The sequence below is a fragment of the Neovison vison genome, chromosome 9, assembly GCF_020171115.1.
Source record: "Neovison vison isolate M4711 chromosome 9, ASM_NN_V1, whole genome shotgun sequence".
Classification (NCBI taxonomy): Eukaryota; Metazoa; Chordata; class Mammalia; order Carnivora; family Mustelidae; genus Neogale; species Neogale vison.
The window spans coordinates 25,196,683-25,485,040 of record NC_058099.1 but is presented as its reverse complement, the minus strand read 5'-3'; the positions used below and the strand labels follow the sequence as shown (position 1 = coordinate 25,485,040).

The 288,358-nt window shown below is 41.9% G+C and overlaps 1 protein-coding gene across 10 annotated transcripts; it reads left to right on the top strand.

Moving 5' to 3' along the window:
• The first annotated feature begins 143,839 nt into the window (after positions 1-143,839).
• Positions 143,840-283,227, top strand: ZNF462 (zinc finger protein 462). 10 transcript variants are annotated; one of them, XR_006386385.1, is made up of 14 exons: positions 146,760-147,031; positions 200,036-200,285; positions 200,832-206,446; positions 207,260-207,424; positions 209,048-209,334; positions 212,550-212,668; positions 216,413-216,604; positions 248,571-248,838; positions 250,706-250,842; positions 259,912-260,135; positions 274,720-274,852; positions 279,065-279,188; positions 280,410-281,435; positions 282,503-283,227. XR_006386385.1 is itself a non-coding variant. In XM_044265199.1 (13 exons), the coding sequence occupies exons 2-13, from the start codon at positions 200,066-200,068 to the stop codon at positions 280,615-280,617; spliced, it is 7,692 nt and encodes a 2,563-aa protein (XP_044121134.1). In that variant the 5' UTR covers positions 143,840-143,892; positions 200,036-200,065; the 3' UTR covers positions 280,618-283,227. The 10 variants fall into 10 exon arrangements, 8 of the variants coding, with proteins under 8 accessions (XP_044121134.1, XP_044121138.1, XP_044121137.1 ...); XR_006386386.1 differs by lacking the exon at positions 282,503-283,227 and adding an exon at positions 279,586-279,731 and having other exon boundaries at positions 280,410-280,487; XM_044265199.1 differs by lacking the exon at positions 146,760-147,031 and adding an exon at positions 143,840-143,892 and having other exon boundaries at positions 280,410-283,227.
• The last annotated feature ends 5,131 nt before the right edge of the window (positions 283,228-288,358 follow it).

Below are 288,358 nucleotides of genomic sequence, written 5' to 3'. Positions count from 1 at the left end.
TTTATCAACTAGAATGTCAGGGCAGGGAGCTAGACAAGGATTTAATCCAACAGGGGACTTTGGATAGATACAGCAAACTGGACTTAAATGGAAAACAGCTTCCCAAACCCTTTACTAGGCTGAAGGCTCCATAGGGACAAGGATGAGGGAAGCCGTACCCACCACTGTCCCCCTCCCACCAGTCCCTAAAAAGGTGCTGGCCCATGATAGATATCCACAAGTATTTGGGGAATGAACACATGAATGAACCAACTTAGCGTGATAAATAATATCACAACAGAAAATAATTGCCATAAAATAAAATAGCAGCTTAGATAACTTTTCCCAATGCTTTGTCAAACCTTTCAAAGCTCCCCTTAAGAGAAGACCGTGATTCTACATGGCTGCACTTGCCCACTGTGGCAAAGCCGAGGTCTGTGCCCAAGCAAGCCGATTGCTCCCTGATGCTGGAGAGGATCTCCAAACCCCTCAACTGTATCCATTCATGAATTAAAAGACTGGAGTAGAATTAAAACAGCACTTTCCGGAAGTCTGAGATCTTGGATTCTGATCCTGGCTTTTCCCCTAGATAACCATGTGGCTTTGAACAAATCCTCTACTTCTCATGACCTGAGTTTTCTCATCTGTAAACAAGAGGTTTAGATTTCTAAGGCTCCTTCCAGGCATAGGAATTTAGGAAGAAAGTGGAAAATTATGCACATGTGGGCATTTCTAAAGTAAAGCTTCACCATCCAAAATGCCTCTGTTACTTTATTAACTCCATTCCTGTTTTGAGCTTGGAAAATTGGCAAAGTGAGTGCAACTGTTTCAGAAGTTAATGTTGTATTAGATCAACATAGCAAATAGACACTTGCCTAGAGAGTAATACTTTTTGCCAGAAATGGGTTGGCTCTGAAAAACATTGCCCTGAAAAGCCCTATCCAGCTCTGTTTCCTCATACCTCTTCCTTCCCACAACTCAACCTTCCCCCAAAGACCAAGAGACAGGGATTAGAGGAACAAAGCAAGAGGAGTCTCTCATTATGGGACTCAACATTGAGTCACTTCTGCTAATAGTTCAACCATGACCTGGTATGTCAGTTTGGGTAATTAATCTTTAGCCTTGATCCTACCTCCTGAGTCTGGGAAAAATTGGAATGATTTATTCATGCATTCATTCCCAACTACTTATTGAGTCCCTAGGGAGTACCGTTCCCCTTCAACTCATTTTTGACTTGTGTAGTGGACCCCTCCCCCTCTCACCCCATGCCACCATGCTGTCCTCACTCACCCACCTACTGCTCAACTCACTTCCTTAAACGACACCCCTCTTGCTAGCTGTTTCTCAAGAGGAGACTCTGGCTGCTTGTAATTGACCTGGTCCAGAATGTCTAGAACCATCAAAATTTCCAAGACCTGGCTAATATAATTTCTTTGGAGCAGGTGAGTTAGGGCTGCCACCTGCAGGGAAAGGCAAGGGAGACTGATCAGAGCCCCAATAGGTATCTAGCCACAGACTAAGGATCATGATTGCATTTCTTCAGAGATTATAGACTGACTTCCAGCTCACCATGGCTAGGATTCATTACCTGGAATGTAACTATTATGATCCTGCGATAAAAAGATGAGCATGTTATGGTTTTCTAACTGGCATTACTATTATGAGCCTGTAGGATCCCTGGAGCCATTAGAACCTTGATCCTACTACAACCCTCACCATCACCACCATCAAGAATTAGAGCCCAAACCCTGACCTCTAGTCCAGTAACTGATACCCTACTCTCCATCCTTGCTCCCTAGCTCTGTGCTCATCCATCAGAAACCCTGTTACGATGTTCTTAGGTTCCTGGTTCTATTTGCTCCTGTTTCCTCTATTATCTGTTACTGTGTTCAGGGGCTGCCAGTGGAAGTTAAGCTAAAACTGGTGAGTGTCATACCCATGGTGATAGAGAGCTCACATGGATAGTGACCCGCCCTTGTTCAACCAAGGAGGTCAAGAAGCCATCTATCTGGGTGAAATGAAGTCTTATGGAAGGATGTTCAGCTGGGACTATAATGCCCATCATAAAGTCCAGAGGGCAAGGCAAGTGTAGAAACAGAATGAGCACTGAGGTTAGCAGCAGGCTGGCTCCAAAGCAAAAGAGGGCAAGCATCAGTAAACAATTCAGAGTTAGTGGCCGAGAACTAAAACTGTGGACTGGGTGAAAGATGTCCTCTTAAGGAACTATCAGGTACATAGGGTAAGCAGAGAAGCTTGCAGGAGGCCATGGGGGCTAGAGATGCATATGCTCTGGGCCTTACTATTATGCTGGACTGAACTTCTTGGTATCATCGGTGGATATGGCCCAGCCTCAGACAGGAACCCACCCAGGCTTCCCCATCCCACTGCAGTTTATGACCATGAGCCAGACTAAATCTTCCCTTATTTCATGTGGATAATGTGTTTGTTCCGAAATTGTTTCACTTTCTATGAAATGCAATTCAAAATAATGGTTAGAAACTTTAAGTTTGCTGAGACTCTGTGTATATAGATTGGTTTTGCAGGAAGGGGGGAAGTATTTTCAGCTAACAATGCACGTTAGAAAAACTGACTTAATTTCATAGGCTTGTTCTAAGTGAGCAATAGGGAACTCAAAGATCATTTGCCTCCTACCATCTACAAATGAGGGACCGGGGTGGGGGTGAAGGGGTGGCAAAAGAAAAAAAAAAAAAAAGCTTACACCTTGCCCCAGATCACACAGGTAGCAGGTGTTGGTGTTAAGAGTGTTTATTTCTAACAGCTCCATCATGGGCAGCAAATGGCCTGACCGTCTTGTTTCTCTGGTCTCCCTGGGCAAACTGGCCAGGGGTCTTTGTTTCCAGGGAAGTTTGTGCAAAAGGTGTATCCTCTAGGCCCAAACATAGTCTGACTCTGCAAGATCAAAGGGGGATGGGCCACACAGAAAACCACATCAGCCCAGAAGGTTGCACCTCCATAGAGATCCATCACAGCCCCAGGTGCCTCTTGGTCAACCAGAGTCCGTGAACCTCTGCCAAGAGGCCACACCCCAAAGAGACAGTGACCTCGCTACCCGCATACAGCCATGACATAAAGCGGGTGAAAAGATACAGCTTGGTTGACGGCTTTGCCAGTTTGTACCTTAACTTTCTCTAGGCTTTGGTTTCTTCTTCCAGCCCCTTAGCTGCATAGAACCATAATGCAATTTTGTAGAAACTAAGCAAAAAGGAATACATTAGTCTAGTTGCTTGGAACTGCCGCCAAAGGAACAGTATCTTCGACTGATTGCCAGCCAAGTCCCTTATGAGATTGTGTAGACTCTTACAGAATTGCTCAGGGAGCGAAACAAAGAGGAAGAGAAAAAGAAGGGTCGTGCTTATTATAATTTATAGTACGTGGTTATGGGAAGCGTCTTATGTTACCAGAAAGCTGGTGTCTGGGGTTTTCCTCTTCCCCAAAGGAGCTGAAAATGGGAAGGGAGGAGGGAGAGTTATCTTACCAACTTTTTGCAGCCAAAATCATGAGGGCCAAAATTCCTTCCTAGAAATGTCAGTGGCAAGATTCAGACAATGACCACCAGTTCAACAACTACCCACCCCCATCATTAAATCATCCCTGCCCTTTAACAGTAACGTCACTCCAGCCACCGCCACCACCCCACCCCCCCGAGGAGCAGAAAGTCTCAGAACCTCTTGCCTTGAGAGCCATTCTGACTGAGGAGGCATCGTGGAAAGAAACCCCTGTGTTAAATATTTGCCTAGAGGATTAGAGCACCTTGGCTGCTGGGTTTCTGACGAGTTTTATTCTCCTTGTTCTTCATCTTAGAGAGTGATGGGGTTTCAAGTGCTCCAGGTAAAACTACCTGCGGGGAAGGAAAACAAATGGGACGGTGTGTTAACCAGTCCTCTCCAAGAGTTATGACTTCTACTAACCTCCGTGGGTTGCAGTCTCTCATTAAATCAGTGTCTTAGCCAAACAGAAGGTAATGCCAGGAGTCGTGGTGTTCATCAATAATGGCTTCATTCCTGCTCTCCTCTCTCTATGGGTTCCATGACCCAGAAGCCTGAGGCAAGCTAATGGCTATTCCTGAAGAGATTGCCTTGACTGCAGGAAACCTCTCGAATTCATCTTTGACTCCCTGTTCCACCGCCTAGTTCATGGTACACAGTGCTGCATGAATGTCACTGTGAAACAGAAGGGAAAGGAAGGCTGACCACTTCTCTTTGCTGGTTAGCGCAACAACTCACAACCTAGAAAGTAACATGTTGTCTAACCCAGACCCTCAGCATACACGCATACAGGTTGTGTCTACCAGACTGATCGTAAGTAATGAGCGTTGTTATGTGACACGGTTGCTCTGGAGAAAGAAAATCAAGGGAAAAAAGATGCCGACTCTGTACAGGCAAATATCGTCACAAGGAAGATGTACCGATGAGTATCTTAATACTGAGCTATGGGCTTCCAGGTGGCCTGACTGACTCCCCTAATTGTCTACTCCCCAGTGATGACCTTGCTGCCAAACATCCATCGACAGGACCTTCACTGAGTCCAGTCCATGCCTCTCAGACATGGGGCCCTCATTACCTACATGAAGCACCTTCTAGAGCAAATACGAGATTATCCCAATTCCCTACCCCCTGGCTTTCACCCGAGAAAACAAAAGGTCAAAGATCGATATAATTATCTTATTTAAAGATACCTTTGAACCCATTCTTATGTTCGTTTATAGATTTCTAGATGTTAGCTTTTGTTAATAAATACTTGATGCCTGTCAACTCCTTTGACACACCTGTGGTGAGATGGTGTCTCAAGTACCCCATAAGTAAAAGTCTGCCCTTAACATTCTTCCCCCTTTCCATCTTCCTTCTACCCAGCTTGGGAGCCTTGGCTCTGCTTTCCAGTTCTGGCATGCTTCCTACCCCTTGGAATATTTGATAGATTATTGTCATTTCCCTAACTCCAATTTCAGCACTTCCTAAAAATTTTGGCTCAGACTCACTTTCCAATTCTTTTGCTCCTGTGGCTTTCGGTGTGACTCTTCTCTCCCCAGACCTGCCCCCCTTCCCCTCAACCTCTGCACACCCCTGAACCCATCCACACAGAACCTGAACCTAATCACCAGTGGGGGCAGGTACCCCGGGAGCCTCAGGTGACCTCAGTGCAGCAGAGTTTGGACACTGAAGATGCCACAGGACAACTGCTCTTTCCGATTCCGTATTCAAATCTCAGGAGTGAAGGGGACTTGAAAGCTCATCCATGCCTCCGCCTCTGATTACACCAAAATATTAGCCATTAAGGAAAGATTAGCATTCCATGGCGTCCTCGGGGATCTCTGAAGTGGATTCCTTCGCCTCTCTTAGTAATGCATTCCAGAGGCTCATCGCACTCAGAGAGATTTTCCTCATGCCGAACCTAAATCCTGCTGGAAGCAATTTAAACCAGTCCCCTTTGGCCCGTCTTTGTGTGGAAAAAGAGGAAAGCTCTTTGCCACTGCCCTTGCAGGTCCCTTCACGGATTCCTGGGCTCCCACAGGCGCTGCGTTTACTGATTGAAATGAGAGCAAAGCCGGGGCTGGGCAGCGGGAGAAGGAGAGAGAGGTCACCGCCAGACGCTGGCCTTCCGCTCTCTGGTCAAGCTCTCAGAAGAAGCACCGAGGGCTCGAGGCCCCGGGTTTAACCCAGCTCTGGCTTCTCATTTTCCTCGGTTAAGTCTCGGTCCCCTTTCACCGCCTCGTGACCTACTTTCATCTCCAGAGCTGTGCTCCCCTTGAAGCGTGTAGATACCGTGCAGCCCGGCGCAGGGTGAGGCCGCCCGGCCGCCCGACCGCTCTGACCTTTTCCTTCATCTCCTGAGTAACGTGAGGGACGGAATAAAGACGATCAGGTTTTCTGCTGGCCAAACCTGCTTTTCTTTCCTGGCAAAAGGACACTAGGAGACAAAGTATATTCTTCCACCCAAGACAGTAAATAAAAGAAAGAATGCTGTGGGTGTATAGGATGTTTGGAACATTTCATTTTTGTAATTGTGCATTCTGAGCTCAGAGCCACCACAAAAGACCAGTCTTCGGAAATGGAGGGGTTTTGTGGTTGTATCTTGGGGCTTGCTGGCCGGCCAGGATTCTGTTTCCATTTTTCCCATTAGTCCTCGAGTTCTAGCCGAGGCCCCCAAGATCCTGGGGCATCTGACCCGAGGCGCCTGCCAACATTTTCCCATGAGCACTGGAATGTGTCTTGGCTGGGCCCGTGTCTTTGCAAGGTGTTTATAAAGTTGCTTGATCCTTTTTTCCACCTGGTTTGCTTCCTGGACCCGAAGGTTTAGGGACGATGGTGTCCTGCTGGGGAACAAAGAAGGGAAACTAATTTGCACCCTACTTTCCTCCCTGAGCTTCTTCGGTAGAACTTTCGATTTTTAAAACTCTCTTGCTCTCTTCATCTTTGTTTCCTTTTTCTCTTTTTCTCCTCTTTGGTGTCTCTGTTTACACAGTGTAGAGATTGGGAAGATTGGGGTAGTTTTCCAGCTGCTTATGCACAAGCGTAATTGAGTCATTTATTTTTAGTGATGTCAAGACTTCGAGAACAGATATAAAAGGAACATTGCACACTGACTAACTGAAATGTAAGAGAGTCCTCATTTGGAGGATGAAGACACAGTGGATGTGATTATTTTCAAATTGGAGGCTCTTCACTCCTCATTTCAAAACCAGATTTGGAACACAATTTGTTTTATTTTCAGCTGGGAGGGTCTCCAGTCCCAAGCGAAATTCTAGGCCCTTGCAGGGTTGAGGGTTAGCTGGCAGCTCGCTTACGGAGGAGCCGCCCACCATGCCTGTCATCTCCTCCTCCTTTAAACAAGAGGGCCCTACCTGGATTATTTCCTGGATGGAAAAGATGAGGCTTAAACTAAGCACCTGTGAGACATCCTGAGATCCTCCTAGGGAAAGGTCACTGGAGTATCATCTGTCATTTAAAACAAAACAAACAAATAGACGCAACAGCTGTGTGTTTGATGACCAGCACGTTCCATGTATTTTGAGCTCTCTTTTCCTATGCACTTACATTTATTTTGGGTGTAAGTCAACCTTGGAACTGGAGAAGTATCACTTGTTCTTTGCATAGCTGTTACAAAGTACGAATGGTATTGACACAGACATTCTTTACTCTACCTTTATTCTCCTGTCCTCCTCCCACAACCTCTCCCTCTAAAAAGACGTAAGACAGCTCTTCATTCGGCACAATATAAAGCAGGATATTTGGAAATAAACATCTAATTCACGAAACTAGTTAATACTGAGGGCACATTATATTCTAGGCATTATTCCAAGTATCGTACGTATCAGAAAGATATGTATTACCCCGATTCATAGAAAAAGAAGGAGATGAACAAAGATGTTGAATAATCTCTGGGTTGTGCTATGAACCCAGAGAGCCCAGCTCCCGTGTCTCTTTGCTTGTATTCCCAGTTCTATATGCTTCTCACAGCCGTGGGCATGCAAATGAGAGAAACATATGCAAGATAGATGGCAAAGAGGTATTATTTTTATTATATAAAGAACTCTGGCCAAACAATAAGGAAAAAAGCCACATACTTCAGTAGAAAAATGGGCAAAGGACAACCAGGGACAACTCACACATATAAAAATCTCCACATGGCTGATACATTTTTAAAATATTAAATCATATTAAAATCAATGAAATATAAATTCGAAGAATAGTATATCCTTTTTTCCTATTAGAGAAATTAAGACTCTAAGGGAAAAGAAGACTACTCAGTGTTGACAATGGTGTGTCTGAACAGCCACCCTCAAACACAGCTGCTGTGGGGTGCAATTGTGGCAATACTTATGGAAAGCAAATTTTAAGCATTAATGAAAATCCTTGAAATAGGTTTAGTAATTCCACTCCTGGATATTTATTCTAAGTAAACAAAAAGGAACACAAGCCTTTATGTATAAAGATATCAATTTCAGCATAAAATAATAACACATCTTTATTAGAGAATACCAAACCATTATCAAAAATCATGCTCTTAAGGAAAAGTATAAAATCAAAAATCTCATACTATATTATTAATTAAAAAGGGAGTTTATATAACCAGCATGTACAACTGGTTGTAACATTATGAAAGTGTATCTATGCATAAAAGAAACACGGGAAGATCAGAAAGCTAAGTGTTGTGTCTAAGGATGAAACTACTCATATTCTTTCTTTTACATTCTTCATTAATGAAAATGCATTATTTTATCATCAAAAAAATTTATAAATTGTAGCATTGGAGTAAATATAGGAGAAAAGAGATGTGTACAAATATCTATAATGAATAACCTCTTGCAAATTATACTTGGGCATTGACTTTAGTTTTGAGAGTCCTGGCAGATAAAGCAAAAAGAGAAGTAACATAGGCAGTAATCTCTTCGATATCAGCCACAGCGACTTCTTTCAAGATATGTCTCCAAAGGCAAAGGAAACAAAAGCGAAAATAAACTTTTGGGACTTCATCAAAGTCAAAAGTTTCTGCACAGCAAAGGAAACAGTCAATAAAACAAAGAGGCAACCCACAGAATGGGAGAAGATATTTGCAAATGACAGCACAGACAAAAGGTTGATATCCAGGATCTATAATGAACTCCTCAAACTCAACACACACGAAACAGACAATCATATCAAAAAATGGGCAGAAGATATGAACAGACATTTCTCCAATCAAGACATACAAATGGCTATCAGACACATGAAAAAAAAAAATGTTCATCATCATTAGCCCTCAGGGAGATTCAAATTAAACCACATTGAGATATCACCTTACACCAGTTAGAAAGGCCAAAATTAACAAAACAGGAAACAACATGTGTTGGAGAGGATGTGGAGAAATGGGAACCCTCTTGCACTGTTGGTGGGAATGCAAGTTGGTGCAGCCTCTTTGGAGAACAGTGTGGAGATTCCTCAAGAAATTAAAAATAGAACTTCCCTATGACCCTGCAATTGCACTCCTGGGTATTTACCCCAAGGATACAGATGTCGTGAAAAGAAGGGCCATCTGTACCCCAATGTTTATAGCAGCAATGGCCACAGTCGCCAAACTGTGGAAAGAACCAAGATGCACTTCAACGGACGAATGGATAAGGAAGATGTGGTCCATATACACCATGGAGTATTATGCCTCCATCAGAAAGGATGAATACCCAACTTTTGTAGCAACATGGACGGGACTGGAAGAGATTATGCTGAGTGAAATAAGTCAAGCAGAGAGAGTCAATTATCATATGGTTTCACTTATTTGTGGAGCATAACAAATAGCATGGAGGACACGGGGTGTTAGAGAGGAGAAGGGAGTTGGGGTAAATTGGAAGGGGAGGTGAATCACGAGAGACTATGGACTCTGAAAAACAATCTGAAGTGGCGGGGGGGTGGGAGGTTGGGGTACCAGGTGGTGGGTATTATAGAGGGCACAGATTGCATGGAGCACTGGGTGTGGTGAAAAAATAATGAATACTGTTTTTCTGAAAATAAATAAATTGAAAAAATTTTTTAAAAAAGAGAATTAAAGCTCATATATTTTTTAATAGAAAGAATACAAATTCAGCTTTCAAAAACTTTTTTCCTGAATTTAAATGTGAAGAGGGTCTTATTGACTATTCGTAGTTTTTAGATTTTATTTATTTATTCATTGAGAGAGAGCACACATGCACATGAGTGGGGTGGGGAGCAGGGGGAGCTGGAGAGCAAGGATCTCCAGCAGACCCTGCGCTAAATGTGGAGCCAGTCTCTGGGCTCAATCCCACAACCCTGAGATCAAGAGTTGGATGCTTCACGGATTTAAAAAAGAGATATTGGGTATCATTGGGCAGTGCCTTCCCATTGCTTCTGTGAAAGACACAGAAACTGTGCAAATGAACAGCCGTGTAGTGGCCATCTAAAAAAAATAAATAAATAAACACTGAGGAAATAAGACTAACTCAGAGAAGAAATTATTTTAAGGACACAAAATGAAATGATGAACACATTTTTACCCTGGAATAGCTAAACTGTAAATACAAAGATAGATCTTTGGGAAGTCTGAGGAATGGTTGAGTTAAAGGAACAATGTTTTCTCTCCGAAGTTATTTAGAGTAGACAGTCTTAATAATGCAACAAACAACATTGTCGACCTATAAACAATGCCCACGTTTAGTGGAACAAAAATAATAGTAGTTTGGATCTCATAGAATTCTCTGGCCAAAAAAAAAAAAATCCTCCATAATATAGAATTAGCCTCAGATTCATGTGAAGAAGGTGTGATTTAAAGCGATTTGTGAAAATCCTTCTCCCTATAAAAATATTTACTCTTTAAGTCTTACTATAAAGATGGAACATTAAAGAATGATAAAATTTTCAAACATCAAAAAAGCCTTTAGAGTTTCTACCATCTAGGGGTGACTGACTTTGGGGAGGACATGACCTTCTTTGGAAATCTAATGAAAGTTATGAAGTTGGAGTCTCTTTCCAGCAATATACGCACAGGTACCATGGTTTGCATAAAACTGAAGAAGTTCAGGACCGCCCTCCCATTCACCCACAGCTCCCTTGGAGACGAGCACCTGAGCTAGTTCAACCTTGTTTTTCTGAGAAGACTTTAGAACAAGATGCTGCATTCTGCCAAGCGAATACTATTTCTTATTTTTGCTGAATTACTCCCTCCAAGTGAGTGAAGTAGCTTGCCCAAGATTGCAAGACAAACCCCCAGGAAAGCAGGTCTTCTTTTCCCCACCCCACTTAGATTTTAAAACCTCCTTCATTTCCCACAACCTGGTTAAAAAAGAAATGTCTGTCACACACATCCACTGAAACACACCACGCATCTACCGAAACCCTGTGGGAGATGGAGGTGTCACCTGAGAATACAACACTAAGAACACAGTTGGAGTCAAGTTATTCGGCTCACAGGGATATGCCAAGTCACCAACACCATGGTTTTTCAGTGGACCTGCGTTCATGAGAGCATCGTACCCATTTTCAATAGTTCTTATTTAGTAAATCCTGGACTATCTTCTGATTCTGGTCAAAAACATCTGAAAGTCAAACATCACGTCTTGCTATGGTTTTAGAGCAGCAGAAATCAAAGTTCTCCAGCAACCCTGGTAGTAAGAGTGACGATGTGCCTGAAAATAGAGGGGCAGGTCGTAAATGTCAGCTGCACCAAAGCCCTGCTATGTGTTTTCATGATAGTAAATAATCATTATTTTCTTTATTCCCCAGGAGGAGTCTGTGACTCATGAGCAAAGGCGAATTGTAGGATGCTTTGGTGTCTGAGAATACAGACAGGAAATTTGACCTCTCCTGTGACTGGAACCAAACAACTGAATAGAATATTCCTGTCGATCTACTTGCATGGTTAGGTCTGCACACTGGTTTTGGCCGGAAGGTCCCTCTTGAGTACTCTGTTGACTGGAGTGCTACCCACCCTCCTAGGTCCATTTCACATTTCACCCTATGCAGAGAGATCTTCCTGATTACCCCAGCCCACACTCATATTAGCCTTCTTAGCAGTCCTTCCAGCACTTTTATTAGGACATAATTCAACAATACTCGCTTCCATCCTGCTTCATAGATCTTACTAACTGCTTCATGAATCTTGTTTCCCTAACCCGATTATAAGTTATTCAAAGGCAAGAATCAGGTTTCCCCTGCTGGTTCCTATTGAGCACACTGCAGGTATTCAAAAATTGTTTGTTGATTGACCGATTAAAATGAGGAAACAGCCACCCTCCCCCCCTGAATCCAGTCCAGCGGCATTCTGCTCTGAACAGAGCAAGCGTTCCTGCCCGAGGAACCCCTGCCGATGCTTCCCAGTCCAGCTCCAAATGCCCACTCTCCTGTGGCAGCCCCCCTAACAGAAAAGTTCTGAAAACTCCTTGTCAAACCAGTTAGCCTGGGACCTCTGTAGAGATGAGCACTCCGCGGAGACCTGGAATGACAGTTCCCCCAACCCAGTAGGCGTGTACCTTTGTTTTAACACAAAGGTACATTAATGGTTCTCAGTATTATTCTACTACCCTCTTTCCTTGAAATCTAAGAAGGTCAGTGGAAATGCCGAGAGTAATGTGTGAAGAAGAACCTTACATGTCACTTGAGTCAAATTGTGGTCCCCCCTATTTGATAGAAGATCCTACGGCCGGTCAAAAGAATAAGATGCAAATATATGGATTCATATAGAATGATGACTAAAATATAACTTTACATGGGAAATGAAACAAGTTATACATAAACATTGATTTCATTTGTGTAAAAATGTATATATGCATGCACATATACATGCATACATATATGTTATATATGCATAGAAAATATGTGGAAATATTCATGGAAAAAAAGCTCCTGTCAATCATGATTCTCTCTGCAAGTAGGATTTGAACACTGGAAGTTGAGGGGGAAACTAGAATTTCACATTCTCCTTCAGGCAATTTCATAATTTTTTTTTAGATTTTGGAGTAAGCGTTCCTTTGTAGAGTCAGCATTTTTTAATTTTCCCTGAAGTCACCAGTTCAACAATGTGACCTCACCTGCCTCTTGCCTCCTCTTTATGCTCTGGGATCCCACCATCCGCCACCTCCAGCACCTCTATGCTCCTTCAGCTAGTGCTCTCTCCTCTCTCAGAAATGACCAGCCCTCTCTTATTTCTCTGCGGAACCCCCACGTGTCCTTCATGAGCCACCCAAAGTCTCACCCCCTCCCTCATGCTCCCAGGAGGAATTCAATGCTATTACTTCTGAGCCGTCACAGCACTTAACACACATCTCTGCTAGGACATGTACAAAACTGTATTTTTATAAATTACATTGGTCTCCCCAGCTACAGTGAGCTCTTTCAGACCAGGATCCTTCTGGATTTTCTATATTTTGGGGTCCATAGCACGTTGAGTAGTGCCTGGCACCCAATAAGTACTTAAAGAAGTGCTTAATGAATACAAAACCTGTGAATCTAAATTATGAATACACACCCAAGTATTCTAAATGTCTAAACAATTTTGGGTGACAATCCAGCTGCTGGTATTCTCAACATGACATCTTTGCCTTCTAAGCCAAAAGACAAAACCTACATTGGTATCCTGTATATTGCCTCCAGATAATGATTTGACGTCACAATCTACTATAGGTCAGCCCAAGACAACCCCTTTGATGGAATTAGAGAAATATAACAAAAATACGGTCTCTCTCACATGACACATCACACGGATGTTTCCAGGCAGACTTTCAGCAGAGGCTTCTTGGATCAGCGTAACATAAATTAGGGCATAGGTCCATGTTCAATGGCTGACCTGACTTGAATGCCCTCCTTGTTCTCAGTTGTATGTCACCTCTGAGAACTTCGTGACACCAACTTCCACTAGTGTTTACCACACAGAAAAACGGATTTCAGAAAATCTCCCCACCGCACCTGTAACACAACATAAAATAGTCTGAAATAAAAATAGAAACTCCAATACTCTATAGAAACTGTCCTACCATACCTTATATAAGTGATCTGGTTGGCAGTTAGGCTTCAGCTAACGTGTGTCCCGTGCTCTATAACATTCTATACGTAGTTCCAGAGTGCCACGGGGACTTTTGCTGTTGTCCTGAAGAATAAGCTAATGGTATTTTAATGAATAATTGAATTAAAACTTGTCACATCAAACAAGGAACAAAACAATGGCAACAACCAAATAACAGCTCCAAGAGGTGGGAATAATTAACCTTATCTTATTAAGGAGAACACTGACAACCAAACCAGTTAGAGAATTTGTCTGAAGTCCCACAGTTACTAAGTGGCAGAGCACAGATGAGCGCCAAATCGCGTGACTCCATCCCCTTGGCTTTCCCCATTAAGCCATATGGCTTCCTCCTGAAAGATATGTATACATCCAATACCAAACAGGAGAACTTTCATAGTCATTAAGACACCAAAAATGGGGGATTCATTTTTGTTATTGCTGCCATAGATTTTTCTCCTTTTTTTTTTGTTTTTGTCTGCAACTAATCCATATGTTTATCTATTCATTAAACCCTTAATGAGTACCTATAATTTACCCGACATTGCAGCAAACATTTGCAATGAACTCCAAAAGATAGATCTGTGTTTCTATGTCCCCAAAGTAAATTCGTTGATTATTTAGTGATTAGAACTCATCGGCAAGTATGGCCATATTTATCTCAAAAGAGCAATTTTTCTATAAAAAATAATTGCTATGGATATCTGCAGCCAACATTTTTTTGAGGACTTATTATTGTCTAGGCACTGTTCTGAGATGAACTCACTTAGTAACTCTGTAAGTTTGGTGACTTTTACCAATCCCATTTTGCAAATAAGGAAACTGAGGTTCAGATAAATTTGTTATCCAAATTCAGAGCACTAAGAAATGGCAAAGCCAAGATTAAAACCCAGACAATATGAATATAGAACTTAACCAATATTTTATACAGTCTTTCAATATAATATATCGAACACTTAACTCTTGGGTCACCAACCAAGATGATCAGTAACTTCTGCCCTCCAGGAATTAGTGAAAAAAGCAAACAAGGTGGGTAAGTACAATACAAAATTATGGGGAGTGATAAGACTGTGTGCATGGAGCTGTAGGAGCACGAGGAAGGGGGTCCTAATAGTATTTGCAATAGCTCATCAGCTGTCTTCAAATGGATATAGCCTAGAAATCTGCTAGGTGCTAGTCTTCGTTCAGTGCCCAGAGACCTGGATATTCCTGTCTCTCAGAAATGCACAAAAGCTTAGAAGACCAACATATAAATCTGGTCCTGATTGTTCCACTATTTTCCAGGGCAGAACAAGGAAAAGTTTCCTTTTCTTGGTACCCCTCAGGTACCCTGATCAGTGATCAGATGACAATTAGGGAACCTAGAAAAGAAAAAGGACAGGGTCCCATGACTCCAATAATGTGAGTGCACTCCGGTAAATCATCTGCCAGCCTTTTGTATTAAACATATGGGTTGTTTTTAGTCTTCTGCTATTATAAATAATGTTGGAATGAACATTTTTATAGTTGAATTTCTGTACACTTATGACTATTTCCTAGAAAAGTTCCCACAACAAAATTAGTCATTTAGAGTATATTCTCTTTTTGAACTCTTAAACAAAATGGCCAAAAAGTGGAGGGGGAGAACTTCCCAAAAAGTAGTAATGAATTACATCCCCCTGACAATATTTGCAAGTGCTTATTTGATCTCTCTTTCCTTAACATTATTATACCTTTTTAAACTTCATTATTTTATTAGAAAAAATGGAAGTTCTTATTTTAATTTGTGTTTTTAGAATCCTGTGAGGTTGATTATGTTTGATAAGTGTATTAATCATAAGTATTAACTGATATCATACATGGAAACTCAGTAGGTCCTCCATAAAGAGAGATTTTGTTGTTGTTATTAGTAATGAGTTTGGACAAAATTGGTTTCTGGCACTATATACTTTTAATTTTAAACTCACTTATTTTGTTCATTTCTCTATTGAAGATTCAGTGATTTCTTTTTAGTGAGTTGCATATTTTTATTAATTATTTTTGTTAACATATAATGTATAATTAGCCCCAGGGGTACAGGTCTGTGAATCATCAGGCTTACACATTTCACAGCACTCACCATATTACATACCCTCCCCAATGTTCATAACCAAACCACCCTCTCCATACCCCCTCTCCCCCCAGAAACCTTCAGTTTATTTTGTGAGATTAAGAGTCTGTTACGGGGGCAGCTGGGTGGCTCAGTGGGTTAAGCCTCTGCCTTCAGCTCAGGTCATGATCCCAGAGTCCTGGGATCAACCCCCACATCGGGCTCTCTGCTCAGCAGGGAGCCTGCTTCCTCCTCTCTCTGCCTGCCTCTCTGCCTGCTTATGATCTCTGTGTTCAAATAAATAAATAAAATCTTTAAAAAAAATTAAAAAAGAGTCTGTTATGGTTTGTCTTCCTCCCAATCCCAACTTGTTTCATTTTTTCCTTCCCTACCCCCCAAGCCCCCCTGCACTGCCTCTCAAATTCCTCATATCAGGGAGATCATATGATGATTGTCTTTCTCTGATCAACTTATTTCGCTAAGCATAATACCCTCTAGTTCCATCTATGTCGTTGCAAATGGCAAGATTTCGTTTCTTTTGATGGCTGCATACTATTCCTGTGTGTGTGTGTGTGTGTGTGTGTGTGTGTGTGTGTACACATATATATGTGTATATATATACCACTTCTTTATCCATTCATCTGTTGATGGACATCTAGGTTCTTTCCATAGTTTGGCTTTGTGGACATTGCTGCTATAAACATTCGGGTGCCCCTTCGGATCACTACATTTGTATCTTTAGGGTAAATACCCAGTAGTGCATTTGCTGGGTCATAGGATAGCTCAATTTTCAACTTTTTGAGGAACCTCCATGTTGTTTTCCAGATTGGCTGCACCAGCTTGGATTCCAACCAACACTGTAGGAGGGTTCCCTTTTCTCTGCATCCTCTCTAACATCTGTTCTTTCATGACTTGTTAATTTTAGCCATTCTGACTGGTGTGAGGTGGTATCTCACTGTGGTTTTGATTTGTATTTCCCTGATACTGGGTGATGTTGAGCACTTTTTCATGTGTCTCTTGGCCATCTGCATGTGTTTTTTGCAGAAATGTCTGTTCATGTCCTCTGCTCATTTCTTGATTGGATTATTTGTTCTTTGGGTGTTGAGTTTGATAAGTTCTTTATGGATTTTGGATACTAGGGTGCCTGGGTGGCTCAGTGGGTTAAGCCTCTGCCTTCAGCTCAGGTCATGACCTCAGGGTCCTGGGATTCAACCCCATATTGGGCTCTCTGCTAGCAGGGAGCCTGCTTCCCCCTCTCTCTCTGCCTGCCTCTCTGCCTACTTGTGATCTCTCTGTGTGTGTCAAATAAATAAAATCTTTAAAAACAATAGATTTTGGATACTAGCCCTTTATCTGATATGTCATTTGCAAATATTTTCTCCCATTCTGTCAGTTGTCTTTTGGTTTTGTTGACTATTTCCTTTGCTGTGCAAAAGCTTTTGATCTTGATAAGGTCCCAATAGTTCATTTTTTCCCTCGCTTCCCTTGCCTTTGGTGATGTTTCTAGGAAGAATTTGCTGCGGCTGAGGTCAAAGAGGTTGCTGCATGTGTTCTCCTCAAGGATTTTGATGGATTCTTGTCTCACATTGAGGTCTTTCATCCATTTTGAGTCTATTTTTGTGTGTGGTGTAAGGAAATGGTCCAGTTTCACCTTTCAGCATGTGGCTGTCCAATTTTCCCAACACCATTTGTTGAAGAGACTGTCTTTTTTCCATTGCACATTCTTTCCTGCTTTGTATAAGATTAATTGACCATAGAGGTGAGGGTCCATTTCTGGGCTCTCTATTCTGTTGCATTAATCTGTGTGTCTGTTTTTGTGCCAGTACCATACTGTCTTGATGATGACAGCTTTGTAATAGGGCTTGAAGCCTGGAATTGTGATGCCACCAACTTTGGCTTTCTTTCTTTTTTTTTTAATTTAATTTAATTTATTTATTTAACAGACAGATCACAAGTAGGCAGAGAGAGAAGAGGAAGCAGGCTCCCTGCTGAGCAGAGAGCCTGATGCGGGGCTCCATCCCAGGACCCTGGAATCATGATCTAAGCCGAAGGCAGAGGCGTTAACCCACTGAACCACCTAGGTGCCCCTGGCTTTCTTTTTCAACATGCCTCTGGCTATTCAGGGTCTTTTCTGGTTCCATATATATTTTAGCATTATTTGTTCCATTTCTTTGGGGAAAAAATGATGGTATTTTGATAGGGATTGCATTTAATGTGTAGATTGCTTTAGGTATCACAGACATTTTCACAATATTTGTTCTTTCAATCCATGAGCATGGAATGTTTTTTCCATTTCTTTGTGTCTTCCTCCATTTCTTTCGTGAGTATTTTATAGTTTTCTTAGTACAGGTTCTTTGCCTTTTTGGCTAGGTTTATTCCTAGGTATCTTATAGTTTTGGGTGCAATTGTAAGTGGGATCAACTCCTTAATATCTCTTTCTTCTGTCTTGCTGTTGGTGAATAGAAATGCAACTAATTTCTGTGTGTTTATTTTATATCCTGACACTTTACTGAATTCCTATATAAGTTCTAGCAGTTTTAGAGTGGAGTCTTTTGAGTTTTGTACATAAAGTATCATATCATCTGCAAAGAGTGATAGTTTGACTTCTTTTTTGCTGATTCAGATGCCTTTTATTTCTTTTTGCTGTCTGACTACAGAGGCTAGGACTTCTAGTACTATGTTGAATAGCACTGATGATAGCAGACATCACTGCCATGTTCCTGACCTTAGGGGAAAAGCTCTCAGTTTTTCTCCATTGAGAATGATATTCGTAGTGGGTTTTTCATAGGTGGCTTTGATAATATTCAGGTATGTACCCTCTATCACTACACTTTGGATAGTTTTGATCGATAAAGGATGCTGTACTTTGTCAAATGCTTTTTCAGCATCTGTTGAGAGTATCATGTGGTTCTTGTTCTTTCTTGTATTAATGTATTGTATCACACTGATTGATTTGCGATGTTGAACCAACCTTGCAGCCCGGGGAATAAACTCCATTTGGTCGTGGTGAATAATCTTTTTAAGATCCTACTGGATAGTATTTTGGTGACAATTTTCCCATCTGTGTTCATCAGGGATATTGGTCTGTAATTCTCCTTTTTGATGGGTCTTTGTCTGGTTTTGGGGTCAAGATAATGCTGGCCTCATAAAATGAGTCTGGATGTTTTCCTTCCATTTCTATATTTTGGGACAGTTTCAGGAGAATTGGTATTACTTCTTTAAATGTTTGATAGAATGTTTGATAGAATTCCCCTGGGGAGTTGTCTGGCCCTAGGCTCTTGTTTGTTGGGAGATTTTTGATGACTGCTTCAATGTCCTTACTGGTTATGGGTCTGTTCAGGTTTTCTATTTCTTCCTGGTTCAATTTTGGTAGTTTATACGCCTCTAGGAATGCATCCATTTTGTCCAGATTGTCAAATTTGCTGGCGTAATAGTTGCTCATAATATTTTTTTATAATTGTTTGTATTTCTTTGGTGTTGACTGTGATCTCTTCTCTTTCATTCATGATTTTATTTATTTGGGCCCTTTCTCTTTTCTTTTTGATAAATCTGGCCGGGGTTTATCAATCTTATTAATTCTTTCAAAGAACCAGCTTCTAGTTTTGTTTATGTGTTCTACTGTTATTTTGGTTTCTAGTTCATTGATATCTGCTCTGATCTTTATTATTTCTCTCTCCTGCTGGGTATAGGCTTTCTTTGCTGTTCTTTCTCCAGCTCCTTCAGTGTAAGGTTAGGTTGTGAACTTGAGAACTTTCTTGTTTCTTTCCTTTTTTTTTTTTTTTTAAGATTTTATTTATTTGACAGACAGAGATCACAAGTAGATAGAGAGGCAGGCAGAGAGAGGGCAACCAGGCTCCCTGCTGACCAGAGAGCCTGACATGGGGCTTGATTCTAGGACCCTGAGATCATGACCTGAGCCAAAGGCAGAGGACCAACCTGCTGAGCCACCCAGGCGCCCCCCTTTTTTGTTTCTTGAGAAAGGCTTGTATCACTATATACTTTCCTCTCAGGACTGCCTTTGCTGTGTCCCACAGATTTTGAACATTTGTGTTTTCATTTTCATTTGTTTCCATGAATTTTTTTCAATTCCTCTTTAATTTCCTGGTTGATTAATTCATTCTTCAGAAGGATGTTCTTTAGCCTCCATGTATTTGAGTTCTTTCCAAGTTTCCTCTTGTGATTAAGTTCTAGCTTCAGAGCATTGTGGTCTGAAAATATGCAGGGAATGATCCCAATCTCTTGGTACCAGTTGAGACCTGATTTGTGACCCAGGATGTGATCTATTCTGGAGAATGTTCCATGTGCACTAGAGAAGAAAGTGTATTCTGTTGTTTTGGGATGGAATGTTCTGAATATATCTGTGGTGTCCATCTGGTCCAGTGTGTCATTGAAAGCCTTTATTTCCTTGTTGATCTTTTGCTTGGATGATCTGTCCTTTCCAGTGAGGGGGTGTTAAAGTCCCCAACTGCTTTATTGTCAAAGTCTTTCTTTGATTTTGTTATTAATTGGTTTATATAGTTGGATGCTCCCATTTTAGGGGCATAGATACTTAAAATTGTTATATCTTCTTGTTGGACAGATCCTTTAAGTATGATATAGTGCCCTTCCTCATCTCTTATGATAGTCTTTGGCTTAAAATCTAGTTTATCTGATATAAGGATTGCCACCCCAGCTTTCTTTTGATGTCCATTAGCATGATAAATTATTTTCCACACCCTCACTTTAAATCTGGAGGTGTCTTTGGGTCTAAAATGAGTTTCTTGTAGAAAGCATATTGATGGGTCTTGGTTTTTTATCCATTCTGATACCCTGTGTCTTTCGATTGGGGCATTTAGCCCATTTACATTCAGGGTAACTACTGAAAGATATGAATTTAGTGCCATTGTATTGCCTGTAAGGTGACTCTTATTGTATATTGTCTCTGTTCCTTTCTGGTCTACTACTATTAGGCTCTCTCTTTGCTTAGAGTACCCCTTTCAGTATGTCCTATAGGGCTGGTTTGGTGTTTGCAAATTCTTTTAATTTTTGTTTGTCCTAGAAACTTTTTATCTCTCTTTCTATTTTCTTTTTTTTTTTTTTAGATTTTATTGATTTATTTATTTGACAGATAGAGATCACCAAGTAGGCAGAGAGGCAGGCAGAGAGAGAGGAGGAAGCAGGCTCCCTGCTGAGCAGAGAACCTGATGCAGGGCTTGATCCCAGGACCCTGGGAACACGACCTGAGCTGAAGGCAGAGGCTTTAACCTCTGTTAAAGGTTAACAGAGCCACCCAAGTGCTCCTCCTTCTATTTTCAGTGATAACCTAGCTGGATATAGTATTCTTGGCTCCATACTTTTCTCATTTAGTGCTCTGAATATATCATGCCAGTTCTTTCTGGCCTGCTGTTATCTGTGGAAAGGTCTGCTCCCAATCTAATATTTCTACCATTGTATGTTACAGACTTCTTGTCCTGAGCTTTCAAGATTTTCTCTTTGTCACTGAGACTTGTTTTACTATTAGATGACAGGGTGTGGACCTATTTTTATTGATTTCAAGGGGGGTTCTCTGTGCCTCCTGGATTTTGATGCTTGGTCTCTTTGCCATATTAAGGAAATTCTCTACTATAATTCACTCCAATACACTTCTGCCCCCTCTCTCTTTCTTTCTTCTGGAATCCCAATTATTCTCTTTCTTCTGGAATCCGAATTATTCTAATATTGTTTCATCTTAGGGTATCACTGATCTCTCAATTTCTCCCCTCGTGGTCCAGTAGTTGTCTGTCTCTCTTTTGCTCAGCTTCTTTATTCTCCATCATTTGTCCTTCTATATCATTAATTCTCTCTTCTGCTTCATTTATCCTAGCAGTAAGAACCTCCATTTTTTTAAATTTATTTTTTTAACTTCCTTCCAGTGTTCCAGAATTCATTGTTTATGCACCACACCCAGTGCTCCATGCAATACATGCCCTCCATAATACCCACCAGTGGGTCATCCAACCTCCCACCCCTCACCCCTCCTCAGATTGTTTTTCAGAGTCCACATTCTCCCATGCTTTGTCTCCCCCTCAAATTTCCCCCAACTCCCTTCTCCTCTCCATCTCCCCATGTGCTCCGTGTTATTCTTTATGCTCCACAAATCAATGAAACCATATGATAATTGACTCTCTCTGCTTGACTTATTCACTCAGCATAATCTCCTCCAGTCCCATCCATGTTGATACAAAAGTTGGGTATTCATCCTTTCTGATGGAGGCATACTACTCCTTAGTATATATGGACCACATCCATGGTTGTGGACCTTATCAATTCATTTGTTGAAGGGCATCTTGGTTCTTTCCACAGTTTGGTGACTGTGGCCATTGCTGCTATGAACAATGGGGCACGGGTGGCCTTCTTTTCACTACATCTGTATCATTTGGGTAAATACTCAGTAGTGCAATTGCAGGGTCATAGGAAAGCTCTATTTTTAATTTTTTGAGGAATCTCCACACTGTTTTCCAAACTGGCTACACCAACATGCATTTCCACCAACAGTGTAAGAGAGTACCCCTTTCTCCATATCCTCTCCAACACGTGTTGTTTACTGCATTGTTAATTTTGGCCATTCAACTGGTATAAGGTGATACCATAACGTGATTTTGATTTGAATCTCCCTGATGGCGAAGGATAATGAACATTTTTTCATGTGTCTGATAGCCATTTGTATGTCTTCATTGGAGAAGTGTCTGTTCATGTCTTCTGCCCATTTTTTGACATGATTATCTGTTTTGTGTGTGTTTAGTTTGAGGAGTTCTTTATAGATCTTGGATATCAGCCCTTTGTAATGTCATTTGCAAATATCTTCTCCCATTCCGTGGGTTGCCTCTTTGTTTTATTGACTGTTTCCTTTGCTGTGAAGAAGGTTTGATCTTGATGAAGTCCCAGAAGTTCGTTTTTGCTTTTGTTTCCTTTGCCTTTGGAGACATATCTTGAAAGAAGTTGCTGTGGTCGATATCAAAGAGGTTACTGCCTATGTTATCCTCTAGCATTTTGATAGATTCTTGCCTCATGTTGAGGTCTTTTATCCATTTTGAGTTTATCTTTGTGTATGGTGTAAGAGAATGGTCAAGTTTCATTCTTCTACACATAGCTGTCCAATTTTCCCAGCACGATTTATTGAAGAGACTGTCTTTTTTCCACTTTATATTTTTTCCTGCTTTTTTGAAGATTACTTGACCATAGAGTTGAGGGTCCATATCTGGGCTCTCTACTCTCTTCCACTGCTCTGTGTGTCTGTTTTTATGCCAGTACCATGCTATATTGGTGATCACAGCTTTGTAGTGAGTTTTTCTGCTTTGTCATTCTATCCAGTTAAGAGCATATGAATGAGAGAATAAAATACTAAAAGGGTGGCAAAGACCCCAGGAAAATGTACGCTAACCAAGTCAGAAGAGACCCAAAACTGGGGGGGAGAAGAAAGGGTGAAAAATAAATAAAAATTTAAAATTTAAAAATATATATATTATATATATACATATATATATGACTGGTGAATAGAACAGAGCTACCCACTTGATTTGGGGTATATTTTGGTCTCAGAATAAACTACCTCCCAAAATTTTAAAGAAAGAAAAACTTATGTATATCCAAAACTAAGGGTAAACACAATGAAGGGATGAAATATGACTATAAAGATGAAAATTTTTAAAAAATTCTAAAAAATGAATTGATAAGTTGGTTGGAAAGAGAAAAAAAAAAAGAGGAGAAAATGTGCTCAGGTCAGAGACTAGAACAAAGCCATGTGCTAGATTTAGGGTATATTTTGATGTATTAGAAGAAATTGTATCACAAAATTTTTAGGGGGAAAAAAACCTATATTATACAAAAAATAAGGTTAAATACAATGAAGGGATAAAATATGAATATAACAATGAATATTGAAAAAGGTTTTTTTAGGAAGGTATTTTTTGTTTTGTTTTCCAATTTATTTATTTTCAGAAAAACAGTATTCATTATTTTTTCACCACACCCAGTGCTCCATGCAAGCCGTGCCCTCTATAATACCCACCACCTGGTACCCCAACCTCCCACCCCCCCGCCACTTCAAACCCCTCAGACTGTTTTTCAGAGTCCATAGTCTCTCATGGTTCACCTCCCCTTCCAATTTACCCAAATTCCCTACTCCTCTCTAACGCCCTTTGTCCTCCATGCTATTTGTTATGACCCTGCAATTGCACTCCTGGGTATTTACCCCAAAGATACAGATGTCGTGAAAAGAAGGGCCATCTGTACCCCAATGTTTATAGCAGCAATGGCCACAGTCGCCAAACTATGGAAAGAACCAAGATGCCCTTCAACGGATGAATGGATAAGGAAGATGTGGTCCATATACACTATGGAGTATTATGCCTCCATCAGAAAGGATGAATACCCAACTTTTGTAGCAACATGGACGGGACTGGAAGAGATTATGCTGAGTGAAATAAGTCAAGCAGAGAGAGTCAATTATCATAGGAAGGTATTTTTAAGATAAACTAGTTAAAAAACATTAAAAGAGGAAAGAGGAAAAGTTTTTAAAAAATAGAATAAGAAAAAAATAAAATTAAAAAAAATTAACTTTGCAAGACTAAGGGATCATCAGGGGAAAGCCATGAATTCTATGTGCTGCTTTCCCCTAGCTCTGGAGTTCCACTGTTCTTGATGGGTGAGCTTGGTCTTGGCTGGATGTTCTTGCTGATCTTCTGGGGGAGGGTCCTGTTATAGTGATTCTCAAATGTCTTTGCCTGATGTGGAATTGCACCACACTTGCCAGGGGCCAGGCTAAGTAATCTGCTTGGGTTTGCTCTTGGGAGCTTTTGTTCACTGAACACTTTCCATAGAGCTCTGGATGACGAGAATGAAAATGGCAGCCTCCCAGTCTCTAGCCTGGAAGAGCTAAGTGCTGGGGAACCCACTCCTCAGTGCACCTTCAGAGAAAAGCAGTCAACCCCTCCTGTCTCCCTGGTTTCTGCCCATGCTCCATGCTCACCCGGCCTGTGACTGAGTGTTTTTGTCTCTAATGCACAGCCCAGTTTGGAGTCTCCAAACCCAGTAGATTCCTGCCTCCAGAGGAGGTGACTCTTCCTGTATCTGCCACTTGTCAGGTCCCTGCTCAAAGAGCCGTGGTCTGACTGTGCCTTGGATCACAGTTTAAGGTAACCCAGATCTGAAAGCTCACTCCTCAGCTCTGTCTCTGTAGTTGGCTTCCCTGCTCCAATACCTGGGAGCTCTGCCACACTCAGACACCCCCAATCTTTCTGTGACCTCACAAGACCTGAGACCACACTGTCCACACGAGGACTCAACCCCTGCTTAGCCTCTGGAGTGATGTCTCTCAATGAAGAAGGTTTCTAAAAGTTCGGATTTTGTGCTCCGTTTCTCTATTGCTTGCTGGGAGCCAGCACCTCCAGCTGCGGTCTATCTTCCCGTCACTTCGGATTCACTTCTCCATACATCCTACCTTTCAGAAAGTGGTCAATTTTCTCTTCCTAGAATTGCTGCTCTTCTTTTCTTCTATATCCTGTTGAGTTTGTAGGTGTTTGGAATGGTTTGATAACTATCTATTGAACTTCTGGGACCTTATGTCATTTCAGCCTGCTACTTCTCTTCCATCTTGCCCTACTCCCCTTATATATTAAGTATATCAAGACTTTGTTTTAAAGAAACATTTTTGCTTTAAAGGATTGTTGTAACTTATGAAGCAATGCTATATAAAGGTGTTGGCTTTACAAATATAACTCCATGTTTTAGTTTCACTGATGAGGAAATAGAAACTTAAAATTCAATATGTTCTTTTTCTTTTTTTTAGGTAAAATTTTATAGAGTAATGCACAAATCTTTACTGCATCATTTGATTATTTTACTTCTATTTTTTGAGACAGAGAGAGCAAGAGTTGGGAGGGGCAGAGGGAGAGAGAGAATCTCAAGCAGGCCCTATGCTCAGTGCAGGGACTGATGCAGGATTTGATCTTACAACCCCAACCCAGAGATCATGACCTGAGCAGAAATCAGGAGTTGGAGGCTTAACAGATTGAGCCACCAGGCAACCCTCATTTGATGAATTTTGGCTAATGCATGTATCTATGTAACATAAAGCATTATTAAGATATAAACTATTGTCATCACTCTAGAAAGTTCTCTTATGTCTTTTCCTAATAAATTCTGCCATTATCCCAATTTACCCTCCAAAGGAAACCTCCATTCTGTTTTTTTCTATCCTAGGTTAATTTTGTTGGTTGCAGAGCTTTATATAAATTGAATCATACAATATATGCTTTTTGAAAGTCTGGTTTCTTTCACTTAGTATAATGCTTTTGAGATTCACCCATGTTGTTACATGTATCAATAGTTTGTTCCTCTTCACCATATGGTGTTGGGAAAACTGGACAGATACATGAAAAAGAATGAAACTGAACCACTTTCTTATGCCATACACAAAAATATACTCAGAGTACATTAAGGACCTAAATGTGAGACCTGAAACCATAAAAATCCTAGGAGAGGGCTGAGGCAATAATTTTTTCTACATATGTCTCCTGAGGCAAGGGAAATAAAACCAAAAATAAACTATTGGGACCACATCAAAATAAAAATCTACTACATAGTGAGTGAAATACTCAACAAAACTAAAAGAAAACCTACTGAGTGTGAGAAAATATTTGCAAATGACATAGCTGATGAATGGCTAATATCTGAAATACATAAAGAACTTATACAACTCAATACCAAAAAAACTAATAATCCAATTAAAAATGGGCAAAAGACACAAAGAGATATTTCTTCAAAGAAGACATACAAATGGCCAACAAACACACGAAAATGTGCTCAGTATCACTCAGCATCAGGGAAATGCAAATCACAACCACAGTGAGATATCACCTCACATCTGTCAGAATAGCTAAAATCAAAACCACAAGAAACAAGTGTTGGTGAGGATGTGGAGAAAAAGGAACCCTTTGTTCATGGGAATACAAACTGGTACAGCCAATGTAGAAACAGTAATGGAGGTGCATCAAAGAATTAAAAATAGAATTACCAAATGATCCAGTAATTCTGCTACTGGTTATTTACCCAAAGAATATGAAGACACTAATTAAAAAAGATATATGCACCCTATGTTTATAGCAGGACTATTTACAATAGCCAAACTATCGCAGCAACCCATGTCCATTAATAAATAAATTAATATATATATTATATATATAAATTCATATTTATATGTGTGTGTTGGAGATTTTCATAGAATATTATATACCATGGAATATGAATGGCTAAAGATACAATATATACATATAGATATTATGGAATATTAGCCATTAAAAAATGAAATCTTGCCATTTGCAACAACATGAATGGATCTAGACTGTATTATGCTAAGTGAAATAAGTCAGTCAGAGAAAGACAAATATCATACGCTTTTACTCATATGTGGAATTTAAGAAACAAAACCAAGAAAAAAAAAAAAGAGACAAACCAAAAATCAGACTCTTAGCTATAGAGAACAAACTGATGGCTACCAGATGGGTGGATGGGTGGGTGGATGGGTGAAACAGATAAAGGGGACTCAGAGGACACTTATGATGAGCACTGTGTGATGTACCAGATTGTTGAATCACTATATTGAACACCTGAAACTAATAGAACACTGTTAATTATACTGAAATTAAAATTTTTTAAATTTAATTTAAAAAGTAGTTTGTTCCTTTTTATTGCTGACTAGTTTATCCATTCATCTGTTGATGGATATTTGAGCTGTTTCTGGTTTTTTAGTATTATGAATGAAGATGTGATGCATAGTCTTGTACCAGTAATTTTGTAAACAAATACTTTATTTACTTTCTCCTGGGTACCATACATAGGACTGAACTGCTGAGTCATAGATTTGGGTGTATATGTGTTTTAATAAGTAACTTCCAGATCTTCTTCCATAATGGGTATACCCACACTCCCTTTTTTAACAACACGAGAAAATGTTGGCAACATATGATATTATATAAAAATAGCAATATAACTCTGTCATCTATGACATATGTTTATGGGAAAAAAATGGAGATCAATTTTTCAAACGTTAATAGAGGTAGCATGTGCTTGATGGTTTGCAAGTGATTTTCACTTTTTTCTTCATATTTTTCTTTTTTCTAATTTGTGACATCATATATGTATTGCTTTAAGACAATATCACTGTGCTCGCTTCAGCAGCACATATAAGAAGACAATATCACTTCGCTTTAAAAAAAAAAAGGAAAAAGAAATATCCATAAACCATCTAATCAAAATACTCTCCTCTATTTATAAAGGTCAAGAGAGACAGAGAATTAATCATGAACCCAGTTGTCCAGAGGAGAAAATAATCTATTCGTGGCAGTCTGAAAAAGCAAGAAGTTATACAGTAAGGTCCACTCAAAACTCACAAAACAATTCACCTGTACAGGTCTTTTCTTGAATTCTTGAGTCTGTGGTTAGGGAGAAGGACTTCTCTTGTCCCGCCCTTATTTATTTTCCATGTTTGCAGAGCACCATGTCACATAACCTTGTTACATTGACATTGTGTTCCAGAGCTTTTTGCCTAGACCAGAAGCAGTAGGCACTGTGTCTTATTACTCTGAGGCAAGAATATAATAGGTGTTCAGTGTGTTTGTGGAAAGACCGGCACCACATGGAAAGTGCGCTTGACATGGTGGCCATGTCAATATGTTCTTTTTCTTTTTTTTAGGTAAAAAAGTTGTCATATTAATGACAACTGTGTCATTAATATCGAGAACGGGGAAATTTAAGTTACACAGGATGTTTTGCAAAGCGTGAAAAAAAAATCCCCCATTACACATTGCACTGGAACACCACTCCCACCAAAAGCACACAGGAGCTACTTAAACTTAAGCAACTGCTTAAAAGCCATTTTCAATGTGATTCTTATTTATCTCCCAACAGAAACTCAGATTACAAGGAGTAACTTTTCCCTCAACCAGCAGAATCAAAAAACTTAAAGTAGACTACATAACATCAATCAAATAAAAGAACTCCCACTTCTAGAATACTTGTTTTATGCGTTGTTTATGCATAACACCTCATTTATTCTTTTTCTTAATTCCCATATAGTTAACATGCAGTGTTGTACTAGTTTCTGGTATACAATACAGTGATTCAACAATTCTATACTGTATTCAGTGCTCAGTCATCCTGATAAGTGTATTCTTAATCCCCTTCACCTCATATCTCATTTATTCTTAACAAAAACTTTTCAGAGTAGAGGACGAAGACATCACACAGTATAGTCATTTGCCCAGTCCATAGACCCGGTAAGAGGCAGAGTTAGAATTGGAGTTCAGGTCAAATGGAGTCAAATGTTACAAGACACATGCAGCTAAGTTGAGCTCCAATCTGTGCAATATTAGAACTGAGCACCTAAAAAGCTTAGGTTGCAGACTGCAGAAGCGACATCCTTTGGAGATGATCTGGAATCAAACATCAACTGATTACGAGATCACAAAGACGTTCAACCAGCCAGTCTGTCTCAGTGGAAGTGTGAGCTGAGGGCTTCTTTGAGCAGGATGCATTCCTTTTCTGAGGTGCCCCTAGGGTGGAATGTTCATGCAGGGGTCCCAAGGTTTACTTCTACTTCTAAGTGGAATGCTGTAAAATTAGAAAGTTGTGTAGTAATAAGAATGCTGACTCTAGAGAAAATAAAAAAAGAAAAGAAAAGAATCTGACTCTGGAACCAGAATCCTAGCTTTGCTTCTTACTAACAACATGTCCCAGGACACGTTGTGTAACCTCCCTGGGGCTTAGTTCCATCGTTAATAAAAATGGGAATGATAATTGCAGCTACTTCATATAGTTGCCTGGTGAAGATTAGGGGAGTAAATCCATGTAAATGAGTGAATCCATGCTTAAAACCATGCCTAACACATAATAAGCACTGTCAACCAAGGTAATCTGCTGCTGTTGTTGTTATGGTGTTTTTGTAGTATGTGCCATTCACTTGTTCAGAACAGAGAGATTCATTCAGGATAATTAAGGAAAAATCTGCTTGAATTGGTGAAAATGTAGATCAAAAATACTTATAATAATCCTTTATGTTACTTTCAAAAAGATATAGGTATTTAAATTAAAGGAACAAAGGACAGCCAAAGAAACTAAACTGTATTAATGCAGAAAGATTCATAGGGACCTACTTCAAAAAATAGATAACAGTTTGCTTATACCTGTGTCCTTTGAAAAGTGTCTTCTATTAAATAGTATAAGTATTCCATTACATTACAGCATTTGCTTGGCTAACAATCACTTTCCCTATGAACAGCAATTTTATAACGTAAAAAAAACATCGGAAAGCATCTTTAAGGGAATTGACGCCACTCTTACTCTTACCAGGAAACTCAAAGCATCCAGCACTCATGTCGCCTGGATTCCATAAGAAAACTTACACTCTCGTTTCAGTCCAGTCCATCTTTGGAAAGTGCTTCCTTCTAGTGGGCTCAACTCTTTCTCCCTAGAATGTTCACTCTACGTCACTGCTCCTTGGAGTTACACTGAGCAAATATCATTCCTCTTCTTGCTGATAGCAGTTTGAGAATTGGAAGACAGCTGCTGTATCTTTCTCTGAAACCTTCACCCCGAAAGAATATCCTAAGTTCTTTGACAATTTTTCATTGACCCGACATTAGATGCATTTTATACCTTTATTGATTTCTTCCGGACTTCCTCTTGTTTGACCTTTTCCCTCCTTCACTGGGATTACCAGAACTGAGCCTGATACTCTAGGTATAATCTGGTCAGAGCAGAGTAATGAGTAAGATACTGCCTTGCTTGTTTTGGACCCAACATTAATCTTGATGTTTTTCTAGACACTGACTGTCTTGACTTATACCAAGGTTAGCATTTGCTCCCTCCTTTTGGAGGAGTGGGGGAGGTTGTTGGGGAGGGGACTGCATTAGTCAGAGTTCTCCAGGAGAATATATATATATGTATATATCTATATGAGAGGGAGGAAGAGAGAGAGAAAGAGAGAGAAGTTTGATTTATTATAAGGAATTAGCTCATGCTATTATAGAGGCTGACAAAATCAGATTCAAGGGAGCTAATGGTAAATTCCAGGGCAAGTCCAAAGGCCTAAGAACCAAGAGAGGCCTTGGTGTAAATTCCAGTCTGAGTCTGAAGTCCAAAGACTGATACCCCAGCTCAAAGATAATCAAGTGGAGAGAGAAAATTCTTTTTTACTCTGCTTTTATTCTCTTCAAACCTAGGCCCACCCACTTTGAGGCCCCAAACTGCTATCCCTATTATGATTCAAATGTTAATCCCAACCAGAAACAGCCTCACAGACGCACCTGGAAATGATGTTTAACCAAATATCGGACTGTCCAGTAGCCCAGTCAAATTGACACATGAAATTTGCCATCACAGAGTGCTAGGCGCTCTGTCAGCCATATCTTTCCCACCTTCTACCCTCAGTATTTTTCCCCACCACTTTACATGTATTTTTATCAGATTTCTTCCAATATTTTCCCCATAATTTCAGTTTTGGGGAACTCTCAGATACTGATTCCCTTGTCATTATATTGGATACCGCTTTCCAACTGCGATATAAAATATCACTCAGCAAGTCGTCTTTTAATATAAAATACCAAACTGGAAACTATCAAGAAGAGCATCATATGGAGTCCCAGGTTTCCACCCAACCAGTAATCACACTTCCTGAGTGTGCTCATTGATTAGTTACTCTCTACTTTAATTATAGTGTCTGTCCTCATCTTCATAAATTATGAAGTTGAAGATGAAATTACGCCTTTCCGTCCTTCTACCTGTAGGACTCTACAGTCTTCAGGGAAGTACAGACACCTCCCTTGTTAACCAGTTTGGGGGGAAAAAAAAAAGAAAAAGAAAAAGCCCAGCATGTCCAGGTCTCAGGGGACCCCTTCTGGGCCACAAGGTTCATAATCTATCTCTTTCGTGAACTTTATGAGACTTGTCCCTGGGGACAAACTTTTAAGACTATAATTAATAGCGTTTGCCCCCTTTTCCATAAATATTTACCCACTTCCTAATCAATTGTATGTGGATTAACTAATTCATTGTTTGTCCCCACCCCCCACCACCCGCAGCTAAATCATGCAGTATGGTAGAAAATTGATCACTGATCAAAGGATAACGCTGCTTCATGTCTTTATTTTTTTATTTTTTTGTTTCATGTCTTTAGACTCCTCCATCCACAATTTCAGACTTGAAATTCCCTGAGTACTGAATCAATCATCTAATATATTTGATATCACTACCAAATTGGGAAGAAAAAAAAAAAGGTGTGGGGAGGTAAAAATGTTTCACATGCCTGAAGGCAAAGACATTGATTAAATAAGCTTTATTTTTGTTGTGGACAAGGTCTGTAGTTCAGGAGGCTTCATCTAAGATGGAGTTCCAAACACTTGTCTGGTGGGGTTTTAAGGTAGTCCCTCCTGCTCTGTGATCCCATCATGATAGACCTGAGCCTCACCAATATTCCTATGTTTTATTCTGATTTTTCAAGATAGTAAAATTTGAAAGATATACTACATCAATAAATTAGGAAACCGAGTTTCACAAACACATAAAATTTCTTCCATCAGGAGGCTTCTGAAACTGTTACAAATAAAAAATGCAGAGCAAGAAGGAGCTCCGAAATATGGCTGTAACCACAGATTTATGCAAAGCAACTTGCCTTTTGGGACCCTCTGGCCAGCTCACTTGCCCGTAATTCTCTTCTTATTTTGGGACTGATCCCAAAACTCCCTAACTTTCCTGTATTTGCTTGGTTAAAGGTTCTTGGCACACTGGCATATTTCCTTCATTTCCTGGCCATTTGATTCTCAAGCCAATGACATATGCTTCCTCAAATTGACTTTTCTCATCCAATCTTTGGTAGCCATCTTCCACCTTGAGGGAAAGCGTTTTCACTCCTGGTTCAGAACTCTCAATAATGCTCCCTCCCAGCAAATGGATGTCAGCAATGACTGTCCTACTGCCCCCGGCTGATAGCTCCCACATGGATTCATCCATCCCACCTTTTAAGCTCTCATTCTAGAAACAAGTGGACAAAAGTCAAGTCAGTTTGAATAAAAATGAGAATTACAGTAAAACTCAGCCTCAGTCTGATCCCAGCCTATTGAATCTATCAGGATATGCTACAGCAGAACTGACTGGGTGATGATTTAGAATAACTATGTTGACTAAATGTCAGGACTCTGGAATGAATCCCAGTCCTGCTCTCCAAGTCCTTGGCAAGCCATTTCTCCTTTCCAAGCCTCAGTTTTATAATCTGTATAAAAAGATGGTTTGAGCAGAAGGTCCCCAAGGTCCTCTTTAGCTCTCAAGTTCTGTGGATCTATGGATCTATTGTAAAGTTGCCCATTATTAACTCATAACATTTGTGTGTCATAGCCTGACCCAGCTATTAGCAGTATAATCACAACTTTGGAGGCAATGAAAGAATGACATTCTTAAAGAAATCAAACCAACTCTCCTTTTTCCTTCTCTCTACTTTTCCTGTTTGTTATTCCAGTTTCCCAAATCTTTGTGTATTAGGTGAAGGAGGTGCTCCTTTCCAGACTGAATGGTAGTGAGGAGTACTGAAAATGTCATGACAATGCCTGTCCTCAATTGATCCAGCCCAAATTTGCAGATGCAAGAGCTTCAGATAGTCATCCCAACTTCTGGATGCTTGTCCAAACCAAACCTCTGAGCCTTGGACTCAAGCGCTTCTTTTAAGCAGGATTACATTGAGACTCACACTTTAATTCTGTCTCAAAAGATCTCTGAAACTTTTGGGGAAAGCTAACCCATAAATGCAAGTAGACATGCTTTCACACACCATACACATATGTACAGATGTCCATGTGTCCCAGGGACTATAGGTACTGCATCATGGGATCCTGCATTCCTCTAAAACATCAGAAGGAGGTCATTTTTCTAGAATATGAGACTGTCAATTTAAAAGCAGCAGAAAGAATGAGGTCTCCAGGAGGCTGCCATTTCCAGTGATGGCCGTGGCTAGAGGGACCCACTGCATGGTTTCACCCATGTTCTGATCACAGAGTCATCTTTATTTACATGCTGTGTCTGAATAGCAGAGACATTTGGTAGCGTTTTGGAGAAAGACTTTGATTGCCACATAGCTTTAAATATTAGCCGCTTTGAACCCTGTATATCATGCTATATTTATGAGACAATAAAGGACTAGGGGTCCAATGAAATAAAAATGAGAAGGATTAAACAAGAGAATAGTAGGTAGCTTTGGCCTTGATGAGACTAAAAATATTTCAAATCCTCAATTCTGTTGTGTTCTGAAATTACCAGTTCATTTTCCAATAGTTTCCAATTAGTATATTTCAGGATATGATGTCACCCAAAGTCTAAATAATATGTTGATTCTATCTCTATTTACACATTCATTCATTCAGTAAATATGCTTATTGACAGTGAATTCTGTATAAGGCATTGGATGAAAGCACTGTAGAAATGATGTAGGAAGCACAGCTCTGTCCTTTATGACCTAATTGTCTTATGAAGAGACAAAATGGATATGCATATGACTGTAATTTATCACTCTGCTTTGATTACTAAAGAATTAAAGAAGAAGTATTTAAAAGTATGCATTAGAATGTAAAAGAACAGAATCCCGGGAAGATAGAGCCATGTAAGCATAGACATGGAGGCAAAAAGTACAAAACTATTTTAGAGCATGACTGAGTCAGTGTGATTGGATGTTAGAGGAAGGCAGGGGGAGAGTCTTGGAAAGATATGAGTAGGCTGGGGCAGGTTATGAATGACTTTAAATGTCATACTGACAAGTCTGGCTTTCATTTACTTCAAATGGGAAGTCAGTGATGATTTGGAGCAGAGAATATGAGCAAAGTGATACTTTCAGAACTCTGTTCTCAAAGTTGGGTGCAGGACTAATTGGAGTCAAGAGAGCTTGGGCTATCATGCTCAGTTACAAGGCTTTTCCAGCCAACTCAGTGCAAGATAATAATGACCTCACCTAGGTAGGTAGAGATTTAGAAGACAAGAAAATTAATAACTATGAGAACAAATATGGAAGAATCAGAGTCCACATATATGGAATAAGAAAGGAGTTAGAGAAGACTCTGGAATTTTAAAATAGAATGACAATGGCTCCACTGAGAGATAACCAGCACATGAAGAGTGATGTCAACTCAATTTTAAACATTTAAAGACTAAGAAAACATTTCACACTCTGCCTATGAGAAATCTCCCTTTTCAAAGTTAGACTTGAACTGTGAAGTAGTAAAGTCTGGTGATATCTTCTCATTGTTCATAAAATTCATTTTAAATTCCAAACAAGAAGGAAAATAAGAGCACTTCATGTTTTCTTTGTCTAATCTCCAACAAAACTGATTATTCAACATCCATTTACTTTTGTTGCCTTATCCACATTGCCGGTAATCATTAAAACAGAGCCCAGAATAGGTCAATGAAGCATATTCCATCTTTACTTCCTCAAGACTGCAAGTAATAGCTCAAGAATAACCAACAATTGGAGAAAATGCATCCAGTCTGGATTGAGAAGTCATTAGCATCAAGCTCAGAAAAAAGGACTTTCTATTATCAATGATCATGGGAATGAATGACTCCCCAAGGAAACAGTATGTTTTCTTAATAGCTCACAAGTTATCTGGGTTGGCTTGATCAAGTAGAGCAGAGCTACAAATTATTGAGATGGTGGCAAAACAAAGCTTCTTGGGAAAAGAAAATTCAAGGAACAAAGGAGATTAAAGGTTAACTTTTGAAGCAGAAATACGGAGGGGGGCTTGCCTCTTGAGATATGTTTGCTTATGCTCTTATACCATTCCAATGTCCGATTTCCTAAAGATGAGACATGGATGAAGGAGGAGGGTAAAACCCTGTCTTCAATCTCTCCCCTTGCCCTGTGGTAATCTTCAGGGCAGAGTTCATGACCCAAATGTCTGCTGGGTTATGAGAGAGAGGTGTTAGAACAAACCCAGGGCAGATGAGAGCTCCTTTTCACTTTCTGACTACCCTTTGGCAGATAGGGTTCTGTTAGGATCAGAAGGGTCATTTCCTTTCCTCTTTGGAGCTAACTCTAGAAAAGAATCGTCACACTGGCAAACTGTGTTAGCCCTTACTTGGCTTCACTCAAGTCATTGTCCTACTTCCTCTGATCACAACACATTGCGGGGAAAACATAGCTCTTCACTCAAATGCTGTCAGCTAGGGATGATTCCAAAATCACCAGGAGGGACCAAGAGGACAAGTGGAACCCCCCACTCTTTTCATGGCTTTCTAACAGCGTTCATGGAGGTATTCTTGCAGCTTCAATGGGTGACACATCTGAGCAAAGACTTGAGCCACTTCAAGTGAATTGGTATTCATGATGATGATTATTGACATCATACTCAGAAACAGGCCACTCATTCCACTCATTCAGTGCTGACAAGAACCCTGGCAAGTAATTCTCTGAATCACAAGTCACACTTGCATTCCACTGGATGGTAGACAGTGCACTTCCCCAGGCATTGCCAGCATATACTCACCAGCCAAGGCCCAAGATCTCTGTTGATGCCATCTCCATCTACGGAGTAAGAAACTGAGGCTCAGAGAAGTTAAACGATTGGCTCAAGGTCTCAAAGCTCAGAAGGGGCAGAACTAGAACTTTAACCTGAATCTTCTGAGTCTGAATCCCTTGAATTTTTCTCACTGTCCCACACAGTAATTAGAGGTCATGTGCGTAAATTAGTACATGCACCCAATCTAAAATCCCACATAATCTCTAATCGTCCCAAATACGTACTCAGCACTGGGCCAGTTCCATTGGGGGAAAAAAAATCAGTGAGGCTTTTTTCTTTTTGGGGGGGCAGGATATAGTCAAAATGCCCACTTGACACACTAAGGTTTTCCATCTTGAGTGGATTCCTTGGCAGTCATTTATTTATTCATTCCATATAAAACCAATATTTACTGAGCATGTACTATGTTCTAGACATAATACTGAAACTTTCACATACTGTTTTCCTCTCTGTAACTTCAGGTAAATAATCCAAGTCATAGGTATTGTACACTTCTTTTTGGATTTATTTTCTACCATGCTGAATCCATTTTTGACTCATGAAACTCTCCTCATTTCCCCTCAGAAGGAAAAAATTGGCAACATATTTCTGTCTGAGCACCACCCCCCTCATTTTTCAGAAATGTTCATCTCCATGACCCATTTATTCAGATTCTCTGAGAAAAAAAAATAGAATTCACCCTCTGCAGATTGCCCTATTAATGAGTCTTATAAGGAGCTGATTTATAGGCGCAAAGCCCTTTGTTGGTGTTTAGGAATGGTGCTCCACAGTGGGCCATGGAAACAGACTGATCAATAACCATCCTGGGCCCCTGCTTTAAGGCTGCCCTCGAGGGTGGGCTATGGATTTCTTGAACACCTAATGAGCCGTGTTTCTGCCAGCATGGAGCCCTGTGGAAAGAGGAATAAATATTGTCTTTAGAACCAAAAGGACCAAAAGACCCTGCCACGAGATCAATAATAAGAAAGTACTGAGGACCGAGGTGGGACACAGGTGGGAATGTGGAACTTTCCCTGGACTCAGAGTCAGAAGATCTGGATTCCAGCCCTGGCTCTGTCCCTTACTGGTGAAGTAAATATGGATGAGTTACTTAACCTCTCTGAGCCTCAGTTTCCTCCTGTATAAAATGGGGATACTTGTAGAACCCATGTTAGGTAGAGATTACATGACAGAGTTAAAATTCGTTACATTCTGGGAAGAGCTAAGGAGAACGGTTTCAGACAGGCTGAAATCAGACCCTGGTTTTCACTCCCAGTCCCGCCCCCACCACCACCTTGCCTGTGGATTAGGAGTTGGGTTCGGTCAGGGCCATGTCATAGGTAATGCTTCCTCTATTGCACAGGACAGGGATTGGTACACTGCAGGTGTGGAGTGGGCTTCTACCCATCAACAATCCGTGTCTTCCCTTCTCTTTCTGCTACTTCCTTGCCACTTCACCTCCCCTTAATTATCCTCAGCTCTCACAGTCGCTCTATTAGGAAGCAGCAGGGAGGGCTGCTTAGGAAGGAATCTTTATTCTACCCCTTTCTCTACTTTGCGTTTTCTCTGGGCTGGCCAGAGTGCAATCTGGAGCTAGTTGGCTAAGACCACGGAGTGCTGAATGTTCACTACCAACCAGGCAGCTACATCTCAGTCTTTTGGCTTAATGGTGGCTAGTGTGATTCCTTAAATAAAATCCTGAAAAATCCTGACCAAAAGAGAGCAAAAACGTTTAGCCTGGCTGCATTTTGAGCCAACTGTAAGCTAGAAAAAGAAGGAACAAGAAGACTCACCACAAGACTATATCAATAGCCCCAGTGTGAGAAGGCTCACAGTGTCTGGCCTGAAGCTCAAGCTGCCACAGCCGTGAAACTGTTTCTAATTTTAGAAATATTAAATAACTGATAATGACACGACCTTGTTAAAGAACCATATTGGGGGGGAAAAAAGGGACACTGTTAAAAATAGCATGCAATCTCCCAGCTGAAGGTTCCAGGCAAAATATGGGTTCACGTCCATACTGTAGACTGCAAATGCCGAGCACCCCACGTTGCTGCCAAATGTGTCAAGTCCAAGGCTTCTGTGTGTTCTGGAAGACGTCCACTTTAAACACCCAGCAGGGCGCCTCTTAGCATCCTTAAGGTGTGAGAGAAGATATAAGCCCTGGGAAAACAGAGGGAAGGACAGAGTCCTTGTCCTTCAAGTCTAGGCATCAGCCTCGTGGCAACTCCAAAGCCTCCTAATTGTACTGCGTGAGGCTAGACCACAGCACACAAGACCCAGTCAGGGAAATGCAGTCCCGTGTATTGCCTGGGAATGTCTGCAGTGTTGCTGCTGGCATCGTATCAAACAACAATCTGAAATGCAAGACCTAAATAAAGCCAGCCAGCCCCACTCTGGAGGACAGGAGTGGAAGATGTGGTGGAGCTGGAAGGGTGACAGAGCCCCAGACAGTGTCCCCATCCTGCTCCACCCCGCAGATAGGCACCTCGAAGCCTTGGCTACCTCGAGGACCATTAAATGCTTTTAGCAAAGCTGTCTCCTAGGAGTAACCAGCTTCGAAAGCCAAATTGAAAAAGGTCCATCTGATCATGTAATTGGAGAGAAAGTAGGATCTGTGCCATGATAACACATTAGAGGCATTTGGAGATGAAAGAAAGTAAGAGGTGGTCTAATAATTAGCAGAGGCCTGAGAGCGGGGAGATGGTGTTCTGGAGGCAACGCCGGGATTCAGTTAACATCAGATGCCGCCGGTCCCTCCTGATGGGACTCTAAACACAGGGAGGACTTGCCGAGCATCGGCTAAATCTCTGACTTTCTTCTTATCTGCAACCCTTCCGTCCATACAATTTAGAAAAATGACTCTCAACAGGGGCCGTTTTGCCCTCCAGGGGACATCTGGCAATGTCTGGAGACATTTTTGATTGTCATAACGGAGGAGGGATTTTTCTCTGGCATCTAATGGGCAGAGGCCAGCAGTGCTGCGCAACATCCTCTAATGCAAGACACAAAGAAGATTTAGTCAGCCCGAGTGTCAGTGGTACTAAGAGTGAGCAACCCTGGTTTAGAATGACGGATGTTTTCTAACCTTTCATGCTTAGCGGGCTTATTTTATTTCATTTCATTTCATTTCATTTTTATTTTATTTTTTATATAAACCTTGAAAAGCAAAACCTGTCTGAAACAAAAAGAAATGGCTTACTTTATCATAATTACAGTAATGAAAAAATCCCAGCAGTTAAGGAGAGATTCCAAACATCCAAAGATGTTTATTCATTTCCATTAGGGAGTCATACAGAATAGAGAGCCTAAGGGGGAGGAAAGGATGTTACCACACTGTTAGAGTCAAACAGTTTGAGATTTTTATTTTGCTCCTGCAGTTGAGGCCACCAAAGAACTCCGCAGACCGCACAGCCTGAAACGATGTTTTCGGAAAGCCAGATGTGAGGATGCATGGCTTCCTATCTGACGGCAGTGGGCAGGACCACACCGCTGCCTGAAAAGACCTTCCTAAGGTCTGGATTATGCGATTGTCCTCTTGGCACTTTCAACGGTGCCTCATCGTACGCAGGACAAAATACTATGTGGTTCTCCACTATCTGGCTCCCGCCCACCTCTCCAACTATATCATCTCTTCGATCTGCCCAACTCATGTCTCTCATCCCAGTCCTATTGAATTTCTTGACTTTTCCAGGATGTAACAGTCCTATCCTGCTTCTTGTTTTTCCACGCGGGAGTTTTCTTCTGCAGACCAGACCCTTGACTCTGCGTCCTGGCATTCTCCGAGACTTATCTCAAACATCAGTCACTTAAAAACCATAGTCTCACCTGACACCTGCCCCAGCCCAGTACTCCAGCCTGAGTCTGATGCCCCTCCTGTGGACACCCAGAAGCACCTGTCCCTATGTCCGGTACAACACCCGTCATTCTGCATTTCAACAAACTGTGCATTGTCTCTGGGTGCTTTGAGCAGAGACAGTGTCCTGCTCATCTCTGTGTGTACGCCAACCACTCTGACGCCCCCCAGACCCCATGCAGGGCTTGGGTCCCCAGCAAGCTTGCCACAATTATTTGGGAAAGGAATAGAAGAAAACGAAAGCGATAGGAAGATGACAGAGAGAGAGAGAGAGGAGAAAAGAGAAGGCTGTAAGAAAGGCGACAGGGAAGGAAGGAAGTGGAACAGGGAGGGAAGGAAAAAAAGAGGCGGATGGAGGGATGGTGTCAGGGAGGGAGGGATGGGAGGAGGAAAAGAAAGAGAAGTATAGAAGGAAGAAAGCAGACCAAAGGAAGGGAAGGAAAAGAAGCAAGAAGGGAACGGGGGAGAGGACAGAGCAGAAGGAGGACAAGGGAAGTGGAAGGAATAGGAGAGAAGGAAGAGCTCTGGCCTTGTCCCTTGCTCAGGAATGACTTCTCTGATCTCTCAGATCTAAGCTAAATCCCTGCATGAACTCTTTCCAAGTGCTACGTCACTCCCTTTCAGAGTGCTTACCGCTTTGGTGATTTTAGATGTATTTGCATCATTATTTACTACTGTGTTGAAGGTTCCATGAAGTCAGCATCTGTGTTCTCGCATACGATTGTAGCGTCAGTACACAGTGTGTCTAGACAAATCATTTGCTAAACAAATGAAAAGGTGGGCAGGCAGGTGGAGCCTTGCTAGCAGCTAGTTTAATTAATTAGAAATCAGCCTCTCTGTTTTTTAGAAATAGGTCTGAGAATTTCCTTTTTTTTTTTCCTTTTTCCTCCATCTATACTAAAACAAACAAACAAACAAACAAACAAAAAGAAAAAAACTTCTTCTTCTTCTAGATGGAACTGTTCTAAAGCGTTCAAGACAGTGGCATATACATTCTCACTTTAAAAATCAATCCCAGGAGCAATTTATTACAGGGAAATTTCCTGGACTCCAAGAAGCACCTTGAAGTCAGGAGATGATTAATTTGATATAACTGAAGAGCTGCAAACATCTGCTCCCCGTTGACATCTGCCTCTCATTAAGTTACAGCCCTCCGTCTCCCTCTGCACTGGGGGGCAGGCTTGTGTGTTGATCTGGTAACTCTAATTATATGGTAAGCCTGGTGCTCAAGGCTCTTGTGCCAGCCACCTGGTGAGGGCTCAGTAAAAACTTGCTCTATTGCATTGCACTCTAGATCCACCCTGAGCACTTTGTAAGTCCTCTGTCACTCCTAAATAATAAAAATAAAAAATAGTAATGAGGTTAGCGAGCACATTTCCATCTTGTAGCCCTGGTTAAGGCTGCATCTAGATACACTGAAACCCTTGGTCGATTCAAATAAACTAATCCGTTCCATAACAAAAAATCTACCAAATCTATTATTTTGGCACCAGATTTGTGATAGGTCTTTAACTGATCATCTCTTCCTCCGCTTTCCTTTTTCCACTGATTCTACTATCAATGTAATTGTCCTCAATCAGGTACTGAGCCACTGGATTCTGGAGCCTTAGGAGCTCTGCCTTGCCCATGAGTACATACCACCTTCCTGACCTTGACTTCTGAGCCCTCCACCGCCTACAGCAGGCCAAACCTCTGTCCCGCCACTCTCCTCCAACAACCGCTCTCTCCTCAGCCCGTCTGACTTCTTGCTTTCCCAGTTCTTGTGTGCTTCCACCTTCACCCCTGTGCTTAGCTCACTCACGTGCCGTAAGACTGCCATCTTGAATACCAGCCCAGACCCAAAAATTAATGTAAAATTAATTAAGTCTTTGCCACAGTCTTTCATAAAAACACCAAAAGGGAGAACATATCGTAACACAGGAAAGTGCCCTAAAACCTATGTTTTCCCATTCCTTTCCCTCATTTTTCCCAAGTGTCAAGGCTCACCTGGAGTCTCTCTCCTCCCTGCTCTGAACTCCTACTCCAAAGTTTCCTTCATGCCCACATTCAGGTTCCTTTGTCCTCCTAGCTTAAGTTTCTCTATTTTAAGAGTTTATTTATTTATTTGACAGAAAGAGACAGCAAGAGAGGGAAACACAAGCAGCAGGAGTGGGAGCGTGAGAAGCAGGTTCTAGCTGAGCAGGGAGCCTGATATGGGGCTCCATCCTAGGACCCTGGGATCATGACCTGAGCCAAAGGCAGATGCTTAACAACTGAGCCACCCAGGCACTCTAAGTGTTTATTACATCTGTGTCATTTCAGCCTCCCAGGCTTCTCTGGATTTTCCTGTAAGAGCCCCCTGAGCTGACCTAACAAGCAAAAAGTTCTTCCTAGAAGACAAGGTAAGGGGGAAAAGACTGGGGTGGGAGGAGGTTTTTAGAATAGTTTGTCTTATTCTTATCATATCAGCAGTGTACACTCTGCACAGAGCGCCCTCTGCCTATTTCTATTTAATACCCTACTCAATTGCCAAAGCCCAGAACAAAAGGTCCTTCCTCCTTGAAGCATTCCATGATGCCCCCTTAGAGAACTTTGTGCATTTTATCTTCATCTTTGGCTTTTGGTGTAAACACATATGTCTGCTTTTGAAAATTGGAACCCCAGGATCATCTGGCATTTACCCTTTGATACTCTCCTAATGACCTTTGTCCTCACTTTCTGGGAAATGACCTTTGTCCTCACTTTCTGGGAAATGACCTTTGTCCTCACTTTCTTTTCCTTCTTGGTTTGGCCATCTCTTTGAGGCTGCAACAACCAGTATGAACTTGATATATCACAATGAAATTCAATGGGGGTCTGTGTCTGTTTGGGCTGCTATAACAAAAGACCATGAACTAGGCAGCTCAGAAACAACAGAATTGTTGTTTACTCTTCTGGAGGCTGGGAATTCCAAGGTCAAGATTCTGGCAGCTTCCATGTCTGATGGGAGCTCTCTTCCTCATTCATAGACAGCTGTCTGCTCCTTGTGCCTTCACATGGTGGCAGAAGGGGCAGGCAAACTCTCTTAGGGTCTCTCATAAGGGCACTAATTCCATTGGTGAAGGCTCCACCCTCATGACCTAATCACCCTGAAAGGCCCCACCTCCAAATAGCAGAACGATGGGGATTAGGTTGGAACATATGAATTTGCCAGGACACAGATATTCAGTGGATTCTTTTAATTATCTATTGCTGTCTGCTCGCACTCCAAACACATGCACATTGTGAAAACAAAGAAATCTATTATTTATCGTACATCTCCACACATACCCAAGTCCTTGACCAGACACGTGTTCTCAGAGAACTCCTGACCATGCAGTGACTTGTTTGCTACTTTGCACACTCCCCGCAGTACCCAGGGCTGTGCTTTACTCACCATAGGTGCTCAAGAAATATATTTGGAATTGAATTAAGTGTCTTTGAAATATTCACCTTGATTGGATTTCTTTTCTTTTCTTTTCTTTTTTTTTTTTTTGACATAACTTTGTCTGCATGGTGGTCCAAAAATGTTTTGAAAGTTAAAAAATGGTGGAGGAAAAACAAAGGATTAAACATAAACTGGTTCGACCAGTTTCTTTCCCTCTGGATACAAAGCCAGCTTGAAGCTTTGTCTGAGAAAATCACACTCTCAGGCAAAAGCTAATAGGCTGAGGGTTGGTCCTTCTTCCGCAACCTGCAAGGCTGCAAGACCTTTCATTTCTGTATTAGAATATTCTGTTATACTAGGCTCATGTGGCTCCTTTGGTTAATGGTGACAGAAAATGTGACTCTAGGGCCACATAACTGGGAGTACTACTGGCCTAGGGGCTGGAACAGATTGATACGATTGGCAAACCCCACCCAGGCTGCTCTTTGTAAGAGGGGGAGAAAATGCAGTGATTAAACTTAACCACTCTCGTGCATTATGCAATTAATCTCCAGCATCCCTGGACTGCTCTCCAGGCTCCATAACTTAGACCCAACCCACAGAGACGGGCCCATTGACTATGCTTTAATGTACGATAGAGTCTGCACACAAAAATTCATTCATTCTTTCAAAATTCAATCCCTCTCCTCCTGTGGAGTGGGGGCTTAGAGGAATGAGGTTGTATTTTCTTTGGCAAAGCTTTTGAGTCAGAAGTTCAAGGTAGAGGCAGCCTGGGGAAAGCAGATACTGTTGGTCGCCTATGCGTGCCCTTAACTCCAGCCCCAGGGATGGGTCATGAACCCATTCCCCCTGACAGTAATTGGTTTAGATGATGGCATGGATCTAATTCAAGCCAATGAGGTGTGAGAGAAAATCTGCGGGAGAATTTTAGGAAACTTTTTCTTTTAAAAAAGAAAAAAAAAGGCACAGAGGAAAAGCTGGTCTCTTTTTTTCCTCTGGCCATTGTCATGCCTAGTTGTGATAGCTACAAACACGGCAGCCATCTTGCAACCAAGAGAGAATTCAGCCTGAGGATGAGGACAAGTATGGCAGAGGTGAAAGATAAAAAGACCCTGAATTCTTGATACTGGCATTGTGCTTCTGGATAACCGATACTGGAACCCCCTTAGCTCCAGATTGCTTGTAATGTGAATACACTTCTTTATTGCACAAGCCACTTAAAATTCGTTTTCTTCTGTTACTTGAGGCCCAAAGAATCTTAATACATTTGCTTTATTGAGTTGGCTAAAACCTTTGAAGATTTTTTTTTTTTTTTTAAAGTATTGGTCTTGCACATGCTACATCACAGCAAAGTGAGACCTGATCCCTGTTTCTGGCCACTTCTCCCTCCTATTTCCAGTCTTATATCCCCACTGAGGACAGTGTCGCTGGCCTTCATCTTCGGCTGGGCAACCCATCGACTTAATGGGTTGGGTCTACAGTGAACTACTGACTCTATACAGGTTCTTAATTTCACACCCAAATCATAAACCACTTCTTCCTGCCTCCTTTAGGCTTGTACAGAACACCCACTTGCTAAGCCAGTCCCCGACATTGTTTTCAAGAAAGGGAATATAGACGATGTGCAGGCAGAGGCAAACAATCTTACCTTTTCCATGTCCATCTATTCCATTTATTAGGGTCTTAAACACAGCCAGCACTTGGTTAGGTTCTTCATGGGCTAAAGGGATAAGGTACTTACCTCCAAGTGACATCAAGCTCTGAAAGCCATCCTTCAAACAACTACCTAGGCCTTCCTGTAGACTGCATCAATTTATTTATTTATTTATTTATTTTCTCAGCATTTAGTGAGCAGTTAATCTATTCCATTCATTCTTTTTTTAAAGTTTATTTATTTCTTAAGGACTCTGTACATCCCATGTGGAGCTCAAATTCATGACCCCAAGAGAGTAACATGCTTGCCTGGACTAAGCCAGCCAGGAGCATCTCTGTTCCACTCATTCTGCTAAGCGTTGGGAACAGAAACACAAACGAGCCTTTTATTCATTCAACAAGCAAACTTAACATCTACTTTGTGCAGCCAAGCATTAGGGAAAAAATTATGATGGAAAAAGTCCTGAAGCTTGCCCACAAGGGCAGTCTATGGTAGAGAAAATCATTTATCATATATTCACACAAGCACTAGGTGAAGGGGAAGAATAGGGCAAGACAGAACATTCTAGACAAAGGGAACTGCAAATAAAAAGGCACTGGGGCTTCAGAGAAAGTGGTGGAATCCAGAAAATCAAAGACCAGTGTGACTGGAGCATAATGAGCAAGGAGAAACTGTTTTAAGAAGAGGCTGGTGGAGCCCCCCAGGTGGCTCAGTGGGTTAAGCCTCTGCCTTTGGCTTAGGTCATGATCTCGGGGTCCTGGGATCGAGCCCCACATCGGGCTCTCTGCTCAGTGGGGAACCTGCTTTCCCCCTCTCTCTCTGCCTGCCTCTCTGCCTACTTGTGATCTCTCTGTGTGTGTCAAATAAATAAATAAAAATCTAAAACAAACAAACAAAAAGACAAGGCTGGAGAGACAAGAGCCAAGGGCTGGGTCACCAAATGCCCTTTGTACCATATTAAAGAGTTTGGACCTTTTCGTAAGGGTCCTGATGTAACATTGGAAAATATTGAGAAGGATAGTAAACCAACCAGACTTTTGCTGGAGGAGCCAAGCTTGGAGTCAGAAAGATGAGTAAAAAAATAAACACAAGAATGGAGAGGAGAAGACGGATGACAGACGTCAAGCGGGCAGATCAGCAGAAGATAATGGCCAGCATGCTGTTAGATGAGGAACCGTGGAAGAAGGACCAGAAGGTAGAGATGATTTCCAGGCTTCAGGTGACATCACTTTACGTAGGAGCAGAATTAGACTGCATTTAGTTAGCAGGACCTAGCATGTCCAGGATGGAGTATCCAAATTAGACATGAAGATATATCAATCTGACTCAAGAGAGTCACCTGGGTGGGAAAATCTGGGTCCCATAGCGAATAGGCAGCATGAAGACACAGAATGGGTAGCACCCAAAGAAAGGATATAAGTGAACAGAGAGAAGTTCTAGTAGAGATCCCTGAGGACAGTCTGTATTTGTGGGGTCTGGGGCAATAGTACCAGGGAAAGTACCCATGCATACGCTTAAGTATTTGAAAGTGAAACATCAAACTGACAGCCCATTAAAATCTTTAATCCTCCTACTTTTAATGTTATATCTTCATAACAATGCAATTTTAAATATGTAAAATAATAGTTTTAAGTGACTGAAATTTGGCAAAAAAATAAGATGAGTGAATTCAATTATTACTTGAATATGTCTGCATGTTCTGCTGGTGGGCCTGCAATGTGCAAATGAGGGATTAAAAAAGTCATACACATTTGGTGAGTTATTATAAATTTATCCCATGAAATTTATTTTCTTCATTTCGACAAAATCACTAATTATGTTGTTATAATCAAGATTCTTATATAATTCATGTTCTTCTCACAGGAGTACCAAAATATAAAACTGAGGCAGGCGTGACTGAAAATGTCAAAAAAAAGTGCTAAACTAATACTTCAATTCAGAAATGAGCAATTCATTTTACATAGCATGTCCAAACATTGTAATATACAGAATATATAGAAAATATTACAAAATATTTTAACTTCATTATCTCTTAGAGTAGTATCTAGATCTACAGAGCAATATAAAAATTCATTATACTTCCCGCTCATTATATCTAAGCCTACATATGTACAAATTTAAGAACAACGGGAGTTGTTTACTATTACAGAATGTTTGCCTGCCTCTTTGTGACACCACTGTAAGTTCCACATTAGTTCATGAATATTTCTAGAATTCTGAATCAGAAAGCGAAGAGAAGCAAGAAAATGGACATTTGGTACTTTGGACAAATGACACTTCATTATATAATAAGAATATATTGCATTCATGTTATCTCAGAGAAAAGATTTGACACAGGAATTAATTTGCCTTTTCTCTTATCTGTGTACTTTTGCCACTCAAATCCTCCCTCTACTGCAAGGCAGTACCCATCTTTGCCTTCCACGGCAGCAGAACTCATGTATCTTTATGGGACTTAGACTTGTGCTTAGAATCCATGTGCAGAAGAGGCAGAGAAGGATTTCCCTTGGGGCTGAACAAGTTTGGTCATGACGGTAACTGTTAAAGGTTATGAAACACAGTGTCTGAGCATGGGATCCCTAATGGTAGAAGTGCCCTTGTGTTCAAGAAATCGATTGGGAGGGTGTGGTACGTGGAGGCCTTCTAAAAGATGCTCCCTAGGGCCTGGTCTAAAAGGTGGTGTTATCTGAGGAGCATCAACAGCTGCAGGCTGATTGCAGGAGAGAATTCCATGAAGCCAGAGAAATAAGAGGAAAATCAAAATTGGTGCAGCAGACATCAAGGGAAGAAGGATTTCCAAGGAATTACCAACAGAGGCAAGTGGCAGGCCATTGGGTAAACAAAATGTGGCCTATCCATATAATCAAATATGATTCCCCAATGGAAAGAAGTCAAGGGCACACACATGGTACAACACAGAGGAACCTCAAAAACATGAGACTAAGTAAAAGAAACACATCACAAAAACCCTACATATACACTTGGTCTGTATCGTCCACTTATAGAAAAGCCCAGGGAGACAGGAATGTGTTTCGTGGTTGAAAGGGGCTGCAGAGCTGGAGGAAATCAGAATAACTGCTACTCCGTATGGGCTTGCTTTTCCAGGTGATGAAAATGTCCTAAATCTAGATTATGCCAAAGGCTGTGCAACTCTGTCAATACAGTAAAAGACAATGAATTATACACGTTCAATGGTTGAACTTTGTGGTATGTAAACTTTATCTCGATAAAACTGTTCTTTAAAAAGGAAAAATAAAGGAGGAGATAAACACTACATTTAAGGTCACATCACCCTTTGTCTGATCCACCAAATGCTGGTCACCTAAATGTAGAAAAATCAAATCTTGGGAGCTGTCAGATGTTTAAGACCAGTGATCTGTCCATTGATCCTGACAAAAAAAATAAATCCATCTCCTGTTCCTTGAAAAACAAAAGACGAGATAGAGGGACTGCTTCGTAATAAAGGTCTTTCACACGAAGGTAAATTTGAAAACAGAGAGCATTTATGCAAAAAATCCATTTACTGTGTCAGTAATTTCCAGCATTTCCCCTGCTGTTATTGTAGATAATTGAGTAAAAGCTTTTCCTTCTCTACATCAAGCATCAGTATCCAACTGATCCTCTTAGAAATTCAGTTTTGAGATTTCACTTCAAGATCATGACTGCAGAGTTTATGGGAAATGCATGTGTGTTTGGGTAAATGAAACTATTTCTTTTTCTTGAGGCGAACACTTAGAACAACTGGAAGAAAACAGAATCGGGGGGAGGAGTAAGATCTTCCACCAACTTTATCAATACAGAGTCCCAGCTATCTTTCATCCAGCTGACTATATGTTTAGGTTATGAATACACATCTCTCCCACCCCACTAATTATTCAGCATTTATGTGAATTCAAGGTACTAAATGCTAATATATTTCTGTTGCTTATGTTTTTAATGAATGCATTAGTTCTAAAGTCAATAACCTGGCTGATGTCCACATGCTGGCTAATGTGTAGCACAGAATTTAGACCTTCTAAGAATTTATTTCTTAAAACGGTGAGTTGGGTGGGGGAACCCTAAGAGTCAAGGGCATGAAAACTGAAGACAAGTAATATGTAAAGGGATATTAATAACTCACAGGGGAATCTTACCAACCTCACAATAGCAGTTCCAGATAATAGGATAATTAACAATAACATTATAGTTTTTATGATACAGTAGTATCTAAACCATTAAGGGCCTAGGATGAAGAGAGCCAAACCATTAAGAGACTAGGATAGTTCTCCTTGTCAGGTATTTCCAGAGGACCCTATCTTTAACACCCACTCTTGTCTACTTCTTGACACCGGTCTTCCCCTCTAAGCTTTATGGAAGCAGGAACTCAGTACAGCAGCTGGCACACAGTATGTGCTCAGTAATCATTAGTTAGATTGAACTTATCAAGTCTCTACAGCTAGTAAGGCACAGTGATGAGATGTCAGATTCCACATCACATGTCCCTTTAAAGCGCTAATGCTGTTTATTTACTTATTGTTACTGTTGACTCATTAAAAAAAAAGAAGGAAAGAAAGAAAAGATGCTAATGACATAGCTAGACCAGGCATGTGTCTGTTTTTATACCTAAAGCCACTTGTGTGTGGATTAACATTTTGGCATATAAACTAGTGGTGATATAGTTCTATGGTCATAGAGCTCAGTGGTTTTCTTGCCCAGGGGCCATGTAGGTCCATGGTCTTAGAGCTCAGGAATCACATAGCTAATGGTTAAGATCATATGGCTAAGTGGTTAAGAGGCAGAGCACCACAGTATCAGGTCTTTACCCAAAACTTTACTGTAAGCTCTCTAGCCACATATCCCCTAGTACATCACTGAACTTTCCCAAGCCTCAGTTTCCTCATTTGCAAAATGGATATAGCAGTAAAAATCTCTCAGGATTATAATAATGAAATCAAATCTGTAAACCATGCAGCACAATGCCAGGTACTTAGCAAGCATTCAATATCTATCATGTTTATCAACGTCCTCATTACTATTACCATTATTATGTGTCCCTAGCAAGAAAAGCAAAAGCCCCATGGGTTGAATACAGAATTGTCAAGAGCAGAAAAGGCAATTTGCTGATAACTGATACTTGATTTGGAAATGGAAAAGCTTTTACTCAGTTCTCTATAAGAGCAGATGAGTAAACATTAGCTGTGTCATGTCTTACAAGCCACTGAAGCCACCAGAGGCAAGAAAGCCCTCTCCAAATTCCAGTTGAAGAATCTGGGGAGACCTAGAATATTCTCCTCTACTTCTCTTTTAACAGCCTTGGGTCATTTAGTCTCCTCACCCACCTCTGCTGCTGTGTGCAATGTTTTTTCTAGGTGACTACAACCCTAGTTGAACATTTTCAGAAAAGGAATTCTTAAGTCCCTTTGTAGGTCAGAGATGTTCTTTCATCTGCATACGTGTTTTCCCTTTACTGCTAGGCTATTAGTTTTGATTTCAACTGCTTCTTAAGAACAGATCCCTGAATGTTGTGCCCTGAAGGACTACGTTGCTTTCTCACTTATTCCTTCTTCAGAATGTTCTCCTTCTCCTCTTCTGTCTGCTCCTCCTCACACTTCTCTCAGCTTCTGAGACAGCCAGCAGTGCAGAATATGGTTGAGTTATATTTGTCCGACGCTGATACCTCATGCTTGGCTTTGTGGATTTTAGAAAGATGAGGCATTCAGAGTAAGAGACTTGGGTGTGAATCCTGATTGAATCATGAATTAGATGACTGAGTTTTGGGCAAGCTATTTCTTATCCCCATACCATGGTTCACACATTTATAAAATGGGAATAATAATAACACTTACTGAAAGGCCTGGTGAAATTGAATGTCCCTTTAGATGTCACCAACTCTTCACCTATAGGCTTTCTTCCATCTTCTGTCCCCTGTTCACAGCCAATCCCCACATGAGCTGTAAGCAATGCACTCCAGACTCACCATGCCATTGTGTTTCTTCCTTGGAAATAGTCTTCCTCATAACCCCTCTGGCAAAATCCTGACCTTCCTTCAATGCCCATTTTAAGTGTCTCCAATTTCGAAGAGCCATCCATGATCCTTTCCTCTTCCCAAACTGATGGGATCTCTAGCTCCTCCAGACACTGAGAAACACTCAGCACTTTGATATGTGCCTTGTGGTGGGTGATCTCTAATTGATTTCAATACAATTGAGAAAGATCTTTCCAACAATTAGAGCCTTCTGACTAAAAAGAAATGAGCTTCTTATGAAGGCAGAGAATTGGTTCTTAATAAAAGTTTGCATGCAATCATAGTACTTATCGGGGATTTGAGATGAATCCCCAAACCTGTTGTAGAGACTTTAACATCGAAGAGGAATGTGAGACTGAGAAATCTTTGAGATGCTGTATCATTCAGAGATTCTAGATTATGTATGGTAGCATAGTGTTCATTCAGTTAACATCTTCTGAGTTCCTACTTTGGAGTTCAACAGAAAGCACAAATCCAAATGCCTACTGGTGACAAGTGAGGTAGGTGACTTACCTGAGGAAGTGGGACATGCATTATTGCTGATTAGGAATGCGGGTATGGGGGTTTCCGCATTATCAGTCATTTTGACTATTCAAAGAAAATTTAAAAAACAGATTTTGTATAAAATGTCTCAATATTTTTAAGTTGACTGTTCCTTTTGCAAAAAACAAAGCAAGATGAAAAAATATTATGCAGGCCAACCAAATGCATCCAAAGTGTTGAGTCTGCCCTTGGGTGCCATTTTGAGACCCAAAACTAAATACTGTACTCAGTGCTTGGTGTAAGAAAGATAAACCCCACACTCATGTATGGGAGATAGGCATTTAAACATATAATTATAATAGATTGCACATTTAGCTTATTTCCATTTTTTCTTCAAAAATAAATGAAAGTATCTAATGGAAAATAAAGAGAGAGGGGGAATTAATGTAAAAGCATGGTCTTAGTGTACTTGGAGTACAAAAGAAGAGATGGAAAACCTAGCAAAGAGGTGGGATAGTAGGAAAGAAAAAAAAAAAAAAAAGAAGAAGAAGTAAAATGGCTTTCCAGTAAGGGTGAATACAGACCTGAGTCCCTCCCCTTGGGCAACTGGACAGAGAAATAATGTTTATTTAAAGAGGATAACGATACTTTCTGTTTATAACAAGTTGCATTTTATGTGGCCATGCTCAATTAGCCAATTTTGTATAAGTTGAAAGGTTGAGAGAAGAATTAAAATGGCAGGGAAATGTTTAGGGGTCATCTACTGAGGTTAGATTGTTTGAAGTCATGGATATGAATGTGATGAACAAATGGGAGATTTTGAAGTGAGGAAAATAGAGAATGGGGCTCATATCCTAGGAGAGAAGCATTTTAGGACAAGCAGAGAGTAAGAAAGTCCAGCAAAGGGAACCAAAAAGAATATTGGGAAAGCAGAGAAACCCAAGTCCCTACGGCCAGGGCAGGGGCATTAGCCGAGAAGTCATTCTCCTCTTAAACTAGGTCAACCCCAAGGTACAGCTGCTGGGAGAGTGGAGAGTGAGGGTGGTGGGGGGAACACTGTAAACTTTTTCTCTAAGACTGGTAGGCCAGATGATTTCCAACCTGGGCAGAAACTGTGACCCAATAAAGAACTGATAACGAGTATTGAAGAGAATATTGTTGGGTGGCCGACTGAGCTTTTCATTTTGGATTGGCACCAGGAAAATATTCTTTCCATGGCTGAGAGAAAGAAGGTTTCTTTTCATTTGAGAAGAAACAGATTTTTGCCCCGACTCTGCAAGGGCAATGCAAGTCATGAGGAAGGGATTCATTATTTTCAACTGCAGTCTTCCCACATTCCCAACACAAACGTTATTCCACACGCAGACACATTCAGACCAACTTCAGAGCTGTTGAGCACATACATGTTCTGAGGTTGCAACTATTCATCACGGTCAACTTTATTTTTCTTAAGAAAAATAAATTAAGGTCTTGGGAAAGGAAGGAAAATGAAGCAGGCCAAATGAGGAGTTTAGTGGACTTGAGATGTGAATTTTCAGAAACTCCCTTTTCCCCCATTAATCCTTCTTTTTTGTCCTTTATCCATTATGTGGGATTAGTTCTTTGTAAATTTGGATTTGTACTGATGAATTAAATTCTTGGCAACCGCTGTTCCTGCTGACTGGGTGCTTCTTTGTGCCCTTTGTAAGATCTATAACTCATTGCACCTGTTGCATCTGAATAGTCCTCTGCAGTCAGGAGTGTGTGTGTGTGTGTGTGTGTGTTCTTTAAAGCATTCTACAACATTCAATGTAAAAGAAGAACTCCAGTAAACGGGAGGGGTTGCTAAACAGTGGACTGAGTTATGAAGGCAAGTTGCAAAATCTCTTTCCTTCGTGGTCTTTTACCGAGAACACCAGAAACAGCTCTTAGTATCACAAGGGGCATTTGGTGCTCATTTGGGACAAAATGTTATAAAATATGAATTCTGAAGACCTCTCTAGCCCTCAGGGATGGCTGTATGTTTGCACCAGAGATCAAGAAAGGAATTCTATGATCCTCTAGTCAAAATAGCACAGTTTTCAAAGAAGGTAAGTCTGGATCAGAGAGCGTTAGTAGTAACTTACCCAAAGGTAACACAACTAGTTAGTGGAACAGAGAACTAGAATCCACACCTCCTGACTCCACCCTACTCCAAATACACATAGTTTCACTTTACATCCTCCTTTATTCTTTGAGATAAATATAACCAGCTGGCTTGCAAGCCTTTGTGGAGAGGCTCTGTGTTTTCATCAAGTTTCACATTTCTGAAAAATTACATCAGAATTTATGTCAAAAGGATGTTGCATTTTTTCAATGAAATACAGTTTTTAATGGGAAAAAGAGAAAGCAAACCAGGATATATGTCTTAGCAGCTGAATAAACAGGTCTACAGAACAAGCATTTTTGGCTTGATATGTTATATATTATTTATAGTGCAGTCATTCAATTTATTAAAGATTGAACCATTAGTTTCATAATATAATACATTCTCTTCCTTTATTTCCCATCTAGGGCTCTTTCTGAGATGGAAATTAGCCAAATAGAGTACAAGCATCTTTCTTAGAGGTTCTGTTAGGTTTCCTTCTTTCTTATTTTTCCCCATTCCCCACAGCTACCCACACCATCAGATCATATTGCTTAGTAGAGGTGGTTGAGACAGAATGGAAATCCCCAAGCTATGAGCCATCCAAGAGCATTATAATGGAAGTCACAAAGTCTAGGATTAAGTCTCATCTGTGCCACCTTAATTCTTTTGGAAAGCTACTTAACCTCTCTGCACTTCACATTGCTCATCTGTAAAATGGGTCTCATAAATCCTCCATCGCAGGTTGTTACAAAGATACAGGAAGATGACAAATGTGACGGCATTTCACACATGTGCTCTGCTACTACCAGGAAGTTCAACACAAACTACTTTCACCTACCATGCAAATGAAAAACAGGACTAAATGGACAAATAAAAATAACGATTAAGCCATACCTTTTTAGTAGATGTGCTGCCGAAGTGAGCACTAAGCCATACCTTTTTAGTAAGGGATATCAACCCCTAAAAATACATCATAATTTTTTTTTTTAATTTAGTGAAGTAATTTCTCATCTGTGTCTTCTCAACCCATTCCCATATCTCTTATGGCAAATATAAAGTATTAGTGGGTGACGAGGATAAGGACTTGAAGAACTGTTATCAATTAAATCAGTTGAGGGTCCCAGTTAAGCTCTAAGAAAATGCTGGCTGAAATTTTCTAGCTTTCATTTCCTCTCTGAATGTAGTCTGACTTAAGAACTTCAAGAACCCCCAAAATTTACTGTCTTAAAACATAAAAGCTCAAAACGCAGGAGGTATGTTCCAACACATGTAAGCTAGATGATTCCATCTAAAGCACGAGGGATTAAACAACTGATCCATGTTTGGTGGTGATGGTGGAACGGAGTCTGTCTGGAGGTGTGTCTCTTTCAAGAAGCTGGCCTTGGTAAAGGACAAGCTCTCCCTTACTGACTGCCCAGAGCACATCATGTTACCAGCACTTTGGCATTCCTCAGCCTCACTTACGTACTTTATTACATTCTCATGGGCTTCTCTGGTACTGCATTTGAAAATCATCACATCTTCCTTATCTAATAAACATGTGCACCACTAGTCACACTGAGTATGCAATGCAGAGTTGCCCACATGAGAAGCAGCTACATTTCTATTCCACACCTGCATTTCAAAGCATCCTCTCCTGGGATTTTTGTGCGGGCCTATATTTAAGATAACTGATGTTTTCCCTATCCATGCAAATTTCTCTGTCCTACGTAGGCTATAATTATATCAGACCATCTCAGATATACCCTCCAGGTTTGGTGAACATCTATTTAGATATTTTGCTTAACAGGACAACAGACAGCAATAAATAATTTTATTTATGTTAATTCAATAATTTATTCATTAAATCAGAAAACACTATTCAATGCTTATTCTGTGTTCGGCCCTCTACTAGGACTTGGGAGTAGATGAGACAGACATAGTCCCTGCTGTGAAAAGGCCTACTCACAGCCTCCTCTCAGAGTCAGGCAAACAACTAACCCATCTGAGAACTATAATCAAGTCTGTGTAGGGCACTGGAGGAACAGAGCAGCAAGACTGTTGGGTTTTGCCTGAAGAGGTATGAAGAAGGACTTCATAAAGAAGGTGATATTTGAGTTGTGCTTAAAGGATGAGCAAAAGTTTTCTGGGCTGGGGCACAAAAGATAGGCCTTCTAGACAAAGGGGAGGCTGTGGGGAAACAGCAGGAGGCACAAAGCAGCTACTGTGAATTGTCCTGTGTGACTGGAGTGTACCATGCATGGGTGGGCAGAAGTGTTAAACAGGAGTCTGGCAAGGGAGGTCAGGCTCAGATTATAAAAGGTCTTGAATGTGTGTTCCAAAGATGTTTGAGATTGTCCAGTAAGCAATGAGATCATGGAAAGATTTCTGAAAAAATTATTCTGGTGGCAGGGTTGATAACAGGTCTAAGGAGAGAAGTGGTTACAGACAGTAGGACAACATGTTAGGTATTTACAAAGATCCAAAAAAGAGATCTGAACTAGACATATGGAAATGGATTCAAGAAACATTTCTGATTAGAATTGCCAGCACTTGTTGACACGATGGATGTATACTTGTGTTCCCATACACATTTTGAGTGCACAGAAGTCTATAAACTCCTTAAATTCTTAAGACAATTTAAGTAAAGGTAATTTACTAAATGGGTCCTTCATGATTACACATAAACAACATGAAGAGACTAGCTCTTCTGGACTCTGGGTCAGGATCCACTGAGATGGTATTCTGACACTGTCTCTTCATAGCTGGCTGGACAGTAGATAAGTCCCTTCCCCAATTAAGCCTCTCTTGTGTCCCAAATGGAGGAGGTGGCCACGATGATTTATCTCCAAGACTTCCTCCAGCTCTCACGCTCTGTGAGTCAAACCCCTGTGATAAGGGTCCACCACCCCCAGCCTTTCCCAAACTGAGTCACCTCTGAAGCTGCGATTATTCTGGGGCTGACCAGAAAATGGGAGCACAGTCACTGCAATAGCATCCCAAGATCCATTCTCAGGAGCTGGGGACCAGCAGGTCTGGTGTGAGACTGAGGCAGCTGTCAGGGGCTGTTCCCTGATTACACAAGCCTCTCCAGACATCTCTCCCTCAAATGCATAGCCACACTTGATCCTATAGACCAGTCAGGGCTTCCCCCCAAAGAAAGAGCCCTCTCTTTCAAGTCTCCGAGTTTCTCAGTCTGTTTTTCCTGCTTGGGCAAATCCCCACAGCCAATTATCCTATTTACATTGTTCTAAAGCTACTCACAGGACTTTGCCACAAGAATGCAAGGTTCTCAGGTGGTTTTCCCTTACTTCCTCATCCCGTAGCACAGCCGGGAATCTGCTTCCCTCAGGGGACTTCAGGCCTTGTTCCTAACCAGTAGGGGGCTCCACCTCTGCCTAGTTCCAGCCACTTGAGTGTTATGTGGCCAACAGCTTCTGCAAGTCGAGAATTCCACACAGCCACCCCAAGACATAGGTGTGACTTCCCAATTCTAATGTGAGGTTTGGTGGAGGAAAGGTGGCTCATCAGAGGCTGAACTTTTAGAATGTGCCCAAACCAGAATTCAAACCCAGGTCTGTCTGATCTCCAGTCTGCTCTGGTTCTCCTTCCTGTGACCAGAGTTAAGCTCTAAATGATATTAATGTCCAAGCATGAATTATCTGCATAGCCTCTGAGCACATCTACATCTGATGTCTTTGTTACCCAAAGAAGGTACAGTCAAGGTTATTTCAGGTTAAGACACCAACAGAGGGAAACAGGTCCTAATTCACCTAACCAAGGGCACTAACGATAGACATCCAGGTTCCTTCCAATTTTTTCCCAAGAGAGGTGTGATGTACTGCTATCAGTCAGTTTCACGTAGTCATTAAAATGAAGAAACTCAGGCACCTGGGTGGCTCAGTGGGTTGAGCCTCTGCCTTCTACTCTAGTAGAAATCTTAGGCTCCTGGGATTGAGCCAGCATCTGGCTCTCTGCTCAGCAGGGAGCATGCTTCCCTCTGTCTCCTTCTGCCTGCCTCTCTGCCTACTTGTGATCTCTGTCTGTCAAATAAATAAGTAAAATCTTTAAAGAAGAAGAAGAAGGAGGAGGAGGAGAAGAAGAAACTCTATGAATCAGGATGCCCTGCTTTGAATCCCCTTTATCACACAGTAGCCTGGTAACCTTGACGAAATTACTGAGGCTCTCCTAAGCTTAGCTTCCTGTGGGTAATGGAAATGAGAATAATACTCACCTCATAGCGTTGTTATGAGGAGTAAATAAGACGATACATGTAAAGCACTCAACACACAGTCTGGCATATGGTATGAGCTCAATAAATCCCAACCATTATTATTAGCATAATATCTCTGCACATAAATCTACCTGCAGCTCTGATTGTTTTCTTAGGAGAGATTCCAATGAGTAAAATCCTGTATCAAAGGGTGGCTCTTCATACATAGTGCTTAATTATCTTCCACAAATTTTGGGGTGATTTATACACCCAAAAGAAGTGCCCGCAAGGGTAAATACAGCATCCCTCATAGCAGTGGTCTCCAAGGGTCTATGGAATGTAGCTGAGCGTAACACAATAGAAGGTGCCCAAACATCTTACAGTTCTCACATACAAAGATAAACTTTCTTTTCTTTTTCATGCCTCTTTGTCATGGACTAACCAGGGTCCAGGCTAATCAATCCAAAGGCCTTTGATTTAAGAGTTTGAAAAGACGAGTTCAATTCTAAGCTCTGCCACTCACCAGCTATGAAAGTTTGAGCTAGTCTAACAGGAATTATACCTGGGCAGTATCTTCCTCTCATATTCTTTATAACTACAAACGCAGAATGCGTATTATCACCAGGCCTAGTCTTATTTATGTGACTGTCAATATTTTTTGTACATTTTTCTGTAAAGGCATTGCATTTATAAATAATTTTCCACTGTTTATTATATAGATATCTCATGCATCAATATCAAATAGGGCATAAATCCAACTCTACCAAAATTTTGCTGTACAGTCAAGGGTAAGTGACTTTCCCATTCTGGGCCTCTTTTTTTCTGACTATAACAGCAAAAGCTGTTATAGATAGAAACACATTACCCATGTTTCTATTATTTTGCCTTTGCATACATCGAAGTTTCTCAGTCTTGGCACTACTGACCTGTTAAGCCAGATAATTTTTTGTTGTGCAGAGGAGGAGTGGTTGTCCTGAGCATTGTACGATGGTTAGCAAGTTTCTTAGACTCTACTACCTTATTGGTACCTCCATCTAGGCTTTGACACTTAAAGATGTCTCAAAATATCGAGACAAATGCTGAAGGTCAAAATCATCCTCAGTTAAGAACTAATTGCCATATTCTTAAGGGTTTCAGGCCTTGATTGTTGTATAAAGAGTTGGATTAGAGGGCTTTTAATATCCCTTCCAACTGTAAAATTCCAGTGATGCTCTCAACCCACCCACATCCCATAGATTTGAGAGAGGTCCTTGTCACCTCTAGTATCTCTTCTACCTGCCAACGTCCATGGATGTGATTGACTCACTCCATCACCTATGCCTTTGCTAGAGGTGATAGGTGAACTATCCCAACCACAGATTTGGGGTTCATCTGACCCAGTCACCAGTCAGATGTCTCTGGGTAAATTCTGAATTTTTTCATATGAGCTTTTCTGAATTTTTTCATATGTCGAATGTGGATGATACCTCAGATCAATTCAAGAGGACTAAATATGGCCAGTGTGCATGTGCCCACTACCAAGGAGGAGGAAAACTCCAAATGGGAGGCTCTTGCTTTCATTTTTCCCTACAGAAATGATTACCACTCAATCCTTTCTCAGCCATAGCCTTCGGGTTTGGATCCAGCTTTCTTTTGATTTAGGTGTTTCCAGCCACAATCAAGGAGCCTTTCCTGAGGAATGGGCTAGACAAATGATCCAGTTAGCAGTCAGAGGAATGCAATGGACCAAGAGAGTGACTTTGGTTCCAGCTGAAAATGTCAGCAGAGTGCTGGGAGAAAGGAATCTGTTTAGCAGGTGTGCTTGGAATCTGGCAGACAGCATTGGGCCAGGGCCAGAGCCACTGAGCTGGTCTGAATGCCTTTCTATGTTGACTCCTTGGGACTGAGACCCAGGATTTAAAGGGGAGAACACCTAGAGTAAACACACAACAGCCAGACAGTGGCTAGAATTTTTCCCCAGGCCTTCCGTGTCTCTTACAGAACACCAAGAGGCCAGCAACAGAAGTGGGGCCTGAGTCCGTGGCCTTCACCCACCCTCTTCCACATCACCTGATCTGAAAGGAGCTCCAAAAATAGCTCAGAATTTGGGCCTGCCTGGGAGAGACATAAAGATCCATTTACATGGGAAGGTGACTGCTCTGAATACCCACAGCAGGCCAATCTATGTTAATGGCTCAGTCTCCCTCAAATCTGGGATTTATATAACTGGTTCCTACACTCTGCCGTTGCCAGCAGAAATGCCTGAATTATCTTAATTCCAGAATGTAAATTATTCCAATTTTGAGGCCATCATTTTAAAGCTGTCAAAGTCAATATTTTTAACAGCCTAGAAAAAAATTACAACTGGAAAATGTCTAAACAAGTTGTACTTGAGGTCTTGAGACAACTTCTGGCAAAAATCTGTGCTGAGATGGAGAAATCCCCCATCTCGGGACTCACAACTCGGGAAAAACATCAATTTTGTCCCGTCACCAATTTGTCTGCAGGGGAGCCAATGAGTCAGTCTACCTGCATTGATCACTTTCAATCTGTTACTTTCCATTTATGGATTAATCATTCATCTTTTGGTCCTAACTTTTTTTTTTTTTTTAAAGAAATTAATTCCTTAAAGAATAACATTCAATACTTGGTCATGAAGAGAAGGAGGGAAAAATCCCACCCTAACCTCCACCCTTTCCAAGTTTCCATTCCATTTGTATCTTAACTCCCTTCATCCATGACTCTCTGAGAACCACTGTGTGCTGACCACGACCCTGGTGACGCTGAGTTGGGTAAGTACTTCCTGAAGGTGCGGGAGGAAACTTTCAAATGAACTACCTCACATGTGGCCAGGAAAGAAAAGGCAGGTTCTCTTTTTATTGGCCACATCAGTTTCCATCCAGGCGGATCATCATCTCTTACAAACTCTCCCAGAAAGACACCTGGGATTGAAGGAGGTAGGTGAATGTGTGAGGAGGGGAACGTGCAGAGCTGATTTGTCTTTGGGACAGAGGCACCCCGTTAGCACCTGGGCAGCTGGCCAGGTGGCAGGAGTATGGCACACCCCCCAAGTGGGCACGTCTGCCCGTCACTCCCCCAGACACCAGGCGCAGGGTGGTCCTCAGGATAACGCTGGAAAATCTCTGTGATGGGCCCATCTCCTCTTCAGAGGCTGGAAAACACCCCATTCCTGTAGCTCTGAAGCAGGATTAATTGATTGGTCTCATATGAACCTAAAAGCCGTTAAGAGCAAGGAGGATGAAAAGCAATTCAAATTGCTTTATTACCATTTTCTAGTAAAGTACCAGTTTAGTCCTCAGCCCTACTGTGAAGCAGCAGGTTTCCAGATATTGACTGTGCTGGCATGTGCTCCTAGAAGAGAGGAAATGCCTGGGTCTGAAAAGCAGAAACATCTGCTCGGATCTCCAGCGGGTCTGTTGCTGGAGCTATGGCATGGGGGAAGGGGGGGGGCGGGGTTCCCTCCAGGTGGTGTCACTGCAAGCAGGAGGTGGGGAAAGCACCCCCAGTAGGGGAATTTCAGGCCATGGGTGGGGGCTCTTCCTCTCTTTTCTTAAGGCCTCATTCACTTATGGGCAGAGGGGAAGAGATTATATGGTTTTATAAAGTAGTCTATAGACTTTCTGACAAAGGACAGCCAAGATGACTATGGTAGTTACAATGCTAATGACAGTAGCCATCCTGTAGTGCCTGTGTATGCCGGGACTGAGCACTTTACCTACCTTCAATCACTTAAACCTCAAGCAACACTACATGGTAGATACTACTATAATCTCCTTTTTACAGATGAGAAAACTGAGGCACATGGGTTAAGTAACGTGCAATTTCACCATCTAGTAAGTACAGGGGGGGTCAAGCTTTAAACCCAGAAAGTACAGCTGAAGAGTCCCTGCTCTTACTACCATGGAAATGATTAAAGCACTATGCTAGACACTGCCATGACACTTTTTTCTTTGATCCTTACAGAAATACTGTGAGTCAGATACTACTGTCCCCAGTTTTCAAATGAGCAAACTATAGCTGAGCGTAATGAAGCAATGTGTTCCTAAGGTCATAAGGATGAGAAATGGGGGCTCCTGGATGGCTCAGTGGGTTAAGCCTCTGTCTTCAGCTCAGGTCATGATCTCAGGGTCCTAGGATTGAGCTCTGCATTGGGCTTTCTGCTCAGCAGGGAACCTGCTTTCCCATCTCTCTCTGCCTGCCTCTCTGCCTACTTGTGATCTCTGTCTGTCAAATAAATAAATAAAATCTAATAAAAGAAAAACAATTTCTTTTTTTTAAAAAAAAGAAAGAAAGAAAGAAGTGTCACAGCCTGGATTAACCCTAGGTCAAGCTCTTTTTACAACAGTCTGGCCGCCCTCAGTGATCTCAAAATTTGGACTTGGGCTATGCTTTCTCTGTAGAGATGTAACCCAAAATGTCAATAACAAATCAATCAGTAATAATAATAGTAATATTGATAATAGTTAACATTTACTGAGCACCTGCAATTTCATAAGCCCTCCTCTAGACATAAGTTAAATCCTCACAAATTCCTGAAAGTCAGATATTTTTCTTTATTATCCCCATAAATCAAAAAAGGAAACTGAGGCTCAGAGACATAACATGACTTGATTAGGGCCACACAGCTGGTAGATGATTGCACTTAAATATGAGCCCAAGTTGGTCTGGTTCCTAAGTACAAGTAGTTACTAATTGTCATTTTCTTAAATCAAAAGAAAAGAAAAAGAAATAAAGAAGAGGAAAAAAGAAAGAAAAGCAACAGAAACTGAAGTGTTAATATTTGAAGTCTGTTCAGTGCCCTAGGGAAACTCACATGTAACAAAAATTTTTGCCACATATTTCTAGAACATAAAGTCGATGTGAACAGAGACTTGGGGCTTTCTCTTCCTCTCCCATATGCCATGTACCTAGATCAATACTGGTAGATAATTGTTGAATGAACTTTGGGTTGTGATAGAAACATCTTAGGAAGCTTGAGTGATTCACAGAAAGGGAGCTTTATGACACTTCTAAGAACAAATTCAGTGCTGGGCTACAACTAACCAAAGAGATAAGAGGTAGATTTTCAAGTAACAATTACCACAGGTGTGTCCATCTGACTTAAACATTTATTTATAAGACGAGAGTTCAGTGGATCATCATCTCTCCAGTTGCTCAAACCAGAAACCAGGAATCCAATCCCCAAACTACTTGGGGACCAAATACTAGGACCAAGCCACTACTGGTCTCTCCCCTGAACTAACTCAAGGTCCTCCCATCTTAACTCTCTTCTTTTACTCTTCACCTCTCTAATCCTATCCTCCGTCCAAGAACCAAGGTATGCCTCCTGAAATATGAATCCAATTATGTCATATGCCCTACTGGAAAACCTCCCCCAGTTTCCCATTGAACTCAGAGTTAAATCCAGACTTCTCCCACTAGCCCCTGCCTTTCACCACCACCATTTTTTTTTCAATTTATTTATTTTCAGAAAAACAGTATTCATTATTTTTTCACCACACCCAGTGCTCCATGCAAGCCGTGCCCTCTATAATACCCACCACCTGGTACCCCAACCTCCCACCCCCCCGCCACTTCAAACCCCTCAGGATGTTTTTCAGAGTCCACAGTCTCTCATGGTTCACCTCCCCTTCCAATTTACCCAAATTCCCTACTCCTCTCTAACGCCCCTTATCCTCCATGCTATTTGTTATGCTCCACAAATAAGTGAAACCATATGATAATTGACTCTCTCTGCTTGACTTATTTCACTCAGCATAATCTCTTCCAGTCCCGTCCATGTTGCTACAAAAGTTGGGTATTCATCCTTTCTGATGGAGGCATAATACTCCATAGTGTATATGGACCACATCTTCCTTATCCATTCATCCGTTGAAGGGCATCTTGGTTCTTTCCATAGTTTGGTGACTGTGGCCATTGCTGCTATAAACATTGGGGTACAGATGGCCCTTCTTTTCACGACATCTGTATCTTTGGGGTAAATACCCAGGAGTGCAATTGCAGGGTCATAGGGAAGCTCTATTTTTAATTTCTTGAGGAATCTCCACACTGTTCTCCAAAGAGGCTGCACCAACTTGCATTCCCACCAACAGTGCAAGAGGGTTCCCCTTTCTCCACATCCTCTCCAACACATGTTGTTTCCTGTTTTGTTAATTTTGGCCATTCTAACTGGTGTAAGGTGATATCTCAATGTGGTTTTAATTTGAATCTCCCTGAGGGCTAATGATGATGAACATTTTTTCATGTGTCTGATAGCCATTTGTATGTCTTGATTGGAGAAGTGTCTGTTCATATCTTCTGCCCATTTTTTGATGTGTTTTCCTGTTTCGTTTGTGTTGAGTTTGAGGAGTTCATTATAGATCCTGGATATCAACCTTTTGTCTGTACTGTCATTTGCAAATATCTTCTCCCATTCTGTGGGTTGCCTCTTTGTTTTTTTGACTATTTCCTTTGCTGTGCAGAAGCTTTTGATTTTGATGAATTCCCAGAAGTTTATTTTCGCTTTTGTTTCCTTTGCCTTTGGAGACATATTTTGAAAGAAGTTGCTGTGGCTGATATCAAAGAGATTACTGCCTATGTTCTCCTCTAGGATTCTGATGGATTCCTGTCTCACGTTGAGGTCTTTTATCCATTTTGAGTTTATCTTTGTGTACGGTGTAAGAGAATGGTCGAGTTTCATTCTTCTACATATAGCTGTCCAGTAGCCCCTGCCTTTCACCACCACCATTTTGAACCACCTTCCCGTAACTTAGAATGTTCTGTCCTCATTGACCTTCTCTCAGTGCCTCTAACAAATTATGTCCATTCCCACTTTAGACCTTGTACATATCATTTTGTCTGGTTGGGCTCTCCTTGCATAATTCAAAGTTATATATTTACTGGTATACTTATTCTCTATCTACTCCAGTAGGTTGTAGGCTCATGGAGGTGAAGACCCTGTCTGTTTTTTGTGTGTTTGTTGGAGGTTAGAGTGTCACCATTGGCTGTTCAGCACTAGCTTTGTGCCTAGCAGTGTAGTCTGGACTATAGTAGACATTCTAAAGTATTTACTGAAAAAAATTAATGTAAAAGATTATTATATCTGGATAAAGTCACAGAGACCCATAAACCATTAGTGTAAGCATATTGGGAACAAGTGCTATGTCTTGGTTAACTCTATATTCCCAGCACTTCCCCAGAGACTGACAGAGGTAGATGTTAAATGAATTCTTGTGAGTGACAAGATGGAATGGAAAAGTAACTAACATTTACTAAATCCACTGGTATATTCTAGGCAATCAACATATGTCATTTTTTAAATTCTACTCAATAACCACATGGAGTAAAAAAAAAAAAAACAAAAAACACCAAGACTTAAAGAGTTTAAGTCATGTGTCAAAGGTCACCAAGTTGAATAAGTTACCTTATTCAACCACCTACTTTTACAGATAAAAAATTGAAACCAATAAAAACTCAAAAATTTGAGCATATAAGGCAACTATCTCACCATAATAAAGGCCATATATGGGAAACCCATGGCTAACATTATGCTCAATGGTGAAAGACTGAAAGTGTTTCCTCTAAGACCATGAACTAGGCACCAATGTCTGCTTTTTCCACTCTATTCGAAATAGTATTGGAAGTTCTAGCCAGAGTGTTAGATAAGAAAAAGAAATAAAAGTCATCCAAGTATAAAAGGGAAAAAGTAAAATTATCTCTGATTGCAGACAACATGATCCTATTGCAGGAAACCCTAAAGATTACACATACACACACACATGCGCACACGCACAGACTGTTGGAGCTAGTAAGTTTAGCAAAGTTGTGGGATATAGAATTAACATACAAAAATCAGTTGCTTTCTATACACTGAACAATACAAAACAAAATTGTGAAAACAATTCTATTTATAATAGTGCAAAAGGGATAAAATGCTTTTAAAAAAATGTAACCAAGGAACTGAAAAACTTGTAAATTGAAAACTGCAAAACATTGCTAAAGAAATTAAAGGCACAAAATATGGGAATACATTTGTGTATATGGACTGAAACTTAACATTGTTAAAATGTTGATATTATTCAAAGTGATCTGCACATTGAATGCTATCCCTGTCAAATTCTCAATGATGTTTTTGCAGAAGTGGAGAAACCCTTCCTAAAATTTATATGGAATTTCAAGGGACCTTGAACAGTTAGAACAGAATTGGAAAAGAACAAAGTTAGAGGATTAATGCTCCTTGATTTCAAAACTTACTACAAAACAACAATAATAAAAAACAGTGTGCTACTGGCATAAAATAGACATATCAACTAATAGAATAGAATAGAGAGTCCACAAGTAAACTTTCAAACATATGGTTAAATGATTTCTGACAAGAATGCCAAGACCTTTCAAGGGGAAAGGGACAGATTTTTCACCAATTAGTACTGGGAAAACTGGACATTCACAGAAGAATGTGGTTGGAACCTTACTTTACACCATAAACAAAAATTATCCCAAAATGTATCAAAGGCCTAAATCTAAGAACTAAAGTCATAAAACTCCTAGAAGGAAACAGGAGAAAAATATCTTTACAACATTGAACTTACCAATGACTTCTTGGCTCTGACACCAAAAGCACAGGCAACAAAAGAAACAGACAAAATGGACTCCCTCAAAATTTACAACTTTGTGCCTCAAAAGACACAGTCAAAAGAGTGAGAAGCCAACTCACAGAATGGGAGACGATATTTGCCAGCCCTATTCCTAATGAGAGACTGATACCCAATATGTATTAAAAAAAAAAAAAAAGCTCCCACAACTCAACAAAAATAAATAAATAGCCTGATTTAAAAATAGGCAGAGATTTGAATAGAGGTAACTTCATAAAAGGTATATAGGTGGCCAATAAGCATATGAAAAGATGCTCAATATCACTATCATCTGGGAAATGCAAATCAAAACCACAATGAGATACCTTGTCACAGCCATTACTATGGCAGTTATCAAAACAACAACAACAACAACAACAAAAGAAAATGAGAAGTGTTGGTGAGGCCGTGAAGAAATTGGAACTCTCATTCATTGCTGGTGGGAATGCAGAATGGAACAGCCACTGGGGAAAACAAAGTGGAACTTACTCAAAAATTCAACATAGAATTATCCTATGATCCAGCAATTCCACTTATATATACCTAAAAGAATGGGAGGCAGAGACTCAAACAAATATTTGCACACTCTTGTTCATAGCAGCACTACTCACATTAGTCAAAGGTGGAAGGAACGCAAATATCTCATCGACAGATGAATGAATACACAAAATGTGATATGCATACAATGGAAGATGATTCAGGCCTAAAATGGAATGTAATTGTTGGGTCCATGGCCAAAGGAGTGAGACTGATACAAAGCGAAGGTCAAGCAAAGCTTTATTTCGTGCCAAGCATCGAGAATCAAACTGACCGGCCAGGGCTGTCTCTTGCAAAGAGGTGACCTCTCTCTGCCTTACAGACTAGCTTTTAAGGGGAAAGGCCATGTGGTTGGGCCTGGTGGCCAATGAGATTGTAACACAGAGAAAGCTGCACAGTCCTGCTAGGTCACACTTAAGTGGCCAATTGAATTACAATTTACCCTATAGTAGATATTTGAACTAGCCTATCACCTTGGTCAGAATTGGCGCCCAAAAGGCACGCAAAGGGTGGGGCCCATACTCCTTGGTAGCTAGGGAGACAGTATGCGCCCCCACTGATTGAATACCTCCACCTGGCCTGACCCACCCTTGTATTTGGGCTTTGTTACCTGGGACTAGTTTCCAGGATTTGTTTTAAGTAAGTCCCCTGGGGGAAGGGTGGGGCAGAGACAGTTTAAGTTTTACTGTATAAACAACAAGGTCATTGTTTAACCGGATGGAATCGCTCTGGCTAAATAGGCCCTTACATAATTCTGACACACGCTACATCATGGATGGGAACCTTGAAGACGTTATGCTGAGGGAAATCATCCAGACCCAAAACGTTAAATACAGTCTGATATCACGTTGGTGAGGCACCTAGAGAAATCAAATTCATGGAGACAAAGTAGAATAGTGGTTGTGGGGAGCTGTGGGGGGCGGAGGGTAGACAGGAATGGAGAGTCATTGTTTATGGTATAGACTTTCAGTTGGGGATGACGAAAACGTTGTGGAGATGGATGGATAGTGGTGATGATGGCATGATGGTGTAACTGTTGCCCTGAACTGTACACTTAACAAGGGCTAAAATGTTCGGTTTGATGTCATGCATTATTTTACCACAGAAAAATGGAAACCAAGATGAGAAGACTTCCCCAAGATCACACAGTGAGCTTGTTATTGACTCAGGAGACACTAGAATTCCCAGCTTCCCGAAGCTCCCAGTGCTATTCTTATATTCACTTCACTTCACTTCAAACTGAAATAGGACTTAGAGTTACAGAGCATTTACAAACACAGTTAAACATCAAGTAGCTTGAACAGAATGAACCCAACTCCTCACTTATTATTATCCAACCCCCCCCCCCAGGCTCTCCAAGTAAAAGAAGAAACTCATAACAAAAACCTATCATTGGTGGAGGTGGTGATAAAGATGGTAATGGTTTTGAGAACAATCACTCCATTCCCTGAGGCCCAGGCCAGTGTGCATTTAACTCAGCTCCCTGACCCCCAGACTCTACAAAAAATATCCCAAGTCCCTTACTCAACAAACTTTGGCTCTGTTTCAATTTTTACCTTGATAAGATGGGACTAAGTAGAAACTCAGCGAATCAGAAAACCATTAATCTGCCAATTAATTGTGGTTTTGCTCCTTGAGTCCCTTTAGAGTAATGTCTTTCCAAAATGGGCAATCAGGGGCACCTGGGTGGCTCAGTAGCTTAAAGCCTCTGGCTTCAGCTCAGGTCATGATCCCAGGGTTCTGAGATCGAGCCCCACATGGGGCTCTCTGCTCAGCAGGGAGTCGGCTTCCCTTCCTCTCTCTCTACCTGCCTCTCTGCCTGCTTGTGATCTCTGTCAAATAAATAAATAAAATCTAAAAAAATTTTAACAAATAAAACAGGCAATCAAAAAACCACCTGAAAACTTAAAATTTCAGGGCTGAATCTGGGTTGGTCTCCTCTTGCTTCTTGTCTCTTTTTTCTTCCCATGGTCAGATTGACACTTGTTTGGCAACTAAAGGAACTATTTATGTCATGCAAAAACCTGCCTTTCAGAGGCGTTAGACTATTATGTATGTCATTTGTCATAGGTCTCTGACTGTTCAACCAATGTTTATTTCTCTTGGTCAAGGTTTAGGAAAGAGAAAAGAGCATGAAAAACACTCAGATTTGTAGAATAGGATTACAGCACAAACTGGATCATTAACTCCAACGAGATCATTCTAAATGAACATAGATATTCCTCTGCCCCATGTCCTAGTGTTTACAGTAACACCCCTGCTACTACAACTGGTTTGTCTTCTTATTAATGTCCAGAGTTATCAAAATTCCCAGTTATGACATACTTTCTATAAATTGAAATATTAAATAGCCAGTTACATTTTTCTTTCAACCTAAAAAAAAAAGGAAAAAAAAAGCCTCAGGGTATGGCCTCATGAGTAAAGTGAATTTTAATTGTTCCATTTTCCCACAGCAACCTGAATATGGTTATCAATTTTTGTTAAACTAGATTTAGTTTTCAGAGTGATAGCATTATTTCTTTCCACTCAGATTCTTCATACTTCTTGTCCATTAAGAATACATGTTAACAGTCAAGAACATGTATGATACCAAGGTTGAAACTTTAAAAAAAGAAGACTTGATTTCATTTTTTTAAAGTTCAAGGTGTTTTTATTGGAATTTAAAAGAAAAAGAAACTTTTATAGGTCATATAATTCCAACTACCTATTAATTACTTTGATCCTAATAATGTACACTTTTCTGCCCTTTTAAAATATGGATATTCAGGGCACCTGAGTAGCTCAGTTGGTTCACTGTCTTACTCTTGATTTTTGGCTCAGGTCATGGTCTCAGGGTCGTGGGATGGAGCCCCATGTTGTGCTCTGTGCTCTTCAGAGAGTCTGCTTCTCCCTCTGCCCCTCCCCTGACTCCCACATGTGCACGTGCATGCTCTCTCTCTCTAAAATAAGTAAATAAATCTTGAAAAAAAAAACAAAAAACACTGATGGTCAAGACTTGAAACATCCCTCCTGACCTTAGAGACATGTCAATACTTTAGTCTTGTTCATATCCATAAGATCGGTCTTACTTTAACTTTTCCTGATTCAGATCTGTATTCTGTTTCTTATGTCTGTTGCTATTAAAAATTGGATCACTTAGATTCATGTTGTTATCAGATGGGAGAAATACTATTGAACAAGTTACCTTGTTGATCCTACCTGACATATTCCTTGAGATCACAATCCTTCTTTTCTGCTCCAAATAGAGAGTGTGTGGACATTGAACTAGCTGTTCTCCTCACACAGTTCTATAAAATTTTTCTCCAGTTACTCTTTCTCCAAAAGGAAACACATGGTAAATTTTTACTTGCAAGTCTAGCTGATGCTGTTGTCCCTCTCAGTCCCTTCTCTCTGGTCTGGCCTTTGACCACCCTCCCCTAACAAAATTCCTCACCTCCAATCAGTTTCCAGTGGTGGGTGAGCTGATCAACAAAGAAAAATTTTAAGTAATAATTAGAAAGCACTTTACAGTTTGCAAAGTACTTTTGTTAAATTTAATTTGCATTTTATGTTTCTATAAATGCACTCATTTTTTTAATACAAAAACAAAGTTTTAAAAAATTCTTCACAACCTCACAACCACATAACTCCTCTTTGATTTCTTAAACAAAAACAATACATTTATCATCTATAGTGACAAAAAGCAGACCAGTGGTTGTCTGGGACGAGGGGTGAGGGAGTGGGAGGTTTGACTGTAAAGGGCAAGAAAGAACTTTCTAGGATAACAAGAGTATATCCTTCCCCACCCCACCCCCAGCTTTATTGAGGTATAGTTGACATATAACATTGTGTAAGTTTTATGTATATAATGTGATGATTTGATATATGTATATACCACAAACTGACTAGCACAGTCAAGTAAGTTAATACATCCATCACTCACATACTGACCAATTTTTGTGTGTGTGGTGAGAATTTCCAACATCTACTTACTTAGTATCTTTCTGATATAAAATAGTTAATGGTAAGTCATGCCATGCTTTAGATCCCCAGAACCTATTATCTTATAACTGGAAGTTTGTATCTTTTGACCCCTTTCAGTCATTTGCCCCATCTGCCTGCCCCCGGAAACCACCTGTCTACTCTGCTTCTATGAAATTGAGTGGTTGTTTTTTTGGTTTTTTGGTTTTTTTTTTCATTTAGAGTCCACATAAAAATAATATCACACAGTATTCATCTTTCTATGACTTATTTCACTTAGAAGAATGCCCTCAAGTTTCATCCATGTTGCAAATGTCAGGATTTCCTTCAACAAAAGTAGGTTCTTGACTGTGGTAGTTACAAGACTATATTCCTTTGTCAAAAGTCATCATGCTGTACACTTAAAATGTGTACATTTTATTATATGTAAATTATACCTCAATAAAGTTTATTATAATTTTTTAAATAGTGATATATTCATAAGAAAATTCAAAAAGTACTTGCAGTTAAATATGCTGGATTTATTTTACTCTCCCTCTCACTGAAATGGTAGTAAAGGAATGGATAAAAGACATCCAAGGACAAGGAGAACAGGGGAAAAAAAGACTTTTGAAGGTAAGAATTCAACAGATTTCAGAATTTAGCAGAGCAAAGTGAGTTACAATCTCAGTGCCTACAGTTAGATGAAAAAAATCATAAGAAGTTAGTGGGCAATTTCCCCGGCAGGAACCCTGGAGGGAAAGAGAAGGAAGCTTAGAACTTAAGGGAGGGGATTGAAATCTAAAAATAAAAGAGGGTTTAGCTGGAAGTCTGTCTGAAGAGGAATGGGACCCCACCCCTTCACTCTGGGCAGCTGGAAAATCACCCCGTCTTCACCCTCCACAGTGATAGAAGAGAGGTTTATTTCAGAGAGACCCCAGACTTCTCCCCAGTGGAAAGTAAGGGCCAGTGCAAGATGGAACCTGGCCATTTACAAATAAGTTGACCTACTCTAACCCTCACAGGATTTTGAAGTTCTCTTTCTGGAAAAAACTAAACAGTTCTAGAGAGGAAAAAAAAAACCTTGCACACACATTCCAGGGTCTCACCAATGGTAAGGCTGTCCTTGTTCTTGATCTCTCTAGACTGAAGCCCACCAGTTCATAATACGGTCTCAACACACATACCTACACACACACACACACACACACACACACACACACAGAAAGAGAGAGAGAGAGAGAGAGAGAGATCTTCCAGATAATGGCTCAGTTTTAAATAAGAGCAGAGTAGAGGATCATTAAGCATTTAAGAAATAACATCATCTTTGCCACATCTGCCATGAGAGTGAAGGTCATTCTCAGCCAGAAAGGGTTGGGGAAAGGAATTGTCTTATCTTTTATAAGCCTTCAGTACTATTTTATGTTCAAACTATGGGTATCATGCACATAATTTTTAAAAGAAAAGAGGATCCATCTCCTGTTTTTACTACTACAAATAATATTACAAAGCATTTTTGCTTCCATTGTCTCATTGGTATTTCACAAGAGTCTGCAGAGATAGAAGTTACTATGAGCTCTGTTATAGACAAGGAAATAGAGAATTAGAGAAATGAGGTGAGCGGTGACAAGTCCACTGATTCTAAATCCTTACCTTTTGGTCCTTCCAAAGGTTAAAGAACAAAATTGTAATATATGTTTATTTACAATTCTGCCTGATTCCTAAAAGGTCCTTATGGGAACTCATAATAATGAATATAGCATTGCCAGATAAACTGAATTTTTAAAAAATCATTTGAGAAGCACATAGGAGAAGGAATAAGAATCGAAGATTCAAGGGTTAAGATGAGTTCATTGAATTCAAGCCAGCAAATCCTATATATCCAAACAGAAATGAAACAAAGTTTGGTTCTGAGCTTCCTAGCAACCAATGCTAAAAAGGAAGTAAGATTGACAACTTAGAAGATTCGCAGTGTCCACAGAATAAGATCAAATCATATATTTTCCCAAAAAAGAATCTCGTGTATCCTTGCTGCTGAAGCCAGGGAGAACTTTTACTCACTAATCTTCATAAAGAAGAAACTATATGATAGAATGAGCACTATCCCCAGCAATGTTATTAAAATAACGTCAATAGCAAGTAGAATCGCTCTCCTCCAGTGTAGACCAACTTCATCACATCACAATCAATTTGATTAAAAACAAATTAGCAAAGGCAAGAAGAGGAGCATGAAAATAATGAGACCTAGGGATAAGGGAAAATTCAAAGTAAGTATAATGTTCCCATGATTCATGTATACATATACACATACACATACATACCTATCTATGGTATCTATAAAGACTTTGAAACAACTCAACTTCCTAGTGCACTCACCATGAGAAAGAACCTACAAAATGTACACTATTTATGTCACTTGTTATATAGGATTATTTGCTAAAAATGAGTTTAAAATTGATTTATCTATCCAAAGTGGTGACATTAGTTACTTTTAGGATTGATCCATAGTTATTCTTTTTGTTAGAGAATTGTCTTTTAAATCCACTCCTGATCCATGAGAATAAAACCATCTCACCTGTTAACTGTTGACTCTAGGTGAGGGAGTTTGAAATGATCTCCCCCCAGCCCCCGCCCCATCTACTTCAATTCCTCCTCAAGGAGGAGAGTTGTCCAAATTCCATGACATTTCATGGACCGCAGTATAGGGAGTGTTGATTTGACTGAGTCAGGCTGAAGAATGGGTGAGAAACGGGAAAACTCCAGAGCTGGTCATATGTCCACTGAACATCAGGTCTTTCCGATACTCTCCTGTTATTCTCTGAATGAATAATGGCCATTCCAGGGTGCTGACACCCTGGGATGACACCCAAAGCTCTTGTCTTCTGAAGTACCAGAAGTTCTTTAGTCTATAATGCATTACGACCCTGCTGAGCCCTATGCACAAATGAGAAAAATAGGCCTCTCTCATGCAGGGCAAACCTGGTCCATATGGTCCATATGGTCCTGATGGTTAAGCTCAATGTTGTCTCTCTTCTTTCAAACCTTGCACTCAAAACTTCCTTCTCATGTGTATCCTTTCCTTCATGCCATTCCGTATTGCAGATAAATTCAGGCTCAAGGAGATTGTCTAGTTCTTATTATCAATATAGCCATTGTATCCCTAGGACAAACCAGCATAGGGGATAGAAATGGATTCTCATTAAAACAATATTTCAGTAGGTCTGACTCTACTAGTTCTCCTCATATTTAGTGGACTCTGACATTACCCTCGAATTTTGCCCATTGATTCCCAGGTGTCACCAAAGTGCTCTCCCACATGTGCTCATTCCCTTATTCTATCTGCTCCCACCACAGACCTCATCTTCCCTCCTGGTCCAAAACGCTTCCTTAATTCCCTCACCTTCCGAGCTGTGAGAAGGTACTAACACTGTTTCTAAGGCACATCATTGAAACACCTCCCATGGACCCATCAAAAATGCAATTAATGTGCTATAGTTCTGAAGTTGCCAAAGCAGCACTTTGTGTCCATAAGTCTTTAATGTGCCTAAGTCATCTATCTTTGTGCAGAAGTGGAGAAAAGTTCTTACAAGTTCCATTATAATTAGAAGTATTATGACAACATTATGAGTCTGGGTGGTTCAGTCGGTTAAGCATCTGATTCTTGATTTCAGCTCAGGTCATGATCTCAGGGCCATGGGATTGAGCCCCACGTTGGGCTCTGCACTTAGCATGGAATCTGCTTACCCCTCTCCTTCCACTCTTTCCACTGCTCTCTGTTTTTCTCTCTCTCTCTCTCTCAAATAAATAAGTAAATAAAATCTTAAAAGAAAAAAAATGCAGCAGCATTAGGATAACTGTAGTGAAGTTGTATTTATGCTTATTTGCAGCTCCATCTTTCCCAGGAGTTCAAATATGAATCTACAGAGGGCTGGTCCTGGGGAGAGTTTTGAATAGCAGATACCATCAGTGAAGTGCGGGGCATCCTTCCCTGTAAATTTCAAGGCCTTGGTATGGGATTTGGCATTTCCTACCTTCTGGTAGCTATCAGTAATCTCTGGCATTCCTTGTCGCTGTACCAATTCTACACCTTCCTCTGGCATCTTTCCTGGGTATCTTCACATCATCTTCTTTTTCCTATCTTCATATGGCTTTTGTATAAGGACACCAGTCATGGGTTTTAGGGCCCATGCTAATCCAGTATGACCTTAACTGATTACATTTGTAAGACCCTATTTCCAAATAAAGTCAGATTTCAAGGATCTTAGTGGACATGAATTTTGAGGGGACATTATTCAATCCAGGATGCCCACACTTGGTCAGAGACTCAACAAGTGCCAGATAAGGAAGTATAGGGGCCTGTGAGAGTCATGGATTGGAACCTAATTCAGACTCAGTCAAGAGAATCAAGGAGAGATCAGAATCCAGGAAGCCAATGAGCTGGTGAATGCCCAAATCGAAAGTTCACTTGTATGGGGACAACCTAGTCTCTTCTCCTCAACACCTTCCCTCCAGCCCCTTGGACAGAAGGACTTGGATGGCTGCTGTCTCTCTCAGAAAAATGGAACTAGCATACACTGAGTGTCTTCTATGAACCAGGAATATGTTAGTCACTTTTACAGAACCAGCAATTCCCCTAAAGTTGAATCCTGATTTTAGAAGTGGAAAAACTGTGACTCAAAGTTAAGTGACTCATCCAAGAACATACAGCTCCTTGCCAGTCTGGCTCCAAATGTCATGCATTGTCAATGCACACACTTTCTGCAGGTAGGACCTCAGTACAGTCCTAGACTGCTTCTGCTTCCCAAAGCCTCGGTGAGCTAGCGCAGAACAGAGATTGTATTTTACTCCCGTGGCAAGGAGGAAATGCTGCTAGGACACAGCTGAATGTCCTGTCACATTGAATGCCCACAGAGGTTAAGAAAGGTCCATGAGCCCACTCATCATCTTCTGCCTCTTCCATGCACCTCTACCCAACCCTTCTTTCCTCCCAGGAGAAAACCAGATTGGCTGGAATGTTTGCACCAAGAAAAATCCATCTCTTAGCAAACATTCTTCCAGTCCCCAAGGATTCTTCATAAGAGCTTTCCATTGCACCCGCTCACAGGGCAGACACTGTGCTAAACCAGCTGTTTAACACAAGAGGCTCCTGGTCCCCAGAGGCCCGAGACAAGCTCCTGAGACGTGCAATATGTCTCCATTAGCCAAGCAACCAGCTTTGGGTGTGTTTTCTAATTCCATATTCTTGTGTTCATTAGCTGCAAGTCTGCCAGAAACTCAGAGCTCTCCAGCTTTTCCAAACAGAGAAGAGAGAAATATTTCACATGGTTTGCCTCATAGATCAGTTTTTCTGAGGACCTCACGCTGTAGAGGCTTGTTACCACCACAACCTGTCAGACTTAGCTGCAGAGCCTGCTGGGCTGTCTGTGCTGAGTCAATAGAGAAAGATGAGTAAACACGAGAATGAGGAACAGGCAAAACTGGGAGAGGAGCTGACCAGCCTGCAGGACCGTTTCTGAGACAGAAGGCAGCCATCCAAGTCCTGCTGGCCAAGGGGCAAGAGGGAAGGGGGTTTAGCACAGCAGGTAAGGGCTCGAACTCCAGAGAGAGGCAGAACTGGTTTTGGATACGGACAACCCCCGCTTAGCAACTCTGTGACCTGAGGCAATTGTCATAACCTCTTATGCCCCAGAGGTAATAAAAGAACCTCCAGATTATTCTGAGGCTACAATGAGATAATGCTTATAAAATTTGTAGCACACGGGCTGGCCCAGGATAAACTATAATTAACACTCATTGCAGCCTGATTCAGTCTCCAGGGGAAGACAGTGTTGCTGGTAGACAGTGACCTCCCATCCGAAGTAATGTCACAGAGAATGGCAGCTCCCCAACCCTGGGTTCTTCTTCCAGCCCTTGTAACAATGTTCAAATTAAACAATTTGGGGTGAGAGTCTACATTGCCCACTATGGTAGCCACCAACCACATGTGGCTATTGAACATGTGAAATGTGGCCGATCCATGTCAAGAAGTACTCTACGTATAAAATCCACAGTGGATTTGAAAGGGTTAATGTGGGGGGGGAAATCATAGAATAGCTCATTGATACTCTATCTTATATTGCCTATGTGTTGACATGATAACACTTTGGTTATACTGGCTTAAATAAAATATATTATTAAATTCATTTCACCTTTTGGGGGAGGGTTTCGTTTGGTCTGGTTTGGTTTTTACCTTTCTCGGTGTGGCTAGAAGAAAATTTAAAATGACGTGCGTGGCCTGCATGCACGGCTCACGTGATCTTTCTACTGGACCATGCTGATTTACGGGGGCAAGTGTTCCAGCCAATGGGTTGGATTCAAGGGACCCAATTCCCATTTTAAGCATAAATGGAACACGCTCAAGATGTTAAGGCAGGTAGGCTTCTGAGCTAACACATGGACCTGCAGGTACCTGGGCAGGGCCCCCTGGAAATGAAGATGATGATGACAGCAGGAAGATTTGTATTAGAATTCACCTCCTGGCAGGGGAGGAACCCCTGATTAAGGGCCAAGCCTGTGCAGGGCTGGCTCCGTGAATGGGTGGGACCGAGCCGGCAAGCTTCAGGACCTGCACTAGGCAGGGCTGAGGCCTCCAGGGACAAAGAGTTGCCATGTTTGGGATTGTTTATAAACCTGGTAACAGGTAAGCGCTTTGTAACACCATGTGTCCTTCCCTCACTTGTCATGAGCAGAGATAAGGAATAAAGACACCTCCCTCTAATGAATGCACATCTAGCTCAAAATCCTGGGCTGGAACAGCAAGCCAGAAAGATCAGGGAGGAGAAGCAAAGTGATTTTGGAGGAAAACTTCCAAAGTATTGAGTATGTCCTCAAGCCAAGCTAGCCACAGCCAATTTCTAACACGGACATAAGAAGCATTCTTGGAGAACTCTATCTCATAGGCCCTTGAAAACATGATTATAGTTAGAACCATATGTAGGGCCTAACATGTTTAAGGAAACTTCTGGCTATTCCCTTCAATCTCTCAGCCCCAAACAGCCTCTGAAATGTGATTAGGTACAATCTAAACCCAAGCTCCTCAGAGACATGACATCAAAACTTGGTTAGTAATTCTCAAAGTTAACGTTTTCCAAGAGTCTGTATTGTCCTTACATGAAGGAGGGTGAGTAGTTTATTGAGGAATTTCTCCAGTTTAGAAACTGAGGATTTCAGCATCTCGTCTTACCTCCATGAAGCATAAATCAGTGAGTTGAAACAAAGGAGGCATATGAGAAGCCCTGGAGATTGAGGGAAAGTTGGGGTGGCTTCCCAGCTGACCAGACCTCAGTGATACACTGTGCTCTGGGATGGGATTATTTTTAGGCTTTGGCACTATAATCAGGATTAGGATTTCACTCCCTGGCCTGTGAAGACATTCATATGACTTCGTCGTTTTGGACAGAGCATGTGTTCTGCTGCAGGTTGTGTGAAGACCACTGTCAGATTTGGTGAGGCAGCCCCATTCCCAATCAGAGTGTACAAAAGGCAGGTCGGATCTCTGAGTGCAATGTGGTTGTAAAGGGCCCCTTGGCCAGGACCAAAAAAAAAAAAAAAGGAAGAGGGGAAGGAAGGAAGGAAAGAAAGAAAAGAGAAAGAGAAAGGAAAAGAGAAAGAAAGGAATTTGGCTGCTTCTGTTTCTAACATATAAAGAAACCTTGGATAACCACCCCCAACACACACAGCCCAGTAGTGTACCTCCAACGTTGTCTTATGAAAAATCCATCACATGCGACTGTTGGTTTCGCCTGTTTGTTTCTGCAGCATGGATGAGTCACCCCTGTAACCAGAGGTTACAGCCCGTTTCTAACAAACAGGCTGGGACATGGGCTAGTGGGGATGTTTCCTCCATACTCTTTGAGACCCCTGATCTCACCCACCCTGTTCTGTTCCCATGCCCCCTGTTGAGACTGACCATGAACCCGATTGGCTGGCCCACCGGGGACCCTCTCGTTCACATCTGCTCCGTTTGATCCTGACACACATGGAACACTTTGCCAATGTGTATTAAATAAAAAAGCATGAATTACTGCCTAAAACTCTGAGCCTCATCTTTCTCAGTGCACCCCTACGCTCTGTTTGCAACAGAGAGTACCAAGTCACCTGGCAATTCACTGGGTTGAAAAGCCAACTCCTGATAAGATAGTGAAAGGGAGACTGTGGAGAAATAGGACTAGGTCATGGTCTTCAGAGGGTCAGTGTTGGTTAGGTAAACAAGAGTGACCAAGTCTGGGGTGAACGAAAGAGGTAGAGATGATGCAGTCTCCCCAGGAAAAACTTTCATTATCATAATGTTAATGATGCTAATAACAGTGACAAGAATATTCTCTTACCTTCATAATACTTGTGTCTTAAGTTCTTCCAGTGTTCCAGACCCTGTTCTGAGTGTAAGGCACATAGTGAAAAAGTGAAGTCCCTGCCATCATGGGTGCAAGGAGACAATGTGAGGAAGGAAGTGTCTGATGTCGCCCATGAGATAGGGGTGTCAGGGGAGAAGCCACTGCAGCCTTATAGGAGGTAATCAGGGCGGGAGCTGTGGGAGGCCCAAGTCATCGGAGCCATGTCAGAGAGTGCCTCATGGAGCTTTTCCACTGCAAGGAGGGCCAGTCCATTGTGTCTCACCTGGAAATGGATCATACAGGTCTTGTGGTGTGTCATAACATTGAAAAAACAGCATCAACAACAAAAACAAAACTTCTCACCAAAACCAAGACCTATAGATGTCTCCCCTAACAAGTACTAGAAGAGGGGACAAGCGACCATCTCTGTACAGCTCATCTTTGACCCTGGTAATGAATGAACTACTGCTGTCAATGGCTTTCTTAAATAGAAGTGCACACTTGGTGCTATGCATTCCACGTAAAACCAGGTGCAACTTTACAAGGGGCCCAATATTGCTGGACCATGCGGGACTGTGTTGGGCTTTCAACTCTGTTTTTGGGAAATTAAGCCTCATTAGGACCATATCAGGTAGATGTTATCACTCGCAACATGTCAGCAATAAAATAAACCTCCGAAAGGTGATTTTTTTCCCCAAATCACCCAGCTTACAAGTAGCACGATCATAATTTCCACACAAATGTTCCCGACCACTCAATACCTCGTCCCTACGAGGGCAAACAGCAGGGAAATAGGACTACTTACTTCCTTGGGTGGCCAAAAGCTCTGGTGGGAGATAAAGGAACCTTGACAAATGCCTTTGAAAATTAGAATGAAATCCAATCTTCCATGATAACCAGGTATCAAAGAGACAAGCTAGAAACTTACTGGACTAAGAATTTAGCTTTCCAGGGATTTTTCATTCATTCATTCATTCATTCATTTACTCATTTAACATGTATTGACTGCTGATATGCTGTGTATTCACCTGCTACACTACTAATCTCCTGTTTGTAGCATGGTCCTGGTAAACTCTCACTTTTCTGGAAAAGAGAAGATCACGTGGAACCTGCTGTAGTCAGGTTTAGCTTTGACCCAGAATGTTGTTACCTGGTCAGTGTATAAATGACCTAATCTCTCTATGGCCTCAGTTCTTAAAACAATATGAAGTAATATTGGTCCTACCGCATGGGTTTGTTGTAAAGATTTCCTCAGAAAAAGCATGTGAGAGCACCTGGCACATAGAAGCCAGAAAATGTTAGCTGAATCTGAATTTGTGGGTTATTTTCCTGGGGTTAAGTCTATTGCTGGTTTTTGGAACAAAATTCAGAATGTGAGATAAAGGGAAATAAGAGCTGCAGAACCTCTCAGGTGGCCTCCTTGTGCTCCTGGTGTGGACAGCCTCGTCTTGCTGGCACCGCCAGGATGAGGGGCAGTACCAGGAACCTTGAACGTGGTCCCAACTGAGACCAGGCACTAAGGCTGTGAAGCCTTGGTGAGAATGGGCAGCATTGGAAGAACCTGCCATGTCAGCTTGTTAAGCCGTGGCCTGTCTTGTGAGAGGTGAGTGCTTGAATATTCCTTCAGTATTTTCCCTTTCTTCTAGAAGAGCGGCCTGTAAAACTGATTTGGTTATGCAAATGTAAATGCAAGTACTTGGGCACTGTTCTTGGAAACCCGCTTTGGAATAGTGGTTTTCATTAGCCAGCATCTAAAATGGAGATGCTTCGAAGTTACTTGTTTAAGAAGCAAAACTGTTTCGTGTGACCTAAAAAATATTCTATCCTGTTTTGTGCAGTAATGTAAATTTGGGGTATCTTTAGGCTGCGCTGTGTTTCGGCTTTTGCTAGTTCTTTACAAGTGTTTCTTCTCTGGAACTGGTTACTAAAACGAGAGCTGGGTTGGTCCCAGACGCAAACACAAGGAGGGCCTATTAAGCCCTTCCTTCAGGGCTGAAGACGGAGGATTCGTCACACAGAAGAATTCACAGAAAGAACCAAGACCAGCTAGCTTTCTCAGGGAACCCTGAATCTCTGGCTGCGTGTACCATGATAAGTAAGGAAGGGGAGAGCCTGATGCCTCTGAATAAACTCTTTGACTTTGCTTAAGCAGCATTTGACCAACAGTTACTTGTCCTCATGGCGATGTGTTTGTTCTTGTGGGAGCTCACAGCCAGGACCAGAGAAATATAAGAGCAGCCACCAAGAAGTCTCCCCCTTTGACTGGACAAAGAACTATCCAAATGCACTGGCCTCAGTTTGGTGAAATTCCCCAGGCTGGTGTATTGATGTCCTACGCATCAGGCTGTGTAAGAACAGAGAACCCAGACTCTGATTAAAAAAACAAACAAACAAACAAAAACCATTAAAAATGCAAGAGCTTGGTGATGGCTGCACATATCTGTGAACATTGAGTGGTACCCTTTGGATAGGTGAATTGTATAGTATATTGATTACATCTCAATAAAGCTGTTTTTAAAAAAATGAAAGAGGTGTCTTTTCTTTGTGTAGCCTAAAAAGGAAGAAAGGAAGGAGGTAAAGAGACATCCCTACCCCACGTGCCATATATATAGGTATCTATGTATATATCTATACATAGATATTCCTTCTATGACTCTTGGGCTTATTTCAATGTCTTTGTCTGGTAAGAGCCATAGGATAAGGTCTTAAAATGGCTGGAAAACCTGCCATTCAGCAGGTGAGACCCCACCCCACATCACCACCAGTCCATCATCCCTGGAAAAAGCAAACAGAAACAGAAAAATGGACTCTATGAAGAAGACACTTCATAAGACACAGGAGAAGAGGACAGTTTTCTCACTTCTGGATACCATGGAGTTGAGACCTGCTTATGGGCATACCGGAATAGTGGGGATAACAGGACTTCAGATCATGGAAGAATCAGAAGAAGCCCCAAGCTAGAGATGAGCAAACAATGTCCTGTAGATGAGGTACCTCTTTGTACATGTCTAGTTCCTTTGCTTATCCCTGAACCTCCAGTCAAGTCGTATCCGAGAACCATCGTCTTCTCAGCTGGTTGCCACCAGCACAGCAAATACAAGTTACATGCCTTGAGTCCTCCCCTCCTCCCTGCAAAAGCTATTAGACACTATCGGTATTAGTCTCCTCCAGCTGTCATAACAAAACACTGCAGAATGGCTGGATTAAATAATAGACATTTATTTTCTCATCATTCTGGAGGCTAAAAGTCCATGGTCAAGGTGCAGGCAAATTTGGTTTGGTGAAGGTTGTCCTTTCTGGCTCATAGGTGGCTCCCTTCCCATTTTACCTCATGACTATGGCCTTTCCCCTGTGCTTATGTGGAGAAAGAGAGATTCTGGTGGGTCTTTCTCTTTTTTATTGTTTTTCCTCAAAGGTAGTATGTATCTATGTATTTTTTAACTTGAGTACAGTTGACATGTAATCTTACATTAGTTTCAGGTACAACATAGAGATCTGACGTCTCTCTATATTATGATATGCTCACCATAAAGGTAGCCACCATCTGTCACCATACAGTGCTATCATAATATCATTGACTATATTCCTTATGCTGTACCTTTTATTGACATGACTTAATTCATTTCATAACTGGAAGCCTGTATCTCCCACACCCCTTCACCTACTCTTCCCATCCCCCCATCTTCTCTCCCCTTTGGCAACCATCAATTTGTTCTTAGTATTTATAGATCTGATTTTGCTTCTTGTGTGTTTATTCATTTGTCTTGTTTATTAGATTCAACATATGAGTAAAATCATATAACATTTTGTCTTTCTCTGTCTGGATTATTTCATTTAACATAATACCCTCTAACTCCACGTTGTCACAAATGGCAAGATCTCATTCTTTTGTATAGCTGAGTAATATTCCACTGTGTGTGTGTGTGTGTGTGTGTGTGTGTGTATGTATCACATCTTCCTTATCCATTCCTATCAATGGGCATTTGGTTTGCTTCCATATCTTGTCTATTATAAATAGTGTTGTAATAAACAGAGGTGCACATATCCTTTCAAATTTATGTTTTTACTTCTTTGGATAAATAGTAATAGAAATAGAATTATTGAATCATATGGTATTTCTATTTTTAATTTTTTGAGAAACCTCCATACTATTTTCCATCGTGGCTGCACCAGTTTACATTCCCACCAACAGTGCACGAGGGTTCCTTTTTCTCCACATCCTCAACAACTCTTGTTATTCTTTTCGATTCTAGCCACTCTGACAGATGTAAAGTGATATCGCATTGTGGTGTTGATTTGCAGTTCCAGATGATTAGTGATGTTGAGCATCTTTTTATGTACCTGTTGGCCATCTATATGTATTCTTTAGAAAAATATCTCTTCAGGTCCCCTGCCCATGTTTAAAATGGGATTATTATTTTCTTTTGATGTCAAGTTGTATGAATTCTTTATATATTTTGGATATTAAACCTTTATTGGTTATATCATTTGCAAATATGTTCTCCCATTCCGTAGGTTGCCTTTCTATTTTGTTGATAGTTTCTTTTGCTATGCAAAAGCTTTTTGTTTTGGTGTTGTACCGATAGTTTATTTTTGCTTTTGTTTCCCTTGCCTTAGGAGATGTATCTAGAAAAATATCTCTAAGGCTGATGTTAAAGAAATTACTGCTTATGTTCTCTTATAGGAGTTTTATGGTTTCAAGTCTCTTCCTCTTTTTATAAGGGCACCAATCCTATCAGTTCAAGACCTCATACTTATAACCTCATTTAACCTTAATTTCATCCCTAAATGCCCTGTCTCCAAGTATAGTCAGAGTTAAGTCTTCAACATACTAATTTTGGTGGGACACAATTCAGTCCGTAACACTATTATTTTCCCCACTTTACATCTGAAAAAACTGAGGCTTAGAGAAGAAATTTGGCATAGTCAAAAAGCCAAGACATGAGCCCAAAATGTCCAAAGGAAGAAAAATATCTTTATCTACTTCATTTATACCACTGTAGTGAATTAATGTATATATGTATACTCTGGCCAATATATCCTTAAGGGAACAGGTTGGGTCATGGTAGCCAAGAAATCTACAGGGAAATGGAAATCCTAAGAAGGCTAGAATTATGGCGGCCACATTCTGCCAGTTGTCCCCATCCTGGGCTTCACCCTGTTTTGCCAAATTTGGAGCTTCTGGTCTGTGTTTATTAAGGGAGATGACAGTTTCACTTACACGATTCTGATAAAGAAAAAACATTATAATTCAGACACTGGGATCCCCAAGAGTTTGAATGATAGCCACATGTATTGTGACAAAGCAAGTAGCCTATGATTCAAAGTCACATTGTTCTTTTTGACACTAAGTATAAGTTAAGCCATGATGATCATAGAGCTCCTCATTATTGCCACAAACAGACCTGCCCATCATGGATGACCACATGCTCCAAACCTTTCCTCTTTTCCCCTAACATTTCATTGTATTTGCCCAGTGTCCTATTCCCTCTGCCTGGCATGATGGGGAAAAATGATAATTTTTTAAAATGCCTGGTGATAATAATGACTAAAATAGCTTCAAATGGTATTTTACTTATTTCTTCAATAAAGGTTTGGTTTTGGTTTCTTTGTTGTTGTTCCCTTTCTATTACAGATCAGATACTATTCTAGGCATCGGCAATAGAGTAGTAAGTCAGTCAGAAGATCCTTGTCCTCAGAACACACATGCTCTAGTAAGGAACTTATATTACTATGAGAATCTTAATCTTTATCTTCAGCAAGACATCTCTGCTGCTTAACCAGTCATAAGCAGTGTGAAAAATGGAGCTTGATCTGCAGTCATGATTAGAAGATCAAGTTTTGAGCCCTGGCTTCATGTCTTTCATTTATTCCTGTAACATCCACTACGCACCAGGAATTACGCTTGGTGCTAGTGATATAGTAATGAGTAGGGGAAAGAGACAGACCATTACAATGCAATGTGCTAAGTGCTATAAAAGAATCATTGTCAAAGTGCTTTAGAATTACTGAGGGAGCAGTTTGGTCTCTTTGAGAAAATATAGGCAGCTTCACAGAAGACATGAAATTTGAGCTAAGTAATTAAGGAGCAAATATCTTCTAGGTAGAGAAAATGAGGTTGGTCTGTGCCTTTATATGCATAGAGGTTTATAGTGTTTGGGGGAAAAGGGGAAAAATCAGCATGGCTAATGAGAATTTCAGGCAGGTGGGGAAAAGTGTAAAGAATACAGATTGGCCAGAGATCTGTCTCTGTATTTCTATGACCATTTCACAAACCCAACTCTGTGAGTTACCACATACCGAATTTCAGTGGCACAATCGGAGAACCATAAATAAAATTTACCTCTGTAAGTGCTTCTCTTCTCAGGGTGTATAGACATACATATACATATGCAGATATATATTTTATCCTGTAAAAATATCATAAAGAAATATAAAAGTACTGAGATACTTTATATTCAACATTTTGATGATTTGATTTTACAATAGTTATTCAAATTTGACTTGAAATGTAAAGTATCTTTACCTCCTATGAAGACAAAAAAATTAGCTTCAAATGTCATTAAATTGAACACATCATAGCTTGCATCAGGAAATCCCCAGACTTACACTTTCAAAATGTTTGACTCAATTAAATAATGTTGAAAAATCTATTGCTTCAAAATCATTATGGTAGATTGAAAGCAATCTTCTGCCTTGAACCAGAGGGCAATTGATCATGAGAGGGCACAGCACCCTAAAGAAACTTGCTAGCCCTCATTCTGTCCAGCAGTCCCATGCATCAGCCTTCATGAAGAGACTGGAGAAACAATAAAGAAAAATGTTCTGTTAGCCTTGGTGCTATTTGTCACATAATTCCTGCTCTCTGTTTTCCAAGCATAGGGGAATGTTACATTTCCTTGAAGCATTCATTCTAGACTTTCTCTCATGATGACCAATGATAATAGCTGCTTCATCAGCCTGATTCCAGAATGGAGACGAGACAAAGTGGATATCCAGCTACTTTGTGATGAAGAAACAAACCCTGTTGTGATAAAACACTAAACTTTAGGGATTGTTTGTTACTAGGCTTAATCTACCCTTGTTAATTAATAACTTTACCAGATTGAAGAGTTGAATCAACTCTATTTTAAAGTATGACCAACTATTCATGTATCAAGTATGTACCATGTGCTAGTAAACACTGTGTATTTTATCCTCATTTTCAGACCACTAGGTAGGTAGGTATATTTTATAAATGATGAAACTGAGTCTCCAAACATTAAGTTGCAGAGTCAAAAAATAAACCAAATCCTCTTTCTTTTTCCAAGTCTGGCCTTCCTTTTGCTGTACCTCATGACCTTTTCCACTATTTCTATGGCAAGTAACCCAGATATACCTGAGGCTTAACCCTCAAGATCTAGACACTTGACTTGAATCCCATTTCAGTGCTTTGTGAAAATCAAGTCATCCTCCAAGAGTTTTGCAAATTTTAAGAGGACTTTTGAGCCCAAGCCTTTGTCTAATTTCTGGAATCCTGATTCCTTTTTCCACATTTACAAAATGGGGTACTAGAGGCGAAACTGAGCCTTTATTTCTAAAAAAAGCCAAACCAAACCAAATGAAAACTCATTACACACACACAGCATTGGGTAAAGGGGATTTGCCAGCATATCTTAGATCAAACAACTAAAAATCTCATATTAGACATTTCTAGTCTTTAAAAGGCCTTTCAAGCCACCCCATCTCTAAGAGAGTTCCTTTTGTGATCTATGCTCCCCAGGATACATAAATTCCCACAACTCCTGGCTCTGTTTTTTTTCCCTCTAGCTCCTCTTCCCCTCCTCCTGGATTTCCCCTGAAACTCCAAACTCCACTCCCTCTACCATTCAGAACAAGTCCATTCTCCATACTTCTTACTTCCCAATTTGCATAGTCCTCAGCAAGACTCTCTGCCTTCCCTTTAACAAAAGTACCCTCTTTAACAGTGGATTGTGGTTATTTTTAAAAGGACTTTTTCTGTTATACAAACTTTTAAAAATGTTTCTTTTTTGTCTTCTTGATGTTCTGTATAGTCCTTTCAGATACAAATGTAGAATCTGTCTTAAGGAAATGCCTATTCAGTTCTCTCAGTCAGTACTATCCACCCCTATCTGACAAGTCTTGAGACCTGTGTCATGCAAAGTAAGAGATAAAAAAGAATCCAGCCCCTGACTTCAAGATGTTTACCTTGAAGTTGTAGATCCATGATAATTATACAGGAAACCTCTTGAAAACCGCCCAAGTTGTTATCTGTGTAGTAGCGTTTGTGAAGGTACCAGGAATTCGGTGAGAAGCTGAAGGAGTCTGATGGGAGGAAATGGGGACAGGAAGAGGCTAAGGAAATGTGCAGATGTGCAAGATGGAAAAGTTTGATCCAGGCAGGGACTAGAGTGTAAGTCAAAACAAGACAGCAGGAGACATCTTGGTATGTGCTAGTGACATTTCATCCCATTCTCAGCCTCCTTCTGGACCCCTATACCTAAAGTCATATAGCAATAAAAAAGCAAAAGATGTATCAAACCCAATTGTTTTTGCCTCAAATCCAAGTCTCTTTATAATTATACCCCAGTAGTTCAAATCGTGATCCCACAAAACAGTAATTTATCTTGAGTTGGACTGATAGGTTCTGCATCTAAAATCTGGCCTTTTTTCGAATTGTTGAGGAAAAATGTTAATGCATAATGCTTTGTTCAGTGTTGAGTTTTTACTCAAATCTCCACTCACTGGCAACAAAACGATAAGCTGTAAATAAATATTAACGGGGAAAGTGGGAAACAGTCTGCACTCTTAGTTTTTCTTTACTTGTTTGTTCTTACATGAACAAGTACTCATAAAGACAGGAACTCAGGCTTTGGAGCCATTCCACCTGAGTTCACCTTTCTGCCTTGCTACCTGTGAGCTGTGTGTTCTTCCGTGGGCAAGTTATTTAACCTTTTAGTACCTCAGTTTCCTTGCCTGTAAAATTGGGATATTTATAACACCATTTCACAGGAACAAGTCTACAGCAGGAACATTGGTGACAATATAATAATAGTAACTATAACAATAATGGGTAACATTTACTGAGAACTTAGTATGTGTCAGGCACTATCAGCACTAATTAATTTTTCCAATAAATGTTTGTTGTTGTTATAATTGTGTCATCAGTGTTCCTGATTGTAGAGTTGTTCCTAATGTGCATAATGGAAAGAAGGGAAACTTCATTTCATAGTGTTCAGAAGAAAGCTCAACAGCTGTTGTGGTCTCTGACACCTGAAAAACATGGGAAGAGCACCACATTACTCATCGAGGAGGTTGATGTCATTCTTCCTTCACATACACTTTCATACCAATAACTTAACATCCAAATTTCAAAATAGAACATTTGCTTCTAGTTGGACAAAAATCCCTGTTCTGAAGCCAACATAGCATGCAGAATTCGTGGATTGTTCTGGTACATGCTAGATAGGAGGGAAACGCCCTACAGGAAATGCCTATGATTTTCTACTTCTGTTGCTGTTTAGGGATCCTGTCTGCATATGTCATAGAGAGGGGTGCAATTACACAGTCTATAGTTTTCAAATTTAATGGATTTGCATGTTGGAATTATGATCAGAGCTTCTTTCTATGGCTTCAATCCCACCACTTTGAATAACGAGATGCGTTCTTATTACAATGGAGAAAACTGAATAAGATGCACTGCAAATCCACTTTAAGATTGTCCCAGCAAACAAACGTATCCTGCCATCACCCTGAAATGTAGTACATTCTGTGATTGAATGATTACTCTGAACTACACTGAGGAGTCCTTGTCAATCATCTTTCTTCACAGGACGTATATGTGAGGATGTTTTCATTCAATCCTCAACCAACCAGATAGAGAACTTCCAGATGATAAGCATTCTCATAGCTTCTGCTTTTTTACCTAAGGCAAGGATATGAAATCGAATGACCAAATTATTAAAGCAGCACTTTTTTTCTAACTGTTAGTCATTGTTTAGAGACTGACATTTTACAAATAAAGTGAACATCCTGCTGAGGACATAGCTGTTGTTGACATCCCAGAGGTAACCCTTCTGCCTTGAGACTGTGGATTTGGGAATTCATTAATGTACGTATTTTAAGATCATCCTGTTTGAAAAGATCACAATGAACCAACTTCTGTAAGGTCTCACTGAATTGAAATAGTATGGTCATTTCTATGACCCCAGGGGGAAAAAAATCTCTACATCATCAAGGCTGCATGATTAAGTGTCTCAGAAATCAAGGACATAGCTTCCATAAGAAGTGCTTTCTACAATGCACAGACAAAAATCTTTAAATAGCTAACTTACCTGATCGCGAAAAGTACCTGTACCAGAATCTCTGTAGTTAATTTCAGATATGGCAAACCCAACTAAGCTTCAGAGACTCCCATTAAATCTCTACTCCCAAGTTTAGCAATATGAAGTACAAGTTCTCCAAAAGGAAGTATAATATTAGCCAATCATACTCTTCAGAATCCATTAGACTGGAATCCAGGAACATAGTTAGCAGTGCCCATAACCTGTCATCAAGAGTTCTTGATTATTCAAATACAGTGAATGCCAATGGTTGGAGCATATTCAGGGAATATATAGGTCAAGTTGCTTTTGATAAATACTTAAAAATAGTGGTTACTGATTCTAAAAGCTTCCTATCAAGCATTTCTTAACAAACATTATTTCCAACCCTCATAATAACTTTGCAAGGTGAGTGCCATTATCCCCATTTTACAAATTAAACAAGTTAGGATCAAGACTGCTGAGTCATCTTCTGAAGGCTTAGGACACAGTAACTGGCTAAGCCAGGAAAAGTCAGGTTTGCTCAACACCAAGTCAGATGCATTTCCCTACATACTGAACTATTTCCTCAATGTTTGCATGATACTTTTCTGCATATTAATTGCCTCATTGGCTCTAGTCATCATCTCTCTGATGTAGGCTTTACTTTCCTTGTTTTAAAAAGAGGGAAACTGAGGTTCAAGGAAATAAGTGACCACAAGAGGCCATACAGAGAATAAGTAGCAATTCTATTGCTATTGTGCTGCAGTGCACCTGCCTTAGAATTAGCAGCAGAGCTCCATCGTCATCTAGGAGAGTAAGATTGAAATTGAACGGAGTTGTGGTAGATCCTTAATCAGACACATTCCATTTAACTTTTTTCAAAGTCTGTTGCCATGGTTGTTAAGACCAGCATGCATTCCTTGAGATTACAACAATCTCACAGCTGACGATGCTGGAAATTGCGTTGCAAGGTGTCATTAGAGGGGGAGTGAAACCAAAAAAACAAAAAAGAAGAAAATTTAGTTTATAGCAATAGGCTTCAGTGTCCAAGGTCACCATTCCATCTGGAATTGTTTCTAAATATTTTACCAACTTTTTTTATTATTACTTTTTTCAGAAATGCATGATCTTTAAAGAAAAGATATTAAAATTAAAAAGTAGAAAGAGGATGGGGGAAAATCCATAGTTCCAGCATCCCAAGCTAACTACAACCAAGAGTTTGTTTTATTTCTTGCTCTTTTATATATATATGTATATATATACATATATATATATTTTTTAATATATCTTCTTATGTCTTCTACAAAGTTGTTATCATACTGGATATATAACTTTTGTTTGTTTTTTACTGAGGTACAATTGACATACAACATTATATTAGTTTCAGGCATACAACATAATGATTTGATATTTGTATATATTACAAAAGGATATATAACTTTAGATCTTACTTTTCAACCTCCATCTTATATTAAATGTTGTAACTCGGGCATAACCAGTAGCAGGTTAATGGCTACTTAATTATCTACTGAGCATAGTTATTATGATTTATATAGCATTTTTCTCAACAGGATAGTCCTTTCAAAGCTTTTACCAATTGATCTTTATTATGAAAAACTTTGCAATCAGTATCTTTATGCATAAAGATTTTTTAATATTAGCCTTATTTCATGGACAAACACTCAGAAACAGAATTACTGATCATTTTAGGATTCTTAGTAGATATTTGTGTTCAAATAACTCATAGTCAAATTATTTTCCTATGTATTTCTCACTCGTACCATCATTAGTTTCCTTTGAATATTCCAATTTCAACAAATTGATAGAAATCTCCCAAAGTAGTCTCTGAAAAACTGTTTGAGCTTGTGTCATCCATTCTGCATTTAGCCATAGCACCAGTTCATTCTCATGCTAGAAATCATCTTGGGCTCCAAAGAAAACAACTGAAGGGGGCACCTGGGTGGCTCAGTGGATTAAAGCCTCTGTCTTCGGCTCAGGTCATGATCCCAGGGTCCTGGGATCAAGCCCCACATCGGGCTCTCTGCTCAGCAGCGAGCCTGCTTTCTCCTCTCTCTGCCTGCCTCTCTGCCTACTTGTAATCTCTGTCAAATAAATAAAATCTTTAAAAAAAAAAAGCAAACAACTGAAGACTTTTCAACAGATGATCAGTGTCCTCAAGCCAGCACTGCCATTAAGACATGCCCTTCACAATTGCCTAATAATTGAGCACTGAAGAGAATGCCTCTGTAACCAAAAATTTTTGAGCAGCACCCATATGTAGTATCTTTGGACTGTCTGGTTCTGAATGTTCTTGCTGGTGTGGGAACATTGCAAAGCCTAGCTTTGTCCAAGTTGGTCAACAGCTGATCTTTGATGATGCAACAACTATTACTTGTGAAAGGCCATTTCAGGCTACATACCATCCCTTTGGAAAGTCTTTTCCCCATAAAATGTTCCAGTATTGGGATCGCTTTGGAGAAATATTCCTTAAAAGAGATGTGGTTAGGGCTTCAGTGAGTGTTCAAGAAGGAAAGCTGCTGCAGATATCTGCAGGGAGATGGAGGACTTTATTCACTAGAATCCTTCTCTGGGCCATGGAATAAAAGGAATATTCCCAGAAAAGGAAAAGAGGAGCATTGTCTTGACTGAAAGAGGAAGAAGGAGGGGCAACAGACATAAAGGGTCAGAGGTTGACAGAGAATCAGGTCATCTTTTTGTTTCCATAAATGGGAAAGAAAAGGAGGGGATTTTTTTCATGTCTTTGAACAGATGTATGAGTAAAGAAAAATAGTAGTATTTAATATATGATATAGTATGTAAACTCCTAAAGTAGACCTTCAATTAAAAATAGTAAATTCTCACATTATTTTCTAGTCTTCTGGAGTTAAATTTATAGCGTTTTGGGATGGGGGTGGTGGCAGTGAGTTGTTCTTATCAGGCTGTTTTATGTGTCACCTGGCAGGTCTCAATGTGACTCTATTGAAGTTACATAACTGTGTTCTGAGGAAACCACTCTGAACCAATGGGGCCTTCCGCAAAGCTCATATATTTTATATACTGATATGCTCCTATCAACTTCCACCTCTCTCATCCTATCACTGACACTCAGACTATGACTTTAACAATAGGCTTAAATCCTGGCCACTGCTCCCACCTATCATTCCCACTTTTGCTCTTCCTCCTAGTATGGGCTTTGCTATCCTATCGAAACTACCCACACTTCCTTGGCCCTGCCAGCCCTGCCTGGTTACTAGTATTTAGCTCAGTAGTTTTAGGTTAGCCTAGGCAGCTAACATCAGTTTATACAACAGAGATAGCACACCAATCACACAGGCAAGGGAAGATGAACTCATGAAACAACTTTTGGTTGCCATATGTCATTATGAAAAATTATAAATGCCTGGTGGCTCAGTTGGTTAAGCTTCTGCCTTCAGCTCAGGTCATGATCCCAGGGTCCTGGATGGAGCCCACATTGGGCTCCTTGCTCCATGGGGACCCTGCTTCTCCCTTTCCTTCTGCCCCTCCCCCTTGCTCATGTGTATGCTCTCTCTCTCAAATAAATAAATAATATCTTTAAAAATCAACAAATCAATCAGAAGGGAAAATCTAGAAGTCAAGTTGGAACTTCAGTATCATCTTCTGATGCTCTTACAGCAATACTCTACCCACCACTCAACAGGAGTAGAGTCGCATCTTGTTTGAAGATTAGTTTCTAGTGTTAGTTTAAGGTGAAAATTCAATATAGAAAGAAAAAAAAATGCTCTCAAAATCCCTTAAATCATTCACAAAGTTGTATATAATATAATCCTCAACAATTCTAGAGCCAAAACAAACAAACACACAGTTTTCCCTCTAGGATTAGAATGGATCGCTAATGCTTTAGTTGAGCACCAGAGAGAATCATTAGCATGTGTTGAGAGGCCATATTGGTGTGTTGTTGCTGTTGTTGTTTTATTTAAACTTTATTTTATTTTTTCAGTGTTCCAAGATTCATTGTTTATGCATCACACCCAGTGCTCCATGCAATACATGCCCTCCTTAATACCCACCACTGGGCTCACCCAACCCCCCACTCTCCTTCACTCCAAAACCCTCAGTTTGTTTCTCAGAGTCCACAGTCTCTCATGGTTCATCTTCCCCTCTGATTTCCCCCAGTTCAGTTTTCCTTTCCTTCTCCCAATGTCCTCTGTGTTATTTCTTATGCTCCATAAGTAAGTGAGACCATATGATAATTGACTCTCTCTGCTTGACTTATTTCACTCGGCATAGTCTCCTCCAGTCCCGTCCATGTTGATATAAACATTGGGTATTCATCCTTTCTGAAGGACGCATAATACTCCATTGTATATATGGACCATATCTTCTTTATTCATTCATCTGTTGAAGGGCATCTTGGTTCTTTCCACAGTGTGGGGACAGTGGCCATTGCTACTATTGAACACTGGGGTACAGTTGGCCCTTCTTTTCACTACATCTGTGTCCTTGGGGTAAATTCCCAGTAGTGCAATTGCAGGGTCATAGGGAAGCTCTATTTTTAATTTCCTAAGGAATCTCCACACTGTTTTCCCAAGTGGCTGCACCAACTTGCATTCCCACCAACAGTGTAAGAGGGTTCCCCTTTCTCCACATCCTCTCTCAACACGTGTTGTTTACTGTCTTGTTGATTTTGGCCGTTCTAACTGGTATAAGTTCGTATCTCAGTGTGGTTTTGAATTGAATCTGCCTGATAGCTAACAATGATGAACATTTTTTCATGTGTCTATCAGCCATTTGTATGTCTTCTTTGGAGAAGTGTCTGTTCATGTCTCCTGCCCATTTTTTGACGTGATTATCTGTTTTTTGAGTGTTGAGTTTGAGGAGTTCTTTATAGATCTTGGATGTCAGCCCTTTGTCTGTACTGTCATTTGCAAATATCTTCTCCCATTCTGTGGGCTGGAGAGGCCATATTGTGTAAAAAAATAATAATAATAAATGCACAAACTATGTTTTAAACTCTTGACTTAGAGCACCTGGGCGGCTCAGTGGGTTAAAGCCTCTGCCTTTGGCTCTGGTCATGATCCCAGGGTCCTGGGATTAAGCTCCATATCAGGCTCTCTGCTCAGCAGGGAGCCTGCTTCCCCCTCTCTCTGCCTCTCTGTCTACTTGTGATCTCTGTCAAATAAATAAATAAAACCTTAAAAAAAAAAAACTCTTGACATAGAATCAGCATAAGAAGATGCTCCCACTAGAAGAGACACAAGACAACTTGGAGAGACATGGGAACTCCAGAATCATAGCTTCCAATTCACATCCACTCATTGAGTGGATATATGAGCAAAAATATCTATTCATCATAGTAGTTATGACATATCTACTGTTAGACTGAAGTAAGGATGCCAAGCCTTTTTGGAGTATTGATACATTTATTCATTTATTCCAGAAACACATACCATATGCCTACTCTGTACCAAATTTCATGTGGGGTACTGCAGCAGCTAATAGAGGAGCAAGACATATTCTTGATTCTCTAGGAGCTCGTTGTCTCATGAGAGAGAGACAGACACTTGAGCCAATATTGATAGTTCAATGCAGCAACAGAAGTGCAAGCATGAATTTATGGGTACACAGTGAAAGTTCTTAATAACTTGCCTGGGATGGGTCATGGTGGTAATCACAGAAGCTTCAGAGAAGAACTTCAGTGATAATAAATTTACAATTCTCAGTGAAAAAGAAAAGAAAAGAAAAAGCTGGTAGCTACTACTCTCAAGGTAAAGAATATATCATTCATGCCAGAGTTTCTTCAAAAGAAAACTCACAGTCTTCATAGTACTATTAGTTCATTCTTTCATATACTCATTCACTTAATTTTCTAAGCACTAATGCTGTAGAGATTTCAGTAGGAACTCTGGAGTCCCTCATCCTGGATATAATATGTAAATTTGACAATTACCCAAGCTCTCTACATCTAAATTTCTTCCTCTTTAACATGTGAATAGTAAGTGGGATTTTTTTAACTCATTGAGATGATACATGAAAAGTACTTAGCATAGTGCCTGAAACAAACTAAATGATCAATAAATTTGCCTGGTATCAGTCACTGTGCTCTTTTTAAAGAAGACTGGGAGCTCTCTGGGAAAAACTAGAGGCAGGTTTCTAAGCCAAGGGAAAAGCTTATGCAAACAAACAGGATGAAGAAAACATACCCTATATTAAGGGAACAAGACAGTTCAGTTTGGTGATTGTGTAGAGTGTGTGGTTGAGGGGAGTGGCAAATGATGAGATTGGAAAGATAAGCTGGGTCCAGATTGTGAAAGACTTTATAAACTGTATGAACGAGTCTGAACTTTTATCCTTCTGGCAAGGAGGAGACAATGGGCATCTTTAAGCAGGGAAAAAACATGGGTTTTTTTGTTTTTTGGTTTTGTAGGAAAAAAGTTCTGGCAGAAAAATATGTCAGGAGTATAGGAGGCAGGGATGTAGTGGGAAATGTTTGCAATAATCCTGGCAAGAAAAATCCAGGGAGGTGTTAATGAGTGGGAAATGAAGTAGAAGAATTGGATTTGAGGGATATTTCTAAGGTAGGATTAGCATAACACAATGATTGATCAAATGTAAGGAACAAGAGAGAAGGAAGTCTAGAATGACTCTAGTTAGAATTAAGAAAGACAAGAAAACAGAGGCACAGTAGATTTTGTTGGTCAGATAAGTAGTATGTGTATGCCAGACATGTTAGTGGAACTGTTGAACAGGCAGTTGAAAATTGGGTCTGGAGTTCATTGCAAAGCTCTGAGCAAAGAAATAAATTTGGGAGGCATCAGAGAATAACGAGCAGTGAAAGCTCTGGGAATGATTCCAGGAAGAGGAGTTCAACATGCTATCTTCTTAGTCTATTGCGTTACTTTCTCGGGTATTCACTCTTCTGAAATGAAGTGAAGCATAATCCATGTCACATGGTCTCCAAAAATAAGGTCTTTCAGTCATCCTAGAGCTATTCAACTTTCACCACATTTTATTTCACAAATTGCAACCATAGTTAAGTCGCCTCACTTTCTAATACAGAGGAAGTGTCCTATGGCATTGAATTAATCAAAAGATACATGCTTCTTGGACTTTGTTGCTTCATGATGGTGGACAGAAACCATGGCCTCTCACTACGAATAATGATTTGCCTCAACTTGACTCAGCCACAAAATGTTGGAGAACTAAATTGCTCATTTTTTACAAGGCAAGAATTAGCTCATCCTCAGAAAGTAACTGCATACACATTGACCAAAGAAACCCATCTTTTTATGACAGAAACCAAGGTTCAAAGGTCTTCTACCCCTTTTTACCATTTGCCTTCCTCGCAAAGCTTTGGGGGTCATTCTTCTCTATAGATATGTCTAAACTCTTAATTGTGTCTCAGACCTATAATGACCTTGTATGACTCTTCCAGGACAAGAAATTTTGATTGTAGTTATTTCTAAAGGGCTTTTGATGAGCCTGGTTCCACCTTAAACATCAGCCCTAGGCCAGTTATTTTAAAAAATGAGTGCCTAAAACACTACCATTTTTTAAAATAGTTCACCATTTACCTTGGTTGAGTGTGGAGAATTTATGCACAGGAGCTTTATTAGGAACCATCATGCTTCATCACCCTCAAGCTAAATGTTGGGCAAAGAAGAAGTTAGAGACTACCAAGGATGCCCACAAGCTGACTGATGGACAAGATTAACCAGAATGGCTTAGCTGTTTCCTCGTTGCTCAGTATAACATGTCTCATCAACAGTAGCCAGTTATACAAAATCACCAATGGAAGAATGTAGAATGGAAATTTAGAATCCCTGGGTTCATATCCTAGCTCCCATCTCAAGCAAATCAATTAAATTTCCTAGGGGGTTAGTATCTTTGTAGAAAACCCTTGCTTTTTTTTTTTTTTTTTAAAGCATTAACAAGATAATATGAGTGAAAACACTCAGAATGGTGCCAAATAAATAAACATCCAATACTGGATTTGAGTAAGAGTTTGAGATCTAAATGAGATCATGGTCTGCTTATGCCAGGTGTTGAGTCTTTGCTGAAATGAGTTAGTGAGATAGAACTATTGAGACCACAGATCTTGGGTCATATTCATTAGTTGGAGAGTGTAGATGACCCATCTTCATATTAACTGTCAACAGATAGATTCCTATTTGGAGGACTAAAAAATTCAAGACTTTTAGGAAGTAGTTGTCTTTCTGACTGTGAATTTTTTAGATACTCTGCTATTGAACATACCTTTACCACAACATAAAAAAGCTGTAATCAGCTTCACTGTTGAAGTGAAATTTAAAAAAAAAAAAAAAGTTGGCTTTTTACACTTACAGAACTTGAAACAGAAAAGGTAGAACATACCCAATTTAGTAAAGGTTAGTGTGAAAGCTAGCTGCCTCTGAGACCCTAGAGTTTCTTTAATATTGTAACATAGTATGCATGACCATTATTATGCATAATTCAAACCTATCTATTCCCTAGGGAATTTGACAATGTATATTACCTGTCCCAGTATAAAACTGGGGGGAGAGGGGATTCCAGAAGAGTTAAGCAGAATATAGAGAACTTAGCAAACTTAGCAAATAAACCAGTTTTTTAAATGTCAAAGGATATTTAAAGGAACTTGCCAAGATAAATACCATAGGTTCAAAGGAAAAAAAAAAAACCACTTATAATGAATTAATATTTTAGAGCTCACTCTCATGGCCCAGTATATGGCATTCTCCTTGTATATAATAATGAAATAAGCTCATATTTAGCAGACACTCACCGAAGGGAAATTGATTTCTGGAGCCCACCTGACATTCAACCCACAGCTTGCTACTGATACGAAGAAAGATTAATGTACCTGCTTGTAGTCAGTGGAGATTTGAGGTTGCATCTTATTCATGACCAAATCCTCTCCAGCCAACCATGCGACTTCCTGGAACCATCTGTGAGAAGCTGTGGACTTTGTCATCCTGGGCCATTTATCCAGGCATGATGTTTAATTAGTGCACACAAAGTTGATGTGAAAGGCTTGGCAGCTCATCCCCTCACCCCTGTTGGGTTCATTGCCTCATTAGAAAAGCCCTGGATGGTTGACCAGCCAGACAAAATTAACAAGCACATTTTTCTAACCATCCACAATAGCAGTAACTAACATTTTCATAAAGATTTCAGGTCTATAAAATGCTTTTACGTATGTAATGCACTTTGTTGCAATGTCGTAGACAGAGCACCAGACCTTGGATTTGGAAACCCCAAGTCTAAATCCCCATTCTGCTATGATGTGGCATTGGAAAAAGTAGTCTGTCCTCTTTATGTCTCAGTTTTCTGCTCTGTGAAATGCTTGTTTGGATTAACTAAGGTGGTACATGTGAAAATAACTGCACCTTTGCTGGTGTTCAGTGATTACTGCTGTGACCGTATCGACTACCTTCTGTCTTCTCCATCTATCTAGTTTTAAAGAGCAAAATGCTCTGCCATACATCTGAAGAGATGGTGGCCCCAGACAGACCCTCTGAATATGCTGAATAGATTGAACCACCACTGAGTACAGAGGTTAACTGAGAAGACTATAATAGGAGACTCAGGCAGGGAGAGTGGAATGGAAGAGAGTGTCACATAGGTTTACACATCTTCAGATAAGATCTCATTGGCAATCCAAACTTCCTAGAAATTATTCTCCAGCTAAAGCGAAATTCTTGTTGGTTGCTGACCCAACCATGTGACTGCACGGGAACATTTTGGACAGAACACAGAAGACTGTTAAAGTTTGAGTCCAGAATAGACACCTAGCCTCTTGCATCTCCACACACACACACACACACACACACACACACACACACACCTCCCCGCCCCCGCACCCCCCACATGTTTTGTTTTGAAATTCCACAACTGAGTCCTGAGCTGCCTCAGGAGAAGGGGGCTGGAGCTCGTACGGGAACTGTATTTGAAGGAAAGCAGTGATTACCTCTCCTATCTTTCACAGTCAAATAAATATTTACTAAGTAAGGACACACAGCATACATTAAAATTAATGCTTCGCACAGCTTTGGAAATGTCTGTCATTTCTGTCAATGTTTCAATAGCTCCATGACGGTGAATGGCTCTGCTGTCTCTCAGTGAGAGCTGCCATTTTCCTGACGGTGCTCAGCAGGAGATCGGGGCTGATTATATACTCCGAGCCAAAGGACGAGCAGCTAAGCAGAGGAAAGCTCAAGGGAGAGAGGACAAGCTTACGTTCAGTGAGGTCTGCAGCCGTTCTACAGTATTTGGGGAAGAGTAATTTAATGGTGATTTCAAATAAAGAAAAGGAGCAGCACCTAATAGGGACATCCGTGTTTATAGACTATTAGCAAAAGAACACTGGAGGAAACTGACAATCATCTTTCCTTGGTTAAATAGCCTATGCAGAACTATGTCTTCCGAATGTCAAGTTGTCACCAGCCCAAGGGTTTAAGAAGGGACAGTTGGCACTTAAAAGATATTGATGCATGTGTTTACCCAAATGTCATTCATCCAACGCCTGTGCAGTGTGCAGTGGAGATATTTGGACTCGAGTAATTTTATTTTAGTGCTTTCCCCTCCTCTAGGAATAGTGTCAACTCCTGACACTAATCTGGAGGCTAAAGTGATGGCTCACAGTTTCATTAATGGTATATTTATGATCTCTTCAAAATGCCAGTGATCTACTCCTCTTGGAAAATATACACAACCATTAAGGAAGCCACATTTTTAGCCATTGCTCTTTCCATTGGCACCTTGGGTCCTGCTGCAGCTGCGGTCCCCAGAAAATGGAGGAAAACTTGACCAGCTATTTTTGGGACAGTGAGAGAAACAGATCTGGAGAGCTGTAGAAATGGGGAAAGTAAGAGGTGAGATGGGAAATAGAAAACAGAGAAGTATGGGTTACATAGTCGACAACATTTTCCAAGTATTCAGAAATGAATTAGTGACATTCCTGAATGTGCTGGAATGTCTTGCTTCATTCCAGCTGTGTTTTCTCTGTGACTCATACATCAGGGTCCCATCTTCTCAGTTCTGATATATGAGTGGTCCTCTTTAACATCAGTGCCGCCTTCCTGTACTTCTGTCAGGAAGAAAGCCAGTCCTCTCTACCAATATATTTATCAATAAAAATTCTTCCCTGTAAGAGGGATTTTACATCATAAAAATGGAGTGGAGGGGCACCTGGGTGGCTCAGTGGGTTAAGCCTCTGCTTTCGGCTCAGGTCATGATCTCAGGGTCCTGGGATCGAGCCCCACATCGGGCTCTCTGCTCAGCGGGGAGCCTGCTTCCCCCTCTCTCTGCCCACTTGTGATTTCTGTCTGTCAAATAAATAAATAAACTTTTTTAAAGAAATGAAAAAATAAATAAAAATGAAAATGGATTGGAAACTCACTAAAGAAGCTCCATCTCGAAGCCTTCTTGAAGTTACCTGGGTGTTTGAAACATTCTTTATTATTTCAGCATAAATTGCGAAGAAACTTGAAGGTCCAATCCCAACATCCAGAATCAACATAGGTTTTAGTTTGGGTTTCATAAAAGCAAAACCTGAGATAAGGGTACTGGCACAGTGATTATTGAAGAAGGGTTCTCAGTGCTCTAAGGGTGGGGAAATCAGGACGGCAAAGGGAAAGAAACCAAGCACAGTCTAAGTTCAGGTGAAGTCCAGACTCTGTCTGAACCTCTGGGGAGCTCTGGAGGATAAATAATGCCACAGAGTTTTTTCCACTTTGAGGCAAGGGAGCTAGAATTTCATACTTCAGAACCAGTAAACCACTAGCTCCAGGATACCCCAGAGGAATGTAAACTCCCAAGCACTTTTGGCTCTTTGAAGATCTTGATAAAGAATGTCCAGTGGCCTAAGGGAAGTCTTCTTGAGAAGGTATGAGCTGTTAGGAGCAAAACATACAGGAGCTAGGGGATGGTATGTGAGGGGATCTGTATGGCATTCCAACAGCCTATACTATGACATACGATCATATGGTCATTTATTCACTACGTGATCATTTAGTGCCTACTATGTGTCAGGTCCTGGGCCGAGTGCTGGACATATAAAAATGAACAGGAAACGATTTCCTGAAATACTTCAACAGCTCGAGGAAAGGCCAGACATATGAATGAGATCACAAAATATAATGTGGTTGGTATTTTCAAAAATAAAAGCGCTATGAAATCCCAATGAATAAGTACCTAACAGCAGGGGTGGGTGTCATACAAAACTTCAGAGAGAACATAATCCTAAATATCTGACACTTCTAAATAAGTAGAACTTGAAATCTTTGTGAAAGGATAAAGTTCTGCACACTCAGCTCAGCTAGCTCTGCTCACTCCCTGCATTATTGTTGTTGTTTTCCTGAGACATCCATTAAATATTCACCCAGAAAACATTTAGTGAGAACCTGATATGTTCCAGGAACAACAATGGGCACTGGGGAGACAAAGAAAAAGAACAGTTCCAACCCCTAGAGGAGCTTACATCCTGAGCTCATCTTTTCCCATGTGGAAATTCAGATTTTTCATCTGAAAAATAGGGTTTATAAACTCTTGATACCTAGCTATACCGATAGTTCATGAAATGCATGAGCTCAATGGAAATGTTTCCAATAATTAAGACCTCAAAGCCCCTGGGTGGTGGGAGAGGGAAGCAGTTTTTCTTTTTTTCATCATTGTGAAAGATGTGGATAGTTAGCCACAAACTTAAATTCAGCTCTTAGAATAACTGACTGTTATCCCCAGTGAAATACCTAAAATGTCTTAATATATGGTCAAAAAATAAAAGTAAAAAGTAAATGAATCCTAAGCTCCCTGTGATAGTTACAACCATAGGCAGCCAAGCAAAACCACATCTGAAAAAAACATCACAATGAAGGATGGTGACACCCAGGGCCCAAATCTGGACATGACTGTCAATAGAAAAATGAAGAAGGAAAACAAATAATGTGGAGGAAAAGCACATCCTAAGTGATTCTTGCCCCCACATCATCTGCCGCAGCTCACCAACTGTGATGCCCTCCTCTGGCTTGTCCAAATCTTGCCCAAACTTTCCCAGACAGCCAGGTTCTACCTCTTTAATGAAATAATCCAAACCTTTCTCTTAATTCTAACAGTTCTTGTGTCTACACCACTTACTGAGCTCTTTACAAATCATCTGGTCCTCTTTCTTTCTTTTTTTTTTTTTTTTAAGATTTTATTTATTTATTTATTTGAGTGAGAGCACAAGAAGGGAATCAGCAGAGGGAGGGGGAAAAGCAGGCACCCCACTGAGCAGGGATGGGATGCGGGGCTTGATCTCAGGACCCTGGGATCATGACTGAGCCACCCAGATGCCCCATCTGGTCTTATTTCTTAATTGTCTCTTATATCCCCAACAAGTTTATAAACTCCTGGAAGGTAAAAAAAAATTCTTATTCTTTTTCATATCTCTAAGCTGAGTTCAAGGCAAATGGAAGAAGGGAAAACACACGCTTATGAATGGAGGAATAGACAGTGTCCCCAAACTCCAAGTGTGCCTTCAGATTCTGATGGACAAAGTACAATGTGGGTGCAGGAAGAGATTGTATGTTGGCAACAATGCAAATGAGTCATCAAGCTTAGCAAGATTAGCCTGGAAACAAAATAGAGAACCGGGTGAGATCAGGATCTGCATCTAGTGAAAAACATGACAAGCCTAATCAAACGGTTGACAAAAAGCAAAGGGCAAGAATCAATTTAAGGAATAAGTCAGGATCAGAGCTGGCAGGGGCTGAAAAATCAAAAAGTTAGAGAAATAAAATTTGAATATTAGGTCTGAGCCATACTGTATAGATAGCTACTGAGATCAACCTCTTTTTTTATTTTTAATTTTTTTTACAGACAAAGGGTTGTGCATAATGCATATAACTTGATAAGTTTGGACATAAGTACACACCCATAAATCCAGCACCACAATCTATGCCATAAACCTACCCATCATCTCTATGCTTCCTCTTGCCCTCTTCTTCTCTTGTCTTCCCCCTTCCCCTCTTCTCTTCCTCCTCCTCTTTCTCCTCCTTATTGTTATGACTTTGTGAAAGAACACTTAACATAAGATCTATTCTTCTAGCAAAATTTTAGCATACAATACAGAATTGTTAATGCTACTGTGTACAGTAGATCTCTAGGACTTACTGATATTATATAACCCAAACTTTATTCCTTCATATCAACTCATAACTCCTCATCCCCCCTAGCCCTTGACAACCATATTTCACTCTCTGCTTCTATGATTTGATGATTTTTTTATTATCATGTATTAGTATCATGTAGTATTTGTTCTCCTGTGTCTTGCTTGTTTCACTTAGCATTATAACCCATAGGTTCATCCATGTAATTGAAAATGACAGGGGTTCCTCCTCCTTTAAGGCTGAAAATATTCCATTGTGGATAGATAGATAGATAGATAGATAGACAGACATAACATTTTTAAAATTCATTCATCCATCGTTGGACCTTTAGGTTGCTCCCATATCTTATCTACTGTGAATAGTGCTGCACATGGAAGTGAACATAGAAGAGCAGATGTGTCTTTGAGATCCTGATTTCAATTCCATTGATATATATTCAGACAGGGGATTGCTGGAGCATATGATTGTTCTATTTTCGGTTTTTTGAGGAACCCCCTCATACTGTTTTCTATAGTGACTGCACCAGTTTACTTTCTCACAAACTGTGTTGTACAAGGGCTCCCTTTTCTCCACAGTATCACCAATATTTCTTACATTTTGGTTTTTTGATAAACGTCATCCTAACAGATATGGAGTAAGTGACTGTCTTCTTTTGATGTCTGAGTCTCCACTTAGTGATTCCTGTTGAACTGTGTTGATGACTGCCTCAGAGGATAAGAAGATACAGGTCTTCACAGCTTATATGAAATTCCATCTTTGAGACAAAATTCTTAAAGACTACCATGATTCTCTGTTCCTCAATTTATTATCTGCTGAAAATATTACAGAAATTCTGAAATGGACATGCCCAAAGGAAAGAACATGTGCTCCAGATAACAATTTATCAAGACACTTCTGTTGTTTCAAACAAGTATCTTTGACGTTTTATAGGAATAAAGGTAAAAATAGGTAGAAATCAGCTGAAAGTTGTGGGGGAAGCCCTCAAGGAAGCAGCAATACTGAATGCCTAGATCAGTATGGTCTGCAGAACTTCCAGTGATAATGGAAACCTTCTGTTTCTGCATTGTCCAATCAATATGGTGGCCACTAGGTATTAAGCAGTTGAAATATGGCTAGTACAACTGAAGAGAGGCTGATTTTTTTTCCATGAATTCTAGTTAATGTAAATTAAGCTAAGCACACATGGCTAATGGCTCCTAACTGCAGTGCTAACCTAGATCTTCACCATGGACTGATGAAGAGAAAACAATAAAATAAGGTGCTTAAAGGAGGAGAATAAAAGAGATAATGACTAAAATTGAGAAAGTGATGAGAATGGGTAACAACATTGGTCAATAGAAGGAAAGAGAGAATAAGACCATCTGGGAAGTCTGTTTTTATTTAGGAGATGTGTTGCTAGGAGATATATCTGCCTAAGACCAGAGTTAAAATAGCTTAGCTAGGAGAGGTTAGACTGGCAAGAGGCCTTGTCAGGAAATATCAACCAGTTTCTACAATCTGGATGAATGTTGAACTAAGAACTCCTTCCATGTTCAACTTCCAGGATCCTAAATAAAGCCATGTGCAGTATCTGTTTCGGTTTTAGATTAGGCCAAGGAATATCCCTAAAATCACTTTGTGTGATGCTACTTTTCAGGAATGATAGCCCTCATTATTTGAAAGATAGCTCTGACTGGTTCAGTCTTGACGCCCAGAAAAGACCACTATAGGAAATGACACTCATCCTTAAGCGTGTTTCATCGATTTACCAAATGGGTAGATATTTGTAGCACTTTATCCATCAATCCATAGAAAAGTAGATGACTTTCCTTCTCATTGGTGAGATGGAGAACTTTCTCTATATACCATATATGATCAAACATAGACCCAACAAATCAATCCACCTTGTTCATGTTCTATCAGAGACATTTTCTGAATACCGGGAGACTCTACTGAGGTCATTAAAAATGTTGAGGGTGGGGAAGTTTTTGCAGAAGGAGAACAAAAAGAAACATGCTTTCTTTTTTCTTTGAACGTAGGAAGCTCCTCTCAAAATCAAGTTATTTGCATTGCTTGTTTTGCACCTTCCCCTTGAGTAGGCTATGCCCATCTGACCATCATGTTTATATGTTACACTAAAAAGCTATGCAGTGGAGGGAAAATAACTAGTATTTTCAGAAAGCCAAACTGTTTAGGAAGCCTTTCTAAACTATTATCTCCTTGGTCATCAGATCATCTTCATTTTGCAAAAGAGACAACAGTGACTCACAAGAGAGGGTAGTCTGCACAAGGTGACCAAGCTGCTGAGTGGGAAAGATGGAGTAGCCCAGGTTTCCTTCAACCAAATCTTAACTGAAAGCACCTACCTCAGGGGGCGCCTGGGTCGTATAGTTGGTTAAGTGTCTGACTCTTGGTTTCAGCTCGGAATGTGATCTCAGGAGGTTGTGATCTCAGGGGCCAAGGGACCAAGACTAGGATCAAGCCCAGTCTCACATTCCAAGGTCAGTACAGAGTCTGCTCGAGGTTACCTTTTTTGTGATAACATTTTTTAAAAAGATTATATTTATTTGAGAGGGAGAGAGTATGAACAAGATTAGGGGCACAGTGGGAGGAAGAGTGCTGAGCAGAGAGCCTAACATAGGACTCAATCCCAGGACCCTAAGATCATGATCTGAGCTGAAGGTAGGTGCCAAACTAATGGAGCCACCCAGGTGCCCCAACACCCTACACTTTAAAAGAAATTTGGATATGTTATCTAGGTTGGTATTTATAATGAATATTATTTTCACTATATTGATGAGGAAACCAAATTTCAGAAAGGATGGATGTCTTGTTGATAATCACACAACAAATATTTACCAATGTTCTTTCTATCAGAACGACAGCATCCCCTCCTTGAGCATCTCATAAACTAAAGGTTATAGGAAATTAATGTGCATATTTACACTGAGGCCAAGGAACATAGGACAATTACTCAGTAAATCAAGGAATTTGGAAAGATAGTACATTTTTAATTCTTTCTGGTCTGTATTCTCCAAAATTGTACTTTCTAGTTTCAAAGCAAAAATTAGGAACATTGTGAGTGCATTTAAAATATAAACAGTGGTATTTTTCTAAGTTTCAGAATTGGTCCTTATTTTAATGTATGAGTATCCATTTCTTGATTTTAAAATATATTTTATAAAATTTGAGAGAGACAAACTTAGCTTAATTCAATCATCTTTTAATATTTTAATTCATTTTCTGTTTCTACCTTTGTATACATGTATATATCTTGTGGGCCACCAATTTTTTTCTTAGATTGCTCATTCAAAAAGGTGGAAGAGAAGACAAGCAGACAATGTGAATTATGTAAAACTATTCATGCTACACAAACCACAAAATGGGATTTCTAGGATTTCTCTAAGCCTCACTATTGGAGCAAATAAAGTATAGCAAGGAGATCTTGAACCAGTTCAACTGAAGATATTTGAACATTGAGAGCATATTTAAGTTGCTGGTCTCTCTCAAACCCAGCTGGATATACCAAAGTGAACGGATATCACGTTGAGACATGACCCAGTAAGATGTCACAGTTTTATGGTCCTAGTAGGGATGGACTCATTTCATGAGTCTAAGACCCAAAAGGCATAACTACTACTTGCTAGTCCCCGTGATGCAATCTGAATGTTATGTCCATTTTGCCAAAAAACATATGGTCAGAATATGTTAAGATACAACAGTGAATAATGAAATGTAGGAACATGAAATTGTTTTTCAGCACTAAGAAAGCATTTAGTAGGGAAGTCAGAAACCAGGAGGACATTCTTGGGATCTGAAAAGAGAGAAGGCTAACTTGTCCTCTCATTCATGTTTCCTATGACATATAAAATCTTAGAAGAAGACAATCCAAGATGATGATCTGGAAAGTACATGATCACAGCTTGAAATAAACAAGTTAATTCATAAATTATCTCATCTATCTGGTCTCATCTATCTATCATCTCATCTATCTGATTAATTCATAAATCATCTCATCTCATCTGGTAATACCATCCCTCCAGTCAAACTTGAATGGAAATGACTGCTCCCTATGCCTCATCCTTGTGTCACCACTAAGCATCACCTAACTGCAGTTAATGAAGCATCTAGCCTCAGGATCTGGCTCCCATTCATTAGGAGTAAAGGGTCAAATCTCTACACTTCACAGCAAAAATTCCCTCATCAGTAGGTTATAAAATCAAACTATTTTCATGGAATTTGTCTGTTTTAGGAATGTTCATCTTTTGTAGATGTCATCTTTGAAAACCTCTGATGTTCTTCATCCCTACGTGATATGTTCAATCATTTAAGCAATATGCAGAAATGTATTGATCACTTATATGTCAAGCTTTGTGTGACATGCTAGGAAGAACTACAAATTAAAAGGAGGTTTACTCTTTCTGCTTTCCACAGGCTTGCAGCCTGTTAAGATAAACAAGAATATAGCACAGGAGTCAAGTATGTAAGTCAAGGGAATGTGTAATTAAATACTACATGGTGAGGAGGCCACTCTGATATACAAGAAGAAGATAGGACCTTGTGGGCTATAGGCAGAGTTGTCTAGTGGAAAAACATACTGAAGTCAGAACCTAAGTTCAAGTCCTGGCAGCACTATTTTCCAGTTGACTGATCTTGGGCAACCTCTTTGAGCCTTTGAACTAGATGGCTTTGTCCTCTTCCTGCCATAAAACGCTTTAACTTTCCATGACTCATCTTGTGTTACAATGAAGGTGGAATAAACTTTGTATAAGTAGAGGGGAACAAAAGGGCATTTAAGATAGGAACAATGTAAACCAGTAGAGCAATGGATTGTGTCTGGAAGGGAAGACCCTAAGGCGATGACAGTAATGCTTTCTGGACTGAGAGTTAATAAAAATAGACTAAATGTCAACACCAGGCCTGCCATTTGCTCTCCTCTCCCAACCCAGGGCCCTCCCTGTAGATGACCAGATCCAGAGATCAGAAACCTTACCCAGCCATACCTAGCAGGCCATCCAGATAGGCAAAAGATGAATTCAGAAGGGCTCTGAAATAGAAATTTAGCTTTGTCAGGAATCATTTTGTTGTTTATAACAGAAACCCATTCAAACTGGTTTAAGTAGCGAAGGGTTTGTTGAAATAATACAGGAGGATCCTATGAGACCCAACTGTAGAATATAACAATGAGGCCTCACATGATCTAGAAACTCATCACGCACCTATTCGGTCCATCTGACTCTCTGAGCCACATGGTTTCTTTCTCTGCTGGGCGTCACCTTCATTCTCCTCTTGCTTTATACCTGTATTCTTGCCCCAAACAAAACATGGCTGTAGCTTAACTCCATGACTGTAGTCTCTCAGGTTGCAACACAGTTAGGCTGCAGCTTTTGTGATCCATTTCAAATTCTAAGGAGAGCATTGAATTGACCAATGGCCAGCTCATGGGTTTATCATTTCTCTAAAATTTCTCCACTAGCCAATGGGTAGATTTAGAAGTTCTCTAAAATTTCCCTAATTACAAGAGGCCAGTAGAATTTTTAGTACCCAGTTCTGGCTCTTTCAGGGCTTTGAGTGGAATAGGGTAAACTAGAAGGAGAATTTAGGTATGATGAGCAAATCAACTACAGTTTTTGCTACCAGCTGCTATTATGGCTTAGACATCTTATGGGTTAACAAAGATTGTATGAACAAACCTAATGGCCTAACTATCATTTATAATATGTAACACAATTTTTATGACAAAACATGCCTCCAATTCCAAATTTCAACAAACGATCTATTTTTTAAGTTGGGGGCTATCTCCATACAATGTCTACCAACTAAACATGACATAAAATGAAGGCATTGGTTAGACTTTGTGTCAGCTTACTCCACAAGAACATTTCTTCATACCACAAAATCTCTAACCCTCATCAATACAGATTTATGCCTTCATGTAGAGAACAAAGGCCAATCGCTTAGAAAAGAATTTATTTTTAGAATGGTAGATGAATGACTGAGAAGAAGGTAAGATAGCCAGCCTTCCTCCATGGCATTAGGGAGATCTTCAATGAAGGAAACAAACCTTTGTTTCATGGCAGTCATCTTCCAGAAACTGTACCAAGGGCTGGACATGCCTTTTCTTATTTAATCCTCATTTTAAAAGAAGGCTACTGTTAACCCCACTCTCCAGATAAAGGAACTAAGACAATGAGGACAACTCGCTTGTACAAAGTCATAAAAGTTGTGATAGAGTCAATACTTAATACAGAGAACATCTGGCTCCAAAGGACATGCTCACTCACTGTCTTCACACTCTCATCAGCATGGCAGTAACGGGCATGAGCTCTGAAACCAGATGGCTAGAGTCCTACCTCGCTCCATGCCCGACCAGTCCTATGAAAGAGACCAAGTGCACCTGCCTCTCAATTTCCTCAGTAAAATTGGTTATTTAGAACCCATTCCAAAAGCTGCGAGAAGGATCGAGTGAGTTTAAAACTGTGAAGTGTTCAGAAAAATTCCCAATCCATCTTGAGCTCCTCCCCTCTGGTGCATCCAATTGGGATTCCTGGGCTCAAGGAGGACCAGCGACTTAGATATGCTCTCAAGGTCCAGGTATCTTCAGCAGAACTGAATCAAGGTTCCCTTGCATACCCTATTTGCTCCAATAATCAGATTTGGAGCAATCCTATTTTGTGGCTCATTCAGCATGCGGAGTTTTACATAACTCAGATGACCCGCTTGTCTTTTCTTCAGCCTTGGTTGATGAGCAATCTGAGAAAGAAATTGGTGGCCAGTGAGTGCACACATACATACATACATATATGCATAGAAGCAGAAAAAGCATCAAAGATCTTGTTGTTATTGCCCCCACATTGCTTTGGAGGTTATAATCCATGAGCAGATGATTAATACCCTGCAAATCATGGCATGGTATTAATGCTAATAGATCTGATGACCAGCACACAACATATTTGCAAACTAGAAAATGTATCTAGATGTTAAAGAAATGTGAGGAAATCCAGGAGAATATATTTACCCAAGGAAACAAAGTGAAAAGTCTGTCAGCACAGATATTTTGGAATGAAGGTGGACCGAATACAGAAGAAGTAGGAGGAGGAATAAAATATGCTATCAGAGTAATCTTCCATGCCGGCCCTAGGGGGATAAACTAAGTAACCTAATAGGTGTTTTCCATCTTTGAATTCTCTGACTAGAATAGCAATGAAGGTTTTAGCTCAGAATTGGGATGCTACAGCCAACTTAGGAGGTCTGCAGAAAGAGGCTTTTATATTGCCTACCCACACCATGTCTGGCTTAAACTAGTGCTGACTGATTTCTGTTTTCTTAAGTGCTCACCCACCATAACAACATTTTCTACACACTATGTGCAATCATCGTGCACACATGCATACAATTATGGCGCAAGATACACGAGCATTTGTGTATAGATAGATTTTGAAAGGTAATGTTCATCCCTGATGCATTGGTTCTCTGATTTACATTCAATACATAGAGAATGAAAGCATATTTCTTTTAGAAAGGGAAGGGGGGAAAAAGCCAGTAGCTGATGTAGTTTGGAATTTATGGGTCAAATATTAATTCCCTGAATATTTCAGTAAATGAGTATTATACTTGTAAGTTGCAATGTTTATCAAAAATGATAGTGTGTGTTGGGGGAAAGAGGCTGGCGGGGAGAGAAAGCTATAACTTCCTTCAGACTTCATTATCTACATTACTTGGCCTACCTATTAAAATTATTATAATTATGTCTTTAAAGGTAAAAATATGCTCATACTGATCACATTAATTTCCTTATGGTGGTAATGAGTTTGAATTACAACGTAAAAATATCTAAACCAAATAACTACCAGTGCTCTTGCAAAGGTTATTAAGAACAGAAGATTTCTCCAGATGGTCTAGAAATTATGCCAGTTAAATCATAGTTAAATAATGTATGGGTCAAATTCCATGATCTCGAATTCAATAAAAGTATTTTTTGTTATACTACTTTTTATGATATATTATGATGTAGATAAATATAATATTAAATGAACATAGTTTATGATGTCAAATGAACAGATTATTACTTGGGGCTTTTTTTTTTTCTAATCTTTTGCACACAGGTATTTGTTGAAATGGAATCTGACCCACATAAACAAATTTATCTTTATGGATGTGAATGTGATATGGCAGAAACCCTTTCAAAGTTCTATGCCACATGTTCTTTCCATTACTAAACACTTGAAACTATATGTTCTAAGTGCATGTAAAAGTTATTTCCATTGAATAAGGCATTAAATTATAGATGAATCTCAAAAGGCAGTAAATTATTATAAAATACTAACTCGAACTGTTACAGGTAAAGACACTCATTGTGAAATAAATGTGCATGGAAAAATGCCTGAATAACCATTTCAGCATTTAATTGCCGCAGATTAGAATCCTTAATTTGCAGGAGATGATTATTGCATACACAGACTTTTTTCCCTTTCTCTTCTTCCAAGGTAGTCTAGTGACATTAAAAATAACTTTCTTTCTTTCTTTTTTTTTTTTTTAGAGAATCTTTTTTTTTTTTAAAGATTTATTTATTTATTTATTTGACAGAGAGAGAGAGATCACAAGTAGGCAGAGAGGCAGGCAGAGAGAGAGAGAGGAGGAAGCAGGCTCCCTGCCGAGCAGAGAGCCCGATGTGGGACTCGATCCCAGGACCCTGAGATCATGACCTGAGCCGAAGGCAGTGGCTTAACCCACTGAGCCACCCAGGCGCCCTAAAAATAACTTTCTTGCTTAGAGTCTCCCATCTTGAATTTTCCCCCAAGGTGCTTGAGTTTACAAAAAAAAGTCTTGGGGCATTTTTTTTTTTTTACCAGGGGACTATGAGTGTACAATTTATAATCAGCCAGCCTCCTCTTCTGTAGGCAGCAGCCAGATGCTGTGTTTAGAGTTTGTGCAACCCTCATTCATTCGTACATTCTTTTTTCGACTAATAGTTATTCATTGCGCCAGACACTGTTCTGAGTGTTTCATGTGGCTAGAGACAGAATAACAGTCAAGTAAGGAGCAGAGAAGAAATCCTACATTCTTGAAGCAGGGCTCTGATTATACAGTACTTCCTTTGTTAACAATAATTGCTTGTTACCTTACGACACTATCCTTTAATTAGAAATGCCAATACAGGAAAACGTTAACTAGCTCTCGCACCTATTATCAAACGTAAGATACGTCAAAATTACAAGAAGTTGTAGAAATGCACGCTCGTAATAATAATGATAATAATAATATTATTATAATAGTAACATCTACCACTTATTAGTGCTGAGCATGTACTTGACACCATGACAAACACTTTACATTTAACCACCAGACTGTCAAAGCTCTTAGGGCAGGAACCTTGTATGTGTCTTGTTCGTGACTTCATCTCCAGTGTCATGCAAATTGTAAATATTCAAAAACTACTTTTGTCAAAGGAATGAATAGATGAAGGAATGAATCATTATCTCATTAAGTGCCTAAGAGATAGGTATTATTACCTATCTTTACAGATGAGTAAACTTAGGGACTCGCGAGAGAGATGAAGTGTTTGGCAAAACTAGGATTTCAATCCAGTTCTGAGTCCCTCCAGGGTCTGTGGTTACAACTGCTCCGCAGAGCACCTCCTGGTGTTGTGGGTCCTGGGTCTCAATTCCTCATTAAATTAAACATATTCTTGATTAGAATAAGCTTATAATTCTCTTTCATTTGATAAATCGTTTGGATCACCTACTATTTTTTACGTTTTTTTTGTACCACCCCTCTATAAACACTTACTCAGATGTCATGCACAATACCTACAATTAAGTTTTGAAATAAATGTATCTGAAAACAAATCTTTTCCCTGCCACCCCCCAAATTTAAGGTTTACATTATGAAAAGCAAGAGAGCCTCTCAGAGATGCACATATGGTTTCAGTAATCCAAATCGCTCTTCTTTGAATTGAAACCTGGTGTAGTGAAAGTAACATGAGTCTGCGTGAGGCAAACATGGGCTCAAGGGCTTGCTCTACTGACTTCACCAGCTGCCCGACCTTACTACTTTAACTACCCGTGGGCCTCAATACCTCCAATGTAAAATGGGAACAATTGGAAGAAATAATGGTACAGTGTCTGCAAAGCTCTGAGTAAGGGTGGCATTTAAGAGGCAAATTAAAAATCAGAGTCCTTCGAAGAATATGTTCAAAGGAAGCCACTGCAAGAGCCACAAGCAGACAGAAGACACAGGTGTGTGGTGGCCACTGCCAGAAAACACCATCAACCAGGCAGGCAGGGGAGCTAAGCTGGGGAACCCTCTCGAGGGGCGCCTTCTACTGGCCCTGGCCAAATCATGGGTCAAATGGCTGCTCCTCTCCAGGAAAAGTGCCCAGAGGACAGTCCTTCAGGACGCAGTGTGCAAAGAGAGAATTGTCCCCTGATGCTGAGGCTGAGTTTTGTTCTCTTTTGAGAGGTCGGTGCCACCTCCAGTAGGAGAAGTCTCTGGAGGAGAAGCCGGCAGAGGGTCTAAGATGTGAGACTGGATGATCTCTGAGGTTCAATCCAGCAACTACGTATTAGGATTCAAACTTCTGATTAATTTACAAAAGTCATCTCAATGATCTCAAGTGGCCTGTACGTGCAACAGGGCAGAACGCCGCAGTTGAGGAAAAGAAGGGGAAAAGAGAAGCTTCACATCACCCAGAGTGCAAAACCTCTCATGCTGGTGGAATTCTCTTAAATGGAACTAGGAAGCAGAGCCAAACAGACTTCAGAAAGGGCAGTGCTCTCTCCCTCTTCTCAGCACCCCAAGAAAAATGCATTCTGTGCTTATTGAATCTTCCTAAATATATGTGAGCGCAGCCTCAGATAGAATGTTCTAAAAGCATACAGGAAGAATAACCTATCAAATTTCAGATTGAGGAAGGAAGTCTCTGCTCTCTAGCTTGGCAAAGAATGCCAACAATATACTGAATATGCGATCTGGACCTTTTACTGGAGAGAGATTTTTAAAAACTTAGAGAAGGTTTTTTCTCCCCAGAATCTTGTCGTTAAGTGGGAGAAGAGAGCAACCTACATGGCAGAGTAAACTGATTGCTAAGAGGAGGTACAAATAAGTCTCTAACAAAACAAAGATTCAGACTAAGAAACTAGAAGGAAGTTTCATGGAGAAATTGTGTCTTAAATTGAACTTTGAAGAATAAGCAGGACTTATAATAATTTTAAAAAAAAAACACAGAAAAGCAGCCTAATTAAAAAATGGATGATGGCCATCGGCAAGCAATTTCCTCTAAAATGTAATATAAATGACCATAAACATGAAAAAAAGAGATTAATCTTAATACCCAAAAATGCACATGAAAATAATTCAAAACTATTTTTCATCTATCAGACTGACAAGCATTTTGTAAATGATAATATCCATATTGGCATGTTTTTATAAGGAATCAAGCAAAGTTTATCAAGGCCCTTAAAATGTTAATATAATTTCACCCAATAAATCCAAATCTAATATTCTGTTCAAAGAGAGACACATAAAGACATACATCGAGGCATAATTTATAAAAATAAAATATTTGAAACTTTTAAATGTTTGAGAATATCTAGAGAGTAAAATGTAATGATCCATTACCTATATTTTAGAAGAATATTTAATGACATTGGAAACTTTCCCTGTACATTAAGTGAAAAAGAAGTGTTCTAAATACATGTGTTTCTATACATTAGATATCTGCATGTGCTTTGACATAAACAGCAGAAGATACATATAAAGATATAATACGATTTTTGGATTATGGGGTTATGTGAGTTTATTTTATACTTAGTAACCTCTCTCATATTCTGAAGTTTTAATCAGATAAGTATTATTTTAAAACAATTTTTTAATGAGTTGAATAGGCAAGTAGAGTAGTGAAATGACATTCTAGGCCAAAGAACAATACAAGTAAAGACAAAAGACAAATATGAGAGACACTTTTGGAAAAGATAGAGTAGACCAATAAGGAGGAATGTAGCAGTAAATGAGACTGGAAAAGTGGTTGGAAGCAGGTGCTGAAGACCTTGACCATCATGCTAATGAACTGGTCCTATGTAGTAGAGATTCTTAAAAAGGGTGATTGTATGATCACACTGCTTTGTAGGAAGACTATTTAAATAGCAGTTTGGGGGATGGAGGATGGATCAAAGGGGGAAAATCAGAAGCAGAGACAGACTGTTGTCTATATGGTCTAACCTAACAGTAGCTTCAAAACTTTTTTAGACTATGATCCACACAGTAAGAAATGTTTTATACTATGACCCAACACAGTTATATGCACACACAATTATCCTACCTATGACTGAAACAAAGGTTACATGAAAAAGTGATACCCTTACCTTATGAAATCTATTCTAATATTTTTTGTTCTGTTGTGTTCCATTCCTTTACACTCAATAACACTACATTTTTTTTTTAATACTGGTCACAACCCACAAAAATAATTTCAAGATTTATATGTGACAGCACTACTCTGGGATAAGTCCAAGTCTCCCTATCCTCTCCCCAGCTGCATTCCTGAGGAGTGGACCAAGCTTCAATAATGGGTCAAGATCAAGAACCCAGAGCTGGGCCATTATACAAGGAGCTGAAGATTTTGGGGGAAGAGCAGGGGGGAAATAGCTTTTGAACTTGTGATGAGAATTATTTTGGGATAGCTTGCTCCCTTGGCCTTCCTTTCTTCCTGGAAATGCTTCTCCTTCCTGTAAATCACTTCCTATACAGCCAGTTAGATAAGAAGTCTAAGACTTCTTGTCGTCACTTCTGCCAACCTACTCCACCCACAGAAAGCCAACAGAAAACAAAGGTTAGCCCAGAAAAAAAAGCAACCTGAAACAGATGAGCAACTAGCCCAGATATAAGCAATCCTGTCAGCTGGCATGTCATCCAACCTAATTCCTAATACAGGCATTTGGAACAGAAGCCCAAGCCAGCAGGAAAATATGGTAAATCGGTGGGCTGCTCTTGGTACAACTTTCCTTTGGACATAAGTTCATAGTGAATGTAGATGGAAGATGTGTTTCCACCTATCCTGACAGAAAAGAATTCCCTAGTCCTAGTAAGAAATGATCCAGGTCTTACCCAGGACAGCTGTTGTAGGATGCAAGTGGTGGATACATCCAGTAAACATATCTGTGTTAGAATCTGCTGGGTTTGAAGACAAGTTGGATTGGGGAAGGGAAGAATGACAAAGAGAGCAAGAGAGAGGTGGGGGGGGTGGTGGGGGTTGGCAGGGAACAGCTCCTGGATTTCCAATTTGAGAGGTTGAGATGGAAGCTGCATGTATTCTGACATCATTAACAAGGAGAGAAATGTGGGAAGAGGAACGAGTTTTATGAAGAAAATAATGAGTTGTATTTTGGTGGAGGTCCGTATTCCATATCAGAGAAAATTCAAAGCAAAGGGACAGAGGTACTGTATTCTTCTCCATTGAAGTGTTCCTGTTTCCTATGCAAGAAGGCAGAATATCAAGGGCAGTCAAACCAAATAATAAGTCCATCTATTATTACAAACATCTGGATTCAGAGTGAGCTAAGGTGTATCCCACTTCACATGTCAAATCTCAACAGCAGCACATATGTTGAACCCAGTTTTCTTGTTTACCTCTTCGCCTTTCTTCTCACAACAAACCTCACAACTGAGAGACGCAGGGGTCATTACTTCCAGTTTGTAGATGAAAAGCTTAGACACAACGAGTTTAAGAGGATTGCCTGAAATCACATTGAGTTCTGGCACTTATTTTTTTTAACCACTGTATGTTTCCCCCCTGAAGCCCCCTCTTATTAAACAGTGAGCCTGTAAATTTGATCATGAGAAGAGAGGGGAAAATGCCAGCTGAAAAGGCCCAAGTGGAAGAGTCACCTTTAAAAGGACTTTGGAATATTCCAGAAGCCAGGAGGAAAAGACATGCCTGACTCAGGTTGTAAAATAGAATAAAATTGTTGAACATAAAATCCAGGCCATTAGAAAACATTTCCATAATTTGATGCTAGTTATGTTATGAAATACAGCCCCAATGAAATCAATCTTAGGGCTTTACAATCACTCAGGAAAATCATTTCAGATAGAGAAGGATGGTAAGGGAATTTAAATGTTTCCTGCTTCCAACACTCTGTTGTATTTTCTTAGGCAGAAAAGGGTTTTCAACCATTTTTGAAGCATGTTGACATAAATCATACATGTTTCAGCAATTTCGTCAAGTTCGTATATATGAATTATATTTTTATTAACAATTAGTTTAATCCTTTTGATCTAAAATGACTGAGTCATATTTTCCTGGGTAGATAAAGTAGTGGAAAAAGAACTTCAACATTCAGAGAGGCCAGTATTTTAATTCTGTTTCTCCCACCTTCTGGATTGGTGACTGCAACTGGACAAGTCGTAGCAGAATTTATCTAAGCCTCAGTTCCATCACCTAGTAAATTAAAGCCACAGTACTCATCTTACGTAATGTGTGTAAGGATGAAAGGAGAAAAATGTATATAAAACCCAAGTCCAATGCCTGATGTAACAGAGGCTCAATGAATAGTAGCTATGATGATGAAAAACAATGAAGGGGAAAAAAAACACTATACATCCACTTTGGAAAGATGTCTTTTTTTTTTTTTTTTTGGGTAATGAGAGTAAAATTCTTTCTGCAGGTTGAAAACTTTTAATAAAATACAATATACCCCTGCAAAATACATGTTTAGTTTGAACACTCGTATTCTGGGTGACCCTGGAAAAAACACCTTCTCTTCTTTGGCTCAGATTTTGCAAAACACCAGGAAAAGAACACTTAACTCTGACCTTTCCAGAAATATGGTGAATATTTGCTTTTCAAAGATCAGTCATGGTTAGAGGTTTCCTATATCAGAAGTTAGTCCAGCTCTTTTCCTCAGGTAAACACATACGACTCATAATAACACATGCAAAACTATATATTTCAGGCAGATAGGAGGTAAGCCTTTTTGGTCAAGGTTTTTAGAAAGGAAATATGGCTATCTTTCCAGAAAGACCCTTTTATGTCTTTAGAACTATACACTCTTGAGAATTTCTCCCTTAAAAATAAACAAAATGCCCACGTTTTGAATGTTCTAGCCTTAACGGAGTTGAAGTACGATTGGTTGCCACTCTCTGGAATAACGCTTCTTTAAGTACTGTGGGATTTATAACAGCTTCTTCTCACTCTTCTCTTCTCCAGGACAAACCATCCTAGTGCCTTTAACCTCTGCAGAGCATGCTAGAATGCCCTGACTCTATTAAAGTGCCTGGCACCCCATAGACCTTAATAAAATACTCTGGACAAACTGGCTAATGGATTGACTTTTGCCATAGATCTTATTTCCCAAAGTTCTAAACGTGCTTGTAGCTTTCCTGTCCAAGTTCAAATATAGTATAACACATCACAAGTGCCGAGAAGCAGGAAGTCCATCACTGAATCTGGCACTAGAGTCCTGGGTGGAAAATACCATTTGTTTCCTTGACAGTCTCTCCCTGGTAACTGGACAATGCGGGGAGCAGAGGGTTAATAATGCTAGTATGGGAGAGCCTCTACACCCTGCCAGTTCTCAGAGGACAGGGAAGGGTGATGGTGCTGGAAACGGGTGGAATTCCTGATGCTGTTCAACAGGAAGTTGGGGGAAAGGTCTAAAGGTCTAATGGCCTCATAATTAAGGGCTTCTTCTCCAGGACAAGTTTATAATCAGGAGTTGTCCTGCAGGAAGAAAAGGAAAGGACAACAAGTGGGAAAGTCACTTTTGCGTTGAGAATTGGCTAGCACAGAGGATGGAAGGCAGAAGACCTTTCCAACATGTTAAGAGCCAAAAGAGTACCTTTTAGTGTTTGTTTGGATTATATTTGCCTGTAACCCAGCAACTGGGCCCAGATGCCAGGAGCCCAAAGAGAACACTGCTGATGACTGGTGTACAGAAAGAAAAAGAATTCCTTTTGTTTCCTTACTTTTATGGTTCTTCTCAAGGTGAGTGAAAAGGGCTAGTCAGGACCTTTTGAAACTGTTTAGAACCCTTACTCATTTTTCTAACAACGGTCAGGATGATTTATAGCACCACATGTTCTCATTGGTGGTTTCCTCTTTTTTATTTTTGAAGACAAGACACAAGTGGGAAATGTGAATCTTGAGCCAGAGTTAAGCTGATCTTTTAAGCAACCAAATGAATTTTCCAGTCACTATCCCCCCATCTTGAGGCTTTCCTCCCTGAATCACTGAGCTCTCCCCCTTACAAAGGCGGTCATTCCTATGCTCAGTGTCACTCTCAAATTTTGGATTTCAAGAACTCCATGTTGCTCAATATTCTAAGCTGGTTTTGCTTAATACATTCTCCTTCTGTGTACTGAAGAGAAAAAGTAGTGGATTCCATGTCTGAAATTTATTAGATCTCCTATAAAATCACAACAAAATGATCTCAAACAGAATTATATTATTTCAACAGATATATAGAAAATGGACAACACAAAACTAAGTCATTCTTGATAATCTTTGCAACCAGGTGAGTCTTCTTACTTCAAGCTAAATCCCTCCTCTGTTACTGTCTATTTTCCCTTGTTCCTAACTTTATAGAAATAGGGAAGAGAGAGTGTGTGTGTGTGTGTGTGTGTGTGTGTGTGTCTGTGTCTGTGTAGTGGTGGTGGTGGTGGTAATGGTGGTTTTATTCCCATTTAATCATCATCACTCAGCCATTTGAAGATGATTATTAATACAGTCCCTGACCTCTTATTTTCTAGATGAATCAATATAAGTTTTATGATCCTGCCCCCACCTCCACCATGGGTCTTATTTGTATGTTAGAAAATAACTTGGGATTAAAATACTTCATTATTTCCTAGTTAATTTAAAGATCCTAGAATTTCCCATAATGTGTTCATTTAAATGGGGAAATTACAAGTAAATTTCATCTGACGGACGTATTTGGAGAAGGTGGTTTTCTGATTATCAAATATTCTCTATTTATTAATGTTCAAAAATTGGGGAATATATCTAACAATAAAACTGTATGCTACAAGCATTTAACCACTAATGATCCAGATGGCTCTTTAGAATCCTGTACTGCTTTCATACCAGTTTTTACGACTCTGTCATGCAACTTGGTATCCTGAAATCAGCCATGATAGGAGTATTTATAATACAGAAAGCAGTCAATTCTACAAGAAGACTCAGTTGTTAAACATTCACTAGCACACCCATAGCTTCTGGTCATTATTACAAATATAATAATTATTACTTATAAAATACTACTTGTAAAATCTATGCCCTCAAATATACCACAGCATAGTAGAATAAACAGAGATAATGTGAATACCCAAAGTCTATCATTTTCACTCATGCTTACACTTTCAAAAATGCAACCTGATTTTATTTATCTTTACTAATCATTTTCTAAGGTTTTATAACAATAAAATTTCCTCATGAACTTAAAAGTGAGCAAAACACTAATACATGCTAAAATGATAGAATGATTTAACCTATTTAAAAAGCATATTCTAAAAAAAAAAAGAATAAAAAGCATATTCTTTACACAGCAATATGTAAAGAATCCGTGCAAATCAATAAGTAAAAGATATGACACAATAAAAATTTTGCCAAGAAATACAAATGGCTACTAATTAAAAAAAAAACACCCTATGTATTGTAATAGACAAAATCAAAATAATAATAAGATTCTGTTTTATCTACAAGATCAGCAAAGCTTAATTTCTTAATAAAAACATCTAATGTTGGTACAAGTATGAAGAAACCAGCATTCCTGTACTGCTAATGAGAATGTAAAATACCAACACTTAATAGAAAATTTAGCACTGTGTGTCAAAAGCCTTAGAAATATATATATGTATATACATATACATATATATATATATATTCTATAACCCAGAAATTATCTCTCTAGGAATTTATCCTAAGAAACTAACAAAGTTTGAAAACAATTAAATATTCAACAATATTAGATTGCTAAAGTAAATTAGATTATTAATATTCCATTGAAACAGCTATATTGCATCGAGGCGCTCATACAGAATTTCCCATATATGCAAAGAAGGGAACGGATAGGGGGTAAGTCTGATGTCAACAATTTTAAGGAACCAAGCTCAGGGCACATTTAAGACTAGTGAAAACCAATTTATAACTCCATATTCTTTATATAAAAATTAATATAATTCGTTTTAACGAAGAGCCTTCATTATCAAAAACAAAACAACCAAAATGTGTTGCTCTGTATGCCTTGGGTCTTAAAGGTTCTAAATTCCATGCTTCACACTATATACCGTCTTTCCTTCTACAACGTTTCCAATAAACAGTATGTTTGTCACTCTTTTAACATGTTTTTATTAAACATTTTTATAGATCTCACCATGACCCCGACTCTGCTATCATCATCCCTTACTCATCATGGCAATAGCCTCCTTCATTTTTCTGTACTGCCCTGCCCCCCTCCCCAACAAGTGTGCAGACACTTGCCACTTTTAAATACTCAATCCTTAACACAACCCCACGGGATCAAGTTGACCTGCTTAGTCCATAAATACCGCTCTGACCTTTTCCATCTTTCTCGGTCCTGTCCAGCATCCTTGCTTCAGGTTCTCTGAGACACCATGCACATCCTCTTTCCGCAAGCTGCTCCCTGAGCAGTAAATGGGCTTCTCACTGCCCTCCCCGCCCACGGTGACCCCCAGCCCTCTTGATTCCTTTTTTGAATCTTTTCTTCAGATCTGACTTCACTGGTTACTTTTCCCTCAAAGAAACCTCCCTTGACCTCTCCCAATGACTGTAAGTTCTCCTGGACCCTTTCTTCAGGGCCCCTGTTAGCCCACCTTTCTGAAAAATGACAAAAATTTGTCACTCTTCCTAATGCCTGCAGGAAACTCAGCAGCCAGAACTCTGGCTGGTGTTCAGGCACCCCTTGGCCTGGTGCTTTTGGGTGAGGCCCAGCCTGAGCAACTGTCCTCCTTAACATGTCTCATGGCTGCAATTTAACACTTCTCATGTGGAGCCATATTTCTTCTGACTCCAGCCTCTCCTGCTTTGCCCTCCTAGAATATAACCTTCCAGAAGGTCAGTGATACTGTCTGGATTTGCTTACAGTTGTATTCCCCCTGTCTAACACATTGCCTGGCATAGAACAAGCACTTAATAAGTATTTACATATCAGTGATTGAATCTAATTTCCCTTTTCCTCACTGTCACTGTCACTATTCTCTCCTCCACTTACCCTGGCCACTTCTATCCTGTTGAAAATCCACAAAGATTTTCAAAACCTTCCCGGAAGTCTCCACATGTGACAATTTACACCAAAATCACCCCAGGAATGAAGAGACATTGAGGTCCTCAAAAAAACAGGGAACCATAATTTTCACAAAAGATCCAACACTTGCATTATCATTATTCAGAGTTCTTTGTTTCTAATGTATTTTTAGTATTTGTTATTTTCTGCATTTTAAGTATGAAATGAATCATGGGATATTTAGAAAATAAGAACCAATAAGATCTCAGTTCAGCCTGGCAAATAATCATAAAACTCTTCGGAACTACCAAAAAAAAGGGCAAGAATTTATAAAAGAAATGACTAGGTCAAAATCATACTAAGAAAAGGAAGGTCCTAAAAAAATGATGTTGTATAGTCAATCACCAGTTGCACTTAGGATTGAAGGGGGATTTATGAAAGAATAAAATCCAGTCTTCATCCTGGCAAATTTCCTGGCAGGTTTTCACGTTTTGATAAATTTGAAAAAACCTGGATTTCAGCTTAAAGCAAAGAATGAAAAGAACAACGACAGGTCTATAAGCTTTAGGTAGATACGTTATAGTTTTGTAAATAATTTCTCAGATTAGAAAGAAAACAGTAATTAATTAAGATAGATGGGGAAAATATAAGATGATGAGTACATATCAGCTTCTGCATTCTAAGAGATATTCCCCAACGAATGGAGAAATGTGAGAAAGGCAGTTTTTGGAGATTAATAAAGATAGTGAAAAGCTTTCCTCTGATGAACAAGTTATAGCATGTCTTTTATACGTTCATAGTCAACTAAGGTCATGTGATATTTGAGTGAAAGGGAGAAGAGAGATCTTGTAGGCCAGCCTCTCCTGATTTACAGCTGGGTTCTTTCATTGTTCACTGCATGTGTGTTGGGTTTAGACACCAAAGGAAGGAGTGTGAGAACTGAGCTTAGCTCTCTCTAAGAGACCACGATGGGAAGATGATGAGCGCCCAGCAAAGAAGACAGAGTGTGTGGTTGTGAGATTGGAGGAGACTCAAGAGAATCAGAGATCAACCAAATAGTATATTCAAAGACAAAGCAGAACATTGAGTTTGATGTGGACTGAGATTTGATTAGAGGTCAGAGGCTAGATGTTCTGGTTCCCACTTCCATGTTTTTTCCATAACGCCATCTTCCTTCCACTCCATTGTTACTTCACCCGAGCTACAGATAGGGCTCCCCCTCTCCCTCTAGGGAGCTGCTTACTTGTAATCAAGTCCAGTGAAATTTCAATAGAGGTGGTGAAAGAGGATATCTTACTTTGTGGGTTTTTTTTGAGACAAGGATTTGAGGGAGACGGAAAGAGGGTGTATTAATAAGCACGTTATTGCTATGGGCAACTGGTTCAGTTTCACAGCGACCCTCTGAAAAGCATGAAAAATATGGCTTCAGCATTGTCGGGAGGGTCGTGCTGGGGTAGATATTCATAGACTCATTGGTTGAGAGTTTCCCACCTGGGGAAGTAAATATTTAGCATGTCCCAGGTTACCTTGTGCCTGTTTTTCAGTGCTAGCAAAAGTCTCTAGGTAGAGAAACAGAGAAGCATGGGTACTTGAGGTGAGAAGCAGTCTGCAAGCCAAGGAATCTTCATCACTGCTACATGTGAACCCAGAGGTAGGCTGCATAAATACCGATATCTGCTATGGAGGACAGTGCACAACTGATCATGGTAGCGCTGTTCACACACTTGGTAGATTGGTTGGACTCTGTTTCTTGTTCAACTATAAGCTATTTGGGCAGATGACCAAGTGGTATTCTTCTTTCTTTTTAAACTTTTATTTTTTAAAATTTTATTTATTTATTTATTTTTAGAGGGCTGGAGGGGAAGGAAGGGTAGACTGAGAATCTTAAGCAGGATCCATGCTCAGCATGGATGCCTAGGCAAGGCTCGATCTCACAACCCTGAGACCAAGACCTGAGCTGAAATCAAGAGTCAGATGCCCAAGACTGAGCCACCTGGGTGCCCCAAGTGGTACTATTCTTAAGCACTTGCTAAAGTAGGAGAAAATATACACTAGGTGAGAGATTATTTTTTAACAATATTTAACATGTCTTAAGAATAATAAAATATGGCTCAATAAATATTAGAAAGGATAACACTCTGCCCCCTTGTTTGCATCCAGAAATTTCTGGAAATTTTTTTGGTTTCTGCTGAAACTGAAAACAGAACAGAAAAAACAAAAAGAAAATTATTGAAATAGAAATAGAAATATTATCAATAGCAAATTCTTTTTATTTTAAAATTTATTATTTAAATCCACCTAGTACCAAAAGGATTTCATCTGGCTGAAATAAATATCAATATTTATATGTTTTAATAATATGCAAGTCTATGTAAATATCTCATTAAAATGAAATTATTCCTAAGTTCATCAGTGAGCTACTGTCATTATCTCAAGAAGCTATACTTCTAACTTTGATAACCAATGGGCCTTAATTAAATAGATGATAAACCACTTCTTAGTATAGTTTCTTAACTTTCTATAGAGAACTTATTCACATAGATATGCCTTTAACCGGCGACACAGATGATCTGAACAAAGTTCTCACTAGAGAGCCCAGCTATTCCAAACAAATAAAAAACATGGTTGCAAGCAATGCCATTAATAGAGGATTGCCTGAAGCACAAGCAATATTTCCTACCCTCTGGTTCTCTGGGTTGTCCTGGGATGAGGTCAGACCAGAGAAAACATGCCGACACAGATAGCATTGCTTTGGCCCTTCTAGAACTGCTCTTATCCAATCAGGATTTGATATTATCCCACTGCCCTGTTGAAGGGTTGCAGGTAAATCCACAGATGTAATGGCTCTCTTAAATGTTTAAAACCAAACATAAACAGCCAAAACCTTGCTGTTGTCTTCTGAGTGCCTCATCACTAATACTGTGTCTCACCTGTTCTGGCCTGCCCCAAACACACGAGTAGGGAGGAGTCTGTGCCATGCATTACTGTTAAATTACTGCAATTCCCTTTCTAATCATTTTTACTCTTGCTCCCATTTCTTTAACTATTTTCCCCTTTTTACTGAATTTTTAAAAATAAGTTGACCTGAATCCTTTGTATAACTTGAAGAGAAATAAAAAAGAAAGAGGTAGTAGTAGGTGGTTGAGATAAATTATTTGAAAGTATTTAGGAAAGAATACAGTGATTATTGGATCCAGTATGGGTTCAATAAGAATAAATCAGGCCAAATTAACAAGTACAGGAAAATACCATGCATGTAACATATCCTAATTTCAAGAACATGTTTTCTGCTTCTCATAATATAATACAACAGATGCTAACTTAGCTAAGTGAATTCATCTCTGCTTGAACAATGATAACAAAGGAAGATTGATTGAACAATGATAACAAAGAAGGATTGATTAATGAATCTATTCCAACTTGGAAGAGGTCATTAGTAACATAATTCAAAACTCCCTCCTTTGCCTTGAATCTTCAAAGAGATCACAAAAACATTGGGCTTTGAGGATTGGGGATTCCATAAAGCTGGGTGAAATATCTAATAAAATGGAAAACAATATCAAGACTGAAAAACAATTTGGCAGTCTGAAACGGTAGACCAGTTATTGCTTAAAAGATTGTATTTAACAAAGATAATAAATAAAATCTTGATGTAAGAATTAAATGTAAAAGATTAAAACTTCTATTTCATAAGTTCAAAGTGAAGGAAAAAACCAGGACCTGGATGGGTAGGTGAATATTTGTTAAAATAAAAATGTGAGGGAACTGAGTGGTATTAAGTTGACCTAATATAACTACATAACATGATTGTTATCAAAAGGTAGAACCATTGTTGCAAATATTAATTGAAGTCAATACTCAAATGAAAGTCCGTTAAACTCCCTCTGTACTACCATTAGCAGTATACTGTTTGTGTTCAATACCCCATCTTTCAAGGACAGGATCAAATACACATTTGGGGAGAGAAAATTGAGATGGAGAGCCTCTGGAAATCCAGCAACAGGTGAAGGAACCAAGGATATTTAGTGTGGGATAACAACAAATTCAGTCAGAAGTTGAGTAGTATTTACTTAGATGGGTTAGGGGATGGATTTGTTTACCAACTTTTGGAAGGTGCTCTTATAAAAAAGAACAGGCATTTCATGATTTTCCAAACAGAAAAAGCAAGATTATAAGCTGTTTGAGGATAGAAACCATGTCCGAAGGATTTTAATATCTTTGGCAAGTCCAATTAACTGCAGGTGTTGTCTGATACTCACTGAAATAAGGAACTGTTGTTATTAGAAGACAGATTTCACAGGGTCCCCCGGGTGGCTCAGTCTGTTGAATGACTGCCTTTGGCTCAGGCATGAGTCCCGGGTCCTGGGATCAAGCCTCACATAGAGCTGCCTGTTCCTTGGGGGGTCTGTTTCTCCCTCTCTTTTTGCCCCTCCTGCCACCTACTTGTTAGCTCTCTCACACTCTCTCTCAAATAAATAATATCTTTAAAAAGAAAGAAAGAAAAAGACCAATTCGAGCACTATATAGAGAAGAACTGTATAAGAAGTAGAACAACAGATTTTCAATATATTGATTTTCATATCACTGGAAATATCCCAGCTGTAAAAACAATAGGGTGTAGTGGCTCAGATTAAGAACACAGTTTCTGGGATAAGGCTGACTTGGGTTCAAATTTCAATTTGAATTAGCTGTGAATTAATTAGCTGTGTGACCTCAGCCAAATTACTTAACCTCTCTGGGTCTCAGTTTCTGTCTGTAAATTACATATGGTGTTAACTAGCTTTCAGTTTTGTTTTGATGTTTAAACCAAGACAATGTTTATGAAGAGTTAGGATGGTATCTGGGACAGTAGTAAACATTCAATAAATCATTATTACTCTGGCAGAAACTATCTTAGTCTTCCAAGAATATTATGAAAGGAATTCTTGCATTGGAAGGGAAGTTGAATAAATGATCTCTTGGTCTTACTCAATTCAAACATTCTCTGATTCTGCGATTTCTCAGCAGTATTCTTTTCTATATCCTTAGCATTTATAAATGTCTCTAGAATTGGATTTATCTCACTAAACTGGAAACATTAAATTAACGCTAACTTCAAGCTCCTCAATAGGAAGGACTGGCTCTTTTAATCGGTGTACCTCCAAGTGCACAGCACACTGCCCTATAGTAAATAGTACCGTACTCACTTTATAAATAAATGAATGATAAGCAGTTGAATATTTAATTCATCTCAAAATGTAGATTTGCCATCTTTCCATGAAAATTTCAAGTCCAAATGCTTGAAAATATCCACTTGATCCCATGCTTCCTTCAAGCCTAAATAAGAAAAGCAAATGAAAAAGATTGCAATTTATTTATCTCTAACCTTAGCCATTTAAAAAATGAACATTCTGAGCACCTTCTATGGGCCAGGTGTTTTCCTACATAATCTCATGTGATTTGTTAACCCATCTATGAAGTAAGTATTATTTTACCTAATTTGTAGATAAGGAAATTGAGTCTCTGAGAACTTAAAAGTCATTCAAGTCATACAATGATTAGGTGATATATACCTAGATTTGAGATTTAGTCTGTCTCAGTCAAATACTAAGATGTCCCTTTTAAGACATTTTTAATTGCAAAAGCACATGCTACAAGCTTTTTTTGAAAATTTTAAATTTAGCAATACACAGACTGAAGTATTAAAGCTCTTTTATAGCTTTTCGCCCAACCCTGCCAATCCCTGCATTAATATGCTCTGATCCATAAGAAATGATGTGTAAAAGCACCCTTTTAAGTATTTCTATGCATTTACATGCATATATGATATATAAACTTAGCATTAATACTATAATATTTAATATTAAGAAGGTAGCATTTAAAAAATAAATACAACAATTTTTAATGTAATGATGCAAATAGGTCTATCTCAATTGTAATGAAAACATAAAAATTTGTAATAGTGTAAACTTATATGCTGTAATTTATAAAATATTCCACTATTGTTGGGTATTTAAGTAGCTTCAGATTTTCTTTGATTAAAAACAATACTACAGGGCGCCTGGGTGGCTCAGTGGTTGGGCTGCTGCCTTCGGCTGGGGTCATGATCTCAGGGTCCTGGGATCGAGTCCCGCGTCGGGCTCTCTGCTCAGCAGGGAGCCTGCTTCCCTCTCTCTCTCTCTCTGCCTGCCTCTCCATCTACTTGTGATCTCTCTCTGTCAAATAAATAAATAAAATCTTTAAAATAATAAAAAATAAAAAAATAAAAACAATACTACACAAACCATATGAGACTTTTGACTCCAGGAAACAAACTTAGGGTTGTGGAAAGGGAGGTGGTGGGGGGGACTGGGTAACTGGGTTGCAGGAATTAAAGAGGACACGTGATATGAGGAGCACTGGGAACTAATGAATCATTGAACATTATATCAGAAATTGATGATGTGCTATACCTTGGCTAATTGAATTTAAATTTTAAAAAATGGATAATTTTTAATTTTCAAAAGGAAACAAAACTACAGCAAACAACTTTGTTCACATATGCAAATATTCCTATAGGATAAATTCTTAGAAATAGAGATTTTTGTGTCAGAAGGCTATGAATATTTTAAATTCTTTTAGTTATCACTCCATTGTCTACCAACCCACTCTACAGATTTGCATTTCCACAATCTCAGTACATGTATGTCCCTGTCAACACTGGATAGCACAAGTTGAAAAGATATTTGACAGTCTGATGAATGAAATTATGATTATTATAAGTTTCATTTCCATGATTATTTGAGATGTAATACCTTTTTCATATGCATTTTGCCTATTTTGTATGCCTTCTGTGGATTGTTTGATGATATTCTATGTCCATTTTTAAAACATGGATTATCTTTTCTTTTTAAGGATTTTATTTCTTTATTTGAGAGAGAAAACGTGAATGAGAGAGGGCATAAGCAGGGGGAAGGGGCAGAAGGAGAAGCAGACTCTCCACTGAGCAGGCAGATGCTTCACTGACTGAGTCACCCAGGTGTCCCTAGATTGTCTTTTTCTTATTGAATCGTTGGAACTCTGCAGATAATATTTATTTTTTGTCATATATGTTGAAAATATCTTCTGCAGGTCTGTCATTTGTCTTTTAAATTTATTCACCAATGAAATTTATTATGTAAATTAACTGGACAATCTATGACATTTTAGAAATCTTTTCACACCCAGGATTGTAAAAATATTTCCCCATGAGTCCCAGTATGTTACAGTTTTTTGTTTTTTCGTGTTTATAATTTTAATCCATCTGGAATTTATTTTTGTACATGGTGTGAGAAGGGACTATAACTATTTCTTCCCAAGTGGAAACGTGTTTCCAAAATTAAATCTGAAATAATTGATTATTTCCAACTGATCTGAAATACTATATTTATTATATACTAACCTTCACATGTACATAGGCTGGTTTTGGATTTTGTATTTTTTATTGTGTTCCATCCTGTATTCAATTTGTATTCAACTCTTGTCACTGTATCTGTATAATAAATTTTATGATATATGATGAGGCATTAGGCTTCATACTAGTCTTATTTTTGAAAATGATAATTTCCTCTTATAGATAAGCTTTAGAATCAGTTATCAAGGTGAAAAAAAAGGCCATTTTGGTTGGGACTACTATGGATTTGTAGATCATTATAAAGGGAATCAACAGGGCCCCTGCGTGGTTCAGTGGGTTAAGCCTTTGCCTTCGTTTGGCTCAGGTCATGGTCTCAGGGTCCTGGAATCGAGCCCCACATCGGACTCTCTGCTCAGCAGGGATCCTGCTCCCCCCCTTCTATCTCTGCCTACCTCTCTGCCTATTTGATACCTCTCTCTCTCTCTCTCTCTCTCTGTCAAATAAATAAAAATAAAAATCTTTAAAGGGAGTCAAAAATATTAAGGTTTTTCATGTAAAAATGCAATGTATCTCTCCATTTTCATGTCATAAGTCTTAGTTTCTTTCAGTAAGATTTTAAAATAACATCATGTGGGTTTTCCACATTTCATTGTTTATTTATTTTAGCTACATTATAGATGTTTTTAAAAATTGTCATCTGGGTGATTGGGATCTTCCATCCCCATTGTATTTTCTAAATGGTACAGTGACATACACTGTGCGTCATCTACCAAGTAGCCTCTGATAACTCCTTTCTTGCTAATTTTATTTGGGGTCCTAATTTCATTTGGGGTCTGCAATATGCCATTCCCAGAGGATGAATCATGATAAGGTCTAAGCCAGCCACGGTTAATCTAAATGATTGCGCTTTTACCACACGCTCATTTTCTCTAACACTTTCGCCACCAACGCTGGGCATGTTATCTAGTATTACAGAATGCGTGAAGAGAGAAAGTCTGATAATATTTACTCCTCAATACAAGTAAAACCCCCTTTGCTCCTGCCCCCATTCTTTCCTCTAACTTTCAATGCTGATGAGCAGGTGCAACACCTGTTTGGGATAAACCATAATATGGCCATGTGAAAACAAAAATAAAGCAGTGTATTGAGATGATGTAGCAGAAAGATGGTGTCTTGGTCCCTGAAAACATTACTGAGCCACTGAACATACAAATGAACGGATTCCCTTTTCAGGAAATAGGATTTAAACCTTAACTCAACATTCTCTAACTGAAGCTGAATGCATCCAAACCTATTTAGATATTATTGGCATATGGGAAAATTAATAGATTTTTGTATATTTCCCTTGTTCTCAGTTCCTTTCTTGAACTCTGAGTTCTATTCATTTTAAGAAGATTGTTTGAGAGTTTCTAATTTGCATTCACAAATGATGATGGTTTGGTCTCAATCTAGCTCATATTTACTCTTAAAATTTCTTAAATTATCCCAAAGGCCAAGACCTCAGTCAAATGTTGAATTGTATCAGTGAATAACAGGTATTTTCTTTTTTAGTTCCTGATCTTAATGAGAATGCTTTTAATATTTCAGTAGTAGTAAGTTTTGCTGTAATTTCCTGGTAGATATCCTGATAATGAAAAAAGTATCCTTCTAGTTGTGAATTACTGAAAATTCAATTTTGTTTTATTTTGTTTTGTTTGTAATAAGAAATGGATATTAAATTTTATTAACAACTTGTTTTGGCATCTGTCAAGATGATCACATGGTAATTCTACTGTGTTCTGTTAATGTAATGAGCTACCTCAATAGATTTCCTGGTTTTGAGCATCCTTGCTTTTCTGGGATAACCTTATTTAGTCATGGTGAATTACTTCTTTAATGCACTGTTGGATTTTTATATGAAATACGTTGTTCAGAAGTTTTGCATTTATATTTACAAGTAATATTGAGATAAGCTTTCATTTCTGTATTTGGTTTGCTTTTTTGGATTGTGGGGTTATAGAGTAATAATAAGACCAAAGAATGAGTACAAAATCTTTAAACAGCACAGGACTTATACTTTGATGTCTAGAACTTTCGGTATTCTTTAAATTTTTTCCACGAATGTCTATTACTTTATAATAAAAAGAAGTTAAAGATAAATTAAAAGGTACATACATATATTTTACAAACAAAAATTATCATCTCTATAAGGTATAATAGTTTACTTAGTGCCTCTGCGGTGGGAGTTGGGGATTTAACTATGCTTTCTGTTTTTCTGTGGTAATTGGTTTATTTTTCTTTTCTCCTTTCTCTTGAGTCAATTTTCATTATTATATGGATTTTTGGAAAATTATCCTTTTCACCTAAGAAATTCAATTTTATTGATATAATAGTCTCATAACTTTTTAATCTCCTCTGTAGTTATGTTTCTTTCCTTATCTTAATGTTATATATTTATGTTCTTTTATCAGACTTATCTGACTTTTCTGTTGAGAGTTTAATTGATAAAACTTACTTCTTAATTTTTATAGAGTTCTGCTTTTAACACACAATACATTCTACTTAAAAAAAATTGGTAAAGGATTTGTAACTCCTTCAATTCAAAGTGTTTGTGTATTTTAAATATGTTCTGCTTCTAATTAATACACTTGAAGATATTAACTTTTATTTGGCTAAAACTGGGTCACATCACATAAGTTTTCATATATAGTATTCTCAGTGTTGTTTCTATTTGAATAGTCTGTAGTTTCAGCTTGATTTTTTTTTAACCAAAGATTATTATGAAAGGTATTTTGAAGTTTTTCAGTAAATAGTTTGTGTGTGTGTTTCTGTTCAGTTTATCTATAGTTTTCGTGTACTCTGATCTGTATTCTGCTTTCAATACTTATTGATATTATAGAGTTTTTATTTTTGCAGCTGAATGACTGGTCATTTTTAGTAACTGCTCCATGGGTATTGAAAAAGAATATCAGGCACGCAGTTCTACACATACATCTACAGTCAAGTTTAATGAATGTGTTATTCAATTCCTCCATATCCTTTTGTATTTGAGAGCCACTTAATTTGTCATTTTTTGGTGAGGCCTGTCAAAAATCTACAATTATCATTATAGTTTTGTAAACTTCTCCTTGTAGATATAACAAATTATACCTCACATATTTAGAAACTATATTATTAGGTACAAAAATGATGAATTACTCCTTTTACCAATTAAAATGTTTTCTTTTTCATTTTAGTGTTTTAACCTTGAATTTTATTTTGTCTGATATTACTATATTTTTTCCTAATTTGTTTCTGATAGCACTTCTCTGATTTCTGGTTACTCCCTTTTATTTCCAAAAACTCCTGGTCATTTACTTTTACGTGCAACCTATTTAAACAGCTGTTTGCATTTTTGTTTCTTAGACCATCATGTTGTTTAACACATCTCCTTCTGGAAACTGACAGATTTTCCAACCCTCAGATAACAAACAGGATGTAGAGGAATTGTACAACCCATTTACTCAACCTGAATAAAGTTTATGGTTATTAATTTGCTTTAATAGCATGAGATTCTTCATATCCCAATAGAGAACCTTTATCCATTAACACTTACTCTGAAAGTTGACACAAATATATTAACTATACAGTTTGATTTCTGACTTCTTATTTTTATTTCTGAGGTTGTGTTTGTGTTTTCTATTGTCAAATCCTCTTGTTTATTTAAATCTTTTATTTTCTTTCACTGAATTAAAACAGTGAATAGTCATATAAGATATTAGACTCAGATCTGAATCTATTTTAAGAAAAGAGCCAAAAAAAACCCAAAAAACAAAAGAAAATAAAAACTAAACAAAAAAAGAAAATAAACTGATGTAAAGTTTTGAATGGACTGGTAACCCAATAATGTATCTACATTATCTATGTTTTGTAAAATGATAAAGAGGTCATAGATGAAACAATAACCTGTGTACCTACTGAAGGAATTGGAACTAAGTTAAATTACACATAAATTTACACATATATGTATAAATATGTACATATGTATTACATTTATACATATGAATATGCATATAAACATTGCATTTATGTACATTTATATATATACATATAAATTATTACATATAATATAAATTTACACATATATGTCTAAATTACTACTTATATATATGGAGAGAGAAATGCTGCTCAAATATTTAGTAAAACCTAAACAATATTGTGATCTTTTCCAGTTTAAAGGAATAAATCTGATAATAAAAGAGAAAATTAGGACCAAGAATAAAACAGACACATTTGCTCTAATGAAGGTAATCTTTCAATTCAGTGGGTAAAGAAAGGATGTTTTTAGCAATACTATGACAATTGGTTAATGATTTGGGAATTGTTTGATCCCTACCTCAAACCACATATTAAAATAAATTATACAGAGGTTGTACAATTAAATGTGAAAGTAAAACTCTTGATATTCGTAGGGGAAAAACACCCACGTACATAAGTAGTTGTCCCATTAGGGATTTTGAAGTCTTTTATAATTTTATACCAATGGCGGAAGGCCAAAAGAAAATGAGTGATAAATTTGAATACAAATATTTTAGCCTCAGTATGTTGAAAAAGCAGTATTTTCAAAGTTAAAAGTAAAAACTAAGAAAAATATTTTTTCTATATTATAAGGGGTTAATATCCTTATTCTATAAAGTGACATCACAAATTATTGTAAAAACACAGACATACAGGGGCACCTGGATGACACAGTGGGTTGGGCCTCTGGCTTCGGCTCAGGTCATGATCTCAGGGTCCTGGGATTAAGCCCTGCATCGGGCTTTCTGCTCAGTGGGGAGCCTGCTTCCCTGTCTCTCTCTGCCAGCCTCTCTGCCTACTTATGATCTCTCTGTCAAATAAATAAATGAAATCTTTAAAATAAATAAATAAATAACCACAGACATACAATCCTACCAATAAAAAACAAGCAAAGAATTTCAACTATCGAATCAAAAAGGGGAAAAAATACAGAGGAAAGACTTAACAGCAGTTCTCTCTGTATTTTTAGACTAGGTATTATCTTATTTTTTCTTTTGTTTAACTTTTCTGTATTTGCTAAGTTTGCTACAATACCTATTTTATAATCAGGAAATATAAATATATCAAGGTATATTTATAGACATGATGCAAAAAATATATTACTATGTTATACTGGTAGTTTAACACTTGACAATTAGGAAAGAAGGTGCTCTCTGAAATCAGAAGTCTTAAGTTCAAGTCCCAGGGCTCATTGAATGATCTTGAGCAAGTCACTGAACTTTGAGCCTTGATTTCTCCAAATAGAAAACAGAAGAAATAATCCTCATGTCATAAATTGTGAAGAATATATTTTTTAAAATGTATGTGATAGGGCTACCTGGGTGGCTCAGTGGGTTAAGCCTCTGCCTTCAGCTCAGGTCATGATCTCAGGGTCCTGGGCTCGAGCCCCGTATCGGGCTCCTTGCAGGGAGCCCGCTTCCTCCTCTCTCTCTGCCTACTTGTGGTCTCTCTCTCTCTCTCTGTCAAATAAATAAAATCTTAAAAAAAAAATGTATGTGATAAGTGCTTTATGAGGGTCACTTACAGATATCAGAGATTCCCATCACTGATCTGGTGTGTTAAGGCTTTTCCCAGCCTCCAGACAAAATCTGTGCATCTTCTCTTACAAACACCATATCCCTTTGCCTGATGAGGGCTTAGGTTTCTAAATTGAGGAGGTGACAGCTGGATAGGTCTTGGATTTTGCAATCTACTCAGTGAATGGGACAGGAGCACCTAGTAGAGTCTGGCTACATTCAGGTTTATAGTTAAATGAAACTGTAATAACAATCACTATTGCTTTCCTTTTTCCATGTCATATGCTTTATCTTCCAGTTTTAGTATCCACAGAATTAACTCAGTTAGCAAACTGATACTACAATTCCATGTTTATGACACTTAAAAAGCCTCAACTGGGGCACCTGGGTGGCTCACTCAGTTTCAGCTCAGGTCATGATCTCAGGTTTGTGAGATCTGTCTTGGGATTCCCTCCCTCCCCCTACCTCAACCCCTCTCTCTTTCTCTCCATCTCTTAAAAAAAAAAAGAAAAAAAGAAAAGTCTCTACTGATTTCAAATTCAGTCCTCTGTCATAAGTCAGATGAGAGAGCACTGGCAAATCTCCTTTTTCAATAACAGAAATAAGTCCTTTGTGAATGTTGCATGATGTAGATGCAGAGAGGCAATGCAAAAGGACCAGAAGAACCAACTTTTCTATGATCCCTGATACGCTGAACAGCGCTGATTCTCCATTTATATCTTTAAATTAAATGAAAGCAGATTATAATTTTCCATGTAAAAAGCCTTATGCCTCCTGGTCTTGTTTTTTTGTTTTTTTGGTTTTTTGGGTTTTTTTGTGCCCCGAGTCTATGCCTATAAAAACCCTTCTAGATTGAATGATGAGAAGGAAAAAGTGGAGAAAAACCCTAAGCATTCTCAAGGAAGAAAACATGTTGATATATGGACAACTTAATTAACTGCTCTGCTAATCCTCTGAGTTTATAAAAAAGATAAAATGGACTGAAAGTTATCACAATAATTTAGAGAAAGTGTAAAAATTATTTATTGGTTGACGAAGCTGTTAATTATTGTTGGTTATGTAAAGTGTAAAATCTCATTTCTGGGAAAACTTATGAAGGAAGGGAAGGAGAGAGAGGGAGAGAAGGAACCAAGAAAAGGAGAAAACTGAGGTTTTGGTTCAATACCAGTTCAAAAAAAATCTCTCTTGCTAGGATAGGCAAACTGCATGTAGTTGAAATTGCCATGAAAAGAAACTGAGTAGGTGTGGATCTTCAGTAACTTTGGTATGTGATCTTGAGCATTTTTTCATGAGACTATTTTCTCATCTGGAATAGATAGTGCTTTTCAAACTGTGCTCCAACAGAACATTGCTGATCCAGAAGCTAAACCAGAGAATAGTAGTGATCTCTATACAATTTACAGAAAAATGAAAGAAAATAAGGTTCCCCCTTTGCTGTAGTTTATTTATTTATATTTATTATAACAATTCCCACCCTGTATGAATTTTTCTGAACATATACAACTGTTTCTTCGTTTGATATCTCAATAAACAAAATACTCTTGATTTTAAGACTTTCTGTTCCATTTTTAGAAAACCTCTGGCAATAACTCAGTCTGGTAGCTGAGTTCTAGCAAAAAACAAATGGAACCAGCAAGCAGAAAGTAAATAGTAATAGGAGAATTTAGATACAATTAATTTGCTTGGATTTTTCATTAATAATTATTGATTTTTAAATTTTGTTTAAATAGTAATGGATTAATTTTTGACAGGGGTGCCTATTTTGGTTTTGAATTTCTAGAGTAAAGACCTGTCTTTTGACTTTGGGACTTTTCCTTCATCTATGCCATCTCACAGTGAAGCTTTATAGACTTGGATCATATTAGTTTACACTTGAAAACCCCCATGTTCTTTATCTGCATTAAAAAAAAGCTTCATAGCAATCTTATAAATATTTAATTGTTCTTCTTTTACAGATATAGAAACTGATGCATGGAGTCCAAGGTCATCATTAGTAAGAGCAGGAGCTGGAAACTAGTGAGTAGATGTACATTGCTGGATTTGGTTTTGTCTTTCTTCTGAACATTAAATCAATAAATACTTACTTAAAACATGCTCCTTGCAATGAGCAAATTTTCAGATAAACATTAGAAGGATACTAAAGAGTAAACTTGTTCTGCATTTTAGATACTTAAAAAAATGTGCAGCCAATACTCAACTTTCATGAAACACTGATCTTAGCAGCTTGCAGGGAAATCAAACCTCGCCCTAGTAGATAGGAGAGAGTATGTATAGATTCTACATTATGGTGAAAGGACAATTAACATGAAATCTACAAGGGGTCAGTCCAGGGTTAGTGGTTAGTGGATGAATAGTCAAGTCAGTTTGAGGCTGGCAGTTAGTATCCAAAATCTGAACATTGAACTCTTGAGTAAAGGCTGTTTAGGAAATCAAATGACTATATGCAAGGACTTCAAGATGTGTATGTTTTAAAATAACGATTAATGAAAACTTACAATTAAATTTCTTTTACACATTAGACAAACATTTGGTTCAGTCGGTGATTATGACATAAGAGAAATTCTGTGCTGGCGAAATTTACTTGCAAGTTCTACAGTTTTTTTCGTTCTAACTCCAAAAAAGATACATTCATTGTAGAAATGTTTAAAAATCTGAGAAGTTAGGGCTCTGGGGTGGCTCAGTCAGTTAAGGTTCTGACTCTTGAATTTAGCTCAGGTCATGATCTCAGGGTCATGGGATTGAGCCCCACGTCGGGCTCTGTGCTGGATGTGAAGCCTGCTTAAAATTCTCCCTCACCCAGGGAGACAAACCATGAAAGACCCTTAATTGTAGGAAACAAACTGAGGGTTGCTGGAGGGGAAGTGGGTGGGGGGGATGGGGGGGATGGAGATAGCAGGGTGATGGGCATTAGGAGGGCACTGATGTGATGAACCCTGGATGTTACAGACAACTGATGAATAACTGAACTCTACATCTGAAACTAATGATGTACTATATGTTGGCTAACGGAATTTAAAAAAAAAAAAAGATTCTCCCATTCTCCCTTTTCTCTTCGCCCTTCCCTCCCTGCTCTCTTAAAAAAAAAAAAAATCTGAGAAGCCACAGTGAGAAAATATATACCCATAATTACATCACCTAGAAAAATTACATCACCTGGAAAAAACTATTAACACTTTCATTATACTTTCCTAATCCTTTTTCAATGCTCAATACACACATAAACACACATACTCACATACACATGTGGAATAATGCTATATATACTGTTTTGAAATGTTTTTCTCTTATCAAAAAAATCATGTAAATATTTCAATGTCATTTAATATTTATTACAGAATTTGATAACCATATATATACATATATATATATATATATATATTTTTTTTACATAGAAGAACATAATTTTTTTTAACCAATCACTTATTGGGTATTAATGCCACAGTGAACCTCCTTGTACATAAATTTTTGATAATAGTCATGAATACTTAGGTCAGTTTCTAAAAGTTAAGTTTCTGAGTTAAAGACTTTAAATATATCCAGGAAGACTGAAACTTGTCATAGTCCCACCAACAGAGAACCAAAGGGTCTGTTTTTCCACATCCTCCACAATTGGGAATTATCTTAACAACTGGCCAATGTAAATACACACTCAATGCACTATATATTTCTGCCAACTTGTATTTGAGTGCCATAGTTTTCATGTTCATAACTGATGAAGTTGAATTTCATACTAGCCATTAGTAACTTTATTTTGATAATATTTGATAATATTTTGAGAGTATAGTGGAATTCTAGATTTCAAAATACAAGAATAAGAAGTTATGAGACCTAGATTTTAGTTTTCTTTACACCATTAGCTTTGGAAGACCTTAGGTTAAATCGTTTAATCTTTTTGGTCTTAAATTTTCTCTTGTGTATAAAATATACTCAAAATGCCCACTCAGATCTTCTTATTGTCCCTGTGAAAAGCAAATTAGATTATTTTCCTGAAAACAGTTACTGTACCACTAATTTATTAACAATATTAATTAGCTCTTTGAACCTCATTTATAATAACAAGACACATAAAAGAAGATTCTATCATTTAACTTTAAAATGTTTTTAAGGGGCACCTGGGTAGCTCAGTGGGTTAAGCCTCTGCCTTCTGCTTAGGTCATGATTTCAGGGTCCTGGGATTGAGCCCCGCATTGGGCTCTCTGCTCAGCAGGGACTCCCCCCCACCCCCGCCGCCGCCTGACTCTGCCTACTTGTGATCTCTGTCTGTCAAATAAATAAATAAAATCTTTTTTAAAAAGGTTTTAAAATACTTAAACAGGTAATCGACAATTCAGTTCAAACCAAGCAGTCAACTCCATATCAGTATATATGTGTGTGTGTGTATGTATAGACACATAGGTATATATGGTTTATATATAATTATATAACATATAGATTATATATAAATTCCACATTTTCTAAATTTTTTATGAGAGGTCAATTTACTATTGACACATTGGTATAATTCCTTTCAAGGTGATCTGTGTGTGTGTGTGTGTGTGTGTGTGTGTTATAAAAAATAATCAGTGATCATAATTTTGTATCCAGGTCTTTTACCTAGCAGGAGGCCATTTTTCCATTTAATTACAAAATCTTACTAACAATTTTAAGCTGCCTACTACATCATAGGGGGGATATATTCTTATTTATTTACCATTTCTCTTCTCTTTCTTAACCACAAGTTATTTTCAATTACTCACTTTACCTGTGCCATTTTTTTGTATACGTTTTTTCTCCACTTCTGATTGGTCCCTTAGGATAGATTCTTAGGGGAGGAATGGGGGACAAAGGTGTGACAATTTTAAAACTTTAAATATATATTGTTAATTGTGCTAAAAAGACTTGTGTCAAGTTTTAATTCCTACTAGGAATATATAATGGGAGGGCTTAATTTGGGGGTATAATAGTCACTGCTAGACCACATTATTATTATTATTATTATTGTTATTTACTTTTTAAAGTGTAAAAATGATTCATGTTTGTACACACAAAAATAGCTCAGACAACATTTTCTTTTCCACTTCTCTAACCCCTTACCAAACATACAGTTTGGCACAGTTTAATCCAATTAATTTTAATAATATATTTACTTTGATACATATTGAAAATGTATATATAAAATAGCCCACCAGAACTGTGATATAATGGGTATTATTGTTTTTGATAAAGCTAATTTATTTTTAAAGTTGATTTTAAAATAATATATGTTAAGTAAATAACATGTAAACAAAACAATCTTGAAGTGATCTGAGAACAGTAACTTCAGGAAAATGCCATAGAGGCAAAACTTCTAGAGTTGACTGCCTCTGACCAGCTCTGTGGTCCTGACCAAGTCACGTCCTATCTCTAAGCTTTAGTTTCCAGAGCAAGTAGCAGGAATCTGGAAATACTGGTCTTTCTGCTAGAGAAGGATGCTTCAACAAATGGGCAATCTCTCAGCTGAGTCTTTTTCTTCTGAATTTTGGTTAATCTAATCATAGTTGAGCTCAGGTTGCTCTTTCCTAAAAAGATCTCCTCTATTAAGAAATTCATGTATAAATATGAGTTAAGTAGGATATTGACTTTAAAATGAAGCCCCAAAATTTTACTTTAACAAAATACCACTTCTCAATAACTTCATAATAGGAGCAAGTTACGTTCAAGTTAATTATAGTCCCCAAATTGGCTAAATTCCTGTATTGCTTTTGAGAAAGTAAAATAAAACCCAAAAAACAAAGTAAAATTCTATAACCAAGTAATGTGATTTTAAAGCTAGTGGGTCAACAAGTAGATCATGCGTTGAGACTCTAACCTATTGTCTCCTATTCCTCTTTGCATCCCTAATATTCAGCTCTAAGTGCGGCACATTGTGGCTGCTAAAGATACTCAATGATTGAATGATATTACATGTGAATGTTCCATATTATGGTAACTAGTTTGATAGAACTGTAAATTTAACTTGTACTAAGGGAGAAAGACCTTTTTTTATTTTTAATTTTAGAACATTGCTATTGAACTATACTCTCTGGTATCCAAAGGTATATATATACAAAGATTCATATGAAGTAAATTTAATATAAGTCATTGCAATCTCCCTTCCTTTGAGAGCTGTTCAGAATCACAAATTATCCACCTTTGTCTTCTTTTCATCACTCCTCCCTAGGCATGGACACTAGTCAACTAGTTATACATATTTGGATATGGGTTTATGAGAATATATTGATTTTTCTGTAAGGGCTTGGAAGGAAAGTGTTAATGACTTAACTTTGTAGATATTTGGTGGATCCATAATTACTGAATTTGAAATTAAAAAAAAACTTTTTAAAGACTGAGTAATCTCCAACGACAGTAGAAGATCTTGAGGATTTAGAATAACCCTTTGAAAATCAGAAACTCCAATAGTAAAAGACTACATTGAACTGTACTGAAAAGAAGTTTTGCATAGGCGGGAAAATACCACCAAGTTCAAGAGGTCTGTCACAATATGGTCAAATGTTTAAAGATGGAATAATTGAGACTTCTGAAAAAGCCATACTCAATTCATTTGCTCTTTATTTTGCTAAAATCATCAGCATGAACAGTTTTCCAGCTGGAATTTAGAAAGTGGGGTTATAAACTGGAATTTTGGGTTTGCTTTTTTAATAGTTTTTGTAAGGAGGACTTTTCTTTTTTTATATGATATAATGTAAATATTGTAACAATGACAGAACAAGAGCAGGAGTGAATAGCTCTTGTTTCAGTTGAAATTCTGTCTTTTTAATGTAGCCTCTGGACCAGCTCTTCTTTCCATGATTCCTTCCTGCAGGTGACAGAGGCCCTTTTCTTCCCAGAAAACACTTCTTTGAGAGATCTGGGTGCCTTTCTTTCCTAAACCTTTAAAAGCCAAAATGATTTATAGGCTACCCCAATCCTGCTAGAGGTGGGCACCTAAGTAGATCATATTTGCATGGGTCACTCTGATGTAGGACTCCACTGTTTCTTGAACTAAAATTGCAAGATTTATTATTCTGTTAATGCTCATAAAGTCACTCTTTTGATGAGCCATAATTTCCCTTTATGAGGATCCTGCATGCCAGTCACCCATGATAAGGGAGAAGAAAGTCCAGACTTCCAACACGTTCATATTTCCTCATGAACATTATAATAAAGTCTTGAAATCCCATATGACTCCAGGACATAATGGCATGGGATACAGCAACAAAAGGCAAATTTTACGCAGTCAACATGTCCCCATAAGACTTCCCTTACGCTGTTGGCTGTGTACAAAAACTAAGCTTTTCCATTTTTAATGCAAAAAATTTAGAGAGTAACCTTCCTGGTGGAGAAGATATCCTACCAGGTAGGCTTGTGTTATCCTTGTGAATTTTCTTAAGGAATGACCTAGCAGGAGGTGCGAACTTTCTCCTGTTATCTTAATTGTCCGCTAATGGCAAAGCATAATTACAGTTACTTAAGTGCCAACTTTATCGAGGTTTTCACTAAAACCTTCAGCCGCAGCGCTTTCCTTGACTGACCTAGCTTTTATCTATCCACTTGCTTTACTATCATTTGAATGAAAACTGCCCCCAATAAAAACAAGCAAACAAAAAGCCTAATCCCCAACCGTGTTGAGTATCTTCTGTTGTTTTAGTTGGAGAGTTAACGCAGTTGTGACCTCAAAGAAGTCGACGAAATTGTGTATGGCATCATTAATTGAAAATGTAGCCTTTCCACATTCAAAAAGCAGGGGCTTTGCGGGAGTTCTGCAATAGTTCGCTTCTCGGCTTGGGGAAGTCAATTCGCTGCTAAACCAGAAGATGGTCTTCTAAAGACTGTCCTGTATTTGGAATGGAAACTTAGCCATTGTACCTTTCCCCCAGTGCACCCACATGAGAAGCCCGAAAGCCACCCATCGGTCTGTGGAGCTCCTCGCTGCCTTTGTCCCTTCTAGACGTGGAGGCTTGGAGAGGAGGTTTAGTTTCCAAGGATTGGAGCGTTTGAAGGGCGGGGCCATCTCCAAGTCCATCTCCCCTTTTTGTCCTCTTCTCCTGGGACGGGAGGGAGGAGCCAGGTCCCCCCGCGGCCGGTTCGGGAGCTCTCTGTCTCGGTCGCTGGAGGTGAGTCTGAAAGGGCGGCAGCCCGTTTAATTGTAGCGCAGGTTAATTTCTCGAGTTCACCGCAGTCGGTCGGCCAGCCGCTTCCCGGGTCTTTGCCAAGTGGGTTTATGAGGTCTGAGGCGTGTTGGGGCGCGCTCGCATTCTCGCAAAAGGCTCCTCCCCAGGGCTCATTCCCCGACTGCGGGCAGCCCTTTGGTGCCCCAGGAGCCTTGGGTTTCCTCTGACCTCGGCGCTTCCTCTTCCCTCCCCACCGCCTGGTTCCGTGCGACCCTGCCCCCGGGGAAGGGCGGCCCCCATCTTAGGACTTCCGACCCAAGCCAACCCAGAAGGTACCTTCACGTCGAGGAAGATTTTTATCACAGCCTCCAAAACCCAGCGGTAATAGGGGCTTTCAACCTGAAATACGATTGTTATTTTCCCGGTGCAGGGCTTGACAGAGAAAGTCAGCTTTTTATTAAAGACAAAGAGGTAAATTATCAGCTGGGGCACTGAAGGGACGGCGGAGACCTGGCGCGCTTCCTCTCGTTGCCACGAGGAATTTGTGGGGGAGCGGCAGCCGGCGCTCAGACACCCCTGGGGTCCCGGGGGAGGAGCTCGGGGCAGAAGGACTTCCCCGGGTCCCTCCGGGCACCTGGAAGGGAGAGTCCTGCCAGTTCTGCACAAAGCCAGGGGCATTTCAGTTCTGAGCAGCCTTACCGTCCTCCTCTCTCCTTTCTTCTTTCTCTTCTCTTTCTTTGACTCCCGTCTCCCTTTCGCCTCTGTGCTTTCTCCTCCTTGTTCTCCTCTCCCGACTTTTTCTCTTCCCTCTCCTCGCCCTCCCCCTCCTTTCTTTTCCACCGCACGCGTAGAGTGTCATTTATTTATTTATTTATCACCCCCGCCATCAACACCCTTTTAGGGCTCCCAAGCTTTTCAGTGTGAGTGGGAGGAGAAAAGGGCAGGAAGTGTTGACTGCGAGGGGGTGAAATCGTGCCTCTGGGTGAGACATTCTGCCCCGGAATAAACGATTGGGAAAAATCTTGGAAAATGAGGAGTCGGATCTGTTTATGAAAGCCCGCTATCCGATGGGAACCAACTCCGCGCGCGTCTCCTCCTCCCCTTTATTGTATGGGTTTATGGGTATATCTTCCCGGACTGTTGTTTGGGGTGTGTGTGGCGGCGGGGGGGGGGGCGCGGGTGGCGGAGGAGGAGGAGTGAGTATTAAAGAGGACAATCTGGCCCAGGATCTTCACCACCGCGCCTTCTCCACCGGATGCGCGCTCCCCAATGCAAAGGAATCCAACATCCCCCAATTCAGACGCGGACAAAAGAAACTTTAATTAAGGTCTCTGCCCCGCGCGCTGTGTGTTTCTCTCTCCCGATGCTGGTGATGTCCAACTCGAGGATGCGAGAAATAGAAATGGTACAACCAGCCCGTGCCCTTGAACTTCAATTGCTCCTGACTTGCTGTATTGATTTTTTTTTTTTTTTATAGTGTAGGCACCCCTCCCAAATCAAATTAAAGCCTTAGGAGACGTTCGACCTGGTGAGGGGTGAGGGGGAGCCCATTCCTTTGCAAAAGAGATAGTTCAGAACGATTTGGGGGAAAATTACACTAAATAAAATTCAAGGTGTGAAAGCCTCATCTTGGTTCTCTTGTCTTCAACACCATGACACCTTATCATTAGAAGCGCTGATTGTTACTTTCCGAGCCTTTAGATGATCAGCCAGAAAGTGCAAACAACGCGGGGCTGGAGGGTGTAAAGTTATTTAAGTAGATGATTTTTTTTCCTTTTGGTGCGCCGTCAAAACATTTCACAAGTTAGGAAAATAAAGTGGCGGTTCCGAAGCTCAGAATGATGGGTTCCTTCCTTCCCCCATCCCCCCTTTCCATATCAGAAAAGAAATAAATTGCACAATGAGCCTTTATTTCGGGGGAGAAGACTTCAAAATACGTGCCAGTAATGGACAATTTGAGCTTTTCACTGGAGATACTCACACCGCAAGCTGGAAAGGGATTAAAAAGCCCCACGTGGTTGATCTGGGTTTAGACTTGCAACCTCTAGTTCCCCATGTATGTTCTTTGCAAAGATTGGCCTCTAGATGGATGCGTGTGAGGGACTCTCTGGGGCCGGGGCACGGCGCCTCGGGCTGGGCTGATGTTGGGAGAGCTATGAGCGGCCGGGCAGGGTCCTCACTGGGGGCTTCCTCTGCCGGCCAGGGCGGCCGGGCGCCTCCGGGACGCGAGCGCGCACGCCTCAGCCCGGCCGCCGCGCTCCTCGCACCGCCTTCTCCGCAGGTCTTTATTCATCTCATCTCCCTCTTCCCCTTCTCCTCCTCCTTTGCCTCCTTCTCCTCCTCTTCCTCCTCCTCCTCCTCCTCCTCCACCACCACCACCTCCTCCGCCGCCGCCGCCACCTCCTCCTCTTGCATCTCACTGGCCTGGCTCTGTGTTGCTCTGAGTGACAAAGACAATGTCCCAGCCTTAACTTTGCAACCACCTTGCCTCCTTCTGGGGTTCAGCGGGGGGGAGGGGGGACAGCAGCCGCAGCCTCAGCATCTCCTCCAGCTTCTCCTTCTGCTCTTCTCCAGCTCTTGGAAAATTCTCCCTTTTTTTCCCCCCAGCCCTTTTCTCATTTCTTTCTTTCTTTCTTTTTTCTTCCTGTCTCCTGCACGTTGTTGTTGTTATTAGAAAGGCTTCGCGCACCCCCTGGTGCTCCGGCGTTTTGTGTGGCAGGAGAAGATTGTCTTCCTTCTCTCTTTCTGTCTTGCTTTCTCTCTCCCTCTGGTTGCTCATTATTCAGAGAGAGACACAGAGGGAGGGAGAGAGAGAGAGCGCGCGAGGGAGAGGGAGGAGAGGAGAGAGAAGAGGAGAGAGAGGGGAGAGAGAGAGAGTGAGAGGGAGAGGGAGGGAGGGAGAGAGAGGGAGAGAGAGAGAGACGGATATCTCAGGTCATCTGCAGCTGCAGCGAGTCTGAGGAGCCGAGGAAGGCAGGGAAGATGGCGATCCTCCATTGCTGAGACCCGGCAGAAGCACATGAGACTCCCAAACAACTTCCACAACAATAACCCGAGCAGGAAGAGGAGAAAGAGAAAGAGGATAAGGAGGCGGTGGGGCTGGAGAACCCGAAACACCTCCCGGCGCCGGGACGCTTCTTCTGTAAGTTACTGCAATTAACAACCACCTCGGGGTGGTCCGAGTGATCCGGGGAGGAGAGCGCGGGGCGGTGGAGGCACAAACGCGCTCATTCATTCGGCCAAGGAGGGTTGGTGGAGCGGGGAGGAGAGGAAGTCCCCTGCATGGACTGGCTGTTGGGAGAGGAGAAGAAGCGAGAGAGAAGAGGAGGAGGAGGAGGAGGAGGAGGAGGGGGAGGAGGGAGAGCAGGAGGGGGAGGAGGAAGAGGAGGAGGAGAAGCGAGGGAGGAAGAGGAGGAGGAGAAGGTGGTGGTGGTGGCAGTGGAGGTGGCTGTGCTTTTCCTGCTGGCTGCTCCTTCTGGGGGGAGCGGAGCGCTGTGGCTTAATTAATTTCGTGTAGTTCTATGGAGAGAAGAGAAAATGAAAGATGAGTGAGGAGAGAGCTGGAGCCCTAGGACGGATGCTCCGAGTGTGGGGATAGGAGTAGGGACAGAGAGGGGGGCGGAGGGCGGGAGGCGAGGGGACCTGAGCCGAGAGCCAGAGGGAGCGAGCGAGGGGCAGAGGAGGGAGCGCTCCGAGCCGCCCCGACCTGAGCGGGTTGACCTCTTTCTTTCTCTGTCCCTCTCCTTCCTTTCCCCCTCTCTGTCTGCCTGTCCCCAGCCCGATGGCAAAGCCGTGCGGATTGGCACCCCCCTCTTCCTCAGGTATTTGGCTCTCTCTCTCTCTCTCTCTCTCTCTCTCTCCCTCTCTCTCCCCGAAGTTGGGATGCGGGGTCGGGATGTGTCGGGGGGGTGGCTGCTGCCGCTGCTGGTGCTGCTGGTGCTGCTGGTGAGGAGAGAGGCGAGGAGCGGGGGGCACGGGCCGCGTGGGGGGGCGCAGGTTCAGGAGCTGCTGAGGAGCTGTCTCCAGGCTGGGGGTTCAGAAGCGTCTGGTGGAGGAGGACAACGGTTTCTGGAGAGGAGAAGCCATTACACACGCTTGGCTCTCTGAGGAAGGGAGAAAAGAAGGCACGGGCCTGGGGGTCGCCTCACTCCTGGTGCAGTTCCCAGGGGTCTGCCCTCCTTCCAGGCACGAGGGGAAGCCGCAGCCGCCCCCCATTGGAGCAGCCCCTCTCTTTCCCTTTCTTTATCTCCCTGTCCTCCATTTGCAAGCTGTCTGCTTTGGTTCCAGTCCAGACTCCAAAACACAAAGCTCCTTCTCACGTTCATTCTCCAGGCTTTTCACCATTCCTGAAGGAACCCTCATTTTCTTTTCATTGTAGCTTCTAACCTACAGAGAGGGAGGGAGGCTGCCTGGAGTTCCTTTTATATTCCTCCTCTACCCAAAGGGGGGAAAAAAAAAGTTTTATTTTTCAGCACGCGTCTGGGATGGGAAAAGACCAACCAGTTGGGGCTTTTCTCCCAGAGCTCCCGGGGGTTGTGTCTGAGTGTCTGTGTTGGTGGTTTGGTTTGCTTTGGTTTTGTTTCTGGAGGTGGCTTGCAGGTTTTTGGAGGAAGTGACTAGTTTGGTTGGGAGCTGGGAACTGAGTCAGGTAAGCCGTGTCATGTTGTTAACTCCACCAGAAAATGGAGGAGAGCGGGTTTCCAGGAGACAAAGCTGAGATGAGAAGTGTTTATAAAATTATGGATGTCTCCATTTTGAAGCTCTGTTGGTGATGGCTGGAGGAGGTTTGCCTGCCTACTCCTTCTTCTTTTCCAGGGTGAAATCTTGTGGTGGTTCCTCACCATCTATTCATTATGCAAGGAAATGAGGGAGTTGTAAGGGCTGCTCAGATTTTTCTCCCACCAAAGGAGTGCTTTCACAAGTTATTGAGGCATTTGTTTCCATTTTAAAGTAAACTTTTGAAATTTTTTTTCTTCTTTTGAGTGGACCTGAAGGGTTTTGACCTCCTTCGGGAAAGGCAAGGCAAAAACCTTAAACGTTTTCCACCGAGGTCTTCACCCAACTTTTCAGCTCCTCCAGGTCTCCTGAAAAGTCACCAGGAATTGTTATTTCCTCATTGTGAAGATGGTGGTGGCCCTAAAGCTGAGATTTTTGGAGTTCTGGGGCTTGGTTTTCATCATGATTTGATGCATGGCAAGACTTTATTGTCTGGTTTGGGCTGATTTCTGCAAAAAGGGGTAAGAACAACAACAACAGCAAATCCTGCAAGCTCTCAGAGGAACCCTAAGACTGACTGACCCCAGTTTCTCCAGAGTCCACATTTCTCTTCAGATTGTTCCATTTGTGTATAAGGCCTTCTTTTAGTTCCTTTGTTTTCCCCCTTCCCTTTCATTCTGCTCTTTTTCTCTGTGTTCTCAAGTACTGTAAGTCTTCAGAAATATCAGCTGTCTTCTTAACAATGTCACTATGGAAACAAATTTTTAAAAGATTATGTCTGTGGAGAAAACCTTATGTCCAGGTATCTTCACCTTTTTAATTGGGAAGAATTTAGTAGTCCTGAGGAAGACATTTTGTGAGGATGACTTGAAGGAAGGACCCAGTACTACCCTAGTCCACACACATTGATTGGAGTTCTTCACAGATTAGTTCTAGAGAATGTATGTAATTGATCCAAGTAAAGAACAAAATCCTGAAATGCTTGAGGAATTTATAAAAGCCAACCATGAAGATGTTGCTTTACCATTAGGTAAGGTAGCCATCTTGAGGGTGAGGGAAGATGTTGGAAGTATTTTAGGAGGACTACTGATAAGATAGGTGAGGAAGCCTCCACAGTGGAATGAAAACTTGGAGGAGATTCAGAACCAATTAATATATTGTAAGGTGGCTGACTGGACCTTGTTTTCAACTAAGGAGAGACATAGAAAGGTACCAGCTTCAACAGAAATAAGGGACACATTGGTGAGCGACTTATACCAGCTTTTTTCTTGCTCTGCTTTCTCATTATGTGTTAGATGTGTGCGTGCGTGTGTGTGTGTGTGTGTGTGTGTGTAAGGTTCCTATGTCTACAATATTATTGTGCATATTGAAGTGGTTTTAGATTCCAGATGTAATTATATTCTGTTGAGTAGCTGGTAGCAGTGTCATTCAGTAAATGCACAAGGCTGTATATGACAACATCACATTTTTCAAACCAAACTGTTGTGTCATTAATTGAGGGTTATTGTTCTTCTGAGGAGTGTGAAAGGCAAGGAGAAATACATGGTTCTTTAGCTGATAATTGTCCATGGTCAATGAAGTAAAACCCTGTTTTTGCAGACGAAGATCTATGGTTTTCAAGATTTTCAGCTGATGTGTGTGCTCATTTAAAAATACTTCTCTTTAGATCTCTGCTTCTTCATTAAAAACCTGGGCTTCTCTAAGAGCACTTGAAAAAATCTTACTTCTTGGAATCAGACCTTTTATTATTCAGTTTTAAATGTTATCTTTTGATACCATTACTTTTGCTCGGAAGTGGAATGTTGTCAGTGTTAATACTTACAAGATTTGCTAATGCATGTGTGGATGTTACTTGTTCAAACTCGGAAGTTCAGATGCAATGGAATAAAAAGAGTTATTTGGGAAAGTAATTACCAGATAATTTTGCATCTAATTAGCCATATTTATGTATGTAAACACAAATACATTATAGGTTGATCTTGAAGCTAACTTCCATGATATCTTTGTTGTTGTTGTTGATACCAGGACAACCGGTTAATTACTTATTTCAGTGGGAAAAAAAAAAAAATCTGACAAAACTGGTTGCTGGTCCAGTGTTTGACTCACCACATATTTTACTTTGTGACCAAATGTTTTGGTGTCTTTATAGACAGTCTTAGAGTTGAGCTTTCCTAGAGGGAAAAAATTAGTTACCTAAGAGGCATTTTGGAGTTTGAGAGTATGTTCTAACTGGTTACCTAAGAGATGTTCATCTCTGATGCCCTTCATCCACATGGGAAGCACTTAATGTTAAAGATGGGGATTCTTGCATTTTTCCAAATGTACACATTAGAAATGGGACACGTATTTTGGATAGTGTGCTATGAACGAAATACAGAGTGTCAGTCAAATTGAACATTTTCATTTGATGTCAAGGCTCAGAGATTTTGTTTTGTTTTGTTTTCGAGACATCAGGTTGATGAGGCTCGTTATGCAAATTTTTTCCTTAGCTCTAATAGATCACAAAGAGAAATCATTCTAGAGAAATATATGTGAGCTATGAGGCACGTTGCCATAGAAAAGATTCTTGTTAGATCTTTGTATCCCCTATTTCTCATATGAGATTTATGTCCATCTAATTTATTGACCACATTCCCTGAGGACTTGGTTTTTTTTTTTTTCCATACTCCTTGGAATTGGAAACAACTTTTAAGATAGAAAGAAAAAAGATATATATGTACACACATGTATACACACATGTGTGTGTGTCTGTGAGTGTGTTCTTTCTAATGAGTCTTCTGGAAGATAGTAGGAGAAAAGAAATCCAACTCCACTAATGGACTTTAGAGCATTTGTGGTCAGTTTTCCTGAAAGAAAAGAATGGTAAAATTGCCTCGGGAAGAGTTCCGCTTTCTGTATGATTTACTTTAATAGGGTCTAGTCTGTCTTGAGTTCTTGTGTCTTGAGAACTTGTGTTGCAAGTTCTTGGTTAAGGTAACCTTACTCATCATCTTTGTGCTGTATGCCTTTATCAGACTTAGTGCTCACGGCCTCATGGGACAGAGGATTGACAAAGCTGTATTGAATGTTTCAAGTTGAAAACTGGAGAACAGGGATGCTATTGCACAATGCCACACTCACAAATTAAGAAGTATATAAATAATGAACTCAGATTGCAAAGGATAGGACATGAATATATGATTGGCTGATTGGTATGTGGAAATGAAGGAAATTCAAAAGAAGTATAGGAAAATATTTCCAGGGTCTATCATTACAATATTACAATCCAGCAAACGGGGCGGGGTGGGGGAGTCAGCCTCTGTGTGTTGGGGGAGATAGGGGCTGGACAATTATCTTTTGAGGTTCACATAGTTATGTAGTGGCTTTGAGAGAAACATTAGCTGGGTGTTGGTGACCTATTAATTGATTATGAGAAAATAGAGAGGAGAGTAGATAATGCTAGAAGAAAATTCCTCTTGTGTGATATGCCAAGACATCTGGCAGATGTTATGTTGGGCCCTAAGGAATGGACAGTTTAATTTTAGCCCTAGCAAGGAAATGGGAAGTTCTGAGCTCTTTTAATAGCACAAGCCTTAGTTTGGGGAAGGTTGCTTAAAAAAAATAAGAAAGGAAAAGAAAAGAGGCATTTATTGTAATATTGAAGAACTCCAGGGAGCACCCAGATTAAGCTGAAGTTTTGGGGTGAGGGACAAAGATGTTACTTCCTTAAGTAGAAATGAATATAAAAATCACTAAAAAGTTGACTAATATGTATACCGTAAATGGTGACTCCGAGAACTTGTGATTGGGAAGCTAGTCATTTTATGCCTTGGAGAGATCATCTGCTTCAGATCTCCCCTTCTCCCGGCGTTTTATTGAAGAGGAAACTGGCAAGGAGACAGGCAGTGACTTGCCCAAGGTCAGAAGGTTCAGTTGTAACGAAGCCAGGCCTAGCACTCAGGTCGGCTGACTCCCAACCCAGTGCCCTTTCCACCACCCCAGTGCCTCTGATTGTAGCGGTTTGTGAAACACCAGCTCTCCTCTCCAGAGTCCAAGCCTCTCTGAGAAACTCTGTAATCAAACACCAGTGGGGCAGGAGTATTGGTTTTTGTTAGTTGAATTTACCATGTTGGGGCTGAGCATGGTTTCATTCACAGAAGTGATACCCTCTAGAGGCCAATTTTGTTCATGGGACTTTCAGTCAAGTTGTAGAGTGGGTTTGAGACTGTGCTTTTCTTTCGATTGGCCTACTCTCTTGTACAGTTTGTCATCCAGGGCTTGGGAGTCCTTTTCAGATGCCCTTCTTTGGAGGTTTGTCTGGGTCTCTTGCAACTTACCAAAGTAAGTGCCCACAATTGGACTCAGAGGATCTGTTTTGCAACATGGTATGGATTTAAATTGGCTTCTCTCAGAGATGCCATTTTGTAATACTGATGAATGGCCAAGGGAGAGGAATCCAGTCGAAAACAATTGCTGGTGATTTTCCAGTATTCCAGACTCATCCAAAAATGTGCCCTCCATATATCTTCTTGGAGCCCCATTCTCTCTTGCAGACCAATGGCTAGCTATTTACCTTTCCTCAATGAAGTCATGAAGTCATCCTTGAAGTGAATTTTTAACAACACGGGAAACATTTAACCAGAGAGAGCTAGAGAGACAGTACTTTGGGAAGGGTGCAGTGGGTTCCATTTCTGATTCCTCTTGGACAAGCGAAAGTCATTTTGTATAAAAAGAAGAGTGGTGTTTGGAAGTTTCCACGTTTTCTAAGCTTCTTCCAAACTAAAGCATAAATTCTTAATCCAGGAGGCAGTCTGGAGAAGGTAGTGCTGGATGTGGACTTCTGGCAGAAACACAGTTAACGCTATAAACAGTTGAACCTCAGTGTGGCACTCCTCCAAATGAGTTGACTGTCGAAAATAAAATGTTCCAGAAGAACTGGGAGAACAGGAAAGAAGTTAAAACAGCATGGTTTGCATGCCAGTACTGAAGGAAGAAAAAAAAAGTTGGGGTTGGGGGTGGGGGCATTGGAGAGAAGATAATCCCAAATTGAATAATCCCAAATTGAACCTGGATTTAGAAGACCTGGGGAGAGAAGTTTCTAAGTGAGGGGAAATGGATTTTTATGAATTCAGATTGTATTTGCAGTTTACAAGGAAGCTCTTCTGAATCTTTTGTCCCCTTGAACTTTGTCTCTGGAGAACTGCACACACTGATAAATAGAAAGTCAATTGAAGTGCTTTGGATTTCCATTTTCTGTTTAGAAATATCACCAAATTTGTCTACTTTCTAAGGGCTCCTGCCCTTATCGGTTGAAGCATAATACATAAGCTTTTTAGCCTTTGGATATGTGGCTTCTACTCCAGGTTGGTTTTTTCAGGTCGGGGAAAGACGAGAGGCAGGGTAGAGAGGGTGTGAGTATGGTCACCTACAAATGCATTGTCTTTTAATCCTGGTTGAGCAGATTATGTGGTATCTTCAAAGCGTTCTTGCCTAATTCCTAGCTGGAGACATTTTTTTCATGAGTTATTCTTGGAGGGAAGGTTTCTTTTTGTGCCAGGTCATGGGTATTTTGATATTGATTTCCTTGCTTTCATGTGTTTGCTTGTTCAGTTGCCTGCATGTTGCTTCTGGATATTAATAAAATACTTCTGCTGTGCCTGTCCACACCTTAGCCCCAGCTTCATTCAGAGAACACAGCCTGCTCTTGGGGGCGAAGGGAAGGTTGGTAGGTACTTATTTGTTCAAAAAATAAATCCTTGAAGATGAAGACGGCTTGATTCAGAGAAGGATTTGCCAGGCTTTTGAGTAGACTTTTAACAAAGACCACGCGAGGAAAGATGGGAAAGTTCTAGTAGGGACCAGTAGATCCTGATTCAAATGTTTTAAGGATCACTTCGTAGGAAATTAAGCATTTGTCCAAGATGAGTAAGCAAAGACTTACACCTTTGGATTCAGATTGGTTGGAGCACAAAAGGAGCTGGAGGCCCAGGCGAGACAACTGTGTCAGAAGTAATTAAGCCTAGGATTTGTGGAGAGGCTTATCTGCCACAGAGCCCAGCTGGGGAAGGCTAGTCTCGCTCCCTAAGCCCTCATCTGGCCAGTTGAACCAGAACAGGAGCTAAGGCCTTCAAATTTTGGAGTTTCCCTCTTCCCTGTTCAGATTTAAGAAGGAAGAGTTGCCATATTCAGTTTTGCTCATGTCCGTTGAGTACTTGCTTGTCTCTTGAGCTGGGAAATGCCAGAAGCGGTGGGGGGGGGGGGGCGCCTGATTTCCTCTGAAGGAACAGTCTCCCTTTTGACACTACAAATGTGCCTATAACATTGTCCTTATTACTCAGAAAATAATTGTGCGGTAGCACAATGTGGGATACTTGAAAGATGTTTGCCGCACGAAGGTGCCAGTACTCACCTGCAGATTAAGAAATGGGTTTCTAAACCATCTCGTTTCTATTGCTAATGAAAAGCTTTGGAAGGCACCTGTGAATTAGAACTCCAGCTGCTATCATGGTAGGGGAAGTTAGGCCTTGAAAGGATACACGGATTAGCCCGGCAGAAAAGCAAACAGTAGCATCAGCACAAGTAGGAAATAGACAGGGGTTGTGAAGCGAACAGAAAAGTTGGCTAAAGCATTGCCATAATTATATGGTGGGAATTTGCTGGGAAGGAGAGCCGGCTGGGATGGGAGAAGGAAAAGCGAAGAGAGGCAGGGGAGTGATGGGCGAGTCCCAAGTGGAAGAGGTCTGTCCACTTGGAAGATCCAACAGGAAGAAGAAAGGCGGTGCTTTTAAGAAAGCAATAAAGGAAGTGGGAAAAGCCCTGGTAATTTGGAACCTATTGCACGTGAGAAATGAAGACCAGTGCTCAGACCCACAGTCTTTGGTCAATGCTACCCTGTAAGGGAAAAAGAACTGAGCTTGGAAGACCATTTATGTGACTTCAGGCCAGTTACAAACTGGCCTTTCTGATAGAGGGAGGGATACTTGAAGGAACTGGTTAAGTAGGCCTAGGTCTGGACAATGAACGAAGTGAAGAATAGAGCACAGCAGAAAATCGCTGCATTATTAATGGGCGGGCAGCTTGATAGTCCTCTCTCCACTTCTCCGTAGAGCTTCTTTACCTAGGCTGCGGGTGTTAGAAGGAATGAAGGAAGAACAGACACGCTTCTCTCCTAGGGGAAAGGAGTGGACCGAGGCGGCTACCTCGAGTCCGCTTTGGGATTAAGGCAGTCACTGGAGGCAGGAGTCACAGGCTGGTCTGTCAATCCGATCCTGGCATCTAAAAAGCCAAAATAAGGCCTTTGTGACCCAAAATGGTTAGCCATTCTAATCCCTAGTCATGTCATCCCTCTGTGTTGTGACCAATTAGGCAGTAATTGCGTATCAGTCACTCAACCCAGATGGGGCCTGGTCTGGGGGACCTTCGGGCTGTAGTCCGAAGATGCCCAGAAATGGATGCCAGCTAGAAAGTACGTAAGGATTTCAATACTAAGTACTTCTCACCCAGAAACTTTTCCTCTTCAGTGGTTTCTTGTATGGTCTTCTGGTAATTGGTCCCGAGTATTGATACCTGGGGAGGGTTGCCACATGGAAGAGACCATTTTGAGCTAAATGTCAAGAGTTCAGCTGCCAGGACTTCTCCCCCTTCTGCTGTCAACTAAATATGATCCCTTCTGATACTGGCTTCATTAAAAAAAGAAAAATGCTGGGACGCCTGGGTGGCTCAGTTGGTTGGACGACTGCCTTCAGCTCAGGGCGTGATCCTGGAGTCCCCGGATCGAGTCCCACATCAGGCTCCCAGCTCCATGGGGAGTCTGCTTCGCTCTCTGACCTTCTCCTCGCTCATGCTCTCTCTCACTGTCTCTCTCTCTCAAATAAATAAATAAAATCTTAAAAAAAAAAAAAAAAAGAAAAATGCTGCTAACTCTTCTATAGTAGGCATATCCCACAGACCTTCCACAACATGCTCTTTCTCCTCCTGGAGAGACTCCGAGTGACTACTAATGCTAGGGAGCATTTGCTTAACGTTTAATCTGAACCCGGGACTGTTTTTATGGTAGAGAAGACTGAGGTTTGGGGAGGTAAAGTCATTTACCCAAGGTTGTGGAGATGGCAAATGGGGATCCAGGATTCACACACAGGGGTACTCCTGGCCCTCAGCTGGTGGGAACTGGCCTCCGTTATTAATTAGTATGCTAATAGCTTATAATCGTGATGGTTTATCTCTTGCAGTTGCTTACGCCAGTAGTATATCCTGGTGTTCTAGAAGGGAAATTTGAGCATGATGGAAAATTAATTGTAATATATTAGTTGATATGAGAGATATAACTTATTGTAATAGCTTGACAAAATGTGTTTAACTAAAGAGTACCCTGTTTTTGTTCTTCTGAGTTATAGAGGAGATGGTGAAAAACAGCAAGAGACCATGTACGAGGAAATTTAGAGAATAAATATTTTTAAATTGTATTGTGCGAAGCTCAGAATTGTAGTTTTACATGCAGATATTTAAAAAGGAACACCTACCTGTTATGGCAGAAAGATACACTGTGTGACTTTTTTCTTTCTTTCTTTTTTTAAAGTAAAGAAGGTGTCTTACTTTTTTTTTTTTCCTTCTTGGGGCTCCTGTTGAAAGTCTCATGTCCCCTATTGGCTCTGGTTTACTGTAAGCACGAGACGTGTTTCCAAAAGCCACATGGCCGTATTTGAAAAGTAGTTCCACTAATGGTCACTTTTGGAAAGTAGCACAGATACTCTTCAAAGCATGGGTGCTAATGTCCCCCACGCCTTTTAGTGATCACCCTGTGCTCTATTTAGATCACAGAGACATGATGAATGTTTGGATTTTATTTGCCTCTCCCTGAAACATCACAGTACAGTAAGGGAGCTGCTGTTCATGGATGACCACAAATGCCCTTAATAGAGTAACAAGCTGTACTAAGGGAGATGGAGCAGGTCCAAATATCCTGAAGATACACAGGACAGTAGCTTTACTGTAAGACAGGCAGTTGGGGCATTAATTGCTGAGCAGACTCTTTAACCTCAAAACAACCAGTCGTGGTTTTATAAAATCTTAACTTTGCTACGGATCTGTTCAGGTGATCTGTTCCCAGGCAGAATCTGTGTAGGAGGATAAGCATGTGTCCCTGTCTGTAAAGTGTCCTGAGGAAGCCGCAGGGCCACCCTTTTTTTTTTTTTTTTTTAAGCCTGCCATCCCTATCATCTACCAAACTTAATCAAAACCATTGTTTTCTTAGATAAAGGCCCTTCACTGGAAGGGAAAAAAGGTCAGAAAAGATAATACATAGTGGAAGAGAATAACACTGAGATATACCAAAGCGTGTGGTTCTCCAGGTGGAATTTCTGATTTAAAAGCCTTAGGTAGCATCTACTGGGACCCTAATCAGTAGCCCCCAGCCTTCTATGATACTCCCTCAAACCAGCTGGTCTCATAAAGACCCGTTCTTAACGTGGTTCCCTATTCTTCCTCCATTAGGGGACAGCTACCCAAGTTACCCTCAGGAGCTTTGCAGAAAGTGCAGGTGAATTGAGCCAACATATCTTTGTGGGAGCAGTGACATCCAGTTGGGACTAGGACTTTGAATTTGAGAATACAAGCCACGTGAGAGGCAGGGTGGCAGAGGGACGGACCCTTGGAGCATGTCCAAGGAGGTAACTGTAGAACGTCTTATGTATTTAGGCCTTTTGGTGGAATCTCCCATTATCCTGAAAACAAAAGAAAAGAGTCTCTTCAAAGGCAGATTCCACTGTAATGTGAAAACGCACATTGTGGAGATCACATAAAATGGTATGCATTCAGGAAAGCAGAATTGTATCCTTCCTTCCACTTGAGTGGAAGTTCTCAATCATGCATTCCATCTTCTCCTGTGGTTTTGCCTCTGATTAGTAACTTTGGGGGTTGGGGGACTGAGAAGTGACGTGGTTTTAAAGAACAGATGTCAGCTGTCCCTGACATTCCTCCCAACTCCTTGGTCGTCTCAAGTGTTTTGAGTACCTCAACCATTCTTTCTCTGACCAGTGGCTGTAGCTTGTTAATAATGAAGGAACATCACCCATAGGTCCTGAAATTAGCAAGTGTTAAATGTTATGTGATTATTAGGGGAAAAACAAGATAATCTAGTCAGTGGGCTTAATTAGGTTGTGATTGCCCAATTGCTGCTTCATGATAATTATATTCATAACCCCGTTTCTAGACGTCAACTACAATTATCAAAATTGACCCCAGCACAGGTAAGTGTTAGCGATCTTATTTGAAGCAGCTACTGAACAGTGAATTTCCAGTGTTCCCAGGGTGTTCTTCTCTGTTCCTTTCCCCCCAACTTGCCACCTTCTCATCATCTTTTAGGATTTTTAGCAGAAAGATCAGTGGTAACATTATTTTGTCTGTGACCATGTACATATTGTGTCACTAGTGTTGATGGCTACAGAAAAATACTGAACTTTTTAAGAGTCAAATATGAGTAAAAGAAAAAGCAAAGCATTAATAAATCGGCAAATAGGAATCCTGAAACATAAAAATCCAAATTGGGCTAGATTTTTTTTTTCCAGCACTTGAGATCTGTTCAGTAGATTTAATGTGATTCATTTGAACAGAGCCTTTCTTTTATAAGGCATAGTCCTGAAGTGAAAAAGTGTCCATCTGTGTTTGAGGTACTGTCTTATCAATGTGATCATTAGGGTCTGAGAACAGAGAGAGAATTTTTAACTTTATATTAACCACACCCTTTTATCCCCCAAATTCATGACATTTGCCAGTAGGGTATTCTGGTAGAAGAAGAATCTGTCGTTGCTGTGGACATTGTTTACTGTTTATCGCCCCAATGAAGGCAGGGATTTCTAGGAAATGCAAACAACAACCTGTATCAGAAGTGGGTATGTCAGTGTGACACCGTGAATCACTGGGGCCAGATTGTCACTTGGCAGCTTTCCCTTTCTGACATTCAGTTATATGAAAAAATAATGGACTTAAAATTTGCACAAGGGCTAAACTTCAAGGCTGTTGAACTGTGAACAACTAGGAACTTGCTTACTATATATAGGTGTGTGTGTACATGTACATATACATATGTACATATATCTAAATATGTAAACATGTATGTGTATATTGTCTCTGGGAGAAGGTGCTTATTTTTTGCTGAAACATCAGGAACGCAAATTTTGCAGAAATGCAGTTCTCTGTGGAGGAGTCTTCATTAAGAGAGTGATGTGTAGTATATAGAGCAAACTCTGTGGGACTGCATGAGCACAGGATGAAATTTGTCTCTTTCCCTTCCTCGCTGTGTGACCTTGAGTAAGTCACTTAACCTCTCTGTTCCCGTGATTTCCTACCCAATAAAAGGGAGATGGTAATTGACTCTGTAGAACTGACATAAGGACTACGAGTTATGGGTATAGGGGTCCTGGTTCATAATGGGCACTTGAAAAATGATCATTTCTTCCTTCCTCACTGATAGAGAAACTGGGGTAGAGGTCTCCCAGGGCTTTGCCAGATGTGAATTGTTTTGTCCTTGGTCTTAAACTCTGTGCTTTGAGTCCCGCCTGATTAAGTTTGTGCCATGTCTGCCCTAACTGATGAATGGTCCTCACCGCTGTTGTGTGGTCAGAGGGAGATTTCCCAGACTGGGAACCTCTGCTCTGCCCGACTGTGGGCCCCGCCGTGCTCCGCATCCGTGTGTGGGTGCTCAGGAGGGATTCGTAAACTACCTGAAGATGATGCCTTGGCCTCTTGGAGTGGTGTATTTTCATGGTGACAAAGCCTCGCCTCTCTCAACCTTGTAGAGGTCTGTTCCCTGGAATGTGGGGGAACAATTTTTAATCAACGAGAACTTCTTGAGCATTTTGGAAGCAAGATGCTATTACTGTTCCTATAGCTTGGCATCATTCTGGCAAAAACATGATTTGTCTTTTCGAGAACATAGAGTTCATTGCGATGAAAATTGAGCTACGGATGCCTCTCTTGCAGCCCCACTCATGTGGATAGCTCTGAGCCAGTTCGAGAACAGGCTGGTGGCCTTGCCTAGAATTGCTTTGGTCATCTCTGTGCATGTGTTTATTTTGAAAGCCCATGTCTACTTGGTGTTCTTAATATGCTGTAATATCAGATGCTTTGAGATCTCAGGGTTAAGGAGGCTAATTTTAGAGTGCCATAAGGGTAGATGGTATTTCAGAGTGTAGAAGGGTAGGTAGCCTAACGAGACTTACCTAACCTTGTTTGCTCCAAGTTAGAAGAACATTTATTGATGGCCTCCGTGGTGACAGCGTGTTGGTTGGTGGTGACCGGGGCAGAAATGAAGAACCTCTGAGTGGTTCTTCGGTAAAACACTATAGGGACTTTTCCCCCTTTAAAAGTAGATTACCCTTGATGATTTATTTATTTATCCTCTTTGGAAATTTTTACATTTCAAGAACTTCCAGAGAGACAAGGATGTCAGTGGACCTTTTTTTTTTTTTTAAATTATAAAGAATTTGCGGTTGCCGCTTTAAAATTGTGTCCAGAGATTCTCTAGGAGAGAAGAGACCATGCATTTATTTTGCTGTGTTCGGATCTCTAGGATGATTTCGAGTGAGAGATTTTGGGTCGCCCAGGGGAGACCCCAAGACTAAGGAGGTGACCGTGTAGCTGGTTCTAATCGTGCGTCATACCCTCTGTAAAATAAGACATATGGGGAGAAACAGGAGGAGCTGAAACCAGGACTTAGGATGCCTGAAAAGCTGGGAGGGGAAAGATTTCTCCAACTTCCTGGAGATTTTTTTGGTCAGGGGTGTATTGGGGAATGCCACCATCATACGTGTTGGGTTCTTTACAAGTTACAAGATCCGTACTTCTCCGTGGCTACCAAGTAGTAGACTAATGATTGGTTTAACTTGGGTCAGGCTCTTAATTGGCTGGGAGCCTCCAGCTTATCTTTAACATGGAATTCTGTCTGTGACGACACGGCTAAGAGGCATAATGTATGTAAAGCGCCCAGCACCCTTCCAGGTACCCAAAAGACAGCCACCTCTGCAGTTCATTTGCAGTTAGTAGCCATCCAGTGCCTCTCCTGCAGATGGCTTGCTCTTGCCATTCGTCCTCCGCCTGGCTTTGCATGCCTAGTTAGCAGTTGTGGGATGATGTAGAGTTGGAAAGAATGTAGAGTCTTCACTATCCTACAGCGTGTTTTATGGATGCTTTTGTATTTCAGAAACATGTGCCGGTCCATCTCTCCGGCCATCAAACATTTATTGAGCACCTTTTGAGTACCCTTGGCATGTGCCTCCTCCCCCTGGGTGGTTGAACCCAGGGGGTTGTGTGACCTTCCCTCTCCCGGTGGTGTTTGGCTCTTTGTTTTGGTAATTGAAATGATTATGATGGAGATGGTGTCCTTCCCCACATTTAAATAGGTTGGAGTCAAGGGCTGGTGAACTGTGGCTTTAGCCAGTGGGAAATGGATTCCTGTTTAGATGCCTGCATTTCTGAGTCTTTGTGTGTATATGTTTACAATATCATTTGCTAACCGTGTAGTCAGTGCTGCTGGGGTACGTAATCTGGCAGATCATTTAAATATTTACTCCAAAATATCTTGTTCTCTGTTGGTGTGAAGTAGAGTTTCCAGATATTTTTAGGTCATTTTCATCTTAGCAACCCTGTTGGAGAGGAACCAGACACGCTGCTGTAAACTGTCCCCACATTTTGATAGAATTTAATAAAGTAAAGTTTAATGGTTGGGTCCCAAGAGGCCAGCAGACCATCTGGTTAGCAGAAGGTTATGTCGAGTCCTGCGCGGCTGCCGGGAGGGCCCACGAGGCAGCACCGACGCCCTGGTCCCATGTCCATCCAGTTGCTGAATGCGGGAAGCGTTGAAACGGTGCTTTTTCAGGTCTGCCGAGCCAGCAGCTCCGTTAGCACCGCTGTGACGCAGGAGATAATTCAGCTGGGCAAGCGGCAGCATGGGGGTGGATCTCCAGTACAGGATGTGTAATGTCAACATGAAGGATTGGAGCTGGCAGAAGGAAGGGAAGCACTCATTTCATGCCAGTGCAGGAAGCCTGGAGAGATGCTTCCCACCCCCTTGCATCTTGTCCTCTTCTGGAGCTTTCACATTATGTGTTAAATGATTACCTTGTGCAGGGCCCATGGCAAAACTTCAGCTGATTTTCTGCCTCTTTTGGAACCTGTCAGCATAAACAGAGTGAACCACATTCCACACACATGGAGGGCGGGCGAAGGCAAGAGTTAGCTGCACAGCCTGGGAGGAGGAGAAAGGGCCTCGTTAGGCAGGAGCATCTTTGTGCTGGAGATGGAATCCCATTGTCTGGCCCTTTGTGCTCGGATTTGAGACCGGCCGTCCGTTCACGTCCCTTCAAAGGCTGCAATCATCCCAGAACACTGGGCTGCAGCTGGAGTCCGTGGAAGCCCGCAGAATGGTCCCAGAGATTCTGCAGGAGCTTAGCAATTACATAATTGCCGGGTAACTGGAGAGAGCCATCGGGAGAGAGCCATCAGGACCGTCTAGTTCCCCTGGAAAGAAAGCTTCTACAGTTTGAAGGATAGACTGTTTTTCCCCAGTTCAACCTGAAAGCTGATGAGCAAGGACATCAAGCCACCGGTCTGGAACCGGGTCCTCTCACTGGCATGAGACAGGAGGATGTTCACAAGTACACTTGGCTGGACATTCAGTGGACGTCACAACTGCCTTCAAGGGAGAGAGAGACAGAGAGGAGAGAGAGAGAGAGCAACTCACCCGGTCTCAGAAAAGTGGATTCGTGTATCAGCAGAACATAGTATCCAACTCGTTTCTAATCCGGGAGGCAACATTCCGTACGCATTCAAGGCATGGAGTGTTCCAGAGCCTTCCTAGGAATGGGATCGGCGGAGCTGCGCTTCATAACCAAGAGCCCTCTCCAGTTCTGCCTTGTCTGGAGGGATTTCCACAGCCTCTCCAGAATGAGCACTTCCTTCAGACGCTGATCGGCGGACGCAGCACAGGGCCCGATGGTCATCCGATGGCCCTAAATGCTGGAATCTTCTCAACATCAACCGATGGTAGTGCCTCAGCAGCCTGGGGCTGGAGCAGACTGGACACTTTTGTCTGTGGAGACCTCACAGCGCAGGAATGAATTCCTTCTTTCAGCTTCCCGACAGCCTGCCTGTTTTTCATCGTTGAGGAAATTTTGAGGTGGAGTCGGTTAGACGTAGGCATGAGGGCCGCACTCAACCGGAGAGAAGTCCAGGCTCCATTTCTTCAGATACGGAACAGTCATCTAAAATTAGCCGCATCTCCTCACCCAAGTGGGGACTTGCTGTTTGTTTATGTTAAGTAACTCTGCCCCTCAGCAGCCCTGCCTTTCTGGGGACGGTTCTGTAGGGCTGCTGAAGTAGACCGTGGTTTTATCAATGGCTTGCAGTTGGGCCTTTGATCGCTGCGATCTTCATCTGTATCTCTCAATTGAAACGTGTTTGTAGTCAGAACCTCGCAGAGGGCAAATAAAACATTTTGGCTCCCGTGTGAGTTAAAAAAGGAACAACCAGCGGGCACTGTAAGGAGTTGGACCTCCAAGGCAGATTGGGTCCACGGACTCCTAGTCCTTTTACCTTTAGACCTGCTTTCTTTTTCTACTCCTGGGTTTAGCTCTGAGGTTGATGGATGCAAATAGTTTCTGTCAGAGTTTTGATTCCTCTGAAACAGCCTTGGTGGGTTTTCAAGGAGCCCGGCTGTCTCAGTCCTGCGCTTTTGTTTTGTAGCAATTGGAAGGGGGGTATAGGATCACCCATGGTGACCCTTTTCTGCGTCATTCCAGGCAGGCCTTGGCACGCTCCAGCAGATGAGTAAGGGTGAGGGCAATTGGCAGGAGGACCCGCTGAGTTCATCTTGCTTTGTATCTCAGAGACTGGCCTGACCTTGTTCCCTCATCAGTGTTTGGGCACTCTGAGAAACACTGGACCATCTTTCAAGGGTCCCAGAGATTGTGCTGGGAGCAGTGTGCTCTCATACTAGGAAGGGACACTTGACTCAAGTGCAGAGACCACATGGAAGGGGAGCTCTTTGCTATCAGCATTGGGAGGTCTGTGAAGACCTTGGCAGTGAGGGCCATGGTGTATAGTAGAAAGAACCGAGACCTCAGAGCCAATGAGGAGCTGCATGACCCTGAGTGAATGATTTCATCTTTGATCTTCAACTTTCTTATCTGGGGAAAAAAGAAATCTGCCTTGTAAGCTTCACATGGGGAATAAATGAGATTGTGAATGTAAGTCTCTGGTGTGGAGCCTGATGTATTAGCACATAAAAATACTAATTTCTTTTTCTCCCATCCTTAAGTTTTCATAAAACACTTATTATAGGCAGAGCACTGCTGACAGTGACCATCTGATTAGGAGTCAGAATACACTTGAGCCCATATGAAATCCCTGTAAGGGGGCGTGGGACTGATGCTTTCATTTAACATCTTGGCCTTACGGGCTGGAGAAAATATGTTTTATTATATGGTAACTTTGATTTATTTATTTACTTTTTAAATAAAAAGATTTATTTATTTACTTATTTATTTGAGAGAGACAGAGACAGGGGGGAGGGGCAGAAAGAGAGAGAATCCCAAGTCGACTCTCCCCTGATCACAGAGCCTGATATGGGGCTCGATCCCAGGACCTGAAGATCATGACCCGAGCTGGAACCAAGTGTCAGCCTCCCAACTGACTCTACCATTCAGATACCCCTGTGTGGTGACTTTTAAAATAAGCCACTGTGCTTCTCCATGAAACATGACTCTAAAATCTGGTAAAGGAGCAAAAAAAGTACCTTAATCTCCGTTGGCACTATCTTGAACATTCTATAGTAGATTATTATATTCCTCAGATGAGGTTCTATTTTTGTTTTGTTGTTGTTGTTTTGATTATGGTTGCACAACTAACCTCTTTAAAAGAAAAATCTGATATTTCTCAAAAATAGCTGGGAGATAGTTGGGTCACCAGAACTCAACAGATAAATCAATGACCCTCACAGCCTCTTTTCTCTGACCTCTAGCCCAGTGTGCCGTTTCTTATGTTGGTGTTCCATGAAGTCTTGTTGACTGTTTTCAGGGAAAAAGTTAAAATTTAGCCAAGTCAACTTGGAAGGCCAACCAGTAGTTTCTCATGATCAGTTACGGAACAGAACTTGACTAGAAGCTACAGAAAGGCAGGCCTAGGCTCTTTCCTTCTCATCTGTATAACTGGTGCCTTGCACAGTGCCTGGGGTAGAGGTACTGGATTAATAAGTAAGTATTGGGTCAGTAAACCAAATCCAACACTTTTTAAAAGGTCACATTGCCTTTTTAAGTATCTGTTCCTTAAATACACCTAGATTTTTAAAAGACAGAACCGTATCTCTTAGTTTCTTCTAAACGAAGATTGCTACTCTAAATATCACTAGTATAAAGCATTCAGCTTGAGTAAATGGAGATTTGGCCCTGACATTTTAATTTAAAAATGAGAGTTGATGTAAGTTCTTAATCAAGGGAAACCTCCCAACTCTGCTATTCATATTAAATACATTCTGGAAGTAAGAACAACAACAATTGCCATCTAGGGTAAAGAAGCCAAGGAGAGTTTGGGTATTGGTGGTTTGGGAAAGGATACTAAGTTGAGGATGACGGTTTACTAGTTTGATTGTGAATGACCCCTTGGGGCACTGTAAAATTCGATTTTGTGGAACTGAGTCTGACGCATTGAGAGGAAAAAGTCAAACTCAGGAATACTCAACAGCTTAAGGTCGGTAGTTCTGGAGAAATCTCATTCGTAATTTTATATGGGAAAAAAAAAATCTTTTTCCAAGACTTTATTTGACCTTATAAGTCTATATGGATTGTGGCAGGTCTTTCATGGGGTAAATATGGGTGGCATGGAAGCCTCAAGGAATATAGAAAAAAAATGTTAGAGAAAGAAAAGATGAGTATGGAGCATTTCCTGTCAATTTAACATAATTGAAAGAATGAGGCAATGGAACTGGGACAATAGTCAATGCTCTTTGAAGATGGTCAAGCAGGTTCAGAAAACATGCTTCTCCAACCTTTGACTTTAGTTCTTGAACATTTCAGCGGAATGATTTAGACCATTGAAAGTCTAGTATGTGCAGAAGCCTTCTAGGTATGAGGTGACCTTGCAGTATTAAAGAAACCCAGGGATCCTGTTAGTTCCAACCTCACTGAAGGACATATTCTGAAGAGCCAGCTCATTAAGCAAGCTTTTGAAGGGTGTGCGCTGCAGAGCAGTTTCCTGTTATTTGGTTAATGGTTGACCTAGTTCTATTGCCATATGCTTCCTGGAACGCATTCTAATATAAAGTATGTGTTAAAGCAAGACTAGGATAATAGCAGGAAAGTCAAAGCCTTTCTGAAGCAGAGACCATGTTAATGCTGGCCCAGTGAGGGCAGAAGAGTGTATGGGTGGAAAATGAAAAGACTTTTTCTCTTCTCGGTCCTGTTTACTAATTCTTACCGGAGTCCTCCCGTTTCATCCCCGGGCACTGCAAGGAGTCGCCTTTTCCCAGCGTACCTGGTACCTAGGTAGCCTGCATTGTCAGTCGTTTCTCGCGCCTGCTAGACCCAGTTAGGTGTTGAAGTACCCTGAGTAAAATCACTGCTGCAAGGAAAGCTTAGATAAAATTGGGCTAATGGCAGGTGATTTTGTTTTGGTATTATTATTTTTGTATTGCCAACAAGGGATTAGTAAATCTTTTTGTCTGGAGTTTGGATAGAGTCCAGAGTCCAAGACCGAGCCTTCTTTGACTTACTTGTCATTCTACCTGGAATGGGCAGCCTTGGCTGTTCACGTAGATGGATAGGAGAGTCCACACAGTCATGGGGGCTGCTGAGCAAACGTTGCACCAGACACACAGTGTTTGTTTTAACAGCTTCAGAATGTGAAGAATCTGTGGGTCTAGTCTGCTGATTGCTGGATATTTGGGTGGTGGTAGAGGAAGCTGTTCTCTTCGCTGCACAGAAAGAAAACATTTGAGGAACCACAAGTGTGTGGGGTGGGGGTGGGACGGGGTGGACAGTTCCTTTTAAATTCTTTTTTTTTTCTTTTTAATAAAAATCCCCGTAATTGTAGAATGGGACAATGATTCCTAAACCAGGCTGATGTTCAGTATCATTGTGAGAACTTGGAAACAAAAAGGAGGTTATTAAAAATAGATTTTTAGGTCCCACCACAGGAGAGGGATTCAGCAGGTCTAGGGTGGGACCCTAGAATGTGTATTCTTAGAAGCCTGATTTAGGAACCACTGGTCTTGGGAATTCAGTATCATTAGGCAGGCAAGGGAGGAGGAAGCCGCCACTGTGCTTTAATGTCTCATATGCAGGAAGTAGGAAAAGGAAAAGAGATGCTGTCAGAACTTGATATTTGTAGCTGCTTATAATTTGAGCTATGGAAGAGGCTTTCGTCTTTTCCTCCCCAGAAAGTCAGTACCTCCAGGGCACCTTACGGGTACCGTATACTAAAGTGATTTGGGTTTGGAAAATGTCATCTTAGTGGCATGCCACTTACTCTGCTCCACCATCGTCACAACCCTCCTCTGCCCTGTCCTCTCCCTCCTGCCATGGAGACAGGGTTAGCAGAGTATCTGTTGTTCCATCAGTTAAATTGGATGGCATTTTTTCATAGTCATACCCCTGGCTGAAACAAGAAGGTTATCTTATGTTGGTTTCTGCATACAAAGAAATTGCTACTGATCCACCCCAGTCGCTGCTGTTCCTGCTGGGTTTTTTTTTTTTCCCCCTCCTATTAACAGTAAAGAGATGCACATGTTGACTGTGGACTTGCTCCATAAAGCTGCCCACCCGGCCTGGGTTGAAGCTATTGGCTCTGGTACTGTGCCACAGCTCAATAACCCATTTATGAATCAGGATGGCCTTGACATCAGGATCACCCTGATTTGGGGTCTACTAGTGTGCCTGATAATGACTTGATCTTCAAGGCACAGTTAGTGGACGAATGAATGACTGAACCAGCTAAGTAAACAATGCCCCCAGGAGATAAGAAGTAACTTGGAAAGAAGAAGATTCTGCTTCAAAGCAATGTGTGTGGTCAACATAACCTTTTTAAGGATGCTTTCTGCATTCATCCCAACAAAAAGGAAAATGACCCTGTTTAAAATTTGACAGACCAGACGCTTTGGCTTCCTGAGAAAATGCAGGGAAATTATTTCTTTAGGTGTTCTCTATTCCCTAAAACAACTGTCCCTGCTACTATCACCAAAAAACAAACACACAAACAAAAAAAACAAAACAAATCCTTGCACCACATTCAAGAGGGTGGTACAGAATAGATACCGCTAAGGCTCTCTGTTCTTTCTCCCTCCCCACCTTCGAGCTTGAAAGGTTTTGTAAGGAGTGAGAAGAATGTTGTTTGGGGAGAGTAGAAGAGAAGGAACAATTGGGTAGAAAGAAGAGAGTCAAGGAAACTTCTCTTCTTGATAGTAATCTCTTGGTAACAGAAAACAGTGATCAGGGCCTAGGAACTTGTAGTCATGCCCTTGGCATGCTTAGAAGCTCCAAGAATGGAAGATTGTCTTTTCAAAGTTATTTTGAGGAGTTGGACACTACCTGCTAGGCTTCTAATGCTTACCCAAGTTAAGAGGTTGAAGTGCCTCCAAGGCTTTAAGTAAGCAGCTGAACATGTGATCTGGTTAACCCTGAGATGTTGAATAAGTGACTCAGATCACAGAGGCAAGTGATCCTGCCCCACCCCAGCTGCCCCAGCAGAAGTCGGCATTAGAGTCAGCCCGTGGACAGTTGGTAGAGAGCTCACATGGAAACTTTAGAACAAGGACGACTTGAATTGGCGGTCCTGCACATGGGACTTAGTTTGACTTGGTGGACATCTGTTGCTTGGTGCTCTGATTCACAAGTGTTGCCAGTTTCTCCCTCCACCCCTATCCCCTACCCTCTCATGAACCACTTGAAGAGAAGGGGAGGATGTCAGGGAGAGTCATGAGTTCTCCTAATGATTTGCTCTTTGGATGTTTCCTCATCTAGATAGACGGAGGTTTTTGTTTTCCCCAAGAGAAGGTAGAGTGTGCCCAACGTGGCCTAGAAATAAGCCTATTTGGAATAAAAGAGCAGAGGAACAGATTTCATTTTTATTAAGTAATAATTAGGAGGTAACCCATACCCACGAAGCTGGTTTGTTGGCCTTCTGGGAGAGGAGGTAGCTACGGAAGGACTCACTGAACATGATTGACTTAGTACAAAAGGAAAATGGGGGTGGGGTGGTAGGCAGGTCGCTGAACTTGCTACCTCACCAGACCACTCTTTAAACTTTCTCTGTCTTTTCCTGACTCCAGTGTGTTTACATAAATCCAAAATTATTTTAAAGCTTAAAATGTCTTTCTGTTCCTCTGAGTGAATGTGCTGCCTATTTCAAAAGTTGATAATGACTCAAGGGTATCCAGCCCTCAAGATTCAAGCCACTGCATGTTGGCAATGATACTGAATCCCAGTTTTATAAATAAAATGCTGGGGTGCCGCCTTGAAGAGCCAGACATAGTCTGTGAGCACATTCTAAATCTTGATCCATGGGTACACAGCAGCGTCAACTCAAAAAAAAAAAAAAAAAAAAAAAAAATCACCAAAAAGCAAAATGCACATACACAACCCCCTCCAGAAGAGAGGGTCCAAAAGGACTACTGCCATCTGTCCGGGACGTAAGATTATTGGTTCTATTCAAAGAGATGAAACCCCGAGCTGGGATGGATCTGTTCAGTCATCCTGCCCAGCCCCTTCATTTTGCATCTCTGGAAAGGCTAAAGTGATTTGTCAGAGTCCACAATGTTAAGAAGTTAGTTAGGGAAATGCAATTTCAGTTTCCTGCCTTGGCCATCTATGCTTACTCCACTAGAACAGTGTTGGCAAGGAGCTCGTATTTCTTGTGCCCGTTTTGATTGATTGCTGAAGACTGCCCGGAGCTCCGCTTTGAGGATTCTCTGCCCTGTCGAGGCTTGTTGGAGAGGAGCGTGGAGATCAAGCAGAGAGGGCTGCAGTAGGCGGGACAGGGTAAATGATAGGCGGTGGCACTTCCCCATACTTCTTGTCCCTTACAATTATGTATTTTGAAATCATAGACTCACTCTCCACCAAAACACTTTCTCACTTGGTGTTCATGACGTCTTCCTATTTCCAAATATTTCCAAGAAGAGGATATTCGGTCAGGAGGCAACTCTCAGGCAGAACAGCTTAGCCAGGTGACTTATCCAAGGTCACTAAGTTATTAGGTAGCAGTTGGAGCCAATGATTGGGTGTCGGCGGTGATTTTTATCAACTAGCCCAAGAGCTCTTTCTGCATTGTTCATACGGTCTCACCTTGATACTGATGAGGGGTCGCTCCTCTCTCTGTTCCACTACCACCTTCTTGCCCGTTCTGCATTTATTGCCTACATGCTTTGTGGGACCTCCTAGACCATCTGCTAAATCCTTTCCTTGGGTGGATGGTTCAAAGAATTCATTAACTTGACAGGTAATGAATGCAGTCAAGCTGTAGAAGGGAGCCGAGCTAGAACCCTGATCGTGACCGTCACTGCTCCAAGATATTTCCTTGGAGGTTTCCTACCTGCTACAGCACAGGTGATTTTTGAAACTAGAAGGAAACTTGGAGATTATTTATTTAATCTGCTTTTATAGCCAGAGAAGTGGAATCCAAGAACATTTAAGGGACTTGCTCAACCCAGGTAACTAAGTTGTTAAGGAGCACAAAACCCATCTGGGTTTTGAAGAACAAAGCCAAACCCATGGTGTGCGTGTGTGTTGTTGTTGTTTTAATACTTTCACTCTTTTCTTTATTTTAATGAGAAAAATGAATTTTCATCACAAAGTTCACAGGGGGCATGCATGATCTCTAGAATCCATAGATTTCATAAAGTTAAAAAGGATGAAACTGGAAGAAGAAAAAAAAAAAGGATGAAACTGGTTAGAAGAGGACATTTTGGATTATCCTTACACGATGTAAGGAAAAGCTTTGGTCATAAATTTCTTATCATTTCTTATCACTGAACGCTCATAAGCTTTAAAGTATAATTTTGGAACCCTCTTGGCTTCCAAAGATAAGCTGATGTGAGGATGCATAAGGGGTGTAAAGGTGCCGAGCCATCTGAAGGGCGCTGTGAACTTGAGATTGTCTGGCGTGGTACTAGGCACACAAGGGTGGTTCTGTCACTGTGATTTTGTTTATGTCCAGGATTTGGAGCACCTACTGCCAGAACTGCCTCCTGCTTACCGTATGTATGAACTAATAACACTTTGCCCTGGAGAGGATCAGTGTTTGGTGGGGTCGGAGATGTGTTTCACAGGCAGAACAATCCATCCATGGCTCATATGAGATGAATGCCATTGGTAACATACAGAAAAGACTCTGGCAATTTCCCATGCTGGTGCAGCTGTTTGCCCCTCTTGGCTGGTCTGAAAAAACAGAATTGAAGGTCTTCTTATCTTTCTTGCATCTTCAGCAGCAGACAGCTCCTTTTGAGCATGCCCAGTGCCACTGCCTGTGGTTCCCATTGGCCACTTCGTATCTACCCCCTCTCCCGACCACAGTAGCCCATACGGAAGAAAAGTGATGTAGATTTCGAAGGGGTCTTGGTGCTCAAAAGGGTGCCAACCCATGGGCCTCCTACCCAGTAGGCGAGGTGGCCCACCTTGGAGCCCTTGCCTCTGCTGGATCACTTTACAAGTGCCACCACCCACAGAATCATCAATAAAAACATTTCCCTCGCTCCTTGGGGAACCTCCATCTAACCTTGAGCCTTTTGTTTTGGAAGATAATGGTATCAGTTCTACACAAACCTGGGAACAAACCATTCTTAATTCCTTTTCCTCCCAGTCAGTTGTTTTAGCAAAATGATCCCCTTTCACTTTAACAAAAAGATTCTCTTTCTTGCTTAAAATATTCCGGATGTGCTTTAACTTGCCTTGGGGTCATAGCACATGTCTTCCAGGACTGATGAGTCTTGTCAGTTGCCCCAGGGTGAGAACTTTAATAAGCAAATTGCACACACCTGGTTTTGCAAAATATTGGCCTAATGGGGCACCTAGGTGCAAGTTCCTACTTCCAGTCCCTGTGTACACACCCTCCATCCCCACCCCTTCTAAAAGAGAGGCCTCAGAAATTGCTGCCTCTCCATTTATCTTGTAAAACTTTCCTGTCTCTTTGCTCCCCTGTTGTGATCGCTAACGAGCTCCGGTTGTTGCTGTCACTGCTGCTGTCTTGGATTTGAAAGTAATGGCAGTGATGGCATGTGGGATAGGTATGGGGGAGTCTGGTTAAAAGGGAACAGGGCCGGCGAACTCTCTTTGTCAGGCTGTGCGTCCCCCTGCCCTGCTCTTTGATTTGCCGCTGCTGCCATCGGTGTTTGCACAGCCTTTCTCTGCTCAGACTCTTCTTGGTTAGTTGAAAAAATGACAGCCTGTTTCCCTGGTTTTGGAGACTGGACACCCGGCTTACCTCTGTCTCACTTCTGTGCATTCATTTAATCATTCATTCCAACTTTTATTGAGCCTTTGGCTACTTGTCAGGCTTTGTTAAAGATTGAGGGGTACGGAAAGGAAAGACCCAGACCCTCACTACCTTCTAGAAGCTCATAATCTAGTATTCATATCCCCAGTAGTTGGCAGGCAGAAGGTACGGACACACGTCACAGATGCATTGTAACGCAGTTCTTTTGCGTTCTGTGCTCTCTCGTTGCCAAAGATCAGCTTCCCCAAATAAAGCTGTTTGGATGTCTCTCTTGTCACCCATTCTTTTGGACATGTTGGGGTACTCGGGATCTGGATGCAGGATCACTCCCTTAAAAAGTTGAGACTGGGGTGCCTGGGTGGCTCAGTGGGTTAAGCCGCTGCCTTCGGCTCAGGTCATGATCTCAGGGTTCTGGGATCGAGTCCCGCATCGGGCTCTCTGCTCAGCGGGGAGCCTGCTTCCCCCCTCCCTCTGCCTGCCTCTCTGCCTACTTGTGATCTCTCTCTGTCAAATAAATAAATAAATAAATATTTAAAAAAAAAAAAAAAAAAAAGTTGAGACTGACCCTGATGTATATGTATAACCAGACCAACTAATGGGCTTGACCATTTATTTGAGTGCATTAGGCTCCAGACCAGATTCCACACTGATCTCAGATGACATCTGCTGTCCTTCCAAAGATGCTTACAGGTTTTGCAGAGTTGGCTTTTTTTGCGCTTGTCAACCTGTGCATCAGTGGATGACATCCTGCCTAGGCATTTATGAAATCTGGTGATGGCATTTAGCTCTTAGGATGTGAGAACGTAATGGCTTTCCTGGCTTTGACTCGACTGTGGGTGGCCTCACTCTTCAAATCTGTGATCAGCCCATGTTCCCCCATTACTTCCACATATGTACCTCAGAAATTCCAGTCATTAGCCCAGTAGCACCCAAAGGCACTGTTTCCAGGAACATTGGTGATCTTCCAGGCTCTTGGTTTGGAAGACTTTCCCAAAACATCTTTAGGACATTTCCTTTATCCACTCATAGAGTCCCTTCATGGAGCTTAGAAAGAGGGAGCACGTGAAACCACTTGACTATGTCCTGGCTTATCTACCTTTGGCAGTTCTTTATTCGTGCCCGTGGTGTGGCTGTACATTTGTTGAATTATGCAGTTGGGCACAATGCCATTTATGGTGAGACATCTTTTGAGGCTGACATTTAGGATTACCTTCCTAGTGTGGGTGCATGTCTCAGGTTAGCCAGATGTGTCCAGGTCAGAGGGCATATGCTTTGATATGGAATTCCAGAGGTCGTTCCCTGCCTTTGTCCTCTACACCAAAGCTCATGTCACTTGCATCATGCTACGGCATGAAACAAACAATATTGCGTTGCAGGGAGGGCATAATAGACTGTATTGTCCAATTATCAGGAGATTACTGAATACTTCTGCCTGGAAACTTGCCAGCAATAGTGAACAAAGAGATGCCCCAAGCCACTTTCTCACCTTTATTCTTGAAGACTAAATAGCATTCTTAATATCTGATGGTTTCCTCTGTCCCCTTCTTATTGAGTAAAGAATAAGGCAAGCTTTTTTTTTTTTCTTTTTTCCTTTTGACAAAGAATGTGGCTAGTACAGGAAACCAAGATTTTTAGCTAATTTGATGAGAATTGGTAAAAAGTCCAAGGTGGAACAGAGAATACATAGGCTGGAAAAGGAGATGACCAATTTCTAGGAAATGGGAGATTGTTTGATAAATTTACAGTAATAAAGAAAAGTTCTTCCTGGAACAAAAGTATTGCAGAAATAACCAAAAGAGGCAAAAAAAAAAAAAAAAAAAAGTGCATTTCCCTAGCACACAAAGTATGAAACCCATGCTTTTTGTTACTGGAAGTTCTGACATTTCGTGAAGTCTCCAACTTTCTTGATTTTCAAAATCTTAACATTTAATTCCAAAATCTGTATTCATCTCTGTGTTTTCATTCTCCCTGAGTTATCTGTGTCCTCTGAAAGTTTAAAAACAAGTGATATTTTTTTTCTCATCTCTGTTGGCGGAGACACACAATGGGCTGCCTTTCCCCTTCTCTGTGGAAAGAATGGAAATATGGTAAGCAGCCAGCGGAGCTCCATACGGATTGACATTCCTTGCTTCTGCTTTTGAAGTTAAGATGGTCACGAGAGAGAAAAATATTTTCGGTTCCAAGCCTAAGAAAAGGACATTCCTTTTCGTCTTGGCACTCTGGTTTTCATGGTGTTGATTTCCCCCAGAATCATCTTCAGTCCCATTAATAAGTCACATCTGAAAATGAAATCACTTTTTTAAGTTCTTTTCCTCTCCACACCCTTGGTTATAGAGAAGGTGACGTTTTCTTAGATTTATCTGAAGTAGCTTAAGATATATTTTCCTGGCATTTTTTGTTGTGGGTGAGTTCCCATTGTTGATCAGGCATATTCAGGAGACGTTTCCAGAGCCCTGAGAGACCCATCCATGCATTCTGTTCTGTTAAACAAAGAAAAAAATTAGTAAAAAGAAAAAGTTTAGTTTTCACCTTGCTTTAGAGAAGGAAATCTCGGAGGAATCATTTTCCTTTTAGGAAGATTGGGGTTTGTAGGTTAAATTCCACATTATACAAATTCCCTAAAGACAAAGAAGCTTCGCGATCAACAATCTTTCTTTAAAATGCATTTCTGTATTGAAAGAGGGGATTCCATTTGAGGCTGTTGATTAAGACATGAAGATGAGGTCTGAAATTGGTGGTGGCCCAAGGTCATTGGTAGAAGTAATGGACCATTTGAAAATTATTAGCAGCTGGTTTAATAGAGTTGTAATAACTACAGCTGTGTGAGAAAAATCCAAGTACAAGGTACTTGGAATGGTCCCCTTTGAGGTTCTTTCCTATCGTTCTAGAATAATCCTGGCATCCATTTAACAAAAGTGCAACTTGGTCAAAAGATTAGGAAGCTGTGTACATAAACATCTAATACAGGCTTTATTTGCTTTAGGTCTTTGATCATATTAAAAAAAATTTTTTTTTAAATTTTGGCATCATTCAGCTTCTGCAACCAGCATGTCCCCGTGTCCACACCAGTAGTACCACAACTTCGGAGTGTTATAATGTTTGAGAATTTTAATAGTTTATCTAAGGAGTGCTCTTTATTTCCACTTAACATTTTTTATTAAAAATTTTAATCATATCAAAGAATTTATGAGGTTTAATTTGCCAGACTCCAAGGCAGTGGAGAAAAAGACAACTGGAAGAGATGCCATTCTTTCTAAAACACACCTTTTCTTAAAAACATAAATGTTTCCAGTTTTATACAACCCAATAGAGGAATAATTTGCTCAGATCTTTGCTTTCATACCTGGAGGCACACACATGCATACACGTAGGCACGGTATGTATGCATATATAGATAACATTTGGTCTGTACAGAAAAATGCCTATTTCCTCCGTCTGTCATCTGTACCTTACTAACCCAGAGACTTGACAAGGAAGGGAAATGCAGAGAGCATTCCACCGGTTAATGAGTTCCACAGCCATGAGTCACCCTGGCCTCAAGCTTCTCCTCTGCCTCATCCTATTCCTGCACTCAGAGTCAGAGGTCTGGATCTCCAGTTCCTCACTTTGGAACTGGGGAAGAAGGTGGGAGATAACACACATAACAACATGAAACAGGAGCCCTCTTCTGCATCTCAGAGCAAATTCCCAAAATACACTACCAAGACACAAAAGTGTGGAAGTCAGGTTTGGGTAAACCCCTGCCTTATGTTGATTTGCAAAGCTCTTCATAAATGAGACCAAGGGCTTTCCATCTAGGTAATGTAAATGTGTTCTCCACAACAACTCCATGAAGCAGATGTGCTCTCTGTGACCCACAGAGGTCAAGTGACTTCCCCAAAGCTACGGCTGGTTGAAAGCCAGGACAAAGTCCCAAAACTTGTCTTCTGACCAGCCCTTTCCAGTACACCATGGATGACTCACCCACGAATGACAAATGCTTTGTAGGTTTTTAAAGGAAGTTGGGGATATTCAGGAGACATCCTTTAACCTCGTGAGGATGTATCATTATGGAAGGAAGTCACCGTGCTCTTCGTAGTCCTCCTCAGGGCCACCTCCTCAGGGCCAGTGGCCGAGATGACTTGCTGTGGATTATGTAGAATAGATTGGACATGGGTGAGGACACCGTGGAGATCTGATAAGAGAGTAAATGTCCCCGAAACAGGAAACAGCTCTGTCACGGTAGTTTCCCTTTGCCTTGACTTCACTCAGAAAGGATGTGTTTCAGCTCATCCCCAAAGGAATCTGTTCAAAGCAACAGGCTCTGCTTGAGAAGGGGAAGGGGAAATGCTCATGGTCCTCGAGAGGGGACAGACACTCTTATGTGCTAAGGGCCGAATTACTACCATGTTTGTTGTCGCATCTTAACTGTATTATTGTGCCATGGGTCCCATTTTATTGTAGTTCTTATTCTGAGTATGAGAAAACAGGGGCTCAGACAGGTTAAGGAACTTGCACGTGGTCTCATCAGTTAGGTGTCCGTGCAGGGATGTGAGCCCAGGTCAGCTGTGATCTTTCCATTGTGCAATGCTGCCTACGGACCTCTCAGGTTGTTGAGAAACAGGATACTGGCATTGCTGGAGGAGTAGAGATGTTCGTGCAAGTAATGGCTAAAAATTATTGTCAACAGACTATGTGCCCAAGTACTTTTTATGTAGCACCTCATTTAACCCTTACTGTAATCCTGTGAAATAGTACTACCATTTTGAAACCTGGATTCACACTCAGGCAAGGGGGCTCCAAGCCTACACTCTTCACCGCTATGCAGGATATGGCTACATAGGCCGTGTGCCAGGTTCAAAATAGCCCTTGTTGGCCCAAGGTGTTCTTCAGCTGGATCATCTCTGGTGTGGGTGAGTTATGCAAACGACCGGTTTAACAATATAGGTAAAGAAATCTGATTTGCGGAAGTCCTTTGCATCTCTGTTATTACAGAGATAAGCTGGCGAGATATTATTTCAATAATCCACAAGGCTTGATGTGTTACCTTCCTTTGCTGAATGGAAGGGATCTCTTAACTGGTTCATATTTATCTTAAAGAATATGTAAAGACATTGCAGGGCTGTAAGCCAGGGAGCAGATGTGACTAGATTAGCATTTTTAATCTCTCACTCCAGATGTTCAGCTGCAGTAAGTGACTACCTCAAGGTGAGTTCCAATGCAGACTCCATTAAATAAAGGACTTTGTTCAAGTATAGAAGTACCTGACGGTTGTCTAAATCTGTCCATCCGCCACAGTAGCTCTGTGTCACAGGTGACTTACTGGACGTTTGAAGAATGCCTGGTCCGGGTGGAGAGTTTGCTCTAAGTCTAAAATATATTGAATTTTGAGACTGTGTAGATTAAAAAAAAAAAGAATGTGTAAAATATCTCATTAACATGTGTTTGTATTGATTACATGTGAAAGAATAATTTGGGATATATTAGGCTACATAGAATATATTATTGACATTAATTATAGCTATTTCTGGCTACTAGAAATATTTAACTGACATACATGGCTTGCAGGATATTTCTTTCTGGTCTAGGTAATTTCCTTGCTGTCTAGTTAAATAGAAAATATCTAAGAAGGCTATTATCATGGGTTGATGCTCTATCTCTGAGTACCATCTGGTTAAAGTATTCCAACCTAAGGAGTCTTTTGCTTCTTAAAGTTCTTGGGTGACATTCTATGCTTTCACTTGCACTGTCCTTTTTAAATTACAGTTAAGAATGTAATTTTTTCATCTGTCACTGAAGAACTGTTCCTGACGTTTAAAAAAAAAAAATACTGGGTTCGGACCACATCTCATTGTTTAATTTACTCTAGGTGGGTCAGAAAGCAGTGAACTGGTTATTAGATAGAGTTCACAGAAAGAGAGTTAGCTGCTGTCCTTTCTCCCCTCTAAATGTTTAGGTTGCACTACCCCCCCACCCCTGCCCCGTGCATCCTCCTAGCCCAGACCCGCTTTCTCCCATCCCTGGACCATCTCAGCAGCTGCTTTATAAGCAGCTTCTGTCTCACCCCACCCTCTTGGGTGCCCCTCCCAGCCTCAGGAGTCCTTCAGAGTGCTGCCAAAATAATCTTGAGAGGACACAGCTTTCATTATATCACATTCCCCTGCTGAAGGATGATAAGTTCCCCGTTGCTGTCCCAATGAAGGTAGAGGGGGAAGGATCTGACATTTGAGACTCTGTAGATGTTATCTGCCTAATCCCTAGGAGATGGATATTTTTAGCCCCATATTTTTAATCTCTAGGAGATGGATATTTTTAGTCCCATTATACAGGTGAGGAATCAGTTCTGTCTCGTGCCTAAGGTCAAGAGGTAGGCCATCAAGCTGGATCCTGATGGCCAGGGTGAGGTCCTATTGTATTTCTTTGCTAAAGCTTGTGCTTGTTCTGCTGACCAGAACAGCTTTTAAGAACATTTATTATCAAACCCACAAACTCACTGTGTCCTTTGCTTTCCTGGTTGTTCTAGCCATCTTTCTACTTGGAACCTGTACCGTACCTGTACCTGTACGGTAACAATCCATGCTTCATTATAGAGTGTTTAGAATTCTTCATTTTCTAATTTTTTTTAATGTTAGTCATGTCTACTTTTTAACTTCTGTTAGAAAAAACAGGCCTTTTCCCAGTCTTTTGTCGTCCCCTACCATGTCCCCGTGTTTCTTGTTTTTTTTGCTCTTATGTCTAGAACCATACCAGCTACTTAGTAGGCATTGAGATGTTCAGTAAATGGGCACATGGTCGCTGATCAATAAAAACGTGCTTTTTGGCTCAGTTGAAAATGATTTTTCTTTTAAATGAGGGCAGAGAACGCCAGGTCAATGACTCCCTCTTCACTAGTCTAGATGTGTGATGAAATGGCCCTTGGCAATGACAAGATACTTCTAAGCCAAACCTTACCTCATTGAGTCTCAGATTTCCCACCTTATCTGAGTCGTGGGATGAGATGGTCATGACTGGTGGCCCACATCTCTCCAGGAGGTGATGGATTATATTGCTTCTAATATTTCGTGGAGGGACACTTAAGATGTTCCTATCTGTTTGGGGGTAGATTCAGGGCAGAAGCGTTGCCCTCCATACGGACTCTTGGAACAAAACTCAACATTAGGTGGGATGGTCAGTCAGTCCCATTCCACCTATTGATTAAAGTTTGTGGTCAGTTAGGTGTTCCTGCCTAACTTTGCTTTTTCAAATTCTGTAGGACACATCTGCTCCTGTCTGAAGTTTATGACATTTGGTCTGTTTGCTAATCGGCAGTTAGTGTTCTGTGGTCAGCCTTGGCTGTACGCCTTTTGCTCACATGCCCACATTATTGTGTGGACACATATTAAGTATTTTAACACCGAAGTGATGGCACACCCACACGTTCCCTAAAATGTGAGCCGACTTGTTGGATCTGGGGGACTTTTTTTAAGGGAGACTGTTGAGCTTGTTTACTTATTTCTTCTGAAAACACTTAAACCTTAACAATTTCCAGCTCATAATAACCAAAATATATACAAACATTATAGAAGTTGGAATTCAGAGAAAGTGAAAGTTCTTTGTAACCCCACCCCCAGAGAAAACGTCTTTTAAGGGTTTGGGGCATATATCCTCTCTTTTCCTATATGTATATACTAGCACGTTGTGATTGCCATTGTCATTTGAATAGCAATAGACTATTACATTCTGTTTTGCAACTTACTTTTTCATTTATCTGAAATGTTAAGAACACTTCCTAAGAATTCCTTAAGGAGAAGTACAGGCTTTATAAGGCAGGCAAAATGCTGGATGCCTGGGGTTCTTAACCTTTGGTGAGGAGAGCGTTGCCTGTCAGGTGCTGAACCTTGGCCATCAGTGATCTCATTGTGCTTTCATATGTGGGTCTTTAAAGACTTCTTCTTTTCTTTTTTTTTAGTTAATTCCAGAGAAATCAGTTGTTTGGAGACCAGTTAGTTCTTTTCAGACCTGACATTTCTCATCCCCGCAAATACACCAGTCTTCTGGAATGCAGTCGTGTTTTATGAGTGCAAGTGGTATTTTGTAAGGACACTCTACTTGGTCTGAAATTTCATTGCCAGAGGCAGGAACAGTATAGGGAGCATGGTAATGTGCATAGGGAGGATAGAGGTAGAAACTTATCATTAAGTTAAAAAAAAACACCCAGATCAGCTGGGAAGTCTTACGACAAGGACAGCATTGAGATTAGGAAGGGGATGCCTTGTGCCTGAGAATAGTCAGGGAAAGAGGTGACCAGAAGGGTACTGCTGATCTCCCTGAGGATGGCCTCCAGCCACAAGGCCCCTTGATCAGGGCCACATGGGACTGAGGCTAAAGCTTTTCTCTATTTCTGATCCCCAGCTCCTCTGTCAGCCTCCCCCTCCACACATGTACACACAAATACACGCAGCCCACCAGTCCGGCTTGATTCCTTATTCCTAGGTACTAAGACACATCCTTCTCCACCTTTCTAATTTCTCAAAAGGTATGCATGTTACAATTAAAGTTTATATTAGTATGCATGGGTTCCCCGCCCCCCTGTGCAAATCTTTATTAAAGTATGTCTCAGGGGCGCCTGGGTGGCTCAGTTGGTTGGACGACTGCCTTCGGCTCAGGTCATGATCCTGGAGTCCCGGGATCGAGTCCCACATCGGGCTCCCAGCTCCATGGGAAGTCTGCTTCTCCTCTGACCTTCTCCTCGCTCATGTTCTCTCTCACTGTCTCTCTCTCAAATAAATAAAATAAAATCTTTAAAAAAAAAAAAAAAGTATGTCTCATAATAAGTTTGTTTCCAAGTCAAGGAAGGAAGAGTATGTAGGTTTCAACCATGGGCCAAGCCTGGGATTGAACCACACAGAGTCATAGCTTTCAAGGAACTCAAAGTACACCGTGGGGTACAGACAGTTAAGCATAACTACCTAGTGTTCTATGAAAATTATGGTATAGCACAAACTACCTAATACTATATGAAAAATGCTTGGGAGATTTAGGGATGTCTAGGAAGAGTCTCAACCCAGCTGTGGGGGTCCAGGCAGGGCTTTCTAGAGAAAGTGATTCATAGCTGGGGGTGATTTTTCAGACCGGCGGAAAACACTGTTGGTTTCGCTACTGGGGATATTGGGGCCAGAAGAGGGAGACGTTACTGGTATCTGGTGGGGAGAGGCCAGGATGCTGGCAAACATTTTGCAGTGCCCGGTATAGTCCACCCCGCCCTCTGCTCCCTGCCCACACCCTAAAACAATCAATAATTTGGCCCTAAATGTCCATGTACCAAGATTGAGAAAACCTGGGCTGAATTGAGACAAAAGGGTACTGGGGGAAGGGGGTCAAGGTGGAGAGAGTCCGAGGTGCCCAGGGGAGAGAGCTCCTTACAGGAGTGTGCGGGCTCTGGTGGAGAATGGTGTGAAAGTAATGCTTCAGTTAGGTAAGGAGTCATAGTATCCTTTCACGGGCCCTAAGAAGGCTGCCCTTGACCATATGGAATTTGTTTTAGCAGAATGCTACTCAGACGTACCAGATGTAGAGGGCTGAAGAAGGAAGGAGCAGGAAAGCAGTTTGTGAAAAGGGGGAGTTGATGGTAGTAATGGCAGTTATAATTAAGCCTTCATGTATGTTGGAAACCATGCCAAATGCTTTGTGCTATTATTCCAGACAACAACCCTGTGAGATGTGGATTTCTTTATATGGATGAAGAGGTACAGGTTTGGAGAGTTTAAATAATTGGTCAAGGATTCACAAAGCTCATAAATCATGGAATTGAGATTCAACCCCAGGCATCGTGGACTGGACCTGTATTGTTTCCCGAGGAAGAAGCTGGGCCAGGAATGTGGGTCGGTTGGATATGCTTGTGTGGATGTGTGTGTGTGTGTGTGTGTGTGTGTGAGAGAGAGAGAGAGCGAGAGAGCAGGTTTTCTCTTGAATGAGAGAGAGTTTTCAGATGGGTGTGATTTGGCTAATAGAGAGAAATGGAAAATGCAGATCAGGTGAGCTCTTGGTTGAAACAGGAGAGGACTGGATCAGGAAACCAAGTTGAGGAGTCAGCCTGAGATCAGGGGCAGTGGGAGCATGTCTTCTACTTGTGGTAAGAGAAGAGGCAAAGGAAGGGTGCCCCTTGGGATAAGGAAGGGAAAAGCAGTCAGAAGATGGAAACTTCTCAACTAGACATAACAAAGAATGGAAGACGGGTAAATACCAGACTGCAGGGTAGAATTATAACCAAGAATTTGCCGGGACGCCGATCTGAGGTCAAAGAGAAGCTGGGAGAATACATTGATTCAGACCGATCCAAGGTTGAGATTTTTTTCCGAGTGGTTATGGGGAAAAGACAATGAGTTGGGCTTCATACTTTGATTTAGGAGTTCATTTTCACAGTCTTCCTTCCACCTGCTTAAGTTCCTTTAACCAGCTCAGTATAGCTTCTCTTCTCACAGAACTAAAAGATTTGTCAGTGCATGGGTAGAGCAACTTGTTTCTTGAAAATTGATCATATATGTATATAATCAATTAAGAATTATCTTCATGACCTCAAGACTGAAATGCCTAAGTCACTGCATATGGCTCATCTGAGATTATTGATTTAAGGAGTCATCAAAGATTTCCAAACAGGGTAGAAAAAGGAATGCCAGGGTTTGCAGAAGAGTTAATGTTCTTAGTAAGGTGAGCTGTAATAAAGCCATTGAACACCAATATCTTGCCAGATCACTCCAGTGCTTTACATTTGATGAGTGTTTTAAATGTTTCAAGTAATAAAGTCTTAAAGTTGAAAAGTTCTAAATTATTAAGTAGCAAATGACAGTGTTGTTCACCTGCGCACACAACTGGGTCATTCACCTTATGTATGAATTTTGGAAACTCTCTCATCATTTTCAAGTGTTATTTATTTTACTTTATTTTTTTTTTAATTGAAGGATTTATTTATTCATTTGAGAGCGAATGAGTACGAGCCCAGGTGGGGGGCAGGGTGAAAGGCGGAGGGAGAGGGAGAAGCAGATGCCCCACAGAGCAGAGAGTCCGACTTGGGGCTCCATCCCCAGACCTAATCCTAACGTGACCTGAGCTGAAGGCAGAAGGTTAACCATCTGAGCCACCCAAGTGCCCCTGTATTTCCTTGTACGAATGCATTGGCTAGCATTTTCACAACAATGCTAAGTAATTATAATCCTTGTCTGGTTTTTAACTTGAATTCTTTTAATGTCTTATCATTAAGCATGATGCTGAGTTGTAACCATTGTATCCAGTTGTGTGTGTACGTATCCATATATTGTCTTACTCAACCATTTTTATTAGAAAAGGGTCCTGAATTTCATCACATGCTGTCTAGCCTGTTCTGTATTGATTAAATTATTTTTCCTTCTTTGATTGTTTAATGTAGTGGAGTATATATAGATTTTCTGGTATTGAAATACAGCCTTCCTGCAGTGCATCCCACTTGATCATGGAGCAATATTCCTTTAATGTCCACTTGGATTTTATTTGAATTCTTGCCTCAGTATTTACAAGTATGTCGGTTGCTTTTATTAACATTATGGTTATCGTTTTGAGGTAAGCTTTGCTATCTGTGTTACACTAGCTTTGGAAATACATTGATGAAACTCTTAGTGCTTTAGACTTAGGACCAATTTCAAAAATATCTGATTTACCTATTCTTTGAAGGCTCTCAGGTGATTGGGTTGGCTTTGTCTCTTTCCTAGTCTTCCATTGGTAAGGTTTCTTCTTGGATTAATTTTGGTAATGCACGTTTCTAGACAATCATCCATTACTTTTAGGTTTATAAATATGTTTATAAATATTGTGAGTTGTGTGTAGTGATTTCTAAATATAGTTTATTTTTTCATTTGCATTTTTTAATATTTTCTGCTTCTTATCCTTAATTCTCTGTATTTGTGGCCCCTCCGCCCCCATGCATACCTTTTCTCTTACTAGGTCAGCTTTATTTATTTATTTATTTATGGGGGGGGGTTGCCCATGATTTTCTATGTTTATCCTAATTAAATCCTTTCTTCCACTTTTCTTCTTTTTTCTTTTTACTTGTGATGGGTGTTCAGTTCATTTAGTATTATTTCTTTTTTTATTTAGTATTATTTCTTGATTTTTATAAGAAGTATTATTTCTTGAAAATTGAGCAATTTTCATAGAGCTATGAAATTTCCTCTAAGTACAGCTTTTTCCACATTCCATATTTTATATACATAACATTTTAAAAGTCTCAGTATGTAGTTGAGTTTTCATTTCTGATTAATCCAGAAATTGTTGAGGAGAATGTTAAAAAGAATTTTCCAAGTGTTTGGAATTTTTTGTCACCCCCCCCTCCATTTTATTACATTATAAGTAAAAGTGATGGACCTTTTTTCTATTTGTAATTTATTATCTCCTAATTCTCACATGATAGACTCCTATAAAGCTCCATGGGCATTTAAAAATCTTTGTGATGTCCCACAATTCTTTGAAATGAAAATGTGTTTTCTATATCTAGGATATAGAATTTGAAATGTATCCCTAACTGAATTCTGACTGTTAATTCTTTTCTTAGTTGGCTTTCCTCATTTAATCTAATAAGTGCTTGTGTCTATTACTTCTTTTATTTGTTGCCTTTTTTTTCTTTTATTTGGTGGTATTAGGGGGACATAAATATTCATGATAAATCTTCATTGTGGATTTACTTTTTTACATTAAGGATTCTTTCAACTTTTATAATTACAATTTATTTTCTTGTATATTGTGAAAGTTTTCTGCTTCTTATCCTTAATTTTCTTTAAAACTTAAAGGTAAGCCTAAAAGCTTTTTTTGTGAGTTTAACTTTAAATAACATTAATCATATTCTCTACTTTTTCTTTCCTTGATTTATCTTTTATATTATTACTACTTTCAGACTTTTTTGTCTTTTTACTATGTGTGTCTTTTATAGACCAAATGGAGTTAGAGTTTGTCTTTGCATCTACTCTGGGGATATTTTCCACGGGAGGATTTTATCCAGATCACCTCCTATTGATATAACATATATACTTGATTCTAATTAATATCATTACTAGTATATTTCTGTGCATGTCCTTTGTCCTTTTAGTATGTGGTCTGTATTGGTTAAAAAAAAAATTAGAAGCTACATGGTCTGTTTTTATTTTTATACTAATTAAGTTTTTTACTTTAATGTGCTTTATACCTTTATCTGGGGATTTATTAACTTCAGAAGGAAGCAATATCAAGTTTTTTTTTTTTTAATGTTCTACTATGAAAGTTGAGGATTTTCTCCCACTTACCTTTATCCTCTGATGCCTCCCTCTTTGTTTCTGTTACTATGCGGAGGGATTTTTCCCAAGTCTGTGCAATTTTATTGTTATTCTATGGCATAATTTATTGTTATTATAATTATTATGTTGAAGGGCTTATAATCTTGTTTTGCAATTATTATGAACTATTCAGTCTTAGTTCTAGAAGAAGGGATTCAGTGCTCACATCTTCTGTTTACCTCTTACATTCCATATTCTTGAGATCTTGATTTTGAATCTTCTCTTGGTTGGATATCTTCCAACATTGAGTAGAAATGCAGGAGAATTATTAGTAAGTGCAGCAACCATTGACTCTGCTGATTGGAAAATGCTTTCTTATTACTTCTATACATGACTGCAAAGTTAGGAATTGAATAATTCCAAAGTTGGTAATTGAATAGTAGAGATGCTCCTGTCTCTTTCTCAAGCCTCTGTAGACATCCCTTCACTGCTTTCTGTCACTGAGCGTTCCTGTGGAAAAAGGCCCGAATTTCACCCCCCACAGTTGACTAATTTTAAAATATCTCGATTTTATGGCATTAAGTGTTTATTCTTGAAATTCTGTAACTTTACCAAGGTGTCTAAATTTGATGATTATCTTTGTTACATTTTCTCAGCACATCAGGTATTTCTTGATTTCAACAAAATTATTTCCCATCACAGATTTGAGCTATTTTGTTTTGCTCTGTTTTGTTTTGTTGTCTACTTCTAGAATACCTTTTATCTGTATGTTGGATCTCTGTTTTCAAACCTTCTTATCTCTCATCTTCTCTACCTGCTTTCATCTGCTTCTCCTTTTCCTCTGTATTTGTACAGTTTTTTGAAAACTCTTTTCCACATCATCAACTTTGTTTTTGGTTTGTGGATTTTGTCTCTTATTACTTTAATATATTTATTGGTTCTGCAATGATACTATTTTTGTTTTCAGTTTCTTTCTTCACCTGCCAGGTCCCCTTTCATCTCATTGTGATGTCTCACCATTTTATCTTTGATCTCTTCTTTCATAGTATCTTTAATTTTTGTATGTAATTTTCTTCTGCGTTCTATTCTTTCAAAATAGATTATTCATTGGTCTTTTCCATACCACTTCTGTTGCTTTTTTTTTTTTAACCTGAGTTCATTTTTTTTCTAATTTATCTGTGGTTGGGACATAACTATCAGAACCTGCTCTTGACCCTCAACTAGTAAGGGTAATAATATCTCTTTAAATTTTCTCCTTGAGTCCTGCTCAGTTCTGCTTTCAGAGCCTGAGTTTGGGTCTTGTTGGGTCATCTTTAACTTCTGTGCCCTTGGAGCAGTCTATCATGGTCCCATGGTCAGGTTCCTGGGCAAGACACAGTTGATGAATTTTATCTCTGAACTGTGTGATTCTGAGTCCTGCTTTTGATTTGAGGGCCCCATTGGTCTGTTGCTTTGGTGTAGCCACACTTTTTTCCCCCTTTGTTTATGTTGACCTCCTTCTTTGCCTTCAGCCAAGCCTTTGTTTGCAGTTTGAGACAATTAGCCGCCATTTTGGGGGGGAGTCCTTTGGTTAGCTTAAAGCACATATCCTTCCTTTGAGGGATTTCCAGACACATTTATGTTTTCAGATGTTGATTCTTACCACAGATTTAGCTCTGGACTCTAGTTTTGGTGTGATGATCAAATACCCACTCCAAGTTTGGAGGTGTTTTCTAATAAGATTTTGTTGATCACAAAAGCCTCCTGTCATGGAAGAATCTCGTTTTTGTTTTATTTTGTTTTGTTTTGTTTTGTTTGTTTTTTAGAATCTCGGGTTTTGAGAATTTACCCAGTTCTTATTAATTTCTGGATAAAATACTCTGATTCTTTCCTTTGTGGATTGCCACATCCCACTTTACAAATTTCAAGGACACCATGTCATGAACCGTTCTGAAGTTTTTAAAGGAGATGAATATCAATATTAGCATTGTGTTGTCCACAATATTCACTGTTTCAAAGACAGGAACTCTGCCTTTTATGAGTGTGCTCTTCATAGCTTCTGATGCTGGATTCTGCAACTTAGTGTTTTCCCATTAATTTCTAAATAAGAAGTAAAATATTTGCGAACATTGGTCCTCTCTTAGGCTCTTTGAGGACTGCATAGCTATTACTGTAGTTATTCAATGAACAGCATTTAGAAGTAAGGTTCCCCACACATTGGAGAAGGGGCTTTACCATTGTAGCACTAGTTTCAAGGGACTGTTTCATAGGGAGGAGGATTTGGGCTTAATCTTAAGACCTGAGTGGGTAGCAGAATCACCCTCAGGTCTTGTTAAACTACAGGTTGCTGGGCCCTTTTGGACACATTAAGTCTGGAGAGGAACATGAGAACTAACTAATTTTTAACAAATTCTTGGATGATGCTGAGGCTGCTGGTCCAGGAACCCTCCCTCCCACTTTGAGAATCATTGTCCTAAGTGATGGGGATTACATGGACCTTCAAAATGTAGGTTAAAGAATTCTATAGGGAGGAAAACATCAACAAATTGTAGAGATCTTCCCATCTTCTTGATTTCTAAACCATTCTCTTGGTTACAATAAGGGACCCTTTATAAGAGACCCTTATGGTCTCTTTGGTTACGATAAGGCACTCTTTGTAAGAAACCCTTTAACTTTTTAAATATCGGAGGATATTTAAAATAAATAAAAATAAATAAATAAAAATAAAAATATCAGAGGATATTTCATGGGTAATATCATTAATGATATTGACCCCTTACCCTCAAAGCCCATGAGATCATCCTCCGATATTTAAAAAGTAAAAGGTGATTCTAGCCTTTCTGATGCATTAACTTTTTATATCCAATACATGAGTATAGATGTCTACTAAGAATATAGGTAAATAGAATATATGTACATGAGGTAAAACAGTCCAGGTTGTGATTGGTTTCAGAACATAATGTATAATTTGAAGTAAAACCTGGTATCAGCAATGTTCTGGAGTTAATTGGTCTGGGCCACACACTCGATGGGCCACGAGAAGACTTGCTTCCTTGCCAGGCATTTGTCCAACTGACTGCTCTTCTCCTTCCCATTTTAAAAGAACTGACCCTGATATTTCCAGATACCCCTAAGACTCATTCAGCCAGCCTCTTCAGTGACTTTGTTGGCAGCACACATTTTCCATAAGAAACAAGACGATGTTTCTCATGGGGTAGATTTGGCAGGCATAAAGCTACTACATAACCTTGTTCCGATTCCATGAGGTTGGATTCTGAAGAAAGATAATTCAGTGTTATAGCTCTTGTTCTTCTGTGTATACCTTTGTCAGCAACTTTCAGTCTTCCGGAATGTGTTTCCAAAGTAGGAACACACTGTTTGCATGCCTAAGAAGGTCTTTGAACAGTCAAACTGCAGACGATAGATTTTGCACCTTTTCAGTGACTCTCCTGAGTGTAGAATTTAGACCAGAGGAAACACAGGAGGTGATTCTGGAGTCGGCCTCCCACTGAAGAAAGGCTCTTGTTACTGAGGATATATGGGGCATGGACTTTTAACTGTGAATAGCTATTAATGAGCTGAATAACATTTACAGAGTGTCTTTACTGCTGATTTCCTTTCTCAGATTATGGAATTGAAAAGATTCCCCCCCCCCCGGGTTCAGAGACTTTTTGTGCTAGAAGCCCCAGGCAGGTATTTTTTGTGAGGCCTCAGTTTCCCTACCTAAAAGGTGAAGACACTGGACCAGGTTGATCTATATGGTCTTTAAGATCTCCTCTGTACTGGATATTATGAAATGATAGGTAATTAACTTTTAAGTGAATACTTCTATTGGACTTAAGGAAGGCATGAGTAATATATTGTTTCAGTATTTTTCAGGGACACAGAGGAGAGAAAGCTCTGCTCCTACCGAATTTTGTTACACTCCCCCCCCCACCCCCGCCAAAATATTTGTATGGTTTTGACCTATAGGGGAAAATTTTTCCTCAGGCTTTATAGAATCCTTGCAAACAAGAATTAAAAGGTTTTTGTGGAGGGAAGACAGGGAAATAGTCTCAAGAAATAGCCCCAGGTGATGAGGCCAAGTGTCACATCAGCTCAGGGAAGCTTAACGGTGTTATAAATATATGGGTGGAATGATGCAGTCAGAGGACCTTCCCTGTGGATGATGAGGAAAAGGAAGGTGTTCACTTACTTCAAATACAAGGACAAGTGAAGTCTTAGAATTCCTGGTACCCCAGCAGTTAGCTAATCATTATGATGTGGCTTCTTGAGTTTCATTAGCTGGAGTGGGGAGGAGTGTTGTATAGCACTCAGTTTTGTTTTTCTGGTCATCGGAGGTTCTCTGCAATTGCTTAGGGCCCTAAATGTTTAGCTTTCTGTTAGTAGCCGTGGCACGTGTTCTGGAAAGCGGACATGTGTACATTCATGCATACAACAGTTCTCATCAGGACCAGACCTGTGCTGGGCCCTGGGGGTTTGAGAACCAAAAGGAATACATGTCTTGTCCTCTTAAGAGTGATTTTGAGTAGCCTGGGGCCCCATCACTTTGAAAGAAGAGGAGAACATGCACATCTTGTTTACCACAAAAATTTTAGTTGGAGGCCACATGTTAAGTGTAGAACCTGACCATTTTTAATGATATTGACCCCTTATCCTCAAAGCCCGTGGGATCATCGACAGTGCAATGGCCTTATCACTAAAGAAAATTACTCACCCTAATCTTACACTTTTTTCTTGAAAAATTTTTAATAAAATACCCAAATAGAAAAATAAAACTAAAAACTTGTGATCTGTAATCTGAAGACTACTAAGGTCATTTAAAATCATAGAATCATAAAATCTTTGAGCTGGAAGAGAATGGCTAATTATCTAATTCAGAGATTCCCTTGCGAGGACCCCAATGCAAGGACTATAAGGCAAGTGGGTTATCTACAGAGACTGAAAATAACCCCCAGACAGACTACTTGTGAAAAGGTTTCCAACCTCTGTGCCATTGACATTTTGGACCAGATCATTCTTTCTTGGGGGGGACAGCCTGGTGCTTTGTGGAATATTCAGCCACATCCTCGGCCTCTACCCATTAGATGCCAGTAGCACCCTAGTCTCTGGTTGTGATGTCTTTCAACCAAAAAGATGTCTTCAGAAACTCCCAAATATCCCTAGCCTGAGGTTTTTTTGGTGGTGGTAGTGGTGGTGCAGCTGGGAAGGGCAGCTAGGCAGAAGTCCTCCTGGTTGGGACCACCACTGCCCTGTACTAACATAGTTTTAGTAGAAGAATCCAATCTCATGACCACTCTTTTCATCTTTGATTGGACTCTTCAGAGGCTTTGACTCATTCATTCATTCATTCAACACATTTGCTGAACCCATTGTGTGACTGTCCCCAGTGCTGAAGATACCAGTGTGAGTAGACAGGCATGGACTTGCTCTCAGGGTGCTTATGTTTTAGAGGAAGACAGACTGCAAACGGGCATCTTATCAACAGTGAAGGAAATAAAGCAGTGGAATGTGGTAGAGAGAAAGCAAGTGTGGTCAGGGTTGTGGAGAGGGGGCTCAATTTCATGGGGGTCAAGGGGGTGGGAAAGTGTTAGGTGGAGTTGTCAGGGAATGCCTCTTAGAGGTTAGAACCTTTGAGCCCAGACTTCACTGATGAGGTGTCAGCCACATAAAACTACACATTTATTTGTCTCTGAATAATAATAAAAGAAAAGGAGTAAATTAAGCCAGAAAAAAAGGTCTTTTAGAGATGAAAAGGAAAACTCGTAAAACTTTTTTGTATAAAAAGGTTGAATATCATAATCTAATTTTTCATTTAGCAAAATGTCCCAATAAAGGCTTTGAAAGACTTGGTCAAGGTGAAGGTGATGGGCAGAGTCGTCACACCTGCTAGAAACATTCTTTTACTTGCTGGATAGGCATGGCATCTCTGTATCATTGTCTTCCTTCCTATCAGCCTAATAATGAATAAGCTGAAGAAAACTAAATTGGGCAAAACTGAGACTTACCATTAAGGGTTTACAGAATGGGAGGCTTGGCGGAGTACTGGAGCATTCTAGTCTTTTCACATGGAGATAAATTCTAATCTTGGGTTGGCAAACGAATGTCTTAACTTTCTGCTTTGAAGTTCTTGGGGTGCAATGATTTTTAGGAGTAAATTTACTTGCTGAAAGTAGATTGGAGATTGCAAGAGAAAAGAAATTCCTTGCCTGTCTTTTTTTTTTTTTAATTCCTAATTTTTGGGTATTTGCCAGTTCTAATACATAAACACATAATGTGTTTTTCCTATTATAAGATTCTGTTAATTTGTCAGAACAACCAATGGATAGGAATGGGCCAGTTGGTTAATTTAATGAGGAGGAAGGACAGCCTCTGATCGTTTCTGCTATAGGTGGAGGCCAGAGGAGAAAAGAAAAACAAACAAAAAACAGCCCACAGTCTCCTGGAGCAAAAGGATCTCAAAGTGTTCAAGATCCACACAAGCCCAGCCATTGTTTAGCTTTCTAGAAAGGAGTCTGCTGAGGGCTTTCGTCCTGATGGGGTAGTTAGATCAGGAACCAGGGTTTGGAGAAAGATAGACTGAGGTGCCAGGCTTGTGTGGTCAGTTTCGTCAGATGTAAGAACGAGGCTGGAGAGGTCATTGCAGCATTTGGATCCGGCCCTTGTGTGCCACTGATACAGGCGAACTTGGAACGATTCTGGTCTAAAGAAAGTGACTTATCTGAACTTCTGAGCGAACCATGTACAAAAGGCAATGTGCAAGTGTCTGACAGATTAGATTGGGATTTTCGTGGGCTTTTCCCTTAAATAAAAGAGTTCCTCTAGCAAAACTTCCTTATCCTCTCCACAAGGCAACAACCATATACCATTTTTTGTTTTGTTTTGTTGCGTTTTTCTCGGAGTGGTAATAGAGAAGAAGGTAAATTGTTAAAATGGTTTCTGGATCCATTCACTGAAACTGTGGAATTTAGACTTTGTGTGGTTGGCCAGGCCAGCGCCGGGAGCTGTTACAGCCGGGAAGACCTACATGACCAACGCCTGGGGCCGGTCAGGCTTTCAGACCCACTGAGGAGGTACCACTCGGTGCCCGGGTTGGTCTTTCATGGTGGGAAGGATGAGTTTCACCGCAACTTCTGCTTACTCTGCGTCTCAATCAGTTCTGTAATGAAGACCCAGCAGCATCACTGCAACTTCCCTTTAATTTTACAATTTTTATAATGAGAGTTCTTGTAGCATGAAAAGTGTCTGTAGAAACCCAGCCAGCATTCTGAAGAGTTTCTAAAAGGAACACCGTGATTTTCTGTCTCTGCCGTTTGGGTGCGGATTGGCCCTCCAGGAGAGAAATCAGTTATCTCTTGTTCTCAGTGCTAGGGCGAGAATGGCCTCAAAGTTTCCAAGGAACTTCCTGATGGGCCCATGACATTTCAGAGAATTCATTCAACACCAAGAGTGGCTTTCCGTCATTTGAAAGAAGTAGATGAGCTGGGATCTCATGTGTCACAGTTGTGTTTCCAGCATTTTACTGAGACGAGGCCTCTTGGTTTGTTTTGTTTCTCAAGGAGAATATTGTCAGGACACTTCTCAGAATTAGACTTATCTGGCGAACTGCAGGTTCCCCTTTCCAGACAATGAAGTCTAAAGCTGCTGAGATACTACCCTGCTTCCTCCCTTTCTTTTCTAGTCCCTTCTCTCCTCTTTTATCTCCTTGTTCAAATCACACGCTTCCTTTTCTAAGGACAGGAGAGCTGGCAGGCTGCCGATTGGCCTGTTGGCCTCAATTAGCCTTATATCATTGCAAAGGAATGCATGAATTCTCCAGAAGGTATGTACTATCTCTTTCTGTGTTAGACACTCACTACCTGCTTTCATAACAGGTCACTCAGCCAGAATTGCTCCTTATTTACATATCTGACAGTTTTTTTAGTCACTTAGATTACATCCCTGGATGCTCATCTCATTTTAATGATGATCCCAAAGGCACCTGTTAGGAAATAGTACTCAACGTGCCCTGTAACCCTTGAAAACTTGATGCAGAACAAAGCTAAAACAAGAGATAACCTGAAAAGGACCATCGCTGGCCGGAAAGCGAGTGGGTTCTTCATCTGCAGCTTGCCTGCTCCAGACGTGTGCCGACGTGCAAGGTCCACAGATGGACCACAGTCTGACCACATAGAACAGAGGCAATGTGCATTGGCAGGACTCGGAGGTCTCCTGGTATTTCTCTGCTCAGTATTTAAATTCAGTCTCATATTGGGGGTTACATATGTGATTGCAAATTAATCCTTTCTCTTCTGAAAATTTGGTTTTGAAGAACAGCTGTGTCTCCCTTCTGAATTCCTTAATTATTTACCCTCCCTGATATGTTAAACCTTTCATTAGTGTGGTGAATTGCCAAGAGTACGCAGAACTGCTTAGATCATGTAGCAAACAGTATAAACATTTGATAGGACATTTGAAGACACCACATGGCAAGCCGGGATCTGTAGTGGAGCCGGATTGATGGAGGTAGCTTGTTGTCAAGAGTTCTTTGTTGGTTTATTTTGCTGGCTTATTTTATTACTAGGTTGTTTTGTGTGTGTGTGTGTGTGTGTTTAACTAAACATGGGAGGAATACATAAATCATGGGTACTTACTTGGAAGGGACTGATTCTGCTCTGATAGAGTCCCTGTCCAGTTTGGAGTGTACATGCTCATATCTGAGGTCAAAGCAAATCAGTCCAATTAATTATTGCATATGCAGAGAGAGAGAAAGTCTTCGTTTGCATTTGCCTGTCACCTTGATCCTGCAACTGCTGTTGGAAGGAAGTTTCACCTCAGTTTCTTCTCCGTGCAGTCGGGCTTGGAAAGATGCTATAAATGATTTTTAAGTTACTAGAAGTCCTGCTTTGACCGTGACAAGGGCAAGTGATAAGTACTGATACAGACCACCCCTTGTCAGAGTAGCAGCCCACGTCCACAAGTGGATGAGTTAGTGGTTTCCCCCCATTTTTCATCCTCAGCATGGAAATCCTTCCTCCCAAACCATGGCAGTGCCAGGGCTTACCCTTAGAAATGCTAACCACCTAACACCCCCCTCCCCCAGCTCTTTGACCTCACCCTATCAGCTGTTTCCAATCTCCAAATATATTTGTAGGCTGATCTTCAGGTTCCTGATGCTTCTGTTTTTCTAGCTGAACTATTCCAGAGTTGATGCATTCCACTGCCCGTCCTTGGATAATTGGTTTTTCCATTCACTGGAAAGTAAGAAAAGCACAAACAACAGGTGCTAACTAAAATCTTTTCTTAGAATTGTGATTCAGGAGAACTGGGGAGCTCAGTGCCTGATAAATGAAACTAGGTTTCTGGAGTGGACAGAGGAAAAGCACCTTATGGTGTTTCTGGTTCTATTTCTCCAAGGCTTTGAAGGTTATAATTAGTTGCTGCTGAATCCCTGTGGCCGTGGCGCCTCACCACTTTATTTCTGGTCTGCGGCCTTCAGGCAGAGAACAGGTTCTATCCAGGCAAGGCCTGTGTGTTTTAATTCGGGCACTTCTGGAGACCGTTGGGACTTTGACTTGAAGACCATGTTTATGCAAGTCTGGGGAACAGCGTTCGCCAAGCTGCCCTGGGCGAGGGCTGATGGTGGCCTGGTGGCGAGAACACCGTGAACCGTCCAGGGTGCCTCCCCCTCTCCAGGTACGTCTGGGCCATGAGCCGAAGAAGAACGGGGCATGAAGCTGCGGATCGCCCTCTTTCAGCTTCACCGAGCCATGATGGCTCCCCGGGATCCTGGGCACAGAAAAGTGGGGGTGCAGCTGGTGTAGACGAGGGAGCAGCCTGTGTCCATCATCCCTCTGTGTACATTCCCTATCTTGAATGAGATCTCTCTGGGTTCTCTTTATGTCTTCGAGAGTTTGTCAGATGTGGAGAATTGGAGTTAGGGTTTCTCATCCAGACCCCCACCTTCGGAAATCCCCAAACTAGAAATGGAAATGGAACACACCAGCAATGGGGAATAAATGATACTGAAGAGCAGTGAATAATTCGAATGCTCTGGGGGTTTCATGTGTGTCAGGAGGACTGATCACATTCACACTGGGGTATTAGAGAAGAATCCATACTCACAGAGCAGGTCCCTTCGTGGGTGGTGTTTAGAGTCCAGTCCTCCATGCCTATTTGACCTCGAGGGGCCTGGGAATACTGCCGGGGGTGGGGGGAGTAGGAGATGGGGGTGCTTGTTTGATTTGTAGACTTAGCCCATGACCTTCTGAAATAGCATTTCTTTTTAGTTAGTTTGAAGCTTCCTCTTCTGCTTTTGATTTTGCTGATTGGGTCAGTGGTGGGGAGGGGGGTTATTGCTAATCTCATTATGACCGTATTTTTAAATGAAGTAAAGTAGATAGGAGATCAAGGCTTTTAGCTTTAAATCATCATTTTGGAGCACGTCAGTGTCTAGCTGAGTCTTTGAGGGTTGCTGCTCTTTCTGGGTGGATGAAGCAGTCAGAGAAGCAGCAGAGCGCGTTTCTCCTCTTTTTCCTGGTTGTGGGTTTCTCAGAGGATTACCATCTGCTGTGAAAACATACTCTGGTTGATGGATGGGTCCTCCTCGGGTCCGGCTTTCTTTGTCTCCCGTCCTCCCCCATTCCTTTCTTCTCCTCCCGCTCTCACTCCGTGCACGTGTGTGCATCCTCAGTCTCATAAACACATCGGGTTTCTGTTTCTTTGATTGCTTAGGCCATGCTGGAAATTTCCGTTTTCTTCTTCTGTCAGCGTCTTCAGGACAAATGTGTACACAAAGGCAAAATGGCTTTCAAAGGAGGCTCCGTCCTCCTCTCGGGGCTTGGTGCAGACATCAAATTGAAGGCCGTTCAGCTGTACCTGATGCTGGTTCTCAGCAGCCTGGAGATTAACCTCTTCTAAGGCTCTGAGCTATTTTTGAGGTAGAGACTGCAACAACATTAAAGCTAGAACCCATTAGGAAATCACTTTCATCATCTCTTCTTTTTCCAAATCAGTGGGTTTTTTTCCCCCCCTGATCTCATGACCCTTTAATCTCCTTTGTAGCAGAACAAGGAGACTGTTGGTTTGTGTTTGCATCCAGTGAAGTTAGAATCCTTGATAACAGCTTCCGAAGACACCAAGATATTAGAGAACCGCATAGCGAGATGAATTTCATGTCTGGGTGGATGACTTAGTGCTGAAGGTGCCCTGCTTTCCTTGTGCAGAACCATCATTTTTGTTGATGTTGTGCAAACCGGGCTCAAAATTTCCAAGAGACACACAGCAGAAAGCCTTTTGTTGCGTTATTTCTAAAGGCTTGAAGTTTTGAAGGGAAGAGATTTTGTTTTCCTCTCGGGCTACACAATGGAGCTTTCAGAGAACCTCTTTTAAAAGGAATAGCTACAGCCTTTGTGTTGAAGGGTGTGTCTGTTGGCAGGGTCTGCTGATGCAGACAGACTGGCTGGTGATTAACAAAGGTCATTAGACTTTGGAATCTGGCAAGCAGAGTCGGATGGTATGTCTTCTGTGTGTGGAAGGACGACTCCCAAGAAGCCAAGGCATTCTGGAGGTCCCCCCACAGCCCACCCCCAAATCCTGCTGTAGAACAGGGTCTGGTCCAGGATCGTCCTGCCATCACCAGTCAGCTCTGCTGGGACTAACGAACAAGCTTATCAATCATGGGATAAAAGAACCTTCGGAGATCTTGGTGAATGACATTTGAGGAGGAGAAAGGTGCTGCTTTTCGGAAAGCAGTACAAACAGTTCATTCTTTGTTGGGAGCAGAAGAGCATAGGAGGAGCCCAGCCTGTTCTTCTACTGCTCATTTCTGATTGTCAGCCTAGCAGAATCCCAGAGAAGCCATGTTGTGCACGGAAGAGAAGCTCCGAGCTAAAATGGCCGCTCCTGAAGCTCAGAGGACTAGGGCAGCTTAGTGAGTCTTAGAGCTTCGGTGACGCAGGAGCTCATATCTCTTGAAAGTGTGATAAACACATTCAGCAGAGCTGTGGCTTGTTTGGCTGAGATGAAAGGGCTAGGCTTGGGGGATGGGGAGTGCACACTGGATGGTCTGCTTTTTTCTGTGAAGTGTTCTAAATGCAGGAGTCGTCTGCACCATGGAAAAATTTGTTTTCAGGTCTAATGGACTGTGCGAAAGGAGAAGTGGGGTGGGGCCTCAGTGACGGCTGTAATTTGATCCAGAGCTGATAGCAACCTCTTCCACACAATTTGGGTTGGCGCTTAGGCATAAAAGCTTGTGTATCTCGAATGTTGAGACTTAGCTGAAAAGACTCTGGTGCACCGTTCAGTGTTTATTGAAAAAGGATAGATTGCTGGCTGAAAGAAGAGGAGGTAAATATCTGTGTCTCACTCTGCAAGCTCAGTCTGTCCAGAGCTGGACTTGCCAGAAGTTATTTTAGCAGTCTATCAGCAGGAGCATTCTTTCATAGAAAATCCACCCGCAATGGCTCCTTTCTCTACATTGGACACATCGCTCGACTTTGTTCCTCCTGCAGAAACAATTTACCTTTTGCTCTAAAAGTAGCGAAAGTTGCAGTACAGTAGAAGTCTAGGAAGATCTGGCGAAGGCTTTAGTTCTTGGACATCTGGTTCTAGATTGCAGTGACTCAGTAGAGTTTGCCGTGAGCTCCATGAAGTAACTCACTGATTAAGATAATAACCCGGTATCTCAGCTCAAGATATGTATTACGATGGGACAGACTACACCTTCTAATACATTTTTAATTGCTTAATGGTGAGCCTCTCCGTTGAGTTAGTGGGAAGCTATCTGTGTCTCTCCGTCACCCAGCGAAGAACAGAGTGAAGGTAGCTGGGCAAGTTTTGCTTTATGCTGCCCCAGGTTTGCAGCTTTTTGTGGGCAAGTATACACTGCACATTTGTCAAGGAGAGACGTAGGAAGGGAGTCACGGCTTAGAAGCCCCTCTTCAGAACTGTGTTTGTTACCTTAATATATATAAACCGAGGTTTCAAGGTACAACTCTAAACTAGAAACTGGATTGTCATCTGAAGTTGGTGGATGGAGAATCTCATGAGAAAAAATAGTTTATGACCTAGTTAGTTGGAGAAGCTGTTGGGTTGTAATTGGTAGATAGTAAACAGCAAAATAACCATTTAGATTATGAAACGCATACACACATGTGCGTGCGCACACACAACTAAACTGGGGAAAGGAGGAAAGAGGCATACCCCAGTATCAGTTAAGGTATTAGAATACAACTATACAAAAGGTATAATAAAAGCTCTCTCTACCACCACCCAAAATTCAATACTGTTTCACCATTTGGGGATGAAACATCAATGTTCTAATATTAGAACAGCTAATGAAGATTGAAATTTGTCCTTTTTTTCTGTACAGACATCCTCTTTACTTTTGAGAAGGTTCTAGTTCACCCCCAAAAAAAGGGTCCAAGCCAGAATCAAAGTCAATATTGACTTGACAAGAAATTTGAAATCAGTCAAGAAATTCAGAAACTACTAAAACTCTTGACTGTTAAGGGTTTCCTTGACCAATGGCATTTGAAGACGTATTTATATCAAAGTGGAAAATGTTTATCTGGGTCGCCCCCCCCTACACTTTTTTGATGTTTGGATCTCAAGGACGCTATCCCTGTTATGTCTGGTTGCATTTCTTTGGTGGACATTCCAACTGGCAAAGTTCAGTGAAAGATCTGCTGATACTAGAAATGTTTCTGTTAATGGACTTGTAGCCCCATCCACTTGGGATATTCAGCTAGTACAGTTCTTCAGACACTGTATTCTGAATTCTGTCACAGGTTCCTAATGTGAGAAGGTAGGCCCAGATCATGGAGGTGCTACAGTGTGATGGCTGTGACTTCCGAGCCCCATCCTACGAAGATCTCAAGGCACACATCCAGGATGTCCACACAGCATTTCTGCAGCCAACTGATGTTGCTGAAGACAATGCTAATGAGCCACGATCCGGGTCCATGAATGCCAGTAATCAGACAGAGGTGGAGTATTCTTCGATAAAGGACGAATTTGCGATTGCAGAGGATTTATCAGGTAAATCTTTGCTGATTCTGGGCGTATCTGATCTGTTTCATGGCGCCCCTCTAGTTTTAGCCTGTAGCCATGGGTCTTGGCACATGTGGCTTCTTCAGAGTTCTTGCTCTTTGCGAGCCGTCTTTGCAATTAGGGCGTCACGTTTCTCTACTTGAGTGTCCTATGTTATTGTCCTTTTAGCTTCCTTTACGTTTTAGTTTCCTTTCAATTTGGAGAACAGGATAGTACCTTGCAGAATTCTGGGATGAATGTCGCAGTGTGGGAAATGCATCTTTTTATAGCCCTAGGGCACGTTAGTGGAGATGAGGTGAGTATCGTCTCTAAAGCTGAATGCTGCGTTTTCATCTGTGAGAAGCGCTATGTGTGTGTTCATTAATGCTTCATTAATACTCTTCAGGGCCTCATTTGGAGATGTTATTAGGACTTTCGAATGTGATGTTTATTAATGAAGAACAGTTGAAAAGAAAAATTGATTTGCCTGATGAAATTTCTTAATTCTCTTTTGTTTGCTTTTCTGTTCTCACTTACCTCATGCTTTCTTTTTAGGTCAAAATGCAACTGCATTGGGGACCGGAAGCTACTATGGCCACAGTCCAGGATATTACGGTCAGCATATTGCCCCTAATCCCAAACCAACAAACAAGTTTTTTCAATGCAAGTTCTGCGTACGCTACTTCAGGTCAAAAAATCTCCTCATCGAACACACAAGGAAGGTCCACGGAGCTCAAGCTGAAGGGAGTTCGGCAGGCCCCCCTATTCCAGGATCCTTAAATTATAATATCATGATGCATGAGGGATTTGGAAAGGTCTTCTCTTGCCAGTTTTGCACATATAAGTCACCGAGGAGGGCGAGGATAATTAAGCACCAGAAGATGTATCACAAAAACAATTTGAAGGAGACCACTGCTCCTCTCCCTGCCCCTGCTCCAATACCAGACCCTGTGGTCCCACCCGTGTCCCTGCAGGACCCCTGCAAGGAACTGCCAGCAGAGGTCGTGGAGCGCAGCATCTTAGAGTCCATGGTCAAGCCTTTGACCAAGTCTCGAGGCAACTTTTGCTGTGAGTGGTGCAGCTACCAGACCCCCCGCCGGGAGCGCTGGTGTGACCACATGATGAAGAAGCATCGCAGCATGGTCAAGATCCTTTCCAGCCTCCGCCAGCAGCAAGAAGGGACTAACCTCCCCGATGTGCAGAACAAAAGCGCCCCCAGCCCCACTTCCAACTCCACCTATCTGTCCATGAATGCTGCAAGCCGGGAGATGCCCAGCGCCAACGTCTCCAACTTCCGGGGCTCCATCAGTAACTCCATCATGAGACCCAATTCTTCATCCGCTTCCAAGTTTCCATCCGTGTCTTACCCTCAGATGAAGCCGAAGTCCCCTCACAACTCTGGCCTCGTTAACTTGGCGGAGAGATCGCGTTATGGCATGGCTGACATGACCAATTCCTCTGCTGACCTGGAAACCAACAGCATGCTGAATGACTCCAGTTCTGATGAAGAGTTGAACGAGCTAGACAGCGAGAACGGCTTGAATGCCATGGATCACCAGACGTCAGGCATATCTGCAGAGCAGCTGATGGGCTCGGACGGCAACAAGTTGCTGGAGACCAAGGGGATTCCGTTTAGAAGGTTCATGAATAGGTTCCAGTGCCCTTTCTGTCCCTTCCTCACTATGCATCGACGTAGCATCTCCCGTCACATAGAAAACATCCATTTGTCCGGAAAGACTGCCGTCTACAAATGTGACGAATGTCCGTTTACTTGCAAGAGCTCGTTGAAGCTTGGGGCTCACAAGCAGTGTCACACGGGTACAACGTCAGATTGGGATGCTGTGAATTCCCAGAGCGAGAGCCTTTCTGCTTCCCTGAACGAAGGTGTTGTGTCTTACGAGAGCTCGAGCGTCAATGGCAGAAAGCCGGGGGTCCTGTTGGATCCCCTGCAGCAGCAACAGCCGCCGCCCCCGCCGCCCCCGCCACCCCCACCGCCATCCCAGCCGCAGCCACCGCAGCTACAGCCCCACCAGGTGCCAGCCCAGCCGCAGCCCCAGCCCCTGCCCGTGCAGCCGCCCCAGCCGCCCGTGCCAGGCCCACCCCTGCACCCTTACAAATGCACCATGTGTAATTACTCCACCACGACTCTGAAAGGGCTACGGGTCCATCAGCAGCACAAGCACTCGTTCTGCGACAACTTGCCAAAATTCGAGGGGCAGCCCTCAAGCCTGCCGTTGGAGAGCGAGACAGACAGCCACCCCTCTTCCAGCAACACTGTGAAGAAAAGTCAGACCTCAATTCTTGGGTTGTCCTCCAAGAACAATTTTGTAGCTAAGGCCTCTAGGAAGCTCGCCAACGACTTTCCCCTCGATCTGTCGCCCGTGAAGAAGAGAACGAGGATCGACGAGATCGCCAGCAACCTCCAGAGCAAAATCAACCAGACAAAGCAGCAGGAGGACGCGGTGATCAACGTGGAGGACGATGAGGAGGAAGAGGAAGACAACGAAGTGGAGATAGAGGTCGAGTTGGACAGGGAGGAAGAGCCCACAGAGCCGGTCATGGAGGTGTCCACATCCTTCTCGGCCCAGCAGATCTGGGCGAGAGACGCCGGCGAGCCCCAAAAGGAGCCCAGCTTCAGAAGCGTCGCCCACGACTACAACGCCACCAACGGGGCGGAAATTGAGCTCACCCTTTCCGAAGACGAAGAGGATTACTACGGCTCCTCGGCCAACATGAAAGACCACCAAGTTTCCAGTACTGCTCTGCTGAACACCCAGACTCCCATCTATGGGACAGAGCACAATAATGAGAACACGGACTTTGGTGACTCTGGACGGCTTTATTATTGCAAACACTGTGACTTTAACAACAAATCGGCCCGGAGCGTCAGCACCCACTACCAACGGATGCACCCTTATATCAAGTTCAGCTTTCGGTACATCTTGGACCCCAACGACCACAGTGCCGTGTACAGGTGCCTGGAATGCTACATTGACTACACCAACTTTGAAGACCTGCAGCAGCATTACGGTGAACACCACCCAGAAGCCATGAATGTACTCAACTTCGACCATTCGGACCTGATCTACCGCTGTCGGTTTTGTTCCTACACGAGCCCGAACGTCCGAAGCCTGATGCCACATTACCAAAGAATGCATCCCACGGTCAAGATCAACAATGCGATGATATTTTCCAGCTACGTCGTGGAGCAGCAGGAAGGGCTGAATACGGAATCCCAGACGCTGAGGGAGATTCTGAATTCAGCCCCCAAGAGCATGGCAACTTCCACTCCCGTGGCTCGCGGTGGCGGTCTGCCGGCTACATTTAATAAAAACACTCCTTCAAAGACCTATACTCCAGAATGTGAAAATCAGAAGGACCCCTCAGTTAACACTGTTGTCGTTTACGATTGTGACGTTTGCTCGTTTGCAAGCCCCAACATGCATTCTGTCTTGGTTCATTATCAGAAGAAACACCCGGAAGAAAAGGCTTCCTACTTTAGGATCCAGAAAACCATGCGAATGGTGTCTGTGGACAGGGGCTCTGCCCTTTCTCAATTATCATTTGAGGTGGGTGCTCCAATGTCTCCCAAAATGTCCAACATGGGTTCCCCACCCCCCCCACAACCCCCGCCACCAGACCTCAGTACTGAGCTTTACTACTGCAAACACTGTTCGTACAGCAATCGGTCAGTTGTGGGAGTGCTTGTCCACTACCAGAAAAGACACCCAGAAATAAAGGTCACTGCCAAATATATCAGACAGGCTCCTCCCACAGCTGCAATGATGAGGGGGTCTGAGGGGCCTCAAGGCTCCCCTCGGCCACCCGCCCCCATGCAACAGCTGAACCGCAGCAGCTCTGAGCGAGATGGCCCTCCTGTGGAGAATGAGATGTTCTTTTGCCAGCACTGTGATTACGGGAACCGGACGGTCAAGGGTGTCCTCATTCACTATCAGAAGAAGCACCGAGACTTCAAGGCCAATGCAGATGTGATCCGGCAGCACACGGCCACCATCCGAAGCCTCTGTGACCGGAACCAGAAGAAGCCTGCCAGCTGTGTGCTCATGGCCCCCTCCAGCGCGGAGCGGGACAAAGCGAAACTTCGAGCGCTCAAGTGTAGGCAGTGCTCGTATACCTCCCCCTACTTCTATGCACTGAGGAAGCATATCAAGAAAGACCACCCTGCCTTGAAGGCCACAGTCACGTCCATCATGCGGTGGGCGTTCCTTGATGGCTTGATAGAAGCTGGCTACCACTGCGAGTGGTGTATCTATTCGCACACGGAGCCCAACGGTCTGCTCCTGCATTACCAGAGGAGGCATCCAGAGCATTACGTTGACTACACTTACATGGCTACCAAACTCTGGGCTGGGCCAGACCCGTCCCCTCCCTCCCTCGCGTTGCCCACGGAAGCCAAAACGTACCGATGCAGAGACTGTGTCTTTGAGGCCATGTCCATCTGGGACATCACCAATCACTACCAGGCATTCCATCCCTGGGCCATGAATGGTGATGAGTCGGTGCTGCTGGATATCATCAAGGAGAAAGATGCCATCGAGAATCCCCTACCCCCCTCCGCCGAAGAGCTGGTGGGTCCCGTGAATTGCGAGAACAGCTTGCCCACTCCACTCCCCGAGCAGGACGCAGAGTGCCCAGATGATGCGAGGCTCTCCCCAGAGAAGAGCATCCAGCTGGCCTCCGCCAACCCGGCCATCTCGTCCACCCCGTACCAGTGCACAGTTTGCCAGTCTGAGTACAACAACTTGCATGGCCTGCTCACCCACTACGGGAAGAAGCACCCCGGCATGAAGGTGAAGGCGGCTGACTTTGCCCAGGACATCGACATCAACCCCGGCGCTGTCTACAAATGCAGACACTGCCCCTACATCAACACCCGCATCCACGGCGTCCTGACGCACTACCAGAAGCGCCACCCGGCCATCAAGGTGACCGCCGAGGACTTCGTGCACGATGTGGAGCAGTCCGCGGACATAGCGCAGAACGACGTGGAGGAGACGAGCAGAATCTTCAAGCAAGGCTACGGCGCCTACCGTTGCAAACTGTGTCCCTACACGCACGGCACGCTGGAGAAGCTCAAGATCCACTACGAGAAGTACCACAATCAGCCCGAATTCGACGTCTTTTCTCCGTCGCCCCCGAAGCTGCCAGTCTCCCTGGAGCCCGAGATGACCACAGAAGTGAGCCCCTCCCAGGTATCCGCTGCCGAGGACGACATGGGAGAGGAGCCCATGTCCACGTCGCACTTCTCCGCCTCGCACCTGGTCTCCCACACTGTGTTCCGGTGTCAGCTCTGCAAGTACTTCTGCTCCACGAGGAAGGGCATCGCCAGGCACTACCGCATCAAGCACAACAACGTCCGCGCCCAGCCGGAGGGCAAGAACAACCTCTTCAAGTGCGCCCTGTGCGCCTACACCAACCCCATCCGCAAGGGGCTGGCGGCCCACTACCAGAAGCGCCACGACATCGACGCCTACTACACCCACTGCCTGGCCGCCTCCCGGACCATCAGCGACAAGCCCAACAAGGTGATCATCCCGTCCCCGCCCAAGGACGACTCCCCGCAACTCAGCGAGGAGCTGCGGCGGGCCGTGGAGAAGAAAAAGTGCTCGCTGTGCTCCTTCCAGTCCTTCAGCAAGAAGGGCATCGTGTCCCACTACATGAAGCGCCACCCGGGGGTGTTCCCGAAGAAGCAGCACGCCAGCAAGCTGGGCGGCTACTTCACGGCCGTCTACGCGGACGAGCACGAGAAGCCGGTGCTGATGGAAGAGGAGGAGAGAGGCAGCTTCGAGAAGGCCGAGGTGGAGGGAAGCGAAGCTGCGGAGACCGAGTGGCTCCCGTTCCGCTGCGTCAGGTGCTTCAAGCTGTCCTTCAGCACGGCCGAGCTGCTGTGCATGCACTACACCGACCACCACAGCCGGGACCTCAAGAGGGACTTCGTCATCCTGGGCGGCGGCCCCCGCCTGCAGAGCCCCGCCTACCAGTGTAAGCACTGTGATAGCAAACTGCAAAGCACAGCGGAGCTGACCTCACACTTGAACGTTCACAATGAGGAATTCCAGAAGCGTGCCAAACGTCAGGAGAGGAGGAAACAGCTTTTGAGCAAGCAGAAATATGCAGATGGTGCTTTTGCAGATTTCAAACAAGAGAGGGTAAGGCTATGTTTTGATTTCCCTTCCCCCAGGAGGCCTCTCATCACTGGTGCCCACACGCACTTCTTCGTTGCCAGCCAAACTGCTACAGGCTTCCTAGTGACTTAGCTTTGCCAGAGAGCTCCATAAGTCAATTAAACGTTTCGAGCTTGATAGCCCCCCATCCTAGGCTCGCCCTTCTCCACCGCCCGGCTCCCCTCCCTCCCACTCTCCCAAGGCTCCCGTGGGGGGAGGGCCGGGGTGGTTTCTCTGTATCTCCTTCCGCCAAGTAGCCTTTACGTGAGGCCCCGTTACACGACGCCGCTCGCTCTCTTTCTAAGGCAGCTGTGGGCCGTCTCCTGGTGTCAGCCGTGGTGCTGGTCCGCAGTGTCTGCTACAGGAACCTGCCATCTCCAGGAGTAGATTTGTCTGAGTGGTTGGTTTTCGGTTTTGGGGTTTTTTTTTTTGTTTGTTTGGTTGGTTCCTTTTCCTGGTCAAGACGTTCACTAATGGCGTAGCTATGCAACGTTTCACCTGCGTGGTTGACACTGCTTTGAAAACCACCCGACGCGGTGGCCGTGACCATGACGCTTCTCCACAGAACTCTGCTCTCCTCACAAGTCGTAACACGTGTGGGTTCCGGAGACTTTTGCGTGGCAGGCAGCGTGCCACGGCTCTGACGACCTCGTTCTGTAAACACACGGCCGTATCCCTCCCTTGGTTTCTAACCTGCTAATCCACTTTGAAATAAAGTCCGCTCGTAAGCGACAAGCGTGAACGCCGGCGTGCGAGGGAGGGCTCGGAGTACTGATGGCTACCACTGTATTTTACCAGCCTTTTGGTCACTTAGAAGAGGTGCCAAAGATCAAGGAGAGGAAGGTGGTGGGCTACAAGTGTAAATTCTGTGTGGAAGTGCACCCGACGCTCCGAGCCATCTGCAACCACCTGCGGAAGCACGTCCAGTATGGCAGCGTCCCCGCCGTGTCCGCCGCCGTGAAGGTGAGCGTCAGGGAGGGGGGAGGTGTGGATGAGCGGTCAGGTGTGTGAGCCGCTCGAGTCACTGATTAACCCCCACCCCCAACCGTGCCCCCCCCCACCCCCCACCGTTGCGCAAAGCAGCTCAGGAAAGGGCGTCCCAGGATGTGGGCATTCCTGAGCTGCGCTTGGATCGGTCTGGCTTGTTTTGATTTTTTTGCAGGTTGGACCCTCTTCATCTTTCGTGTCTCCACCCGGTCGCGTTTCGATCTGGTTCCCTTCCACGCGGATAGTTTGGTGGAAACGGAAGATCCGGGCCTCTCCGGACAGGAGGCTTTGGGTCGCCCTTCTGTTCTGCATGTAGTGCCGTTAGGTGTTACGCTCTTCCAAGTTGCCCGAGCTCTTGAGAAGAATCAAGTGGGTCCTGTTCCCATCATCTTCTGCTCCTCCCACTGCCTGACTTCTCACTGTTCTCATCCTGCTGACGGTTTAGAGAGCCCAGGAGACTCTTACTTCTTATCCTGGGTCCTCTGAGGAGCGTGAGACACATGAAATCTAAAACTATGGGCCTTCGAGTCATAGTAGGCCCCAAGAACCCCTTGCCCTAATTTGGCTCCTTTATCCTCTTTTTACCCATATGTCGCTGACCAGTGTCTTCCCTCCCTGCCCCAACTTCAATTAGGCTGCCTGTTTTGGACGTCATAATCCTGAGAGCAGCCACAGTTTCGGGGACCTGTCTTCCAGGATATGGCTAAGCACTGATTTTTGAGCAGAGAAGTTAATTAGTTCGGGGCTTGGCTATTTCTCTCTAGATATGTAAATATGTTTTCGTTATTGGCCTTTCTCCATCTGGTGTCCTGTTTTTGCCCATATAACATGGACATAAAGTCTCTGCTTTCCTTCGCTGAAGACAGAAGCCCCTCTGGCTCCCAGCAGAACAGTGGCCTCTGGGGGCAGTGGCAGTCAGCCTCTTCCGTGCCACCACAGTGTGTCTCGGGTTTGTTTCCTGGAGTCACTCGAGGGAGACAGAGCAGTTCTTCGTGTGTAATCAGTAACCCAAGGAGTCACCTCCAAAGACGGGTGTCTTAAACTCAGGCTCCTCCCTAAGTTTTTCAGTCGATCATACAGCAGCCTCCCATTCAGTGGGTTAAGTCACTGTACGCAGGGTGGGGAGGAGCATGGGTGGCAAAGGTCAGGGTCCATCCCTTTCCTTTATTTCCCGAGGATGGCCCACGCTAGCTCCTAGATGCCCAAACCTCTCTGCTGTGTTTTCCTCTTCCTTCCTTTCTTTTCTCTGAGCCATAACCCTAACCCTGCTTTGTGTGAGTTCAGGTGGGATGGCAATTTGAATTTTCTTTCTAAGATGGGAGCAAAGTGAGTGAATGGTCTTCACAGTGGGAGAGCCTCTCTCTCATGTTTCCCAGGCCGTGGCAGCCTGTGCCGGGACATGTTGCCTTCACATCACCACCGCTGCATGGCAGGCGGGTTTGCCCTCCCTCTAGGGGGAGCTGGAGAGGCAGGGGAGTAAGCTTGAACTGGAGATGCTGATGACTTTGGGAGAATGAAGGGAGCGGAGGAGTGCTGAAGATGATGATGATGGATATTTATTTTGTTGGTGGGGCATGTGTGTGTGTGTGGTTCTCTTAGCAGGAGGCCGAAGACCCTTCCCACTTTTTCCTGGATGGATTGGAAGTCGCCAAAGATGCCAGTGGCACCCTGGTGGACCGGGTGGATGGTGAACACTGCTTGCTTGATGGAATGTTGGAGGATGAAACCCGGCCGGGGGGATACCATTGTAGTCAATGTGACAGAGTCCTGATGTCCATGCAGGGGCTGCGTTCTCATGAGAGGAGCCATCTGGCCCTGGCCATGTTTACCCGCGAGGACAAGTACAGCTGCCAGTATTGCTCCTTTGTTTCTGCTTTCAGGCACAAGTAAGTGCTGTTGCGTGCCCGCAGGTGGGGAAGAGGGAGGTGTCCTAGCGGGAGGCAGCTGAGCTGGAGCCGGGGTTGGGGGGTAGTGAGGTGGGGGGTGGGTGGAGGCGTCCAAGAGCCCCACTGAGGGCTTTCACTTGCTGCTTAGGTTACCTTGAGCCTCAGTCACCCCATCTGTCAAATGGAGCTAAGAGCCCCAGATTACTTAACATTAGACGTGGCAAATACAGGTCTTTTTCATAAGTGGCTATTTTGGAGGCCTTGCTCTGATTTACAAAAGACTAGAAAGTAGAGGAATTGACTGGTGTTATCGGTCAAACGTTCATCCAGAACCTCGTTATCATTTGAGGAAGTCAAGTTCCATTTAGGAAATTGAGGGTCTGTGGAGGTACAATTAGGACTATTCATTCCCTGTTGTGACCAAAGAACCATTGCTTGAGATGTTTCTTAAAAAGACCTTGAAAAGTAAGGAGGTTCCTGATGCCAACAGATGCTTTTGAAGTAAAGGGAGGTTGAGGCAAAGGAGCTGCCCGAGGCCCATCACAGCTTTGGAGTCATGGATTTGGAGTATTGTGACTGGCATTTGGGGGTGATGGGAAGAGGGATGGTTCCGAGAAGAAACCGCCTTTTATTGCCTTTCTCTGAACTGTGTGAGAGGGATACGCGATGAGTAATGTGTGCCACCATCTTGGATGGAGGTGACCGATGGGAAGACTAACATGCTGTTTATCTTTAGGATGATTGAAAGTAAATGTTGGGTTGGTTGCTTCTTGAAGATAAAGTGCTGGATAGTTGTTGAAAGCCGGAAGGAGGCAATGCTTGTCCAGAGGGTGGGATGGGTTACAGATCCTGAATTCTACAGAGCCTAATGTCTCATCTTTGTTGTCAGATCTGTGCGCCGACGTAAAGCTTGTGTAGTTTTCATCAGTTTAAGAAGTATGTATTCCCCAGCATCTGTCCTGCTTTCTGACACCCGGTAGAGGCTCGGCAGATCCCTACTGAATAAATGGATACCCTCTGTGCTAGGCAGTGTGCTGGGGACTTACAGGGTATGAGGGGCATATAAAGATGAAGAGGCCATGGTCAGGGAGCTAAGGGAGTTTAGGGGCTAGGGGGGTTATAAATAAAGCAAGCACACAAATGAGGCAAAATAAGGCACATATCTTTCAAAAATGTATCAGTAAAATGCTGTGAAATTTCAGAGAAGGGTAATGTGACACCCACTGTGGAAGAATTGAGAAGGTTTTATGGAGTAGGGAGCATTTGAATCAGGTCTTAAAGTCGGAAGACAGGGGGTGCCTGGGTGGCTCAGTGAGTTAAGCCTCTGCCTTCCACTCAGGTCATGATCCCAGGGTCCTGGGGTAGAGCCCTGCATCCGGCTCCCTGCTGAGCAGGGACCTGCTTCCCCCTCTCTCTCTGCCTGCTTCTCTGCCTACTTGTGATCTCTGTCTGTCAAATAAATAAATAAAATCTTAAAAAAAAAAAAAAAAGTCAAAGACAGGACTTGTATAGTTTGGAATGGGCGTACAACATGGTGGAAGGGATGAGAGCATAAGCCCGTGGAATGGAGCATGAGGCTGGTGGGTGCCCTGCTGGTAGTCTAGTCTGACTAATCTTTAAGGTATATGTAAAAGAATAGGGGAGGATAGAGTAAGACTTGAGTAGAGACCATATTTGGAGTCTTTGAATGCAGAATTAAGACTTTAATTTACATTACCAGCAAAAGGAAGACTGAAATGAGTAGAGTCATCATAATTGCTGACATTTATTAAGACCTACTATGTGTCAGGCAGTACGCTAAGCACCTTCAAGTATTATTATCTCATTTTATTCTTAAGTCAGCCCTATGAGGTACGGTCCCACTGTGTCTCCATTTTGTGGATTAGAAAGGTGAGGAGGTTTATGTAACTTGCCCAGGCCATTTGGTTTATAAGCAATAGCTGGGATTTGAACCCAGGCAGTCTCACTCCATAGCTCATGCTCTTGAGTTGACAAAAAAAAAAAAAAAAAAAAAAAAATGTTGGGAGGAACCAATTAAGAGGCAGTAATAGTAGGTAATCCAAGAAGTTAGAATGGAACTTTGGGAATGGTTGAAAGAAGTAGGATCTTAATGATTTGGAAAAATTGACTATAATATAGGGGATGAGGGATGAGAGACAAAGTAGAGGACAGATGACACCCAGGTGTTCCGTCTGGTTGACTGAGAATGGTGGTGTCCTTTGTAGAAGCAAGGAAAGGAGAAAGAGCGGCTTTTTGGAGGTGGTGGGGGGTGGGGGAGGTACTGATGGTTTTGTTTAAGGGCTGGTTGAGTTTAAGAAAGCTGAAGGACACCCAGAGGGAGATGTCAGGAAGTGATTGAAAGCGCAGCTTTGGGGCTCAGAACATTGTATGTTTAAATGGTAAGCAACACCATTCCCAGATGAGTCCTTTAGAATGAAATCTAGTTCTCTGGGGTACCGATACAAATTAAAACACCTTCCCACACCTTGTTTGGGGGATTTATTATTTTTTAGACTAGTAATTATTATGAAATACTGGGAGTTCACCATAATTTAATGACTTCTTTAGAAGTTGCTCTGGAAGACTGAGGTACAGCAAACATGGTAGTGTTTATCAGAAGGGATAAGTGGCCTTTGGATCACAAGACTTCTTTGAAACCTACCTTCCAGTTGCCTCCATATTTACAAAGATGTTGGAGACATGACAGCCCATTGCAAGTAGCTCAGCTGCCTTGGAACTTCCCTTTCCCTCCTGATTGTTCACTATGAATGCAGAGTTGAGATTTAAAAAGAAAGCCCTTTCTAAATGCAAAATTTCTCTAATTCCTTTTTTTTTAATAAGTTAAGGGACTATTTGATAGGCACTCCTCACCACCTTGGCAGAAAACTTGCATTCCCTGGTATTTCATCTTTTCCTCTTTGGATGCCCTCTTCCAATTATACATGCTTCCAGGGAAGGGAAAATGCTCCCACTGCCATGTATCTCAATCCAAAAAGGCTCTTGCTATCTTCTTTCCTTGAGCCCCTCCCTTTCAAGTAGGCATGACCACTCTTGTCATTTTTGTCATTATTGTTTTTGGTTTGGGTAAGCACCATTGTTGAGCAAAATGACTTTGAGCAATTTAGAAGTGGGATTGCTGGAAAAGGGCAGGGAGAAAAATGTATGTAATTGTTAATCCTGCCCTGTTTCTCTCTCTATTTTTCTTCTCCATCAAGCTTGGATCGCCATATGCAAACCCACCACGGACACCATAAACCATTCCGGTGCAAACTCTGCTCCTTCAAGTCCTCCTATAACAGCCGGCTGAAAACACATATACTCAAGGCTCACGCTGGTGAGTTGGCCGTCCTGATGCAGGAGTCCTCTGGTTTTGAAATCCTATGGTCTTCCCTGAGGGAAAGTCGAAGTACCTTATCCCGCACATGACAAGAAGTTATTCTTGACTTGGTTGGTTATTTATTTCTATTTTAATCTAATGAAGAAACATAAAGAAAAATTATAGAATAACCTGAAGCCAAAATAAGCCAAGGGTGACCAAGCCCATGTCACCCAAGTCATAGTTGAGATGTGCTACTAACAGGCTTTGTTTCTGTTGTTGTTGTTGTTGTTTAAAGATTTTATTTATGTATTTGCCAGAAAAAGACACAGTGAGAGAGGGAACACAAGCAAGGAGAGTGGGAGAGGCAGAAGCAGGCTTTCTGCTGAGCAGGGAGCCCGATGCAAGGCTTGAACCCAGGACCCTGGGATCATGACCCTAGCCGAAGGTTTAACTGACTGAGCCACCTAGGTGCTCCTACCTGGCCTTTCTAGTGGAAATGCATGAACTGTTAGCATCTACTGAAGATAATTCCCAACTAAAATGAAAGTATAATCTTGAGGAAGTTCAAAGGGACAGAGTCCCTAAGACATGCAAGATGTCTCATGAGATACCCTTAAATACATTTCCTTACAAGAGATAAGAAATGACTTGGGTCCTGAGTGTCCAGAAGCTGTGCTGGTCTCTGTTACTCTTTTGTTCCATCTCCTCATGCTTCTGTCAGGAACAGTCCCTCACCCGCCAGGCTTGCACTAAGCATGTTCTATCCATCCCACTCATTAATCCTCATGGCAGTCCTAAAGGGTAGGTGGTGGTGTCCCCCTCAGCATCAGAGGAGGATATAAAAATTAAGTGACCTGTTCAAGGCCATATAATCCACTCACTAAGAATTCGACTTCAGAAGAACAGCCTGCATCCTTATCGCTGACAAGAAGCTGATGGCCTCTCTTTTTTGCATCTGATGGTGGCACAGGAGAGCTCAGCCAGGAAAGGAAAGAGGTGTGGTGCAGGGAAGGTGCTGGAGAGGGGTCTAGGGGCCTCTCCGTGGTGTTCTCAGCCACACCTGGAAGCCAGACTGCACATACGCCCTTAGTTAGGGTCCCTCTCCGAGGTTTTGACCAGCTTTCCTGGTGTTAGGTCCTGTCGAACTGGCCTCATGGAATAAAACTCCTGAAGCCATCCAGCTGTTCCTAGCCCCACTGGGCATGGATGGGATGGAGAGACTGGTTCTAGACTTCTGTTCGTATTTTTATACTTTTGGGAAAAGTCTACTGAAGCTATGGAGTAAGAGGCTTCAGGGTTCAGACCGCTCTTTTGTGACATGTGTGCATATTGTAAATTCTTCAGCTGGGACAGCATCCTGGGGAGTCTTTCTCACAGATCTCCACCTTGGCCAAAGCGCTGTTAGCAAGAGGAGTTGGGTAAATGATCTGGCCCTGTGCGAAGGACTTTAAGAAAGTACCAGAGGCTGCCTGGAGACTCCAGGGCAGTGAGGTGACCACGCACACGGTCCTTCTGTGCTCACTGGTTGGCGAGAAGGAAGCATCCATAAAGAGAGGGGGAATGCTAGAATTTGTTTCTCTGCACACCTGGGAACCTTGGTGTCTATGGCGTGGCGTTCAGCCACTTGAGAGCAGCTTGGCTTGCAACAAGCCAGTGCGTTTTCCAAAACACTTGTGTCATCTTGTCCAGGCTAGGTGGATTATTTTATTTTAAAGGGTAAAAGTCACATAGGCAAATCAAATAATCTGGATTTGGATTCTCTCTCATGTTGCGCTACTTGCCACTACCTAACCAGCTTCATGCAGCCAGACTTGCATTAAAAAATTTAAAAATGGAGTAAGAAGGGCCGTGGTATTCTATACAATGATTAATATATATTGACATGTGTATTTCTATGTTATATTGGAAATTATATTCTATATATCCATATTTATTATAGTAATAGTTACCACTGTTGACAACCAGGCATTATCCAGACTCCTAGATAATAGCTGGGGACTGACTGAGGTTCTGGCCCCGGGTCGTCTGACTTTGAACTTCTCTTCCATCTTGGGCTGTAGTGTGTTGCGTCACTCAAGGTTCTCTTCAAGGCTTTCTTGGAAGTACGTGCTCTGGGAGTCATCAGTGGCAACGCGGAGGCTGAGTGCAGAGTCTGGGTTCCTGCGCTCACCTGGCATATGAAGACATTGAGTCATTTTCAAGGTTGGGGGGGAACAACCCATCTCAGCGGGGTCAGAGCAAGCACAGAGGTTTACCTTCTCATTCCTGCTCCGCGGAGCAGAGGTCCCCCTCACAGTTTGGCCCACGAAACTTTCCTTGCTGAAGGGCCTTTCTGCTCTTTTTTCCCCCTCTATTTCCTTCTCTTTCCTCACCTCTGGTTTTAAAATTTCGCCTTAAAAAGAAATTAAAAAAAACAAAGAACAAAAAAAAAAAACCCTGCTCGTTAGGGGAAATTTGGAAATGAAAGAAGAAATAAGAGTCAGTCACCCCATAATCTTATTCTCTAAAGACCACTGTTGTTCACGTTTGATAACACTTCCTTTCAACCATGGCCTCTATAATTATTTTTAACAGTTGTGATTATAAGTGAGTCAAAAATATATCGTGCCTTTCTATTTGTTTTTCTGAAGATCACTATATTATTTTCTTTTTTTTTTATATTATTTAAGAATTTATTTTAATGAATTATCATTCATCAAGAACTGGTACTTGTTTATTTAATCATTTCCTTATGACTGGAAACCCTGTATGTTAAAGGGTATTTTTTTAGTATCAGGTTGGAGCGGTGCAGATACTGAGCTGCAAGCATGAGAATTCACATCCTTTTGTTAAGAAAAGCAAAATTGCTTTCTGAGTCGATCAAACCAGTGTTTGTCCCACAACATAAGCATGTCCATTTCACAGCTTGGCTTTTTAAAATGCACTTAATTTAAAAGCTGACTTTGGGCAAAGGTGAACCATAGTCTCATTTGGTCACTGTGTTTCCATGGTATAAAAATAATTAAAATAAAAGTAGGAAATGTCCTGTTTATCAAAGAATATTGGAGATGCACTCATGCTTATACATATACAACTATCTCTTAGTTTAAAAAAAAAAATGACTTACTTTTACCCATTTCTCTGCATTATTGATTAGATAGGGGCATGGAGTTTTATGCTGAGGTTTGTGAACTGGTCCAGAAGAAACAAACTAGAATGTGTGGAATCAAGGAGGTGACTAGTCAGCAAAGACGCAGAGAATGAAAATAGCACAATAGAGTTTGCACTTAGTTACCCTGTGCTTGGAAAGCCACGGATAGGTCCTTGAAATAAGAATTAAGCATATTATATTGTGCAGATGATAAAAAGCATCCTTGAATGAAAGCCAACGTGGTCGTTTCTAGTGGAGAGAGAGGAGGGAGAGAATGAGAGACGAACCCTTTCTGAAGGAGGGATCGTAGACATTCAGTTTCACGCCCTGTTGGGGAATCCAGGCATGGGTTTGTCCCTGTAAGTAGAGCATGAAATGAAAAGGGACTGGGTCACCTGATTATGGAGCTCATGGAAGTTTCAGTCCCAGAGGAGCACTGTGGTTGTGGGAAGGGGTGGGTAGCTGGTCTGTGAGGCTTCTTAGACCCTGAAACTTCAGAAGTCGCATCTCTTGCGTGAATTAACAGTACTTCATCTCTTGTGTGAATTAACTATGCCATTTTGTTTTCCACCCCACCTTACCCCCTTCCCTCCTTTCCCGTTCTGCCCCTTACCGCCATCTTCTTCCAGGTGAACATGCCTACAAGTGTTCTTGGTGCTCATTTTCCACCATGACAATCAGCCAGTTGAAGGAACACTCCCTCAAGGTCCACGGAAAAGCCCTGACCCTCCCCAGGCCACGAATTGTCAGTCTGCTCTCCTCCCACGCGCACCACTCCTCCCAGAAAGCTACCCCGGCCGAAGAAGTAGAAGACTCTAATGGTAATGAGGGGCTTGCGAGTGATAGCTCACCACCCAGGGTGGAGCGGGGCTGGGATTAATTGCCAGTCATTCTTCCCAGAGGGAAATCTAATACAAAACCATGACGGTTCAAGTGAAGGAAGAAATGTGGAAAGGTGAAACGCTATAGACATTGGAGTGGGAGGGTGAGGGGCCCTTGGGGACTGTCTGGTGCTGTGGCCGAAATGTCTCTCTGGACATGATCATGTGAGCGTTGCTCATGGAAAGAGTACTCTGTGTGCATGGACTAGTGTTGGAGTCTCCCGTGTGGTTGTGAGCAGGAACGTAAATAGGATACCAGGCAGGTTTATTTCTTTGTTTACTTAGTTATTTATAATCTGTGTTGTTCTTAAAAAAAAAAAAAAGCCTGAAAAACAAAAAAACATGTGGCATGAAGAGTCTGGCGGGGGCATACTACGCCACACAGAATCCAGAGGAGGAGATGGAAGGGGGATGGGGGGCAAGTCTCTCTGATCCTGTTGCAATTTAGGGGTCATGTCATGATTTCTGGTAGCCAAAGGTTGATGAGGAAGCGGCAGCTGAGAAGAAGGTTTAACTGCTGAGGTTTGGAGCTTCAGAAATGCAGACAGCCATGGAGGGGTCTCCTCGCTGGCAGTGTCCCCCAGTTGTGGGGAAGTGGCAGGTGTGACATAGTGAGCCAAAGGACAGCTTATTGTTTTGACCACGCCAAGAAGCATAAGTGTTTTAACTGCTCAGCTTCCCTCTGGGGATTGCAGAAATCAGGTGCTTAGAACAGAAGGAAGCGTACAGATTCTCAGGGGTCTGGAAAATCCCAGAGCTGCTCCCTTTTCTGCCCCTACAGTCACCAGACATCTCCTTCCTACCAGCTCAAGTTCTTCCTAGCCTGGGAACACACTGTTCCCGAGGTCTACTGTTCTGTTCTCAGGAGGAGCTTAGTGGACTGGAAGGAAACTTCATGGGCTCTTGGCAACAGAGGATTGGCTTTGAGTCTGACTTCTCTCGATGCCAGTTGTATTTTCCCGGGCAGTCGTGGCTTCCACACTCATGTAGGCTTGGATGACGATACTATCTCCACCAGCTATCTGGAGAGAGTAAAGAGAAAAGGCACACGTGTTAAATGCCCTACACGACGTCTGACACATAATGGGTATTGAATAAATAAATGGTCATTTTACTGCTGCGATTCTCATCCTTTGCAGTTTTGGCCTTGGGGGCCATTGATAACAAGTGTGAATTTGGGGTTATTTTTAATGTAAGGGTTTAAAAAGAGAGCCTCTTCAGGTAACCTGAAGATTTGACAGCTCAGCATGTCAACATGGCCTGATTATCAGATTATCCAAAGAGTAAATGAGTAATCTTCCTTCATGAGGTCTGCAAAGAGACAGCTGTGGGAGGAGAAGGGAAGGCGAGTCCCGAGGCTAAAGCTGCCTTTACTGAGTTAGGGAACTTGGTGGCCTTGCCTTTCCAGCGGTCAAACACTAGGTAAAACACAAGAGCTCCTTACTTACCCGTATTCTTGTCCTAAAGGACTTTGACTCAACAAGAAAGGCTTGTTATTTTGACTGTGGCTTGTAACAAAGTGGATCTTCTCGACTGTTGTGTAGTAGTTCAAAGTGTGGGAGGAAGCCAGGTGTGCTTTGTTGTTTTCTGGGAAGACTTCGAGTCTCGGAGCCGGGAGGGCGGGGTGGGCAGGGACCCTATGCAGAAGGGGACAGGATGTTCTCTTTGCACCTTGAGAAGCTGTTCATTGGAAAAGATGGGTATAGAGCAACAAAAGGCAAAATGTCATTGGATGTGGATTATAACATCTTTATTCATATGATTTTTAATTAATTGCTTTCTTCTGAAATGGGAAGCTACACCTGCAGAGCCATTTGGGTGAAATCGATGCATCCGCACGCCATTTCCAGCAAGGGCTCTTCCTGGGACATTTCTCCCCATGTCAGACCTTTTTTTCTTTTTCCTTTGCTCTCCTCCCGTGAACGGTGGGCCTCAGTCACAGGGCAGGGGACTCCTATGGACCACTCATTCCACCTGTGTCCATACTCTGTCGAGGACGGGCTCTGTACAGAAGAATCCTATACAAACACAGTACCATCCTGGTCCTCTGACAGCTTAAAACCAAATATTGAGAAGATCCTGTCAGCCTGGGTTTGAACCAAACATAACCTTAAGCCTGAGTTCTAAGATTTTCAGGAGTGATTTCAGAGTCTTGAAAGGGAGACCACGTTGGGACCTTGGGGTGGGTGGTCGCGGAAACACGATAGTAAGATGTTGACTCTCTGTGGAACACACAGCTTTAGTCAGCTACAGGAAGGTAATTTGCAATATGTAGAAGTGTTTTCTTTTCCCTTCTATCGAAAGAACTCAGCAACTGTGAAAGCCCTGGGTGGCAACTAGTGAGGCCCACACAGAGGTCATTGGACTTGCGCTGGTTTTAATGTATATAAATAACCTTTATCAATGGGTCAGCAGTGATTGGTTTAATTTGATGGGGGGACAAAAAGCTTCATTAGAAGGTAGGTAAACAGAAAGAAGGCATCACATGGGCTGTTCTCATGAGTGAATAATTCCGTGGAAAGAATCATAGTTTTTTTGTTTAATAAACATTTTCTCGAGTCCTTCCCATAGGTCTTGTGTAGCTTTGGATGCCCAGGAATGACTGAAGAGGTTGAAATTGGGAGGACTATTCGCTAGGGAGCTGATGGTGGATTCCTAGAAACGACTAAGTCTGGGGGATGAAAAAACAGCTGTGGGGCTAGACAGTAGCCTGTAAATCATGCCTTGAATGGTGTTTGAAACACGCATGTGAAATCCAATTGCACATTTTAATAGGGAGAAGCTCTGGGGCTGTTGGCTCTCAGTTCGGGTTTCCCACACTGCAGATGCCAGGACACTGTGAACACTAGCACCAAAAATGTGTTGCAGGCCTGGGGGGAGTAGAGAGCTATAAAACCAGGGAAATCACCAGTGTGTCCTTGGCTTTCCGATTCCCTAGCAAGGGATGGGAATAAAACTGGTTGACATGCTCACTGCTGTGTGCCGTGGTCAAATGCTTGCAGTCTTGAAAGCGAGCCAGTCTTCTCTGGCAGGAGGAAATGGGATGAAAAAGAAGGTTCTTCCAAAGCTGCTTTCCCTCCCAACCCAGAGGGAACGGCTGCAAGGGAGGGAGGGGAGCTGGGAAGGCAGAAGGGAGAAGGTGGAGGGGCGATTTCGCCGCAGCTGCCCGGCCACACACCTGTTCTGTATATAAACAGAGCTCTTGGGCTCCGGGCTGTCCGTCTTGACATGTCTCAGCAGCACGCGAATCCTTTCTAGATTCTCCGTGATCGGTTTTTTGGAAGAAAGAGCGACATCTGCGTGGCAGTGGTTTTGTGTGTAGGATAATGGGAAATGACACGGAATTGCTATTCTAAACAATGCATTAAGGGGAGATCGTAAGGTTGTCAACAAAAGGAAGTGCTCTGCTGTGTTTGTGTTTACTGGGTTCCTTCTCCTGCCATAGAAAATGTAGGACTGGGTTTTATCACACTTTTTTCCCCAGTCTCTGCTTTCAGGACACACACCTCTGTAACGTAACAAAGAAGCTAGAATAGCCTAGTTGAGTTAAGAGATGTGGTGAGGTCTAGAAGCTGCATGGTACACGGGCGGTGGCCACATCATTGGAAATTGAGCTATATCCTTAATACAAAGTCAGGCCAGTGGTGACATTTCATTATTTTCCTCCCTTGAATGTCCCCCAAAGAATGGATTATTTTTGTTTTTCTGTCTACCCAGTTATGCTGCATGGAATTGCCTGCTTTAGGAATTAGCTACTATGCTGCATTTAAAGCAAAAATGAGACACGAAGAACAGGGACAAAATAAATAAGGTGAATGAGGATGACATAGTTCTTTAGTCTATGCCCTAATGATAACTTAAGGACAACACCATGAACCTATGGTCCTGACACCTTTCTCTCTTTATGGTATAGGTCTTGGTACAGTCCACCCAGTGGAGAAGTCTTCACTGTTAGGAATCAGAAGAAAAATGTTGTAAGGAGCTTTGTGATTGTTTTTTTCTGTTAGAATTTTTCAGTTGGCTTTTCTATTCTAAACTCTAGAATAATGCTTGATAAGCACATTTTTAACCAGATACCTCTCCCTAAAGAACTGTAGGCACTTCTTGTCATAGCAAAGCCTCGTGCGTTACATACTGAGTTTACCATTGGGTCGCACATTCCCCATTCCAGAGTGGCCTTGCTAGCATATAATACCAATGCATGCTACTATCTCTGTGCTTGCTACCCCTCTCCACCCCCCAGCATCTAACTTCTGCGTTTCCACTCCCAGTGCCTTTGAATAGGCTCTCCTGGGAGCTTGGAAGGATTTCCTCCCTGTCTGCTTCTCTCTGTGAGCCTCTGACTTTCACTATCTCTGAAAATTGACTTTTACTGGCCCAACCTTCTACTCTGGTAACTCTTCTATTTGTGATCTTCTCAGGGCTCTCTTTGTACTTGTGGATATGCTGCTGGTTCTGTCCCATAATTTTCTGATGGAAGCAGTTAGCTGTAGGTACATATTAAATACTAATATGGTCATTATGGTCATTAATACTAAATACTGGTCATTCTTTTGAATGACCAAGGATTTCTTGGAGACATCACAGTTTTCAATCCAGTTAACTGTATTGAGTCTCTTATGTCTAACTCCACAGAACCAAATTAGGAGGGCACATTTCTTTCATTTCCATTTAAGAGTCAAGTTCAAAAGGCAAACATTCTAAAGATGAAATCTCATGGACTGCTTTAACAGAAATTTTCTGATACATTCTGCAAGAAGAAGAGATCTACCTTGATGAAGTGTTTTAAACATTGCCCTTGTTCTGTGCATAACAAGATCTTCTGTAGGGTGGGAAACCGAAGGTTGAAACAGAGCATTAAGCCTTTCCAACCCTCAGGAGGAGACAGTGTAGCAGAGGTGGAAAGGAGTTGCAATACTCAAGTGGTCACCTGTTTACAGAGCCAAGTATATACAATCATGGACCCCAGATTGGGCGAGCTTGTTCTCCATCTCTCACTAGTGTTCGGTTGCAATGAAATCCAAATTCAAAGAAGCTATAGGATGAAACTGACCAACAAAACTCATGGATTGATAACATTTTCTATTCTTCCTCAAAATTTTACCCACCAGGATTTTAACATAATATAATCACTAGAAGAGACTCTTTTATGAGACTGATACTGGTCCATTTCTACACAAATCAGGGATTGGCCAACTTTTCCTGGAAAGGGCCAGATAGAAAATATTTCCAGCTTTGTGACCCATACCGTCTCTGTTACAGCTATTCAACTGTGCCACTGTAATGTGAAAGTAGCCATAAGCACTATGTAGATAAATGGACACAGATGTGTTCCAACAAAACTTTATGTACAAAAACAGGGAAGACCAGATTTGGCTTATGGGCAGTGTGTCACTGACCTCTGCCCTAGGTAATGGGTAGGGTAGAAGACGGGGTTACAGCCATACCCATGAAATTAATCCCATCTTTAACAAATGTCATCATCAAGCTTTATATTTAACACAGACTATTCCTAGATGCCACTTGCAATGTAACTTGACCTAAATATATTCTTTATTTCATATATGAAATGTAGGGCATTGGATAGAATTTTTAAAAAATTAGCACATGAATTACATTTAAGCTTAAAAGAACATCTTCTCTAAGAATTATGTTGAGTCTAGCGCCAAGCTATCAACTCATTTAACCTTGACTGCAGCAATACTTGACACTTAAAAATTAAGATCTGAGATGCCTGCTTTTCAAAGAGAAGCTTTTCAGATTTCTAAATAGGTCAAACATAAAATTCAACCTTTAAGAGGATCCAATTAGTTGCTAGGGTATCAGACCTCCACACAGGTTCCAATTGCAATCAGATTTCTCTTGGGGTGAAGAAAAGAAGAGGTGGTTTCTTTAAAAATGACAATAATGAAGTGGAGACTTTAGAGTGAATAATTGTGAAGTACCAAGATTTCCATCGTTTCTAATACATGGGATACAAGGCATCATTTTAATGGCTTGACCGTAATTTTTAATAGGTTCTGCTGGTCACAGAAATTATCTGACCAGAGAAGACTAACCTTCCCTTTTTGACCTCAGAACTTCCACATGAAAATGTGATCTAGAGTTTATTTGAATGCTTATTACAAAGAATGGCATTTCTACCAGAAAGATTCAAAGGTTTGCGACACCAGCGAGGCCGTGATACAGTGATTCTGGATCTCCCATCGTATGCCCAGCGGTCTTCAGTCATTAAGCTGTTATAACTTGGCAACCATGGCAAACACGAAACCCCCATAATCACCACCACCCCGAAGTTATGTATCACGTGACAGACTATCTTCCCAAAGAATCCACCTGCCTGAGATTTCTGTGACTTTGTGAATTAGCCACAGTTTCATGTGCCAAGGATTGAAAAACATTTCAAGTGTAAGCCTTCCGTGTCCTGGGAACTTAGTCAACTAACCCATCTCCCCCTTCTCATGCCAAGAAAAACATTTGTTCATCCGAAATCTAAGCATATACTGCCTAACTCACCCAGAGCTAGTTCCTAGCAACACTGGAGTTTGCTTCCTAACTCCACGTCTGATTTTGGCATCTTTTGGTGGATGGAGATGTTACCTTAAGTCTCCTGGAATCTATGGTGTGGAAAGTAACTGAAAGAAAGAAGGAATCTGTTTTATTCTTTGGCAGAAAATATATTCGGTTACTGGTCGAACCAACTAAAATGACTCATCTCGGTTCCTTTCAGGAAGAAAGAATTTTCCTGGATTGTCCTCATCAGATTTTGTTGCTCTGGAACTGGAGCTAGGTATTTTAGCCCAGTTACATCTGAGATAAAATCCTTTTCTTGACACACATGATTCTGTAGGTCCGCTTTTAAATGTTCTGCTCCAGAGGATTTTATGCAGGCAGAACAAGGGTATTGTATTTAGGGGGACCAACTTGAGTGAGCCCTGATTCAGAGGTGGAGATCCTGGAAAAGTCTTGCTGGATTCAGCAGAGGGTTTGTCCTAAGCAAGAAGTATGTGAAAAAGATTTTTGTTTGAAGGTGCAGAGATGGGAAGAAGATGCTAGAAATAATATTTTGGAAACAACTATTATTTATTTTTAGAAATAAACTATATGAGTTTTGATGATACAGACCAAGAGAGCATGTCCAAATAGTATACACATTTCCCTGTTAACTCATTCATCCTCCGAAATAACATCCTATGGAAAAGTCTTGGTTGTGATAGTTAAATAAAAATGGACACAAGAAGTTCAAGTAGTAGGGTCTGTTTGCATCTTGTTGGATTCACTCCTTTGCAGTCTGTGCCCAGGAAGGGATGAGTTCCTGCCACAGGGGCTCTTTACTTTGCAAGCAGTTTCAGAGCAATCAGCTGGACCCAAAGGAGGTGTTTGGCTGCGAGTACAGAGCCCAGCTAAGGTTTTATTTACCAGTACACGGCTCTTGGAGCAGTCATTCCAGGGCTAGGTTCTTCAGCTTCCTCAGGGACACAGAATATTCTTAGATGATTCATGCAAGCCACCCTCCTTATGTCATCTTTTATTTTAATGTACCATGAGCCCTCCACCAAAGCAGCAGTGAGAGCCAGTTAGGCAGTAGGGCCTTCTAAAGAACCCTTAATCTAGTCCTTGGCTTTTTAGCCTTGCTAGCTATTTTTCCCTCCTTGACCAGTTTGAAAGTCGTCCATGCTAGGTTGGCTATACAGGATTCTGTCTCTTTTTTAATTCCTAAGCAATAAGACTATCATTTTTATTTTTTACATTCTGCTGATTGCCATAAGTTTATCATCTGGTTTAGCATGTCTGATGAATGAGGGGTACAAATTATTAGTCTCATTTTTCTAGAGAGGAGACGAATACCCCCAAAGAGTGGCCTGATGAGTCTAAGAGTCACAAAACCTATGTGTGTGGTGGAGCTTGTCTGAATCCAAACCTTGTGCCCTTAACCTTTGTGTCGTCTCATGGCATTCTTACAGCAGAAATGTACATCCATACATGATCCAGAGTGGCTAAGGGACAGCCTCCTCTTCCATGTTTGGGGATCCTGGAATTTTCCAAAGGAAACTTGGGCCAAGTTTATATTATTGATTGATATTTAGACCTTAGATTAATCGATAGAGGGTGTTGTTTGAACAGAATAGAGTGAAGTGAGAAATTGTGCATTTGGTTTTTAATAGTTATAGCCTTGGAGAGGAGAAGAAATTGAAGAGTCATGGAAGGCTTCTTCCATGGTGGAGGTGGGGCTCAGTCTGGTTCTCAAAGCATGAGTGAGTTTTGCATAGGTGGAAGCCCATTCAGGGTGGAAGGAGTATCAGAAGTGAGCAAATATACAGGAGGAATCCTGGGACACACGTGACCAACCTGGCTACCGCGGAGGGCGTACATTAGTGAGAAGACAGTTGGTGAGGTGAGCAGAGGTAGAACCAGACCGCAGTGGTACTTGGTTACCAGGAAGGCTTTAGATTTTAGAGATGCAGGTTGAATAGCGGCAAGAGCTCTATCTGTTTTGGAAGCAGGAGGGTACTTTTGAACTAATAAGCTAGCATCTATAGTCTTTGAGAATGAAGTTGCATTAAGAATAGCCCTGAGAGGGGCACCTGGGTGGCTCAGTGGGTTAAAGCCTCTGCCTTCGGCTCAGGTCATGATCTCATGGTCCTGGGATTGAGCCCTGCATCGGGCTCTCTGCTCAGCAGGCAGCCTGCTTCCCCCCACCCCCAACACCTGTCTCTCTGCCTACTTGTGATCTCTGTTTGTCAAATAAATAAAATCTTAAAAAAAAAAAAAAAAAAAGAATAGTCATGAGAGGTAGTTAGCCCCTTTTAAGATGCCCACATATCTTATTCTTTTTTATTACAAAAGTAATACCTACTCATAATTAAAGAACAGCTTTATGGCGGTACATAACCTAAAATGTAGGAGTCACCATTAAGGCCAGCCTTCTTGTTTCAGTAACTGAAATAATTTCTATTAACAATCTGCTCTAGAGTCATCTAGATGTTTGTTCTATAGGTTCTGTTTGATTTTTTTTTTTCTTTACGAAACTGGGACCATAATATATAAAGTATTTTTTTTTTCATGTTTTTGCTCTCACTTGATAGATTCATTACTTGACTCATACTGTATTTTAAAATTTGAGGGTCCTTGTTTAAAAAAAATAAGAATGATTCCCCTTCATATAATAAATATCGGGCATTTAAAGGCTTCATTTGTATGTGTGTGAGTGTGTGAGAGAGAGAGGGAGATACGTGTTTAGAATGGCATTCTCAGAATTAGATAAGGCCTTTGAGCTTTTACCAATCAAAAATCCGTTAATTGTGTTAATTTTAGGGCTCACTTATTGCCTAAAAATTTTAAGTTTTTTTCCTGCTGCTTGAGGCTTAATACATTTGAAATATTGGCAAATTGTCCATAAGTTAAATGACAAAATCAAGATTACAGACTGTCTAGACTGTTCTGAGTATGAGCTGTAAGGAGATTTTGCTAGGTGATAAATATAAAATACGCCGGGTGGCTTCTGACCCTCATACTTTCTGCCAGTACTAGACTTGCCAAATTTTCTTAAAATCATTGCTTATCATATCTGTCTCCCTAGCTAAACTGTGTGCTCTCTGAGGTCAAGGACTATATCAGATCCCTAGTGCTTGGCAGGCCATTCAATAAATATTTGTTGATTTGAATTTAGGGCAACAAAGTGAACCATACAGAAGGAGAATTGACAGAACAGTAGTTTATGTGTGGAAAAGCCTGGGACTTTCGGTGACTGTGAGCTCAGCTGTGCTGCGTAATGTTTGGGAAAAGCCAGTGGATTTGGGCTGCATGAATACCATGATGTACCATCCTATCCTGTGGCACATTTCCTTGGTCACACCTGTCTTCTCCAGTTAACTAACTCTGGCCTTCTCCCCAGTGACAACACCATATCCCTTTCAACTCTCTATAACCAAAGTGACTCATCTCTTTCCTCCAAGTGGCCAAGAAGAGGGAGCACATGCCTTACTCGCTGCTACCTCTTGAGAATATTTCTGCTTCCTTCATTTAATGGTCCTTCTCAAATATCTGCTGTCTGCTGATTTCCTCCTCCTGATTTTCTGGAATGTTCTTTCACTTTTCTCAGTGAACTCCGTGCCAGGTTCACAGCTTTCCTTTTTATTCCAACCATGACCATCATGCTCTAGAACTCCAATATACGAGACTCAGTGAATTGGTCTCTTCAGGTTGAGATGCTTAACCTCCTTCCTGACTGTGCTCCAACCACCATTCCCCTGTGCCTGAATTCACCCTAACTGCTTCATCTCCAGCATCCCAAGCTCCAAATTCTATGATCAGGCCGCCTGGGTGGCTTGGTTGTTTAAGCGTCTGCCTTCGGCTCAGGTCATGATGCCAGGGTCCTGGGATGGAGCCCTCTGTCAGGCCCCTTGCTCAGCTGGGAGTCTGCTTCTCCCTCTCCTTCTGCCTCTTCCCCTGCTTTTGCACTCTCCCTCACTCAAACAAATAAGTAAAATCTTAAAAAAAAAAAAATAGATTCTTTATGACCTCTCTACCTATCCATTTCAGAGGGGCTTTCCTCAGCATCCTGTGTCTCTAACTTCCCAGGCCCCAACCCCAAAGAACTCTCACTCCATGTGCTCTGATCTTAGTCAGTCATCCGGCCTCCAGTCTCAAGCGTTGCCGATCTTTTTTCGAGGTTATCTTTGTTAACCACAAATCTGATTTACTTAAAGAATAGAGTTGAGCTTATTGCGATTTCTCTCTTTATAATGCCAGTTTCCCTGCCAGTACACCAAGTTTCTCTCCGGAGAGCACCGGGAGTGGAGTCCCCAGCGCTGTTGGATATTGCTGGGAGCTGCAGTCTGTCTTGCCTGCCCCAGAGCTGACAGTAGATTAATGGCGGGAGCCACTCTGTGGTTAGGAGCCATGGCAATTGCAGAGGATTGTACTTGTGCGTTGTGATTTCACTGGTACTCTGTTTTACAGTTATTTTTAAAAATTTTGCCCGTGGGTAAGTTTTTAATTAGGAATACAGACAGGAGAAGATGAGGAAATCCACTTGTACATTGTGTGCAAGAATAATGCCACCAAGGTGTCTGTTAGAAAAGACCCCCATCGTGATAACTAAATCAAAGGCAGTGAATTGTTGGGGTTTTTTCCCCATATTTAAAATTTATTTTTATTTATTTATTTTTATTTAATTTTATTTTTTTCAGTGTCCTGAGATTCATTGTTTATGTACCCCACCCAGTACTCCATGCAATATGTGCCCTCCTTAATCGCCATCACATGGCTCACCCAACCCGCCACTTTCCTTCCCTCCAAAACCCTCAGTTTGTTTCTCAGAGTCCACAGTCTCTCATGCTTCATCTCCCCCTCCAATTTCCCCCAATTCAGTTTTCCTTTCCTTCTCCTAATGTCCTCCATGTTATGCCTTATACTCCACAAGTAAGTGAAACCATATGATAATTGACTTTCTCTGCTTGACTTATTTCATTCAGCATAATCTCCTCTAATCCCATCCATGTTGATACAAAAGTTGGGAATTCATTGTTTCTAATGGCCAAGTAATATTCCATTGTATATATGGACCATATCTTCATTATCCATTCGTCTGTTGAAGGGCATCTTGTCTCTTTCCACAGTTTGGCAACTGTGGCCATTGCTGCTATGAACATTGGGGTACAGATGGCCCTTCTTTTCACTACATCTGTATCTTTGGGGTAAATACCCAATCGTGCAATTGCAGGGTCATAGGGTAGCTCTATTTTTAATTTCCACACTGTTTTCCCAAGTGGCTGCACCAACTTGCATTCCCACCAACAGTGTAAGAGGGTTTCCCTTTCTCCACTTCCTCTCCAACACTTGTTTCCTGTCTTGTTGATTTTGGCCATTCTAACTGGTGTAAGGTGGTATCTCAATGTGGTTTTGATTTGAATCTCTCTGGTGGCTAAGGATGATGAACATTTTTTCATGTGTCTGTTAGCCATTTGTATGTCTTCTTTGGAGAAGTATCTGTTCATATCTTCTGTCCATTTTTTGACGTGATTGTCTGTTTTTTGAGTGTTGAGTTTAAGGAATTCTTTATGATCTTGTGTCATTTGCAAATATCTTCTCCCATTCTGTGGGTTGCCTCTTTGTTTTGTTGACCGTTTCCTTTCTTGTGCAGAAGCTTTTGATCTTGAAGTCCCCAAAGTTCATTTTTCGCTTATGTTTCCTTTGAAAGGCAGTGAATTGTAAGTAAAATTCCCAACTAACACACGAAAGTGGTAAATCCTATAGGTTGTTATGTCAGTAATAAGACCGTTTTTGCTCACACAGCTACAGTGTACTTAAGTGTCTTGACTATGGTACCTACATTGTGAAAGACTGGAAAACATCACTCTTTAAAAAATTTAATTCTATGTGAAAGATAGATTTATTTTTTCCTCTTTATTTTTTTCAATGGCTTTATTTGTATTTGCCTCTCCAACCCTGTAGCTTAACAAAAAGCTTTATGATCCTTTTTACTATGTTTCTTCCTCTTCTAATTTTCTGGGGGATTATCTAAATCAGGTTACGCCTCAGGAAGAACTTTGAGAACATAGATGTTCACTAGTCATGTGTTGTCAGAGCAGCAAAGAGTTTGAAAACTATAGATAGACGGAGGAGTGGTGGTTCTGGGCGAGTCAAGGGCAGGCTTAAAATTTGATTTATTTATGTGTTTATTTATTAGCCATTTTCTAAACTGAGAGAAAGCAAAAAAAAAGAAAAATAGGTGTGAGAAAGAAGTTTTGTTAACTAATATACTGAGTGAATGGGTGGTTTGCATACCAGTCATTATGATCAATACATTAAAGTTGAGAAGTGCCCAGAGCCACAGACCCTCCTCTCCCTGAGCCAAGGAGCAGCTCTGGGCTTCCAGTGTCTGGAAGGGGCGTGAGGGGTACTGATACCAACAGGTCAGTGACATTCAGTGGCACCTTGAGCCTGTCCCAAGTCCGCTGGGCATTCTGGTGGCCGTGGCTCCCCTCAGGCGCTCAAGGGAAACATCCACATGTCCCAGGGAACCTATTCCCCAGCTTGTAATCATTTATTTTCAGTGGAATTTTGGAGGCGTGCTAGATTCTGACTTTGAGTGTGACTCTTCTGTGTATCCCTGGGTTCATTTTAACTGAGCAAAGCACCTGGAGCTTGGGAAGATGGGGGGCAAATGATCTCTCAGGAAAGCAGTTCTCCGTGTAGATCCTTTTTAACAATCTGCATGGGAAATCTTGGGCCTCTGAGTTTGAGGTCTGGCTTGAGAGATGCTGTAGGCCTGTATCGAGGAATCCATCCACTCAAGAGCCCATGAGACTCCCACCTGTGCAGCCTTTGGCAGAGGTCCTGTCCACCTCCCTCTCTCCTGAGCGTGTTACGGTAAACCATTTACCTTCTCTGAACCTCCGTTTCTTGTTCGTAAAATAATGATAATGCCTCCTTCGTGAGATTATTTCAAGGATCAAGTGAGATAACATATAGAAATGCTATCATATTCTAAGTTACTGTAGGAATATTAGTATAAAAGTATTATCATAGAAGAAGCAAATTTCTTGTCAATTTATAGTCAGTTGTCATGCAGAGATGGATGAGGGTTTGATTTTTTTAGTAAAACAGGAAAAAAAATTCATGATTTTCCTTAGAAGCTGAAAGAAATCTCTTCACATCAGGAGCTGTTTCTTGAGAGTCTAAAATAATTCAGTGTTTGGAACATGGTGTTTAATGTGGAGCCCTGTTGATCTAATTTTATTTAAACTTTGGAGCTTAATTGAAACCATCCACACAACGAAGTCCTTAGCAGTGGATACCCTGATGGGCAGGTGAAACGCACTGATAAGTCCCGTGTCAGACATCAGTAGTATTGTTATTACTGGCCCTAATCAATACATATCTTTAATTAATGGTAACTATCATTTACTGAATGTTTACTGAGTGTTTGACAAACGTCATCTCGTTTCATTTCATCCACCCAGCAATCCCACAAGACGAACTTCCATAACTAGCTTCCTCCTGTTTGCAGAAGGAAAAAAAAGGCTTAAGAACAGTCATAGTCACTTCTGGCAGATTTGGGATTAGGATGCATGTCCACCTGCCTCCAAAGCCCTGTCCCGTATGTCACGCCATTTTCCTAAACCTCAGTTCTTAGATGTATTATGTTTCCCTTGGAAAATCTGAAATAGGGGAGCTCTTGGAGCCCCAGGAAAGGGCTCTGTGTTTTAAATATTGAAACCATTCTTGGGTATGACCTTTAGCATTTTGATTCTGCAGTTGTCTTAGCCTCCAGATCTTCTTGAAAGAACCAGTATGCCCAACTTACACTCCCTCGCCACTTCTTTTCTTAAATGGCTGGAATCCACGTTCTGCCTTCAGCCTCTCATTGAAACCACTCTCCCGAAGAGACCTCTTATCTGCTAACTCCAGTGACATTTTCTCTGGGAAGGAGTCAGTCCTTCCTTGTTCACACCTGCCACCGCCTCCTTCTCCTCCCTCTCCCTGTCTGGCATCCCAGGCACTGTGACTCTGGCCCCCAGCACAGTAATGGAATGGCTTGCACCAGGGTTGACGACGACTCCAGACAAACAAGTCCATGGCCGCGGCTCCTGCCTCACCCTTCTTTTTTTGGCCGTGGCATTTAAAACTGCTGACTTTCCTCCCAGGGGAATTCTCCTCCTATCGTTTGGGACCTGCTGTCTCTTTCAGGCTCTCCTCTGCCCTCAGGGTAGTACCTTGTCTTTACTCTCTCGTCACCGCTCTTGCTCCCGCTGCCCACACACAGACCTTGGGCAGGTCTTCCGCCCTCTTGGTCTGGTCCTCAGAGGTCCCCCTTCACAAACACATGGAATCAACTCACTGTTTAAATGATGCTGCCAGAATCTCAGCCTCCAGCCCTCACCTTTCAGGTCCAGCTCCAGACCTTCTTTTCTGTCTGCTTCTCACCTTCTCTCTCTGGGGATCTCATGCATCCTTCACCTCAGAGGTTCTGGCACCCAAAGCGAGAATCATACCCCTAGACCAACAAGCCGCCCCTACCTCACAGGTTCTGAAAGGGAACGCCTTACCTTCTTGGCTGTTGACCAGCCCTCATGGTAGCCAGCCAAACTCGTCTACGTCTTCAGGTCTTGGGCCACAGTCCGTCAGCTGCGTGGCTGCCCACAAAGTCCTGTTGTCTCCTGTCTCCTGATGTCCTCTCACAATCCCCCCTTCCCCCACCTTCCCCTCCTTCCCACACATTCTCTTACCCAGGAGCCATTCCCATACCCCCTCCACCTGCCAACTCTTCCCTTCATCCACGCCATGCACGGTTGAGTGGCATTATTCTCCTACTCCAAAGTCTTTAACCACTCTACGTAGCCTGTTTAAAAAAAATTCCTACCCTCAGCATTCTCCATGCCCCTCCCCAGCTGCCCTCCTGGCTTCCATTCCCACGTGTCCACACCCTACTTGTCCTTCAGAGCTATGTGCAAATTCCTTCTTTCATGATGCTTCTCATGATGTCTTCTCTGAAATCCTCTGGTGCTATGGCCTGCCTCCCCTGGGGACATGGTGGTCCATTCTGCCAGCTCTGTAATATTACCAGAAAAAGAGCTCATTAGAGACCGGGTTTTTGTCCTGCTCATCTTTGTATTCTAAACATCTGGCATAGGGTTACTTTCTTTTGAGATTAGTTGTCCCATAGATGGGAAATGAAAGTTGTGTCCTAGAATAGCTATTAAATAGTTAAAAGCAGCAAACCTAGATTTAAATTTTTTTCTCACTATAAAGCCCCAGTTGTGTTCCAGCCATTCTGGTAACAACAAATCGAAGTGCCCTTGAGCATTTGCTCTTTTCTTTGGGGGCTCTCTCTTTTGCAGTGTGTGCTGTTGTAATCTCCCCTAACAACCCAAAAGCTCTTGAAATAAGAGATTTGATGATCCTTGTATCCATCAAAGACCCAACATATAGTAGTTCTATTTGTTATGAATAAACAAACCATTTATATAAAGTTAACAAGTCCAGAAGAATATTGGGTCGCTTTACAAAATAATATTCTGACCATTGAGTCTAAATGAATGCAAGAAAATGTGTATCGTGTCCTTGGCTTGACACATGGCTATTAAAACTGAGGAGTAAAATACAGATCTAGACACATTTTGGATGTTGCAGAGGCCCTGTGTTGGGAACACAGACCACAGGGTTTTGGCTGACACCAATTCGTTTCTTGTCTTTGCCAGAATGTGGACGTACCACTCAGTGTCCCATGCCTCCTTGTTACGTTTTTCCACATGAAGGGCTGGTAGGTTGCCAGTAAGGTAGCCTGTTGGGTTTCTGTCCTTCCTTCCCATCAGCAGGGCCATAATCTACTCCAGATGTACGTGTAGAAATAGTAGGAACTAAATTTCAGATGAACACTCGCAACCTGCTAGTAAAATCCAGAGCAGAAAAGGTACAATAAGTTGTTTTCTACTTACCAGAATGAAGTCTGTGGACTCACAGGCTGCCGCTGATCTACCTTAGGTTAAAAACAAACGTGCCACCAGTTGGTTTTTCCCACAGTGGGAAGGCATTTTCCCCAAGGCACCTTCCCCGTCTGAAGTCATTGGTCAAGGACTGTAGGTACAAATTAGAGACACAGAAAAGGTAAAAATATGAAGCCTCTATCTCACCTCCTTCCTGCTTAAAACCCTCCAGGGACCACCTCCTTTGCCTTCAGAATAAATTGCAAGCTCAGCATGAAAGTTGTTTTCTGGGCCCCACATTTCCCTGTGGGGTCATTCCTCGTGCCTTGTTCTGGCTTCGTACTGTGCACAGCCACGCCAAGAACCCTGCCTTCCCCGGGCGCCTGCTCTCTCACACTGCAGGCCCTGCTCTCCCTTCTCGGAACACCCTTCTCTGCTTATGCACCTTCCTCCTCGTTACTCCATTCACTTGGCTAATTCCGACTCCTCCTTGAAAACTTGAGTCTTGTTTCCTCCAGAAACCTTCCTCTCTGGCTGAGAGGCCTCCCGTGTGCTCCTTCCAGGTCCTTGAGCTCTGTTTAGTGACTCAGCACTGATCTATTTTGTTCCGCTCTCTCTTTGCACCAAGACCATTGGCTTCTTGAAGGCAAAGGCCATCATTTTATGTTTGGGTCCCCAGAGTATGTCAGATGACCTTGCATTCTGTGGGCACTTAAACAAGTGATTAGAGTGCCTGAATCTAGAAGTGTCGGTGTTCATGGTGCCATACACTGGCCACGGCACTCGAAAGGCTGAGAATCCCGCTGATGATAGGCCTGCTTCCTGGCACCAGCCCTTAGGCTTCTCCTTTTGAGTACTGGCCAAACACTCCAGGCTCAGCCAAGCCACAGGTTCCCAAGCAAGCTTAGATGCCCTCATTAGTCATGAAATTAAATCCCCAAAATCCATACAAGCTGAGAAATTTGAGACAAACTCCCTCACAGCTAGTAGGGAAAACCAGATAATCTACGATAGATCAGGTGGCAAGAAGCGCTGTGCAGAGGGGAACAAGGGAAAGGGAGGGAGGGAAGGACAGGGGCTGTGGCATCAGCTGGGATGGTTGGAGAGACCATCAGTGATCATGAGGCTGATTGCCACACCTATAAATCAGGTACCAAAGGACCTTGCTCAAAGCTTGAGGTGAGCTTGGAAAAGAAAAAAAATTTTTGAAAGGAAGTCAACCCCAGAAGGCTTGCCAGAAAAGTGTCTAAAGTTTGGAAATGAAATTCGCTCTGACAACTCTTTTTGCAGCAAGGTGATTTGTGACCATGCTGTGTGCATTGTGATCTGACAAAACGGGGCGAATCATGGAGTCTGTGGTGTTATTCAGGTCAAGCCCTGCCTTTGAGCCGAATCCAAGCCCCGCGATTGCTCCCCTCCCCGCCGCAGCCATCTCCACCTTCCAAATAAGCTGGTGGGTCGTTGCCAGCCGTAGCAGTGCCCTTGGCTCTGCCCAGAATCAGTCAGTGAAAAGCTAGCTGCCGAGCTCCTGCCACGTACCTGGAGCCGGGACGAATGTTTGCTACATCTGTTTAGATCAGTGGAGAGACACCCGCCCCGCTCCATCCTGCAGTCCCACCTAGGAGACCAATTCTTGCATGGATAGAGACCCTCCATACACACTAAAAGGCGATTTATAATTCAGTACAAGATTATGGGATGCCGGGCGCCTGGGTGGCTCGGTGGGTTGAGCCGCTGCCTTCGGCTCGGGTCATGATCCCAGGATCCTGGGATCGAGTCCCGCATCGGGCTCTCTGCTGAGCGGAGAGCCTGCTTTCCTCTCTCTCTCTCTCTCTGCCTGCCTCTCTGCCTACTCGTGATCTCTCTCTGTCAAATAAATAAATAAAATCTTAAAAAAAAAAAAAAAGATTATGGGATGCCAACTTTAATAGCTGTGGAACAGAGACCTTAAAGTACTGCTTTGTGCACCAGTTGCTATGCTTCCCACGCCGGACTCCTCTGCGTGGCACCGCACACACCGTGATGTTTGCCAGTGTCACAGTCCCTGTTTTACATGTGAGGAAGTAGAGGTCTGCCTAACTACCTGTCTCCGCAGGATTCCCACGGGGCCTCGATGCACCTCTGGGTAGATGAGAGGTTGCCTCTTTTCCAGTTACTCCCTTACTTTTCCCATTTCATAAGGTCATGGTGAAGATCAGCAAGAGGCCTTGTAAGAAGCCCTTGACACAGATGCTAGCCAGAGAGCTGGTGGAGACAGTAGAAGGTGACCCTGGATCTCACCACCTGTCCCTTTGCCTTCTTGAAGGCTCCTGCCCGACACCTGAGCCCAGCCCCACCGAGCAGGCGAGTTTAGAGCAGGCAGAAGAGCTGTCTGTCTGAAGGGAGGAACCTACTGCTTTAATGGTGATTAAAAAAATGTAGCTTCACCCAACGCCAGGATTTTCTTCCACGGCATGGGAATAGGGAAAAAGAAAAGGAAAAACGGTAAGAAACCCACTGGGTTTGTTGGTTAGGAGACTCCTGCTGCTGGGCGACAGTTTTAGAAAAAACTATGCTTTGAAGTGTGGCTGCTTGTTCTATTCTTGATAAACCATTGCCTTTCTCACCTGATTTCCATATCATCACTTAGCGCTCTACACGGATCTAAATATATATGCTTATACTCAGATGTGTTCTTTTCTCCTGATTATCTAATCTTTGAAGAAATCGCTATAATTGTTCCCTGCCCGGGCTGACTGCACTGTTCATAGCAAGCCATCCATTGTGACCAACTCCTTGAAGTCAGTAGGCATCTTCCCTCCAGTCAGGTCTTGAGGAGGAAGCTCAGTGGCCTTGCCCACGGCCCGTGAGCTCTCCATTCCATGTGAAGTTGACGCAGGCTTTCTGCGGTTGAGGCCAAGTCACTGATATAAAGAGGCTTTTGTACTCCAAGTTTTGCGTTGGATTTTCAGTGTGGTAAAGACATCTATAGGATCTAAACGAGCAGCAGGAAACATTACTTCCTCATCACACAATTCAAAAGAGTCACAGGTGAATTTTGCATTTGGCATTGTAAGAGCTTCTCAATTAACAATGGCAGATGCCACCCAGAGTTTCCTCCCCCACCTCAAAAAAAAAAAAAAAAAAAAGAATTAGAAAAAGGCTCCTTTACCATACATTTATTCGTTTCCCAACAAGTTTCCCGCCTGCTTCGAGAAGACTTTTTAAGAACACACACTTTGAGTTACAAATAATGTTTCGTGCAGAAGGAACACCTAGGATGTTTGCTAATGACTGTGGCAGAAAAGGAACATATTTTTGAAACTGGGGCGCACAGGAGCCCCAGGTTCTCTTCCTGTTTCTCCATGGACTGGCTGGGGAACCGGAGGCCCTCTCCTCTCCACTTTGCCAAACCTCCAGCAGTCTCTTCGCAAAGTGCCTCCTCTGTATGCTACATCCCTGGGATGAGAGCGTGTTCCCGATCGAGAAAAATTGGTAAAACTGTTTGTATGGTGGAAACGTAGTGATAAATGTGGGCAGGGAACCCATGAATGCCTTCTCACGTAGTGATAAATGTGGGCAGGGAACCCATGAATGCCTTCTCATGAAACGGGCTCCGTTTTCATGGCCGTAGAAGTTGACTGTAGGGAAGTCACGGTGCGTTAAAATACGTGCTGCTGGTTACACCTGTGCATTTTACGAACCTCTGCACCTCCCACTGGATACCCACTGGGTACAAAGAAGAGGAGAGAGTTGCATATGGAATCAACGGAAGTACTTCCAGGTAGCCTGATGCCATCCATTTCAAAGTTTAGACTTCATAGTTGATTAGGGTCAAAAGCAGAAGTGATGCCTTTGGCTTCTTAGGATGGCCATGGATGATGAATTTCATGCCATCCAAACTCTCAAATATTCCAGGCCATTCTCCAGATAATCAAAAGAGACCCCCAACTCAGTTTTTCCTCTCCTTCTCCCAATGTCCTCCATGCTATTCCTTATGCTCCACAAGTAAGTGAAACCATATGATAATTGACACTCTCTGCTTGACTTATTTCACTCAGCATAATCTCTGGTCCCATCCATGTTGATACAAAAGCTGGGTTGAATATCCTCTTTTCAAAGAGATCCTAGTTTGGCACAGGTAAAATAAATTAATCTCAGTGCCTTGCCATGAGCACAAGTAGGGATTTTAATAATTGTAATGAGAAAGTTCAAGGAAGACCTTTACCGTGATGGCATATTTGAACTAAGTTGGGTTTTGAAAGGTGGTAGAAGTTGAGAAGGCTGAAAAGTAGAAGAAAGGCATTGCAAGACTGAATGATGCAGTGGAAGGAAAGCACACAGCGAATGTTAGGAACCTTCCATGTGGCTGGCGGGGAGCAGTGTGGGAGCAGTATGGCTCTGCGGGGGATAAGTCTGGGAAGGTGCAGGAGGGTGGGAGCCCCAACAGTGCAGAGTTTGGACCTTTTCCTGTCAGACACGGTGATGGTCATGTTTGCTTTTAGAAGAGAAAGGAATCTTAGGAGGAGAAGAAACTTGAAAACGGAACACCTATTAGGAACATTTTGCAGTGGAAGGTAACGCATGCAACCACGGGCCCGAACCATGGCCGTGGAGTAGTGAGTAGATCACAGAAGACGGTAGAACCAACAGGGCTTTCCACTCATTGAACCCCATAGAGCAAAAGAAAGAAATGAATAGAGGATTTGTTCTAATTTTGTTGACTGAGTGGATGATGAGGCCATTTGCAAGAAACCCCAATGAAACAAATGGTTTTGTCCCCCAAATATAGGGCCTGGCAAACTGCAAGTCTTAGCAGATTTAGGTTAGACTTAACCTGGATCCCCCAACAGAGAGAGAGAGAAAACATGAACCTTCATGTAAAATCAGGCCATCGTGAGACCCTTTCAATGAACTTAAATAGGACGGGACACAAAAGAGAAGGTGGCTTTTTTTTTTTTTTTTCTGTTTTTGTCATTTTGAAGACTAATTTTTTTGTTTCTTTCTTTTTTTTTTTTTTTTCTTCATCTATTCCCTGATCATATTTCAAGGTTTTGTTTTTACTCATCAGAATGACAGGAAGTTTTCAAAGTGTGTTTCCTTCAAGTTTGGCCTCAGCCTTATTTTCAGGATTAGGCGTTTGTTTTTCCATTTGCCTCCATGACAACCAAGCCCAGAATTCCTATATATAGTCATCCAGCGCCCATTGTCCCCCTGGCCATTGTAGCATAATGTCGTGCATCCAGGCCAGAGAGCTTCACTGGTGAAGGAAGATGGGGAGGCGCCGGGGTCCTTGGCCTGGAGATTTTCAAGGCACAATCAAAAGAAGGAAATAAAATAGTGTGGCTGCCTCTGGAGATTTATGTTCCCCTTTAGATACTATCCAGAAGGAGTTGAAATGTCTCGTGTTCCATAGCTTTGTTTCTAATACGATTTTCTTTTAGAATGGCCCACAGAGAGCATTTTTGAGACTCTTCAAAGGAAGTGCTTGGAAAGTTGCATTGATGATTTGTATTTGGTGGTATTCTTCTGGAGGCCAGGTTCTGCTCTGTGTTAATAGTGTGAAATAAACAACAGGTATCTTGAGGAACAGAGGGAGTTGAGTTTCAAAGGGATTCAGATAACACCTAAGAAAAGTTATTAAATAAGTAAAATTTTTGAGTCTGTGAATTATCTTGGCAGTGTATTGTTTTTGTAACTTCAAATGATAGGTGATAGATGGACAGATAGGCAGACAGGCCCACATTTAAGAAAGTTGTACACAAATTCAATCCTGCAGCATTTTCCTACATACCTTTTTTCATAAGTACCTTTCTTAATGAAAGGACTGTGAGTTTCTGTGGCTATAAAAGTATGTGAGGTACTATTCCTGCTGATCTGAAATGTAAGCTCCACAAGGATCCTTGTTTTTTCTTACTGATGTATCCCAAGTGCTTTGAGGTGCCTGGCACGTAGAAGCCTCTCAATAAATATTCTCTGAATTAATCGAAAACTGGGAATGAATATATAGACTGATGTAGTAGAAACTCTTATTTGATGTGATCAATACTCACCTTCTCAGTTATATTTGAAAGTTACTAAATGCAGGGAATCCTTTTTAAAATGTCTTAAGCATCTTATTTTCACCTACAAAATAGATTGATTCACCACTATTGAGATGTAGGGCCAAGCGTATGTATTGGAGTCCTTCAGTTGAAGTTCCCCATTTCCTCCATGGCATAAAAGACAGGCATCCATGTTGTATCATGTGTCACTTCCAGAGTCCGCTTCTTTTAAGTGGAGTGGTAATTTAGACAGTCGTGAAACAGTCTTAGAGCATAATCCTTCTAGATTTTTATGTTCTCAATCTTTTATAGTTGGTCTTGCCAAAACATAATTTGACATAAAAAAAATTGTTTCTAGCAACTTGACTTTATCAAGTCTTTCCAAAGCATTCAAAGTAGCTTTCATAGAAATGACACCTTATGCCTATATTTCATCATTTTAGGTCATATTAATGACGTCAGACAAGCTCGGTAGCAGATAGGACAAGTACAGAGAAGTTTGGGAGCTAATCCAGTGGGTTGTTGTTAACATCAGCTCAACTGTTGGAAGCAGAGATGGATGGGCCTGCTGGAGGGTAACCCCCAGCGCTAGTCCAGACACTGCTGCCTTCGGTCTTCTTGGGTCAAGGTGTTTTAGGGTCAGAGGCATTGATCTGGCCAAATGTGATGGTGGAGATTGCTTAGGGGACTGTGTTAGTGTAAGGTGAGGTGTAATGAGATCAGGGTGAGAAACCCAGTGTGTCTGTGCTGACAGAGCACTGAGGAGAGCAGCGTCCTATCTGGATTGTTGGGAAAAGTCATCACAGTGTAGACGACATTTCAGCGGCACTTTGAAGGATGGGTAGGTGTTTGTCAGGCAAAAAGAGGAGGAAGAGTGCTTGGGTGGTCCTGGTCAAGGACTCCCAATGATGAAATAGGCAGAATGTGCAACTGGGAATTGAGAATAAGCTAGAAGTGAGGTTGAACGCCTGCTCTGGGGCCAGACTGAAGAGCTCTACATTCCGCACTCAGGAATCAAGACCTCGCCCTTGGGCCCAGTGGCATAATCCTGTCATGACCATGTGAGTGATAACATGTCTGTGATGTGCTTGCTGGCTGGAGTGGAACAGATATCTGAGGAAGGAAGACCAGATTGGAGACTGTTGCAGCTGCCCATGTAGGATACGAGGGCCTAAATGAACAATGCGAAGGGAAGGCCTAGAGAGGGAAGTGGTTGGAGCTGAGCGGGACACAGGTCTCTGGGACAGTATACTTGGCTCAGGTGCTGCTGCCAAGGACAGCTGGGAGGAAGAATCTGACAGCTGAAACTAGAACGAAGTGGTGAGCCATTCACTAACGTTCAGACGCGTGGGCAAAGGAACAAAAGGGCAAAAGGAGAAGTGTGGGCAAAGAGGAGATCGGTCTTCAGCGCCTCAGGGGTAAAGAGTCTGACAATTTTTTTCAGCATTAGAGGAAGATTCCGTCATCTCAGAGCTTGCTCAGTTTCTCATGGCAGCAGGATTCTCTCGTCCCCACAGATACCTGGGTCAGTAGCACAGATGGGAAAACACATAGAGTCTCTTTGTCCTTTGCCCACATTTATTAGCAGTTGCATGATAGAAGTTGCATGGCATTCCAGAAGTTTCCCAACTATTAACTAAAGTAGATCTTTAACTGCTCTCTTGGTGTTGTTAGTGTCCCCTTCTCCAGTTTTCTATGATTTCTTGACTGGAAATAGTGAGCTGTATTGCCAGCATTTTGGAGGTCCCATACTTTGGATATTTACAGTAGTTGCAGTTCAGTTGTTCACAGGTAATATTCTATTTCTGGTTCCTTCTACTACCAGACTTGAGTTGCTAAATTGCCTGTTTGTTTAGTTTTTTTAAAGGGGTAACTAATTTTATTTTTTCTTTATTTTCATTAACATAGAATGTATTATTTGTTTCAGGGGTACAGTCTGTGATTCGTCAGTCTTACACAGTTCACAGCACTCACCACAGCACATGCCCTCCCCAGTGACCATCACCCTCCCACCCGCCTCCCCTCCGGCAACCCTCAGTTTGTTTCCTGAGATTAAGAGTCTCTTATGGTTTGTCTCTCTGGTTTTGTCCCATTTCATTTTTTCCTCTCTCCCCCTATGAACCTCTGCCTTATTTCTCAAATTCCACATATCAGCAAGATCATATGATAATTGTCTTTCTCTGATTGACTTCTTTTGCTTAGCGTAATACCCTCTAGTTCCATTCATATTGTTACAAAAGGCAAGATTACATTTTTGATGGCTGCATACTATTCCATTGTGTATGTATACCACATCTTCTTTACCCATTCATCTGTTAATGGACATCTAGGCTCTTTCCATAGTTGGGCTATTATGGACATTGCTGCTGTAAACACTGGGGTGCAGGTGCCACTTTGGATCAATACATTTGTATCTTTGGGGTAAATACTTAGTAGTATGATTGGTGGTTATAGGGTAGCTCTATTTTCAACCTTTTGAGGAACCTCCATACTGTTTTCCAGAGTGGCTGCACCAACTTACATTCCCACCAACAGTGTAGGAGGGTTCCCCTTTCTCAGCATCCTGGCCAACATCTCTCATTTCCACACTTGTAAATTTTAGCCATTCTGACTGGTGCGAGGTGGTATCTCATTGTGGTTCTGATGCCCTGATGCCGAGTGATGTTGAGCACTTTTTCATGTGTCTTTTGGCCATTTGGATATCTTTGCAGAAATGTCTGTTTGTGTCTTCTGCCCATTTCTTTTTTTTTTTTTTTTCTTCTTTAGGATTTTATTTATTTATTTATTTGACAGGCAGAGATCACCAGTAGGCAGAGAGGCAGGCAGAGAGGGAGAGAGAGGAGGAAGCAGGCTCCCTGTAGAGCAGAGTGCCCGACGTGGGGCCCGATCCCAGGACCCTGAGATCATGACCTGAGCTGAAGGCAGAGGCTTTAACCCACTGAGGCACCCAGGCACCACTCTTCCGCCCATTTCTTGATTGGATTATTTGTTCTTTGGGTGTTGGGTTTGATATGTTTAATAATCATCTGTAGAGATTTTGGATACTAGCCCTTTATCGGGTATGTCTTTTGCAAATATCTTCTCCCATTCTCTTGGTTGTCTTTTGGTTTTGTTGACTGTTTCCTTTGCTGTGCAAAAGCTTTTGATCTCGATAAAGTCATTTTTGCCCTCGCTTCCCTTGCCTTTGGTGATGTGTCTAAGAAGAATTTGCTGCATCTGAGGTCAAAGAAGTTGCTGCCTGTGTTCTCCTCAAGCATTTTGATGGATTCCTCTCTCACATTTAGGTCTTTCTTCCATTTTGAGTCTATTTTTATGTATGTTGTAAGGAAATGGTCTAGTTTCATTCTTCTGCATGTGGCCATCCAGTTCTCCCAACACCATTTGTTGCAGAAACTGTCTTTTTTTTTCCATTGGACATCTTTCCTGCTTAGTCAAAGATTAGTTGGCCATAAAGTTGAAGGTCTATTTCTGGGCTCTCTGTTCTGTTCCATTGATCTATGTGTCTGTTTTTGTGCCAGTACCATACTGTCTTGATGATTATAGCTTTGCAATAGGACTTGAAGCCCAGAATGGTGATGCCACCGGCTTTGCTTTTTCTTTTTCAACACTCCCCTGGGTCTTCAGGGTCTTTTGTGGTTCCATACAAATTTTAGGATTATTTGTTCCATTTCTGTGAAAAAAGTCAATGGTATTTTGTTAGGGATTGCATTAAATGTGTAGATTGCTTTAGGTATCATAGACGTTTTCACAGTATTTATTCTTCCAATCCATGAGCATGGAATGTTTTTCCATTTCTTTGTGTATTCCTCAGTTTCTTTTGTAAGTATTGTATAATTTTCTGAGTACAGATTTCCTTGCCTCTTTCATTAAATTTATTCCTAGGTATCTTATGGTTTTGGGTGCATTTGTAAATGGGATTGACTCCCACTGCTATTCAACATAGTACTAGAAGTCCTAGCCTTAGCAGTCAGACAACAAAAAGGAATAAAAGGCATCTGAATTGGCAAAGAAGTCAAACTTTCACTCTCTGCAGATGATATGATACTTTTTGTGGAAAACCCAAAAGATTCAACCTCGCCTGTGTTTCTCAAGAAAATTAGAATTCAGGCATTATTTTGAACTTTCTGTGCTATTTTAGAAGATTTTAAATTCTCCCTTATGCGATCTACCCTACTCTCTGGCATACATATTTTTCCATTCAGACTCATCCTCTCATCTTCATTCCTTTTCCGTGTCGGAATTAAGTGACTTTTTCTCATTGTGGTATAAATGGAGTTATTTCATTTCTATTTAAGACTTAAGGTGGAAGTGTGGTGAGTCGAACATTCCAGCATCTTCATATCTAGTGTTACTTCATTAATGAACACACTGACTAGTACTAGTTATTAATGGGCACTCAAAGTTTCTTTTGTCATTCTCCTCCGTCTCTCTTCTTCCAACATTCTATCAGTCACCACGTACTGATTTTGCTTCTTCTCCACTTAGCTCTTTGTGGATGCGTCTATCAAGATGTTTATTTCTCTGCATTTATTATTATGAGTTCTTTACATGTCCATCTGAGACAGTGAGCTGCTTGAGGGCAGGAACCAAATCCTGTGCCCAGAACTGAGTCTTCTGTTGATGCTCGGTAAGTATTTGCTGAACAAATGGATATAATTGAAGTATTTGCCCCCCTTGGGCACCCCTCATGTGCTTGCCTAAGATCCTTTGTCTTTTAATTTTCTCCTGATACTTGGTTCACGCTGACCAAAAGAGCCTGCCTCCCCAAGTCTGCACGAAAGTTTAGCTGAGATAGAATTAAGTGTGGTTGCTGCACCAAGATCCTTCTGCCACTTTTGTACTTTCACTCACATCCTCTGTGGAGCTGCAGAAAATTGAGAATTGATCTCCCTGTACAGCTTCCCTTTTGGATCACTCAGTACGTAAGGGGGTTCTCCTCTGCAGCACCCACAATTTACTGCCCAACTGATTCTTACTCTTCTTTGGGTCTCCCTTAATCTTGCAACAGTTAAATTCTCCTGGTATTCACTCTTCATTTGTTCTCCTTGCCATCAGTGGGGTTAAGTTTGCCAGACGTGAGAAGGCCTGTGTTGTCACAACAGCTCTGCTCGCCCCCCTGCTTGAGCCCAGCTCTGAGAAGGTGTCTTCTTGGACTTTGACTCCCTAGAGCCCGCGCATAGGCTGGCACTAAGAGGGTGTTAACTAAATGTTTGTAGCCTCAGAATATTCCAGAACGCTTCATTCTGTCATGCTTTTTGTACTGCCAGAGTTCACGTATTTGTCATTCATCTTTATAAAATCAAATTTCTTACAGTTGTTTCTCTGCTGGCTAATTTTTCGAGATTAGAGAAGAAAGAAAAAAGCCCCTTGAAGTGATAGTCCCCTGGGTTTGGTGGCATTCTGGGAGATAGACTTTAACAAGATGGTCTTCCATTTCTTCAGGAACATGACTCAGTAAGAGGGCTGGGAGGTTTCCTCTGGAACCCAGCCCTTTCCTTGGTTCAAAAGCCTGTCCAAGAGCCACCGGAAAGCAGCCCCCCATCTCCGGGCCGTGTACCTTTCTTTTCCCAGCCAAATCCCACCTGAGGAATTTCAGAGCAGCATTATTTTAGGGCAGGTTATCAGGCATCTGTGCAAGTGTGACATTTGGGCCGGCAGGTTTCTGATGCTGGGTTATCGGCTGTGTTCTCCTGCGCAGCCTACTGGTGGACTTGTCGCCTATGTGATCCCGTGTTTTTGTTTTTATAAAGCATCTTAAAATTTTGGATATTCTTTTTCATTCCCACATACCTTGTTTTATTTTTTTCCCCCCACATGCTCTGAAAGGCCCATTCACATCCCATTCACTGTTATCCCCTATCTGTTCCGTTTTCATTTCTCTCTATTCTAAAATGATTTTCGTGACTTTCAATTTTTCTGTCACCTTTTCTCCCTGCTCTCTGCTATGTATTTATTGTTGATGGACACCACTTAGATGTTCTTTCTCATTCTTCTGACTTGTATAACAGGACCCCAGGTCACCATTGGGTATAGACACCTGATGGGCAAGACTCAGATTTTAGAATCTGATGAATCTTTGGTGAAATCCAACCTCTGCCTCTTACTAGCCGTGTAACAACTGCCTCAGCTACCTCATGGGTAAAATTGGGATGAGAACCTAACTGCACACTGTAGTTGTGAGAATTAATTGCTGGCTTTTCAGTAAATTACAAACCCACATCCATAAGCACCGTGACCGTCCGTGCTAAAATTCGAGTTTGAGCTTGATTTTACAAAATATATTTTTATAGACTATTGACAAAATGGATAGCTACCCATGACTTGGATTCATCTTACAGCTATAGCTGTACCTGATAATGTAATTTCTAAAGCTTTGCATGTAAATAAAGTCACGGATCAGAGAATTAAGCTTTTAGATGGTAGGCATATGTCAACATTGGGTTAGAAACGTAGGGACCAGCCTGGTCTCTGTTTTTGGTCTCCCCTATAAGGATTACTGGCCATCTAACTGAAAAAGATGTGATCTGGGTGACCACCTCGGGTTCAGTTTCCCCCTACATTCCCATGCTGTATATCTCAGTGACCACAAACCTGGCTGGCAGAAACAGAGTTTTTTCACTTTCTGTAAGCTCAGAATGAAGAAAATAGTCTTCATGATGATTTTTGAACCTCTGTGACGTGTCCCTTCACTACTAACAATCTGCTTGCCTTTCTAACCTGGGCACAAAAACGACCCTTTTCCTGTTCCTCAGGCTGTGTCTCGTGAACAAGTTGGAATGTTATGTAGTTTAGCAAATGGGCTTTTTTAAGATCGGTGGAATCATACGCGCTCACGTCTTTGTCACTTTAGTGCCCAAAGTGCTAAAATTGTACATTATTCACAAACTCCCAAGTGAGAGAGAATGAGAGACATAGTGTGTCTTGGCACCGGAGAGGAAAGTAAAGCTCTAAGAAGACCCAAAAAGTTGTAACCTGGGCATTATTACAAATGTACCATAAGTGGTGGGATTTGCCTATCTTTGTAAATAAACCTGTCCATCTGATTTTAACCAGAGAAAAATAAAAAGGAATCCATAACATGGTACACACGGCTGTTCCTTTTGCATTGCCATTTACGAAGGAAGGGCGCTGAGCCTCCCTTTCTTGGAATGCTTTCCCTCACCACTTCTTGCATTTCTGTTTCCTCAAGTTTCGTGTAACATATATATACTGAAGTTAAAATTTAGAATTCGTTTTTTGAGATGGATGGAATGAAATGCAATAGACCCTAGAGACAAGACAAATGTGTTAAATCAAAGAAGACTCCCTTCCCTTGGAGGGAGTCTCCCTAAGAGATTAGTGCAGGTGTGAAGTTGGGGTGGATGGAAGGTAGAGGGAGATGAATTTACCTGGCTTATGATTTGAGTCGAAACAATGGACTTCACGCTCCTATAATAAAGGAATCGAAACTGTCGGAGGCCTGTGTCTGAGGTGACCACCAGCCTCCATGCTAGCCTTCAGGACTCGCTGAGTTGGGTATCGAGTCTTGGAGGGAGCTGGCAGCTACTTTTGGAAAAACGGACCGTTCCTTGGGACGTTCATTTTGGTTTCTGGGTAGATTTGTGGGCGGCCGAGAGGTCACAAGCAATAGGACTTGGCTTTGGCCTTGTTGGTCCCAGAATTCCAATCCTGCAGAGCAAAGAGCAAACAGGAGGACGGGGGCTCATGGAGGAGGTTGGCAGAGAAGTGCCCAGCCCACGGCTCAGGCCTGTGTTAACAAGAGAGGGGGAGTACACCTTGCGCTTCCTCGTGCGCTTCCTTGTGCCTGCATTAAGCAGAAACTAGTCTTGAGAGCTTAAATAGAAAACATCTTGAACAATCCATGCGGTGGTAAACAAACCTGCTATTGAAAGGAAGAATGAGAAGTTGACAATTGCATTATTGTGATCCTGAGTGGGTTCATCAGCTAGGGTTGAGGAATAAAGAAACCAAAGATAAAAGACTTGAGTAAAATGAATTCGGTTGTGTCATTCCTTTCTTCCTTTGTCTTCAGTTTACACCTGGTAATGAACCCATGGAGGCTCAGAGGTATTGTTCAAGTTTCCTTTTGTTTTATTTTTGTGTGTGTGGCAGGTTTGTTTACAATTTCCAAAGGGGTTTTTTCTCCATCTTGAGGAATACGAATTGAGGAGGGGGAGAAGGAGAACAAGAAGGGAAGGTATTTTAGTATTTTGAAGACAGGAGGCGGCCTCACAATAAGGGAGGCTGCTCTGGTTTTTGTTTTTCTTCTCCAAGAGGCCAACGGGATGGATGGTACTAGTTTTCATCAAATACGGGTTTTACAGAATTCCTCCGTGTCCTGCCTCGGGGAATCGTGCTTTGGAAAATGAGGTGTCCGTCAAATCAGGAGGAGGCTTGTACAGTTTCTAACCCCTTCCCCCCTTGCTTTTTGAAAGGCTTTTAAAAAAGAGCCCTTTGTTTTCTTTTCAAGGAAAGTTACACTGAAATTCATCTGAGGGGTATTTAGGACTCCGTTCATGTCATTCATAGGCAGCTGTAGGTTATACAGGACAATGTTGTCGAAAGCGTAGCCTCAACATTCAAAGCAGCACGTTGGGAAAAGGTTCAAGACCTTTCCCTCCTCTCTTTCAGTTTTTAAGAAACCGAGATTTTTCCCACCTCCCATCTAGATCAGATTTCTCCACCACATTTCTCCACTGGAGCTTCTCAGGGTTAAGATTTATGGCTGTCATTTCCGACATTTTCCTCCGGATTGCAAACTTGAAAATACCTTTCAGGGAAACTTATTTGGAATTTCATTTTAATGGGATTTATGAATAAATCTCCATCTTAATGCTGACTAAGCTTTAAACATCCATTCCAGGAGAACACTATTAGATCTTTATATTTTAAATTTTAAATCACTTGACTGTGAAGGCATAAAACATTTTTATATTTGTGAGTGCCATGTGCTCGAGCATTTCCGTTAAAGACCTTTTGGTTGGGGTGGGGGGTTGGCTTGAATAATTCTGGGCTGCAGAGGAGGACATATGACATCATCGACTTTCCTTTCTCACCATGGTGCCTGTGTACTTGCTGTGCGTTTATTTATCTCACCTATGGGGACGGGTGGGTGCTCTGTGGCAGCCCGTTACCACGCTGCCGTTTCCTTTAGACCACAGTTGACTTTCTTCCTTCACTTTGAAACCTGTCACCTCAGAGTTTTATTTTTAAATGCCGTGAGCCCTCAAAGTCAGATGAGAAGAAGAGACACTTCCTTCCTACCTGCCTTTCCCCAGATCTGTGTGGTTGGATGTAAATGAAGATGAAAGGTGGATTGTAGTCATCGTCTTTTTAAAAAAAAAGGAAAGAAAAGAAAAGAAAAAACACTGCAGACTAATGTCGGGGGTTCTCAGGGGTCAAAGCTCCACTGTGTTCTCTGTGTCCGGTGTCCTCTTCCCCGTCTGTCCACAGACTCCTCCTACTCCGAACCTCCAGATGTTCAGCAGCAGTTGAACCACTATCAGTCCGCCGCGCTGGCGAGGAACAACAGCCGCGTCAGCCCCGTGCCTCTCTCCGGGGCCGCCGGGGGTGCCGAGCAGAAAACCGAGGCTGTTCTGCACTGCGAATTCTGTGAATTCTCCTCTGGCTACATCCAGAGCATCAGACGCCATTACAGGGACAAGCATGGTGGGAAGAAGCTCTTCAAGTGCAAAGACTGCTCCTTTTACACAGGCTTTAAGTAAGTGGTGTGAAGAACGGCCTTGAGAAACAAGGTGGCTGCGCCTGCTCCACCCCTCACCACATGCTTCCCTCCATTCTTCTGGGGAGGGATCGGGTCCAGTCTTCACAAAAGGAGGCTAGTTCCAGAGGACTGCTTTGGGGCTTGTGGAAGGGGGTTTGGGAATGAAGCAGTCGCTGTATCAGAACAAACGAGTTTAAATGTTAGAGCAAATGGGCAGCCAAGAAGTGTCAGTGTGTGGTGAGGGATTTCTTGGGCCCAGTGCATGAAGCTATGTGTGTTTTTTCCTGTGGAGGACTATCCTCCCTTTTTTAGATTTGTCTTTGGGGGGGGGGAAAAATCTGTTTCTGAAAGCAAAATCAAAGCCAAGAGAGAACATCCAGCAATTACGATTTCCCTGCTACCCTTACAGAAAATTCCTATTTCTTAAGATCATATTGTTGAGAGACACCCAGAGAATCAAGACTCCAGCGCTGTGAAGACTAGAACTGAACAACTGTAGAGACATTGTTTCCGATCCAGAAACAGATAATCCAAAGCCACCTTTGCCCCTGTGTATAATAGAATCAGTGAGCTCAAGGAACAGAGTACTTCCTGTCACGTGCTCTGGACGCTTCTGATCTAATCTCATTCTGTGCAATGCTGCTTAGTTTAGTGGTTATGAGTGCAGAATGTGGAGCCTGGCTGCCTGGGTTTGAACCCCAACTTTGCCGCAGGCTGGCAGTGTGACTTTGGACAAGTCCCTAAGCTTCTCTGTGTCTCCTGGTCCTTATCTATAAAATAAAGATAGTAATACTACCTCACTTATACAACTCGTAGGAGGAATAAATGAACCAATATATCTAAAGTGCTCAGAATAGCGCCTGGCGCAAAAGAAACACTAATAAGCATTATAATATCATAGACAGCCGTTATAATATTAGATGGCTGTATTACAGGTATAAAGCTATTATTACCTCCTCCTACTGTAGTTAGTATCTGAGCCGTAGGCCACTCTAGTACTTTAAGACAGGCTTCATGGCCAACAAGAAGCAATCGGAAGAACAAGGTTCTTTTCCACCAACACCTTAGTTGATGGGATTCGATGGGAAGTGTGTTACAGCTCTGACTATTAATTCAGTTCAATTGTTTTTCAGATAAATATGTATGTGACCTTAGAATTGAGAAAAGGCTAAAGACTCAGATAACAAGGGCCCACTGACAGGTGTACATGTTTCCCCAGAGAGAAGCACTTGAGTTAATAAGAAGGGGACCTTGCCCCTTAAACTCATGGTTTCATCCATTTTTATGAGACACCAAAGGCCTTGTAAATGGTGAAGTTTTGAAAAGGATAGAGGGGAAGGCAACAATAGCCTTCCGCCTTCAGGCTGGTACAACCATTTTGAGTTTAGTTTAGCTGATTTTTAACCGCCATGACGTCCCAGCCAACTTGCCATCTCGGCCCTGACATGTGCAGAGTCACGTAGGCAGCTGCAAAGTCCACGTGACTCCTGTCCCCCTCCTTCCACGCACAGTGAGAACCTCTTTCTCTTAGGGACTTTGGCTTTTTGCTTTTCATCGGCAGCTTCTCATCTTCTAGAATAAGGTGTTTGGGGAAGTCCATTTCTTTCCAAAGTAAGCCCTGACCCCAGCCAAGTGGCAGAAATTTTCAAAAAGGAAGTTAGCCCTGCACGACAAGATCCAGGTAGTGGATGAGTGACCAAGGAGCTTGTGGTCTGGAAACATGATGAACGCCTCTGGTTTGGGCCCTCAAGCCGGGGGAGTCACACGCAGAAGCCTAGTGAGGTAGCCCCCAGGGGATATGTGAGTGACTCGATCCCTTGTCACACTCCTCACCTGTCTCCGCCCCCCCCCACCTCTCTCTCAGATCTGCTTTTACTATGCACGTGGAAGCTGGGCATTCAGCGGTTCCCGAGGAGGGCCCCAAAGATCTCCGCTGTCCTCTCTGCCTCTATCACACCAAATACAAACGCAACATGATTGACCACATCGTGCTGCACCGAGGTAATCTTCCCAAATGGGGTTTTCTTGGGGTGTGGGCCGCGGGCAGCATTTCAGGGACGCCCTTCTTGAGGTGGCCGCTTTGCCCTGGTCCCTGGTTCCTCCCCTTCTCTCCAGGTAGGAAATCACATTGGATGACCACAGTGACAGCCCATGATTAAAAACCCCTTCCTGCCACAAGGATCTGCTCCACGTGGAGGGAGGCAAAGGTGATGGGTTGGGCAGTGAACACTTCTGGGCCTCCCAGCGTGAGGGGTTTTTACATTCTGATTCCTCTGCCCTCACCGCCTTGCTGAGGAAGGAGCGAATGGGAAGCAGAACAGACGGGTGAGGATTCATTACAAAATGTGAGGAGGTGTGTGGTTGCAGGCGATTCGCTGGCGGGAGCCCGAAGTGATGATTTCCAAAGCAGAGCGTGGAGTTTCCCGTGAGATGAATGGAGAGAGGAGAAAGTCTTAAAAATAAAAGTGCTCTGATGTTAGAAATCCCAGAGGCTTCGGATTTAAGTTCTGGTTTTAAAGCCTCCTGTATTGGCCTGCTCTCCGATCTGTTAAGAAGAGAGGACAGTCAAGCCTACAAAATGATGCGCCGAGGGTCTGGTGCGTTCCGTGGTGGATACATACTGGGTGTTCTGGACGTGCGGCTTCCTGTTGATAAACAGGGATGGTTCTTTCAAGTCCTCTTTGGTTTTCCTTTCAGTTGAGTTTACTCTTGGCCAATTACAACACTGTTAAACAACAGGCTTCCTCTGCATTGGAAGGAAAAATATGTTTATGTAAAAACTACTTTGTCCAAAGAAGATTCAAGCCAGAGGTAGATGGAAAAAGATGACCAGAATCCTGGTTGCTAGTCTCTTGTGCGGTTTCCGTCCACAGATCTTACATCTTTTGTTCGTGCCCTCCCTCGTCGTCCCCCTCTTCGTTCCTTGGCCTCTAACCTTAGGAGGCTTTTCCATGTTTGCCACGTGGGCCTCAGAAACTGTGAGTGTGTCTTCTGCTGTCCTGCTGAGATGTCACACACCCTGACATGCTGGATATTTTTGGAGCATTTTCAAAAGTGTCCAGCACGTCCCCAGCACCACTGTCTTGGGCCATTGCATTTTGTGACATTTTGCCCATCTCTGCTGCACACCCCGTGGAAGGCTCCGCTTAGTGCCCTCAGATTTCCTTCCTGCCCGGGCCACTCTGAGGAGACGTGAGGTCGCTGCTGGCTGGGACGTCCACTTGCAGGATGAGAAGCAGCCTCGGAACACGGAGGCAGGAATTCTTGGCCAGAGTGGCCCCACCCAGGGTGCCACGTCTGTTACCTGGCTTCTGGTCCCCCAGCCCACGTGTGGTGGGGAGAGGCCATGATGAGACCTCATTTCTGTGGTCAATTCCCCTGGCTTCCCATGCTGCTGCCTGGTGGGCTCCAAGCTTCAGTGGCTAATGAGCGGCAATTTCAAGAAAGGGGGGTGTGGGGGGGGTGTGTCTGTAGGACGGGGACACAGAGAGTAAATGCTAAAGCTGAGAAAAGCCCTTGGAACGCTACCCTTGACACCAAGTCACTCCTGTCCAGCAGCATCGTAAGGCCTAGTATTATTACCTGTGTTCATGCGTCGCGTGCATGAAATGTGAAATTGAGAGACACTGCTTTTTCTTGGATTCAGTGTGGTTACTCGTGGCCATCTCGCAAAGGATTTAAGGTCTCAAAGATACTTGTGCACAATGATAGGATTAAAACAAATGGGAAGTTGGGGCAAATGCAGACTGAGGAGAGACCAGTCACAAGTCCCCCGGCAGTACAAGGGTGCTCAGTGACAGTTTGGGGTCCACTGAGCGCTGTGAGGTGTCGTGCGCCTGTCGGCCATGGTCTACAGGTCCGCTCAGAGAGCCCAGCCTCCTGCGGGGGAGAAGAAAACGGAATCTGTTGGATTTTGGGTGTTGGCTAGACTCTGGAAGTTGTGTTCAGGAAATCGTCAGGAATCCTAGACACTAAAACCTGAGAGGGAGCGTGTGTGACCCAGTCTGTATGATGCCCACCGCGGACACAGTGGGAAGGTGCACAGGGACGGTGACAGGGGGCCGGTTGAACCAGGGTCTCCCGAGGGCTCACGGGGCAGTGAGTCAACTCCAGGCCTCTGAGCCCGGGACCTTTCCGTCATACTGTCCGTCGGTGGTCTCTGCTGTTTATTTGTAGAGGTCATTTATGTTCAAAGAGCCATCTAAATCTATAAATATCATCCTTATCAGGGTCGGAAAGTGCACGATCTAGAACGAAGGGGCGTTTGAGGATCAGCAATAATAATGACAACATTAACAACAACAGATTACTGTCACTGAGTGTTGATCAGGACAGGTGCTATACTAAGTGAGTCCAGTATGTCATTTTATAGAATTCTTACAAAGCCCTATATGGTGTGGGTATTACTGTTAATCTGCCAATCACAAGGGTAAAAGGTTCAGAGAGACTGAGTGTGACCCAAGATCCAAATGACTAAAAAGTGACCCAGCTGGATCCAAACCCAGGCTTGTCTGCCCCACAGCCCATGCATATAACCACCAGGCATCGCCGTCTCTTCCCTGGGAGGGTGGCTGTGTCACCCTGTGGAGCATTCTCGTGGTTGTGGCAGCTGGGCCTGAGAACGGAACCACCTGTGGGGCTGGAGGTCAGAGTTGAGGACCACGGGACCCCAGGTGGCTGAGAATCTCAGGACAGCTGTGTCTGCCATCTGTGTCCCGGCCTGGCTTTGGTGTCCATCTCAACCCAAAATGGCATCTTAGTGGGAAGCTGGTCTTGATGAGTCAGGAGACAGGGCTGGGTGTCTGCCTTGCAATTTCAAGTTGGGGTTGAACTCAAAGTAACAAGAGGTGGCTCTTCCTGTACCTGGGCTCTCCTTGCTCTGGGGATGAGTAAGCATCTTTGGTCTCTAGGGCCTGCAGTAAGAGAGCTTTCTGAGGCCTGGGTTCATTAAAATACTTGGGATGAAAGGGAAGGAAAACAACTTCTGAGCTGGTCTGGGACTGAGATACAGCTTGGAAGAAGAGTTGCCTTAGCTTTTTATCTCAACAGGATGATATATTTAAATAGGGAGGAAAGGGAAGGGAGTTTATTTTATTCTGGGAAATTTGAGTGAGAAATGATCATGGTTTTATGTGGGCTGTAACAAAAGAGCATACTGTTTGTCCATGCATTCAGCAAGCATTCATTACTTGCTTGTTTTGTTTTGTTTTGTTTTTAAAGATATTATTTATTTATTTATTTGGCAAACAGAGATCACAAGTAGGCAGAGAGAGAGAGGAGGAGGAGGAGGAGGAGGAAGAAGAAGCAGGCTCCCCGCTGAGCAGAGAGCTGGATGCAGGGCTCGATCTCAGGACCCTGGGATCATGACCTGAGCCAAAGGCAGAGGCTTAACCCACTGAGCCACCCAGGTGCCCCCATTACTTGCTTGTTATGTGCAGCACTATGCTAGCTTCTTGGACAGGATAAGGTATATAAGACCCAGGACCCTCCCTCCTCAAGGAGATGAAGCATGTGGGTAAGTCTCCGTGATATAGTGAGTGATGGGTATCAAGGAGATTCACGGTGGCAGCTGTATTTGTGTTGGGAGTAGAGAAAGGTGGTGTGGAGGGGTGGCTTTCAAACTGAGCTATGATGATGTTTAAGAAGGCAAAGAAGTTTGAAGTCGGGGCATGTTAGTTTCCTAGGTAGCTTAAAACAACATTGTACCGTCACTGCTCTGGGGCCTAGAAGTCTGATACCAAGGTGATAGCAGGGCCAGGCTCCCTCTAAAGGCTCTGGACAAGAATCTTCCCGTGGCCCTCCCTCACTTCTGGTGGCTTCCACCATCGTTGCCTTATAGCTGCGTCATTCTGGCCTCTGCCTCTGTCCATGCATGGCCATCTTCCCTTTGCATGTCTTCTGTATGTCCTCTCCTCTTCTAAGAACGCTACTCATTGAATTTAGGCCTCACCCAAACTACTGTGACCTCATCCTGACTAGTTACATTCATCTATAAGGACCTTATGTCCTAATAAGGTCTCATATCAAGGCTCTAGGTGCACATAAGATTCTGGGGGACACTATTGGACCCACTACATGAATGGGGAGGAAAAATTTAGACCATTCAGGTAGGTGGGAGCAAGATGTGTTGACATAGTGGTGTTTGAGTGTTCTGAGTGAGACTGAAGGGAATATAGGGGACAAGACTGGTAAAGTGTGTTCAGGCCAACTTAGGTAGAGCTTGGATACCAATGTAGGAGTTTGAACTTTATCCAGTAGGCAGATGGGAAGCCAGGGTACCTGATGAATACCAGTTTAGGAAAGATTGAAGCCAAGGATTGGTAGACCCATTTCTTTCAGGAACTTAGTTCTGATCAACATTTGGTGAGACTGGCCATGATTGGACAGCTTGAAAAGGAAAAAATTAAGCCCTAAGATTTTTGTTTAAGGGAAGAGGTTGGAGGTACGGCTTTTGATGGGTTTTCATTCAATGCAACAAATATTTATTGAACATTCACTATAATGCTAGCATTGTTTTAATCCCTAGGGATACAGCCATGAAGAGTCAGGCAGTCTGTGCACTGAAGGAACTTGAACTTTAATGGGAAGAGAGACCATGAATAGGGAATATTTTCATGAGTACATTTCCACTGAGTTTATCACCATCACTGGAATCACGATGCCTTGTGCACAGACAGCTTTGCCTGGATGTAGCTTGCACACCTTTGGTGCACCTGAAAAATTGGGTACAGATTGAATTACAGTTTTGCCAGATATTTTTATTTCTATTTCTGGAGCTGTGTAATCCCCGATGCCGGTCTCCAGTTGGCATATTAATTTAAAGCTTCTGCTCCCCATCCCGTAACCCCATATATGGGCAAATACTGAATTTAACTGTACCCTGCAGGTGGGCGCCTTTTGGGAACAAAACTAATCTCCCTTAATTTACCTGATCCATATCGTTTTTCTTAAGGAAAAAAAAAAGCTACAGTGAGATTGCCAGTCTTTCATTTTATTCCATGAAATTACACATTCCCTTCCATCCCCACCAAATACTTTTGCCAGTTAGAATGAGAGGTGTGGTTCCTGGCTTTCTCTGATTTGACAGTGGTAGCCTGGCTAACGTCAGAATTAGTAACTTCTTACCAGGAGCCGTTGTCCTTATGTTTGTGTGTGTCCATTTATGGTTATGTTTTGGAATCAATTGCTTTTTAGGAACTATTGTTCTTTTCCTAATGGCTTTGTAGTACTCAGCTTTTGTCACTTACTTGGCCTAGAGTAATAGGTGGGGCTTTGGTTTGGCCCAAAGAGGGTCTCAGCCCCGGAGCAGGATCATTTGCATACGGAGTTTGTTGGCGTGAATGACTTCCAGATCCCTCCCTGCTTCGTTCAGACTTGGCATGTTGTGGGGAGGAAACCCAAGTGTGCTGTGGTCTGCCTTTCAGGAAGAATTTTTACTTGGTGACTCTGGACTCCACAGTGATGTGGTTTTTCTCTGTTTTGAGCAGAAGTGACCCTCCGCCCTCTTGGTAGTTGGAATTCAGCCGATTCTTCCACTGAGCTCCACGGGAGCTTGACAGCACACCCTTCTAGGCTCTGTTGCGCTTGGGTTCCCACAGGCTTCCGCGGGGCATTCCTCCTGGGCTTCGTGTCCAGCTGCAGCACCAAGCAGCCTTTGAGTAGGAAGAGATGAGAGACACAATCTATCTTGTAGTCAAACTGGTGAAGTCATAATATTTTTGCAGCCAGCTCTGGAAGCTGAGTCACAATGAGTGTGATTCAAGCCTTGGTTTCTTACCCAAGGTAATTTTGAGAGGTGTGAAGTCAAGAAAGACCCACAGTTGTCGCTGCCTCCATAGAAAAAAAAAAAAAAGCCTTGAGTCCTGGGCTTCTGTAGCCAAGACAGGGCTCCATCCATACCTGGAAACATTCCAGTCTCTAACTTTATGTCCTTGACTTGCCTCAGTAATGAATAACCTCATTCAGAAGGCACTGTCAGTGATTTGCCCACCTTTCCAAGTCTGTCTTGTTTTTTATCTTGGTCGTGTTAGTCGTGTTTTCAGGAAGAAAAATTAACTTTTTTTTCCCCCTAAAATGAATATCTTAGTACAAATCCACGTAACCCAGAGACTTGGAATGTTGGGGATGTCTTCATTTGGAAATGAGAAGTCTGATGTTTCAGAGTGAGGAAGCAAGCAGGAAGTTGCCTCTTACCTGATTCAGAAGATAATCAAAAGAAGTTCAGCTAGAAATGGTTGCCTTAGATATGCCTGTAGCTCTTGAACTCTTAATCGGTCAGGAATCAGAGGCTCATCAGTAAACGGCATGCGGATCTAATGATCTAAGAGAGTTCTTTTCCGGGGGTGAAGGAGAGGGGGCGCTGGCACAGGTCAGCCAGGAGACCTGTGCTCCCAGGTCACAACTTTGTTCTGAACCAGAGGCGTGACTTTGAGGAAGGCGTGCAGCAGGCCAGTCCTCAGCTTCCACACCAATAAACTAAAGGTAATAAAATTGACTTTGCAGAGTCTTTCGAGAATAAAAATTTAACCATGAGGGTAGAATGCCTAACAGTGCTTGAAACAGAGTGAGCTCCTGGTAAATCGCCTTGGTCACTTCCATGAATCATTATTATTTAAACTCCAGGCTATTTTGAGGGCTCATGACTTTGTTAAGATTCACTTAGACCGACATAGTGAAATGGGAAACTGCAAAGAAAACTAAGGTGGTAGAGCAGTTGAAAGGGAGGCCTGTAAAACCCCAGTCTGAAAGAAGCGATTCTTTATGGGGAGAAGCGAAGACTGGAGGCTTGGCCGCATGGCCGTCTCCAAGGTGCTGGAGGCATCATTCCGGGGGCTGTTAGACCAGCTGTGGTCCATCTCCATGGCGGTCGGCAAGGCTGGAGACAGAGTGCACGCAGCAGAAATGACACAACCCAGAGTGGGAGCCAACACAGAGCAAAGGGGGTTGCAGCGTCAAGGTGGCAGAAAGGTCCGTGGGAGCACTGCCCGTGAGCCCTTGAGGCATTGGGCCCAGTCCCAGGGGTTCAGCCTGTCCCCATCCCGTGCTTGGGCGCCGGCTTGCACCGTGTCTTAGCCAGAGCCGCTGGAGGTAATGCTGACACTTGGTGTCAAGTAGTGGTCATCGGCCAGAGTCAGGGTGCCTTTGTCTGGAGGCATTTTTGGTTGTCACCCCTGGGGAAGAGGGGTGCCAGGGCAGGTCAGGGGAGTCCAGGGACCCTTGGGAACATCCCGCAGGGCAGAGTACAGCCCCCGGAGTAAAGCCTTTTCTAGCCTCAGAATGTCAGGAGAGCTACTGTTGAGAAGCCCCGGGCCCCACGAGTGGAACGTCATGGCCTGGGCTTTCTCAGGGCTCCGGCTGGCTTATGCCAAAGCCTTTTTTCCTCCGATTACACCGAACCATAGAACTGAATGGTTAGAAGACTGTTAAACATTTGCTATTCTAAGAAAATGTGTGGATTACATTATAATCATGTGTTTCTTAGCTGTCTGCTCTACTTTGGTTTAAAAATATTTATATTGCTAAATAAGCGACTGACTCTTTGTATAGGGAAACTAACATATGCATTAGAGCTCTGGGGAATATGTAGCAGACACCACCTTCCACGCTTCCTCTGGCCAGCTTTTTGCTAGCCAGTTAATCGCCGTATTCAAGGACTTCCAAGGCAGGGACTGCCCTGCAGTGAGAATGTGGTTGCTGAGCCCACAGCGTGGCTTCGGGTGGGGAGGATTTCCCCAAGGGCCAACCCCGGCCAACACAACGGGAGGGCTCGCAGAGAGAGCTGCCTCAGTGCACAAAGCACTGATGTCTGGAAATGTTGCTACTCAGTGACTCTGAGAATAAATCACGCTTTCTTGACTTAATAATACATTGCTATTTCTAAATAATATAAGTATATGTTGTGTGCGTCCATTTGTAAACTTCCAGAGTCTTCTGAAATCCAGACACAGCATGAAAACACACGCTATATTTGATCCTTGCATAAATAGCACAGATTTTAATTTTATCCCAGTTATGGATATCTGGCGCGTGCACCGATACTCTGGGCAGACTGGTGTGAAATTTAATTTGAGCAGTTAAACACAAGGGTGAGAGAGTGCAAAATAAACAAGCACACGCATTTCCAGCCCTACAGCATTTGGTATGTTAATGGGAAGAGCACCCAAATCCTCTGTCTCTTTTATTTTTTCCCTTGTGACAATCAGATTACAGATTGTCTGAAAAGGCACAAATCCTCCCTATCTCCCTCACCACCCCCAGCGGGCCCCCCCACACCCTGAATGTTTCCCGCAGCCATTTCATTTGTGAGCTTCTCCGAGTTAGAACTGGAGTTTCAGTGAATGAAAACCTACAGGTCCTTTGTTTTTAAAATTTGTTATTAGAGATTCCCTTGGTTTCAGGAGAAGGATAACGGTCTCCTTGAGAACATCTCAGAAGGGGAAACAGGAGTGGAACTGGAAAGAGTGGGACATAAACGGTTTGCTTTTCGACAGGCGGGGATGGAGATCACAGCTGGGCGAATTACAACGTCTGTGATCTTTGGAAAGTTACTAAGGGTCCCGTCCTTTGCTTTACTGATTTGTAAAAACAGGAATACCTCCAGCCTAAGAGAGTTGCCGGTAAAGGTGCACCATTGGAGCACACAGGTGCTTAGGAACCATCCGTTCCCTCTCTGCTTAGGGGCATCTCTGGGTCCGGCTCAAATAGCACATCCTAAGGAGGTGCTCAGGCGGGCTGTCAAGTCGTCGTCGCGGTGGGTAAACAGTGGCAGCCGGTCTCATCCCCTCCGTTAGCTACCTGCATTCAGGAATTAGCGAGCACCTCCCAGCCTCCCTCCTCCGTATAAAGATCACTCTGGGGATGGAGTACACCAAGAGGCTTTGGTCTTACGAACACTTACCTGGACCAGAAGATGCTGTTTAGGGAACAGAGGGAGAGGCAGTGTGCACATGAGTTCATGGACACCCACGAGAGGTAGCAAAACCGGTTGAGTTCCTTCCTTTATTCCAAAGACAGAGCGCGTGCGGACCGTCAGTAAAAACTTCCATCTTTCCATTCAATTTGTTTCCACAGAAGAGCGAGTTGTCCCCATCGAAGTGTGCCGTTCCAAACTGTCCAAATACTTGCAGGGAGTAGTTTTCCGCTGTGATAAGTGCACCTTCACCTGCTCCAGTGACGAGAGCCTCCAGCAACACATAGAAAAGCACAATGAACTAAAACCTTACAAATGCCAGCTCTGCTACTATGAGACCAAGCACACGGAGGAACTGGACAGCCACCTTCGGGACGAGCATAAGGTACCTGCCGTCTTCCTGCCCCCACCCCGCTGCACCCCTGTGGGGATCGGGCCTGGCCGGGACACTGAGCTCCGGGTGGTCACACCTGCTGGGGGCGAGTTGGGACTAAAGGTTGCGGGCACGTTTCCGACTTTTTTCTATGATGAAAGAAATGAGAGGTCATGTTAGAAAACTGGAACACAGAGATGAGCATAAGGAAGGTCACCCCGGATGCTGCCACCAAATCCACCTGCTTGGCCCTTTTTATCTCTTCTCTGCCCATTTCCCCTTGTTTTACCTAATTCTGGTGATACCACATGTAAACGACTATGTCCTCCTTCTAAAAAAAAATTTTATTTTTACTTGACAACCTCACAGGAGTATTTTTCCATGTTATTTTAAATGTATCGTCACAGGAATTGACGAACTTTCTCTATAAAGAACCAGATAGTCAATATTTTAGACTTTGCAGGCCAGATGGCCTCAGTGGTAAGCATGCAACTCTGCCTTTTGTAGCAAGAAAGCAGCCACAGACAAGACATAAATGAACGGGCACGGCTGTGTCCCAGTGATCCCTTGTTTACAGAAGTAGGCAGCAGGCAGAGGACCCGGACGGAGGTGCTGACCCCTGTTGTGATGGCCAGCCACCTTGTCCCTCAACCATGTAGGTCGTTTCCACTATTTTGCTAACTACAGAGGTTTTCCAAAGCCTTGCTGTTCATGTCTAAACACTGTAAGGATTGGAAAAGATGTGTTTTACTGGGGGAGGAGGATTGATAAAAAACAGATCAGTCTGACCTAAAATAAGGGGTTTGTGAAGAAAACTTGTCTTCCAAAGTGTGCTGATCGGAAGGCAGGGTCCTACAGGGCGGCTTCAGAGGGTTTATTCGGCACATGGGGGAACCGAGGTGCTTGCTTCTGGTTTTGTGGCTTGCCCAGAGTGTAAAGGAGCTACAATCTGTATTTGTTTCTCGAAAAAAAAGCTGATTGAAATGTTTTCTAATTGACCCCAAAATCCAAAATAGCGAGGGAGTGTTTACATAAGGCCCAATGAGAAGGGCTTTTAATAGTTTCCTTTTTCTTTTCTGTGTCCTCCTCCTCTTTTCTGGCTTTGCAAACCCCGAGTTATCAAGACTTGAGCCTGAACCCTCTGTGTCCAAGGGTTAGAATTTTTCTGCGGGGTGTAGGACAGAGAAGGCTGTGCTCTACCACCCCTCCATAATGAAATGGTTTTGTAGTCACTTTTCTGCTCAGGAATGCATTCATTTTCTAATGTGTCTGCCCAAAACTGAAAGCAGAGAAGAAAAGCTTGAGTTTACCTCACTGAAAAACTTCCATAGCCTTTCTTAGTCAAACTTCCTGGGCATCTCTGCCCCCAAACTCAAAGGGTAATCGCCCATCCATTTCAAACCAAGCTTTCTACATTTTTGCACATGGATCTTATTTATGTAACCACCTCAGATCTTTTTATTATAGTGTTCAAGCCTTTGGGCTGGTATTTTGGGAGAGAGCAAACCAGGAAGATAAATTCCCCGTTGTTTCACAGTTGCTATGAGTCACTGGTGAGAAGGTTAGAACCATACCTGCATGGAACGGAGAGCTTCCCGAGTGAGCATGGAAGGTTGGGGCTTCAGGGCATCCATCAGGGCAGTGGGTAGTGCCAGACGAGAGGGGCCCAATTTAGAGCTTCTGGAACCAAACAGACCTGACTTTGAATCTTGTCTCCACTGCTGACTATACAACTTGAGCAAGTTACTTAAATTTCTGTATTTTCTGATTTCTAAACTAGAATCATTTTATCTTCCTCAGAAGTTGTGCAAGATTAAACGAAGTCCTGATATATCCCACACTTTGATGAGACCCAAGGTGTTCCTCAGAATTGATCTGTGGTACCTATCAGAAAGGCAGTTAAGTTCCCAAAGAACTAAAATATATTTAAAAATCACTAATTATACCTTGCATCTTGGATACGGTCTTTTGATGTTATATTTTCACTATGCCATGTTATGTTCTTTAATTTTACTCTTTCTCATGGCTGACCAGCTTATTAAGTTCAGTGAGCACGTAACAGGCTAAAGAATTGCCACTTCCAGCGTGCGTAATGATGTTCACCATCGTCTCAATTGTTGTTAAGTTTACGAGACTCCTGCTTATTACTGACGGCAGCGCTTTCTCCTGCTTTCTATTTCTCCATTTCTAAATGATGAGTATAAAATGTATGTCAAATTTTTTAAATAACTGTCCAAACACTTTTTTTTTTAAAGATTGTATTTATTTATGTGAAAGAGAGAGAATACAGCGAGAAAGAGAGAGAACAAATTGGGGGGGGGTGAGAGGCAGAGGGAGAGATGGAAGCAGGCTCCTGCTGAGCAGGGAACCCGATGCAGGGCTTGATCCCAGGACTCCGGGATCATGACCTGAGCCAAAGGCAGACGCTTAACTGACTGAGCCACCCAAGCACCCCCAGACACTATAAAGAAGGATAACAGTGCTGCTGAAATGGAAGTTCTGACTGGTAGGCAGTGACATACACTGGTTAAAAACCATCAATTAAAAAAAAAATCAATTTATTGGTGATTTCAGCATTTATGAAAGGGATAGGAGTATCATTGTACAATGAGCTAAAGTGACATTTGCTAATAATCCAAATAAAAGTCAAGGACCAAAATGCCTGGGTGGCTCAGTTGGTTAAGCATCTGCTTTAGGTTCAGGTCATGATCTCAGGGTCCTGGGAGGGAGCCCCAAGTCTGGTTCCCTGCTCAGTGGGGAACCTGCTTCTCACTCTCTTGCTTTACCTACTCCTGCTCTCTCTTTCTCTGTCTCTCAAATAAATAAAATCTTTTTTAAAAATGTCAAGGACCATAAGGCAAGAACAAAAAATTAAAGGTGTAAGAATTGGAAAAAATGAGACTACTTGCATTCACAGACAATTCACAGACAAGGTGACTTTGTACATGGAAAAATCTAAGTAATCTGTATTTTTTTTAAAAAAAGCTGCAAGGATATTAGTATAGCAAAGTTGCAGGACATAAGGTCAATATGCAGAAATCAATTCCATGTCTACTACTAGAAATGGAAATCAGAAAATAAGATTTGATTAATTTCATTTACGGTAACATCTTAAAGAATATAATATTTAAGAATAAATTTAACATAGGAACTGTGAAGGCTATACACTGAAAATTACAAGATGTTTTTGAGGAAAAATAAGAGAACTCAGTTAATGTAACATATACTGTATTCCTGGATAAGAGGACCCAATATTGGCAGTTCTCCCCAAATTGATCTATAGATCTGATGGAATCTCTGTCAAGACCTCTTTTCTTTGATAGACGTTGACAGACTGATCCTAACATGTAAATACAGAGGGGATCTAGAATAGCCTAAACAGTATAGAAAAAGAATAAAATTGGAGGACTTCACCCTTCCTTATTTCAAAAGCTACTGTACACCAGAGCATGTGGTATTAGCATAGGGATAGATGCGTGGATCCCTGATGCAGAAGAAAAAGTCCAGAAGTCAGCCCTCATGTGGTCAGTTGACTTTTTTCTTTTAACTAAGGGTACCAAGGTAATAAGGAAAGGATAGTTCTTCCACAAATAGTGCTTGAACAGTTGGATACCCACATAAGAAATAATGATCATTGACACTTCATTCACTCCTAACAAAAAAAATTATGTCAAAATGGATCATAAACTTCAGCCTATGAACTAAAACCATAAAACTCCAGAAAAAGAGTAGAAAATCTCCTTGGATTAAGAGAAATTTTCTTAGATACAATACAAAAGTTACAGACATTAAAAAGAAGAAAAATGAGTAAATTAGATGTCATCAAACATAAATTTCTGCTCTTCAGAAATACTATTAACAAAACAAAAAGGCAAGCAACAGATTGGAAGCAAATATTTGCAAAGTAATTATCTAGCAAAGGTTTTTAACCAAAATATACAAAGAACTTCTACAACTCAATAGTGAGAAGATAAAAACTCAGTTTAGAATGAGAAAAAAATGTGAATAGACCATTTACCTGTGAGGATACACAAATGACAAGTGATCACGTGAAAAGAGGCTCGGTAAGATTCATCTAGGAAAACGCAAAATAAGACAACAGTAAGATGTCACTATCCACCCACAAGAACGGCTGAAATTAAGAAGATAGTGCTGAAGTGTTGGCAAGGATGTGGAGAAACTGGAAATCTCATACAGTGTTGGTTGGAACGTAAAATGGCATATTCACTTGGGAGCATTTTGGCAATTTGTTTAAAAGTTAAACATCCACTTGCCGTCTGATCCAGTGAGTCTACTCCCACATAAATTGGATGGAAAAACAAAATGTGCTATATCCATAAAATGGGATACTAATCAGTACAAATAAATGAGGGACTCCTGGGTGGCTCAGTTGGTTGGGCCACATGATCCCCAAGTCCCGGGATCTAGTCCCACATCAGGCTCCCGGCTCCCTCTGACCTTCTCCCCTCTCATGTTCTCTCTCACTTTCTCTCCCTCTCAAATAAATAAAATCTTTAAAAAAATACAAATAAATGAGTCTACTGATACATGGAGCAACATGGATAAATCTCAAGAAGATCATGTTAATCAGACAGGAGCTAGACACGAAAGATCACATATTATATGATTCCCTATACATGAAATTTCTAGAAAAGACAAAACTGTGGAGATAAAGCAGGTTGGAGGTTGTGTGGGGCTGGAGGTTGGGAGAGGGATTGCAGAGGTTATGAGGGAACTTCTCAAAGTGAGAGAAGAATTCTTAAATGAAATTGTGGTGAGGGTTGCACAAATGCATACATTTACTAAAACTCACTGAACTATTTATTTAAAACAGATGACTTTTATGGTGAGTAAATTATACCTCATACCTAAAAGATTCAAGTTTCCCAGGATCTGACCCACATAGTAGATCCTCAAAAATGTTAATTTCCTGCAGGCTTCTTTCTTTTTTTCTTTCTTTTTTTTTTTTTTTAATGAACTTGATCCTGGAAAAGATCAATCTACAAGATGCTGGAGATCCAGACTATTGTGTAAACCACCAAAAATAAAGTGCAGTAGACTTAGCCATTAGTTCTAAATTAGAGTTTACTTTTCCCTACCCCCACCCAGTAAGACTGTTTTGAGAGCATTGCTCACCCTCTTCTTCCACTAATAGCATGAGGTGATTTGTGTGGTGGAGAGAATCTGCAGAGGAAACTACAACACCGTAGGATGTGTCTCTCATCAAAGGATTTCGTTGAACAGAACTGGATCTCCAAAGCTGAACTTCTAAATTCTACCTGCAAAGCCTGGAGACCTCAGGAATGTCTCTGTCAAGTTGCCACACTCTGTCGTTCATGGACTGAGCAGAATCCCAGTCCTTCAGGAAGGATCCTTGAAGTCAAATACCCGCTTCTAGTCAAGAACCAGATCCTTGCCTGTGCTGGATGCACGCTGCCCTGTTTATCCTCAGAAGCCCGGGTACAGTAGAAGAGGGATGAGAGCAGCCCTCATGGGGAACATGACGCAACATCTTGTCTTCCTAGACCTTGATCTTTGCACCATTGACCAAAGACTCACGTGCAGTCTCTTGGGATCTAAAGTAAATAGTACAGGCGATTTAAAATTTTATTTTTCATCCTTCAGTTCTGTTCTTTTCGATCTCACTATCTCTTCTAGAGACAGACTGCTCTATGCCTTCAATCCCTCCCTCCCTTCCTTCCCTCCCTCTCTTCACACGCGCTTCCCCCCACACACACACACTCTGAAGCCCTCTGTTAGTAGCACCGTTTATTAGTAATGCTGGTGAGAGATGAAGACAACATTTTTAAGGACCTTAAAGTCATGAAGAAGAAGAAGAAAAAACAACAAACCTTTCCCTTCTCACGGTTAAAAAACTCATTTTTTTAAAGAAAGTTTTTAAGTGTATGCGGTACCTTGTTAGTGTTCTTTATAGTTCTGGAGTCTCTTTCCTAGTTTAAGGAACATAAAAATATATTATCTCTAACTTGGTTTGCTCATAAAATTGTCATGTTCGCTATATTAAATTTAGAAGGATAGTCTATTCAGGCAATACACATTCACTAATTGAATTTACTTTGAAATGTTTTTAATTTTTTATACAAATGGAGCCTCAGGCGGCCAAACTCTAAGCAACTCGTATCTTACTCTTACTCTTTGCCGGTTTGGGGGAAGCAGCACGACCTTAAGCTCAGGAGGCATCACCAGCATTTCAGTTATGCCAATAAAATTGTTCAGTTTTCGGGACTAGTAAAATCCATAGTGGCAGAAGAGTCCCATAGAACATTTCTGTCCAGCAAAGGAAATGAGAAGAAAGAAAACAAAAGAAACATCCTTTGATTCCAAATTATAAAACACACCTTTGGCCACATGTTTTGGGACTGCGTTTAATTTTGAAACTGAGTGTCAGCAGCTTTATCTTGATCGACTGAGGATTGATCCAAGCTGGAGGTTTCTCCTGAAGATTACATCACATCAGTTCCGCTTTTCGTTATAGTAGTCTTGTTTCTTGATTTGTTGACCACAGCCCCCATTTCTTTCATGGATTTTGGACATAAGAAGTAGATGAGGAAAGAGCATTTTTCTGACCATTTTTCCGAGGGATGTGCCCGGTCGAACCTTGCATGGTATTTTTTAAGTAGACATTTGAAGATGGTCTTTGCCTGTAACTTTTGAAATTATCCACTAAACTCTCCAAACTGAACGGCTCCTGCTGAAACTTACACTTAACTAGTCTCCATCTTGCCTTTGGATGCAACGTCCTTAAAATGGAAACCGTGTTATTTATCTGTCTTTCCTTCCAAAATCTAGTCATGGTACCCTGCATACAGTAAAGTATCTGATAGCTGTTTGCTAAATAAATCAAAGTACAAAATCACTTTTCAAATCAAATATTTTGAATATCCTGTTTGTTCATATAAGCAAGATGTGGCAGCACCAGCCACATGTTGCCCTCTGGGTTTCAAGTTCAGGATATTCACAACAGCTCTGTTGGCCAGCAACAGGGTTCTTTGACTTTCTTAATGATGCCTTTCACTGGGCTTTCTTGAGTACTGGTGACTGCAGTTATCCTGAGATGCTCAAAATGACTTGGTTTTGTCTGGGTTTCTGCTAAGTTAGGTCAGCAGAAGCATGTTTTCTGCTTCTGGCTTAGTAATTACAAAAGAAAGTAGATATTCCCCTTGACTCCTATACTCTGTACCTTCCTGGGCACTCTTCCAACCTCTACTCTTACTGTTCTTAGAAAGGTTTTTATTTTGAAGAAAAATTTTCAAAAGATTCTACTCCTCTATTCATCAAATTTTGCAACATTATAGTCACAGTACTTTTTTCTGCTGCCTTCTTGTGTTCAGTTGGTATCCCATGGGTAATTTTTACATATTTTGTACATAATTTTGCATTTCTTCAGATGATTTGCATAATAATTGGGAAAGCTAGAGCCTTGTCCTCTGAAGATGTGAGTTCTAATTCTGGCTTTATCACTTAGCTTCTTGTGTGTTGCTTCCCTTATTTACAAATATAAAAGGTAACACTTATCTCTCTGAGTAGCCATAAAGGTTAAGTGATCCACGTGAAAATGACTAGATTAACTTTTAGCACATAATAGATATTTGGTAAGAACTGAAAATCTTTTAGAAAATGTTCAGTCTTATTAGCAAGCAAATTTTTATCACTGGGTACGACATTACGAAGTTCTTTATACTCTATGATCTCCCGTGGTTTTTATGTTACCAGTAAATTCAGACAGCATTACTGTGTGTCAGTGAGATGACCGATCTTATACGCTATACTGAGCATATAAAGCTAAATAGGAAATAGTTGCCACCTTGGAAGAATTTATAACCAAGGACGGGAAACAAACTTAAAGAACCACAAGCCAGCATGTTAAGTGCTTGATAAAGGTACCTGCAAAATAAAACAGCAGAACAGCATATATGGTGTCATGGCTTATCTCCCATAGAACTTTAATACACTTAGCTGAATATCCCTTCTAAAAGCTTTTATGAGAGCTCTGATCAAAAGGCTCTGATCCGAGAATTCAAGATTTTTACCTGCACCTTGGACCGTCTTCCTCCAAGAAATCGTAGAGCTGATGTTTTGCTTTCCCTGATTTCATTCCCATTCTGACTTTCCAAGAGAGGCAGAGATCGCTGGGTCGACCACCTGATAATGTAAGTTAGAGGTTGGCAAACCCTGGTCCATGGACCAAATCCGGGCCCCTGCCTGTTTTTCTGTGGCCCACCAGTTAAGCGTTTTGACATTTTTTAAATGGTTGAAGAAAATCAAAAGAGTACTGTTTCATAACATGTGAAATTATATGAATTTCAAACTCCAGCGTCCGTCAATGCAGTGGTCTTGGAACACAGCCGTGCTCATCCATTCCCATACTGTCTGTGGCCGTTTTCAAGCTACAGCAGCAGGTGAGTCGCTGTGACAGAAACTAGACGGTCCGAAAGCCCAGAATACTTGCTTATCTGGCCCTCTGCAGAAAGTGTGCCCACCCGCGCCGTAAGGCCTTTAAAAATCTTTGCAGTGCTACGCGTCCTCGGCGTGGGCCTGAGATGGGCATTTCTGATGTACAAGGCAGTTTCTCCGTATTCTCTGGTGTCACTTTCTCTGCAAATAAAAAATGTTCCCTCTGGCCTTTCTTTTTTAACATGAACAGGCAATATTAGGTGATGTGCTCCGCCTGACAGCATGTCCCTTTGAAGGTACAGATGTTAAGTGAGAAGCGGGGAGAGCTCTGGAAACATGGAGGGATTCTTCTTGATCACATTCTCCCCCATTGAATGTCGGCTAAGTAATGTGAGGACAGGGGTGTCCGGTTTCCTGCTTTCGTTAGCCTGCAGGTTCACACCAGTCTTTCCTGTAACACTGGGTTTGCCGCCGTAGTATGAAAATGCATGTTCAACTTGGTAGTATTTGTGAATCATGGAATGCTTCTCCCATAGAATAAGCCTCAAGTATGGAAATTCATTCATATGCTAGGGAAATGCATTCACTCTGCTGCATGGCTACAAACCAAGACGCAAAAGGACACACACAGGTGTGGAGCTTGACTACCGAGCGTGAGCTCAGAAGGGCTAACAGTGTCGGCTCTCCATTGTTAACGGGGAAAGCTTCTTGCTGGTTGTTGGCACTTTTTCCCACATTCTTAGTGGCCTTCACAGGGGACTTTGGATTTGCAGGCAATCACAAGTAACTTTCATGAGATATAAGGTTCTCTGTATAGTTTTATAGTCCGAGGGATTTTTTTTTTTTTTAAAGATTTTATTTTTTTTATTTATTTGAGAGAGAGAGACAGTGAGAGAGAATGAGCGAGGAGAAGGTCAGAGAGCGAAGCAGACTCCCCATGGAGCTGGAAGCCTGATGTGGGACTCGATCCCGGGACTCCAGGATCACGCCCTGAGCCGAAGGCAGTCGTCCAACCAACTGCGCCACCCAGGCGTCCCAGTCTGAGGGATTTTGTATTTGAACAGTCCAACCTTCAAACACACATACGGTTACTTCTGCCTTCCAAAGGCTGCGAGGAGCCAGGTTCTAAATCTCAAACTCTTAGCTTTGCTGTTTCTCCCTCTATTGTGGGCCTTTTGGGATACAAGGTAATACATTTCTGGGTACCTCCAGAGAAAGAAGGGACTTTTCCCTCAGTGTGTCCTCCAATCTCCAGGTTCAGAAAATAACTCACTGCTATGATCACTGTAGAAGCCAACCCAGACATCAGTTGGAACTTGAGTAAAAAGTCCGTGGCCTTTGACTTTGATCCTATAATTTCACATCTGGCAATATAGCCTATAAAATTAAAGCTAAACGTGAAAGAAATTGTATAATTTATATACAGTAAGATTTATTGTTGGTTTCTAACAGTAAAAAGCCAGGGATAGCCAAAGGTAAACTCATGGGAGGAGTCAGGTAAACTATAATCTTATTTACTTGATAAGATACATATGGAGTGATTAAAAATGATACTTATACAGAGAATATTTATACCACGCCAGGCATTAAAAAAGGCAGGATACCCACTTGTGTGTTTTAATACAATTTCAGCAATTAAATACCCTACGCATAGATCGGGATTACAGAAGTACAATACCTTGTTGACAGTCGTATGTGTAAGTAGTCAGACTTGAAGCTTTTTCTGCTCCCCAGTTCTTCTTTGTGACCTGTATAGGAACGAAAGATACACTACGTTAGAAGGAAGGCCTGTAGTAGGCAAGAGGTGAGCGCAGCAGCCGCTCTAACAGACATGGCCAACCAGCTGTGAATGAGACGTAGAGTGTCTGTCTGTCCTCCTGGAGCTTGCAGCTCACTGAGGGCAGCAGGCCATAAACAATCTACCCCCGAATGGGATGAACTATAAAAGGGGAGGGGAGAGCATGTGGAAGCGTAGAGTAAGGATAATCTACCCACAAGGAGTTTAGGGAAGGTCCCCCTGATGTAGTGACACAGAAGCAGGGCTGGAAGACAGGAGTGACTGTGTGAACGAGACCGCAGAATTGCCGGCAGAGAGAAGGGCATGTGCAGAGAAAGGCCCATAGTCAAGAGCACAGCGTATCCTGGAAACGTCCGTAAGTTCAGGGTGGCAGCAGTGGGCTGTAGAAGATGAGCCAGGGTAAGAAGAGAGTTGGCCATTTCTAACTACAGTGAGAAATTCAGATTTTATCCTGTCCTCAGGGCAGGCAGAAACTGACATGAGTAGATTTACATATTTATTTTTACTCTCAGACCACACTGGAGAATCAATGCAAGAAGGGGCAAGAAGGCATGCTGGGAAAGCAGCAAGGAGGGAGGGGGCGGGGAGCTTGCCTTATTCCAGGTAAGATGGTGGCTCCACAGTGTGGCAAGGGGGCCACCTAGAGAGTAGGTTGCCAAGTGAAACAAGTAAGACCGAGAAGACAAGCACCAAATGATTTCACTTATATGTGGAATCTAAAAAACAAGCAAAAAGAAAAAGAAATAGACCCATAATTATAGAGAACTGATGCTTGCCAGGGAGGAGTGTGGTGGGGGATGGGCACAGTGGGTGATGGGGAGAGGGAGGCTCCTGGTTGGGGAATGAGTCAGTGGCAGGGAGGGGGGGAACAGGATGGGGACTATAGTCAATGGTACATAGTGTTCAGCAATAGCCACACTGGTGGTGAGCAGAGCTTACTGTAGAGACCAGTCACTAATGGTATGCCCAATACTAGTGTACATTCTGTGTTGACTGTATCACACTTTTTAATATCACTTTTTTAAATGAATATGATAAAGTCCTACTGTCTTTGAGAAATCTTTAAAATTCCAAATAATAGTTCAAAAAAATTTTTTTAATGCAGGAGGGGGCCCCTGGGGTAGCTTAATCAGTTAAGCATCTGACCCTTGGTTTCAACTCAGGTCGTGATCTCAGGGTTGTGGGACCAGACCCCACGTGGGGGCTCAGTGAGGAGTCTGCTCAAGTTTCTCTTTCCCTCTCCCTCCACCCCTGCACTCACTTGCTCTCTCTCAAATAAATAAATCTTTCTTTCTTTTTTTTTTTTTAAGATTTTATTTATTTATTTGACAGAGATCACAAGTAGGCCAAGATGCAGGCAGAGAGCGAGGGGAAGCAGGCTCCCCGCTGAGCAGAGAGCCCAATGCGGGGCTCGAGCCCAAGACCCTGAGATCATGGCCCAAGCTGAAGGCAGAAGCATTAACCCACTGAGCCACCCAGGCGCCCCAAGTAAATCTTTTAAAATAGATGAATGAGTGAATGAATGAATGAATGAATGAATGCAGAAGGAGTCTTCCTTTTGTATTAATACTGGATGGCTGATTGGGGATTTAAAGTTTAGTAAGAGCCCAACACTAGAAACAGTTTTTCTTTTAAAATCTTCTAATTAAGTGGCAAGATTTTTAGTTTTTAGTGTAGTAAATCTTTTAATTACCTAACAAAACCTTTAGAAATCTCCAGGACAGATCAATTCTGGGTTAGCCCTGGATGAACGTCATATCGCGGAAATATCATATATTCTTTTAAAATTGTGCCGAACCCAAGATGTTTCCCAATGAAGGAATGATGGTAATGGGAAAATGAAAAACCCAGAAGGGGGAAAAGAAAAAAATAACATTTGGTTTTGTGACAGATCTCCTTCTGTCACCATGAGCTCGTTGAGAAGCAGGGGCTTCTATACCTTGCGTGGGCCCCGGGCAGGGAGGGGGTGGAGGTTTCCTTGCAGAAGGAAGGAAGGAAGGAACAAATAAGTGGACCAATGAATACGTATGGATTACAGAAGGTGTTTGAGGATCTTCTTGACCTTTCTTGGTTTAGTTATTTTCATTTCCTGGCAGGGGCCGCCACTCACACCTCTTACACACACCTGCTGACGCCCCGGCTAGAGATGGAAAGTGGAGGGAGAAGGTCAGAAAAGGCTCCCTTCTATGTACTGGTCACTTAAGGGTGTGTTACTTCACAGATATTTCAAAGTTAGGTAAATTGGAACCTTGCCTCGTTTTCCTGAAAAACTGGCAACCTAGAAAACTTTTATTCAAATATTTGTCATAAATGCTATTTGGTTAAAATGTAGAGTTTGTGGCTAAACATAACTTCATAAATATGCATTTACGATGCTTGTTATAAGCGTTTCCAAAAGCCAAGATTGGAAAAGGCCACATTCCCAGAAAGGAGAAGGAAACTGCATTTGGGGGAACTATTGTGTTTCAGGTAGCGTGCTGACCTACCCTTTTACGAATGGGGACACGGAGGATGGATGTTGAGCAACTTACCCACAGTCATGTGGTTAATAATGACAGACTCTGAACTTGAATTCAGATCTGTCAGACTTCAAAGCCCATCCATGCTCCTTGTTCTCTTTTTGCTTTTATGTCATAAAAACAAAGAAAAGTCAATGTGGGTCTGTAGGAGTGAGGCGTAGTAGAAAAATCCAGATAGGAAGGTGCTGTAAGCAAAAGCTCTTTGAAGACTGTTCCTGTGAACAGGAACAAGAAAGAGGGAGGAAAGAGAAATAAAGATTCTGAACTCGACTCTTCCTCCTTGTTGGCACCTTCGTCTATAAATTTTTAATTTTAATTAATTTTGCAAATCACCAAAATAAGATGTTGCCTTCCCTGAGTGCTTAACATTGAGGTCTGCAAAAACATCTCTCCGTCCTCATGTTGACTTATTCTCGGAGTCCAGTGTTAACTGATTTCATGAACCGCATTATTACAGTTAGATCAATCCATTGTTTCTCTCATTTTAAAAGAGCTTTTATCCTGAGTTCTCTTCCTCCTTTTCCATGCTGCCTACCTTCTACAGGATGTCGTTGGAGCAATATTAAGTCTTTTCTCAGGACCGTCTTATTGGCCCTGGTACTCGGAGTCTCTTTCACTACCATTTGTCACAGTTGATGAGGATGTTCCCATCTGCCAGGCATATGGAATTGGTGGTGCTCAGCAAATCTTTGTTCCAGTCTGGTCCCAGAGGGTATTTTGGGATTATCTTGTAAATTCTCCCTTTCCTCTCCTATGCCCTCAATATGTTCTATCTGTATTGTAGCAGCTATGGAAATCTACCTTGGAGTCTGATTAATAATGCCTGCTTTCCCACTTCAACTAAACTGTGAGCCTCTGGAGGCCAGGACTGGGTCTCTTTCTTTCATCTTTGTGGGTCCCTTCCCTGACCCCCAACAGGGGGAGCACAGCATCTTCCACAGAGGAATAAGCCCATCACCGTTGACTGTGGGCTGGAGACATTATGTAGGCTTGAGTCCATGCTAACCTGTCATTCCTAATAATTCTATACACACAACTGGAGAGGTTCTGAAAATAGATTAGTCAAGAAGGTGAATTTTGTGCTACTGCCAATGTGAGACCCCTAAACATAGCCTCATTATAAAGTTTTCCCAATGTGGATTTCCCTTGGGCATTATTTGGGAAAAAGCGTGGATTCCCACATTATTCTAACCACATTTTACATAAATAAAAATCAGCCATAGTTAACACTTAGAGGGCTTTTAGGGGTTACTCTAGATTTTTTTTTTTTTTCAGGTAATCCCAGCCTTAATCGACAGGTTATGGTCCGCTTCAAAAACAGTAATACTCACAGTAACGGTGTTGTCTTCCATATACGGAGCTGGGAGTCCAATAGTAGTCATCTGGCTTAAGCTGGGGCCCCACAGCCTCCAGGCTGATAAGATCATGTAGAAGAAGGTTCTGACTCTCGTGATAGTTTTCAGGATACTCACAGAGCCTCTTCGCCTCCAGAGGTATTTGAAATTTGGTAGTTTACAAAAGTTACACCTTTGAATTCAACTCAAAAAGCATTATTGGACACCTACTCTGTACCCCAGGCTTTGTCATACTTTGATTTCCTGCCAGCTGGAGCTCGTGGTTTTTTGCTGCATATGGTGAGGAAGGTCCAATGTTCCTTTAAAAATGTTGGAACAAGAGGGTAAAGGACAGATCCACCCCTGGAACAGCCCAAGAGAAGAAAAGAGCCTCTTGGGCACTGGTGTTGTTTGGTCCTGGTTCCAAAAACACGGTCAAGGGAAAGTGGTGGTGGAAAAATCTCTCCCCCAGGGAGAGCCCTGTTCGGTCTGTGGCTCATGATTCTATTATTCATTTGGACCTTTTTCAGGTGAGCCGTAATTTTGAGCTGGTTGGACGGGTTAACTTGGATCAGCTGGAACAGATGAAGGAAAAGATGGAAAGCTCCAGCAGTGAGGACGAGGACAAGGAAGAAGAAATGAGCAGCAAGGCTGATGACAGAGGTTAGTCTCAGCCCTGCCCTTGGAGGCCCAGATGGCATGTAGCACGTCCATGGTGAGACAGAAGGGAGGCAGAAGGTTGTTGGAGGAGAAGCAGAAGGAATGATCCTTCTTAGTTAAGTAGCAGAACAGACTGACTTAAGAAACATGTCAGGGGCCATCTTCATAAACTACTACCAGCTATAGGAACTCCAAGGAAAACAGACATTTTCTAACTATAGCTATATGTTTGTAAAAAATACATGGGGATGATTTGTTTTTAATAAGGAAAATTGATGTCTAGGGAATCTTCACAGTAAGGACAGGCAGACAGTGAGACGGGACACTGTAAAGCTGTGGGGGAATGTGAAAGAAGTTTCCATTGGGCACTTAGGTAATATTACTGCTGCTGGGGCTAAAATTGAAGCTGGGGGGCAGGAGAGCCTGCTAAAGACTTGAGCCCTGGGCTTTTCTAGAAGTCCCTCTGCCTGGTTCCTTAACCCCTTGCTGCTCTTTTTGCCTTGTGAAGAGGGAGAAAGAGGCCAACAGTTTTCATTCAACCACGTGCTTTTAGGGAAAGGTTTTGTGGCATTTTTGTACTAGTTTTCCAGTTTCCTCTGAGTCTATAATTACTTTCAAAATAAAGTTTTCCAGAAGTATATTTAGCTGTAGACATACATTTATATGGTCGAGAGTTGGTGTTCTATTGTTCAGCATAGCACATTGTGGAAATCCTGGGACAGTGCATATCAGAATATGGGTTTGGGATCTGTTAGGTTGGTTATTGCGGATTCATCAAAAGCATATGGATAACAAATGTGAAAAATAAGCATAGATATAAGAAGAATGATGTTAGTTACCAGCATCGAGCTTCCTTACGTGCCAGATCCAGTGTTGGTAGGTTTTATAGAACCCTTTTTCTTTCATCTTCTATAATGTAAATGGTTCTGCAGCTGGCCGCTGGGATCTGGCTCAGAGTTGTGGAAGGCTTGGATGAGATCATGTACAAGACACCAGCCCAGTTCCTGGAAGTAACCACCACATAAATGATAACCCTGCAATGTATATGGTATTACTAGCATTTTACAAATGGGGAAATAAAGACCCAGAACATTTAAGCACTCAAAGGAAAGGAAAAAAATATCATACCTTGGAGACTGAATTTGGGTCTTTTGGCTCCAAAGGCAAGATCTCTGCACTACATCCCCAGTCCACATCCCCAACCTCTTGGGCAGTGGAATGTTCTTCATCTCAGGAGACCTAACCGTGAATCCCCTTTGGGCCTCACTCTGAGGTACACTTCTACAGAGTATCTTTGTTTTTCCTCCTTGCTCCGTCTGCAGGCTTAAGAAAGCCTGGTTGGTGGCCACTTCCCTCAAAGATTCTCCCCGTCCTTTTTCCTGACCTGCCCCACTCCCACTCCATTCCTACCATGACCTCATAGCAGGAGACCACAGGTTTGCCATGTGAGGGGCCAGTTAGGCCCCTCAACCCCCACTCCCACCCGCCGAAGACAACAGCAGGGACTGCCAGCTCTTCAAAGCCCCTGTGCCTATGGTCAGCCTGAAAAATGAACTGACGGACAACACAGCCTACCATTCTAGGTTGACTGCCCTTGTCAAGTCACAACTTTTATTAGGAGAGGCCATAATGATCCATTTCTTGCAAGGAAAATGGCTATGATCTAAGGAAGCATGGTTCCTATTTTTCTCTCTTTTTTTTAACATTTTACAAATATGTTCTTAGTGATGAATTCTTCAACGTCTGTGCACTGTTACCAGAGTTCTCTGGAAGAGGATGCTTTTGACAGAGGGTACAGAGGCTCCTTTTGCTTCATGATGCTCTGTGCCCTGCTGTTCCTCTCCAGGAAATAAATTATTCCTCGTTGGATGCTATGACTTTTTTTAATCTCTGAAGCTGAGCACATACGATTTTAGAGGTTATAAGCGCGGCAGAGGCAAGAACCCCATTTAGTCCTCCCCTCGTCTGCGATTCCTAAGTGAAAGCATTGCAAATTAGAAAAATAGATGGCTGTTAGGGATGGGGGGCACCAGGCAAATTCCCTTGCTTGCCTATGCCCTTCGCACGGGTACTGGGGCATCAGACCAGTTCAGTTTTTGACTGGAAAGAATTTCATGGTGTCTGATTGCTTCTCACCAGAAAGTGCAGTATCCACATTCGTGAGCGCTAACCACATAGGGAAAAAGTCTTGGGGTGGCGGAGCATGTATTCCTCTCTGAGGGTAGGGGATTTACGTGAGTAACTTCTACTGATGCTAATGGGCTTTCCAAGCCTACCCCCCCATCCCCCTCGTGATTCTTGAAAGAACAGCCTCCTTTGTCTCATCTCCTTTGAATCAATTTTCCACCATCTAGGTATATCCTTGCCAACAAGAAGAAATGGCACACAGTAGCCTCGGGGTGTTTTTGCCAGACGGTCTGTCTTCTAGGAGTAGAGCGGGAGGTGGCTTTAGCACAGCTCTCGGGAGTGCTGGAGAGCTATTTGATGTGTGACAGGTAATGACTGGCCTCCTCCTTTGAGGATGAAACAGCATGAGCCATTGGAAAGAATAGATGGCTGGTTTCATGTTTCCTAAGGGTAAAGGAGCAAATGTGCCAGGAGTATGCCCCTCATTGGCAGTGTAGACTTTGATCAGGCACACTCGGTTTGGGGGGCTCATGTCCTTGTAGCCCCCCCACTCCCTGCGCCCTCTCCAGCACGGGCACCGGAGACTGACCACGGCCACACCACAGGTCCTGCCTAGGCAGCTCAGAGGGAATTTAAAAGAGAAGAAGCGAGGCATGAAGAAATCAAAATTAACCCAAGCAGAATCCTCCCCACCCCCTCTCATTATGCAGTTGGGAGGAGTCAGGAAGGCATTCTGTTGATTTCTTGCCCAAGATAATCCCTGCTAAGGAATTAATGCGCAGAGCAGATGGTGCTGTCTCATTTCCAATGAAAAGAATCAAGGAAGATAGTCTGTGCAATTATTTTTAATGGCTTGTGTGGTGATCTTCTTAATTTGTGAGAAAATGTTTCATCTTTTGTTAAAACTGGCCCCATTCACATAGCTTTTTGTGCTAAAGATTAAGGCAGCAGAGAGACACCTATCCTGTTATCATCATCCCGAGGATCTTATTAGATGGAGTATTTCAACCAGGAGACACCCCCCTGTACCGTCTTGTACGTACAGGCACAGAGCGATCAGCTATGGAGAGAGGATGGACATTTCCCTTCCCCTGCCCTGCCTTCACTTTGCAGCGTGGCTGCAGGCCTGTCTCGGTCCTGCCATTTATTCCCCTCGGGAAGATGGGCCCTCTGTGGCATAATGAAAGACACATAGGCTTGGGACTCAGGAGAACACAAAGGCCATGTGAGCTCTCATCTTTGAGTTTGCCAGGAGGAGTGGTCTGTAAACAATTAGCTGGCCGGTCCACTGTTTTTCAGTCCCCTAGCATGTGCCCAGCGCCATGGAGAAAACAAAACGACAGTCAGTATTTGATGTTGACAACAGGCCTGTCCAGAAATGTCTATACCCCCACATTCACGAGTACCACTGACTGAGGGGTAGATGCCAGCAGCCGGCCAGGGTCCCTCACCAGCTCAGGACATGTTTTCACACACCAGCCTCCCTGTTGTCCAGGATTCCCGTTCACGCTAGGTTCTTCGCTTTCAGCTCCCATTCAGCACCCGTAGCTACCCTGTGAGGTGTGGATTAGGACATCCGTGACAGAGGAGCGCAAGCTGTGAGCCCCCCGGCCTTACTTGGAACCAGCTGAAACTCAGAGATCTGCTACGTGGAGGCTGGTCCAGTGTGTCTGTGTTCTTTTTAGCGAGCAAACATAAACTGTGTGGGATAGGAAATGGATAGTCGCTAACCTGGGAGTCACTGACAGAGCGTCCCCGAAGGGGGAGATGCAGCAGACAAACCTGCTGAGACACTATTGGGAGTTCTCTGGACCAGAAAACCCCAGATTATTTGTGATGGGAGCAGCTGGGGCCGTGAGGAGGCATGGGGAGGCTGGGGGCCTGGGAACCAGGGGTGGTTCTTGAGAACTAGCCAAGAAACACCTCTAGGTGAGAAGCCAGGAGGAGAAAGAGTAAGGAATCTGGAAATGGCCTTCACGGATGGTTTTACAAGTGCAGGTAGGAGAGGAGGTTTCCTAATGAATGTGGACTTAACTCTTCTGCCCCCTCCCACAGCACACAGGTAACAATTCTGCTTTCTCCTCACAGATCTGATGAGATTTTCCGACCATGGGGCTGCTATTAACACCGAGAAACGTTTTCCGTGTGAATTTTGCGGACGGGCATTTTCACAGGGCTCTGAGTGGGAAAGGCATGTGCTGAGACACGGCATGTAAGTTGAGCCATCCCAAGCCATCACTTGCCCAGAGAAGTGAGAAGTGGCAGGGAGAGCAGGTTCTTTTTGTTTTGTTGTGGTTGTTGTTGTTTGTGGGGTTTTGGGGGCGGGGGTTGGTTTTTTGCGGTGGTGGTTGTTGTTCCCCTGACAATCCATAGAGCCTTCCATCTGTGTCACACTTCTGGGCTTGGGAGGAGAGGCAGCTGTCAGGAACTAGGTTTTGTGCTTTTTTGTTGATTTTTTTTTTTTTTAAACGGTCACCCAGACACAAGTCAAATGAGAAAAAAATCATCTTTATGAATGACAAATCCCACCCAAGTCCTCGCGTGGAAGTTTAGTGCTATTCTTCAGCCAGTGTCCCTTCAGCTTTCATTAGCGTGACATTCTCTGATAGAGCGTGGACCGGGGTCAAAAGATCTGGCTTCTGTTCCTGCCTCTGTGATGACTCATTCCCTGAGTGGCCTTGAACATGCCCTCGCACCTCTTGGTGCCTTCAGTGCTCTGCCTCGGGGACAGAGCCAGCTTCTGCCTGCCTCCCAGGTAGGTGGGAGCATACCCATTAAACACTTGCAAGATCCTTGAACATAAAATCGTCCTCTAGACAAGGCACTCTTAGCCCATGAGACAAAGAGAGAACCTAGGAGTTAGTTAGTATTCAAGTAGAGAATGCCCCGGAAACCCCAAGCATCAAAACTTCAGAGAAGGTAACTAAACTTCCCAAACCATGGGTTCCATCTTCAGGTTTTTGTTCTTTGTTTCTGTGATTTGTTTCTGAACCTGTCCATTAAATCTTCACCTGAGTTCCTCTTTTTATTTAGTCTTATTAAATATGGCCAGTCTCCAAGCTTGTGGTTCCACCAATGAGCTTGAGCAAAAAACAGTTCTCGCTACTACCACTTGTGACCTGTGACCAACCCAGTAGATGAGGGAACATAAAATAATTATGTTAATGTATCCACATTACACATGGTGTAATTAAAACATAGTGTAATAATGGCTACTTTTGTAGATTCACATCTTTAATAAGAGGCCAGAAAGACATGTCCTAAGCATAACAGGTAGCAAAGATAAATCACTGGCAGTTTAGTCCTACATTCGTGGCATTTATGCAAAGGAAACCCCAAGGTCTTTTTAAGAGCAGGGAAATAGGGACACTTTTTTGGTTTAATTGGAAAAAAAATGCATATTCACCTGTCTCTCCCATCAATGTTTTTCCAGGGCGTTGAATGACACCAAGCAGGTGAGCAGAGAAGAAATCCACCTGAAAGAGAGTGTGGAGGACAGTATTAAGATGCCCTCTATAGAGGAAAAGGAAGATGACGAGGCAATCGGGATAGACTTTTCCCTAAAGAGCGAAACAGTAGCCATTTGTGTAGTAGCTGCTGACAAATCTCTCCTGGAGAATACAGAGGCCAAAAATGAATAAGCGTTTGGTGAAATTCTTAATCAAACCGTACTTGAACCGTGATGAGAAAGTGGGAGGGCCAGCTTGGGCTGAGAAGGGGGGTGGACAGAAAAGAAGACAGAACAAAGCTGCTTTTTAGGACTGAACAATCTATTTTCAAAGCACTGGTACCTGTGTGAATGAGTATGTAAATTAAAGTTATTTAAATGGTTGGAATATGTGGCTCCTTTTCCATCACTACACCTTTTCTTCCGGATCTTCATCATGGAAGTGTCATTTGTTGTGGAATATGGAAGCACCTCCCGTGTGCACGGTGTGCTCTGTGGCGGTCTTGGACAGGATGTGGAAACAGAAGCTCCATGACAGTAGAAGACTTCTCTTAGGGGAACAACTTTTTGACGCACATCTTTTGGTGCGTTTTTCTAGTTTTAATACCTTAAGCTTTTTCAAGACCTAACTGCAGCCGCTTTGGGAAAAAACAAACAAACAAAAAAACCACAAAAAAATCAAAAACAGAACAAAAAAACTGCTTTGCATAAAACAGTCACCTGTTTCCTAGTACCTCAAACTTAACCAAGGGAATTCTCTGCATTTGTCAGTACTACCTGTCGTCGTCGTGGTTAAATGTAGAGAGAACTGCTGGGCAAGACGGTGAATGGAGAAAAAAAAAAGAGAGTTTTAAAGAAAGGAACACAAATTGTGCTTAAAATCCCCACGTGGGTTTTATTTCTTAAAATACTGTGATTTTTTTAATTATTTTAGTAAAAAACAAAACAAAAAAAAGAAACAGACTTTAATTATTAGATAACTGTTTGTGAATTGTCATCCCTTTATTCCAGGTAAGCTGTTTATTAGTGTTCAACTATAATTTAGAATTTGGTAGATTCATGTGAGCTAATTTTACGGTGACTGTGGAGTTTTGTTTGCCATATGTTTATTTTCTATCAATTTGAGTGTTACAAACACAGCACAATTCAGTTTTGACATAAATTGTTTTTTGTGTGCGTGTTATTGTTTTAATTTGGGGGTAAGGGAGATTTAGGTTTTTTTGTGAATAGGAATGTTTTTATTTTAAAACATGGAAATAACAAAGAGGTTAGCTTTTTGTTTTCCCCTTAATTTAACTAAAGAACCAAACTTTTTGGCACAGCTATGCAGCTTGTGGGCCAGATGAGGAAGTCCTCTTCACCCTTTTGTTGCTCGTCAAATTAACACATTATCCGTCTCACACAAATAATTTGTTAGAATGGGCTGGCTTTTGTGTGTGATTTTGAAATCTGTGTTCTGTTTTTGTTTGCATTGTGTTTGGGGGAGGGTTTTTCATTTATTTTTATGGGACAAGGGGATGTGTTAGAATCCCATCTCTTTGGTGAGAGTGGACAAGAAATACTTACATCCTACATGGAGCCTGGAGAACTACTTTTTTTTTTTTTTTTTTTTTTTAATCTAGCTGCCAGCTGCTCTGTTTCCCCATATTAGCTCTTTCAGGAGGGAGCAGCTTAGACTAAATCTAAGTCTACATTTATAATATGTTCTGATTGTGAACAAAAGGTTTCATTCCAAAAAAGTAGAAAAGAACTTTCCTTGAAGCCTAGGTTATAGAGAAGCCTGTGTGTGTGTGTGTGTGCTTTGATGCGTGTGTGCTCATGTGCGTGTGTGTGAGTCCTTTGGTTTTCATGTTTTGTTTTGTTTTTGTTTTACTTGGAAGGGTTGTGGGGGGGCGGGGGGAGAAAGGGACAGGGAATTGCTGAGATGACAGTGTCCCACACAGCTTCAAATAAAATCCATGGAAAGATATTGCATTTGTGGAATAAGTGCTTACTTGAAAAGCATGTTCTTCTTTTATTTTCTTGCTGTTAAGAAATTTTATTTGTAGGGTGTTTAATTTAATTTTTTTTTTTTTTAGGGATGGGGGCCATCATGTGGAAACCAGAAAATGGGGAAAGTGTGATCTAGACAAAGATAACATTTTGTGTCCATATTTGTTTTTAATTGGCCTCATTTCAAATGTATTAAACAGTTCCATACCTGGATTGGGTGTTTGTAATGGTTACCAAAAAAAAAAAAAAAAAAAAAAACAACAAACAAAAAAAAAAAAGAGAAAAAAAAGGAAAAAAAGGAAAGAAAAAGGAAAAAAAAGAAAATAATTGTGACATGCTTTTATCACTACTTTATTTTTCAAATAACATGTAAATATTGTAATCCATTGGATTTTGTTTTGCTAACCTGTTAATAAAAATATGGGACCATTATCCTTTTAACAGGGCTAGAATGTCATTTTTTTTTTGTTTTCAAACATATACCTGATATTTTGTGGCCGCACATTTTGGATGCATTATTATAATTCTGTTGACTGTAATGACATAGAATTTACAACTTTTTTTTTTGTTGTTTAATTTATACAGAGGACATTTTTTTTCAGAGCTTGAGAGAAGAAGATAAATAGCAAAATGAGAACCTGTTGACTCCAATAATCAGTGTTTCCCGATACTTGATAGGAGAGAGGGAGATTCTGAGTTCTTGAAGCCAAGGGTTTTAAAAACAACAAAAACACACAAGTAGGTTATTCAAGTTGTTTGCAACATACATTTTTGTAATGAAATGTGAGAAATTAATAAAGAATTTTTTTCACATGTGTCTATGTGCATCTGTTGTAGATCATTTACAGATATGAAATGTAGGAATAATAACATAGTTTTGCCTTCACTGCATGTACAGGAGAGCTAATTCAAGCCATTGAACCTATACAGGTATGGAAAACAAAGGTCCTATTAAAGTGAGGTGTGAGCTGGGATTTTAAAAGTTAACATTTCTGCTCAGGTATGTATCACCAATTGGATTTTTATAGAAGAATGTTTTCCATCAAAAATGTAAATCAAAATGGTGTGTGAAGGTTTAGAAAGAGGAAATACTAGTGATTAAATGTTGTCTGCAGACCCTGAATCCATGGGGAATTATTTTAAGCCAACAGCAAGACAAAACCACTGCCACAAACTATCTTACTGTGCATCCTGCACTGGTAATTGTTATCATTAAAATATTCTTTGAGCTACCCTGTTATAAAAACAAAGGAAAAATTAATAGGTCATGAAAACTAGAGGAAGAGTAAATTAAAATCAGCACCAACTGTAAAACTCAGCTGATTTATACTGTCTGTCTTCACCAGGGTTAGAGGAAAGGTTCATTGATCTTTTGTCCAGAGCACATTCTAAAAATGTGGTCCTTACCCTTCTTTGTCCCCTTTATCTCTTCCACAGAGGAAAATTTTTAAGATAAGCGTATAAAACAAAATGGGAAATAGATAAGTCAGAACCTAAAGGAAAAAGGAGGATTGAGTAGCAACATAAATAGAGAACTGGCAAAAGTGCATCCCAAGAGACCATGCATAAGCCATGTATTTAGTTCAGAGCTTCCTGGCAGGCAAAGCAATGAAAGATCAAGAATCACATTTCTAGTAAATTTATTACCAAATGTTCAAGAGATACTCAACCTTTTCTAAAACTAAAAGTTAGGAAGTTTCTTCTATGTTTTTCTAAAGAAAGCAATGTGAAACTTGTCCCCTGCAAAACAGCTCTTATGGTCACCATCAAATATTTAATGAACAGTGTTTTTACTGGTAGATGTCTAATCCATATTCCCACTTTGTTTTGTGGAAATGAAGTGGAATTTGCTGATAGGTTAGTCATGGTAGCGGCTACAGCAAGACCACTCTTTGGAACCATAGAGGTACACCTCCATCTGATACTGCCATCTGAACACATGAATCCTGGGATTATTGTTGAGAGCTTTGGGTGATCTACTACTTCTGTGCCTCACCCAGGAAGTAGCACACCTCACTTCTAGTCTTGCTGCAAGGGCTAGATCTGTTCTAGCCTTTGTCTACCCATGTCCCCATGTCTACAACTTAATAGATGTTTCCTTTTTAAACAGTAGTGGGGGACAGAAACCCTCTATTCTTAAAGCACAAGATACTGGTCTCATCACCTATGCCCTTAACCGGTGTTTTTGAGCAAATATTTGGTGGTGGTCACTGCATAACAACAAATGACCAACACGGCACCTTCTCCTGATCCCTCATGAATGGTGAGGCCAGAGGAACAATGTGGGAAAAATGAGCAGCACAGGAGGTCTGGGACTTGCGAGACCACTAGCTACCTCTGTGGGTACTGGTAACCCTGGGGGAAGATGGCCTTGACTATGAACGTCTTTTCTCTGTCTAAAAGCTCACATTTGATTTAGTAAAAGCATACGAGAAATTGGTTCCCCATACATATTTGGAGGGTCTTTAGCCCTGGGTTTAACAAACATTGCCATAGGACGTGTTCTTCCCTTGTAACTCCCTATTTCAGGGCCAAGGGGTGTGATAGGGGACAGCACTCGGTCACACACACTGAGATGCTTTGAGGTATTGTGCTCATTATTCCGTGAAAATGCCAGTTCTTTTCCAAACACCCTGCTCTGCACATGCCGTTCCCTCTGCCTTCAGTGAACTCTTTTTATTACCCGAAATTACCTGCCCTTTAAGACCTAGCCTCAATATAACTTCTGATGTGATGCCTTCCGGACTCGACTCTACCATCACCCTACTTATCACCTGTCCCCTGCCTTAATAAACACTTAGTGAAGACTTCTCCCCACCCAACCCCCTGCTCAGACTTGAAGTAGCTGAGACACATTGCTGTCAGATGCAGCTAGCCTTTTTAAATTCAAATATATTCCTGTTGATACCAAGTGTTACTTCTCATCTGATTTGGCATCGATGTTACATTTTCTTTCAGAGCCTGAGATTGCTTTTTTAAATATCTAAGTAAAAATATGCAGTTTGGTAGATGAAAAATGTCTTTGTCTGAAACTCTAGGCTCTCTGAAAAAACAGCAGACCACAACACCAGCACTCCCCCTCAAGAGGTCACTTTGGCCATCCCCCTGCTGTCTTGCTCTGATGTGAAGAGGAAAGGGATGGGGAGGTCCACTTGGTCTGAAGAGGAGGCATCGGTGGTGCCTGACGGGTGTGGGGTAGGGGGAGCAGAAGCCAGAACTGGCAGTGATGGCGGCAGAGATGTGTGGCAGTGACAAGGGGGTAGACTGGGTGAAGATGCAGAGTGGTGAAGGCAAACCTCAAGGAGGAGGAGGGTAGCTCCAGAGGCAGGGTTGAGGAAAGACGTTTTCTTGGAATGGGAGACAGTTGGACACGTTTATCATCCCGAGGGAAGGCAGGGTAACTGGCAAGCAGACTCATCCGGGGATCCTGGCCATAGGAGAGGAATGGGCTTCGCAGATGGAGAGGGACTCTTTCCTCCTAGGGGGTGGGGGGAGGGAAGGAAGAGGAAAGGAACGTGTTCTCCGTGTGCATCCACAGGTGGAAGGTGCTGGTGGGGCCTGCTGGTGAACCCGGTCTTTGAGGCGGGATCCAAAGTGGCAGGTGGGGGATGAGTTGGCAGAGAGATGGCAATTTGGAGCTTCTACAGAGGGCCACGTAGAACTGAGTGGAGGGGACAGGGAAGCAGAACAGTTACTATATTCTCCACAGGACAGAAACGGCATACTCCGAAGCTCTGGGGTAATAAAGCTTTCTCTAGGACTTCCCTCACCACCACCACCCCTTCCCCCGTACACACCACAACCTCCATCACCACCTAATAAAGAAAGGAAATGGACAGACAGGGAGAGCCAGAGCTCTTGGGATCAGAAGGGATACTTCCTTTCTCCGCCTACTTAATTATCTGGCTTTTTGAATTAGCGGTGGAAAGCAAACTTGCCTTGTTTCTATTCAGTTTCTCTCTTGAGTTTGCTCCCATTAATGAAACAGCTTAGTTTGGTTTAGCTAACTGCATGCATGACTTCCAAAAACCACATCACAATGCAGGAGGAATGCAGCCTCTAGCAGTCCTTCAGCAGCTTAACCACACTGTTTAGAGAGAGGAGCGGGGCAGTGCCAGTGGCTCGAAATCCATTTAAGATGTGTGAAAACACAAGATTGAAATTCTGACCTTTCCCCCAAGCTGAAAGAACCTACTCCAGGGGGCTGTTTGGATGACTGCGGCTGCAGGCCTGGGCCCATCCATGGCTCCCCAGGACCCTGGCTGCCAGTGGCCTGTCCAGCTGGGAAGCCCTGCCTCTCTGTGTCCATCTGTCCCTGACGAGGGCACCGACCTGAAGGCTGCTGGGCACTTTGGACAGGGAGATGCTGCTAAAACAATAGCACTGAGGCCGGAAGAGGAGGGAGGTTGTCAAAGGGCAAAGAGAGGAAATCCTTATCTAAACCCTGTGGGTCCGGGTCAATGGTCACCCACAGCCTTTTCAGATTTGCATCAGAGAGGGAACACTACCCCATGGGCTTCTGCTGTTAACCCAGATGTCAAAATGTTAGAGGCATCCTGGGGCAGGAAGAAGGGCATGGAACTTGGAATTAGTCACATACATGGTATAATGGTTTCATATACAACTAGCACTTAGCACAGCTCATTTTTCATATTCTGTGCCCAATTGATATGAGCCACCATCATCCTTGTCATGTGATCAACTCCTTAATGATCTGGAATCTTTGCTCCCCCATCTGTCGATGCCAATGAAGTCTTTTCCTTCAAGTGGCTTCAGATGAACATAGGTGAGAAAGAATGTGACATATTTGGCCCCTGAATCTATGAGCTACTGATTTTTCTCCTGCAGGGCCCTACAAAAATGTAAAGGGTATGGTTTCTTTAGATGGAATGTGTCATAACAGAAGATCTTTAGCTCACAGTACAGGCTCTGGGGTCAAACAGAGCCGGGTTTGAGTGTCAGGTCATTTTCTTATTTGCTTTGAAAGGTTTGACAAGTTTTCAGCCTTTCTGTGCCTCGGTGTCTTGATACGGTGAAGACAAGCAGTGTGTACTGTGAAAAATGCAAGGGGATGAGGCAGAGTCTAGAGCGGAGGAAGTCCACACGATGAGAAATACTGCTTCTTGAGAGCAGGGGCTCTCTTCAACTTCCTGTGGTATTCCTACACCTCTGAGCACACCTGGCCCACTGGAAAGGGGCTCAATAAGAATTTATGGCCTGACTGAGGTGTGAGGCAGGAGAATATCGGTGCCAATTTCTGAAAGAAGGTGTGGCCCAAGGTGACCTCTGAATTTTACTAGTAGCTCAGCTGGGTCAAGGCAGTCTTTACACGCTCAAAGCCTTTGGTATATGCCTGAGTCTTTTTATTTTTAAATGCAATTCTTTTCAAGCTTTCTGAAAACAAAAGTATTCTTCTGCAAGCCTGTGTCCCACAATCTACCCAGCTTGCTTCTCAGGGAAGTGGTAAGGGCAGATGGTAATACAAACCTCTGGTAATACAAACCTCTGAGGGGTCTTAGAATGCTGGTTCCACTTGTGACTAGAATGGGAACCATGGGAAAATCACTCACCACCTCTGAGTCTTGTTTTCCTTACCTACGGAATGGGGTGTTCATAAAGAAAGCAATGGCAGACACTAGAGCAAGATGGTAGAAGAGTAGGAGATATAAATTTCATCTGGTCCCAGGAATTCAGCTAGATAGTTATCAGACCATTCTGAACACCCACCAACTCAACAGATCGAAGAAAAGAATAGCGCCAACTCTATGAACAGAAAAATGACCACTTTGTGGAAGGTAGGATGTGCAGAGAAGAGAATCTGAGGTGATATTTGGGAAGATAAGACTGTGAAGGGAGGGAATCTCTGTCAGCCAGTTCCTGGCAACTGATAGAGCAGTGGAGCACAAAATTGGAACTTTTAGAAGTCTGCTCCAGTGGCTAAG

Excerpts from the sequence above, each read along its gene's own strand:
- ZNF462 (XM_044265199.1), top strand. The coding sequence starts at position 200,066 with ATGGAGGTGCTACAGTGTGATGGCTGTGACTTCCGAGCCCCATCCTAC. Across the intron at positions 200,286-200,831 it reads GATTGCAGAGGATTTATCAG|GTCAAAATGCAACTGCATTG; the intron begins GTAAATCTTTGC and ends CTTTCTTTTTAG. Across the intron at positions 209,335-212,549 it reads GTTTCTGCTTTCAGGCACAA|CTTGGATCGCCATATGCAAA; the intron begins GTAAGTGCTGTT and ends TTCTCCATCAAG.